This window comes from Maniola jurtina, chromosome 8 (genome assembly GCF_905333055.1).
Source record: "Maniola jurtina chromosome 8, ilManJurt1.1, whole genome shotgun sequence".
Lineage (NCBI taxonomy): Eukaryota > Metazoa > Arthropoda > Insecta > Lepidoptera > Nymphalidae > Maniola > Maniola jurtina.
In genome coordinates this window covers 5,203,335-5,434,524 of record NC_060036.1, presented here as the reverse complement: position 1 = coordinate 5,434,524, position 231,190 = coordinate 5,203,335, and the positions used below count along the sequence as shown (strand labels likewise).

General features: G+C 35.5%; 1 protein-coding gene and 3 long non-coding RNA genes across 8 annotated transcripts; 2 read left to right on the top strand and 2 right to left on the bottom strand.

Moving 5' to 3' along the window:
• Nucleotides 1–7,789: 7,789 nt before the first annotated feature.
• LOC123867645 lies at nt 7,790–35,510 on the bottom strand. Its single transcript, XR_006796469.1, has 4 exons — nt 35,499–35,510; nt 32,218–32,228; nt 20,862–20,866; nt 7,790–7,968 (listed from the first exon to the last, which is right to left on the bottom strand). It is a non-coding gene; the product is annotated as an uncharacterized LOC123867645 (long non-coding RNA).
• Nucleotides 10,495–227,716, top strand: LOC123867643 (poly(rC)-binding protein 3). 5 transcript variants are annotated; one of them, XM_045909795.1, is made up of 15 exons: nt 10,495–10,952; nt 85,338–85,390; nt 165,448–165,502; nt 198,428–198,483; nt 201,601–201,812; nt 204,483–204,539; nt 204,757–204,873; nt 205,383–205,535; nt 206,576–206,683; nt 207,676–207,795; nt 208,719–208,820; nt 210,524–210,617; nt 211,599–211,738; nt 212,090–212,244; nt 214,791–217,622. In XM_045909795.1, exons 5-15 carry the CDS (start codon nt 201,732–201,734, stop codon nt 215,080–215,082), a joined length of 1,419 nt encoding a protein of 472 aa, XP_045765751.1. In that variant the 5' UTR covers nt 10,495–10,952; nt 85,338–85,390; nt 165,448–165,502; nt 198,428–198,483; nt 201,601–201,731; the 3' UTR covers nt 215,083–217,622. The 5 variants fall into 5 exon arrangements, with proteins under 5 accessions (XP_045765751.1, XP_045765753.1, XP_045765755.1 ...); XM_045909797.1 differs by lacking the exon at nt 85,338–85,390; XM_045909799.1 differs by lacking the exons at nt 208,719–208,820; nt 214,791–217,622 and adding an exon at nt 221,587–227,716 and having other exon boundaries at nt 10,504–10,952; nt 211,614–211,738.
• On the bottom strand, nt 84,992–94,611 carry LOC123867644. The gene is made up of 3 exons (XR_006796468.1): nt 94,232–94,611; nt 92,105–92,111; nt 84,992–85,002 (listed from the first exon to the last, which is right to left on the bottom strand). It is a non-coding gene; the product is annotated as an uncharacterized LOC123867644 (long non-coding RNA).
• Nucleotides 213,073–213,866, top strand: LOC123867646. The gene is made up of 3 exons (XR_006796470.1): nt 213,073–213,082; nt 213,523–213,704; nt 213,754–213,866. It is a non-coding gene; the product is annotated as an uncharacterized LOC123867646 (long non-coding RNA).
• Nucleotides 227,717–231,190: the final 3,474 nt, after the last annotated feature.

Below are 231,190 nucleotides of genomic sequence, written 5' to 3'. Positions count from 1 at the left end.
ATTAGCACATAAGCTACTTTTTATCCCGGAAAACCAAAGAGTTCCCACGGGATTTCGAAAAACCTAAATCCACGCGGATGAAGTCGCGGGCGTCAGCTAGTTTATTATAAATTACGAAAATCAAGTTGCTTTAAAAACATGTCGACAATCGCAAGTCTAGCGTACCCACTAGAATTAGTAGATGTCAGTGGATATTAGTGATAACACCCGGGATCGATGGTTTATCATAGTATCGGAGGTAAATTCGGACTCCCATTTAATTACTGACTCGGCTCACCTAACGATGTTTCCCGCATAATCGAATGGTACGCGCTGTCGCATCTACCCACCCACACTCGATTCGCACTACCTACTCGATTCCTGACATTCTAATAATATATCGAGAACCGAGATGTACCTAGGAATGCGACGCGATACGTAAACTGGCGACAAAGGCTTTGACTGTAGGATACGAGTGTAATTTCACGTTATCAACTTAGGGGTTCATCTTAAACGAGCAGAGCTAAAAGGGAGTCGCAGTCGCGCACCGCTGAAGGCGATCGTGTTCTAATAAGATCTCTTTAGTTTTTTACTTTTTAAATTCATTGTGTTGTGTTTTTTTTTTCGCGTTTTTAATTTAAGTGACCAAGGAGGTGTTAATCAAGTTTTAGTTTTAAATCTTTTTGGTGTCATTCTATGGTTCCACAATTGAAAATAACTGTTGTGTCGTCTAACAGTGCTTTACTAATTATAAAAACACTTGCGAATGAGAAGATAAACTAATTTGTGTAAAAATAAGGATACTAAGAAGTTTACACAAAACGAATATTGTGATATTACATTGTTTACGAGTTACATTGTTTACGATTTAACGGCCAGTGGAAAAAAATAAATTTAGCCATCGCCATCTGTCACATAAATCTTGCACTATTTGATGAGCCCCGACTACTTACTCAACCTCAAGGATTGGAAATAGAAACGCTATAATACAGACTACCGTTAGATGGCATTAGACGAAATAAATAATTAAGGACGTAAAGTTGTCATACTTGGAAAATAGTCTTACACTTGACTCAGAGGAAAAAATAAATACTTATTTGTTTCACATTTACTAAATCAAATAAATCTACTACGTATGTTGTGCATGGATTTAATTATCATGATTTGACAATTGCCGTTTATCAAGTTATGAAGCTAAAATACACTATCAACGTAATGTACTCAATAGCGCAGTTGTCTCAGTATTTGAATTAACTACGCCAATAAAAAGATTGCATCGAGTTCAAAACCTACTTCTATTTTTTTTTTTTTTTTGCTTGTTATTATTTTTTATTTTTTATTGGCTTCTAGTAATTGATATAATTAACTTACTATAAGCATGGATGACACATCGAACATTACTTTACGGAAAAAACCGATATGGAGATCATACAACAACTTGTCAGACATCCTACTTAAAGACACAAGTATCCTGAACTCTACTTTGTTGGATGACTCGGCGAAAAGCCTACCTAATATATCAGCTGGGGATAACTCCTATTTACAAGATTTAAAACAGCAAATCCAAGAACTTACATTGCAACTGGACAGCGCAAATGAAGAAATTGAGAAACTTAGCATGGACAATTTATCTCTTACAAAATCCATTGAAAATTATGAACGCAAAATTATTATTTTTAAAAAAATTGGCATATCTGATAACTTAGTCATGCATATAACTTCACCTACTGTGAGAAAAATAAAGAAGATAGTCTCATCAGAATGTGACAACATTGGAAATAACGATCTTACCTTCGCCAACTGTCCAGATAATAAGGAAACTCAATCAGGCCTTGGTGAAGCATGCAAAAAGACAGAGGATCAAACTGGCTCTGAAAAACATCCCCTGGAAACACCAAAGATTAGCAAAAATTTAAACAAAAGCACAGAAATGACAAAGGATCCTCAGAAGACACCTCGGCTCTGCAGAAACTTGAACAACAGCCCAAATAGTCAGAATAAAGCCCAAATCAAAACTACCACTAAATATAAGAAAGACGTTTGCTTAAATGCTACCAAAGATTCTACATATTTGCAGAAAATTAAACTCACTACTAGAAACTTACTGAAGTCTATTTCTAATAACAGGGATATCTGTAAGCGAAAAATTGTAATATTAGGGGATCAGCAAGCTTGTGGACTTGCTGTTGCTCTTTTAGAATCACGTAGAACATCATGGAACAACTACTATAAAATTTCAGCTACTGTCAAACCGAATGCTTTGTCTTCCGAAGTTCTTTCAGGCTGCAATAATTTAGACAAGCTTGGTAAAGAAGATAGGGTAGTGTTAGCCGTTGGTGCAAATGATACAAATCCGTTTTGTGTGATTGATGCACTTTCGCTGAACTTAAGTAAATTGCGTAACACAAATGTATTGATTTTACCAGTACTAAACAATCCATTTCTTAACACAGACCTACTAAACAACTACATTGGTTCGATTGCTAAACTACACTCAAACGTCACCTATTTAAAACTAAATGATGCAAAATTACACTATAAAGATAACACTCCAAAATTATACAGCGACCTGATAAATTATTCAATCGATTATGATGACTATAAAAATTTTCAAAAGAAAAATAAAACCGACTTCAAAAACCAAAAACACTAAAAAGTAGAAAATAATTTTTGTTTAGCTACACATGTAATGTACCTAGGTATGAAGTCGAGCGAGCATATTAAAACAAAATTAGAAATCCAAGAGTGAAGCTCGCCCGACTTCATACCTAGGTACATTACATGTGTAGCTAAACAAAAATTATTTTCTACTTTTTAGTGTTTTTGGTTTTTGAAGTCGGTTTTATTTTTCTTTTGAAAATTTTTTATTTCACAATTTTTAGTGGCCCCATTGTACTATAATATGCTATGCCCAGTTAAAACCCTACTGTTTACTAAGCTATTACACTGATCGCGAGCAATTTGCTCTTATCCATTGAGGAGTTCTGTTCTCCATCTCCAAAGATATTCATCAGATCTTCACCAAATTTATATGGGACCACCTGCACAGTATACCCTTTCAAACAAAAAAAAAATTTTCCAAATCGGTCCAGGGGTCTTTGAGTAATCGGGGAACATACATAAAAAATATAAAAAAAAAATAAAAAAAAAAAAAAAAAAAAAAAGATCCCGACGAATTGAGAACCTCCTCCTTTTTTGGAAGTCGGTTAAAAAGCAAATACCTAGTTGGGAAAAATGATGGGATAAAAAATCTACTTAAGATAAACGAAAAAATTACACGTAAGGAATGTAAAATTGAATATAAAAAAGGGACTATACCATACTATTTCATTAAACAGAAAAATAGTAGTAGCTCACCTAAAGAGTATAAAAAGGGAACCATACCTTACTATTTTAATAAACAGGTAAATAGTGTCAAGGTTCAAAATCCCATTATTTCACCTATAAAAACAAATCCGACCTACGTTAAAAAAATTACAACAAAGCAACTAGACAGTAAGTTTTTTCGTGGCCAATAAAACAGATAGTAAAAATATAACCATATTACATCAAAATATTGCATCAGTACTTAGTAAGATGAACTGTCTTGAGATTGCATTACAAGACCTAAGGAAACAAAAAATAAATATAGATATAATCTGCCTCAGCGAAACTTTCATAAAAAAGGGATATGAAAACTATCTTAAATTAAACAACTACAAACTTGCTGCTTGTTACTCGAGAGAGAAAGAAAAAAGAGGTGGCACGTGCATATTAGTCGAAAAAAGTCTAGAATTTAAATCTGTTAAAATCAGTCAAGGGTTGGCCTGCGACTATCTTTTTGAATGTTGTGCTATAGAAATTTTACCGTTTAATCTTATAATCTGCTGCATATATAGAATACCAAAATATGATAATATAGTAGATTTTTTTGGAAAACTTAAGTCGCTCTTAGAAAAAATTTCAATTAATAAAGACTATCAAATAGTTATATGTGGTGATTGGAATATTGATACACTAAAGGATGACAAATTCACTAAACAACTAAAAGAAATACTACATAACTACAACCTAGAAATTCATATAAATGCTCCTACAAGACGAAATGCATGTATTGATTTATTTGCGAGTAATATAAAACCAGTTGAAAGCAATATACATATGCTAGGCTTATCCGATCATGAAACTGCTCAAACACTTTCGTTCGCTGTCAAAACTAATATTAATTCGGAATGGTATGAATTTAAGCGAGACTACTCTAAAGATAATAGACGTAAGTTTGTTGACGCCATATCAGCATTATCTTTTGTGGAGGTTATTTCTGAATCTAGGCTTGAAATGGCTTTTGATTCATTTACTGATTTAATAACATTATTCTATAATTTATGCTTCCCTCCAATACGTATCAAATATATAAGTAAAAAAACAAAACTGTTTTGGTTAACCAAAGGCCTAAAAAGATCAAGCGTAACAAAGAGACGACTTTATCTGAAATATATAAAATCAGCAAGTGATAAAGCGCTAAATAAAAAACGATACTTTGGGTATAACAAACTTTTGAAGAAATGCATAAATACATCACAGAAAATCCAAAACGCAACATTGATCTCTCGTGGACGTAATAAATGCAAATCAACATGGATGGTTATAAAAAATACAACTACTAATAACATCGAGAAACCTAACATTGAATATATTAAAAAAGATAATGAAAAAATTTCTGATTCACAAAAAATTGCTGAAGAATTTAACAAATACTTCATAGAAATTACGAATAAAACACAACACATAACTAAAAATAAATCTTATAACCTGATTGATCACAAAAGCGTGAGCCTATTTGTCTCGCCAACCAATCCATTTGAGGTATATAAACTAATCATGTCACTCAACAATTCAAAATCTGTAGGTTATGATAACATAAGAACTGATATTGTTAAAGAAGTAGCGGTGCATATCTGTCACCCACTAAGTCATTTAATCAACTTATCTTTTGGATGTGGTACGTTTCCGCAACAGTTAAAGATATCAGTTGTCAATCCTATATTTAAGAAAGGCGACAAAACTGAAATGTCTAACTATAGACCCATTACCTTAATAACTATATTTTCGAAGATATTCGAGAAGGCTATGTACACTAGGCTAAATAACTTTATAACTAAAACTAATATTCTAAAAGAACAGCAATTTGGATTTCGGAAAAATAGTTCAACTACGAAAGCTTGTTTTAATTTAATTAAATTGATAACTGAAAGCATTAACCAACGTATTCCCATAGTAGCAATTTTCTTTGACATGAGCAAAGCGTTTGACTTTGTGTGCCATGATATACTTCTATCGAAGCTCGAACGATATGGAGTTCGTGGAATTGCACAAGACTGGTTTAAAAGCTATTTGACGGAAAGAGTGCAGTGCACACAGATAACAAAAGTTGTAGACGGCGTAAAACGTACGTACCAATCCACATTTAAGCATAACAAAACCGGTGTACCTCAGGGAAGCATTTTAGGACCAATTTTATTCTTACTATATATAAACGATCTTCCTGAGGTAACACAACACCAAACCATCCTATTCGCTGACGATACCACTGTTTTAATCAAATGTACTAACGAAAAAACATTTAATTCAGACATCAACCTAACTATCAATCAGATCATAGACTAGCTAGATAAAAATAATTTAAAACTTAATGTAGATAAAACAAAAATTGTGGCATTCAAAAGCGTTCAAGCTAAAGATATTCCTCTTCATATTCATTACAATAACAGTGTCATATGTGAAGTGGAATCAACCAAATTTCTAGGGATTGAACTTGATAAACACTGCAACTGGAAAAATCACATTGACATTGTATGTAGTAGAATCAATAAGTTTGTGTTCGCTTTAAAAAAATTAAGGAAGATAGCCACTAGAGACGCTGTTTTGAGTGCGTATCACGGTTACGTATCATCTGTACTTAATTACGGTCTGATAATTTGGGGTAACTCAGTTGACATAGACAGAGCATTCAAAGTACAAAAAAAATGTATACGGGCAATATGCGGAGCTCACTATTTGGATAGTTGCAAACCTCTTTTTAAATCCCTTAATATACTCCCTCTACCTTGTATGTATATAAAAGAAATGTGCATATTTGTAAAAAATAACCCTGATCTCTTCACCAGACATGGAGATGCACTTGGAAAAGCAACGAGACACAAAGACAGATTGATATACCCTGATATAAAATTATGCTTATTCCAAAATAATTCGTATTGCATGGCAATAAGCATATTTAATCAGCTTCCTTCCCACGTCAAAGTTATGCCATTAACTACATTAAAATCATTTTTAAATAAGTGGCTATTAGAGAAATGCTTCTATTCGATTAAGGAATACTTGAATCCTTATAAATAATAGCACCTATGATTTTTCGATATCACTAGTTTTTATTTTTATTTTGTTTGTCTAATTATTTTTAAAATATGTGTAAAAAACAAAATATATTCTGACATTAAGCACTACCTAACAGACAAGCATATTTTGAGTTGTTAATAATAATTGATATGTTTTTTATGGTTTTTATAATGTTGACATTTTTTGATCTTTATTTAACTATTATTTTATACTTTGCTTGTGTAAAGTCTATGTATGCCTTTCTTTACTTAATATTTTAGTCTTGACTTTATTTGTATTTAATTTAATTGAATTTAAGATAATATTCAAACACCAGTTATAGTGGTAAAATGTATAAGGCTCATCAGACATTATTCCAACATATTGTACCTACATTTTATTGAATAAATTATTGAATTTGAATTTGAATTTGAATCTGATTGAACTATTTGGTTAGGAGCTTGGTGCATAAGTTCGTTCATTTTAATAAAATATAGATGAAGCCCGCGACTTGATCCACGTGGATTTAGTTGCAGGTTTTATGCGTGGTCACTTCTTTGGAAAAAAAAGGAAATAGCTGACATGCAGATAAGTCAGGCTCCATACTAAAATATTCAAACCCCTTTCCCAATAACAAAAATGATACAGTTTTAAGGAGAAATAAACACACTTTGAATAATAGTAAAAAATACTATGACATGAAAGCTAGTAGGAAAATAGGCGACTTAACGAAATCCGACGAACGTGCTTGGTCACAAGTGACGCTGGTTCTATGACAATAACTTGCTATTTATTGAATGCAAAGAAAACTAAGTGCTTAGATTTTACACAACTTAATGTGAAAAAGTTGGTAAAGCTTTTATGATTAATATAGAGAAACACTAAAAATGGAGAACTTAACAATTCCTTTGGAAGTGATTCTGGATAATAAGCTACTATGGCAGCAGCGCCCATATTATTATAGACACTAGCCGACATACTCAGCTTAGGTGCTCTCAAATTAGGGATTAGACTTTACTGGTGTTGAAACGGTTAGACTCGTCTACGTCATCCAGCCCATTGCAAACGTCCTGTAGATTTTCGCAAAGAGCCGATTTTATGATTAGCCGATGAAATATACAAGGTATGAGGCGCGTGCACTTGAGGCTGTAGGCAATAATTAAATGCGGCAGCAGTGAAAGCGGTTTATTAAGTGCCGGCTTATGATCTATAAACTTATGGACTACTAGGGGATGCCCGCGGCTTCGCCCGCGTGGATTTCGATTTTTTAGATCCCATGGGAACTCTTTAATTTTCCGGGATAAAAAGTAGCCTATGTCCTTCCCCGGAATGTATTCCAAGTCTGTACTAAATTTCATTAAAATCGGTTCAGCGGTTGGGCCGTGAAAACGTAGCAGACAGACAGACAGACAGACACACTTTCGCATTTATAATATTAGTATGGATTATAGCAATACAGAAATCTTACATCCCATTTTCTTAATTGTATTTATTGCTTACCTATCTAACCTACATAATTTTGCATCACCTTTCTTCAATTCGACATGCAGGTAACCAACTTCGATATATTGAGGAGTTGCATTTTCATGTTACAGCTAATGTGAATATGCTACGTTAAAACTGACAATTCGTCTGTCTGTCTGTCTGTCTGTCCGTCCGTCCGTCCGCCGTGTCTGTCAAGAAACCTATAGGGTATACTTCCCGTTGACCTAGAAGCATGAAATTTGGTAGGTAGGTAGGTCTTATAGCACAAGTACAGGAATAAATCCAAAAATCGTGAATTTGTGGTTACATCATTAAAAAAAAAAAAGTTGTGTTTAAATTTTCAAAGTAAGATAACTATACCAAGTGGGGTATCATATGAAAGGGCTTTACCTGTACATTCTAAAACAGATACTTATTTATTTTAATGTATAATAGTTTTTGATTTATCATGCAAAATGTCGAAAAACTACCCGAGTACGGAACCCTCAGTGCGCCAGTCTGACTCGCACTTGCCCGGTTTTTTTTTTGTTCACGGTAAATATTCGGAGCAATAAAATCGAGCTAGTGTAGTACATGAGTTGCGCGTGTAAACAAATCACCTGCCATGCTGTTGGTAGTTGGTAGGTACTCGGTAGCGCTCTCCGTGAAACATTTCAGCGTGCATCGGGCGGAAGTTGCCGGCAGAGCGTGTCTACTCTGTAAACAGGTAGCGCCGAAACATTTTACTCCTGAACTTTATTTCAACCTGTTTTTTTCATTAAAACAACATCAACCAATGATATTAGTTGCGGTACTTTAATGTTACATTAAACAAGTGATATTTAAAGCAATTAAATATTACTTGCTTTAACGGTGAAGGAAAACATCGTGAGGAAACCTGCATGCCTGAGAGTTCTCCATGTTCTCAAAGGTGTGTGAAGTCACGCTGGTCCAATCCGCATTGGGCCAGCGTGGCGGACTATGGCCTAACCCCTTCTCATTCTGAGAGGAGACCCGTACTCAGTACTGGGGCGGAAATGGGTTGATCAATGTTACATGAGTTATAAAATCCGTTCATGTTGATCTAATATATTTCGTACAAATACGTGGATGTACGGTTGACAAAGCTAAAGCTGACATTCAACAAGGGTGTATTCCTTACCGCTCTTTTTCATTTTCAATATATAAATTCAGAACATTCTAGAAGACTGAGATAAAGGTAGGTAGATATTTGGTATATAGGGGGACGTTAGATGAGTAATCTCAGATGTATGCAGACTTTTATATCCAAACAAAAATGATAGATATTAGAGCTATGCTCGTACTTTTACAGTAATACCTATTTTTGACTTTGGACTATCAACAGGGATAAAATGAAGATGACAGTAGACTGGATTAACCTGCATAAATAAAAGGAAAAGCTGAATAACTAACTAACTGATCTATCAACTTTCTGACTGACTGATCGGGCTGAAAGGCATTATAATTCCTGAAAGGTACCTATATCTTTCTTCTTTTTTCTCACTGGGTTGATTTCCGCACTTAAACGTTTCCATCTGTTGTGCGTCAAAGATCTGGGGTGATGAAGATCTTGAGATGTGGAAGGACAGAAGAATCACCAAAACCACTAAGATTCCTTGTCTTTCCAATCTTTCTCTACGGAGCTGTTGGTCCCTAAGACTACAAAACTGAGGTGAAATTGATGCTTCAGAGATGTGGAGCCTTTTAAAGATACCTTGTACTGGCCACCAATTCCAACCAACAATTCCATTTTGGAAGAGCTTAAAATAAAGAAAGGCTCTCGTTGACTTTGCAATTGTTAATTCTAAAGTACTTCTGCTATATCCCTCCAGAAGTAAAGGGTCAATTGAGCATTTTGTGGCACAAGGCGGAGTGGAAGAAAAACGAACGATGTTAACGATGCACAGTGGCACTAATAAATTATTATTGGCAACCGGAAGACGTCCACAACTGGACAAAGATCACTTTTAGGGACTTTCACATGTTACAGTATTACGTGGTCTGAATCTAGCGGTTCCTGCGACTCGTTTGACGTTATTTGTCGAGCCAAAATTCGTTAGTGCTTGAAGATTAAAATTCCTCTAAGTACTCTAAACCCATTTTCATTAGAGTTCAATCAATAAAAATCTCTTTAAGTATGAATTTTAATACGACTACTCTTCTTTCATATTTAGTGAAAAAATGTACATTTATCAAAGTAATGCAGCATTATAAGCAAGAGCATATTTGTTACATGGAACTCCAGCCATTTTTTTAATCTTTTCAAAAAATAAGAATAGCGCATAGGTACGTTGTTTCGCACTGAAAGCGCCTCGCATGCTTTAAAAGCTTACTCGAAGGAGAAGAAAATTTTAAACTGCACAATACACGACCGTAACGTTGCATAATATGCCGCGTGTTCAGCCAAAGTATTCGTTATGGTATTTGCTACACCTAGCCAACCGGGGCATATGTTTTGCGATATGACGCCGAACGTCAGGTGTTCATCTCACTAGCTGCGAGCTAAACTATACCTTACGATGATGAAATTACGTTGAAATTCAGGAAGCATTGGTTTTCGTTTATACGTTGTTGTGGAAATGATGACTAGAGAACCCTCCCTCTCCGAACGAGCGTTGCCAACAGTGAAGAGTACTTGAGACTCTCGCGAGAAGATCAGAGCGGCGATATTCGCGAGGCTAGGGGCTAGCTCGCTGCATCCTTTTTGCTCACGGGAGCGGGCGACGCTAGGCGGGCGGGAGGCTCTGGCTCGGCGTCACTCACGTCGACTCGGTCTCCTCGGTCGTATGTCCGAATCTCTCCTGTCCGTGACGTGCGATCTCTCCGAATTCTACCGGTCCCGATTCGAGCGTGCCGCATCCCTGGCGCGTCGGTTTTAGAGAATAAATATATCACCAATTCGTCAAAAACTAATTTTCCCCTCTCACCATCTCTACTTTAAATCTACTTTGCTTCATAATTTCTCATATTAATTTAAAGATTCCGTTGATAAATAATAAATAAGACTCAGCTGTGACTATCGTCTCAACTTTTGTGAGTGAAAAAGAGGATTGATATTGTTGGAGCAGTGCAGTGACCCAAGTCAAAGGCGGCAGTTTCGAGATCCTGAGCTCATTTGCATCTTTTAGTAGGTAAGACCTCGTCTTTGTCCGCTTTTTAATATCCGCTTTTTGTGAAAGCGTATTCTATGTGCACACAGAGTAGTTATGAAATTTTATTTTTGTATTAAAACCGTCGTATAATTTGCGTTTACGTTTGTAGTACAGACGTTTGTAAATAAGGGTAGCTTTGGAACTAAGTACCTAAGGTGTTTTTCATGTTTTCCATAATTCCGTTTCCTATTTTTTTGATGGTTATACCTAACATGGCTGGGTAACATTAATTATTTCGGAAAAGGCTAATTTTTGTGTCAACTTCTCTTTTTTTATTTACCAAGTAGGTATACATCAGTGCGGCTCTACAATTTACCACTTGCGAGGCTATCGAACACAGAGCATCAGAAATGACGTTGAAATTCTTGATCTGACATAAAACCAATTCCCTTAATCGGCCGCTTCACATCGGCTGAGTGACAGGATCCCATCATAATTGCGCCAGCCATGAGCCATGCATCAATACACGGGGTGGAAATTATATTATTTGTTCGTAGAGGATAATTTTCTCAATACTCTCAGTTTGACGATTAAATATTTCTGTTTCTGTTTCTAATAAAGGAGATATTTCCACCTTGAAACTGGCATTAATATGAGGTAAGTATGTCACCTGATAAATAAAATGCCATACCTGATTGAATTCATATATCATGAAAATTGGCCTACAAAAAGTTGGATTTTTCCCCTACAAAGAAATGCATTACTGAGAAAAACTAAAGTAAATAATGTCATTTTTACCGAGCGAAAATATTTTAAAGAAACCATTCTTTAAAATACTTTAGCTCAGTAAAAACGACATTATTTAAAGTAAAATAAATTTATGTAAATTAAAAAATTAATTAATTCGTGATTAAACTTAATTTCAACAAAAAAATAAGAAAGTAAAACTGTGCCAATAATAATAATTTGAGAATAAAATTGATTGATTTGAGACGCTGAGAGAAAATAAATGCTAACTTAATCTCAATAAAATAAATAAAGTAGAACTGTGCCAATAACAATTTACGCACCGAAACTCATTTATTCTTGGAGTAAAAACTCTCCCATTCCGAGAAAGCAACCAAGCGAAAAGTTATTTATGTTGCTGAATTTTTTTGTACTTACGAGTTCCTACGAGTATATTATGAAATCAACCTAAACACTGAATGAGAGCAAACTTTGGTATTTCTTATTCTTTACTTCAAAATAGTTATCACCTATTCTACACATCAATATTCTATCAGAGGTAGGAACACATTTATTTCAAATATGATAATGTATCTACTAAGTTGTTTTGATGTAATGTAGTGAATTATGTTTATCATTATTCAAAGACTAGCTGATACCCTCGACTTCATCCGCGTGGATTTAGGTTTCTCAAAATCCCGTAGGAATTCTTTGATTTTCCGGGATAGAATCTATGAGTTAAACCAGGATCTCCTCTCCAAACAGCAAATCCGTCCAGTAGTTTTTGCGTGAAAAAGTAACAAACATACATGCATACACATATACCCACCTACACACAAACTTTCGCCTTTATAATATAAAATTTGTGTGAAGTGTGATGTGATGTGATAGTTTGATTAAGAGAGACAATTGTTCTCTGTATTGTTACAAGCTCTATTAGTTTACTTGTGTCATCTGTAGCGTAAACAAAATCAGCACGACTAAGCTTTCTTGCAGCTTTTCATCGTCAAAGGTTTCGTTGCAAAAGTCGCGAAAAATATAATATTAATATTTGCTGTCGCACTGATTGTACACAGCCTACGGTATGGAGAGTCAATATTTCTTAAATAAATAATTTCTCAGCATGAAGACAATAGATTTAAAACAAAAGGATTCTGCTTCCGTTATAACTTCTTTCGAAAACGGCAATTCGATGTACGGACGCGACCTTCTTACAGATTTATTGTAGAACAGATTTATAAATGAGAAGACTTTTCTCGTGCGAAGGAAAAATTTAAAAAGAGAGTAACAGAAGGATAGCAAAGTTTTACGCTTGAATTATGTTTTGTATTTACCCAATTCAAAGGCTTTTGAATTTGAAAAAGTTATAGAAATGAGCTTTTATTTCATTTTTTTTACTCGTTTGCAACGGTCTGTTCTTAAGATTAATTAAATTCTATTGAGAATGAAGTACATATTGTTGTTATTAAGTCTTCCATTTTATTCGAAAACTAGCTAATGCCCGTGACTTCGTCCGTGTGGACTACATAAATTTCATACCCCTGTTTAGGGGTTGAACTTTCAAAAATCCTTTCTAAGCGGATGTTTACATCATAACAGCTATCTGCATGCCTCAGTCGGATCGGTCCAGTAGTTTGAGCTGTGCGTTGATAGCTGATCAGTCAGTCAGTCAGCTTTTTATTTTATATATACAGAAGATATACCTGTAGATATTGAAGATATACGAAAACCTAAAAATATTGAATAGAAAGCCCCGTCACACAAATTTGCCCCTTAAAGATGTAAAATAACTGCAGGCATACATTAACCGTTCGCTTCAGTTGCAAACTTTTCCTGAAAATACACTTAGTGCGTTACAAACTTTCTCTTCCACGGTCTTTATGGCTTAAATTATATACACCCGGGAGCACAAAAATGGAGACATATCCCCCTACAGGGATTATACGAGTTATTGTTACCGACCTGGATGTCCCGGCTACTGTGTGTACTACTTTATTCTCTCCATATTTTATACGTCATGACGTGCCGAAATTATATTTTATTCAACGTCAATAGGGACCGTGACTTTTAGGTAAAATTCGTCGATTGAATTTACGAGTATTATTGTACACTAGCTGATGCCCGCGACTTCGTTCGCGTGGATGAAGGTTTTTTTTATAAATTCCGTGGGGACTCTTTGATTTTCCGGACGAAAAGTAGCCTATGTGCTAATGCAGGGTATAATCTATCTCCATTCTCAGCCAAATCTGTCCAGTAGTTTTTGCGTGAAGGAGTAACAAACATACCCACACACACATACACACAAACTTTCGCCTTTATAATATTAGTGTGATAAATTCAGTTTTTAACCCCCGACCCAAAAAGAGGGGTGTTATAAGTTTGACGTGTGTATCTGTGTATCTGTCTGTGGCATCGTAGCTCTAACTAATGGACCGATTTTAATTTAGTTTTTTGTTTGTATGAAAGGTGCCTTGATCGAGAGTGTTCTTAGCTCCAAGAAAATCGGTTCAGTCGTTTGAAAGTTATCAACTCTTTTCTAGTTACTGTAACCTTCACTTGTCGGAGGTGTTATAAATTTTTGATTTACACTTGTCTTTATCTTTAGATTACATAAAGTTGTACGAGGCGGCAGTTTAGATTCAAGAAGGTTTTAACGAAAACTAAAGTATTGGATAGTTCGTAACATCGTACTTATGAGTACTTTTTGCATCTAAATGCTCAATAGGTAGGTGTGTATGTAAAATTGTTAGTGCATGTAAATGTTCTCCAGCATACGATTCGCTGTTTAAAGCAGTTTATTAATATTTATCTTATTTATAGAGAAACGCCCGAGTGTTCTGAAATAAACTGCAGTGTTACAGACTTATTAGTGCACGTCGCGTCGGTCTAATTTATTTCTAGGTGCTAACTGCATGCCTTGCTTTACAAATGCAGGGATAGGTACGTCTATACTCTGTTTGCGGCGTCACTGATCTATATAACTAATGTTTGACTGTACCAATTCAAATTTGTGAAATCTATACTCACATGAGTATAAAATAACTAGCTTTTTCCCCGCGATTACATCCGTGTGGATTTAAGTAGGTTTTTAGAAGATCCTGCTTGAATTTTTCGAAATCCTTTCTTAGTTGGGACTGTTTTATATGTAGTTGTAACGTACAGTTTCTACACCCAGCAGTTTGAGCTGTAAGTTGATATATCAGTCAGTTTCTCCTTTTATAGAGCTAAAGATACAGACTACCCAAAACATGTTATGTTTTCATATTAATTATTTAGGTACATGGCGTATGAAATCCGATTATAAATAATAGAATATTTACGCGTTATGTAATACCTTGGTCTTTACCTAGTTTTCTTTCATAACTTGTGCTTTTTTACTAATTACTCTAAGTATGTAAGAGGAAAAAATAGTTGACTGACTGACTGATTTATCAACGCACAGCTCATACTACTGGACGGATCGGGCTGAAAAGGGTTTTTTCGAAATCCAGCAATCGGTTGCTAATGATGATGATAATAATGAGGCAAATAAATAGATACCTTGCATTTAAATATATTATTCATAGAAAGCTGTATCTTACTGTGCTTACAGCTTTTTAACGGCCTCCCTGGCGAGTGGTAAGCGCAGTGATCTTATTAGTGGGAGGTCCCGGGTTCGATTCCCGGCAGAGGTTCAGAATTATATATTTTTTAATTTCTGGTAAGGTCTCGTGGGAGGCTTCGGCCGTGGCTAGTTACCACTCTACCGGCAAAGCTGCGCCACCAAGCGATTTAGCATTCCGGAACGATGCCGTGTAGAAACCAAAGGAGTATGGGTTTAATGAAAACTACCATACTCCTTCCTGGTTAGCCCACTTCCAGCTTAGACTGCATCATCACTTACGACCAAGTGAGATTGCACTCAAGGGCTAACTTGTGTATCTGAATTAAAAAAAAGCTAGCAAGAGGACCAAATTATGAAGTATGAGTACCTAAAATTACCATCTTCAAATTCGCTGTCACTGGCGCAAAATATCTCCTTTTAAAGATCAAAGGAGCGCACTTCATTGGTTCTTTTTGCTTTTCAGCGATGTTTTTTTTGAAAGTCAGTCTTTTTAGCTTTTAAGTGCCAACATGGATGTAATCGCAAACTTAGGACACAAAAAAATCTACGGTTTGAGGTCCCCGATTTACAGTGGCCGAAAAATTGCTACTTATTGAATAGGGGATATACCTACATAGAAAAATATAACAACTCATGAACAATTCACGCACACATCGATATATTTTTCAGGTAAATCAGCGACTTTTTATCAAACGTCCAAACACTCGCTTATTGCCTTCTTGATAAAGAATCTTTGATGTCTTTGCAGCACTTTTTGCCTTGTTAATCATAACAGTTAGCTTATTTCCTTCGATTGTAAAGGGATATACACACGACAATTTAAAAAGTAGGTACTTTCACACGAATCAGCAATTTCGAAAAGTCATTGAAAACTTTAGTATGCGAAATTATTAATTATTTTCAAGTATGTTATAATCATTATGGTTAAATGTTAATTAGTGGTTGTCAAATTAACTAACGCCTGCAGCCTAACTGATCCTATTCTATTAACAACATTATTGTGCTACTGCCTAAAATAATTAATTAAAAGCCCAATAGCTCAAATGCGGCCACGCCTTTTATCTTAGACGTATGTTCTCATGTTCGCTGGCAATAGATAGATATTAGTTTCTTTACTGGCGGTAGATATTAGTTTCTAGGATATGTCTGCAAAATTTCATGGACTTTGGTTGCTTAATATTCAAATGAAATTGGAACTACGTTTGTATGAAGCGAGTGACGGAGAGACCCCTCTATATAATGACCTGAATGATGAAATGACAACAGGCAGGTTGCAATTACGTTTTACTGTATTTTAAAGCATACAACTACTATTTAACAATAAATTAGATATTGATGACAGATATTAGAGCTTTCACATTTATAATATTAGTATGTATTAGTATAAATTACTTGTAGTTTCCGGACCAACTTGATATTAGAATAATAGAAAATTGGTTACATAAATTAATCAAATAATGTTATATTATTTAAGTTATTCAATATCAATGGTACTTCCTATTGACGTTAAAACTATTTAATTGTTAATAATTAATTTAGCTTATTGTGAGATACTACATAAAACATAATAGGTATTATTTACAATAGAATTACTAATACAAGTGCAAATTAAAAATTTATAACACCCCCGACAAGTGAAGGTTACAGTGATAACTAGAAAAGAGCTGATAACTTTTAAACGGCTGAACCAATTTTCTTGGATTATAGCTAAGAACACTCTCGATCAAGCCATCTTTCAAACAAAAAGAACTAAATTAAAATCGGTTCATTAGTTTAGGAGCTACGATGCCACAGACACACAAGTCAAACCTATAACACCCCTCTTTTTGGGTCGGGGGTTAAAAACGCTGTGCTTTCCGCTGCGAGCGTCGCCATACTAATACCTTGGGACCCTAACGTCTGTTCGGCTTTCTGAACTTTGTGTTAACCCTAACTCTTGTTACCTGTTATCTCCTGAAGCCACCATGATCCAAACACATGGGACAACACGCAGAGAAACTTTCAGTTAATAGTCTATTAGGTTCATTTATTGTGCAACAAATCGGAATTATTTTAACACTACCTTGACCGGACCTGAAGTGAATAGAAATATAGCAAGTTTGACGGCCAGTAGATAAAAATCTTTCTATCTTGAGGTGAACGCACACTTATCCGAGCCGAACGCGTCGAACGAGCCGAACGAAACGAATTTTAGAATTCTCATGGTTTCATGAGATGCTCGGATAAGTGTGCGTGCACCTTAAATGTTCCTTTTATTTAGGTATTTATCGGGTCAAATCCGTTACCATTTTAATTAATTTTCTCCTCTATCTTCAGGTGCTTTTAACCTGATACCTTGCCTTTTAGGATCAAGTCTAACAGGGATTATCTTTGTAGGTGCTCGAAAAATGCAGCCTTTGTCCTTACAAAGGAAGGATTTTCGGTCATCAGCTGCCATGGGTTTGAGTTGACCCTTTTTAAGACGAAGTGATTAATTCGTGAAGTATTAAGCATACTTTTTAATAATAATAGTTTATTGATTAATTACAGTAAAAGTTTTTCTTGAACATAATTTTTTATTTTACCATTGACAGTGAGTTCAAATTCAAAAGAACCTATAATACAGGTTTGAGTAGCGTAACTGGTGCAGCTAGTCCGGTGAAACCCGGCATGTTCTACTGTGAATTGAAAGCCGCAACGCGACTTAATCCTCAGTTTTTATACTGCATGACGCTTTGTACCGACAGCATATCACTTCCCATCACTACTCATATTATAAAGGCAAAGGTTAAGTGTTTTGTGTGGTTTGTTGGTTTGTCCTCCAATCATGTAACGACGGAGCAACGGATTGACGTGATTTTTCGCATGGGTATAATGGGTGGGGTTCCAGGTCCTTAACCCGAAGTTTATATTGTTATATATTGTTTCTTTTTGTGAGCACTAAGTGGAGCTTATTCGTAGCACGTTCCAAACGAAAGTAGTTTGGTTCTAATTTGAATATTTAGCAATCAAACTCAACGAAATTCTTGGCAGACACGTTTGTCTGTGTCTGAAACTCTCTGAATAAGCGTAAATTGTTTAACCTTGAACTTTACATTTTCACGGAAATCTGGTTTTGAAAAATGGCCCCTATTTTGAATAAATGAATAAATTTTGGAAAATGAGAACCATGGGGCGCGCACTATAGAAACTTCTCTTCAGTATTAGCAGTATTAGTGGATGCATTGTAACAAAATTTTCATAATTCGAAAACGTACTGTTATCATCTCCATCCAAAGTTGGGCATAGACAAACTATAAAGAGAGATGAAGTAGGTCTTGATCTCGTGGGAAACCCGTCGACGACCCTTCAACATAAGACCCTGACTACGTAGGCCAGTTCGGGTCGCTCCTTCGTCCCGCACTTACCGCACAATTACTGTACTTAGAAAATAATATAATGGATAATTTAGATGAGGCGTATGTCGATCTATATACGCGTGCTCTAGAAAACTAACAGTAAATCAGTGCACTAATTGAAATCTGAACCAAGCTACACATCCAAGCAAATAATATCACCTTGTGAAAAATTTCACACCAGTAAAACCAATAGTAAAAGCATGTCGAATTAGATATAGAGCTATAATATTAATTATTAATTTATTTTTTTATCTTTTGGTTTCTCCTATTGAGATAAATAATTAAGTGCACGCAAACTCAGCCACGAGAGAGCCGTGTTTTAATTACAAAAAATATAGCATTATGTTTAATCAAATAGGTATAGAAATAAGTTTAAATTCATATCTTTTCAGTGCGGGAATCTTGTGTTTTATATTTTCATAAAATTCAGGTGGAGTAGGTACTTTCTGCTATAATTTTATAGTTCGAGTATAATATAGTTAAGTTTTATTTACTTATCACTATATAGATCATACATATCGTAATTCTCTTGGTCCACGTAAGATCGATATTTTTAAATTCCCTTGGAACTTTTTAATGTTCCGGGAGAAAAAGCAGTTTTTATCCGTCTCCGGGATGCAAGCTATCTTCTGTACTTTAGTATATCGGTAGGTATAGTAGTAGTTTGATCCATGAAAAGCTAGTAGACAGACTGACACACTTTTGCATTCATAATATTAGTATGGATTATGGATATGGATAATAATAATAATAATATGCTTTTCTAATCTAGTGATTCACAAGTTTCGTATTTTACAGTTAATTTGCTTTAAAAATATCAGGTTTTTTATAGATTACGGGTGTGATGTACTTACTACAGGGTTAATTTAAAATGTGTCATGTAGTAGATTGTAGGTATACACCAAAATGAACCTACAAAGAGAATTTTGATAACGTTTCGCTTTGTAAAACCACTCTACCATAAAGTCGAAGTTTTCATCTCATCAAATTTGAAGTATGTTATAAAAATGCTTTTATTGCTTTTCGGAGCATAAATTTTCAAATGCGATGAATTTTATACCGATCGATAGCCTGTGTTTCGAGTAACTTGAAGAATCTTGAGGGTTGCCGGTCAAGTGGCGTTAATACGGGGTTTCTAAGAGACGTTATTTGTAAGACCCAACGTAATTAGTGATTGGCTTCGGCTTAGAGTCCTATTTTACTACACATTTAACGTAATTATTGTACGCCCAATTTGTCTGAACCTTCTCGACTTAAGGTCCGCTATTTAATAATTGCCCAATTTAAAAAAAAAGGTTTGTACCTATAAATTATCGCACTGTTGTAATTATTACATATTTTGCAGTCTATTCTGTTGAAATATTTTTCATTATAATCTTAAGTAATCTCTTGTGGTCTTATGTAAAACCTAGGTTAAGATTACAATAATAACTTTGTGAACACTGTTGATTACGATTAAATAAATACAATAAAATAAATCTCAAATGCTGACTTGCATAAGTTTATAATAAAGTTTAAACAGGTTTAGTAAATTTTATACTGCTGTCACTTTTTAACAACAAGCAAATGTGGCCAAAAAGTATCCGCGTTAAAACATTTAACCACTCGTAAAAATCGAAAGTCAGTTGTTCTGGTGCAAGTGGGCCTTAAACTTTAATAACAATAAGTAGCAGTAATATTTTTTTTTCTTTATTGGGTTCACCAACACCTTGTAACATTAAGGTACTTACATTAATAATAGTAATTCAATACAACAAAATATTTCAGCAAAATGTTAAGCTAACTATAGGTTGCAAGTTCCAAAATTGAATTAGGTACACTAAATTATATTACATTCAGATTATTAATATTATTAGGATTAAAACATAACTATTAATTGTCACCTTTTTTAAATTGGTAGTGGAGTAAAAACTAAAAATCTGAACAAACGGCAGTTCTACTTTTTAATAAATAAATAAAAAGTAGCTGAGATTTCCCGTTTTCTGTAACTGGTAATTTTTTCTCGAACTGTACTCGGATTGCTAACTGTAAGGGCAGCTTAGGAAGAGGACAGTGTGAACGACCTAACCGCTAACCAGTAGGACCTAGACAGGTTTACAGACTTGCCTCCGTTAGGGCCGAGACCGTTGCTTATAAATAACAGGTTCAGATGTAATTGATTAATATCACAATTTTACTTCCTTTATAGTTAAAACAATTGTTAATTAAAAATTTATAACACCCCCCATAAGTGAAGGTTACACTTACTAGAAAAGAGCTGATAACATCCAAACGGCGGAACTTTCTTGAGTTATAGCTAAGAACACTCTCGATCAGGCCACCTTTCAAACAAAAAAAAATAAATTAAAATCGGTTCATCAGTTTAGGAGCTACGACGCCACATACAGATACACAGATACACACGTCAAACTTAAAGACCCCTCTTTTTGGGTCGGGGGTTAAAAATATCATTGTTTTTCTATGTCAAAATATGATTTCAAAATATTACTGATACCTACTAAGTAAATTACATATTTTATGAATGTACTAATTTTTTAATGCTGAGTTATGAATATGTAAATGTCTAATAAATAAATACAACTTCAGTCTCACTCACTGACTGACTGATCACCATTCAGACCAAAAGCTAGACCTAGAAAGGGTGCAAAGAGGTTCCCTTTATAATGTAGACAAGGTATAAGGTCGGAATTTCGTCACGGGAACGAAGCTGGAGGAGGTTACTAGATTATTATATTTATGTAGTTATATAACCTCTAAAATGTATTTAAATAAGTAAAGTATAGATAATCTCAGTAATATGTAAATTACCTACCTGAGTCTGTTTGAAAAATTGATTAGAGTTAGTTAAACTATAATAAATAATTTAATTTGCAGCTTCCCTAGGTAATCTGCAGATTATCTAGATACTAGCTTCTGCCCGTGTCTACTTCCACGGTAGCTTTACATAATATAATATAATTTATAGCCTATGTTACTTCTCAATAAAGAAGCTTTCTAATGGTGAAAGAATTATTCTAGATAGGTTAGGATAGATTAGGTTTGTAGTGCTAATTCGGTTATACCCAAGGTCTAAACTAAATTGACTGGTCTAAAGTGTGTTCCTTTTCTGCGGGAACATTGTGAAAGGAAAAAAAAGTACCGAATAAATATATGGTAAAATATTTTGAAGATTCACTTGTAAAAATTTATTTGAATAAAAATATGTTCCTATTCTATTCTATTCAAGCATTATCCTGTTGCCTTGAAGTATTGAAACTTTCTGCTACTTCAATAAGCGTTGGCGTGATACACATACCCTAGAATTTCTCAGAGATTTTATGGCGGATTATGTGTCACGATGTTTTCTTTCACTTGGAAGCGCGGATATGTTGTTTTAGTAATAAAACTTTAGGCTGAGCAAACACTGATTACCTACTATCAACTGAGCGTCTGGCCTGTCTAAAGTCGTTTTCACGTGGCCTTCCCATAGATTCCAAACGAAAGATTTGCCCATCTGCCAAGTGCAAACATTAGTGTCCATGTTCATATTAGTAAACTCATAATATGTGCCATATCACTATGGCCAGCTCAATTTTAGATTCTTAAATGTGGAAAAAACTATCTATTAGATTCTTAATATTTTGTTCAATCCAAATATTGAAACATTTGGTGTTTTTACTTATGCAAATGCTTTTAAAAACCCCCGTATTCCGCAGTGGCTGTTTCTAATTTCTTGCTTAATTTCACGCCTCAAATAGATGACCCTTTTTTGAAAGCACCGACCGTTTGAATGGCTGTATTTTCGCACAATAATACGCAGGTTCAACCTTTTTTGTAATGTAATTGATACGACCTTTAACTTTAGGCTTGAAAAGACACACAACGCGTGAAGGCATCGACGTGCGATTCAACGTATCCAAAGGGTCTCCTAGAAGTTTTAATACTAAGTAAGTACTGGGTCCGAAGTTCGATTCCAGTCGCGCCTCTAACTTTCCGGAGTAACGTGCGATTTAAGCAATTAAGAAACACTTGCTTTAACGGTAAAGAAAAATGTGAGGAAATCTGCGTGCCTAAGAGTTCTCCATAATGATCTTAAAGGTGTGTGAAATCTGCCAATCCGCACTTGCCACACCGACTAAGTAGACTTTGGACAAACGCTTTTCATTCTGAGAGGAGTAGTTTTATGCTTAGTAGCGAGCCGGCAATGGTTGTCGATGTTGATAGTGATGACGACTGTGTGCTTAGAGCGACTTACGAATTATAACTTTCACAGTTTAGGGTACACAGATAGCTTAAATCCCGGGGAAGGACATCGGCTATATTTTTGTCAAAATGAAATCAAAGAGTTCGTAGGCGATGAAGTCGCGAGCATCATGTATTTTGTACGGGCTAGCTTACATCCTGGAGACGGATTTAAGACTCTTTTATCCTGGAAATCAAAGAGTTCCCACGTGATGAATAAAACCTTTTATACAGAATATATGGGAATCATTTATTATATAAAAATGTTAGTTATATCTCGTAAATAAACAATACGCACTAATATTAGTCAATTCTCAAGAAACCAAACAAATACCTTTTCCAGTTTCCTTGCAAAAGTTTTCCTTTGCCGATATTATAGCTATGAACTTCTAGGACGGTCTTAGTTTTGAGCGAACCACTATTCACTCCGAGTCCACTTGAATGAGTTTGCACTTGTTTGTCTACCCAGTCGTCTGTCAGTTTCATAACTTCAAAATCAATAAACATCTTGTAGGAAAACGCATCCCATCTTAGGCCCCATCATCACTTCCCATCAGGTACAATGGTGGTCAAGCGTTTGCTCATAATGAATAAAACCAAATTAAGTACCTACTTACTCGTACTTGTTAATATTACGTGCACGGTACATACGAACTTTTGATGTAAAATCTTGGGCCGCATCATTAGGTAATTAGCTACTATCACCTGACCCATCGCTTCTTTCAGCATCTGACCCTTTAATTTAGAGCAGTTTCGGCTTCCACCGAAACCCTTAAGGGGACTCAGGTATCCTCTTAGAAGTATTTGAGTAAATTGCTGGCGTATAAAAAAACTTGAGCTTCTACTTCAGACATCTATACTCATAGTCAGAGAATCTCTCTGGCGGTAGAAATCACTGTGCATCTATAATTCTTATACGGGATCAATATGACATTTTGCCGAATACTAGATTTATAATTTTATTGATAGCGACTTTTACCTTTTTCCTAATTTTTTTTCATAACAATTATTACACATACAACAAAAAATACTTACCCAATTTGGTCCAGTCGTTCTCAAGTTATGGCATGATGAAGGGAAAAGGGGATTAATATTATTTTTATATGTACCTAATAGAAGATTTCTTGTACGACGATGGTACAAAACACATCTCCCATTTGACCAGTTTTTTTGATTGTAAAATATATTAAAAATAATTTGTTGTATTGTTGCCGTTGCGTTTTGTCTTTGTCCAGCCCTTTATTTAGTTCGCAAAGGGGAAGTGGCCACATATTGTGGGCGCAAGAGAAATATTTATATTGGATTTCAATATTCCGCGGTTTTGCTATTATATGCTTGTTGCATTGATTGCAACATAACCGCATAGGAAATAATACTCGCATTTATTCAAGGAGATATATTTTGCGGACATATTATATAATGAAGTACGACATAACAAAGATCAAACAGGAGTGTGTATGGTCCGAGAGAAATTCGTAGAAGAACCATAGTAACTGAGATAGCCCACCGGGTTGCGAAGCTGAAATGGCCATGGGTGGGGTACATAGTTCAAAGAACCGATATAGACGTTGGGGTTGCAAGGTGTTGAAATGGTGACATCGCACCGAGAAACTCGAATCAGTAGACCCTCCACTATCAAGTGAGTAGCAATTGATCCAGGTGACGTATGACTGCGGCGTGTGGAAGTCCCTGCAAGGCAATTATGACCAGCAGTGAAGTTTATCGGTTGACGACAACGTGTAAGTACGACGACGACAATGGTTATAGGTACCTACTGCTGTGAAATGCTGGGCGTAGGTAGGGTGGGTAAGGATATTAGGGTTTTATATCGCTTGAGCATCTACTACATGGGCGACCTTCCTCGCCCTCTGGTGCCCTCCACCTTGCCCTGCACGACAATACACTCGATGGAGTCACTCTCACGCCGAGAGACCGAAGAATTTTAACATGCGACTCTGTACTAAAGCCGAAAGTCGTTGTTAAATGCCGAGTTTTTGGAGTATAGAGACGGTACGAAATTCGGTCCATGAGGATCAGCTAGCATCCCAGGCGCTATTAAATATCAGCTGCTTCAGTTGTTGAAAGAAATTAAAAATCGTTTAAGCGATGGAAGTAAATTGGGCCTCAGCCTGAATAATTGAATGGTAGGGATCTGCCCAACAATGTATTCTGATTATACGATTTCATTGATTACGCTAACTCAAATAGTTTTTCTATACCTACACTAATTTTAATTAGTTGTTCCAGGAAACTATGGAAAAGATACTAATATTATGAATATCATAATAATTTCCTTCAGATACCTAACAACATAATACGAAAGCGTTACAGTATATTATTATTGCATTCCAAGAAACCTTCATATTGTAGGTAGGGAAAAGCCTCAAGCGAAAGCTTATAATTATATAAATCCGGCTCTCTACAGATCGTAGCAGAAAAGCTGCCTTCGTTTCCGTACTACTCTACAGCAGATTTGCGTTTGAATGATAAAAAATGAATATAAACGATAAAATTCATAATATTATGGTGTTAAAATGTTGTCAATCTAAATATATACAAGTGTAAATTAAAAATTTTAACACCCCCGACAAGTGAAGGTTACGGTAACTAGTAAAGAGCTGATAACTTTCAAACGGCTGAACCGATTTTCTTGGATTATAGCTAAGAACACTCTAGATCAAGCCACCTTTCAAACAAAAAAAAACTAAATTAAAATCGGTTCATCAAAACTGTCATACCCCTTCCAAGTTTCAAGCTCTCTTTTATCGTAGACTGCGTCATCACTTGTCACCAGGTGAAATCGTAGTAAATGGCTAACTTGTAATTGAATAAAGAAACGTATGACGTACTAACATAAGATTTTAAGAAAGTTCATCCGAGCGAATCAAACCTTGGGTGAGTATAATTTTCAACAGACCTCTAGCAAAAAAATAAGGTTTCAAAATATTGTACTAGTTACAGAATTAACATTGTTTCCAACCAGCAAGGTATTCACAATGCTGTTCTGACTTCGCGACTGAGGGGCTGAGTGGAGCTTGTTAAAAGTTTAGCGTGACAGCATACGGAAGTTTAAACAAAACAAATATCTTGAACTCATTTTCCTTGTACCAAGGTTATTAAGATTACCTACAAGATAACAGACTTCATTATTTGAATCATACTCGTAATACTGTATATAATTTGATTTGCTAGAACAGGGTTAGATACTAACCCTGTTCCAGCCCAATAAGTAAATAATCTGAAACTGAAACGAAGACTTCAGCCTCCTATTTGGGGATCTGGGCTTCGATGGCGGGCACGTAGCTTAATTTTGCAAGGAATTAAATATTTGCTTTAACGGTGAGGGAAAACTTCGTGAGGAAACCTGCATGCTTGAGAGTTCTCCATACTTATGTAGTAGTTTCAAATGTGTGTGAAGTGTGTGTGTGTTAATCTTTACTTGGCCAGTGTAGTGGACTTTGGCCTGAACTCTTCTAATTCTAAGAGGAGACCCATGATCAGTAGTAGCCCTGCGATAAGTTGATTTGATGATAATGATAATGGTTCCTGAATTGTAACTAATCAAAATCCTATCTACTCTTCATTATAAATAAAAATTTTATCTTGTCTTCATTATTATTTCAAACTTATTCGCTTGTATGGCAATATATTTCTATATTTAATTTAAAATACTTGACAGAAAAATGCTTGATATTCATTGAGCCTAGAAATGTAGTGTAATTTATTACCTTCTCTGTACCGAAGCCATACATTTGCTTAACGGCAGAAGCCCCTGATCAAAGTTCATATAAATTCTTTGTTCCAAACTTGAGGCTATTAACATTATACGGTATTGATGACTAACTTAAGTATTTTTTTTAAATAGTGAAAGGCAAAAGTGTGTATTGGTTATCCACAGGCTTGAAAGTTTTCCATTGAAATCACACTAATATTATAAAGGCGAAAGTTTGTATGTGTGTGTGTGTGTGTGTGTGTGTGTGTGTGTGTGTATGTTTGTTACTCCTTCACGCAAAAACCACTGGACGGATTTGGCTGAAATTCAGAATGGAGATAGATAATATCCTGGATTAGCACATAGGCTACTTTTTATCCCGGAAAATCAAAGAGTTCCCACGGGATTTAGAAAAACCTAAATCCACGCGGGCGAAGTCGCGGGCATCGGCTAGTATACTATAAATGTTAGTTAAATATAATATAAACACGTATCAAATATTTAAACAAGTGTAAATTAAAAATTTATAACATCCCCGACAAGTGAAGGTTACAGTAACTAGAAAAGAGCTGATAACTTTCAAACGGCTGAACCGATATGGATTTTCTTCTATTATAGCTAAGAACACTCTCGATCAAGCCACCTTTTAAACAAAAAAAAAAAACAAATTAAAATCGGTTCATTAGTTTAGGAGCTACGATGCCACAAACAGATACACACGTCAAACTTATAACACCCCTATTTTTGGGTCGGGGGTTAAAAATAGAGTGTGCTTATGACGCAGGTAATTGTTGCAAGCGCCAAATATTGCGAATCAAAAAATAAAATCTTTAAAACGTTGTTTTGAAAATATTGAAAGGATTTCTGTGATGAAAAACGTGATTGAAAATAACCATGTTTCCGCATGGGCAAGGCGAATATTACATTTTCACTCGGATGATTTGCGTCGACTGCATTTTAAATAACTTAGCGGGCCGACGGTGGCTGTGTATTGATTTGAGCTATTATCAGAAAATGCAGGGCGGGCCTTTTCGATGGGAAAATTTGCATGACTTTTAAAATTTAATTATTATTGATATTAAAATAAAGATGAATATTCTTTGACACGAAATGAAGTGATATTAAATATTCACAAACATTTACAGTTATATTCGAATCGGAAAATACAAAGTGTATTGTTTTGTATTTCATATTTACCGTAGCATTACAACAATATTGGAGGTTTATTAATTTTACAGAAAACCTGTTACGACTCTACAACAAAAGTGTGATCAAATAATCTCAAAAAGTGGTTTAAATCCTGTAAAACGTAAATCTTAATTAATTCCCGTACAATTATTTCGTTTCATTTAATTGCTTTTGTTAGATTTCATTTCTTACTGGTAAGTATCTAGTCTAAATCTTTGAAATTGTCGCTAAACAAACATTAGTTTATTCTCGAGGAAATACTTCAAACTCATTTATTTAATTAGGCATAATAATCATTTAGACAGAATCTTATAATTTAATCAAATATCTCCTTCAAAATATCTTAACTTGATTTGAAAAAAAATACCTATTTAATAATTTATCGGGAAAAATGTATGTAGGTGCGTATTTTTCATTGTTGTTCAAGAACGGGAATTAATAGGCAATTACTCAAATGAAAAAAAAAACTTTGCTATGTAGAAACAAAATAAAAGCGACTTTTTAAAATAGAAGTTGAACTCAGTGCAGTATTGGGTTAATAATAATTTTGTCAGAATTTTTCACCAAAGCTTCCTATTTCACCGGGTATTTTCGGTTGTCAATCTGGTACGCGTGAATGGCCCGCTCTCTTTCGTACTCAATTCGCGCTTCGCTGCCGCGGCTGGATCGAATTTGTCCCCAAAACGGATACGTTATTGCCCTGTATATAAAAGCTCAGGGAAAAATTATGTTGTGTTCGGCAAGAATAATATTATTGCAAGTTCTATTAAGAATGATTTCTCAGTTAATATGAATAACTTCTACGCAATAATATTTTGTTAAAGCTATCGTTGTTATGTTGTGAGTTAACCGTACAGTTTTCCTTTTTAAGGTTCCCAAAGGGTTCCAATGGGATCCTATTACTAAGCCTCCGCTGTCCGTTCGTCTGTCCATCCGTATTTGTCTGTCAGCGAGTTCCATCTGATGAACTATAAGAGAGTTGAAATTTCCACAGGGAGTGTAGTTCTATTATGTCGCTATAACAACAAATAATAAAAAATAAAAAAAAATGGCTGCCATACAAACTAAAAATTTAAAAGTAAATCTTGTACGAGGGCATGGAACCCATCGGGTACAAGTCTGCTTCGCACTTGACCAGTTTATGTTGTGATATTAACTCACTCGTTTCGAGTTCCTACCCTACTTCCTCCGGAAGTCTTTAGTTACCTATAGGTATGTAAACTTGTTTCGGTATCAGTTTTATCCCTTGACTTTATCCTCGTGGATTTAGGTTTATGGAAAATCCATGGAAGCTCTTTGTTTCCCCGGGACAAAAATATGTATTGAACGTCCGGCTCCGGAGTGCAAGTGCTTGTTGGTCAAGGTAGCAAGTGCTATCATTGTACCTTTCTGTAAAGATCGGTTCGGTTGAACGTTAAATACACAGGCAGACATAATTTCACATTATGGGTATAGATACAGAACTATGTATTAGCGACAGTGATCCTTTTCTTTTTAATACATTTTAATTTGGCAGGATTATATACTAAATACTTAATCGCATGGTGATATAACTTTTCGCTCAAACCGAATCTTTCCAATTCAATTTCAAGCGCAAGCGCTAAAGTTTATTAATTTCTAGAATTGACCGGTAAAAAACCTACGGCTACAAACCTACCAAACTACCAGCTTTTAGCGAGGAATTACCTGCACTCACAAAAATAAATGGATCCGTCGTTTTCCATGTTTCATCTTTGCTACGAAATCCTTTTGTATCGATGGGATTTGTACAGGGAAACGGCAAATGGATCCTCCATCGAGAATTAAATTAAATGGTCTCGAAGTTTATTGGAAAAGGTTTATGAATAATGTATTAAATGTCGTTTCTCTTTATGTCTGTAAGTAAAGGTCAGATTACGATGTTATTAATGGCATAACTTTTTCGAGTAATATGTTTCTAATAATGTTATATTTCTTATGATTGAATTGTCCCTTGACCCTTCGAAGCATAAATTACATGACGTATCTACTGCTGTAAGTATATGGTAAGGTTCAGAATAGCTGAGTAAAGATTTTTGAAGGTGAGAGTTTTGTGACAAAATAATAGAGCTATGTCAGATTAAAAGAAAGTGGTGTGTAATAAGAGACTTAGTAATTATAATAGCTACTGTAAATTCTTGAGGAAGGAATATTATTTCTGGTCTAGCAATAACCGAATTAACTTATAATGCGTATTAACTATATTAGTACAAGTTTATTATTTATTAGAGTTAAGTGCTCTTAAATAGACAGACGCGACAACCTGACTTAGTTTATAGTAGGTAGTGATTCACACGCAGTGCTATGTGTACAGAGATTAAAATATTGGCCTTTTCCAAAGCAATTTAAACTTTAATATTGGAGTTAGACGATGTATCGCTTTAAACGAGAAAAATCAAACTCGTGAACGTGTACTGGAATACCTTTAATAAAGTTAGAGAACCCAATAACTATCCACGATCAATTTTCCGGAAATTTGGCGTCAGATTTTGTATTAATAAGTTGGGTGGTTAACACTTCAAGTTTGCACATTTTATAAGGTGCTTTATAATATCTTTTGCATATTTAAGATATTTATTAGGGTTCCGTACCTCAAAAAAAAAGTGAACCCTTATAGGATCACTTTGTTGTCTGTCTGTCTATCCGTACGTCCATCAGTCGTGTGATCGTGTCTGTCAAGAAACCTATAGGGTACTTCCCGTTGACCTAGAATTATGAAAGGCAGGTAGGTAGGTATTGTGAATATGTGGAATACATCACAGAAAAAAAAATTAAAATGTGTTTCAATTTTCAAAGTAAGATATCTGATTACACCTTGTAAAAAACACAAAATAAAATTCTACCTATGTCCGGTATAGACTTTTGAAATCATCCAACCGATTTGTCTCAACCAATTTCATTAGAGATGCAATAATGCGAAGATGGTTTTAGACCACTAATACAACACATTAGGCACATTCTTTTTTTAGCGTAGTAGCACGCGTTGGCTTATCCGCTCGAAATAAATATAATATACAATAGAGTCAGTAGAATTCATAATAACGATTTTGAGAGATAAACAGAACATCTATTTATAACTTTTAATACCAAACGGCTTAGTCTAGACCATTTTGACTCAAAATCTACTCTTGGCTACGGTTTGCTTCGATAAATTCATCGTAGACATTTATGAAATAGCGAAGACAAGGAATGCGTCGTTTCTGAAGTTCTACGTTGATTTCAGGGAATCGAAGTTTAGACTTAGGAGTTCAATATTACTACATTCTGTCGTGTAGTTTAAATACTTGCTTTTATCTTCAACTTTGTCCGCGTGTTATACAGATCAAATTAGTGTGCTTGGATGCAAGTCAAAGAAGTTACACAAGTATTTACCTTTTTTTCAATTAGGTATATCCACGTCACAGGCGTTTTGAAAAACAAATCTGCAACTCTACAATTGACGGTTTAGAAAACAGATCTTTAAAATAGCTGGTAAAATAATCAGCAGCTTAAACTCTGCCTATTTGCTTTCAAATAACGATAATAGTTGTCTTTATAGGTCAAAAGGTTTTGAGACGCATAAAACATCATGTTATAATATTCATCACTAGCCAATGCCCGCGACTTCGCCCGCGTGGATTTAGGATTTTCGAAATCCCGTGGGAACTCTTTAATTTTTCGGGATACAAAGTAGCCTATGTGCTAATCCAGGATATTACCTATCTCCATTCCAAATTTCAGCCAAATCCGCCCAGTAGTTTTTGCGTGAAGGAGTAACAAACATACACACACACACATACAAACTTTCGCCTTTATAATATTAGTGTGATGAATCATCATCATTATTGTCAACCTATAAACCTCCTGGACATAGCATCGCCTCTAGGGACTTTTACATGCCTTATAGACACTGACGTCGCCTGAATCCAGCGGCTCCCTGAGATCATTGGATGTCTTGTGACCACCTAAATTGGGGTGTCAGCCAACGATGCGCTTTCCTGCGTGAGGTTGCCATTCTAACACCTTGGGATCCCAACGTCTCTCGGTTTTCAAACTATGTGCCCTGCCCATTGCCACTTCAGCTTCATAACCCGTTGAGCTCGGGTTGACTCGGTTACTCTGGTTGTTCTTCTCATTTCTGATATAATCACGTAGAGGAACCTTAAGCACAGCTCTTTCCATCGCCCACTGACTGACTCTGAGCTTTCTTATAAGGCCCATAGTTAGCGACTATGTCTTGGATTCATATGACACAAGTGTAAATTAAAAATTTATAACACCCCCGACAAGTGAAGTGTATACAGTAACTAGAAAAGAGCTGATAACTTTCAAACGGCTGAACCGATTTTCTTGGATTATAGCTAAGAACACTCTCGATCAAGCCACCTTTCAAACAAAAAAAAAAAACTAAATTAAAATCGGTTCATTAGTTAAGGTGCTACGGTGCCACAGACAGATACACAGATACACACGTCAAACTTATAACACCCCTCTTTTTGGGTCGGGGGTTAAAAATAGATTCAATTGACAAAACATCTATGTTAGTAGAGATTTTGAAGAACTTGGAATATTTTTATAGGTTTATCATAAAATCTATAACTGGTTTACCCTGACCGTGCGTGATTACGGGTATAGGTACTTACACGAGTAATTAAGTAAACAACTTTATTGATGAGAGAATTTGCTCATGACGATATTGGTCTGGGAAGACAGCTAAGGGGGCCCTAAAACGTGAGAATCATTCACACATTTTTATAAAGAGCCAAATAGGTATTACAAAAAATGAAAAAGAAAACACATGAAAAAGTACCTACTCGTTGTTATTATAATGATGGAATTTTGTATTTAGATATTAGAATTTACTCCAACAATAGAGTAATTCATTAAAAAAATTGAACAAGAAAAGAAACCTTTGAAATAAAAACCTTAACAAGAAAATTATACTCGTCAGGCTATTTAAGTGCCTAATGCGATTATCTCGTTGCTTTGTAACTATAGAGCCCTCTGAATGTAAGTCTTCTAGTTAAAAATGTAATACGGCAGTTACAAATAAATTCTACCAAAGTATGGAGATGCCAAATCAGGACGTTTGTACATCACTATCATTATTTTTTTGCTTGTCCTTCACAGGGCTCTCTCCGTCACTCGTTTCATACAATCGTAGTTCCAATTTCATTTGAATATTAAGCTACCAAAGTCCATGAAATTTTGCAGACATATTCTAGAAACTAATATCTGTGTCTGTGGTGTTTTAGATTTTTCTAAAAATATGTAGTTTTAAAATTACAGGGGCTCAAAGATTTGTATGAAAATTCTTAATACCGCGTAACTTTGAAACCGAATATTTTAACAGAAATCTGGAAAACCACAGACACAGATATTAGTTTCTAGAATATGTCTGCAAAATTTCATGGACTTTGGTTGCTTAATATTTAAATGAAATTGGAACTACGATTGTATGAAACGAGTGACGGAGAGAGCCTTCTTAAATAACGTCGCAAGGAACAACGGATTGACATGATTTTTTGCATAGTTAAAGCGTGATATAGGCTACTTTTTATTCCGGGAAATCAATGAGCTCCCATGGAATTTTAAAAACCACGCGTATGAAGTCGCAGGCACCAGCTAGTCTATAATAAATTATTATGACTGTTGTGGTACCGCATAATGTTATTGTATTTGAAACATTACACTGAGCCCTCTTGAGGTGGTGCTTTACATTACTCAGATATTTGCATAGCTATCCTTTCAGAAAAAGGTGTTAGATTGTATACAAGGAAGTGTAGGAGTTGTAAGTTTTAAATTTTTTTAAGGTTCCGTATCTCTCGAGAAAAAACGGAACCCTTCTAGGATCACTTCTTCCCTGTCTGCCTGTCTGTGTCTGGCAAGACCCGTGGAGGGAATTAAAATCCATAGGGTACCTACTTCCCGTTGACATATAATTATGAAATTTGGCAGGTAGCAATGTCTTGTAGTACAAGAAAGAACAAGATAAAGTTGAAAACTAAAACGCTGAAATATTAGAGTAAAATTGTTTTTATGTCGCTTGGTATCTTTTAATGTTATTGTACATTTACATGCGCTCAGAATTTTCTCCTCTTTCATTTGACATCCCACTCGATACAATAGCAAAAAAAAATTTTGGAGACCTCTACTTTTTTTGATGTAACATCCGTTGTATTTTTTTTCGTGTAAAACATAGCCTATGTCACTTGGACCTTTACGATCCAACCAATTACGAGGAACCAATTGACACATTCATCAAAATCGGCTCAGTTAGGCTCTACGGTGGAACACACAGAATTCGGATACAAACATACATACATACATACAAAGTGCTAAAACCATAACCCTTCCTTTTGGTTTTGCCGCACTCGGATATAAAGTCCGAAAACAGTGAATTTGTGGTTACATCACAAAAAAAATTAAAAGTGCTATTTCTTGTACCGGAACGCGCCGTTTGCGAGTCCGGCTCGCACTTGACTGATTTTTTAATTACTCACCTGCCGTAAAAAAACAAAATTCAAAAAGAATATTTTAAAAATGTATGTTTCTGCTAAAAATGATCTCACTACACACGGTTCTGACTAACGACACTCTTGTCCCCCGTCAAGTGTCCCACGTCACGGCGTAACATAGAAAGCCTTTTTATAGGTCATCGTCCTACGGCATACGCTATTCATCTAGATGTGGCCTTATGAAAATTGATACCCAAGTCACCCTGAGTGGGGGTCGTGTTTATACGAGTACATATTATATCATAAAATGTACCAAATTTTTTCTACCGTACTTTTTATTTTTGCTAGCGACCCGCTTCGGCTTCGCACGGGTAGCTAATAACTATTTTCGTAGGGATCTCTAATTTTTTCTAAATAAAATGTAGCCTATGTCATTAATGAATAATGTATATTTCTACCGGTGAAAGAACTACTCTACTTCTACTTTAAGCTGAGAACCTTTACATAAAATAGTTGTGCTCGCGGTATTGCCGCAAATGAATAACAGCTCTTTATCTCCGACTTTCCTCGAGTTGAATACTAGAAATCCTTTTTTAATATGAAGGTATATGTTATAAGATAACGTAAACGTAAGATGAAGTAGCTTTCTAATGGTGAAAAAAATAATGACAATCTGTTCAGTAGTTTCAGAGTTTATCAATGACTAATACAGAACCAAATAAATCTTTCCCCTTTATAATATCACTAGTGACCCTTCCCATCTTCGCACGGGTAGCTTGAGAGGTAATTATGTAACAACTAGCTGATGCCCGCGAGTTCATTCGCGTGGATGTAAGTTTCGCATGGATCTAAGATGTAAGAACTTTCTAAAAATTAAACGTAGCCTATGCTACTGAAAAATAACTTTCTACTGCTGAAATAATTTTCAAAATCAGTTCAGCAGTTCTAGAGATTACTTTCTACAAACAAACTCATAAACTTACAAACTTTTTATAATATTAGTTGTACATTATAGGATAGAAGTTTAGAAAAATGAATTTCGAGACCTAGTGGCGAAAGCTGTACGTTTTATTATCATCTTATAGCGGTGTACCATAACAGTCTTATAACAAACCTCACAGCGACTGCATACTTGATATTAATTTTATATTCGTAGCGATGTAGACACCTCTCGTAGCCCGTAGCCTCTAGCTGAAACATCATTAGAGTGGCAAGAGTGGTTAAAAATCATAATTTACTGTGGTCCAAAAAAAATTGGGAATAATTAAGGTACATAATATCTAAAATAGACGAGCAATAGACCTAAAAATATATATCAACTTTCTTGTAGTCGAGTAACTACTACTACATATACCTTCTGTATAAATGTAGCCGTAGCATTATTCGATATTCGTAGCAGGTAACTTTGTAGTTAATATTTTGTAGTTATACGAGGGTAAGTATTGATTTTCGGTATTAAAAAGAAGCCTATACCATTCTCCGTCGTGATAGCTTAGTGGTTAAGACGCCCGCCTCCTATAATGGTGGTTGGGGTTCGATTCCGGAAAATTCGATCAGACACCTCCAACTTTTCAAGTTATGTGCGTATTTATTTGAAACTAGATTCAGGATGAAAAACCTACTATTACACAGGTATACTTCCTAATAATTAAGTACCTAATGTACATAAATTTATTTCAACCCGCTAAGAGGCATCTATGGGCTAAAAATACCAAGGAATTTCGATTTAATGTAATTTAATTTACATAAAGAACTCCGTCAAATGATTGAAATGGTTAACGTTTTTTCCAGAGAGGTTTGTACATCATAACTTCTATTTCGTTTAAAACTGGAAATTTGCACTACATTTTTAATGTCATGTATAATCTTAAGTAATTTAATTAGATTAAATTTGTGTCTATAGTAATTCTAGTATCTAGTTAATTCATTTGTAACACTATGTATATCTAAGATAAAAACACATTATCACGCGCATGCTAAAACAGCTTAGTGTGAGTTGTTGCAAGTATTAATCTTCCGCTGTAAAAGTCAGCTAATCTCTTGTGGGAAATACTACTAAAAGTGCTTTGGATATAAAATACCCAATTTGCATGAGAGCTTTCCCTTGTTTATAAAGCATGGTCTTGGAGCCATTAATTTCAATGTGAATTTTATATTTATTTTGTCAAGGTAAACTTTGTATCATAGTTTTTGAAACTTAAAACTAGCGATCGCCCCGACTTCCAACTTAATTTACAATTATATCATTATCCGGTGGTTTATTTTCCCAAATATACTTAAATTATAGCCTTTATTGTAATTAGGTATTGTATACAATCCAAGCACAATTAATGAGACAATGCTTTTTTGTGCGATAAAGCATTGCAAAAGCCGCAAAAAAGTGCTGATTGCACTCCCTAGCCGCACTGATTGACCTTGGGATGCTGTAGTTCCTACAAAGTTCCTATAATAAAAAATTTTCAAAAGAAAAATAAAACCGACTTCAAAGCTTCACTCTTGGATTTCTAATTTTGTTTTAATATGCTCGCTCGACTTCATACCTAGGTACATTACATGTGTAGCTAAACAAAAATTATTTTCTACTTTTTAGTGTTTTTGGTTTTTGAAGTCGGTTTTATTTTTCTTTTGAAAATTTTTTATTTCACAATTTTTAGTGGCCCCACTGTACTATAATATGCTATGCCCAGTTAAAACCCTACTGTTTACTAAGCTATTACAGTGATCGCGAGCAATTTGCTCTTATCCATTGAGGAGTTCTGTTCTCCATCTCCGAAGATATTCATCAGATCTTCACCTTTATATGGGACCACCTGCACAGTATGCCCTTTCAAACAAAAAAAAAATTTCCAAATCGGTCCAGGGGTCTTTGAGTAATCAGGGAACATACATAAAAAAAAAAAAAAAAAACCCGACGAATTGAGAACCTCCTCCTTTTTTGGAAGTCGGTTAAAAAACTAAAATTGCTTTGTCCTTGTGTTAAGAAATGATGTCTTACAAAGCGTAGAAGGTATGAAATAATGAGGTGAATAGGTAGATTTTGCAGGTACGCTGTTCGTAGACATGTTTTCTACATCAAACGGGGAGGCTACTTTAGCAAACGTGAGTTTACACCATTCTGACTCTAATGCTAAACACATGAAGGGCTAAAGTTGGTTGAATTATCACGAGACTCATTGTAACCATGACATTTCCGGAACGCGCTTTTATAAGTACAATGACTTATTTTCCTAGAAAGCCTCTTGTCTAGCACTTTGACTACAATGTTTTATCTACGAGTAGGGATATGTAAGTGTACCTACCAAGTTTGAAAACGGCTGAGTCTCCCCAAGAAACGATCATTAAGTAATTAGCTAGTTTGCTCCAATTAGGGGAGGATTTACCAGCAGTTAGTTAATTATTACTCTGTGCCAGAAACCAGCAAATCCGTAGCTAAGTTTAGCGGACTTTTGCTTTTTCTTTTCGAGATTTAAATAATCAGTTGGCATCATGCCTTTGCCAGTAGGGTGGCAACGAGCCATGATCGGAGCTACTCACTAGAAAACACTTTTACAAAATACCTCAATAATTGACCTTGTCTGGAATATGAGTCAGGACCAGGATCAGAAAGTGTCTTCAAACTTTTTCTGTTTGTTCAGAAATTGGAATAAATATTTTTTTACATGGCAACAGTGAATTTTTTACCAGAATGTGATTTTCCAGATGCTATAATTTGTTCTTCGAAAAAGTCACTTTTAAACCTGTATTAGAAATTAATAATGAGTCCAAATCCAAGATCAAAGTCCATTTACAATTAGACGTAGATGCTTTCTATTTCAAAGATAGGAACCTGTATCCAACAGTGGATGATGACGGCCCGTATAGGTACGTTGTTCATGATGGGCTGGTCAAGCTGCCTGAATATTGTCTTATAGGTAGGTAAATACATCTGATACGTCTGGAATAGGACACAATATATAAGTAGATTTAACAAAGAAACACATACCCCATATTTTTCCGTAATGGTTAAAAACAGTACAAGCTCTTAAACAAAACGTAACGATGTTATCGACAAGCTTGTTACCGGCCCCATAAAGAAACTTGTGCCATTGTTATCTTTTTACCTAACAAGCTCAAAAAATATACGATAGTAATTTGTAACATATTATAATTTTAAACTAGCTTTCTCACATGGACCTTAAGGGCTTGGGCACACACAATGTCAAGTGATTTAGCGTTCCAGTACGATGATACGTAGAGACAGATTAAAATACGTATTTGGGTACACTGAAATTAAGTGTATCTAACTTAGTTGGTTGGTATAGTATTGGCTGTGACAGATGTACGACGACAGACAGACACACGAGCGATCCCATAGGAGTTCCGTTTTTAGGGTTCGTACCTCAAAAGGAAAAACGGGACTCTTATAGAATCACTTTTTTGTCTGTCTGTCTGTCAGTCTTTCTGTCTGTCTGTCTGTCTGTCGGTCCGTCCGTCCGTCGTGTCTGTCAAGAAAGCCTATAGGGTATTTCCCGTTGACCTAGAATCATGAAATTTGGCAGGTAGGTAGATCTTATAGCACAACTAAAGGAATAAATCCGAAAACCGTGAATTTGTGGTTACATCACAGAAAAAAATATTTAAGTGTGTTTTAATTTCAAAGTAAGATAACTATACAAAATGGGATATCATAATGAAAAAGCTTTACCTGTACATTCTAAAACCGATTTTTATTTATTTTTATTCTTAAAAGTTTTTGATTTATCGTGCAAAATTATGAAAAAATACCCGAGTACGGAACCCTCGGTGCGCGAGTCTGCCTCGCACTTGGCTGTTTTTTTTCATTCCGAACGGAACGATAAAGATTAGAAAGTTTATAAGTAGGTACGTCATAACACTTCCTTTCGGCTTTGCCGTAGTCGGGTAAAAACGTAGGTACATAATATAAAATAATGGCATCGTGCTACATTTGAGTAGGTACAGTTTACAGGACAACCACAATAGGATATTATTTCACATCCGATTATTATAATCCATTTAATTATGTAATCAAAATAATATAATATTTTATAGAGTATTATAGCTTTAATCAATTTGCGACGGCCGTCAAAATAATATAATAATTGGAAGTTTATCTTCCATTACCACGCCGTAAGCTGAAAGCTTTCAATTTTATCAGCATTCAATAAAATGAAAACTTTTATGTTTGGAAATAAACATTCCTTATTGCATAGGTATGAACTTTGGCAATATACATCATTACCATCATTGTCATCTGCCATTATAACTACATCCACTGTTCCGGATATAGGCCTTCTCGTAGTGACAACTCTTTCAGATTTTGTAGATCTAAATGCTATCCGATTCGTTTAAACACTTGCGTTTCCCATATTTTTATACGCTGTAGAGACGTGGACTTTGCGACTAGTTGAGAAGAAGAAAATGATGTTAGGAGCTTAATAGGCTGAATTTAGTACCAACATCTCCAACTCCAAGAACTCGGCATAAGATGGATTTCGGCGTTAGTACTCAGAGTCACATATTAAAATTTTGAACTCGTCTCCCGGCAAGAGAGTGACTCTATCGAGCACCTTGTTGTGTATAGCAAAGTGGCAGGAACCAAAGGGCGAGAAAGGTCGCCATGCGATGAATTGACCAAATTAAATCTGCTGTGGACGGTCCCTTGCACGAGTGTACCAGGCTGTTGGCCAGCAGGGAGAAGTGGCGAATGCTTATGAGGCGTATAATATCTGCCCTAAAAGATGTCGTCTCGTAATAACTACGACCGCTCTGCCAAGAGTGTTACGACGAACAAGAAGAAGAGGTTCAATGCGGGACGTGCGGCCTGGTATAGCAACAGCGCATATCAGTCGATTGCGTTGGACCACTTTGGTGGATGGGTGACCCACTGTGGAGATCATTATCTTCGAGCTTCAGAAAGCACTTTCAGCTGCTTGCTCCGGCTATTAATTTTAAAGCTTAAGAGCGGAAATTTTAGTAAGTATTCGATATGTGGAAGGATCTTAAAGAATCCATTCTGTTTTAGGATAAATACAATGGAGTCACGAATAATCGATGGAATCGTAAAAAGAGGTATCACATAGTTAGTTATACTTGATAGATGGGTATACAGATGCTATTTTGATCGATCGGAAGTTCATGCATATCCACATGAGCATCAATTCAAAACAAGTTTGTTTGTGTGGTCATCCATTCTACGACGATTTTAGCGTGTATTTCGGCTTCCTGCACACATTACATTTCCATTTTGGATTACTTCAATGATCGTTACCATATACAGGTCTCATTCCTGTAAAAATATTATGAATATTTCATAATGCGACCTCATAATTGTGGCCCAAGAGCACGTAGGAAACTTTAAGGGGATGTTTGATTAAAGGTGAGGTACCTCTGTTCCTTTGCATTGCCAGATTTTGGTAAGTCACTTTACCTACCAGCTGTTATGCTGGCTATTACCTACTTGATTTTCAGGCAGTACTGCTCGATATTGCGAATCGAAATATCTATGTCATTGTAACAAATCATCATCATCGCGTGCCTTCTTCGAAACTAAGTTTAGCGATCTTCAACGAAAATCTTATCCATCTAAAGTTTTTAACTTTGGGTAACTAAGTCCTGTCCACTCTTGCATCAAACAATCTGGAGTATTGTTATATTATATATTCCTGTAATAATTGTAAGAAATGCTCCTGTTCTAAAGCAGATGCTGTGAAGTTTAAAGTTCCATAAAGTAACTTTTCTGGAATTTTCACAAAATCAAATTTCAGTACAAAGATCTTCCACTTATTAGAAATTAGTAATATCCGGCTAGCATATAGCCAAGCAACTCCTTAAAATATTCTACGGGCTCTTGGAGCATAACACTGCTTCATACAATATGCTTATACGTTTATTTCTCTCTGTATCTCGGTCCAACAACATTTGCAATATTAATTAGCAGCTCGGTTGATGTTCACAGTTAATAACAGACAATGGCGAATCGTATGAGATTAAACAATAAACTGAACATAACTATTTCAGGAGGGCTATAGCAACTGCGTGTAAAATTTTAATGGGTCTTGAAAATTCGAGGATTTTTATTGAAACCTCGTTCGCAGAAATGTTTTAAAACTTTACCTAACTATTATGAGCACCATTATAAGCGTAGGCATCAAATCATTGAATGAAATGTCAGCGTTGTAAAAGTTAAAGTAATTACTTGTGAGTGAATTTTGCGTAGGCATTTTGTCATTCCTTAAGTATTAACATTATCTGACTTTTGTTTTATTAACCTTAAACAAAAATTAGATATGTACACATTTTGTAACAATTAGGAAATAGTTAAATGGATCAATCTAAGTTCAGAGTACAGCTTCGACTAATTAGTATTCTTTATCAAAGGTGAACATTCAGTCAATTTATTCTTCTTTTATAAATGTATAGATAATTACCAATAGTAGATTTTCCTCGTGATTTGTCACGCTTGGATTTAAATTAACTTTAATAAATTAGTTATTAGATGTCTGCGTGCGTCTTCCGGATGCAAGCTCTCTTTAATTAACCACCTTTGTAACATCAGTAAACGATCAAGATGATATATAACTGCAACAGCAAAATTTTACAGTAGTATAGTATTTTGAGATTATCCACTAATACCTACTGTAGCATCAAATTAAACAATAAATCGGTCGGCATCCGGACGAAACTATATTTTGATGTGAGTTGTGACGACCACTGCCGCTTTTCGCTATAAAAATTTAAGAATTTATTTTATTGCGCTTTTTAGTATCGTGATATTATTATAACTTTTATAACAAACTTCATTTTTAGTGTGAGAATTTATCATTTATGTATACGTATCATATTTATTGTTTTACTTATAACTCATATATATTTGTGTAGTTTATAGTATGTATTTTTAGTTTATCCATAGTATTACATTATTTAATTATTTGCATAAATTTATTTATTTTTATGGAGGCCGCGTTTAAGCAAGCGCGAGTGTGGGACGCCCTCTAGCACGATGGACCGACGATATATAAAGCGGCTGGCGGAAGTGGCTGGATGAGGAAGGCTGAAGACCGGGTGTGGTGGCGGTCTATAGGGAAGGCCTATGTCCAACAGTGGACGTCCACAGGCTGACGATGATGATGATGATGATTTATTTTAATATTATACCTTACTGTACTACATACTTGCACCACCTACCTCTAATATCTATGTCCTTTGTAGCGATTGGTTGCCTGGAAGCGACCGCTAGGTTTTGCTATGCGCCGCTGCCTATGTTTTGCTTTGTTTGTATTTGTTCTGTATTAATTTTGTGGTGTACAATAAAAATATGTTCATTCATTCATTCATATTTATCAGGAACATTAGTAGATGATATGGTGTATGAAAATATTAATTTTCAGCTAGTCACATATACAGACTGACCTCCATTAATACACGCTAGACCTACAATTGCCGATCGGTTTTTGAAGCAACTTGTTTTTCGCCATTTTGGCGCTGATAGCAGCAGTAAGCATCATGTGAGCGTACTCGGAAATAAATGTTAGTGATGAGACATCTGTCAAAGACTAATATGGGTAAGGAGGCTCCACCTCGAGGGCCGTATCCCAACAGGCTTCGGCCTGTCCAGAAGACACCACGAAATCTGTCAATATAGTGTCAACCCCAAGGCCATTCGACACAAAGCATCAATTTTAATTCCCGGTACTCTCGGTGGGGCGCTTTGAACCAGCACAAAAATTAATACTTAGTCCGTAAATTTTGAGAGAGGACACACCAAATTTTTTTGCTCTGTATATGTCAACTGTCACGTCTAAAGTACGCTTTACCTTACTAAATCGTACTTTTGATATGACCGCTAACACGAAGCAAATGGCGACACTTTTTGCTCAAGTTGTATGCAAATAAATTAGAACCGTATTTTTTTGTTAGACACATTTATGTAAATTTTAGTGCCTACAGATTGCAGCGCAAAGTTGGGATACAAAAAACGAATCAGACCATCATTTAAAAAGTCTTAATATGCAGGAAAAATTTGAATGCCATGAAAAAGTAACCAATGAAAACTCCGCCTTTTTTGAAGTCTGCAAAAAAATCAAAGTCGATCCTTCATCAATATACCGACTAAATTACGAGCCTACTTTGTACGGCGAGACATTAATCAATAGTGTGATTAATGCGAGCCTGCACGCTGATCGCTTGATGGATTAGCACCCATATGGGTGTTGATAATTTTCCGAGTGCTGCCATCTGCGTCCGTCGGCTTAACTTTCGTTATTATCATTATCATAATTTACCGCAACATAGCTTATTTGTGTACCGACTTGCTTACAAGGGAGAGACTGAATCTCTCAACAGATAAAGATTTGCAAATATAGGAAACTAGAGGATGCCCGCGACTTCGTCCGCTTGGATTTAGGGAATTGTTTGATTTTTCGGGATAAAAAGTTGCCTATGTCAATTACAGGGACGAAGCTACCTCGGTACCCATATAAATCGGTTAAGCGGATGGGTCTTTAGGAATCCCGTGGGAACTCTTTGATTTTCCGGGATTAAAAGCAGCCGTCCGTCCCCGGTATATAAGCTGACCCTTGACCTTAGATAAGATAAGATGACTTTGTACCAATTTTCGTCAGAATCGGTTAAACTGTTGGGCCGTGAAAAGGTAGCAGAAAGACAGACAGACACACTTTCGCATTTATAATTTTAGTATGGATACGTATTATCCGTCATTAAATATGCATGTTCCTAGTGATCCTAAAAAATTGGTAAAAATGATTCTGAAATACCATAGCAGGTAGCAACAGTGAAATGACATATAATACATAAATTGTAAAGATATTCCTCTCCGATAAAAGAAAAATCTTTTGTCCACACTGGTAGTATAGATATTAACAAAGGCTTAGATACTTTTCTTTTACATCAATAATATAATGTACCTATCTCGAACAATGCTTAAAGTTTTAAATTGTTAAAGTTGTTTCCATATTCGAGAAATTGCTTTTGAATTTGTTGAAATACTGAAACGTACCTAGCTTGTATTGATATTGATTGGTATATTTTGTTCGATCAAGCTAATACAAAGTTTTTTGTGTTCCATACAAAATGTCATTCGATAAAGTAGGTAGGGGGATTCGATTTTTTTAACAATTTAAGGTTTGGTCTCAACTTTTATAGATAAAAAAAACATAATGACATACCTACATATACATTTTATGATGAGTGATAACGATTGACGCATTTTGACACATTTCCCAGATTTACTAAGTAGTAAAACTAGTTAAAATGGAAAAGTATATCTTAAAAAACCCACATTTTGTGATGACATGCCGATCATCCAAATGATGTATCGGTATTTAAAGAACCAGACGTGGTGTGGTGTTACATTAGCGTATTATTAGACTTTCTAAGTCTCGATTGGCCGACATTATGGAAGTTGTGTTAATACCAACGCTGACACATACAAGGCAATAATCATGGCAATAATAATCACATATATATTATTATAGACAAGAACGTCAAATTTTTTAAAACCCACAAGATTGGTCAGCAGTAAATAACAAATTCCTGTATTATGTCCGATAGAATTACAATGATTCCTTATTTCTTTATAAGTTTTTAAAAGTACCTATTTTGTTATTATTTTCCTTTACGATATTGCTTGGAAATCTGTAAATACCACCCAGATACAAGATCTTTTTTTTGTCCGTTCAAAGTATTTCGCACCCGCCAGGTCTTACCGTGAAGATTGGCAACAGCCAAATCCTTACAAATCCCAACTATAAAAAACCTTTCACCCTCGGAAAACCTACTCGTATCAAAGCATAGAATAAAATATTATGTTGTTACGCAAAGTACTGTTTGGGACGCGGGATTTTGTGGTACACATTGTGTCACGGCTTAGGCCCTCTAAAGGTAATAAATAATAAACATATTGGACCCAAAAATACATAAGCACATATACTATAACAACACATAATATAGAGGATCTATATCTATATAATAATTCATATCACACTAATATTATCAAGGAGAAAGTTTGTATGTGTGTGTGTGTGTGTGTTACTCCTTCACGCAAAAACTACTGGACGGATTGGGCTGAAATTTAGAATGGAGATAGATTATACCCTGGATTAGCACATAGGCTACTTTTTATCCCGGAAAATCGAAGAGTTCCCACGGGAATTTTAAAAAACCTACATCCACGCGAACGAAGTCGCGGGTATCAGCTAGTTAATAATATTATTATGAACACGAAAGTACGTCTGTCAGCTGTACTTTACTTACTTTTCACGGCTAATCCATTTAACCGATTTTAAAAGGTACAGATAGCTTGCAGTGATTGCTTATTCTGTCACAATCTCAGGACAAACAAAGAGATCCCACGGTATTTTTAAAAACGTCAACTCACCACTGGAATAGATAAAACTGTCTAGCAGTGGTAAATAGTGTGGTATATTATGTAATCTGAATAACGAGACCACCGCAAGAACCGATAGAGCCGCAAAAGGTGAAAAGAGGTGCAAGTAGCGCATTTTGCCATTTTTAACCCCCGACCCAAAAAGAGGGGTGTTATAAGTTTGACGTGTGTATCTGTGTATCTGTGTGTCTGTGTATCTGTGTATCTGTGTATCTGTGTATCTGTGTATCTGTCTGTGGCATCGTAGCGCCTAAACGAATGGACCGATTTTAATTTAGTTTTTTTTGTTTGAAAGGTGGCTTGATCGAGAGTGTTCTTAGCTATAATCTAAAAAAATTGGTTCAGCCGTTTAAGAGTTATCAGCTCTTTTCTAGTTTTCTTGTAGAAAGGAGGTTAGATAACCGTTAGGTTCTTAATATTATGTCAATAGACAAATGTCAAGCTGTCAAGGTGGACGTTGCCTAAATACATAATTATTTATTTGAAAATGATGTTTTGGAAAACTCAAATACTTTGGATCGTCGGGGGTGTTATAAATTTTTAATTTACACTTGTAGATTTATTACTCACATAATCTACACAACATTGAAAATGCGTGTAAAAACATCGAATCGAAGTACTAACTTCATTAGAAGACGGCGGTCTCGTCACTTCTCACAATCAGCAATAATTCTGACTCCCATCTCAAGGTCTCATTTTAAGCAAGGTAATAATCAAGTACCTACTTATGAATCTGACTTGATGTTGAGGTTTGAGTTGGCTTTTTATTTGAATTGACACTAGTTTTGATAATTCTAATGTAATTGATGATTTATAGTAGGTATGTTGTTTTAAAAATTATCTAGTTAGCAACATTTTCATAAATAAAACGCGCGTCGTACTCTATAAAGTAACACTTTATAAAGTTTGTTGCGATTAAAATAAGTGCTTTAGCGACTGATGCTACATGACGGGCGGTGTTTTTCATTTAGCTTAAAAGCAATAAACTGAAATACAGAGCCGGACATCAAAGTATTTGCCGGAACTTGTTTCACTTGAGTTCTGACCTCTTTTAAACTAAAAGCCAAGCGAGTATTAATCGAAACCGGGTATACCGGGTATATATTTTAATGTGTTTACTTACCATCTGATATTCTCATTTTCAATGTCCTAAGGATTTTAACATATCAAAGAACAATGGTGATTCTCATCAATTAGTAAAGATGGAATGAGAAACACTGACAGACAAGCCTGGGTTAAAAGTCTAAAGATTTATATGTAAATCTTTGAGCCCGTGTAACTTTGGAACCACATATTTTAATGGAAATGTGGAAAATCACAGATACCTACAGATAATATTTCGCATGGGTTAGCAGCAATTTTATTAAATTCATACGCTCTATCACGCGTGTATTAGATGAAGTTGCTTTTTAAATCATGTCTCAAAATCTAATTTAAAAAGTTCCTCAAAATCTAATTTAGTGTTACTTACTTACCAACTGAATAATATGAAGCAGATCAGTACCATAAAAATCACATCAGCATAAATCAGACATGAATATTCTAAAGTACGAATAGGATAAGTACTCCTTCCTATATACAATGTTAGTAAACTATTACAAAGGAATTTGTATTCCGTCAACTAACATCACAAAACAATGAAAAGCTTTCATGACGTTGTAAGTTCCAACTTTGTAGTGCATTTACACAGTTCACGACTTTTGGCTCTTGGCGTCCTATAAAACAACCTAATCAAACCTGACGATGCAACATGGTGGATTGTGCATCATTGTGCATTGGAGTTTTACAAACGTACGCGATTTCTCAGTACATCTGTCATATCTTCGCTTAACGCCAAGGCACGACGTACTTTGGTGCTAATTCCCACTAATCTGTGAATTAAATTGTACACGCTTAAAAGTAGTAGGTATTCCCTGAGAAATAAGATATCGATGCTCACACCTCTATTAATTATTTAGCTCTCAAATATCAAAGAAGAGTAAAAAAGAAGAGAAAGAATACTTACTATAACTCCTAATAAATTACTTATTGCTTTTTTCTCAAGGATAAACTAGTTCATCGTTTACGTACATAATAATAATATTATTATCAGGATTGTACTGCACCTAACATGTACCTACATTTACTACGTAGGTACAACATTTTAGTATATTTTGTCATCCATCACAAAACATTCATCTGCCGTCGACTTACGTCTGGAGAACAATGCCATACACTCGACATTGTAACTCTTCGCAAAGCGTCGTTACTTGTCACAGAATATTTAAACTCTCGTCATGTTTTGAACTATCTGTCTACATTTTAGACATTCTCAATATACAAACTATAATAGAAGGAGAGCCTACGAGGGCCAGACCTGCGTTATTTTATTAACCCCCGACCCAAAAAGAGGGGTGTTATAAGTTTGACGTGTGTATCTGTCTGTGGCATCGTAGCTCCTAAACTAATGAACCGATTTTAATTTAGTTTTTTTTTTGTTTGAAAGGTAGCTAGATCGTGAGTGTTCTTAGCTATAATCCAAGAAAATTGGTTCAGCCGTTTGAAAGTTATCAGCTCTTTTCTAGTTACTGTAACCTTCACATGTCCGGGATGTTATAAAATTTTAATTTACACTTGTGTTATATTTTCTTCAGAATAGTATTAGAAATAACGTCCATGTAGACACTCAGTATCGTGGCAGCCCCCTGCCAAACAACCTTAAAGTTTAGTAAATTGTTATAGTTTTAGAGTGTCTGGCAGGGGATTACCAGAATACTTAAGTATCTGGCATTGCATGACATGATTTCCACCACTATTCCGAAGAAAATATTAAAAAAAATAGACCCTACACATTAATTAAGATTTTTTACAGCTTTGTTGTTGTTATCTCCCAAAGCCACCATGATCCAAACTTCATAATCGCTGTTCGTTCTCCTTTTATAAAATAACGAAGATCTGGCCCTCACGGCCTCTTAGTCTGTAAGGTTTGTACTCTGCAATATATTATTATAGCCTGACCAGAAAAATAAATAACTTTGCCATATTGCGTAGAACTTAGAATGTAAAATGCAAAAGTGCGGCGCCCCAGAACAAGTTTTTTTATATTTCTTGACAGGCTTTAACTTTATATAATATCTATGAAAGTTTAACGTACTGAACTTAGTTAAATTAGGTATCCCTTGCCCCGGCTTCGCGTTCTTATATTTTTGACAGAATATAATACTCTAAGTTGCTATTAAAATTTTAAAATACGAAAAAATTTAACGGAACTTTCTCTGTAGTTTATTGAAACTTTTTTATTTTTTCAATCGTTTCGGAGATATATTGAATAAAGGTCAATTGACAAGGTTGAAAGCCTAAATCATAAAATAACTTTGTCTAATTTCAATAGGTATATAGAACAGGTCGCTGAAAGTGTAAAACTTTAACTCGGTTAGTCTCATTAGGCAGTCAGGTCGTCTGCTTTTATGTTATGCACAAATTAATTAAAATATCCATTTTAGTTGAAGTTTAATGAGCGCGCTATACATATAAGATGTGTGCACACACCATAGAAACCAACTTGTTTTCAATTCGCTGTCATAGCGTACCTACTTCTGGAAATATAATTGGAATGAACCACACTGGCTGTAGAGTTGGGAACAAAGACGACACTACACACAAGGTTTATGCAGTCAAAGCGTTTGCCTCGTTAGTATTATCTGTATTTTTAACTTAGAAACGAGACCAAATAAATGTTTTACGTAGAGAATGTATCCACACTATAATATTCTAGCTTGAAGTAGGTACACACAATGCACGAAAGCTGTGCTACGCGGCGCAACGACAAGTATTAATTCAAGAAACTACATATAACTTTATCATATGGCTGATTTTCTTCTCACGCTGATTATATTGGCGCTGACAGGTCAAAATTATGTTTGTGCATTACGAGTATGTGGAGTTCATTGATAACGCTGGTTGCTAATTAGTTATGCACTCGATAGCCAGAGCCAAACAATCAGAGGGAGAAGAAAATCAGCCTAAAGGCAGGCACACTGCGTCAAACGACCCCTAACCGACACACGAGGTAAAAAAAATCATGCCTTACATCGATTTATTTTTCACCGGGTCGATCCTGGATGGGCCAGTGTAGGTACAAATAAATTCATACTAATATTACTAATGCGAAAGTGCGTCTGTCTATCGTTATTTCACTATTTCATTTCTTGAAACGCACATAACTCCGAAAAGTTAGAGGTCTGAGACTGGAATCTAATCTAATCTAATCTCCGACTCACCGAATAGGAGGCCGACGACTTCACCACTAGCATATTATGATAAGTGATAAGACTCATAGAAGTAAGTATTACGCAGGCATAGTCAGGCCGCAATGCTAGACGTAGCTGCTTAGCGTTCCCACAGTCGCTGCGGAAACTGACACCAGAAATCGCGAGCACCTTGCGTGAGGACTGGGTACCGGACATATCACAATTAGCCATAGAAGCCTCCGCCACAAATCGGCGTAATTAGAAAAATCCTTTGTTATATTATTTAAAATCCTTTGTTCTATTATGTAAAACTTTGGAATAATAGTAGGATAACGAAATGTGGTTTCCTTTCGTACCCCCTGCATTCGCCCCCAATATAACTTAAGAAAAAAACCGGCCAAGTGCGAGTCAGACTCGCGCACCGAGGGTTCCGTACTCAGCTATTTTTTAACTTCAAAACTATTATGCATAAAAATAAATAAAAATCTGTTTTATAATGTATAAGTAAAGCCCTTTCATGATACCCCACTTGGTATAGTTATCTTACTTTGAAAATTGAAACACATTTTAATTTTTTTCAATGATGTTATCACAAATTCCCAGTTTTCGGATTTATTCCTTTACTTGTGTTATAAGACCTACATACCTGCCAAATTTCATGATCCTAAGTCAACGGAAAGTACCCTTTAGGTTTTCTTAACAGACACGACGGACGGACGGACAGACAGACAGACAGACAGACAGACAGACAGACAAACAGACAGACAGACAGACAGACATACAGATAGACAGACAACGGAGTGATCTTATAAGGGTTCCGTTTTTCCTTTTGAGGTATGGAACCCCAAAAACACTGAAGAATTTAAAAAAGGCCACTTAAAATGTTTGTTGAGCATTGCTAATAAAATAGAGCAAACAATGTCGACAATTTATTCACTAATTTAATATAGCACAGTTTATTCGGATTTCGTTGCCACCTACACAAACGTAAAGCTTAAAACGGGGAAGTAAAATAAGTAAATTTGCTTAAAGCTACCGCATCACGGATGTAACAAAATTATGACAATCTTCCTCTGGGTCTTGCCTGAGCTCTGGAGTAATTAAACAAGTTTGTAGCACGGTCGAAGTTAGTACGACTTATGGGGCTAATTAGTCGTACATAGGTGTACGTAATTATTTTAAAATATAATGCAGTCTTTGCGCTATAAAGTTTAAATATTATCTTAAACTGCATAAAAGCGCGTTCAGTGCAGAAACGCGCTTCTGAGACATAGTCATATTTTTAACCCCCGACCCACAAAGAGGTGATAAGTTTGACGTGTGTATCTGTGTATCTGTCTGTGGCATCGTAGCTCCTAAACTAATGAACCGGTTTTAATTTAGTTTTTTTTGTTTGAAAGGTGGCTTGATCTAGAGTATTCTTAGCTATAATCCAAGAAAATTGGTTCAGCCGTTTGAAAGTTATCAGCTCTTTTCTAGTTACTGTAACCTTCACTTGTCGGGGGTGTTATAAATTTTTAATTTACACTTGTAATTTTACAAATGCGAATTGTGCTTGTTTGTTGGTTTGACCCCCCTGCAAGGAAACAATGGATCAATGTGATTTTTTGCATGGATCAAAGTAGTTGAAGATTTGGAGATTGACATAGACTACTTTTTATCGCGGGAAATTACAGAGTTCCCACGGGATTATATAAAACCGAAATCCACTCTGATTAAGACAATACACCATCTAGTGATTTTTTTGAAAATTCGTAGATTATGGACTGCGGATTTTTTTTTATTAATAGTTGTTTAAAATGCACTTAGCACAACCGTACACAAACTATTTATTTATTGTATGAACCACTTCATATAGTAAAGCTGGAAACGTGGACGGACGCGCCCGTCCTTATTTATATTTATTTACCTAATATATTTACTTTATTGTTAACAAAATTACATAGAGTATGAATAAAGGTCTTGTATTACAACTTCATGGAACTGTTTTGGACACGCGTTCTGTTTGTTTCAGTCTTGAGCCCCGAAGCCGCATGTGTGGGTGGTGCAAAAATGATAATGAAAAAGCTATAAATGGCTTAATTAAATATCCATTCACGTTCCGGGTAAAATAAACTCGACACGGGTTGTATCGCATTGTTAATGTTGCGTTATTATGTGGTCAGGTGTTAAAAGCACTCAGGTCTGTACTCTGCAATAGTGTACATTGTACATGAGTTCGAGCGACGGCTTCTAGTTTAATTTTGTAAATGCTTATCAGCTTGTACGCAGGGCTGGTTTTTATAGTATACGACAATGCGAGCTCTGCCGATACGATGTTGCAACAGATTCATTATACACGAAATCACAAGCTCAATTCGCTATAATTAGCATAATTGCAAAATTGTCACTTTGCAATTTACTAAAGTTGAAATTAACGTGATATCGAAAATTCGGCAATTATAAGCTTTATATTATTTGCTCAGTAATTTAATAGTAGTAAATAGAAGCGCGTTGTCGTGAGTTATAAAGAGGATGTGTACATACTGCGCGTTACTGTTGCACATGACGCCGCCCGTGTTGACCTGCAAACAAGCTTTAAAGGCGACTAATTAAGCGAGCGCACATTTCAAGCACTCAAATTAACCGATAATGTGCTTTCGATAGCGAATTCACTTTGACAGTTATCATGATAACTGTCAAAGTGAATTCATTTAGCAGCAGTTATATAAGCTCCTTTGCACTGTAATATCGCAGTAGTGAATAGAATCACGTTGTCGTGAGTCATAAAGAGGCGTGTACATACTAGAGACGTGACTGTTGCACATGACGCCGTGTTGACCTGCAAACTTGCTATAAAGGCGACTAATCAAGCGAGCGCACAGTTCAAGTTGGTACTCAAATTAACCGATAATGTGCTTTCGTCAGTGAGTTAGTTTACTTTGGTAGTTATCGCGACAACGAGAATTTGGCAATTATAAGCTGCATATTTGCGTAGTAATATCGTAGAGTAATTAGAAGCGCGTTGTCGTGAGTTATAAAGAGGCGTGTACAAACTAGAGACACACCGCACATGACGCCGCGTTGCCCTGCAAACTTGCTATAAAGGCGACTAATCAAGCGAGCGCACATTTAAGGTAGGTACTCAAATTAGCCGATAATGTGCTTTCGACAGTGGGTTAGTTTATTTTAGCAGTTATCGTGACAACGAGAACTCGGCAATTATAAGCTGCATATTTGCGTAGTAATATCGTAGAGTAATTAGAAGCGCGTTGTCGTGAGTTATAAAGAGGCGTGTACATACTAGAGACGTGACTGTTGCACATGACGCCGTGTTGACCTGCAAACATGCTATAAAGGCGACTAATCAAGCGAGCGCACATTTCAAGTAGCTGTACTCAAATTAATCAATAATGTGTTTTCGACAGTGGGTTAGTTTACTTTAGCAGTTATCGTGACAACGAGAACTCGGCAATTATAAGCTCCAAATTTGCACTGTAATATCGCAGTAGTGAATAGAATCACGTTGTCGTGAGTCATAAAGAGGCGTGTACATACTAGAGACGTGACTGTTACACATGACGCCGTGTTGACCTGCAAACTTGCTATAAAGGCGACTAATCAAGCGAGCGCACATTTCAAGTAGGTACTCAAATTAACCGAAAATTTGCTTTCGACAGTGGGTTAGTTTACTTTGGCAGTTATCGTGATACGAGAACTCGGCAATCGTAAGCTGCATATTTGCGTAGTAATATCGTAGAGTAATTAGAGGCGCGTTGTCGTGAGTTATAAAGAGGCGTGTACATACTAGAGACGTGACTGTTGCACATGACGCCGTGTTGACCTGTAAACATGCTATAAAGGCGACGAATCAAGCGAGCGCACATTTCAAGCACTCATATTAACCGATACTAATCTCTTCTGTTTCACTCGTAATAGTTATTTAAATTTTCAATAGGGGATTTAAATTGTTATAGCTCATAAGATGCTTTTTATGCTACAATATCACAGAGTTACTCAAAGATTTTTAAGAAATGTAAATGCGCGCGGGCGAAGCTACGGGGATATTTAGTTATCACCTTGGTTATCACATTATTTTTGGCTGTACCTTAAATAAATTAACTCAATAAATTTATCTTTGTCAAATTTTGCAGCAGAATTAACCATAAACAGTAATACAAAGCAGACTAGGACGGTTAGGCTCGATCTACATCTTACTACTTAAAAAAAACCGACCAAGTGCGAGTCAGACTCGTCCACCTAGGATTCCGTATTCCGACATTATGCACACTAAATTAAAAAATGTTATGCTTAAAAATAAATAAAAATCAGTTTTAGAATTCACAAGTAAAGTCCTTTATATGATACCCTACTCGGTATAGTTATCTTACTTTGAAAATTAATACATTTTTTTTTCTGCAATGTAACCACAAATTCACAGTTTTCAGATTTATTCCTTTACTTGTGCTATAAGACCTGCCTACCTGCAAAATTTCATGATTCTAGGTCTACGGGTCTTCCTATAGGTTTTCTTGACAGGCACGACGGACGGACAGACAAACAGACAGACAGACAAAAAGTGATCCTAAAAGGGTTCCGTTTTTCCTTTTGAGGTACGGAACCCTAAAAATGCAGATAGACAAATAAACTATCTGCTTTCTCGTTAAGTTGGTAACAGACGTCTCAGCGTTGTAAAGAATAGCAAAAATCTGGCCTTTAGCAACTTCTCTGTTCATTTAGTAGCAAAAGTTCCTCGATACGCCAAAGTTAGAAATCCGACAGCAGAAATCGGTTTAATGACAGCCTTTCGAGTCAACTTTGAAAGTTTTCCTCGAGTAATACTGTGAAAATTTGAATTCAAATCGATTGGTCGGAAAGGTCGCCAGAGAGTTTATTGTATAGCAAAATTGAGAAGCCAGTGCCAATAATGGGTAAGTGAATTGTCTCTTCGTCTTAATCGAATTCAGTGTTGAGAACACCCAAAGTGGTCTTAAGGGAACTTTAGGACTCGTGGCCGTAGAATTAAACTTTATGAGGTTCTTTGCAATGGCGCCGATTCTGTTGTCTTTCTGTTAACTAAATTTAGAGTATCTGCATCTTTTTCTTTTTAATATTGCTAAAAAAAGGACGGAACATGAATTTTACATTTAAATACTCTAAATTTTGATGCACGCTATGAATTTAAACAATAGTCTCGCGACTGCCAGCTCAAGTCATGAGGTTTGACAGCTCTAAATTAAATTTAAAACTGTCAAACTCTGTCAGTCTTTTTCACATCAGAAGAAGTTGGAAATACTCTAAAATTTTATTGTACTCAGAATTAGTACCAGTATCTTTTTAACTTAGCTTTGGCTTGGTTGAAGTTTGAGTTCATCAGTTTAAACAGAAAAAGATTGTAGAGTTCCCACGAAGTCGCGGCCATCATAATATAGTTTTATGATAAACGTGAAAGTAACTGTTGCTTCCTTCAATGACTTAATCGCAGAACCAATCATGATGAAATTTAGCACATAAGACTCAGAAAATCAAAGAGTTTTCACAGGAATACCCTAAGTCCCACGGACACGAATGAAGTCGCCGGCATCAGCTTGTATCCTGTAAATAAGCTTCATACTACATTTTGTATTGCTATTAATTTACATATATAAATTTAATCATGTGATAAGGAGAATATTATGTGAACATACTTATTGCTTACCTACCTATAAAGGGAAAATGCTGAAATTACATACCATGTATTTCAAGTATTTACTCGTAGCTCGGAGCGAAGTTGGCCTTTGATTCAAACCTTGAAACATACAGAAATTTTCAGTAACTAATTGATTAAAAATTGTTTTGGAAAAGTACGTTGTAGGTAAACCAGTGAATTGAATATTTTGTGTTCAAAGCTATGCTCACGATTTCGGCTACTTCTTCTTCTTCTCTCTGGGCTGGTTACCGCACTTAAACGTATTCTTCGTAGACTTCGGCTACGTGGACTACTCAAATTTGGACCCCAACTACAAAATTTTCAAAAATCCTTTCTTAGCGGATGTACTGACTGCATGCCAAACAAGCCTGATCCGTCCAGCAGTTTGAGCTGTGCGTTGATAGATCAGTCTGACAGTCAGTCAGTCAGCTTTTCTTTTCTTTTATAAGTATATTTAGATATCACTAGAGGATGCCCGCAACTTCGTCCGCGAGGATGTAGGTTTTTGAAGATCCCGTGGGAACTATTTGGTTTTCCGGGACAAAAAGTTGTCTATGTCAATAACATGGACGCAAGTTACTTCGGTACCAAATTTCATACAAATCGGTTGAACGGATGGGTCTTTAGGAATCCCGTGGGAACTCTTTGATTTTCCGGGATAAAAAGTAGCCTATGTCCGTCCCCGTGATATAAGGTAACTCTGTACCTTTCGTCAGAATCGGTTAAACTGTTGGGCCGTGAAAAGGTAGCAGACAGACAGACAATATGTCCGTCCCCGGGATATAAGCTAACTCTGTGCCAAATTTTGTCAGAATCGGTTAAACTTTTGGGTCGTGAAAAGGTAGGAGACAGACAGACAGACACACTTTCGCATTTAATATTAGTATGGAAGTATGGATTGATGATAACTTCTAGAAGCCACGGTAGATACGTTACCATGGCGCCGCGCTACCTTTGCGAGATTTGTCACAGCTTTTAATTTTCTCTGTAGTCGAATGGAGCACTTCGTATTTTTATAATTTCTTTTTCATTTTCTGAACGTTTTTTTCTCAATTACATCTCTAGGACGGAATAAAAACAGTGACATTAGTTTACTCGAATTTAATGGAATTTCCAAGTAGTGCCAATGGTTGCAGATTTATTTTTTTACTTGTATGAAAATATAGATTAAAACGACATTTTTTAGACATTTTGCACGATAAATCAATAACTATTATGCATAAAAATTTATAAAAATCTGTTGAGGTACGGAATTCTAAAAATAAGTTAGAAAGTCGTATGTACTTTCTAACGTCGTACTTTCTAGTCTAACTAACTGTCGTAGTAGGTATAATAAATTTTAAAAGATTATTTAACATCACAAAATATTATCTTTCAACAAAGACCATCGCTTGCATACTGGAATATGACATTATTGCACTGTTGCATATTATCACGACACAACTGGGGATACATTCAAGAACTTAAGTGACCTATTCTGCTATTACGAGCGCCATCAAACGAGCCTTGAGGGATTTAATACATTAGACACTACAGTGTAAGTTTCATAGAAATTAAACATTATTAATATTTAGGATCTACGAGGGATATAAAGTTTAAAATTACAACCCTGGTAGCGCGTCGTCGGTAAATATTAGTATGGTACGCATAGAGACTGTTTATATCAATTTATGGCTGACATGCTAATTTAAACATATTCAGTGGATTCTAAACTTTTGAATATTGTTTGACTTTATTTTTCATACATTCCATCAGCCTGTATGCGCCCACTGCTGGACATAAGCCTTTATAAGAGCGCGCCACCGTCACCTTCTACAAATAATCGGTCCAGCGGGCTGAAGGTCGTCCCACATTGTTTTAGTTTTAAATACACTTAACTTAATATCTATTCTTCAGCATTCATAATATGTAAATTATTATTGAATAAGGACTTATCTGAAAGCGCGCCACCATAATTCCTTTGCTTTTCTCGTGCAACCGCATCTTGCCATCTTTTTGGAGTCGCCTCCAGAATGCGCTTACCAGCCACTCTCTAAGTTTACCCCAAAAATCAATCAATTTTCTGCAACAGATAAATACGACCTGCCAATCTGCCACTGTAGCTTGCTAATAAATACCTAAATTGCTTACATTATGGCATAATGCTATTGCAAATTGAATATTTGAAAAAAAGCAACCGCTGAGTTTCTTACTGGTTCTTCTCGGACCAGTGGTAGACTGTTTTGAAAAAAAAATTGATCGAAAATATATTTCTATTTCTATGATCGCACACCTATAACTGTAAACCTGAGTTTAGTTTGCAAACATAATATCGAATAGTAGGGCAGTGTGAAAAATCGTAATTACAAAAAGTACTCTGCAGAAAACTTTTAAAATTTCTTGTAGTCAAATCATAGCAATAAGTTCCTTACATGTTCATTTTCAGGTATGTACTTAATTCAAATCTTTTCTGAATAAAACGCCTAATAGGTAGATAGATGTCTATCTACCTATTAGGCGTTTTTAGGTGCATGCGCACTGAGGTGATACCATTAGTGTTAAGTTTTTCCTTTTTAGTACTGAACTGAACTGTAAAAGATAAGAATCATGAAAATGAGCTAAAATTTGCAACTGAAATAGGGACTTCAATTTGGAGAATGTGATGTGAATTTTTAGAACTGACAGACTAAGGTAGCTTACAAAGTAGAATATGTTAAATATTCTATTGCCCCGATTACCATATTTTATGAACGGCAGAAGAAAAAGCTGCCATGTAACGAATTGGTGAGATGTTTTACGGCAGGTCAAAGTTCAATATACTCTGAGCATCTTTTAAAAGACCCTTTATTGAATCTTACGAGGAAAATTTAAATCTGTGGCTGTAAGGAAAAAGGGGATGAGTTATGCAACACAACTTTTCACTACGGTGTACTTTAATAAGCAAATACTTACTTTTCGTTGATCTAAAATTTTATTTCATTACAGAATATCACAGTATGCTTTATATGTCTAGAAAAGTAGAAAAATTTTGTGGGAACTCTTTCATTTTTCAGGGTTCCGTACCTCAAAAGGGAAAACGGAATCCTTATAGTTAGTTATCACTTTGTTGTCTATCTGTCTGTCCGTCTGTACGTCTGTCCTGTGTGACAAGAAAATCCGTTCCCGTTGACCTAGAATTATTAAATTTGGCAGGTAATTATTTATGTCTTATAACAGAAGTAAAGGAAAAAATCCAAAAATCGTGAATTTATGGTTACATAAAAAAAAATGTACTACAAATAAATAATTAGCATTTTCAATTTTCAAAGTAAGATAACCATATCAATTAGCAGGGCTTTCGAAATGGCCACCTTTCAAACAAAAAGAACTAAATTAAAATCGGTTCATTAGTTTAGGAGCTACGATGCCACCACGTCAAACTTATAACACCCCTCTTTTTTGGTTGGGGGTTAACTATTATAATTTCACTAAAGCTATGAGGTCAGTTTTCTGTAATCAGGCTACGCAAGGAAACCACCCTACAACTTCATTTTTAATCAAACACAATAAACTCTCTGGGCAAAACCAGAGCACCCTAAAGTATAAAAAGTTATAACTAAATCTGTTGTTTTATTCGGTTTTAAATACTAAGTAATTACGTACATTTAAATTAAACATGGGCAGTGATGGTAATGACATTTGAATAAAAGTTATTTCCAGTGAAAATCGGACCAAAACACGATTCATAAAATATGTTACAGTATTAATTTCACCCAAAATTCCTATTTGCCTAAATAATTAAATGTTTTCAGAATTGACAGCATGAGTAGAAAATCGATTTAACTTTATGAAACACAAAATGCTTAAGTTCAAAAACACGTTTTGAATAAATGTTTCAATTAACAGGGCTCTCTCCGTCACTTACTCCATACAATCGTAGCCCCAATTTCATTTGAATATTAACCAACCAAAGTCCATGAAATTTTGCAGACATATTCCAGAAACTAATATCTGTGCCTGTGGTGTTTTAGATTTTTCTAAAAATATGTAGTTATAAATTACAGGGGCTCAAAGATTTGTATGTGAACTTTTAAGACCGCGTAACTTTGAAACCGAATATTTCAACGGAAATCTGGAAAACCACAGGCATAGATATTGGTTCCCGAAACGTTTCTACAAAATTCCATTGAGTATGATTGGTTAGTATTCCAATGAGAGACAAACTACGTTTGTATGGAGCGAGTGACGGAGAGACCCCTCTTAACAACATTTGAAATAAATCCCGGGGTTTTAGCTTATTTAAATAAACTATTTACTTACCTACTTAATTTCCGTTTTGTATTTTATAAACTTGAACTTAATCTAGTTTTGCTTTTAGTTGTATTTATGGTTTCCTTTGTCTTTATTTACGACAACAATATTTAGTTCTATTTTCTATCAATATTTTTGCTTTGTTTCAGGTAACCGCTGCTTCAGCTTTTGTAAATTATTCACAACAGCTGTAGGTACACAAACAACTCAATTTAAAATTTAAATATAAAATTCATGTTCCGCCCTTTTTTAGCAATATTAAAAAGAAAAGATGCAGATACTCTAAGTTGAGTTAGAGAAAGACAACAGAATCGGCGCTATTAGCTTCCTTGGCCTCAATAAATGTTGTTCACTCTGATCCGTTCGAGACTCGAGAGCTTCTGTGGGAGTTATGCTGTTAGCTATGTTAATACTACGAGTGTTTGAGCTTGCAGTACTTGTGTACACGCATGTATATTGTTTAGGTTTATGGTTGACAGTAAATACTTACATTATTAATATATTTATTAATGTAATGCATTATTTGGCATATTATTGTAAATTGAATACTTGAAAAGAGCAACCGCCGAGTTTCTTGCTGGCTCTTCTCGGTAGGAACCAGTGGTAGATAATTTTGACGATTCGAAAGCACTTGTAAAAGTTTACTTGAATAAAAATAATTTGAATTTGAATTTGAATTTAGTAACGTTTTAATCGCACAACTTTGAGTACGTGTCGCACGCTATGCCTACGCTCTTTTCGACCCGTAGTCAAAATTCGAGAATCATCTGCATAATGTTAGTCCACAATATCTGGCCAATTCTCTCGGCGGAGTAAGAGCCACATAGCTTATATTTATATTTTTAAAATTTTTGTCTGTCTGTCTGTCTGTTTGAACGGGCAAATCTTCGGAACGGCTGAACCAATTTTGACGGGACTTTCACAGACAAGTAGAGAATTAACCAGGTAGTATAATATAGGCTACAAAAAAGGAGTTGTGTTTTTCTGCTTATGTATACCGAAATCTCCGAGATATCTGAACCGATCTGCGTATTTTTTTTTTATTGATAGAGGAACTTTGTGACATTGTCCTGTTCAAAATTTGGATTCCAACTCCTCAATCCTGATGCTGCAGGAGACCTGATCACCAATGCAGATTGGATTTGGAAACTGTCGGTTATAAACTGATTTTGAAGGTATCTTTGCCAAGTAAAGACTTTGTCGTTGACCTCGAGAACCCAACTTCTCAATCTTGATGCTGTAAGGATTTGCATTCCTAAATCCTGGTGATCCTACGGGATTTTCAAAGGATCATGCTTTTAAATGTTGTACGACAGGAATATCTTGCATCCCGGAGACGGTTTATTATGGATAGGCTCCTTTTGTCCTAGAAAGTCAAAAGTACCCACGGGATTTTTAAAAACCTGAATCCACGCGGGTGAAGCTGTGGGCATCAGCTAGGTATTTGCTTAGTGATTGGCATGATGGCATGGCAAACGTCTCTCTTTATCCATACTAATACCTAGGTATGCGAAACTGTGTCTAGGTATCCGTCTTTCTGCTAGCTTTTCATAGGCCATCCATTTATCCAATTTTGACGAAAGATACGGAGATAGCTTAATTTACATCCCACGAAGGACAGGCTACACTGATCCCGAAAATCAAAAAGATCCCACGGGATTGTTTTCCTAGCGACAGATGAAAACTGCATTTTATCCCGGAGAATCAAAGTTCCCACGGGATTTTATAAACCTAAATCTATGTGGACGAAGTCACGGGAATTGTCTAGTGTAAAATTGGCTGTATATGTTGTGGTATAGGTACTATTATGTGGACAAATTAATACTGGTAGCAAGTTGCCCTATTTGACCTCTATCGTTGTTACATTGGGCTGCATTCCAATACTCAGTCTCATCATTAATATCTTAATTAATACACGTCTAGATATAGCTACGTTGTAATACTCCCCTCAGTTGTTGGTTTGTGGCTTGCGGTCATAACCACAGGCTATCGGGCGGAATATAACGGCCATGTTCGTGTGTGTTCAAACACGGCCTAGGTACCATACTCTATATTTACTAATACTGTGAGAAATTTCATATTAGAACTGTGTACATAAATCCATACTAATATTATAAATGCGAAAGTGTGCCTGTATGTCTGACTGTCTGTCTGTTTGTTTGTCTGCTACCTTTTCACGGCCCTACAGTTTAACCGATTCTGACAAGGTACAGGGTTAGCTCATATCCCGGGGACGGACATAAGCTACTTTTTATCCCGGAAAATCAAAGAGTTCCCACGGGATCCCCAAAAACCCACCCGCTTAAGCGATTTCTATGAAAGGTACCAAGGTAGCCTGCGTCCTTGTAATTGGCATAAGCAACTTTTTATCCAAGAAAATCAAATAGTTCCCACGGGATCTTTAAAAACCCAAAACCACACGGACGAAGTCGCGGGCATCCTCTAATATTTGTTATGTAATTAATCCTGTAACATAAAATCAAAGAAAAAGTTAATTTATTCAATTAGTATGTTCACGCCTTTGATATACTTACTCAAAATTATAATTTTCATTTAATGTAATTATTATCATCATTATCATCATTATTAACCGATAGACGTCCACTTCTGGACATAGATCTTTTGTAGGGTCTTCCACAATCCACATGCACGAATCTAGTGGCCCCTTGCGACTTGTTATAGTCCTGATTTACAAGGAACCAAAAGCTTAATTTGCTATAATCCGCCAAACCAACGAAATCTGTATGGTACTGTGTGGTGCTGTGTGGTGTTTGGCGGATTATAGCAAATTAAACTTTTGGTTCCTTGTATATCATGGACTTCCGCAAAATAACGCCTGCTTTTATAATACATAGTCCTGATTCTCAATTGATTTAAAATCAAAATGTATTTTATTTCATGCAGGACAACAGTTATATTACGCGACAGGTCGAGATGGCAAATGGGGCAAGTCTCCCCGCCTCATACCCCGATTGCCATCTTGACCTGTCGCGAACTATAGTGTCTTAATATGCCACGTCTATAACTCTACCACCGCACCTATTCAGAATGCAGACAAAAACAAGAAGATTTAAAACATGCTAAGTAATACGAATATGAGCAAAGCGGTCAGACGATACAATCAATTAACTAAGCCTAAAAAAAATAAAAGGTCAAGCGATGTCTTATTTTTACAAAGAGCTTTATATCAGAACCAGACTCAATATCCTATTGAATTGAACTTCAAATAGACTGAAGTGGTTTTGAATTTCATTACCTCAGCGTATTCTGTTATTGGATTTCATGAAACTCACTACAAAGGTTAAAATAAATAAATGTGTGTGTTCGCTGAAAATCAAACTTCATGAAGCCGAGGGTTATGTTTATGTTTGAATAATGTAGAACATTATTTATTTCGCCATCGCGAGTCTCACGACTTCAAGTAGGTACTTGTAATTAAATATTATCGTACATATTTTTTATCTACATAATATTTGCTTTTGAAATGAAATTATGTGCCTTTATCATTTTGTACAAGGCTAACTTTGTTACAAGTTGAAATTGAAGCTAATTTTTTTCAGTTACCAGTAAATAAAAAGAATGAGCTCTTTATCTGAACCTATACGGATTAATATTTATGTACCTACATATTATTATATAAGTAACATAGGTAAGCAATATTATTTTATTTCTTGCCAAACTTTTTATGTTTTTGTTTAGTGTCAGCTCTAGGCTATGCAGTATGCAGATGCCGGCTTGAGGAGGTTTTACTTTGCATAGTCGATTTGGATACGCCTCGACCGAAGCAAATGGGTATCCCTTGACCTTGAGACTGTCAACAATATGTGAGCAATATGTCAACAATGTCTGGTTAAACCTAAGCCTCATAAGGTTACCGTATTTTGTTTGCACCACGATTGTTAAAAAAGTCCTAATATACAGTTACAATTTTAACGTGCTAGGTGTTTGACGACCGCCCTGGCTCAGTTGGTAATGGGTGTGGTTTTATAAGTGGGAGGTCCCGCGTTGGATTCCCAGCAGGGGCAACATGGGAATTTCTAATTTCTAAATTGTCTCTAGTCTGCTCTATTGGGAGGCTTCGGGCGTGGGTAGTTACTACCCTGCCGGCAAAGCCGTGTCGCCAAGCGATTTAGCGTGTACGATGCCACATAGAAACCAATCAGGGGTATGGGTTTAGGAAACCGCCATACACCTTCCAATTTAGCCCGCATCCATCTTAGACTGCATCATCGCTAATCACTAGGTGCGATCGCAGTCAAGTGCTAACTTGTGTTGGAATAAAAATATATTTTTGATCATGCCTAGCCATCCGACTTTTGACTAGATTTAATTTTAACTTGAAATAGAGCCTCTGAAAATAGCACTTGGTAAATTTTTAATTAACACAATTTTAGGTAAAGGCCAGACGGGACCTCGCTACCCCGAAAATGTGAACACGCTATAATGGCAAAAGAAACCCACGAAACGGGCAAGCGAAATGTTCCATTAGTGCTACTTCAACATTAATTATTATAATGTGTCCAAATAAGAACCATACACTCTAATGGTCCAGAAAAATACGGGCTTTTTGAAACAAGGTAATAATAACAACTCCTTTGCGTTGCGCTGTGCGCAAAAATATACACTTATAGTCATCCGACAATATTGAAGAACTAGCTGATGCACGCAGCTTCGCCCACGTGGATTTAGGTTTCTAAAAATCCCGTGGGAACTTTTGATTTCCCAGGACAAAAGTAGCCTATCAGTAATAGCCCATCCCCGGGATGCAACGTCTTTCTGTACCACGTAAAAACATTTAAACGGATGATCCTTTAAAAAACCCGAGGGATCACCAGGATTTAGGAGTTGGGTCTTCGAGGTCAACGACAAAGTTTTTACTTGGTATAGATAAATTCAATATCGATCAATTTATAACCGACAGTTTCTAAATCACATCAGTTTTGGTGGTCAGGTCCCCTGCAGGATTGAAGAGTTGGAATCCAATTTTTTTATGGATCAATGTTGCAAAGTTGCTTTATCGATTAAAAAAAAATACGCAAATTAGTTCAGAAATCTCGGAGATATCAGTGTACATCGGTAGAAAAACACAACTCTTCCATTTTTCAAAGTCGGTCAAAAAGTAGCTTATGTTACTTCCTGGCCAATTCTCTACTTACCTGCGAAAATCCCGTCAAAATCGGTTCAGCCGTTCCGAAGATTAGCCCGTTCAAACAGATAGACAGACAGACGAAAATTTTAAAAACGTCTGATTCAGTTATGGTATCGTTCAAATAACCATATGAGCTTAATATGAGGTAGTTATTTCGAAATTACAGACAGACACTCCAATTTTATTTATTAAAAAAATATGCCTAGATTCCTCCGACTGTCGGACGGCTAGCATCCCTACGGCCTTATGTTTATTTGTTCTTAACCTTCCTATCCTCTTCTTTGATATACCTGGAGATTTGATAAGATAACCGGGTCTATTCATCAGTTAAACATTATTTTGCGATTGAAAAATCAGTTGTTATTAACACACATTATTTTTTTAAACATTTATGTTTTAATGGAGACAGAAATATAGAAATGTAAATAGGCTACTTATGTAAAGCACACTGACACACGATCGCGTATCTAGATAACTTGGAAAATATTTTTTTTTTAGAAATTCATTTCACAGTTTGTTCATCACTGATTTCATTAATTCTAAATGCTATATCATTCTCGTTTTTCGTTGAATGAATAAATGAAAGCTCATAAATTTTTCATACATCTCAACGAGAGTGTGACTGTAGAAAGTAGAGAGTAGAGACTGGTTCAAAGAGTGGTGTTGTTTTCGTACTAAGAGCATTTTATATTAGTGCCATCACATTTTCGGGGCGGTTAACCACATTTTCATATTAACCGTTGTCCGGGCTTCCACGTTAATGCGAGGGTTCAACCTTTATCATTTGTTTACGACTTGATTAAATTTAGAGGGCATGAGGGGTTTCTATTCAATTAATTCTCGGATTAAGTTTTGTACATTCACAAATTTTTTGAATTAGATTTGCGGTCAAATGAAATAACTTGAATTATTTTAAATAAATAACACGACTAGACTTACGTGATTAGTTAGTTGAAGTAAGCCCGACTATTTTCGAACCCGTCTGGAGTCCTTTTTAGGGCAAAACATAAGCTAATTTTTATTTCGGAAAATCAATGAGCTTTCACGGGATTTTTAAAAACATATCCACGGGAACGAAGTCGCGGGCATCAGCTAGTCATAAATTAATATAATAAGCAAGTTTTAAAGCTTTTTTGTGACGAGACAATAAACTATTTTACATATCACTGAAAGAAGTCCCAAGTGGTTATTAATTTTTAGTGACGATCCTGCGGTGAATTCAGCCAGGATTTATTGAAAAGCTGAATAGCCTTTCAAATGGTGATACAAAAGGATTCTGAACAAGGCAATATTCAACTCTACGTCAAACATTAAAGAAATTTCAGCATTCATATAACTTACTATGTGATTTTATTACTATTATGTATATTATTTTTACCCGACTATACGGCAAAGTCAAAGGGTAGGGTTATGATTTTAGCAGTCTATGTAAGTATGTATGTACCTATTTGTTCCACGGTAGCGCCTAAACTACTGAGCCGACTTTGATGAATGGGATGTGAATCGATTCGTTAGGCTCGCGATTAAAATGAATATGACGGATTTTTAGATATATCCAAAAAAATGGGAGTCTCTGAATTTTTTTTCTATCGTATCTACTACTTATCTAGTGAGATGTTAAATGAGAGAGGAGAAATTTCTGAGTTTATAATTATTTATTACAAAAGTAGGTACAATATCAAAATGTAGCTAGCGACAGAAAAACAATTTTACATGATGAGAGTATTTAGTTTTGAACATTATCTTGTTACTTAATTATGACTTGTTTTCGTCATATTAGGGTCTCCTCTTCTCCGTACCACGATAGCGAATGTATCAAGATGGTAAAATAAATATTATAACAATAAAAATGCAATTTCTGCGTGTCCGAGTATGACACTCGAGTACACTGCATGTTTGTGTAGACTGTAGACCATCTATGGCCAAATAGCTGTTTAAATTCTGTGTAATATAACTAAGCCGCATTCTAATTAAATACACTGTATTAATACAATATGACACTTATCAACGTGACTATAACATCAACAGATGAACAAACATTGAACACAGCAAAGTACTCAGTCCTAAGTACAATAATGAGTACTTCCATCGCGCTAGAAGACCCCGTAATGTCCACCCCATTGTTCCATCAGGATAATGTTGCGGACCGCAGTAACCGCTGATGGGAAATCTGAATACTACAGCCACATATCGAGTTTACTGCACGTTTCTAGTGGACCATCGATAGCCAAATAGCTGTTTAAAATCTATATAATAAGTAGGTACTATGTCGTTTTCCGTGTTTGTCGGTGAACATTTTTTAACCCCCGACCCAAAAAGAGGGGTGTTATAAGTTTGACGGGTGTATCTGTCTGTTGCATCGTAGCTCCTAAACGAATGAACCAATTTTAAGTAAGTTTTTTTTTGTCTGAAAAGTGGCTTGATCGAGAGTGTTCTTAGCTATAATCGAAGAAAATCAGTTCAGACGTTTGAAAGTTATCAGCTCTTTTCTAGTTTTCTTATAGAGGTTTCTGTAGGGGTTTTGTTAAATTTTGAGTTATTATAGTTTATTAGTAAAGGTTACCTGGAAGAGATCACTTTAGTGATAAGGTCGCTCTTTGTTTTTAAGTGTATGCTGTGTTTTTACTCTTTGTAACTTTGTTAACCATAACGATGTTTAAATAAATAAAATAAGTAAATATTTTTTTAGCGTAGTAGCACACGCCGGTTATCCACTAGTTTCATATAGTACTTACCAAAGTAAATCACATAAATAGTATCGTCGTCGTCTCCCACTGCTGGACATATTATTAAGTCCTAGGCTACTTTTTCCCTCGAGATTTCTTGAACATCTAGTTTTCCATAACTATGTAAGGAGCGTATTTAGTATAGCAAACAAACTACTGAAATTAATATAATTATTATCAAACGTGCAGTGAAATCACAATGTGAAAGTTTTAAATAAATTAACCTAAAGTTAACACTGCTTTGAACTCCACGGCTAGGTCTCAGAGGGCCCTCCGGAGCTAATTTGGGAACTCCTGTTGTTTATAAAGTTGTAGTATTTCAAGGAACTGATTTTATAGTAATGACATAATTTGTATTAGGTATAGTGTAGCTATAGTGTTTAAGGAACGTACTGAGCCCTATTTTAGGCATTGATGCTTTTGGAACTAGAAAAATTATATTATTAACATCATTTTACTTTTCCACTTGATTTAGGTAATTTCTATAGGTACTCACTATTGAATTAACTATATTTTGTATAAAGGTATAATATTATAATGTACGTAAAACTATGTAGGTATAGATATTTGGATTTGGTATTTGCACAATTTTAAACTTTACTTAGGTACTATTTTTAGAGGAATCACTAAGTACATTTAACAATGCTTTAAATTACTACCCACTGTTTAAAGTACCTATATGCCCAAGATATTTCAATGGCTCAAGTTTTAAAACCTACGCAGGTGCATAGTTGAGTGAGTATAGTAATAGAATATTAAACTAGACTTCAGGAAGCATGAAACTGTTCCTACGCCGTGAATTGAATCAGATTATTGAATAAGTGCGCCACGACATACACGTCGCGTCGGTTACGAGCAAGGATGTACAGAAAATACTGGATGTGCCAAATTATACGTATTTTTCTTTAAAATAGAACAAACACACAAAATGGAACAGACACAAACCTAGGTCTAAATATTTATTTTTGCACGTATTGTGCCTCATGGAAAGAACGCTTGGGTTGAACACTTACTTAGAAAATGCCTTTTCTTTCTTGCCTCAGGTTACTAAAAGTATACGTGGAAGAAAGTCTGAAACTTTACGCGGTAGAAAGCACGGATGCCTGAAACTTAATAAAGTCCCTATCTAAAAATTTGGTGTGTAACTTTTAATGTTAAATATCAAAATCTAATATTTTACTCCTTAAACTCGTGGAAAATAATTATTGTTTAAACAGATTTTAGAAAATAACTACTTACATAAATAACTAGGTACATGTAGTACCTAGGTATTTGATTCGAAGTTATTTTCTATTCTGATTCTATTCTGATTTCGAAACGGGAAGACGAATTGTCACGGATATAACTTGAAAAATGATGGTCTTTTATACAAACATTCATGCTCTATTTGCCTCCGGCCATTGTAAATGGTTAGGATTAGTTGTTACTTAAACTAAGTTAAGTTATGCTAGTAATAAGTACGTTAACTTAGGTTAAGCGGTTGTTCCGTACTAGCACACAATTATGGGTTATGCTTGAAATAAAAGCCTATTTGTATTATATTCATTTAACTCCTAGAATAAAATTTCCAAAATCCTTTCTTAGTGAGCTCCTCTGTCATAGGAATCTACTGTCAAAATTTCAAGTTACTGAACCCATGGTTTATGGTGTGTGTTAGTCAGGACAAAACTTCTTATATAGGATGATGATGATGACCTGATCTAGAAACAATTTTTCTGTGTTTCCCGAGCTAACCCTGTTAGGCGACGGGGAGATTTGCAGAGGCCATGAGGGTTTCATGACGCAATGCACTATGACATCTCCCGTATTTTAAATGGCTTGAAAACAGAGGAAATAAACTCTTGACGTCACTCCTCGTGCAATTACGCGGCACGAGCAGTTTTAATGATTTATACTGCTATTTACTGCGCTTGGTTTAATTCTAACCAGTAGGAATGTTTAAAATGACTCGGGAATTCAACACAAATTTAAAATTTCATCAACGTTGGACTGATTTTTAACCGACTTCCAAAAAGGAGGAGGTTCTCAATTTGGTACGGTTTTTCTGAGAGAAATGTACACCGATTTCTGAGAGGTTTCTGGACCGATCTGGGTACTAGCAATTTTTTTTTAACAACAATGGATAAGAGTTATTTAACTCAATAGATAAAAGCTATTTAATTGCTAGCGATCGGTGTAATAGCTTAATAAATAGTAGGTTTTAGTAAGTGATACACTGGCGCCACTAAAAATTATAATATTAAAAAAAAAAAAAAACCGACTTCAATAAGTAATCATTATTTGGAGTCGGTGCACTAGACGGTTCAAGCGGCTAATTGGCGTCAGCTTCAAAAAATATTATTAAGTAAGTATAAAACTACGTTACCCTTTTTACACATAATAAACACGGTAATAAATTAAATTATTTTTTACTCTTTAGTAGTGTGTCGTTATTGAAGTTGTTTGAACTGTTTTTCTAGCGTTTAAACTATCGTGAGTAATATCCATTATAAATATAGCTAATACCGGCTGGACTCACAGCCTCCTTCACAGTGGTCCATGCAGCGCACAGTCCCTCTGAAAAAGGATCCCAGATGGGATCGAAACTATGTATATTATAGTCGGTATAATATAGTGTAGCATATACTATATATATACTTCGACTAAATACGTGAGTCCAGCTGGTATTAGCTATACCTATGTTTCTGTTTCAAAAAATAATTTCTAGTTTTCTTACCCGCACCACGATAGTCTAGCTTCTGTTTCTATCATCGAGCAAACCTTATTTTTACTCATTCAAAGGTCATCCTAAACATTAATTGCAATGTCTTTGCAAGATATTTTCACTGGATGAATCTCGCCAAGCAGTACGGTCGACTTCATTTATTTCCGCTGACTGAAACACTTCTGTAGAAGGTTTTCATACAAATGACCCTTAGAGTAAAAGGTTCATTAACGCCCGTTCTACGTGTTTACTTTCTATGTATCTTGAAGTTTTTTATATAGCTTACAATTTTTTTTCATACATGGCAGCAATCTTATATAGTCAAATATAATAATATGTTTTTCGTAATTCGTAATTGGTTCCTATAACTGTACTTATCTACTGTTCAACCTTACAGCTTATCACACTTCACACTAATATTATAAAGGCGAAAGTTTGTGTGTATGTATGTGTGTGTATGTTTGTTACTCCTTCACGCAAAAAGTACTAAACGGATTTGGTTGAGGAAGGGAGATAGATAATATCCTGGATTAGCACATAGGCTACTTTTCATTCCGGAAAATCAAAGAGTTCCCACGGGATTTTGAAAAACCTGAATCTACGCGTATGAAGTCGCGGGCATCAGCTAGTATGTATATTTTGAAGTGGTTGTGACACACAGATAGTTGGGCAGACGGACCGAACAAACCTCCAAATGTTCTGGAATTTCTCCGGGAGGTCGTCCCACACTAACCTACCGAAGAAAATCCGTGACGTCTTAACCACTATCAATGCTTTTTTTGTGCTATGTTAGCTATGTAGTGCTGTAGTATGTTGTTTTGTGTTATGTAGTGCTGTTTTTCAAATAGGTTCCTATACTATGCACAAATGAAATGTAGCGCAAGCGAAAAAGCGGTGCAAAATTTATGTTAACATAACTGTTTTGCGTATTAAAATTGTAATTAATGTTTACGTTGAACTGAAGCATAATTTCGGAGTAGCATCAAATGTACAAAATGATTACGTACACTAATTTCGTTGCCTCAATTTAATGTTGATTTTGAAACGCGTTTATATCAGAGAATATTATTATTAGAGCGAACAAAGTAGTCTATACGCAACAGCTAAGAACAATTGATACCTACCAATCACTAAGTACATATGATAAATGTAAAAGTGTGTTTGTTTATTGGTTTGTTGGTTTGTCCTTCAATCACGTCGCAACGGAGCAACGGATCGACCACATTTTTTGCATGAGTAAATATAGTAGTTACCTGGAGAGTGACATAGGCTACTTTTTATCCCGGAAAATCAAAAAGCTCCCGCGGGATACTTTTTAAATTAAATCCACGCGGACGAAGTCGCGGGCATTAGCAAGTTATATTATTATATTAAATCATCACTAAAACATAGTTAATTAAATCCGACGCGTTGAAGATAGGAATTTTCTAAGAGAACGTAAATAACCACATATTACGTTATCTTAAAGAACATTATCTTAGAAAATCTTTTTGCCGCTTAGTTCGCTATTATTTTATTATCACTGCTTATTTTTTAAGTTTTAAAACTGTAAATCTCTATGGTGTGCGTACAAAGGACTAGGACATATAATCCCATAATAAGGACCACGTATTAATCGAAAGGAATGTTTTCCAACTCGCAGATGGCCGGTTTTCTCTAGGAAATACAACTAAAGTTTACGAGCGTTTTATAAACTTACTTATCACTTACGAAATGTTGGTACTACAGACTATCGAGATACCTTGCATCCCGGAAACGGGCTATTACGGATAGGTTACTTTTGTCTTGGAAAATCAAAAGGTATATTTTAAAACCTAATTTCACGCAGGCGAAGCTGCGGGCATGATCTAGTCCATCCCAAAAAATTATAAATCCCATCCCATAGTGAAATCCCAAAAAATTGTATGAAAATAGTAGGTACACAAAAATATTAATTCTTATTTAAAATGCTTTAAGAAAATAACCCTAATAATTAATTTGCATTTGAACGTATCTCTCGGTCAACGGTTAAAACAAAAAACAATAGTCAAGAGTTTTCTGAAAATTCAATGGAATGGAGAAATAAGTTGTGTGAATGCGAATTGCGATAAAGAAACCTTGAATCATTGAAAGTGTTTAAATTGGTTTTATACATAAGTACTATTATAGTAACTTTAGCGGACATAAGAACAGACATACATACCTACATACAGGTTAACCACATAATCCTACTTTGGGCTTCACCACAGTCAGGTAAAAAATAGTAGATTCTTAGATATTTTATTCAATTTTACAAAAAAATACCTCCGTACATTTATGACGATCTAGTTTGAGTAGGTATATTATTTGCATCTTGCTTATCATTTTTTATCTTTGTCATAGAGCAAATCAATTCGGTATAATAATAATTATACTCTCAAAGGCTTAAATAGGTAGGCAGGCAGAGAGCATGCAATCGGTTCTATTTGATGGCAATCAAGTTATCTGTTAACGCAGCATCAGCTCACAAGCCTAATCCTCTGTGATATTACGTGAGCATCCCCCCTCTTAAGTTAATTTGCTTGTTGCTCAACCGGATTGAGTGACACGTCTTGATACATAAAGCTTAGATATGGCTTATACTTATCTTCTCTGTTTAAAAGTGTGTTCAGAAATGTTCGCTTGCAACAGAATATTATACTATACTAGTTAAGACTTCGTCCGCGTGTAGGTACTGTGCACAAACCCCTGTTTTTCCCTTTTAGGGATTGAATTTTCAAAAATCCTTTCTTAGTAGATGTTTGTGCTTCATAATTATAGCTATCTGCATGCCTTTCAGCCCGATCCATCCAGTAGTTTGAGCTGTGCGTTGATAGATCAGTCAGTCAGTCAGCTTTATCTTTTACTAGCTGACGCCCGCGACTTCGTCCAGTGGTTTTTGCGTGAAGGAGTAACAAACATACACACACACATACACACACATGCACACAAACTTTCGCCTTTATAATATTAGTATGAAGTATGATATGATAATCACACGATTACCTACTAAATGCTACATTATAGTATTGTACCTATAGTATATTATTGTATGGTAAGTTACGTTGCGGCCTAAGAAGGTTACAAGTTAACTTGGAAGCGCTAAAATAATTATGTACTTATGTGCTAAATATTTATGGGTAATAATAATCAAGATAGGTATTTATTTATTCACTGTCTACTCGTTTCATTGCACAAGATGAACAAATTAATTTTCTTTCTTTCTTTTTTAGGTAAAGCTTAATTTTATTTCATAACACGGATAACTAATTATTATCGATATAATTAATTGCATTTCAGCATTGGTATTTAGTACTTGACAGAATCATCATTAGTTAAGTGAAAACAAAAACATTTACTGACGACGCGAGAAAATTTCATAATTTATAGCTTTCCACTAAATTACGTAAAAATCTTTTTCTTTTTCCTCCTACATCCCGGGTTTGATATTAAATCCACGTTAATGAAACTGATTAATGAGTCTGCTAATAAGTTGTTCACCATTATGCCCTAATCTGATGCCGAAATTTTTAATAATCTTTATGCAATGTATTTATATTATGGTTAAGTAGGATAGGTATGTTTAATTTTAAACTTATTCAGGAACTTGATGATGTCCGCAACTTCGTCAGCGTGGACTTAGGTTTTAAAAATCTCGTGGAAACTCTTTGATTTTCCGGGATTAAAAATAGCCTTTGTTCTTCCCTTCTTATCTTTTAATTTGACAGCGAAATAGAATACAAGTATAAACAGATGTGGTTGGTACAGAGTTCCCGCGAGGTAAGCGCGAGCAAAGCGAGCCCAAATTTTTTGTTATATTTTCAGAAAATATTCGAAAACTAGTCTATTATGCATAATTAATTACGGGGCATGAACCCCTCTCCCCCCTCCCCCAGCCTGGCTATGGTCATGCTTAAGCTACGTACACTGTTGGAGGTAAATCATTATGTAATCACGCGAGAGACTGACGTCAAAATGGAAACACGTCTCAAAATTGAGTACATGAAAGTTATGAATCAAGTTGTGCTAAGTTACAAGTTTAAACCGCGGTTTATTGGTGCAATAAACTGATTTACACAGTTCATACTGGCTCTTTAGCGAGTGTTCTAAACATGATCGCTTGAATAAGCCTTTTGAGTTTAGCCAAACAGAAAATGTGCATTGTATTTATTGCACCTGACGTAATTATTCCTGCATTTGGATAGCTTTGGCTTTAACAGTTGCGTTCAATTATGTTCAAATGAAACGTTTTATTTAATTTTCACTTAGGTATAAAAACCGATCAAGAGCGAGTCATACTCGAACACAAAGGTGCCTCGTAGAAGATTTAACACTATTTACTTTTTAATTTGTGTGATGGCCATTTTGAAACTCACCATCTTGGTTGTTTGTTATATTTTATTGTTATAAGGGCAACAGAAAATTTCAATTTTCTACCAATAGGTAAAACGTAACAACGTTCATGAGATACAGCCCACAAATAGAAAGACGGACAGGCAGAGGAGGCTTAGTTATAGGGTCTCGTTGGCAACCTTCGAGTACAGACCCTAAAATGCGATAAAATTACTTTTGTTACGCTTGAATTCACGCATCAATTATTATTTATTTATCGTCTCCGATACTAAAACACAGCATCAAAGAGGTAGGTAACTATTTCCAATACCGAAGCAGATTATTTTATTGGATTCTGAACGTCGAACGACCAATAAACTACCATCAAACAAATCACCATTTCCGATGCAATGAAGTGTAGATAACGAACAAAAATGAGATGCAATAAAATCAATTTATTTTCTTGCCTGCTTTATTTATTTTTCTTGTTTAACTTTTATTTTACCATGAAAATTCGTGTTTTGCTGAAATTTTTGTATTTCTTGCCTTTCGTGTTTAACACGATACTAGAAAGAATTTTATTCTAACATCAATATTATGATAATATCACTAGCTTTTAAGTTAAACTAAAAAAGTGTTATTTCTTGGAAGTAAGATGGTACTGAACCCTCCGTGTGCAAGTCCTGCTCGCACTTAACCGAATTTTTCCTTTGCTTAAGTACAAGCAAGATAAAATTGCAAAATTACCTTTTGCATTTTATTAAGAAAATACATTTTCGAAGCCTGAAATTGAGATATTATCTAAGTCGCCGCAAAAGAAATGATAGGTATGCATGATAATCTATACATATCTAATCTTTCATTTTATTCATCAGCTAGTAAATAATATAATCACTTATAATATCTACGAATTAATACTAACAAAGGAAAATAAGGAAACACTAAAGCCATAGCGCTGTCATTGTTCCATTATGTCTACAGCCTTTTTTTTATTAACTAAGATCGTCTTTGCATTACAGTAGGATTTCTTCAGCAGAGTAGGATTTCTTTTACCGGAGCAAAACAAATAATGGGTCGGTAAATAGGTTGAGTGAATCGCTATTTATTTTGAATCTACAAAACGGTTTGTGAAAAATATACTATAGAAAGCAAAGCAAAATAAATATTGGTTTAGGTATTAATAAATACCATGAATAAAATATCTTGGAAATGGGTTTCGTGAAAATACATTGTATTGTGAAGAAATATAATGTTTTGTGGATTAAGAAATTGTGTGACGATTTAAAAATTTAGAAATATTTTTTGAGTGTAGATAGGTAAATCCTTGAGTTAAATTATTAAAAAAAATTACACTAATACTGTGTAAAAATGCTTAACTATTTTAGTTACTAACGGTAGGTTTACGTCAACAGTTGTCGCTGGAATAAGCCCATTTAATTAAAGTCAAACATTACTATGTTTAAACCCAGTTAATTGAATAATAAATGGTAGAGCCCTATCACAATTGCGTTAAGTCGTACCCCCTTGCATTGTTTAGGCAGGATCGAAGGTCTATAATATTGTAAAGCGTGCTGGTTCACGTTACAGGCGGGCGCGGGCGCGGTTGCGGACATGGACGAGACAATATTCACAAGATAAAGTTAAACAGCACGAAAACCTCACTACTACCCGCGAACTACCGATAGATAGCGATATAAATAAATAAATAAATAAATAAATCTTTATTATCTGAACAGAACATTATTTACAGACTTTGGTGTGAGGCCCTGCCTCCTGATGAAGTGAAAACTGTGTTTCAGGAGGCAGTGTCTTCCCATAATATAGTGTACATCACAATATAATATAACCACTTATAATAATTAAATTAAGTTTAAATTGAAAACACGTAATTAAAGGTATACTTAATATTTAAAGATAGATAGTTACAATTCTAAGAGATTTGTGTAGTGTGTGTGTGTGTGTGTTTTTGTATGTGTAATGTGTGTGTGTGTGTGTGTGTGTGTGTGTGCGAGTTTGAGTGCGTTTGCGCGTGAAAAGAAATATAAAATATAATAATTACATTTATTTAATTTGTTAATCCTTTTTGCAGAATAATTTCTCGACATTCTCATAGTCGTATTTCTTCAGCCATGTTTTGACATAGCTTTTTAAGTCTCTATTCGTCATATCTTTCAATGTTCTTTTTTTTAGTAGGTTATATAAGAAGGGTGCAAGAAAGTCGTACTGTCTACGCGCTAAACTACTCTTGACTGCAGGTACAGGGCATCTGTCGATTCTCCTTGTACTCGCAGGTAGGAGTGGAACCGCTTCACTGTGATATCTGCGCAGCGTCTGGTAGATAAAGAGTTTTCTTACCGAGAGTACGTCGCAATCTTCATATAATCTTGTAGTTGGAAAGATAAACGGATAAAACTTAATGACTTTGAGCAAGGCGCGTTGAGCCCGCTCAACCTCAAGATTATGCGTTTTAGCAGCTCCACCCCAGGCACAGATGCAGTAGCTGAGGACACATTCGCCAAGGGATTTATAAAGCTTGATTAACATATCCGTACTACATACTGCGCGTAGGGTTTTAAAAATGTAAATAAGTCTTCTAATACGCATACTAGTGTTAGCTATGTGTGGAACCCAAGTCATATTATCATCTATTGTAACGCCAAGGTATTTAACTGTATTCGCTGGCGTTAAGGAATCACAGTTACACATAAATCCATCATCTTGATTGCACGGGTAACAATGCGCTCTTATTCTAAAATCATTTGGCGGTCGTCCACTTTTGGTTTTGCTGAAGCAAAGATACTTGGTTTTGTTGGTATTAAGAGAAAGAAGACTATGTTCTAACCACGAAATTATTTTACTTAGGCCTATTTCTGCATTTACTTTAACCTCATCCCATGTGGAACCGTGGAATAAGAGAACTGTGTCATCAGCAAACATTATGACATCAGCATTATTGATTCGTATATTGCATAGTTCGTTTATATAAGCTAAGAAAAGTGTAGGGCCTAAGGTGCTACCTTGAGGGACTCCGTATGAGCAGGTATACGTATCACTTAAGCATCCTTCAACTCTTAATTGCTGGGTTCTATTAGAGAGATATAGTAAAATTGTTTTTCTGTGCTTGGTGTATTTTAACATTGTACTAATTTTTATACAAGAACTTAAAAAAAAATCTCTTTCATTTGATATCCCACTCGAAACAATTGGTAGCAAAAACAATTTTTGGGGACCCCCACGTTTTTGGATGTAACATCCATCAGGTCGACTTTTTATTCTTTAACAATCTAGTCTACGTGACCCGGACTATAATAACAAATCGATTGTCATTCATCAAAATCGGCTCAGCAGTTTGGACGCTAACACACACATAAATACAAACCTACAATATGTAGACTGCTAAAATCATAAGCCTTTTTTTTGGTTTTCCCGTAGTCGGGTACAAATACAAAGTGAATCTACATGTGTGTGGGTAAATCGAACTGTGACATCCACAAACTAGATACGTACAGATGCATTTTGTTTTTTTAATCATAAAAAATAGAGAGCAAACGAGCAAGCGGGTCACCTGATGTTAAGTGATTACCACTGCCAATGAACACGTACCCACGTAGAGTTAGTAGTTATTTTATACCTTGGAAACACGTAAACACTAAGAAAGAGTCTCCGTCCCTAGCATACTATTTACTAGATATTTCACAGTCGTCATTGTCGTCTCATCTGATGCATGCCCACTACTGGTCTGAGTCTTGCATTGATTTCCATTTTCCGCTGTACCCAATCTTGTCCCACTCGTGGCTCTGATTAGGTTTTTCCACGTTAGCGAAGATATCTAATAATAATAAATTTAGATGAGCTATTTCATTCTTACACTGGAAATGAAACTGAAAATTTTAGAAAGTTTCACACTCATCTCTCGCCAGACATACTCGCACACTTCTTGGGAAGCCAGCCAACAGAAAAATAAAGCAGCCCATGCCGATTTCATGGTACGTTGGTAGATATTCGTCTTTGTTTAGGAAATCATAGCATACCTAATCTTGGTTATCTATAAATCTTATTCTATCAACGTCGTATATAATAGGGTTGGAGTTGGAGGTAGTAAGTTAATTAAACAACAAACGGTCCGGACCCTATCATGAATTCGTTGAATCTAACCCTCGTATTACTATTAACCTATACCTAGCTGTTAATTTACCTCCAAGTATATTTCCAAAATATTGTCGTACCTAACCTTGTCATTTGTAATTATTGTTACCTAACGAATTAGGGATAGCTCTTTAAATTCACGAAATTATTCAGATCGGTATGGAAATGTATTTACCATGTCTTCTACATCTTGAGAACATTGTTTGAATGAAATGGGAATGTTTTAACGTTTAAACTGTCGTGAGTAATTTCCATATTTATAATGGAAATAGGGATGTTTCGGAATGGTGTGTGCAAGTAACGTTTTTGTGCGAGCTTTTGTATATAAAACAAGAATATTGACAGAGTCACAACTCACAGTCCACGAAAGTCTTGAAACGAAACTTCGAAGCTTCACTGCATCAAAATGTAGTTAATGAAATGACTATACATCATGGGCCGTCGCGTCGTGGCATAAAGTTTTAAATACTTACTTATTATTTTTTACGTCACCCTTTGTGCTCAAATCCATACTAATACTATAAATACGAAAGTGTGTCTGTCTGTCTGTCTGTTTGTCTGCTAGCTTTTCACGGTCCAACAGTTTAACCGATTTTGATGCATTGTGGTACAGAGTTAGCTTAAATCCCGGAAACTGACATACCTAAGCAACTTTTATCAAGACAAGATTTCGGCTGTTAGCAACTTTGTAATGTGTCAAAATTGTCCGGCATTTTGACAAATAACTCCGTTACTTAGAAGCTTATCAATTACAAATAGTTCAATCACTGTCAATTTAGTTTATAAATTGTGCATACCTATATGCACAACAGTACCAACTAGTCATCTACTTATCTATACATCCCTATAGGTCTCTTGCATGGATTTCCGCAAGCTATGGTCTTGTGCCAATTAAGTATGTACGAGTACAGCGGCTGCCGGCAAGTCGTTTGAGTTCATACGACTATTTAGTGGGCGGTCTACAACCGCTGGGGTTTCCGGTGCGGGACTGTGGACGCCGGCTTTTATTTTTTTAATAAAAATAGCGAGCAAACTAGTTGGTGGTTCACCTGATGTTATGACCTGATTAGCAGCACCAGAGGATCCGCCATTCAGGAATTTGTTGGTCCGCCCCTTGAATAACCCCATGTTGTAATCTGTGAGAACACCACCGATGGGAGGTAATTCGACAGTTTGCATGTGCGTGGAAAAAAGGATCTGCACAACGGGCGCGGCGGTCGAAGTTCACCAGGCACCCAGATGGTGAGGGTGAAATTGCTTACGGTGGCGTGCGGTGTGGTTGTAGAAAAGGGAAGGTGGAATGAGAGAGAGATGTGAGACGTGTAACTGAGAGCTTACATCTCTGCGGTGCTCCAGGCTTTCCAACGAGCCAGTTAGTTTCGGACTGTCCACAAGATGAACAGCCCTCCTTTTATTTCTTGGATCCGACCAAATAGTGGGAGTTGGTCCTGGGCTAATTTTCAAAAAAAAAGCTGTTATATAATATTATCATGCTGTAAAGGAGCAGACGCAACAGTTTATTGACCCTAAAAAAGTATTATCGTTACATTTGCATGAGACTGAATGTGCGCGACCCTTTCGTAGTAAACCGCAGTTTACGACCCTGATAGGCGTATACGACATCAAGTTATTTTACTTTTACTAGTTTATTGTTCTATATTTGGTGTTATTTTATAAATCTTACTAGAGGATGCCTGCGACTTCATCCGTGTGGATTTAGGTTTTTAAAGATCCCGTGGGAACTCTTTGATTATCCGGGATAAAACGTAGCCTATGTTCGTCCCCGGGATATAAGTTAACCCTGTACCAAATTTCGTCAGAATCGGTTGAACTGTTGGGCCGTGAAAAGGTAGCAGACAGACAGACAGCCAGACAGACAGACAGACACACTTTCGCATATATAATATTAGGCTAATAATAGGCTTTTATAAAATGACAATACATAAAGACTATGAGTAAAAACTGTATCAAAAATTTGTACCTACCTATTTGATGAAAAGGAAACTTTGGTTCTTACAAGGAGTGAAGGACCTTTACACATAGTTTTAGCGCATAGTACCTACTCATACAAGAGCCGTGATAGCCGTGATGATCATGATGATGTTGACTCGTACAATACGTAAGTAAGTATATCTTTTTTAAATTCATAGATTAGCGCTTGACTGCAAGTAGACCTGCTGGCAAGTGGTGATGCAGCCTAAGAAGTGCGCTTGCTTAGACAATGCCTATTCATTCTTGAGTAAAGGTACTAATAGTGTAATATGTAGGTTGCTTATGCGTTAAATTAAACAAAAGGTGATGCACAATTTATGTAGGTTGGATTAAGAAATATCAATTAAACAATTGCACGTAAGATTTCGAGATAATTACTGTTTAGTCCCTTAAGAGTCGACCATAAGCCTGCACCAAATAAAGACGTATTCTACAGCTCCGTCTTCCATCATTTAATCCACAAACAAAAGAGATATATTTCAATAGTACTAATAGAATATTACAAGTGGAGGCGAAAACTGATGCCGGAAGAGCGTTTCATATCCTAATAGTTCGGATTAGAAACGAGGAAGCAAATCACTTCGTACGTGTCCGTGAAATTTCACCTACGCACGGAATCTAAACTTTTTAGTCTACTTGAATGCTTTTCATATTATTATTATTATGAGTTAAGTAAATACGAAACGGATCAATTTCTACCAGGAACTTGCAAAATGTGAAATAAATTTTCTCCGGCATCATTTCCTACGCTGTTTCTACGAAGGTATGAGTATTCAGTATGCTATGAGGTTAAACATGGCATTTAAATTAATCCAAAGCAGAGCTAACATACCTACTATTAACTGTAATTCTGTTATAACCTTGGTTGCTACAATATTATATTAGGTATATCCTTTAAATAGTACAAACTAGGTTTATTGTTCCTTGTCGAGTTTTTTTATCTTTTTCGTTGTAGTTGTTTTTTGTACTGAGAACAATCTTGATTTTTTTTTTCTTTCTGTGTCGTATTTCTTATTGCTGACGGTCTTTTAACTCCTTCCACTGAAAACTTTCTTGAGGATAATTGTATAACAAATACATGTATTTGTATAGAAGCAGGCGTTACTTTGCGCAAGTCCATGATATACAAAGAATCAAAAGCTTAATTTGCTATAATCCGCTAAAAAGCGGATTTTAGCGGATTATAGCAAATTAAGCTTTTGATTCTTTCTATACATGTATTTGTCATACATTTGGCTACCCCCTGCCAAAACTTTTTAACTTTAAGGGTAAGGGGTTGCTATGACACTAGTGTCATGCATGACGTGATTTCTAATACTATTCCGAAGAAAATATAAAAAATTAGACTTTATATTTTGATTGACGTATATTTTTTACACTTTTATTACCTGTTATCTCCCAACTGAACTGAATATCTGGCACACTCTGGCTCTCTTTCTATTACTTTTTGGAGTTATGTGCGTTTTAAGCATCATTTACTTCAACGGTGCAGGAAAATACCGTTAGGAAACCTGTATGCCTGAGTTCTCCTTATTATTCCCAAAGGTGTGTGAAGTCAGTCAATCCGCACTGGGCCAGCGTGGCCTAAATCCTTTCCATTCTAAGATGAGATCAGTGCTTAGTAGTGCGCTGGCGATGTTTTGATCATGATGAAACAGGTAATTCGTATTCCGTTCCCTTAATTTATATGAAAAAAGGAGAAAGTTGTTCGTAACACAGTGTCGACTGTTACATTAATTAAAGCTTCAGTAAATGATTTTAAGGCGGCTACAACTGAATGGGTAATGAGGCTCCGCATTCGAGTCTTTGTTCTGGCATATTCATTACCTGCTCCCATTCGAGTTTGTTTGTAAAAAAGCTTTGTTCTCCGACGCGCTCTCTCGAGGGAAACAAACAATATCTCTAACAATTTTGAGGTCAAGCGATTTCATCCGGCAAATATTCCGAATGGTAATTAAAAGAACAAACAAGTCGTCTTATTAACACAAGGTTCATAATTATTATTTATTGTTCATCGTGAATTTATATTATTTTGTTTACAGTGTCTAAATGTTTTATGCATTACTATGCCTTTCTTCCCGGCTTTTGACGGCTTATCTATAATAATCTAATTATAGAAAAGGAAACAACTGACTGACTGATCTATCAACGCACAGCTTATACTATTGGATAGATTGGGCTGGAGATAGCTATTATGACGCAAACATCCGCTAAGAAAGAATTTTGGAAAATTCAACCCCTTAAGTTGTAAAATAGGGGTTTGAAATTTGTGTAGTCCACACGGGCAAGCTAGCCTTTTCTAATAAGACTACATTACCATACAAACATACCTACAGCGATATACAATATACATATTATTTCCGTGCATACATACCGTATAAATAGGTACCTATACAAAGTTCTCGAAGGGTTATGTTTCTATTATCCTGCACTATAAGATGCTCAATGGAGTAACTCTCCGCTCTGCCAAGAGTGTTACGACGAAGAAGAAGAAGCAGAAATTCTAGTGGCAGGCTTCGGCCGTTGCCAGTTACCCCCCTAGGGCAAAGATGGGTACCAAGTGATTTGGTATATCTATATCAGGTAGGCACACGAGTTTCTGAAATAAGGAATTATGACAGACGGACAGACGGAGGAAGTTGCACCTTATGGGTTCCTTTTTAGGATTCCGTAGTAAAGCAAGGAAACTTAAAATACGTCCAGTTCATTTGTTTCGTCTGTCTGTGTGTCACAGACATTTTCAAAATAAACTATAAGAGCTGTTAAATTGAAATTTAGCACGGAAACCTGTTACCGCTACACAGAGTAAATACTAAATTTTGAAAAAAAAAACGTCGGGAAAATTTAAAGTGAGAGTCAAAAAAAAATATTTTTTAATTAAAAAATTAAAACCGACTTCAGTAACTAATAATTTAATTTATTTTACAATTTTTAGTGGTCATGTATTTAAATATGCTATGCCTGGTTAAAAAACTACTGTTTACTAAGCTCGTACACTTATCGCGAGCAATTTATTCTTATCCATTGAACAGTTCCGTATTCCATCGCCGAAGATATTCATTAGATCTTCACCAAATTGTAATGGGACCACCTCTGAAGTATGATATACTAAAAAATTATCATCAAAATCAGTTTATAAATAGCGGAGTAATCGCGTAACAAATGTTACGCGATGTTGCATGTTCTCTCACGATGTTTTTCCTCACCTCATTTAATTTCCCAAAACGCACAAAACTCCGAAAAGTGAGAGGTGCGTGCACAAGATCGAATCCCCGACCTCCCGAATAGGAAGCGGACATCTTAACCACTAGGCTATCACAGTACAGCGAGTAGCAAATAACAAATCAAATTATACTACACAGTTGCAAACAATCTAAATCACTTTATTGTAGTAGCCATGTTTGTGTTCTAAATTTCCACAACTTAACTCATAACTTCGATGTTCTGTAATTGAAGAAGCGTGGTTTAACGTCATATACCTACCTACTGACTATTATAAGTAGCTTACTTCAGCGAGTTGTTCACGTGGATTAAGCTAGAAAATACACAAAATCGTGAGGGGGTAAAGTAAAGTATAATAAAATATTCTTCGTGTCCACATAATGAGCGCAGACATATCTACTCGTGAAGCCTGCTTAGATAATTTTCTAATCCTTTTAGTTAATTAGATAACAATAGGTGAGTTAAAAAAAGTTTCATTAAGTCTACACCGCAAAGTTGGCTAATTAAGGCATTACTTTAAAAATAACCACTGTTTGTATAACTGTCTCTTGAAACGCCATTAATTAGTAGGTACTAATTAAGATTCAAATGGGATTACTGTCTCGATGGAGCGTGACAATTGAGCGGGATTTAACATCTTTATAACATTGTAAAAAGTTTCTTTTATGAATGAACAAACGGTGAATCGGATTTAATGAAGATTGTTAATTGTTGTGATGAAGTTTGCTTAGTTAATTATTTTAAGGAAGATTTATCACTAGACTGTCTTAATATACATGATGAGATGGGCAGGTGAAGTTTGGAAAAATAGATTTTCAAAACTTTGTCGTGATGTTCTTCTCTCTTTTACTTGACTTAAACGTTTCCATTTATTGTGCGTCTTCCGTGCATACTTAGTAGTAAACTCTTAGTAAACTAGTACCTATGTCAGTGTCATGAAATTAAGTTTTATAGCTTTATAAAGTTCACTTGTTAATTTACGTAGAGAAAAATATCTTCATGCCGCATAAACTGACTTGATTTTACATACTTTTAGCTCATTTTCAGAAAAATTGTTTCCAATTAGTGTCTTGCGGATTACAGTAAATCTAGACTTTGTAGGTACTTGTGTATCATGGATCATCAATATTGATACGTCTGGGCTCAAAGTTCGTAAAACACATTTGGTCGTAAAGGACTTTTTGACACTGTTTTACAAAGTTTTTAATTCTGTATTATATTACCTAATATATAATATAATACACATCTTTAGTAAATTCTAATAATATGAACTGCAGTTATCCAAAAATTTTTATTGTTTCAGATAATATACATCTACCTTACTAAAAAGTAACTTAGACGAAATCCAACATTAAGGTATGTATCTATTATAATGAATTATTATTAGTTTTAATAAATTAAAATTATAATATCATAAAAGACATGTTGTGCCGACCCCACGTAGCAAGTCTTATACAACAAATAAAGGAAAAACCACACACCGCGAATTTGTGGTTACATCACAAAAAAAAACAAATAATAAATAATAAATTAGTATTTTCAATTTTCAAAGCAAGATAACTATACCAAGTGGGGTACCATATGAAAGGGCTTTACCAGTACATTTTTAAACAGATTTATTTTTTGTTTTTATGCATAATAGTTTTTGATTTATCGTGCAAAGTTACGAAAAATATACCCGAGTACGGAACCTTCGTTTCGCGAGTCTGACTCGCACTTGGCCAGTTTTTTCTAACGTAGCTTAGGTACAGAAGATATTTTTATTCAACAAAAATGAGAATTTATTTACGTGCGATATTAATGTTCAGTATGAAAGGGTTATTTAATCCCAGATTCGATTTCCTTACCATATTATTCACCGATACCGAAAATCTCAATGGTCTTTACGTTTATTAATATCATACTATTGAAATCCCTGAGGTTTGACTAGTTAGGTAGAGCCAATCATGTGAAAATTTATGTTACAGTGAGTTTCCGTAACTAAACAAGAAAGAGAGCTATGCTCCAATGAAAAATGAAATGATCCATGGAAATGATCCATAGAATATATAATATAATATCCATAGAGATCCATAATATATAAAATCCTTTCTCAAAAACTGATGGATTTTCTTTTATTTGTCCGAACTGTAGATATGTATGAAGATATGAATTTAAACATAATCCTTTCGGGAATCTAGTTATTTATCAGTCGAGTTCATTACATTAATCATTGTAATCTGTTTCTCTGAAATGGAAAGTGAAGAGGACGTAGCATAGACAAACACTCCAATATTGCGAATTACGCTTGACTGAAATCTTTTAATTAAACCCGACAGTCGACACGGTGAGCAGCTACGACAGGTGAACTGTAAGTATATAATACGAGTATATACTGTTACAGAATTACAAACTTTATTGTGTAGGCAGAAAGTACTTGAATTGTGTACATGTCCTTTACATCACAATATTGGTTCATCGTTATTATTGTTTGTTCAGATTCCGCCAACGTTGTTAGAGATGAGAAATCACTCCTGTCGTAATTTAATTACCGAAGTTTAAAAATTTAAGATACTCTAAAACTCCAGATAGATAAAGCTCATAGATTCATATAAAAAAAAAACCGGCCAAGTGCGCGTCAGACTCGCACACCGAGGGTTCTGTATTTGGGTATTTTTTCCGACATTTTGCACTATAAATCAAAAGCTATTTTGCATAAAAATAAACACAAATCTGTTTTAGAATGTACAGGTAAAGCCCTTTCATATGATACCCTCCTTGGTATAGTTACCTATCTAACTTTGAAAATTGAAACACATTTAGATTTTTTTTTCTGTGATATAACCACAAATTCACGGTTTTCAGATTTTTTCCTTTGCCAATTTGTATGATTCTAGGTCAACGGGAATTACCCAATAGCTGTTTTGACAGACACGACAGACGGACAGACAGACAGATAACAAAGTGATACTATAAGGGTTACGTTTTTCCTTTTGAAGTACGGAATCCGAAAAAGAATCTAATTAGGGAAGTTTTGTGCATTTATTTAAAAAAAACCTCTTGAAATAATAGATCAGCTAAAACGCCCATAGATGAATAGAAAGTTGTGCCTTCTTTATGATCAAATAATAATAGATATTGCCTTTGGGAATGAAGACGAAACTTATGATAACAAGAATGGGAAACAAATAAACAGTACAGCTAAACTTTTTACTTTTGGGCTTTACCATGAGGAGTTAAATAAACTTACTTGTATTTTTACGTTTCTTTAATGAACTTGAACAAAATTATAAAGGAATATTTCATCAGTTATATTAATTAATGAGTAGACAAAGTTACCTGTAAGTGAAAGGCTATCCTGGTCTATTCTATCATATGCGAAGGATTGGCCCGAAGAAATTAGGCCTGGATGACGCCCTCGCCGATTTAAGTTTTTTAAAAATCATATGAGAACTCTATTTTTTTTGGGATAAAAAGTAGGTAGCCTATAATATATTATCCGTCTCCGAAATGAAAGATGACTTTGTACCAAATAGAGTATGCCCGTGACTCTATCAGCGTGGATTTCAAAACTGACGTGTATGAAACTCGCGTATGAAATATAATATGACAGGTAATTATCATAAATTGACTAGCTAATTCTGAAATTCATTCGTATTTACGATACGACGTATTAAAGTCACGTCCGATCTAAGCTAACCAAAGGTCAAGGGATGCTTGCCCCGACTAGGAATTATTTGCACACGTATCCTATGCTATGCATACCAGATGTGATTACACAGTTAGCTTTCTTAAATTAAATATGTACGTTCTACAAATTGAAGTTGACCTATAAAAACGGAATGAACGCTGCGTCGAGGGCAATGCGTCCATCGTTGCAACGGTGGACGCATTTTGAATAAACTTTTAGGTTGGGATTTATAGAGCGCACTTCTTTTTTTCTCTTTCTCGTCTGGCTTTACAAAGATTAGCCAATGTCAAGTCTGAAGTTATTTACAAGTTAGGGAAACTATAAGTATGGACCTCGTCTTTGCCGGCGCTCGAATAAAGAAACACACACATACAGGCTTCACCATGAAAACATCACACTCCTTTTTCAGCAGTGTCCACCTGAAGTAAAAAATAAATTAGTGATATAAGAGATTTTATACACTGCGAAAATACTCGTTCGGATGTCCATTGCGATAACATACTTTATAGTACGGTCACGAGTCATAAGCTCTGTCGTGATCCCCTTTTTGTGAACTACAAACTACAAACAAGAAATAGAAATTCACTTTGGATACGGGATTGTATTATTCTGCTGGGTTAGCGCAGAAGCTGTGGGGGTGTGTGAGGCTTCCTCAACCCGATTGCCATCTTGACTTGTCGCGTCCTTACATTTGTCACATTATCAAGCTAAATAATCATATTATTACCTATATTTCGCATCCTTCTCAAAGGTGATTACTGTTTACATGCTCCACCACACACATACGCCAGTTTGTGCTGTCCCCATCAGACATTTAGAGTTATAAGATATTTATTTGTTTCGTCTTATTATTTATTTTTAATTTATTAGAGACCCGTGGTTTCGCCCGCGTGGATTTCGGTTTATTTAAATCCCGTAGGAACTCTTCAATTTCTGGGATAAAAAGTAGCCTATGTTCTTCCCCGGGTATCCCAAGTCTGTACCAAATTTCATTAAAATCAGCTCAGTGGTTAAGCCGTGAAAACGTAACAGACAGACACACATTCGCATTTATAATATTAGTATGGATAGTATGGATTATTATTAGTGACAGACTTTGTAATCGGTGTATATCACGAATATTTTATGCGGAATGCTTCAAATATATTATTCAACCTCGTAAACAAAACTTTCCGTACTTAGGATTAAGACCAACTCTTTAGTTTAAATGGAAAACCGCATACTTTGCAAACTTTCCCCAAGTGTTAATGCTAATATTTGGGAACACTGGAGTGTATTTCTAAGCCTTAACGGGTGTTTTTATCTTGCCATAAATTAGACGTCATTGTCATTCTCTAGGTATATTTAGGATCTACTGGATATAGGAGTCTTGTAAAGATTTTCACACCACACTTTACGGTTACCTAATGTGCCGCTTATGTGCAGCAGATTGCTGCCACTAGTTTGACGTAGTTCGTCCTCCAAAGTGGAAATCTGAGACTGAAGAGAGTAAAGGAGTAGACTAGTTTGCATAGTGTTAAACAGTTTCATTTACGTTGTTTTGGTAGGGATATATTCTTTCGAATTTTTGTACTTCGTGTTTTTGTAGTATCTCACTCAGAGTTATCAAAATCAGCGGTCCCTGTATTGGAGACAAAAAATACCATTTCTATTAATACACATTTAAAGTTTTAGGATGGCAGTATCCATCAAGCGCATTGAAACCCCGACGTTTTTCAGTCCTCCGAGTTAGGTAGGTAGGTACGGTTCATAAAATACAGTCCGCTGACAGACAGACAGACGGACGGACAGAGGAGGCTTAGTATAGGGTCCTCTGGCATCCTTCGGGTAAGGAACTCTAAAAAGTATTACTTGCTAGGTATTTACATATAGGTTCTTAATAGGTAGGGTAATTTCTTATCTTTTTTATTACGTGGCCATTTCTCGTTTCGTCTCAAAATAAGCTATAAATACTGGAAAATATATTTTATGTGTTACTTCAGAATATTCTGGTGCACTTTTACATGTGCCTGAAGCAGAAGAGCTTCTATAATATTTTACGTCTAACGGTTTAGTCTCTTGAATTAGTAAACGAATGGAAGTGGAGATATGAGAGCTACGAAAATTACACATATTTTCCTTAAAGGGATATAACGTAACTGTTTTATTCTAGCTAATATGATGAGTTTCCATTATAACTATAAAATAAAATGATAAATAGTATCTATAATACTTAAGAATGAAATCAAATGAAATTTGTAATATTCTAATACTAAAACTTCATCCATCCATATTTTCATACAATGAAACTGTGTCTGATTGTCTGCTAGCTTTTTCAATCTGTTCAACTAAATTTTGACGAAATTCGGTACTGGGATAGCTTGCATCTCGGGGATGAAGATGGAGATAGTCGTACAGTTTGTAAACTCCTATTTCTGTTAAGACAGTATTAAGGTTACGTGCGCCCTGAAGCCATCAAAAGGTCAATAGAGGCTCGACCCGGCTCAGAATTCTCTGTAAACTTATGTTGTACGTATTTGTAACAAACATACAGAGGGGATGTGTGCTTCCTTGGTGCTGTCATTTCACAGAGTTTTTCACCAAAGGTTGCCTGGTGGAGTTTGCTCTGAGCAATAAGGCCGCTTTTGCATACAATTGTTTTTAGTTTTTAGTTTCTTTGTTTTGTCTTGGTTGTTTCATGTTTTGTGTGCGATAAAGTTTTGTATCTATCAGCCATAAATTCACAAACGTTACTATGAGGTTTCATAGTGCGCTTGAACGCATAGTGTCGATTCCACCAATCAGATGACTATGTCACGTCAATTTACAATGATAAAATAAAATAAATAAATAAATAATTAATGGTATTTTATAAAACTAAGTATTTACTTTTATTACCGAATAAAAATTCAAAACTAAATAATAATAATTAATTATTATTACTTAATCAAAATAATAAGAATGTTGAACATATTTAATACTAGCTGATGCCCGCAGCTTCGCCCGCGTGGATTAGTCAGATCCCCTGCAGCATCAGGATTGAGGAGTTGGACTCCAAATTTTTTATGAAACAAAACAATGTCGCAAAGTTCCTCTATCGATTGAAAAAGAAATGACGCAAATCGGTTCAGAAATCTCGGAGATTTCGGTGTACATAGGTAGAAAAACACAACTCCCTTTTTTAAAGTCGGTTAAAAAAGTAGCCTATGTTACTCCCTGGTCAATTATCTACTTGTCTGTGAAAATCCCGTTAAAATCGGTTCAGCCGTTCCCAAGATTAGCCTTTTCAAACAGACAGACAGACAGACAAAAATTTTAAAAACGTGTGATTCAGTGTTGGTATCGTTCAAATAACCATATGAGCTTAATATGAGGTAGTTATTTCGAAATTACAGACAGACACTCCAATTTTATTTATTAGTATAGATTCAACACAATTTTTTTTACAGTAATTGTCAATATATAATGTAAAAATAATAATTTTTCGATGTTCAGTTAGTTATCTCTTGATTGTTAGTGGACGAATTTTTTGTGCTATAAAAAGAAAGCTAGTTTCCTTAGTTGACCACAAGGCGACAGGTATACCTAATCTTCCCCACAAGTATTTTTCATATTAAAGAATCACAATTGTTACGTATTTTTTGGGGAATCGTGAAAAGGCTGAATATAATATGTGCATGAGGATTATATTATTACATTGAGGAATATTCAATACAAATTGAATACAACTAATAAAGGCGATCCCTACACAAACATTCTATTCATTCGTGATCATAAATATATTCCATGCTGTTTGGAATGAAATCATATATCACAAAAACTTAAAACATATTTTGATGAAGCTTATTTAACATTTTATTTATTCTGTTTTTCGTTACAGCGAATCTCTATACATATAAACAGATATGCAGATTGTGTCGGAAGTCTGCCGAAACTCTGATGCATAATAATATTTACTATTGCCCCACTCTAATGCTTCAGCGTAGCATCCATTTAGGGAAATACTACTTACATGCTGAAGAGATTTCTCTTATTTCAGTCCGAAAAGTGTCGGCCTTGAGTACGTATTGATGAGGTAAATATTTACATATTTAGTAATATTATTATAGCGGTGATCACGATAGGTCGAACGTCGATCCCCAAAAGAAGTTATTTGGTTTGCTTCGTTGTGAAAATCAGAAAGACAGATTAAATGGTGTTTCATACAAGAAAATAAAATATTGACTCCTTGTAAAAGAAGATTTTATATTTACTTTTCTTTTATGCACTTTCACGAAAAAACAAACTGTAAACTGATCGCCCGATAAGAAGTAAAAGGAAAACTTGATGTAGGTATTATCCTGCAAAAAGCTTATCGTGAATATTCTGCTTTATTCTAAAGTAACTTTGCTGCTATGCGCCGGTTGTTTTAGCCTTATTACAAAGTCCCTCAAAGATTATTTACTAGCTTTTTACCTGTTACAATTTCGTGTAAAATTTTTGCATTTTAAAATACTGCTCTACATTTTTGGTTTGTATCTGAAAAACAGCATATTAAACTGTAATCTTATTTAATTTCAGTGTGTACATAAAAACTAAAGGCCTCGTCCAGAAATGCAAAGCCGCTCGACGAGCTATGGAGAAGGGTATGAGTTTCTCTGAGGGATAAGATCCGAAATGAGGAGATCTGCAGGAGAAACAAGATCACTAGCATAGCTCATAGATATCCTACTTGTCGTAGGAGCAATGGCTGTTGGAGCTTAAAGGTGCCCACGCACTTGAACTGAACTGCAGCTGAACTGCGCGCGTACGTCACTGTCGCGCGGCGCGGCTGGAGAGAATATCGTGCAGGGCGCTGACGCGACGCGCAGTTCAGCTGCAGTTCAGTTCGAGTGCGTGGGCACCTTAAAAGTCCTAGAATGGAGACCGTTTATGACATAGTGTGGAGCGTCCTCCAATACGATGGACCAACGATATAAAGAGGTTGGCGGAGAGTGTCTGGAAAAGGATGGCGGAGGACTGGGTGTGGTGGCACTCATTAGTAAGGCCTTTACCTAACTGTAGACGTTCACAGACTGATCATAATGATGTAACTAAAAACAGTGAAAATCTGGTCATTTCTAAGATAACAAGCTGGTAATAATCTCGATAGTACCAAGATAAAAGCTTGTAATCGTATTGTAGTTAGCGAACTAGCTAATTAAATAATAACAACGCCTTGTATACCTGTACTGAAAGCATATTTTTTTTAAATTTATTATTGTTAATCAGAAATACGAATTGGAGTAATACAGACTCTCCATTGGATGTTACTTGTTATTGTATCGGAACGCTATCGGTGCATGATGCGATACTGAAAGTAGGGACAGGAATCAGGATATAAGTATATTGGAAGAAGATTCCACCTAAAAGAGCTGGTAGGAGCTAAAAGAGCTTCAGAGCCTCGATAGCTCAACGGTTGAGGAGCAGACTAACTTCCGGAAGGTCGGCGGTTCAAACCCCACCCGTTGCACTATTGTCGTACTCACTCCTGGCAAAAGCTTCACTCTTAATTGAAGGGGAGTATTAGTCATGATTGGCATGGCTAATATTCTTTCATCGTATAAGAAATAACACTTTTTTAATTATTTATTTTAATTTAATGGTGGCCATTTGGAATTTTTCATTATTTTTGCTGTAACGGCAATAGAAATACACATTACACACTGTGTGAAAATTTCAACTCTCTACCTATTACGGTTTAGGTTATACAGCCCGCTATAGACAGACCGACGACAGACGGACGGACGGATAGACAGCGGAGGCTTAGTGATTGGCAACCTTCGGTTACGAAACCCTAGAAAATTATGAGCACCCATCTAGTTACCATCTTGAGTCAGTATAATTTTTTGAAGCAACTAGTCCATGTTCTACCCTCATTAATTTTACTAAATGTTTTTGTCTGCCATTGAGAATGAAGTGGCGTAGCTTCGCAGTTAGGTGTGGAACGTCAATTGTCTGTCAGATCAATCTTAATCACCGCTTGTGGGAAGTTTTGGGCCTCATGAGCCATTATCTAAATGAATACGAGAACGACCTTAGTGCAGCTCCTATTTCGTTTCATGTTTTCTCTGCTTAAACATTTATATTATGAGTCTCTAATGAATTAAACTTTTTGCTAGCGTAATCATTATTACGCCAATTTGGAACTGACTGACCTTTTTGTTTTATGGTGAAAAAAGTTACTTTTATTTATTAGAAAGATAAGTTATAATTTAAAAAAAAAATTTGCCCCCCAGATGGCCATACCTACTGTTTAACATCACTTCAGTGAAAGTAATTAAGTATGGTTATTTACTACAAATATACATATACTTAACGATAGAATCACTCATAAAAGTTGTACTCACTTATAAAAAGAGGCCTAAGTAAGTACTTACTGTTTTGCCGTTAAAACTCCAATAATGGTCTTTCTACGCGCATTTTACGACCACTAGAGAAAGTATAGGTAGGAGTAGTTAGGTGCACAAACTTCAACTGTATCTAATGCGTTCGCAGCGTATTTTAATTGGTTAAGGCCGCGCTCTCACAAAAATCAAAAAATTTTGCTAAATTTACCACAATAGGAAAATCTTTCACATAATTGAACACATATTTAAAATAAACCAATTTTTCGTATTGACATTTAATGTATCATATTTAAAAAGACTATTTTGTTTATTGCGTGGCTGCTTATTGCAATTTGGAGTGATGTTTATTATTATTTTTATGTTAGATAAAATTAATGGATTGTTACCAAAACTACATAAATAGATTCGTTAAAGAACATAGTTTATCTTCACATAAATTTTTGAATGAAGTTATGCTTTATTCCATACAAAAAATTGTGTTAAACTAGCCACATAATTTGCAAAAATTGGTAACAGTTTTTTTTTTACTCATTAATGTGATCAAAAATCAATATTTTAGTTCATTATGTATCAATAGGTCTATATTTTTAATATTTAAATATTTTTTTCCAGTAAATCAGATGATTTCTAAGGACAGATTTAGGGCTTCAAAGTTGAGTCTGTTACTGTTTTAATTAAAACTAGGCGCGGGAGATTGATCATTACAAAAGAAATAAAATAATTTTCGCAAAAATGTTACATTAACTGTCAATAACGAAAGATTGATTTATTTTAAACGTGTATTCAATTATGTGGAAGTCTTTCCTACGATGGTTAATTTGGAGCTCGAAAACTCGCATTTTTTGGTTTAAATGTAAGCGCGCCCCCTGAAAGGAGGTCAAGTTTGAAAAAGGACAGTTTTGATTTAGAATATTACACGTAACCAAAGATACGGTTTCTTTGTAAACGGTTTTTATATTTAACAGCTTTTTCTATTTAAGAGTCTGTTTTCTCTATTTGCAATAATAAAAACCAGTAGATAAATCACTATCGTGGAAGCTGCTGCAAACTGAGCCGATTAGTGGCTTGCGGGCAGATTCAAATTCGTGGATTTTTGCTTTTACTGGTTTACCAACCATCCAACCAACGGTTCTGGAAAAGTGGTTTATTTTCAAGTGCTGTAAACAGTCTAAAAGAAGCTTTTTATACGTTACTTTTTAACCCCCGACCCCAAAAGAAGGGGTGTTATAAGTTTGACGTGTGTATCTGTGTGTCACAGTAGAAAGTATCACAGATACACAATCTGTGTATCTTTCTGTGGCATCGTAGCTCCTAAACTAATTAACCGATTTTAATTTAGTTTTTTTTGTTTGAAAGGTGGCTTGATCGAAAGTGTTCTTAGCCATAATTCAAGAAAATCGGTTCAGCCGTTTGAAAGTTATCAGCTCTTTTCTAGTTATTACTGTAACCTTCACTTGTCGGGGGTGTTATAAATTTTTAATTTACACTTGTAGCCCTTGACTGCGAAGTGCGATCTACCCTGACGATCAGTGATGATGCAGTCTAAAATGGGATGCTCTAACTTGGAAAGACTATGGCAGTTTAACCATACCTTAAATAGTTTATATTTCATTGTGGTATAGGCTTATGCTCGACGACCATCATGCTTAATCAAAAATTGCCGAGAATATACATATTCGTTATTGCCTTGAAGGTATTTAGGTTTTTTTTTAATCCTTTATTTATAGGCTTTTACATTTATGCATGTCAGCCTTGGTATTTAGGTTGTACGTGAGAAACACGGGCGCCGGAAAGGCATTCCACGCCCTAGCGGTTTGTATTTTCAGAAACGTTGACAAAAAAACGTTTTGTACTAGTAGATTGATTGTCGACTACATAATATGAAGGTAGTTTCTATGTGGCATCATACAAGAACACTTAATCGCTTAGCGGCACATCTTTGCCGGATGCTAACTATAGCCACGGCCGCAACGCCCATCAAACCAGACCAGACACAATTTAAGAAATATAGTTATATTGAGCCAGATCTTTTTTCCGCGCTCACGCAAATTGTAGAACCAATTCGTTAGTAGTGGTGTTCCCTATAGGGTGGTGTTCCCACTATATTTCAAGATAGAGTTATTCAAGGGATGGATCAACAAATTCCCGAAAAGCCGGCAACGCACTGTCGCTTCCTCTGGTTTTGCAAATGTGAAAAAGTAAGAGATCCAATAACACTTAAGTAAGACACGCGCTATTAGCACGGTGCATAGAACGGACTTGAAAAATCGAACTGTAAAACGTCCACAGCGCCAGGAAAAGCGCATCGATTACATTTCTCGGATTTTTTTAAGTATTTTCCTAGATAACGATTAAAATAGATTAGAATTATTGATTTTAATGTCACACTGGATATTTTCAAGCTTAATAGAAAAAAGTCATAAAATTGGGGCTGTGGCTTGTTTTGTATTATAATTTGGGTAATGGCTCAGGAGGCCGAAACTTTTCGTAAACGATAATTAAGATTGATCTGATGGAATATTGATATTAATCTACCGAGCCTTTTTTTGTTATTATTTTAATTTTATGATTCTTAGTACTTACAAGTGTAAATTAAAAATTTATAACACCCCCGACAAGTGAAGGTTACAGTAACTAGAAAATAGCTGATAACTTTCAAACGGCTGAACCGATTTTCTTGGATTATTATAGCTAAGAACACTCTCGATCAAGCCACATTTCAATTAAAAAAAACTAAATTAAAATCGGTTCATTAGTTTAGGAGCTACGATGCCACAGACAGATACACAGATACACACGTCAAACTTATAACACCCCTCTTTTTTGGTCGGGGGTTAAAAACATCTTATAAAAAACAGTTAGATGGATAATCGTAATAAATTAAAATATCCTCGAGACATATAATACTCTACCAAACTTCTAGCACAATTCTGCCAAAAGGTGAACCGGAGAACACTTTAATTATTATTAGTTGGGAAAGTTCATTTTACAAACTCTTGCGAGCTGAAACTGATAAATGTGGAAAATTTACAAAGTTGTACGTTATAACTATATTATACATAAGCTGAACAATTGATTATATTACTAGAAATAATTAATTAGACAGTAGGTATACAATTTAAAGTGATAACAATAAATAATTACTATTATTTTTGCATATCCGTTTTTTGCATGATTGGTGTTATTTTTACATGCCCGATACCTGTTTTGCATTTCCGGTTCATTTTAAGGGTTCCGTACCTTAAAAAGAAAAACGGAACCCTTATAGGATCACTTTGTTGTCTGTCTGTCTGTCCGTCTGTCGGGTCTGTTAAGAAAACCTATATGGTACTTCCCGTTGACCTAAAATCATAAAATTTGGTAGATAGGTAGGTCTTATAGCACAAGTAAAGGAATAAATCCGAAAACCGGGAATTTGTGGTTACATCACGGAAAAAAAATTAAAATGTGACCAAGTGGGGTATCATATGAAAGGGTTTTTTTACCTGTACATTCTAAAACAGATTTTTATCTATGTTTATAGATAATATTATTTGATTTATCGGGCAAAATGTCGGAAAAAAATATCCAAGTACGTACGGGACCCTCGGTGCGCGAGTCTGACTCGCACTTGACCGGTTTTTTTGCATATGCGGTTCATTTTTGCATATCCGGTGTTATCAGTGGTATGTGCTGATCACAATAACCTCTGATTGGCTAAAGTTCGCTTTCAACTATAGCGATAGAATTTCAACCAATTAGAGGTGGAGGATTTTTTGGTAGAGCTTGTTGAGTAGCTGTACCAAAAAATCTAAGAATACGAATTTCTATGATCACAATGTATAAACACTCACATACACACAATATGTTAAATTCATCTTACAAATAAACCCCCGGTGAAACGCCAAAATGAGCAAGATCAGTTTTAATTACAGCCCTTTGATAGTAACACCAACGAAACATCAAAGGTAAACCGTCAAAGTCACCCTTGTATCTTTAAAAGTGATTGTCAGGGAAGGAAAACGTTATAGAATATGCTGATCAAAATGTGTACCCGTATCCCATACTTAAGCGGTGCGGCAGCTCTCCGAAATAAATAATAGAAGAGGCCGCTTGCTTTTACCTTATTACTGGCAAGTCGATGAGAATTTACCTAACAACAAAGACCGTAGAGTCCGTAGAGTTATGGCTGTCTCAACTTTACCTTTAGGTACTTACAGGAGCTTTTGAGAAAAATATTAATTTTTCTTTGTCAGTGTAACAAGAACTTAACAAGAGATAAAGAAAGGTCCATTAAATCGTTTCTTGTTATTTGTTATTTCCCATTAATAAAAAATAATGGTAGGGGCCACTTGCACACAGTTTATCGATAAGAATTTGCCTAATATCAAAAAGTATTGTGTTTCAGCAACCTTTATCTTTCCTGAAGCTTTTGTCATAGATTAATGGTTTGTTTGCTGTGGTATAAATGTGAAATATACAGGGTGCTAATTAGCATTAAACTGCAACACAATTAAAACTGCGAGAGAAACAGACAGGTCTAAAGATCCATTACGTCAACTGCAATATAAATTTAAAACTCATTAGTTTTGGGTAAGGTCTGACGAAATCACAAACACAATCTTTATGATAAATTATTACACTTTTATTTCATATTTAAATTTATTAACTTTTACATTTGTGTCAAATAAATGTTGTTCCTCTTACGTTAGTATATTTTTGAATGTCGTCGTTTTAAAACCACTCTTACAGGTAACCTCTCCACGTTTATTAGCCACTCCCCTTTTTATCTTATCGTTATCGGCCAATCCAAATTGTACAATGAATAAACTTAGTGACTAATATACAAATCATCAAGCTCGTTTCACAAATCATCTAAGTAATAAAGATATTTTCATCTTATATATTGATTACAAATATTATCCTTTATTATGCTACAATTCATCAACTAAAAACTATAAGAATTTTATATACAGTACGTTTATCGATCAGATGTTGAACAACTTCAGCCAATCAATGACGCCTTCTAATATGATGTTATGATTTGAGTGGCGCCAACTATGTTTTATAGATAATTAATATGGGCCAAGCTTACAGCTCGGCCATCCTGTTTTAAGCGAGTCTCATCGCTTTTAAAAAAAAATTAAAACTTAAGTAACATGTAAACTTCACAACCAAAATGACAAAGACTTAGTTCAACAAAACAAAAAAAAAATTAAGATAGTAATTAATTAAATTAATATTCTTGCTAACTTAACTAGAAGGAATATACAGTTTTATTGATACATTGGTATTGATTATGATTGCAACTTAATTTTAGAGCACTCGCAGCACCCCTTTCCATCCGTTATAATTAGAAAATAGCAGATAAACTCAATTCAATTCCAAACTATTTACCCTCGCAACTTTACCTGCCAGTCTACAGTAGCACTCAAATTTAGCCTTTAATCTAAAATTCATTTTTCTGTTCTCTTCCGCTAATATTAAAATAAAAAGATGCAGACACTCTAAATTTATAAATAATTTTTCAAAAATCATAAAGATATCAAAAATTGCAAGACCAGTAGCAACTAAAGGAGGCCTCAATTTAATCAAAGAAGGTAGGTATATGCATAAAGTCCGAAGCATCAATTATAACTCACAAGCCAATATTTTACAGGAACACTCAATAGAGATTTGGGGATGAGCATGTAAAACTAATTACTAAAAACTACTTTAAAGGGTTTCAAGTATCTCAAAATAAATTGTTAAAAGTTCTGTTCCAACTAGACTCTCCTTCCCACTAAAGAATTATATAAGAAAACTGATGAACTATATTATATAAGTCAATTATACAAATTCAAAATATGTCTATTTGTTAGGAAAATACTATTAAAGTCCGTACATACACGCATCACTTTAAAGCTAAATCTCATAAATATGGTACACAAAACGAACATACCTATTATGCTACAATTACATAAAGCTAGGACTAATTATGGTATGTAAACTACCTAGCTCTACTACATAATGTACTTGCCGAAACTCATACTGGAGGAAAAATCTTTTACAAAGTTTAAAGTTTAATCAAACAGTGTCAAACACCATAGATATCTTAGCTAGATGTAGGTATAGTTTGTTAACGAATATAACGTGTTTTGACTTTTTATATTATTGTATAGTCACCATACCTTTAAAGATTATGTTTTCTTCTATATTTATATTTAGAATCGGGAGCGATTCTTAATATGAATATGTGTAAGTGAACTTCTTGTCCTTTTGATAAAATAAACTCTCTAAACTTAAAGTTAATCGCCGCCAGTTCTCGATTTAAATCACAAAACATTTTCATACACTTTCAACGCAATAGTTTTACGCACATATTTTCTTCTTCCCTTCTTATTGGAAAATCGCGGATTCCGAGCCTTGGCGCGTCTCTCTTCTACCGGGATACATATGTGATTGTCCTTATTTCCCTCCAGATCCAAATTTTTAATGACCCTTATCCTAGGGTTCTTTCCCTCCAGATCCAAATTTTTAATGACCCTTATCCTAGGGTCTACCTCCTTCCTCCTATAGGACTTTTTGTCCATAGCCCGTAACCTCGGGGCTTTCCTTCCTTGGGACTTTGTGTCCCTGACCCATACCTAGTTTTGGGTCTTTCTTTTCCTCATTTATTCATTTCCAACATCCTTGGATCCTGCAAACATAAAACACTTTGAGTAGACCGTTCATTTAATTTTGTTTCATAAGCATCCATCATAATACAATCCGACCTAAGAGAAGTAATTTTACTTGGTAACCTAGAAAACCTATTATCATTATTATAATTTAGTTTTCTCCAGTTCCGTACCCCTCGAAGGGTGCCTACGAGACCCTATTTTCTAAACCTCTGCTCTCCGTCCGTCTGTCCGTCTGCACGTGCGTCACGGCCTGAACCGTGAACGGCGTATCGTGAACCGTGATAGTTAGAGAGTTGAAAGGAACGTGATTACGGATGTATGAAAATCCTATGCCTGGTTGCTTCCAATTCAAACTTTTTCTTTTAATGCAGATTACGCTTCCCATATTTCTTACAATTACCTATTGTTTTTTTTTTTTTTTTTTCTAGCAAAATCCACATTCTGAAGTACTAATGGACAATGTTAAACAAACGCCAGGGTACAGTAGTTGCGTCACTTGTGCCTCTTAACCATATAATATCTACATGCAAAAAGAATCTTTGATTTATAATTTCACATGATACTTATATATTTTATTTTAGCCATAATATGCACCATATGGCGTACTTTGTCGTTACGAGTAACATAAGCAGAACTACCAAATTCGACCCTGGGAACGACACAGTCGCGACTCGCCGCCGAATGATACCTATTAGTTTATCATTAATTCCTTTTCATAGAGAAAAGCGATATCAACATAATAGCAGGAAAAAAAATGAAATAAATATTCCGTTCGATACATCTCTATTCTCTACGACATCAAGATCTCTATCACAAGCTGATCGATCATAAAGATTAGAAGAAAGTAGGTACCTTATACATTATTTTATATGTTAACCGTAATGACCCGCATCTGTTCGATTTTCCTTTATTCGTTTCGTAAAAGATTCGTCCTCGTACGTCCATCATCATCATCATCATCATCATCATCATCATCATAAGGTCACTGTTGAACATAAACCTTCCCTAGTAAGCACCACACGTACTGTCCTCAGCCTTCCTCATTCAACCCCTGGTTCCTATTGATACAAACCACTAAACCCTCCCCCCCATCAAATGTGTACCTATCTACATCCATCCATCATACCCAAATGCCGTGCTGGTTGATGTGATGAGCGACAAAGTGTTAACCTCTTCAATACCTCATGGAACTGTAGGAATAGCCATGGAAGACCTCCAAACCGAACGTTGATATTTTGTGTAAGTGGTCCCACGAGTCAAAAAAAAATATTCTTGTCCATAAAGGAACAAGCCACGATATAGATTCTTCTATCGGAACTTAAATATTCCAATCACTGCATGTATTCCAACTAATCAGTTTGCTACTGTATATTTGAAGTTGATAATAAATAAAAATGTTAGCTTAATTAAATTCCTATGATAATTCGATTTTTGGTGCATCAACCAGCTTCACCTATTATGTAAAATTAAATATATATATTTTTTTTAAATTACCGGCTGTACATTTTAAACTAACCTAATCAAAATATACTTTCTTACTAATAACTTAATCTTAAAAATTTTCCAGAGGATCCTTCCGCCTCAAATTAACTCAATGATAAAAATGAACAGGAAACTTTAAATGTTGTAAAATCCAGCCAATGCTTCGTACCTTGCCTTATTAATCCAATAGGTACTTCTTTGGATTTTGTCAAAACAAAATACTTTTACTTGTTGAGTGTATAATAAATAAATAATGTAATAAATCAATTAACTGTTAAAGCTAATAACTTTTACAGAAAGCGAACCTCATGATATCTCTTATGAGTTTTAAGCGTAAAATTACCACGCCGAAAACAAAACATGAGCTGACAGTATTCTTATTTGATATACATAATCCAGTAATACTATATCTATCTACATAATTCGTAAATATGTATGTATAGTTTGTAAGTTACTATTTCACTTTATGCTGTTTCAATGCTTTAAGTTATTATTTTTATCTTTGTCTCATTTTTTTAGTTTAGCCTCATTCTATTTTTAAACTTACTATTTCGCTATAATATTTACAAGTAACCTCATCGAAGACTACACGGTCTTCTGATAACCCAACAAGCATTTATCCAACAGCTATCGCTTTCACCCGAACGGAGGTTCCCTGAAATATACTGAGATAACAATACCTAGTTGACACATGGATGTACAAGAGCGGCAACAAGCTATGACCCCCTCTAGTCATAACTATATCTTTATGATTGTAACATTTCAAACAGTGAAAGTATGTATAAACGATTTCGTCCATAGGACATGCGCTCTAAAGAATGTTAATATAATTATCAGCAACTAAAAGCTTGAAGAAACTAATAGGTACAACTTGTCTTTGAAGTATGAAAATATGCACATTTATCAAGTATACCAGTTCATCAAACATTAAAGTACGCATTTATAAAATGATAACTCACTTATTAATCAAGATAACTACCTGTTTATCAAACCTACCCTACCAAATATAAATAACTACTCACCAAATGTAATACTTTATAACTTAAGTAAGAATATGAAACAAATGTGCATCAACCACATACATACACTCTTCAAATTCATCCATTTATCAAAATGTTATATAATATAACCATTCACCAAATCCATTATATACTTTGTTCATTAAATAGCTTAGTCAAACTTTACTCCACTTGCCACGATTGCAAATTTTCCAAAATAGTCAGCCGCAAACATTGCAGCTCATCTCACTTGATAATGCATCCCTCCCTCAGAAAAACAGGCATTAGGAATGTCTTTCCAAGACGCGCGAGAGACAGCCACCGTGGCTTTTCGCGAGATTTAATCCAAATTGAACTAATGCCTAAATAAATGTTTTAATTAGAGGGCGATTGCTTTTGCAACCTCTAACCGTCCAATCAAACACCGAAAGTATTCAATAATCCGAGACGTAAATAAAAAACCCGTCAGAACACCGTATTTATAAAAACAGAGACAAGAAAAAGATTCCTCCTCGCAATGAGATCGCGTGACATCCAACAAGTGAATTATCGACTTTATTACACAACTTATCCTCAACATGTTTTACATCATTTCCTACAATTGAAATCTTTCTATTTTAAATACCCTAACTACAACTTCATAATCCAACCAAAAATCACACTAGATTTATCCCTCGGTCCCACATCTTTAATGCTTTTTTTTTCTGTTTCGGTAACTAAAACAAAAAAAATATATATACTCATGTTATAAAACGTTGTCAAAGCTTTCCTGAACGCGCTAAATAAGCAAAAACATAAAATCAGGCGAAATGCCAGACCAGCCGAAAAACCTTCAATGCTTAATCAGCCTAAAAAAAAAATTATGATCACTATTCATATTATCATGAGATACTACCGGCGCTCCTAAGCGAAATTTATAAGGCACCGCATTTCGATTTTATCAAACAGACTGATCAATTTCGAGAGCACAACAAACGTGGTTTCCTGAGAGTTTCGTTAACTAAATGCATATCGAAACTGAACTATCGCGAAGCGAGTCAAGCGAGCGTGAAAATTTTTTTAAATATATTTCTGGGATAATGTCATGCCACAAACGCGAGCGTAGTGCAAAGATATTTGCCTAAAATTTCTTTCGTACAACAAAGAAAATAGTATTTTGGTAGTAGGTACTTATAATCGCGCCCTGCCCTAAGGGCAGTACTGTAGGTATATTACCATTAAAAAAAAACTTACTCTAATTTTAATAGAACATTTGCCAGGAATTTAACCCGCCAAGCGATGTTAATCCAATAAAAACAAAATCATATTGCATTTAAATGCGGCAGTACACAGTTAATTGCGTGAATACAGGTAAACAAAAAAAAAACCCCGCTGCCCATATACTATACCTACCTGCTACTCGTAGTACTCAAATTATTGTGCCAGTATTAAAAGTAAATTAGCTGTTATCTAGCGTGGTAGACTACGGCCTAAACCCTTCTCATTCTGTGAGGAGACACTTGTTGCTCAGTAGTGGGCCGGCCATGGGTTGTTCATGGTGAGCTGTTATCAGCAAAGTTATGTTTGAAACTCAAACATTACGCGTTTCAAGTGGTAAAAATAGATAAATGAAAACATTTCTCCTCACTTTTGTAAAAAAAAAACACTTATTTATGCACCCCGTATTTTAAAACTATCTGACTACCTACCTACCATAATTTTAAATTTAGTTAAAGAATAACCAGATAAGATAAACCTACTTTTACACCCATTTTAGGATTTATATTTCTCAAAATGCTCAATTTATTAACCCTGGTCACTATTACTTTATTACAACGGATCACCTTCATTTTTATCAATTAACATTTTATATCCCCAATCACTTAGTAACCATTACAAGTAGAGACGGATTATTTCACTGGCAGGCGTAAAACGAAAAGCTATTTCATGTAACTTTTTCTACCTTATCCCAAAGCGGTTTACAAAAAATAATAATTTCACAAAACAACATTCAAGATGCCCAACGAGTGCTGTGTGGTAATATCGCGTCACTGAGTGCTAGAAAAAGGAAAACATCTATCTATACAATGAGTGCAGCAAACGATTGAACCTAAATCCAGAACCTACCTTCCGTAAAACAAAACCACTATGTGAAAATAAATCCCTATCGTAACTCTTAACCAAACTAATTCGGCACACGATTACAAGTGTGAAGATTGAAATACCACGTTCCGTGAGATATTCACCTGTGAAATCATTTAATGAGAAATAAAACCCCGGCAGGACATAGTAGATACATCCTGAAAACTATTTAAAAGTAACAATAACGCCCATCATTAAGTAAACCACACTTTTTATATTGTTTAACACTATGTTCACTATCTATTCCATTGTACCCACGATACAGGATAACCTAGTGCGGGTACCACCACACAGACACAGGAAAATTGTACAAGACTGTATTTTGTAAATAAACATTTTTCATTTTTCATTGTAAAATAAGCCTTCTAAATACCTCAATGTTATTTAAACCACAATTTGAAGGTCGATCGCATTTGTATAACCAATATACAAGATGAATTATAAACATGTGGGTAATTCTAGGTATCATAACGTTATATAATTTCCATTCCAACTCGGAGCAAAGCTTTCTAACAAAATGATAACTAAATGTAGAACAAACAAAACGAAAACCCACACAAATAAAAAAAAAAAATTACCATTAATAGGTATCAATAAAAATAAAATCATGGAAAGATCCTACCCGTTTATCCAGAAATCCTTTGATGCCATGACTAGGTACTTTGATATATTGAGGCCCAAATATTGGCCTTGTGCTCCAAAATGTCTGTGGTCTACTAGACCTCCACTTCTTTCTCGTTCCTCTGTATATTTCCACTTGTTTCTCTGAGTCGTGAGCGTGACAAGAAAATATTATATTTTCTTGATGTCCCTCTTCTGACCTTTTGGGTAAGGTCTGACGAAATCACAAACACAATCTTTATGATAAATTATTACACTTTTATTTCATATTTAAATTTATTAACTTTTACATTTGTGTCAAATAAATGTTGTTCCTCTTACGTTAGTATATTTTTGAATGTCGTCGTTTTAAAACCACTCTTACAGGTAACCTCTCCACGTTTATTAGCCACTCCCCTTTTTATCTTATCGTTATCGGCCAATCCAAATTGTACAATGAATAAACTTAGTGACTAATATACAAATCATCAAGCTCGTTTCACAAATCATCTAAGTAATAAAGATATTTTCATCTTATATATTGATTACAAATATTATCCTTTATTATGCTACAATTCATCAACTAAAAACTATAAGAATTTTATATACAGTACGTTTATCGATCAGATGTTGAACAACTTCAGCCAATCAATGACGCCTTCTAATATGATGTTATGATTTGAGTGGCGCCAACTATGTTTTATAGATAATTAATATGGGCCAAGCTTACATTAGGTTTATAAATTTTTTAGAAAGGAATTTTAGGTAAATGTAATTGAATATAATATCATACTTATATTAGGGACATATTATAAACCTTATTTTATTTTCCAGACTAGGTGTATTATCAACATTTAAAAAGTATATTTCTGACCCTCTCCGTAACGAATACCGAACTAATATCGGTTGACGAAATTAACACCCTGTATTTTAAGGCAACTTTACAACATCACCGCACACAACAAACCCACGTTTTGACTTCTATGTGACAGTTTATTAAATGTGTGTTTCATCATGTTTAGTATGAAATATGGTCGTTCTTGTTGTTACTGTACTGTAGGTACTTGTCTTAACTATACTTTTCTGTCCATCAGTATAATTTTTGTCCTGGTGTAATTTGATATTTTTATAAACAACGAATATGTGCAACTTCTGGTGTCTAACGTCCGAAATTAATAATAATAACAAACAATCTACCACCGGATTCCGTACCTGAAGGGTGCCGACCCTATTACTAAGTCTCCGATGTCCGTCCGTCTGTCTGCCAGTGGGCTATATCTCATTAACCGAAATTGATAGAGAGTAAAATTTTTACAAAGTGTGTATTTTGTCGCTATAACAACAAATTAAAAATAATCAAAATGGCTGTCAATTAATTTAAAAAATAAATACGTGGAGACCGCGTACCGATAAGCGCAGTGTAGGGACTAGCAGGCCGCTGGACTGATGACCAGAAGAAGGTAGTGGGAAGCGAGTGAATGAGGAAGGTCTATGTCCAGCCGTAGATATTATATAGGCTGATATATTCGAAGTTACTACAAAACTTATACAATTCACATGCGAATAATTAATACCAAATGAAAAGACAGCTGATTAATTATTATCGTAGTAAAAGCATAATACCTTTAATAATTGTCACAGTGCATAATTAAGTGCGTCGGCATATTATCGAGGAAGCATAATGGTTTGCATTGATAGCACCGAATTAAGCCTTTGAGGCTAATTAATATTCAAACATGTATTTTGTCATGGGTATTTCAACAACCACCAATTGATATTTCCTACACAATTACGGAACATACAGTAATTTCTGTGCACATGAATTCGTAAATCGTATTTAACCAATAAAAGCAAGAGCATTGTAGAAATCTGCAGGTATTGCCAAGGCTAGTAAGGTGAATTCGAACTTGGTCCGTCTGTCCTTCCGTTTGTCTGACAGATAAAAAGAAAAAGCGAAACTTGGCCTGTAGATATTATGACGTAGACATATTATGCTAAGAAAGAGTTTGTGAAGTCCACGCGGACGACGTTGCGGGCATAAGCTAGTAATGTGTAAATCTATGGCCCAAAATGACTTTAAAGTCATACTTACTTTTAAAAGTAATAAAAAAACTGTATGTTGGGGTGCTCCAAAAAGCAAATATGGTGCAAAAACAATTTTGTTAATTATCCTGGCTTTTGGTAGGCATATCGTTGAAAAGATCTCTTAGATTATCAACTCTATAGATCCAGACTTAAAGAGGAAGTTTCAATACCTAAAGTTTGCAAACAGCTAATGAATATAATAATTAAAAAAGACGTTTTTAGTTAACGTTTAATATACTCGTAATATTCTATAAAAGTTATTGTACCCATCTATATAAATTTTAATTACTCAGTAAGTAAAGTATAAACATAAAATTCGATAGAATTAATGGAGAAATGATTGTCAAAGATAAAATTAATTCATTTGTTAAAATAATCTCTTTTGAAGCGACCACGCGACGTATTCAATTTATTTCGGGTGATTGATCACCAATAAAGGCGAATTAGGTATCAGCTTGAACAGAATTTTATCGATAAATGTTACATTATTTTTGTATAAATTACAATACATTTAACTTAATGGCAGTTCTGCGGTTCATATAGGTACCCTAATTGGTGATTTCACATTGGACGGCTACGGCACCACTACCGGCACGGCGATGGCACGATTTTGCCGTCCTGTCAACGCCAGGAAAGGCTCTTAACAGGGCTCTCTCCGTCACTCGTTTCATATAATCGTAGTTCCAATTTCATTTGAATATTAAGCAACCAAAGTCCATGAAATTTTGCAGACATATTCTAGAAACTAATATCTGTGTCTGTGGTGTTTTAGATTTTTCTAAAAATATGTAGTTTTAAAATTACAGGGGCTCAAAGATTTGTATGAAATTTTTAAGACCGCGTAACTTTGAAACCGAATATTTTAACAGAAATCTGGAAAACCACAGACATAGATATTAGTTTCTAGAATATGTCTGCAAAATTTCATGGACTTTGGTTGCTTAATATTCAAATGAAATTGGAACTACGATTGTATGAAAAGAGTGACGGAGAGAGCCCTCTTAATGTATGTGTAGATAGGAAAACACAGTTCCTTCATTTTTTAACGTCGGTTAAAAAAGTGGCCTATGTTACTCTTTGGTTAATCCTCTGCTTGTCTGCGAAAGTCCCGTCAAAATAGATTCAGCCATTCCGAAGATTAGCCACTTCAATTTTATTTATTAGTGTATAGATTGTCTCCTAGCCTATTATTATTTATGTTTTAGTATAATATAGAATGTGAAAATGTAATACGGAAAGCAATAAATAAGAAATATTTAAAAAAAATTAGGGAAATTAATGAAAAGGATTTACAATTTCAAAATGAAATTTGTTATAACGCGGTTCATGTTTCCGGATCCCTTATTCCGGGAAATCTCTCTGGAATCAATTGTGAAATTTGTTGTGGCACGACGACAGCTGGGATTAAAAATATAATATCGTGCCTTTTTCGGTGATAGGTATGTACCTACCTACTTATTTAAAATATCTACAAAATATGGAAACTGACTAGCTGAAGCCGTCGTGCACGTTAAAAGGTTTTTGAAAAATCCCGCCGGAACTCTTTGATTCTCCGGCACAAAAAGTAGCCTATGTCGTCACTCTGAAGGTCTTTAGCTATATCAAAGAATCACGTCGATTTGTATCTCCGTTGCGGCGTGATATTTTTAAAAATTTATTTGAAATATCAGATGGGTGGTGATACTTAATATGTCGTATTGAAAAAATCACTGTAGTACTGTTACTAAAACCTAAAAATTCCAATAAACACGGACGAACAGGTTCAAGAAAATACTTTATTTTCCACAATACGCGGCTGCCTTGCGAAACGCGCTTCATCCAGGGCAAAAGGACATTCCTCGACAATGCAACGACAGAGTGAATAGAGTAAGGGAACTCTTGGCTTTGCCCAGAATCGAGGATATGACAAATATTAGGCTATGGTGACCTGAAATCATAGAAAAATAGGCATGATGGCACCTGCGTCAAATATACTAAACATTTGACGCCTGCCAGTGACGTAAAAGCCTCGACGTTTTGTTAGAAGTTCCCTGTCGTGAACTGTGGCAGCGTGGCCACTACAAGCCGCGCTGCCATATAAAGAAAAGATTTCCAAGCTGGTGCACCTTGGAACCTAGTTAATGAAGAATCGTTTTAGAAAATATAATACACCTAGTACTTTATTGGACCCGCTCGTCTGTGTTAATTGAAATTCCACTGGTTCGCTAACTCTATTATTCAATATCGTTTTGTTCTATTTTACATTGATTTTGCTTTTTTGCAAAAGTTCAATGGAACTTCATTTTGATGCAATCCCGTCAGTTATTTGCTGACACCAACTGCCAATAACTAACTATTGAGTTTCCATTATTTCTGGTCTCTCTTTACTTTCATAATACTTAATTAAAATTCTAATTGAATTTTGAAACTCGATAAGATCACTGAGGACGCTTCTACTTCATTACGTTTGACGTTGCGAAATATTAACTTTGTATAAAATCTGGTGAATATATTAGGTATTTATATCACACTACATAATATATCAAAATATTAGCCTATCTTACCTCTGGATGAATATTTTTTTGGTTTTTTTTAATGGCAATAGAATCATCGAAATAGGTTCGATAGTCTTAGAGTTTATCGACTAAAAACAAACAAATCACATTGATACCTTGCTCTTTTTCTGTGTGATTGAAGGAAGACCCAACATTTTATTTATAATATTGGTAGTAAGTATCAGTTACCTTTTTAGTTTGAAAAGTTGGAGTTTGAAAGTCCTAAAATATTAGCTTTTCAGTCGTACAGTACATAACGTGAGATTTGGCAAAATTCCCACGAAATTTGATCTTCCGCGCGAATCCAGGGATTTGACTTCCGAAGTAAAGCTGATAACAGCCACTAATATACAACGACACAAAACACGGATTACTTTAGACTAGTAAAACCCAGGCTTTGGTCGCGGCTCAAATGAATTTTCACATTTAATATTCTAGCTAGGATACGTATTAGCGCGGATTTCTTCGACGGTAAAAGGATTTTGTAGTTTCATCCCTTTCTTTGATTAAAAATACCTTTTTCCATTTGTTATTATATATTTTCACTAAAAGATCTTATTGAGATTAAGATTTTATATTTTATTTTATTACTTATTCCGTTGACTTTTCGCCTACTTCCAAGTGATTAATTTTTGTTTGGATAACAACTTAATTATCGTTTAGCGTTCTTATGATGGAGGTGGTGGAGAGGTGGGCATTGAAACTCTGATGGCATATGGCAGGACATTCAAATTTGGATTCATTTGCTTTGTCCATAAATACTTACTTTTCAAAAATACACTGACCAGAGCCTGATGATGGAGATGGAAGATGGACACTGGTGTTTTGACCTTAAGTGGAACAGTATGGGGAAATCTGAAACCATAGGGGATACAGGGAAACTGTCTTAGGAAACTTCAGCTCTTTTTTTGTCAAAACAATTTTGGTAAAGTTAATTTACGATGCCACAGACAGATACACAGATACACACGTCAAACTTATAACACCCCTCTTTTTGGGTCGGGGGTCAAAAATACGAGTGACTTTACTGAAACAATTGAAACCATTAGATATCTAACGATGTAAGTAGATACCTATTGTCTACCTAAAGTAAAAAATCTATAGAGCGCACTTTAACTATGCTCAAACTTAAGAAACTGTTAAAACGAGACAGGGTTATACATATAGCTGGCATGAATTATTTGTCTCGTTTTAACTGAAACTTAAGTGTAAGTCAAAGGACTCTCTATAGATTTCAGCCTAAGTATTACTATTGCGCACAATTTTATAAAATTTTATAGCATTTTATTGCAAAAAAATTCTCGACAAACTCATTTCAAACTTTCGCGAATATAAATCATGTTTGAGAGTTCATAAAAATTACAGTTTTGTATCAGAATCACAGCTGGATATTTATTCTGAAGGTAAGTCGAGCATCAGTTTAGACGTATATTTCCCGTCCGAAAATTGAAACTTGAAAGGTAAAGAATTTGCTAGCAAGGGAGTTAGTGGCAACATTGACTTTTATCGGTGACGTCTTTTAGATTGATAAATAATTAATTAGAAAGAAACGAATTTTAGCTTTAGCAGAGCTTTGAAGCTTGTACGTAAATTGGGCGAAAGAGAGTGGATTTTTTTATTTTCTTTATAACTCAGTGACAATGAAAAGTCGGACGTTGGTTGTAGTGGTTTTAACCTTCAGGGGCACAGACCTCCCTGGTGCAGTGATAAGCGATGTAATCTCATAAGTGGGAGGTCATGGGTTTTATATTTTCTAAATTGTCTCTGGTCTGGTCTAGTGAGAGGCTTCGGCCGTGGCTAGTTACCACCCTACCGGCAAACCCTTGTTCCCAAGATATTTAGCATTCCGGTATTAGCAAACCAATTTGGGTTATGGGTTTAATATAACTGCCCTGAACTAATGATACAATGATTTTTCTACCATCAGCTCCTTGTCTATGTGAACAAAGTGAGCAGATAATCGAAGCTGTTGAATATTTCAGACGGGCGGAACGTGACACAAATAATATCATGTAAAATGCCTACGGCTTATCACCCCTGCTGTTTGCACTCTAATTTGCTAGAGCCATATCGCACCCCTATATAAAAAAAAACTGACTTTTAAGAGTTCCGTACCTCAAAAGGAAATAGGAAACTCGTATAGGATCACTTCCCTGTCTGTCTGTCTGTCTGTCCGTCCGTCCATCGAAATTATCGTTTCATCTTCCAAGAAATTCGTTACATTTCAGAAAAAATTAAAAGTGTTACCTATTTCTTGTACGGTAATACGAAACCCTTCATGTGCGAGTCTGGCTCGCACTTGACCAGTTTTTATTACTTTTTAGGGTTCCGTACCTCGAAAGGAAAAACGGAACCCTTATAGGATCACTTCGTTGTCTGTCTGTCTGTCTGTCAAGAAACCTATAGGGTACTTCCCGTTGACCTAGATTCATGAAATTTGCAGGTAGATAGATCTAATAGCACAAATACAGGAATAAATCTGAAAACCGCGAATTTGTGGTTACATCATTTAAAAAAAATTAAAACGTGTTTCAATTTTCAAAGTAAGATAACTATACCAAGTGGGGTATCATATGAAAGGGTACCTGTACATTCTAAAACAGAATTTTATTTATTTTTATGTATAATAGTTTTTGATTTATCGTGCATAATGTGGGAAAAATACCCGAGTACGGAACTCTCAATGCGCGTGTCTGACTCGCACTTGGCCGGTGTTTACAGTAATAAACCGTTTGTAAGCTGCTTGTCTGGAACAACAAAAAGCTCGAAAACAATTTAAAACCGAATATTAATAAGGAACACAAACATGTAGCACCTAAATAATTCATGGGGGCTTTATTGTGGGAGCTTTCAATAATCCAAGAGTGAAATCGGGAACACATTAATATGTACATACTGACTTGTTCACATTTGCTACGCGCCCGCCGTATAATTTCAAAACAGTACGCTCGACTCCCGTCAAAATATCGTCTGCGAATGCTAAGCTTGTGTGACCTGGCTCCACTAAATATACACCTGTGTGAGTGAACCAGGTTATTGATTCATGGCGGTAGGATTTATGCCTACCCTCTTTCACTTAATCAAAACTGCGTCAGAGGAACAGAGATAAACTGCCTTGCACGTCTGCAATATTGATATGGTCTATTTATTAAAAATTAATTAAAATCCTCGTTATAAAATCGGCAGCGTAGGTACAGCAAATTTGCTTCAGAAGATAGCGCCGCGCTGTAGTTAGAATTTAATCAAAGGGGTTTGTAAAATCAAACCATTGAATTTATATGTATCTATTCTTCGAATTCTACTATGTGTGTATTCCTCAAAGCTTATGACTTATGAGTTACTAGCCGATGCCCGCGACTTCGCTCGCGTGGATTTAGGTATTTCGAAATCCCGTGGGAACTCTTTGATTTTCCGGGATAAAAAGTAGCCTATGTGCTAATTCATGATAATATTTATCTCCATTCCCAGCCAAATCCGTTCAGTAGTTTTTGCGTGAAAGAGTAACAAACATACACACAAACACACACACACACACCACAAACTTTCGCCTTTATAATATCAGTGTGAAGTGTTGAATTTTTTTGAAATAATGTACCTACATTTTATTAAATAAATAAATTTATTATTAAAAAAAAGTGTGATAACTATGGCACATCTCCGTGGATTGTTAAAAGTGTAAGGTCGCCTGTTTCATTAAACAGATAAAGTTATTTTTTCCTCAGCGTGTTCTAAACCCCTTTAGTTACACTCAAGGAAGAAAGTGATGTAGAGAGTGGTTAGTATGTTGTTAGATATATCGTGAAAGGGTCTGAAGCGTGGAAGCAATCACGCCGCCAAAGTAAATAGTCTAAACGAGTAATTAGTTTGCTCTACCATTCGGAAGTGGCCTCGGATACACCTCTTTTGAAGACCAGAGTAAAGTGTTTGTAGACAAACAATTGCTTTTTTTCTGTTTGTTACTTTTACTCTTTGTCAAATTAAATATCTCAAGGATAATGAAAAGGTGACTGACTGACTAACTGACTACTCTATCAACGCACAGCTCAAACGACTGGACGGATCGAGCTGAAATTTGGCAAGCAGATACTCGTAACTATTATGACGCAAAATCCGCTAAGTAAGTATTTTTGAAAATTCGACCCCTGAGGGGAGAAATAGGGGTTTGAAATTTATGTAGTCCACGAGGATAAAGTCGTGGGCATAAGCTAGTATTAGAAAAGAGTCAGAGGAATCATTCAAATAGATAAAGGATTGTTTGATAAGTAGGTAGGCACTGTATTGGAAAATTTTAGTCGTAACCATGTGTTTAATTTTACGTATGACGTAATATTGTTTAGCTATAATTACGATCAGGCCTTTGAAATACAAGTAGCGTTACAAAATATCGGGTTTTCGTAATATAAAATAGCTTCGCCTCGAAGGGATGAAAGTCCGCGGCTACGGGTCTCAAAATCGACTCGTTTTCAATATTCCCTCGACCGTTTCATTTCATTAAAACATGATGAATTAATTGTATAAAACAGTTACTGAAGGATGTTGCCCTATAGGGTTCCGTATCTGAAGGGTGTCAACGAAACCCTATTACTTAGCCTCCGTTTTCCGTCCGTCCGTTCCGTCTGTTGGCGGACTGTATCTCATGAACCGAAACAGGTAGAGAGTTGAAATTTTTACTGAGTGTATTTTATTGCCACTATAACAACAAATAATAAAAATTACAAAATGGCTGTCATACCAATTAAAAAGTTAAAAAATACATAGGGTTATATCTTGTACGGAACCCTAAGTGTGCAAGTCCGACTCGTACTTGACCGGTTTATATAATTGTGGTTTAAGGATTTTTTTTAATTCCGTCAGAACAAATTTTTAAAGAGATGAAAATTAAACAAGATTTTACTTAATAAGGGTAAAACGGTGTACGGTAGTCTTAACATTGATATAGAATAAAGGGCTAACATAATTTTATTTTAGTTTGAAATTTTGTAGGGGCATTAAAATTTCATCAAATTACTTTGCAACTTTTCCAATCTCCTATATAGCTCTCGATTTCCGAAAGTTTAGTTCGGAACACATCCTTATTTGTATTTTAATAGCCAATACGTTAAGCTGTTTATTTTATGAATAATGTTGTATAAAGATATTGCTGCGCATTTATTGCAAGAGAAATAAAGAAAGAAACATTCAGAAACAAACAAATTTTTCCAAAAAGGTTACACTTTAATACCCGAAGGGTTTGTGAAAATTTTCGGTTATTTGTGATGGATTATCACAAACCATGACATAAGTACATCATTATCCTGTTTTTGATAGAATTATTAATAAATTAGCTTTTCATTGCAACTAATGCCTATCGCAGATTGCCGATATAAGTATAATCAGTCTGACAAAAGTCGGCTAAAATGGACCACAGAACATACTAAGTATTTTAACGTAGATTTGGCACAATAAAACGGTACTATAAAAAATGGAGTGAGTACGAGTATAACAACCAACTCCAAACTCTTCTTGATATAATAGATTTTTAACGGCAAAAAAAAACGCACAAGTATAAACACGTACTAATCAGACACCTCTTCTCATCACACTCACACTAATATTATAAAGGCGAAAGTTTGTATATGTGTGTGTGTGTGTGTGTGTTACTCCTTCACGCAAAAACTACTGGACGGATTTTGCTGAAATTTGGAATGGAGATAGATAATATCCAGGATTAGCAGCACATAGGCTACTTTTTATCCCGGAATTTTTGTCTCAGATAATCGAGTTACCATTGAAGGATAAAAGTCGATTATCTGTAACTAGTCTAAAATAGTCAGCACTTCCATGCTAAATAAAGCACGTTTCCTGTTTTAAAATCGTTCATACTAACTTAATATGTCAGCTCGTTTCTCTAAGTGTCAGAATTGAAAATGAGCCGTATCTGTAAATGGACTATTACGTATATTTGTGTACAGAGTCGGACAGCCAGACCTCCGAATATAGCGCGGCTGAGTCGCTAAATAATTCAGCAGCGCAATGCTTTTACAAAGCCTGTCGACGTCAATCTTAATTTAGTAGCAGCTACCGAACCGCTTCTATACTAAGTGTCGCTAGACAATTGTAATGGAAGTCTGTTGTAGCGAAAACCATGGATTTGTTTAAGCCAATTTCTGATTTTTAAGGCTCATACGTGGTTTGTTTGGCCAAGTTTATACTTTTGGATTCGTTTTTTTATGCATCATCATCACCATTGTTAATCGATAGACGTCCAGTGCTGGACTAGGGACTAAGGACTTTAAAGTAAAAATTCTAGATTAAAAAAATTAAAGAGAGCTCTTAAAAAGGCTGAACACGTATCTATAGTCCGATAATAAAAAGAAAACATAACCTTTGGCTATTTATAGGGTCTTACGGTAAACAAAGATGGCTACCGAACAAAAAAAATCAATAAAACATATTTAGATGTTTTTTTTTTACATAGATTTTACATACAGTAGAACTTCTTTCAGGAAAAATACAAAACGTCATGAGTATGGAAAATTTACCGGACTATCCCAAAAGCCCTCAAAAACTAACAGTTTTAGTAGTGACATGGTTCCATAACTAAATAATGATGTTCAAAAACTTGACTTACTTTTACTAATCAATTCTCAAATTTAAATTCTTCATGCCGGTGGATCATTCTGTGGTCCACTCACCCGTGGAAAATTTTGATTTTATCTATAATACAGGTAAAAAGATAATTCTACCCGTGTAAAGCCGTAACAAGTTAGCTAGTTAGGTATACACCTTGTAACTCGAAGGTTGCGAATATCTAAATTTACGTTTCAACCCTTTAATGCCTCGGGGTGCTTTCATCCCTCTACTTGGCAACAACCCTATCGACATTACTCTGGGTTGTCGGGAAACATTTAGCAAAGTGATCATCCTGCTCAAATGCTGAAATACGCTGTTTTCCACAAACAAGGATTTCCTTGTATCGTAATTGGTGTGGTGCTGTTCTTTTTTATGCCACATCTAATATTGTTATTTGAGAAGTGATATAATATCCGTCCATCTGTCTGTTTGTTTGTCCAGATTAGTGAGTAATGTGTTTCAGGCAGGCAGTTTTTTTTTAAAGAATATTAGCCATGTTAAATGACTAATATTCCCCTTTCCTCTCCAACTAAGCGCCAGGCTTGTGCTAGGAGTAGATATGACAATAGTGCAACGGGCGGGGTTGGAACCATCGACCTTTCGGTTTTCAGTCCACTCCTTTACCGGATGAGCTATTGAGGCTCACTCAGGCATGACTAATTAACTATACCTAAGTGATTTAAGGTAGTTTTATCTAGAAATCTAAATATTCATTCTAGTTATAGGTACACCCGACAAGTGAAGGTTACAGTAACTAGAAAAGAGCTGATGACTTTCAAACGGCTGAACTGATTTTCTTGGATTATAGCTTAGAACGCTCTCGATCAAACCACCTTTCAAATAAAAACAGACTAAATTAAAATCGGTTCATTAGTTTAGGAGCTAAGATGCCACAGACAGATACACAGATACGCAGATACACAGATACACACGTCAAACTTATAACACCCCTCTTTTGGGTCGCAGTTTAAAAATATAACTTTACGATTCTCAACTAGGTATCATAAGTCGCGGGCACCTGCTTCTTAGTTAATAAATACCTCCGAAGCTAATAAATGACCCAGCCTCGGTCTGCTCGCTCCTATGGCAGTCGTTCATTACTTCGGGCTATAAGTAATTACAGCAATATATAATCTTAAACATACAATACAGCTACAGTATTCTAGTTGCTGAAAATAATATTTATGTTACACTGCTTCTTATATTTGTTTTGTAATGAAAAATATATTTAAGTACTTGCCTAACATTAAAAATATTAGCCAAGAAAATTACATCTTTTGTTCCCTTCACAAGTAGAATTTTATTCTGAATAATTTGTGGTTCAGATTCTAAAATTAAAATTTCTAGTTAGGATTCCATATATTTTCCAAGAATTTATTCTAAGAAAAATGTTACGTTGCTTTAAAAATTATTTTCCTTTAAATTCAACTCGTAACGGAATGAAATGGAATGAAAACATAATATTATGAAAAATAATAAAGTTATATATTTAATATTGTGTGGTTTATATGATACTAGCTAATACCTCTCATGCGTTGCATTGCCTCTCACTCGCCACCTAATGATATGTAAGAAATCTTAACGCAAGTTCAAACAACAACTTCGAATAGATTGCAAAAAATTCCGCCAATTGCAAAAGCCTTCATACATTTTGACCCAAAAATGTAAGAAGGTAAGAAGATTGGAGAAGAAGCCTACAATCCTACTGGGTATTTGAAATGAAAACTAATCCGAGAATAAGTTTGGAATTGTATTGGATATGCATATAATATATGGAATCGTATTGGAAGGAAAAATACTTGTAAATCCGTGATAGATCCATTACCTTCCGGCAGACCTTTTGCGATTAAATAGAGCAGTCTTTTGAATTTCAATATATCTTGCTTGGAATAATTTTATATAGGGATGATGTAAATAATCATCCAAATATAAGACAGAATCAATAGTATATATCTGTAGAACGAATAAAAACGAGATCAAAGACCACTCCGAGAGATTTCTTTGAAATGTTTGCTTACGAATTTTATAAGTAAGCAGTATTTACGGAGCATAAGCCGGCATTTTCAATTCCCTGCCTCGTAAACCAGGGTGAGAAAGAAACCGTTTATTACCGGTCCCAATTGTGTGACTAGGTCCGTAGGTAAATGACATTAATCCGAATTTATGATTTATTATATCATTTCTTACTAACTGCGGGTCAGTTGGTAAGGCTCGGCCTTCCTCAAGGAGGCTTTTAGAAAATCAATTTTTTGCAACAAGCATGCATACATTGCAACCCTGAAGCATGTCAGAGGACTACATGTTACAATAATTGGACCCAGTTATGACAAAATGTACCAAGCAACAAAATTACATTTAAAACTTGTCTTGTGATTGCTCATGCTTCAATTAAATGAATGTAGTTGTTGTAAACGCGCAGTTTGTGTTCTTTGCTTTAGAGCTTTGATTTATTAAAGTTGCTTCATATTGTATGATTTTCTAAAAGTCGTTTGGCACATTTTGGCATAACTGGGTCCAATTTAAATTGTAGCAAAAACCGTTGGCAGATTTTTGTAACGTAATATTCCAATACTACAGCACTACTTACTATCGTCTGTTGTTGCATGTTGTTGCTCCAGCGTAAAACAACCTTGATGTCTCAACGGGTTAAGTCGCCATATTGGTATTTAATCATCTACTACAATAAAGTGAACATGTAAACAAATCTTGATTTTCCGCTAAGAAAGTTAACAGCAATAGATTTGTGTATTAGGTATTCTGAAATGGGAAACCATTATTTTATTTGAACGATACCAATATTCGTTTTATGCACGATTCGATTGTAAAACAAGTATTCGATTTCGATTGTATTCCATGTATTCAATTGCGATATATTTCATTGCAGTTATTTTGTAAAATATCAGAATTGAAGCGAAGTTAGACATCGCCAATGTACGTTGTACGACCAAGTATACCTACTTACCTAAGATTAGTACCTAATATATAGGTACTTTGTTACAAGTTTAGATTATGTCATTTTTATAACACTGATTTTTGCACGCGAATTCAGCCGTATTGGTTTTTAAAAATTCTATAAGTACAAAACTTTTGTTTCCCCGAGATAAAAATAGCTTAGGTATACCACAGCTTCGCATCTTATGAAACCTACCACCTGCCTATGAAAGTCTCTTGTATCTACTCTTTCGAATACTAACCCAAAAACCCAAATAAACAGGCAGAGAGTTGGTCAGACAGAGTAATTTGATGAAAAATCACAGGTGATTTGCAAATCATGCCAATTTGTACACAAATATATTTAGCCCCCGAATAAGTACAAAAGTTTGGCACGGAATACGATCTGTTTGTTAATCACTATTAAACATTACAATCATTGATAGGTTTTCGCAATTGAAATATTATATTATAAAGTAACAAATTAGCAACATAGGCACCTATACAATGAAATATAAGAAAAATGTATTAGTATGTGCCTTTTTTATTTATTAACCCCCGACCCAAAAAGAGGGGTGTTATAAGTTTGACGTGCGTATCTGTGTATCTGTCTATGGCATCGTAGCGCCTAAACGAATGAACCGATTTTAATTTAGTTTTTTTTTGTTTGAAAGGTGGCTTGATTCGAGCTTGATGATGGATTGAGGGACAGCATTCCGAACCAGTGGTAGATTATTTTGACGATTCAAAAGCACTTGTAAAAGTTTAATTGAATAAAAATAATTTGAATTTGAATTTGATCGAGAGTGTTCTTAGCTATCATCCAAGAAAATCGGTTCAGCCGTTTGAAAGTTATCAGCTTTTTTCTAGTTAGTGTAACCTTCACTTGTCGGGGGTGCTATAAATTTTTAATTTACACTTGTTGGTAGTAAAGATTCACATACAACCACAACTACGGCTAAATGTACCTAATCAAAAAACACTTTCTTTTAAAAAAGGGAAAGGAATAATTTAAATTAGATTACTCAGTTTGTTGATTTAACCCTTTTGCACGCGGTGCAGGAACGAATTGATCCAATTTTTTGCATGAATATAGTAATCTAGGCTATTTTTTACGAAATATAAACAAGGTTGCGGGCAAAATATTGTATTTTATAAATAAAATTAAAAAAAATGTCAAAACATGTAAACACATTCCAGCAACTCAAAAAAAGATATACTAGCAGTGTTTATCTAAAAACTTTTCTAAATTCATTTTCAGACTGGAAAATATACCTACCTTCTATTTTCTACTGAAAATAAGCTTCTATTTCAAACACCTCACTCTCTTTGAGATAAGAATGACACTCCTTTGATTTAAATTCTTTCTCATTCTTTTGTTTCAAAGGAAAACAGCGAAACACAGGAATAACGCTCCTAGGAATCTGAATTAAAAAAATATTTTGTTGTTTTTATTCAGATACAAGTTAGGCCTTGACTGCAATCTCACCTGGTGGTAAGACATGATGCAGGTAACTCAAATCATAAGTTTTAGACTTCATACTCAGTGAACATGAAATATTTTACATGATTAACTTTTTTACGTAATATGTATAATGATTAAGTCTCACTATTACAAAATATTGAATTGAATAATTATACTGTCAGCTTAGATATCACAATATGGTGGAAAGTCATTCTTATTCTTATTTCTATTACATAGCATAGTACCGACCTGAAGCCTTAGTAGAACAATTTTGAGTACAATCAATACTAAGTTTATAAAATCATAAACCAAATCCTAATAAATAAATGGATACCTATTGTTTCGCTTTGAATAACTCAATAGTCTGAAATTCGAGTATTCAAACAAGAATAATTCTCGATAGGTTTCTCTTATTATATACGAGTAAATAGACGAAAAATGCAAGCATAATAAAAGGATGATTTTTTTTTTGAAAAAGGTAGTAAGTAAGTAAGTAGGTATATTTTTTCAAGTTTGAATATTTCTTATCTAGCGATAGGTTGAAATGCAAACAGGCGGAAATGAGAGCACTTTTGCATAACGCGGATATTTTAAAACTTTTTGCGAGATGTAACTAATTAACAAATGCAGGCATTCAGGCATTGAAAATTCAATATGAAGTTCATCCAACATTGACCTGATAGATATGATTCCTAGATCAAATTCACTCAGTCAATAAATATCGTGATATTCGTGATCACATCAATAAAATTGATGTACGCATGTGTAAATGCGATACCGAAGTTGTTAACGCTTCACTCGAATTGATAAACGAGACCGGTCAGATACTGTATCGTGATATTTATTGACTATCTGATTCGCATGTCAGTTATATAAAACGATTTTTTGTTACAGCAACTGAATTCCATATTACTGATGAATGACGTAAGATCACTGACCTCTACTAATACACGCTGGACTTGCGATTGCATCTTTTTGAAGCAATTTGATTTTCGGTATTTTAGTGCTAATAGCAGTAGTGAGTGTCATGTGAGCGCACTCAGAATTAAATATTCGTGATAAGACACTCTCTGAGAATAACAGTAGATACAAAGATACAATAGTTTAGAACGGTATTTTTAGGTGTATCGTTATGTACTCGTACCAGTAAAGACATTTTTATGTCCTGATAAAGACTGCCACGGATAAGATTAAGACAGGATAAAGTCAGCTAAAAGATCAATTAATAGCCTTCACATAATAGCTTCTTAACAGCGACGAAATAAAATCAGACCAAACAATGCTCGGCATAGGAGATAGGATTCTTGCAATTAAAAGCCTTTGTCTCCGTATATGAGTAGATACGTGTTATGAAACAGAATAGACGGGATTTTATCACAGAGTTATTTATTACTCAATAGGCATTTCAGTATCACACTTCACACTTAATATTATAAAGGCGAAAGTTCGCGTGTATGTGTGTGTGTGTGTGTGTGTATGTTTGTTACTCCTTCACGCAAAAACTACTGGATGGATTTGGCTGAAATTTGGAATGGAGATAGATAATATCCTGGATTAGCACATAAGCTACTTTTTAACCTGGAAAATCAAAGAGTTCCCACGGGATTTCTAAAAACCTAAATCCACGCGGGCGAAGCTGCGGGCATCAGCTAGTCAGGTATTATCTCAAACAAACGAGCTTTAGCAGTTTGTTACATAAATACAGGGTGTAACCAGAACGCTAGCAAAAACGAATACCTACAGGTGATACTACTGATAATAATTACTGATAAGATACCACAAAAAACGCGAACAAATAAATAAAAAATCCTGTATATTTTAAAGGTTCACAATATATTGCAAATAAAACATCTGACTGACGCTAGAGGCCATCGAACGTTACATAATGCCACTCAGAGTTAATGCCGCGTCGTAGGTCGGGCATTGACTTGAATTTTGTACGCTATTCATTGCGGGTTTGAAAAATACTATATTAGTAGAACTAAGAAATAAGGCAATTTATTTGTTAAGGTTATTGGCATTAGATTGTGTTTAGGTATATAATAATAACGCTAAATTTTTGATTGCATTCTGGTTGCATTCTGTATGTTTTTATTTATTTAAATCAATAATTTAGGTGCGTGGCCGGGATCAAACTCTGTTTCGCCCGAATAAAAGGCCGAATTTTCTATCTGTATTATAGGTACTATATTAAATAAATCTATCCTTCTCACATTTTCATTTCTTTATTACCTCTTATGCTGAGTTGTTCGAAATAAATTCAAAAGAGGAGATTAGACTAATTTAATCACGAGACTACAAAGAATATAATAAAATAAGTTAAATCTCCACTTATCTTTTTGAATTTCTTTCAACGACTTAGCGTGAAATACCTAAATGTGAATCTAGTGGAAGTAGTTCAACAGATTCATTAATTTTGTTAGTGATACTAGATATCACGCCAAACAGCAATTAACTGAATAAGATAAGTAGGTGTAATAGAAGAGTAATCATATAATATTTTAAGTGCATTTGAGAACAATACCGCTCAAATAAAACTATCTTCTATTTTCAGTGCATGTGAAATCAACAACGTTCAAGTAAAACAATTTTCTTTTAAATAGGTAAATGCATAAGGCGACTTAAGCAATTGATAAATTATTTATTGCTCATTGGTATTTATTTTGAGTTATTATAAAATTGTATCTAAATATATACAGGGTGTTTGGTAATTAGTATATAATGACGACACGTACCCATGCTACTTTGATCTGATAAACACAATGCTGAAGTACAATGACGAAATAAAATTATAAAAATTTCTACACAAAATTGAAAAAAAAAATTATGTCAATGTTTTCATGACCCTAACGTGCCCTAACTCACTGAGATCGTTGGCCATCTTTAGATAGGCCGAGGCCAACGATCTCAGTGAGTTAGGGCACATTAGGGCCATGAAAACTTGGTCATAAAAAAAAATTAAAATTTTGTATGGAAATTTTTATAATTTTATTTCGTCATTTTACTTCAGCATTGTATTTATAAAAGTAGCATGAATACGTGTCGTCATTATATACTAATTACCAAACACCCTGTATAAGGAAAAGGCGAAGTTGTAAAATATATTTTATGTAAGTAAGGAATAACGTCAACAAGTGTAAATTAAAAATTTTCAACACCCCCGACAAATCATTTTCAAATAAATAATTATGTATATCTAGGCAACGTCCATCTTGACAGCTTGACATTTGTCAATTGACATAATATTATGAACCTAACGGTTATGTAACCTTCTTTTCTACAAGAAAACTAGAAAAGAGCTGATAACTCTTAAACGGCTGAACCAATTTTTTTGGATTATAGCTAAGAACACTCTCGATCAAGCCACCTTTCAAACAAAAAAAACTAAATTAAAATCGGTTCATTCGTTTAGGCGCTACGATGCCACAGACAGATACACAGATACACAGATACACAGATACACAGATACACAGACACACAGATACACAGATACACACGTCAAACTTATAACACCCCTCTTTTTGGGTCGGGGGTTAAAAACGTAATGGAACATCCAGATGAGTTTTGGTACCTACTAGGTATGAAACCACACCAAAGCAACATCTTGTTGTGACAGCCCTGTCACAGAACGTGATCAACGGAAATTACAACCGTCAAGAATCAAATCTGACTAACTACACTGGGAAGTTAAACGCAAGACACTGGGAAACCCGTTATATATAATAACATCTGATAATAAAATGTATGAACATGTCTTTGTATGAACATAATATATAATGACTAGTCGTTTTGGTATTAAAATACGATTATGATTGTAATCACAGTACATCAGTAACTAATCAACGATTTTAAATACTTTTCTACCTAAAATAGGTGTGGCAACGAGCCAATGTGTTTTTTGCGATATATATTTTGCAAATCAAAAAAAACCAGCCAAGTGCGAGTCAGACTCGCGCACTGAGGGTTCCGTACTCGGATATTTTTTCCATTTTGCATGATAAATCGAAAGGAATAAACGGAAAAAAGGAAGTACCCTATAGGTTTCTTGACAGACAGACAGACGGACGGACAGACGGACAGACAGACAGACAACAAAGTGATCCTACAAGGGTTCCGTTTTTTTCTTTTGAGGTACGGAACCCTACAAACTGACTAAGTGTGTGTTCAATGTACTCAACTCAAATCAAATCGTTGTTTCGAAACTTTAGTGTTTGTTTAACGTCCCACTAAGAAAATATGTATTTTAGCAAAAACCTAAGCTAAACCAGGGCTGGTCTGTTTAAGTGGTGTTCTTATATAAAAAAAGGTTTGCCAAATGAAGGTTTTCACTGACTTATAGTAAGTCAAGTAAAAAAAAATTAAAGTTACATTGTTGTACAAAAATGTTATATTATTTTTGCGTGACTAATCTATTTATTTACTCCTATTTACTTCAATATACCTACTTCATAGACTAAAATTAAACTGGATATTTTGCTTCTGTAAATAAAGTTTTGTTACGCTATTATATATACAAACTGAATGAAGTACAATTTGCATCTTAATAAAATTTTCTCGCGTCTCTTGATTTTTGTTCTCTAAGTTCGTAATGAAGTTCGTCGTCGAAACATTTTTGACACCACTTTGTATGAAAAGCTGACCAGTAAGCATGGAGACAATCGTTAACAAAAGTGAAATTCCTAAACACATAGCGTTTGGTTTATTATGAAAAAGTAGATATATCCGTACGCATTTCAATTCAATAACGCCTGCACTTTCCTAGCAAAATTCCTTTAAATCTGTACTTGATACGTAGAATATTTTCATCGCTGCGTCAGCGTTGACAGTGAGACTGTGCGGTGCGTTTAGAGGATTACGGAGATCTTCTGTTCGCGTCTGGCACTGGAGGTAAGCTGATAGCAAGTCTGTTAAAGCGAAACCAAAGACCGACGCGGTGCGGTGACAAGTACGGACGGAAGCATTTTGCTTTGTCCGTAACGTACCTACTACTTAATGGCGCGCTTACATTTAACCAAAAGAATGCGAGTTTTCGAGCTCCAAATTAATCATCATAGGAAAGACTTCCACATAATTGAATACTTGTTTAAAATAAATCAATCTTTCGTATTGACAGTTAATGTAACATTTTTGCGATAACTATTTTATTTATTTTGTAGTGATCAATCTCCCGCGCCTAGTTTTAATGAAAACAGTAACAGACTCAACTTTGAAGCCCTAAATCTGTTCTTAGAAATCATCTGATTTACTGATTTACTGGAAAAAAATATTTAAATATTATAAATATAGTCTTATTGACACATAATAAACTAAAATATGGATTTTTAATCACATTAATGAGTAAAAAAAAGAACTTTTGCCTTTTTTTGCAAATTATATGGCTAGTTTAACATGATTTTTTGTATTGAATAAAGCATAACTTCATTCAGAAATATATGTGAAAATAAACTATGTTCTTTAGCGAATCTATTTATGTAGTTTCGGTAACAATCCATTTATTTGATCTAACATAAAAATAATAATAAACATCACTCCAAATTGCAATAAGCAGCCACGCAATAAACAAACTAGTGTTTTTAAATATGACACATTAAATGTCAATACGAAAAATTGGTTTATTTTAAACATGTATTCAATTATGTGAAAGATTTTCCTATTGTGGTAAATTTAGCACTTGAAATCTTAAATTTTTTGATTTTTGTGTAAACGCAGCCTTAAGGTGGAAGCAACGGGCCTGCTCGCGAAATTCAAATTTAATTTGGTATTTCGCAATTTGTAAACTAATAAGACTACATAGGTTTATGGTATTTTAATTACGCGATGGCAGAATCATCCTCACAGGTTTATATAAAAATCTTTTCTTGAAAGGGTCCAGTTTAAGAAATTAGTTCTAGTAGTACCTATCGATTATTCTCACAAATTAGTCGAATAACCTCTTAAGTTAGAGCATACATCTATGAAATAGAATAGATAATTTATTATACATTAGTATCGTTCAATTGCATAATACTAATCGCTTTCACAGCCGTTTCAATCACAGAAGTCACCGCTCTAAATGCGAAAGTACACGTCTAATAATAGATTATGAATTTCTAAAACTATTTCTGTAACTCGACGTTGCCAGCTCCGGCGGGAGAGAGGTGGCGTTTAAAGCACTACCAACGACATAGACTTATATATTAGTGACCTACGAGTATTTTATTGCCAAACTAATAACAGAGTAGAGTAGACAAGGTCTTTACTGGTAAGACGATCTTAAGACAAGTGTAAATTAAAAATTTATAACACCCCCGACAAGTGAAGGTTACAATAACTAGAAAAGAGCTGATAACTTTCAAACAGCTGAACCAATTTTCTTGGATTATAGCTAAGAATACTTTCGATCAAGCAACCTTTCAAACAAAAAAAAAATTAAAATCGGTTCATTAGTTTAGGAGCTACGATGCCACAGACAGGTACACAGATACACAGATACACACGTCAAACTAATAACACCCCTCTTTTTGGGTCGGGGGTTAAAATAGCGTTGTACCGCTGGCATAAATCTGTCTCGTTTTACCCTTAACCTTAGTACCTTATACATACTATCAATCCGCACCGACTTCGCAAGGGTACAATGTAGGTATCTACTAATGTGGTCTCAGTATGATAATTTTATATTTCAAAAGAATAAGACAGTATTATCGATGAAAGCTACCAGTAGGCTTGATTTCTTCCGACAGTTATCGACATATTTTAATAAATTTACCCAAAAATATATTAAATCTTAATCCCATTGATGAAAACTGCATTAAAATTTGTTTAGTTTAAAAGATCTAAGCGTACAGAGGGACAGATGGCGGGAAACGATACTTAGTATGTAAAGATTCTAAAATAAATTACCGCGCATTGTTGATACAAAGTTTTTATATCGACAAGTAAGTATCTATGGAAGATTCATTAAAAGTTATGGTGTGGTTTGTCACGCAGATCACTTTCAATTATTATTGTATGTATAAATTTCGAACTCGAATCGACGCCGACAGAGGAAGTTTGATATTAAATAGAAATCTTCGGGGAAGATAAACGTGGCTCGATAGGGGTGGGCCTCACTTTACAAGGCCAAAATTTGTAAAGTGAAAACACAAGGTAAACATTAGTATCTTTTTAGTTTTAAGCTCAATACAGTCACAATATTTTGACTGTTCCTGGTACAATATTGTAAAGAAAACTTTTGTAATGAAAGCTCACAGGAAATTTTGAAGAGATGCTTGTTAAAAGCTGAAAGTTTGCTGGGTGGTTCTATGATGTTATTTGTAGATGGTAAACTAGATCTGTCCCAGATCGCAGTATTACACGCCTCAAAATTTCCAAAGGGCTTTTTGGTTTAGAACGATTTCATTAAAAAACCGCGTTCAAATCGATTCATCCATCTACGCTCTTTGATGGCACAGACGACACGCAGACAAACAAATCAGTAAAACTAACAAGTGTAAATTAAAAATTTATAATTTCCCCCGACAAGTGAAGGTTACAGTAACTAGAAAAGAGCTGAAAACTTTCAAACGGCTGAACCGATTTTCTTGGATTATAGCTAAGAACACTCTCGATTAAGCCACCTTTCAACAAAAAAAAAACTAAATTAAAATCGGTTCATTAGTTTCGGAGCTACGATGCCACAGACAGATACACAGATACACATCTCAAACTTTTTTTTTTTTTTCTTTATTTATTTAAGGGCTTTGATACATTTAAAAGTACATGTCAGCCCTATTATAATCTAATTAAATACAACAAAATTCTTAATCTAACAAAATAAGTCTTTCTCACTATCCATAATTTGATTTAGAAAGCTGCCATGTGCAGATGTCATTATCCCCAAACCAAACCGAAATATACTTCATAATCTCCTCAATAATTAAACCAATAAATGCTTTAATCTTTTCTTCGAAAGTGCAGTCAAACTTATAACACCCCTCTTTTTGGGTTGGGAGTTAATAATAAGAGTAAGTTATATTATACCCTCTTTTTAAACGTCACCCTACACAGTGGCATGTTATAATCGGGCGCCTCTACAGAGCTTTTGCAACTAAACATGATTAGGCACGCTTCTATGAACATGGAATCGTCGTAGCGACTCGGCGCTTGTTATCTCCTATTTACAGACACGCCGATTGCCTTTTGCTTTCATTGTTACTTAGTGTTTGATAATGGTGTTTTCATAGTAGAGTTTGCATTCGTTACTTCGTCCATGTATAGTTAATTGACTTTCCTCCATCCTTGGAGGGTTATAAAAAGTTTAGAAGGCGTGTAAAAGAACTAATGTATTATGTCCGATACCTATTCGCTCACGTGGATTATAAAGAGCATTATAGAAACCTTTGTTTTCCACATGTTTTGTAGATTTATCTGTGCATTGTCTTTACCTCCGCGAAAAAGGAACGATGCCCATTCTAGTTGGTATAAAACTTTTAAGCCAAGACAGACACGTACCTACTATAATATAAAAAACGGGCTTATAAGTATAGGTTGTTACGGCTATACTCATCCATTTAGCTGATGTAAGGGTTTCTTTTTCATAGAAACACAGCTCGCTGCGCGTCGCGCTCAAGTTTTAGGAGCTTGCATAAAAGTCAATTATTTTGAATTCACAGGCATTTAAGCAACGGTTGGAAAAAAAATAGATTTTTTGTTAAAACCCGAACTCAAACATGTTCCTTTTAACTATAAAAAAATTACGCACTTATTTTAAATGTTTGCTTAAAACAATGTCAACCCTACTTAGGCGTAATAAATTATTATTATTTAATATCACCCTTTCCATTTAACTAATCATAGGTAAAAATTATGCCATAAATTAACCCTTACTTTTTATGAAATTAAAAAGAATTTATACTGATTACAAATTGCATTAATAGGTATAGCAAGTTTTTACTCGTACGAGTAAAACCTATCAATAAACGCTCCAATAACATCAACACCTACGTAACATCACAAAGCGGTCCTGGGCATCAAAGTTACCGCAATAAATAGATTGCCCTACGTCATGCGCACCTGTCTAGCGATTAAGCTTCGTCTATCACAAGTTTAATTATAATACCCGATTCAGGGCTAGCGGGTGAGATTGTGAGATAAACATAATAGATGCTCAATCACGCAAATATGCCTACAGCAATACTTACTCAAATGGACATTGTACCTATACAAGTGCGCTGGAAGAGGCTTGCCATACCCAATGAAAGTTGTGCCGATTTAAAGCATCCCACCGAGCGTAGCAGGAATCGGGTATTATAATTAAACTTGTGATAGACGAAGCTTAAGCACTACACAGGTGTGCAGGACGTAGCGCAATCTATTTATTGCGGTAACTTTGATACCCAGGACCGCTTTGTGATGTTACGTAGTATTGATGTTATTGGAGCGTTTATTAATAGGTTTTACTCGTACGAGTAAAAACTTGCTATATTAATGCACAACTTGCTTTATTAATATACAAGTACGCTGGAAGAGGCGTGCCATACCCAATGAAAGTTGTGCCGATTTAAAGCATCCCACCGAGTGTAGCAGGAATCAAAATTATTCATTTGTGTCAATTGGTCTTTGTATTGATACTATGTTGACAGCTACGTCTCATTACTGACATTTAGTTCCCAGTACGCTCATGTGATATTTAATTGCTTAAAACACACATGGCTCCGAGCAGATAAGACACTGATGTCTTAACCACTAACTAGGCTGGCTTTACAGTGCATGTCTGAGAGTTCTACATAATGTTCTGAAAGATGTGTGAATTCTGCCAATCCAAATTGGACTATGGCCTTAGTTCTTCTTATTCTGAGAGGAAACTTGTGCACAGTAGTGGGTCGGTGGCGCTGTGTTGATCATTTTGATTACGCTTGCATGACGCTCACTACTACATTTTGGTACTATCAGTGCCAAAATGGCGAAAATCAACTTGTAAAAACAGGTTGGCAATCGCAAGTCTAGCAAACTTGTATTAGTAGAGGTCAATGGTAATACTGCAATGATGGTGACGTCGATGTTGGTGACAGGAATAAAGGCTTAGGTACAATTAATAACGCACGCGCTGCAGTGTGACGTGCTCCATACAGTAGCAAAGCAAAATATGCCGTATATTTCAGGCTGAAACGTTGATTTCAAGAGGGAGACCTGACAATGGCTTCTTAAAGCTATGGCCTTATCTATCCAAACTTATAATAAAACTGTAACTGGTCGATTTCTGTATATTTAATATATTTTGAAAATTTTAATCGCAAGAAGCATTATTGTCGATATAGAACCCAAAACAGTCTTTTTTTTTAATTTTTGTCTGTTTTCTAAAACTACTGAATGCAACTTGGAATACTTATATAGGTAGTACTCCGGGCCGTTCTATAGAATAACTTTTATCTCTAACAACAATATTATGGATGGTTCACAACAAGGAATGATGAACAATAACAATAATTTTTTTCTATGTAAAATAATATCAAAATCGGTTAAGAATCGACGGAGTTATGGAGCCCCAACAAATCTTAACCAATATTGTTTTTTTATCTAAGGTTGTATTGTCACGTAGGTCTAACGTAAAAGTGAAGATTTAATGAATAATTCCGGTGCTAAAGGATGAAACTCTTCAAAGGGTAACAGTAAAGTGATGGCGATCAATGTAATAGTTTAGTAAGTATAGACTTTTAATAACCACAATACATAACATAACAATACATCCATTTTTAGTTTGGATTTCACCAAAAAAACTATTTTTAACAGTCGTTTATAGTACTGATCAACAACACTAATAAATATTATGATACAAAAGTCAAATTCACTTCGTAAAAGTAGGAACAAACAAGAATCCTACCTACACAGGGAGTATCAAAAGATTAAAATTTTGAATGAAACGGATTTTCGAGCTATTCGACAAGTACATCAAATAATAAAATGGGGTATCTGCTCACTCGCCTACTCTCGTGCTTATTAAAGAGTTCCCACTAATCCTGGTAAGCGTTTCATAGCAGACCAGGTCACGTAGAATTTACGACACTGTCTGTCACAGAACTCTAAATGAGAACTAGTAAAAGGTCTCTAGCAAGCATTCAAAGCATCTAAATTAACAAAAGTAAATTAAAAATTTATAACACCCTCGACCAGTGAAGGTTACAGTAACTAGAAAAGAGCTGATAACTTTCAAACGGCGGAACCGATTTTCTTGGATTATAGCTAAGAACACTCTCGATCAAGCCATATTTAAAACAAAAAAAAATTAAAATCGAAAAAATTAAAAATTTAGTTTAGGAGCTACGATGCCACAGACAGATACACAGATCCACAGATACACACGTCAAACTTATAACACCCCACTTTTTGGGTCGGGGGTTAAAAATAACTAAATACGTGCTTTTACAATGATACGCACTGATGACAAACTACACATCAGCTGCGACTTTCTATATCTACTCTGAATTCTTCGCTGTCTTAATATCATGATTAACTAATGGATAATTAATATTCTTCAGGATAATACACTGACTACACTGATCTTTTGGGACAAATTAGGGCCACGTTCTTTGGCAAACGAAATTGTTTTATCGAATGTAATTTCGAACACATTTAATTAATTATTGTTATCTATTATTATCGTAGTAGTTGGATGATTAATATTAATAATTAATTTATGCTTCAAGTAGTTTCAAATGAATGAAATAAGGATTACTTCCAAGAAGTTTCTTATTATTTTGTAAGTACCTACCTACCTACTCCCTATCTTTCCTTAGGAACATCAATAGATTCGATTTATTAGTATTCCAATAGGTAGATTTCTCAATTTCTAGATTAATATGGCTTCTAACTTCTAAAATATTCCGAGTCTGATTGAATTTCAGTATGTCAACATGCAAAGGAAAAATTACGAAAAATGCGGGAAGTTCGATTGTATTTAAAGTATGACCTTTTAATTGTTTTTTAATGAGACCGTACAAAATGTAGACAAACAAAAAATAAAGAAGTCTATGATTTTTAGGGTTCCGTACCTCAAAAGGAAAAACGGAACCCTTATAGGATCACTTTGTTGTGTGTCTGTCTGTCCGTCCGTCCGTCTGTCTGTCCGTCCATCCGTCGTGTTTGTCAAGATAACCTACAGGGTACTTCCCGTTCACCTAGAATCATAAAATTTGGCAGGTAGGTAGGTCTTATAGCACAAGTATAGGAATAAATCTGAAAACTGCAAATTTGTGGTTACATCATTTAAAAAAAAATTAAAATGTGTTTCAATTTTCAAAATAAGATAACTATACCAAGTAGGGTATCATATGAAACGGCTTTAATTGTATATTCTAAAATAGATTTTTATTTATTTTTATGCATAATAGTTTTTGATTTATGTGCAAAATGTCGGAAAAAATACCCGAGTACGGAACCCTCAGTGCGCGAGTCTGACTTGCACTTGCCCGGTTTTTTTTTAAATTAACTGCTATTCAAAATTAGACTGGTCCTATGACGTGAGGTTTATTTAGAAAATATAATTTCGCTGATAACGAGCATGTCAAAACAGACTGAGCGGCCTTTGATCAATGACAGATACCGCCACAACACCGCTTGGATTGCTAGCGCGACGTAAAGCGAGTCGTTCTAATTCCACGAACACGTTGCAAGCTAAGCGGCTCATGAGACACTTAGCTCACAAGGTGTAAATTCTCCTGTAACAAAACCAAAACAAACCAAAACAAAACCAGAAATTGGAACTACGGTTGTATGGAGTAAGTGAGAGTAAGAGAGTAAGAGAGAGCCCTGTTAAAGATCCCGTGGGAACTGTTTGATTTTCTGGGATAAAAAATTGCCTATGTCAAATACAGGGACGCAAGCTACCTCAGTACCCGTACAAATCGGTTAAACGGATGGGTAATTAGGAATCCCGTGGGAACTCTTTAATTTTCCGGGATAAAAAGAAGCCGATGTCCATCCCCGGGATATAAGCTAACTCTATACCGAATTTCGTCAGCATCGGTTAAACTGTTGGGCCGTGAAAAGATAGCAGACATACACACAGACAGACACACTTTCGCATTAATAATAGTATGGATTACACGTACTATTGTGATACCTAGGTGTGCACACCCTCGCTTATGCATTCCTAATATTCTAACTGGTGGCACACGAGAAGCGTCATTCCTCGACTTCGCTTGTCAAGCACGAAATGGAGTGAGCCTTTTGTACTTTGGGCTTTGTGTGTAAAGTAAGCTTCCTACCCGCGACGTATAGCTGTGCGATGATGAAACTTGCCAGACGCCGCGCTTTTAAGCTCGCTTTATGTCTCGAATTAAAACTTTACAGGAGGAAATTAAACGTCGGAAAAATGCTCCGTCATTCGTCATGATTCATGATATCTGCTTTAGAAACGCTGGTTTAGATTGCGCGTTTTTAAGGGTTCCGTACCTCAAAAGGAAAAACGGAACCTTTATAGGATCACTTTGTTGTCTGTCTGTCTGTCCGTCCGTCCGTCTGACTGTCCGTCCATCCGTCGTGTCTGTCAAGATAACCTATAGGGTACTTCCCGTTGACCTAGAATCATGAAATTTGGTAGGTAGGTAGGTCTTATAGCACAAGTAAACGAATAAATCCGAAAACCGTGAATTTGTGGTTACATCATTTAAAAAAAAAAAGTGTGTTTAATTTTCAAAGTAAGATAACTATACCAAGTGGGGTATCATATGAAAGGGCTTTACTTGTATATTCTAAAATAGATTTTTATTTATTTTTATGCACAATAGTTTTTGATTTATGTGCAAAATGTCGGAAAAAATACCCGAGTACGGAACCCTCAGTGCGCGAGTCTGACTCGCACTTGCCTGGTTTTTATTTATAAATTCTAACATAAATACATAATGTTCCTCCGATCGAATCCCAGTCACAGTGGCGGCCAATCTTCACTGGAGACGTCATAATGCGTGTGCACACAACTCTATTCCTTTACTCTCGTATCCAACGGGACGACGACGGAGAGAGATCAGATGCAGAAAAACACGTTGTGGCATGATTGTAGGACAAACCAACAGAGCAACAAACAAACACACTACGCATTTATAATATGGGTAGGTTATAAATATGATATGTGCGTAGATAAGCTCTCATAATCTTTTAACACTTCTGTGGTAGCTATTACGAATTTATGTTTGTGTTATTTGTACAGTCACAACCATAGTAGGTACCTACATAAAAATCGCTGAATTGAGCACGACAGGTAGTTTTTAGTGTCTGTATTGTCTTGGTTATTTCATGTTATGGGTGCATCTATCTAGGTCTCATCTAGGTACATCTATTTGTATTAATATGAAAAATACAATTTAAATAATACTTACACTTCAGGAAAGAAGATAAGAACAGAGACAAGAAAATCCATCCTTAATAATATGTAACTAGATCGCGCTTTAGGTTACTAAATCAGTAAATTGGCTGCCGATTGGCGCTCACCGGTCTAATCGAAAGTTCACGATGCAGAAAATAGCTTGTGTGCTTTGGCTATCTGTCAGTTAGCTACAATAAATATCCGTTAGCCACACTGGCTATTTTTCTCAATTCGATCTCTAAAACTCGTTAAAAGTTTTCAGAGAGCATAAACTTTCTAGTGTCTATTATTTGGTGAGGGCCATTACGGTAATTACCGAAGTCCGTGCCGTTTTAGGACCGTTGAAGGTAATGGAGAATCATTGAAACAATAACTTGACTTTAGTATCGGCCAATAATAATCTACTGCGGAATTTCATGGCTTTAAATTTAATTTTGAGATTCTCTGCCATTATTTGAAAACCGCTTCTTGGTTTTGGTTTAGTTCACGACAATTTGTAACAAAACGTTAGGGCTTTTTTTTTTTCAAAGAGCGAACAAACGAGCAGGTGGGTCACTTGATGGTGGTGGTGGGCTTCAACGGCACTGGCAGTTAATGTTTTTACATTTGACGCTAGGTAGCCTATGAATCTCCTATATTTTTTTTAGGGCTCCATACCTCAAAAAGAAAAACGGAACCCATAAAGGATCACTTTGTTATCTGTCTGTCTGTCCATCCGTCCGTCCGTCGTGTTTGTCAAGAAAACCTATAGGTTACTTCCCGTTGACCAGGAATCATGAAATTTAGCAGGTAGGTAGGCCTTATAGCACAAGTAAAGGAAAAATCTGAAAACCGTGAATTTGTGGTTAGGTACATCACAACGAAAAAACTTAAAACGTTTTCAAGAACAAATAATTAGTATTTTCAATTTGCAAAGTAAGATGACTATACTAAATCATATTATGATAGGGTTTACCTGTACATTCTAAAACATAATGACTCAATGACTTCAGTAGAGTTTCCCAACAAGTGTGCTTAAAAATGAACTGCTTAATTCACGCTTCCCATCAACGAGGTGCTCGTTGTGGCCTTTTACGAGTATATTCAATTTCCCACCTTCATTCCTCACTTCCACTACGTCCATAAGAAAACCTCTGTTTAATTTCATTACGTCCGCGCAAGCTCCCTTTCTCTCGTAAGTTTTCTACTCGGGTCGCTTATTTTTCCTCCATTTTTAGATTACACCCATTGTTCCGTCACGGGCATCGCGTTTCTAACAGTTTACCTCCGTGTAAGCAGACACTTGCAATCTGAGTTACACGACTCGCTATTTATAAGGCGGTTCACATTTTGTCTTGTTGGGGTGAGGAATGACAAATTAGAATAAACTATGAATAATAATACCAGATTAAAATTATGAATGGTTAACATCAAACGTATGCAATCTGCTGTGTTCGTGGTTGAGCTCACAGTAATCGAAACATTACAACGTTGAATGAGAATGCCACCAAGTCACAGCGTCAGGTTTGAAAAACTTCTCAAAAAACTCAATTGAATTTTCCGGATATAGGTACGAATGTGTTTACAGCCGCCTAGAATAGTATTTCAACTCTCTTTTCGAAATTACTAAACCACCGCGGTTTGAGTGGCTGAGTAGTCCAAGTATTTACCAGACATTTCACTTTCTGCATTTGTATTTGCTATGCCGTAAATACAATGCAGAACGCAATTAAAGCCTCAATAGTTCAACAGTTGAGGAGCGGACTGAATTCCGAAAGGTCATCGGTTCAAACCCCACCCGTTGCACTATTGTCGTACCTACTCCTGGCACAAGTTTTACGCTTAATTGGAGGGGAAAGGGGAGTATTAGTCATGATTAGCATGGCTTATACACTTTCAAAAAAGAAAGTATTTTTTACCTACTCTTTATTATTTTGTACTATGGATCGATTCGTTGTACGATCGTTTGCTTGGTTGTGGATGTGTTTGTAGATAGGATTGACGTTTATGTGTTCTCCCTCATCTCCAAAATTACTCATTACACGTCATTGGGGTTCCGTTGGCTTTGTCATAGCCATTATGACGAAGAAATCAAATATGGCGGATATGTTTAACAAAAATCGAAGCACGTTAAAGCCTTGTTAAAGCATAGAATAATATAACAGTACTATGATACTTATTTTAATTGCATAATGGTGAAGGAAAAGATCGTGAGGAAAACAGCATACTGAGAGCTCTCCATAATGTTCTCATCTGTGTGTAAAGTCTGCCAATCCACAACTCAACACTTGATCGACTTAGTAGATTATCGCCAAACGCCGACGATGGATTGAGATGATGATTTTGGTTGCCTGGAGGAGATCGCTAGTTAGCGATAAGGCCGCCTTTATTTTATTTTTTTGAGGACCTAGAGAGACAAAGACGGTCTCTGGCGGCAAAAAGCAATATGCTGGCTAGACGTTTCACCCGCTGTTCCCGACAGGTAAAAGTCACCCTGTTCAAAGCCTACTGCCAGGCGCTCTACACCTCCCAGCTCTGGTACACTTACTCCAAAGCAACTTTTGACGCACTTCGAGTGCAATACAATAATGCATTCCGAGCTCTGCTGGGGCTGCCATGGAGGTGTACCTAGTGCGTAGTACTGTATTGTACCTGGCCTATATTTTTTGTTTTGCTTTGTATGTACACAATATTACAAGTCAGATAATACAAAATGTAACAGTCTGCTCATATGCACTGATGAAGTGCTTATAATAATATTATGCATGTATGAGATAATAATATGGTTCGCTAGTGGTGAAGCTAGCGGAAAAACGGTGCAAGTGATTCTCGACCTAATTGACGGTTGCGAGAAAATCGTTATTTTTCTGCTTACGTGTCATGGTGCAATCGGTGTATACGAATAGAGTTTAAAAAACATTTTTTTTAAAAGAGTATTAGCCAAGTTTATTATGCTGACTAATATTCTCCATTCCCCTCCAACTAAGCGTAAAGCTTGTACTAGGAGTGGGTACGACAATAGTGCAACGGGTGGGGTTTGAACCGACGACCTTTCAGTTTTCAGTCCGGTCCTTTAACCATTGAGCTATCGAGACTATAAAAACATTCGAACGGAGCTAACAATCGAACGTTATTTTACTTTTTTTAAATAATATTATTTAGCGCAAAAAATATTAAATATTCTTCGGTAACAAACGTTCATACTATGATTTAGGAGCACTATTACAAACAGCTCGAGCGTAGATAATATATCTACTACACTTCAGTTGAGGTAAAGACTGAGTCGGACGTCTATGAGTATACATACCTAAAGTAAAATTAATTTCATAGTCAAATATTGGTTTACTCTACGTTCTCTGCCACTGTAATATTAGAACAATCAGGGACGTTATTACTTTGTGGAGGTAAATTAATATTAATAACACGTACCTATAGGTACATATTTAAGTAACTGAAATTAGTTCAAATAGAAAGTTACCGCAAAGCTTGCAGTTTTCACGAACTAAAATTATAAAAAGTTTGTTTAGTTTTTCTAATTCAGTGAATCATAATTCAATGAATTCAGTTAACGGCACCGCTGTTGCACAATTTACTGAAGCTTTGGAAATCGCGCAGGATCACCTACACAAATTTATAATTTTTTAAATGGATTTATTTATTTGATGGTTTTTTTTTGGGTTAATCGGATTTTGTTGTTAATGAATGAATCTTAATATTGTGAAATCAGAAAAAAAAAGTTATTTTGCATGTGACTTCATGGCAGATCACTGTACCCATAAGCATAAGCATCTATTGTACCTAGGGTTTCCGATTTCTCGAGGTTTTTTAGTTCTCGGGTGTCGAGACTTCTCGAGCCTGATTTCTCGGGTCTTCTCGGGTTGTCGAGAAAAAATAAAATACGTCTAAATTTTTGTTTAATTAATAAAAAGAGTCTTTAATTTAACTGTGTTTATTTTACATGAAAAAAATCAACATAATTTTTAACAAAAAAACAAGTTCTCAATAAAAAATCAGCTCAAAACAAAATTGCTAACTAAAAACAATCATACTTCTTCTCCTTATCATAACTAATCTCATCTCACTAATCTGTAATAAAAAACAAAATCTCTGTTAACAATCAGCTTAAAACAAACATCTTAACTAAAAACAATCATAATTTTCCCCATCATAACTAAAGATCACTCACTAATCTCACTATGTGGGTGGTATGGTATCACAATTTTTGGCAGTTTTAATGTAATTAAAAAAGAGATATCTATCTACTATTAATACGAAAAATATAACTGTCTTTAAGCCTGCTTATTAATTCTTATGAAATATGCCTTAAGATAAACCAAAGCATTAATAGATTTATCAGACAGCCGGCTCCTAATCTTACTGACCACATTTCCCGATATGGAAAATACCCTTTCATTTTCTGTTGAAGTCGGCTTGACTGAAATTAATGCTTTGTATAGTGTTTCCAGATTAGGGGTCCTCTTGCCTGTTTTTTCAAATAGCAAAAACTCTTTTTTTATAATTGATTTGGAAAGCACCACAGCATTAGTTGATTCACCATTTCTCGAAACACCTTTTATTGCTCTCTCTAATTGAGCTGCAAAGCTGTCTTGTTCAGTTTCTGATTCGCTTACGCCTGCTTCGACAACTTCTGAATTATTTCCTGTCGAAGGTTCTGTAGTAGTGGGAACAGTGGGGTATAGACAATTGAATAAGTCTTCAGCGTAACAAAGGATACCGACAGACACGAGCCGTGCTGTCAAAGGATGCCGCTGCCGCCTCGCATTTACAAAGAAAGCTAAGCGTGAAAATGTTTATTTAAACTTCTCGATGTCTCGACTTTTCTCGAGCTGAATTTCCCGGGTACGAGACCGACCGATTTCCCGGGAATTCCCGGGACGAGAATTCCCGGGAACAAACCCTAATTGTACCTCCTCAATCTATGCGAAAAATGAATGAAATGAAAAATATTTTGTAAAGACCTTTTTAAATCCACTAACGTGGTATTTCCCACACTTGCCTTTGCAGTGAGTAATAATAATAGATCTTTATTTACGCCACTAAATCAGGCGACAAAAAGAGTGGACAAAAGTTTGCTGAAAGACGTCGCGGCGTTAGGAAATAGAGTGTAGAATAAGTTAAGTGATTTGTCGTGTTCTGGTCAGTTGTGGCCGGTCGGGACCCTTGACAAATAACACTTAAAAACAGCTTTTAAAACTTTGAATGCAAATAAGTAGTCCGTACTCTTTCATAATAGACTTATAAACGAGAAAAGAAAATACTTCCATAAATTACTTGTCTAACCTTTGATGTTATTGGCAAATATATTATAAAACTTCAGATATTAAAAGCTCTCCAAGTATATTTTTAAAAAGTGAAGACTTTATACGCTTTTGTGCACTAATACGGATTTGTGTTTCTATGTATGATATATTATTAAGCGGCTATATTTTATTTTGAAAATAAAATATAGCCACTCAAAAAACAATGTAGCTTTCTACTGATGAAACAATTTTCAAAATCAGTTTAGTAGTTCCAGAGATAACTTTCTTCAAACAATCTTACAAACTTTAATTCTTTTTAATATTAGTATACTTGGATATGCTTAACGACACAAACTACAGAGATGGTACGGGCATATTATAAGCAGAAGCGATGACAAAAAGATTTTTAAATAAGTATGTGGGTAACCTACATATACCATTCGATGGCATCACAATTGTTCATAATACTCAGCAAATGTATGATTAAAAAAATATTAGATACTTAATTCTGACTTTTACTTTCAGGTAAGCTCACAATGAAACTACTGGTAGCTACAATCTTAAAGTTGTAAGTAAAAAAATTTCAGTTTTTAATGTCTTTGCATTATAACTTGTACTTAACTAAACATTTAAGTTTCGAAGTCATCTAACGTCATGATTCATGATATATCTCAATTAGTCGGTCGGAGATAACAGATAGAATTTTCTCCATAGCTGCCGACATCAAAGCTATCTCAAAGGCGCCTGTTCCGCATATAAATTGACGAATTTGCCTCCATTTACACCTTCATGTCACCCAGGCAGACAAACTTCGTTAGTAATTTATAATAGTCCCACTTTATACACGAGGACGTATTGAATCTTACGCGTTGAAATTTCAATTACCTACCTATTGAATTCACGAAAATGTTTACGCATGTAAGTAAAACTAATTATGGAAAGATTTTCCAGACTTTTAATAACTAGAATATCATGTTCTTTATAAATTCTAAAATACCGAATAGTATGAGCACTTTTGTTGATAATGCAATTAAACAAAGAGAAGGCGTACCTATAAGATTTTACATCATAGCTGTTATATAAATAGAGGGTAATTTTTTTGTGATTTCTAAACAAAAACTACATTTATTTTTATGTATAATAGTGTTTGATTTATCGTGCAAAATGTTAGAAAAAATACCCGAGTACAGAACCCTCAGTGCGCGAGTCTGACTCGCACTTGGCCGGTTTTTTTGAATATCAAACTAGCAGATATGCGTTCGGTAATAGTAGATACGACCTAGAATTCTAGAAGAATTCTACCCTACACATTTAGTTTCTCAGAAAATACGTAATGTCTCACAGTCCTGGGATCTTGCGCTAATAAAATAGCTGCCATCAACACCTTATCTACAAGTATAATAATTTAGGATAATTATTATGTTTATCAATTAATTTAACTCTGTAGGTACTCTGGGTATACAGAGCGAAAGTTTCTATGAAGTCTCATTGAGATTTAGTTGACAAAACTAAGTTAGTGCCGGTTGACTCCTAAGTTCGACCCAATCATTTATTAATTAACCCTAAAGTACTTATTGAAAGTGGTTTTGCTTAGTTTGAAAGCGTTTATCGAACTAGGTTTCGGACATAAAACTAAGTAGGTAGGTACTAGCAATGATTTAGCTTGTAAAACACTTGAACTGTCTATTTGACACCAGCTAACTCGCTCCAGCTTCGCTCGGGTGGGATTCTAGAAATCTACTATAATGACGCTCTAATGACGTATGTGTGTCAGGCGCTAGTGATGTGGACATTTTTCACGACAAATTAAACAAATTTAAAAAGAGAATAGTTTTAATTAGTGATCATTGATAGTGGATATTTTTGTGTTTTTTTTTTTAGTTTAACTGTAAATTTACTTTCCATTGTTTTAAAAATATATACATATATTAAGAATTTGTACTTTAGGTTAGTGTTAGATTAGTTTTATTATAAAGTACCTATACACCTGTAATTGACAGCCATACTGAAGTTATTTTTGTAAATTTTTTTGTCTTATTTGTATGGAAGTTGTTGGTGTAATAATAAATAATAAATAAAATAAAATCTTTTTGAAGTGGGGGTGAGAAGGAAACCTACATTCAAATTATCTTTTTCTTTAGTTTAAACTCTGATTTCATTTTGGAATGAGATCTGAATCTACTAACAAAGGGTAATTAATGTAACTATGGTCTATTGTCTGTATGGCTGTCTGGTGGCAATAAAGAATTTCTATCTATCTATGAGAGAAACTAATACTTAAACAGAACGAAAATCGGATGTTTAGAATTTGTTGAAAACGTGTTCAAGTAGCAAATCGTGCTGGCTCATAATAAGATGGTTCTGTAAAAGCGGCTTTTGAAAAATCGCCCTATTTTTTGTTATCTAATCATTATACTCTACCTGTTTCGCGATCGAGTGCTCTCTCAGGCTCTTGTGATATTCGTTTCAAAAATATAGACAACTTTTGCCAAGTTGTAGCCAACGAAGGACAAGGGCCATAGTGCGTTTTTAACCTAAATTTACAATTCTGGTTAAGAACTTGGTGTTATATTATAATGGGAGTTTAAATTTATACAAATAAAAGACATAATAAGTAAGTAATTAATAAAGCACAGCTTAAATCACCCAAGACATATTAAAAGCTAAGGGGTCTAGCAGGGTGTTGCCACGATTCTAAGTGTCCGGCAATAAATGACGTGATTTTTAATACTGTTCCGAAGAAAATATAAAAAATTTGACATCATAGTCATTGTTACCTTTTATCTGCCAATGCCACCTCGCACAAAACAAAAAAAATCATAGTCGCTGATCGTTCCTCCCTATGTTAGAAACTTTCAGCTTTTGTAAAATAACGAAGGTCTAGCCCTAACGGGCTCTTAGTCCAATGCGAGGTCGCTATTCTTGCATCTTGAAATTCCAACGTCCAACGTCTATCGGTTTTTCGTGCCCTGCCCATTTCCACCTCAGCTTCGCAACCCGTCGAACTATGTCAGTTACTCTGGTTCTCCTAAGAATCTCCTGATTTCTGATTTGATCATGGAGAGAAACTCCAAGCATAGCTCTCTCGATCTTTCGCTGAATAACTCTAAGCTTTCTTATGAGGCGATAGTTAGCGACCATATCCTCATATCAATATAATCACTGTCATCAATATTAATGGACGTTTGAATAATTTAATGAAATGGAATTACGGTTTGTAAAAAGCTTTGCTCGTCCGATGAAATAATTAAAAAGTTCTACTTTTAGATACCATTCAATATTTCGATTAACCGATAGAGATTTCAATTTCCTTTAGTCACGTGCACGGGGATATCGGATGAGGCGGCGGCTCTGTAGGTAATGAGCGGCGGATGGCAATTTTGCTAGATGGGCTTTTGGTTACCTACTTAACTGGGAGGTTGTTTTACATCAATGATCATTTAATAGGACTACTGGATGAGTGGGTAGTATAATCGTTACACGTGAAATAACTTTTCAATTTGTTAGGTGTTTTTTTCGTACATTTTTTTTGTACACTGCTGTTTAATACGAACCATGCTGTGCCACGTCCGTCAAATGATTCATTTGCGAGCAGCAGTTAGTAGTTTGAGCATTCGCATCATCGCTTTCATCTCATTGGCTGATATTCTCTATTTAATTGACTAAAATTCAACTTTATCAAATTTATTCAATCAAATCAATAATCATAAATCTTTGCTTTGATTAGCTAAAGAAAAAATGCACTATTGCCGCAAAAGTCCTATAAATCTAACAAATCAGAACAGTTGAGATTGTTGCGCTGTTAGTTGTGTAGTTGAGATGTGATAATGTGATAACTTTCGGACTAAAGGGGCAGGTCATGCGGCATGGGCGCGCAAGATTAATTACTTCGTATAATTACTTATTTATACGACTTATTAATTATTATTATTTATTTATACTTATTACTTATATTTCGTAAAATACTTTATTATTTTATGTTATAATATCATTACAATACAACCTGTGCCCTGTCTATGAACGAGCCCGTGTAAATTAAATCAACCATACATAAATGCGTCCCAATTTTAATTATATTTAAGGAGACTTTAACATGCTAAATTGATTGAATTATTGATCCTATAATAATTATTAGCTACCTACTCGCCACCGCTGCGTTCGGGGTTATTATCTGTATCGGAGCCCTACAAATCACTACTTACTTATAGGTGATAATTTAGAATAATATTTGTGTTCAGCAATTTTCAGTATTATAGGACTTTGAACAGATGTAGATGAATTATAGTTTTTTTTTGCAATTAGTGTTTATAAATAATTGAATGACTTTTGATTGAACAACTCTCGCCCTACCTATTATGCGTTGATGATACGTACCTATGCCTACAACATTCACCGCCTTCACGCAAGTGCCACGAAAATTTTATACAAAATTTTCAATCGGATGAACAATACACGAACGTATAAGTAACGAACAGAAATGGACAGTTACATTTTTATATAATTTATTTCAAATAATTTAATTCAATAAAAAAACAATTAATGAAGTTAAATAATTTTGCCATGATTTTTGGTAGGTAAGCTAGTTTCTACCTTAAAATATCAACGCGCAATTTGTAATTTTCCGAGGTCGAATTAAAAAACATCTTTTATTTTATTCTTTAACAGAAAACATTGTAGAGGCACATTTTAAAGGAATACTTCTTCAGTCGACGGAGACGTCGATTTATCCTGCGAGATCATAAGAATGGATTATGTACAGTCAAAGGCCGTAAGTCGTTTAGCACCTTTATGATCATATTCGCGTGGCACGGTTATGCACATGCGTTAGGTATGTGTGGCGTGTTTTAACAAAAAGTGCATACCTAAGTACGATAGGTTTTTGAGCAATAGTTTCGCAGAATAACGCTACTCGAATTCTGAGGGCGACCGTACCTACTGTTAGGCAGAAGCTGCTGGGACAAACTTGAAATATTTTATATTCGACTTTTATAACTTTGTAATAATATGGGTACATTTTTACCTGAAATAAAGAATTATTATTATTATTATTATTATTATTATTAGTAAGATAGTGGATCACTCGTTAAGATAATATGTATGCGCCACGACCGTAAGCCTAGCTCATCCGCAAACATCAAGGGCATCATCTTACTGTATAATATATGTATATTATTTACGCTGTGGTAGAGGTGAAGTACACCTGCAGAACATTAGACAAAGGCTTGGAACGATGCAGAGAAATTGAATTCGGAAAATATCACCGATATTTGGAAGCGTTCCATCTATCCGATTTTGTAAATATGTTTATATGATATAGGTGTACCTATTGCTGTTCCAAATACCTACTTATAGTAATTTTTGAAGTTTAAGTAGGTAGGTAGGTAGGTAATGTAATTACCTTCTACTAACCAACATTCAGTAGGTAAATGGAAATGCTATTGCTATATACTTAAGGTGAATGCGATGGGTCTTGAAATTCAAATTTAATTTTGTTTTTCGCAATTTGTAAAATAATACGACTAAGTAGGCTTATGGTACTTTAATTGCGCCAATGGCAGTATCATCCTCACACGTTTATATAAAAAAAATTATTTGAAAGGGTCCAGTTTAAGAAATTAGCTATAGTATCGACTAATTTGTGAGTAACTCATGTCCAACTCATTATTTTGAGTAATTTCTTAAACTGAACACTTTCAAGTAAAGACTTTTTATGTAATCCTGTTAAGATGATACTGCCATATTCGGAATTAGAATGCCATAAGCCTACTTTGTCGTATTAATTTACAAATTGCGAAAACCAAATTAAATTTTGGAATTTCGCGGGCAGATGCGTCTCATGCACCTTAAATGCATAGTTGGATTCCATCAGTAGACAATGCAGAGTCAGTTTTATTATAAAAAAGTAATGATTAGCTGATTTAGTTACAAAAACGCGTGGATTGGCGATATCTATTTTCTGGATCGATAAAGTCAACCTTGCATTTTGGAAGCCATCAAATGCCGTCAATCTTGTAATATCTCGCTCCTACTTAAATCAGAATAAGTACAATAGATTATAGAATTCACATGCGCGAAGCCATACGCAAATCCAGTTTGATTTACCATCATTATCAAGCTTCCCCACGTACGTTTTCCAAGACCTTGTTACTCGTGCCTTTTGTTTCTGGGTCAATAGAGTCAATCCCCTTGCAATTTAGAAGCAGTTAATCTTGTAATATCTCGCACCTAGTACGAGTAAGTACATAAATCAGAATTAGTTCAATATTTACATGTGTGAATCCATAGCAAAACTTAATTTACCATCAAGACTCACGTTTTCCAAGAGCTTGTTATTCGTATATAAGCTAGTTTTAGTAATTTATTACTCTACCCCTAAACTGAAACAATACAGAGTAATGAAATAAAGTTTGATTTATGATAAATTAATTTACGGTGCGGCGCGCGATACAGAGCATCATCTCTGGAGACCACGTTAACCTGTTTAAACGTGCATCGAACATTGGTTTATAAAATTATACACCAAGAGGCTTTGGAAATTTTGAAGGGACGAGGCTTAGGTAACAGCAGTTGAAAGTTTGTACCTGACGTTCGGCGTTATGTGAGAATGGCTAACTGGTTCTGTCGGAATGAATGAGTGAATCCATAACGGGATATGGATGATCCGCATCCCGTTATGGGTTCACGGTTTTTGAATTTTAAGTCAAAATTCCAGGTATTTCTAGACAGCCTATTTTATTAAGCATATTATTATGGTACGTTTTTGAAAACAACTTTAAACAAGCCTTTTACCTAAAGACACGGTAATATTATCTATACAGTATTCTAACTCGGCCGTTTCTTTGAAATAAATACCTACAGATGCGCGGTACGTAAACATGCGGTAGGGCTGCCCGCCTCCAGCAGTTTAATTACATTTGCCTACTTTGTGTTTCCATCTAGTTTTGTGATTGTAAATATACTTTTTTTATATAAACAAATAAAATACTTTGTGAATTGCATAGGAAATGTTCAATAAAAATGCGTGTTGTTTTTTGATTGGTAGATTTAATTAAAAAACCATGTTTGTGATTGAATAACAAATCGGTCTTATAATTTGAGACCGAAAAATATTTGCGCCTCGACTGAGACGTAGGAAATTAAACGAATGTTACAAATTATTAAAAAAATCCGCATCCCTATAGCTTTTAATCAAAAATTGTTTTGGGGAACATGGGCAAGATAGAGAAAAAGGAATAAATATCTTTTACTTGGTTATAGACACCTGCAGCTACTTTACAATTTATATATTTGGTTTTAAATGAAGTTCGGAACATTTTCTCCATTTTTTGTATGTATTCCACAATATCATCGCTGGGTACAATCAAAAAAGTTTGCGAATTAATCTTATTGTAGTCCCGGTACCTTAAATACCGACATTCTGAGCTGAAATTGTGGCTTCTTTGATCGGGTTTCACATACAACGAAAAAATCGCGCGGTTATTGTTAGAAAAACAAAACACCGCCCGTTCGTCACTGCGGCACAGTCGCGACTGTCTGCGTGTCGAGCGCCTGCCGACATCGAGGTGCGTAGGTATAGCTCGGGTTTCGTCCGTTTCTATGAAGTTGGAATACTGTACATACCATTACCGTGCTAAAGATCCAAGTAAAATACTCGTAGGTAGTCTGCTTATTTTGTTTAGTTTGTTTATTTATATTTTTCTATGAAATAGTACTTCTGTTAATTTTTATTTTTACATTTATATCTTACAATTAATCAATTAACTTTACTTTTATACTCGTTACGTTTTACTTTTATATTCTCAGGTAACGCAAAATAAACTTCTGCTTTTATCAAGCACTTCCTGAAATTTCCTCGCGACCTCATTCACGCCAAAACGACTGAACTGATTTGGCTAAAATTTGAATTAGAGAAAGCTTATACCTGAATGAACATATTGGCTACTTTTTGACACGGAAAATCAAAGAGTCCCCACAGGATTTTAAAAACTTGAATCCACGTGGATGAAGTCGTGGGCATCAGTAAGTTTTGAGTTGTTGCGATGGCAGGTGGATAAATCTACCCAAAAACATAGTAAATCCAACTGAAATTCAACACTCGGACGGACCGGTACGGCTGGCAGGTTTAGTTAACCAACTTATAAACAAGTGTAAATTAAAAATTTATAACACCCCCGACAAGTGAAGGTTACAGTAACTAGAAAAGAGCTGATAACTTTCAAACGGCTGAACCGATTTTCTCGGATTACAGCTAAGCACTCTCGATCAAGCCAGCTTTCAAACAAAAAAAAAAAAATTGAAATCGGTTCATTAGTTTAGGCGCTACGGTGCCACAGACAGATACACATATACAGAGACACACAGATACACAGACACACAGATACACACCCCTCTTTTTGGGTCGGGGGTTAAAATTCAGCTTCTATCAAGTATCTACTCAAATTGTTCCACGGCTTCTCAGACCATATTGTTTCCTACTTTGGATACATGGTGTCGGTGCCACCCACTGAGTAAGTAAGTATATTAAACAAAGTACTGGCGCGGTGCGGATAAATTGAATTTGAAAATATCACCGAGAAGGTGCTTGGAAACGTTCCATGTCCCAGAAATCATATTACAAAAATATGAATGTCATGGATGTATCTCCAATTCCGAGGCTAATATGGTAGACTTATATTACGGATAAAAATATTATGTAGAGCCAAAGAGTAAAACTCGATTGTAATGTAATTTATCTGACGATATTTTCTAATATAATTAGATTCTAAATGTGACTATTAATATTATATTATGGTATCGAATAAAACTTGTAAGTATAAATTTAAAGTTCCGATGTTATGATACCGATTCCTTTGAATCGGTATTATACTCGTAAAATCTCCATCTTACAAGGCACGGAAATTCGCAAGAACAAGCTAGTTTGTATTCCTATACTAGACTATGATATATATTTAACGTTGAAGTTGTCGTAATTGGCACTTACCTACTTAGACTAATTAGGAGTAGAATAATATAAAGAGTTACGAGGTAGTAAATATTCATAATATGTACAAAAACACACACTTAAAAATTGCTACGATCATAACGCTTTCTAGTCGGGTAAAGAATATTTATATCGTACTTAAATAATTTTTTTTGGGTTCCGTACCTCAAAAGGAAAAAGGGGACCTTAGGTCTCATTCATACAAGATAGCTTTTTTACCGTCCGTTAAAAAGCGTTCAAATAGAACAAATGCATTCCCAAGTACTTATCTGTTCACTCGTTCACGCTTTTTTAACGCTCGTGTGAATTAGGGCTGATAGGATCACTTTGTTGTCTGTCTGTCTCTCTGTCTGTCTGGGAACTACCCTATAGATTTTATTGACAGACACGACAGACGGACAGGTTGACCTAGAATTATGAAACTTGGCAGGTAGGTACTTAGGTCTTTCGACTACGTACGGGTGCAGGCAGACCTTGGTGATCGATTCATGGCAGTACGATAGTAGAAATGTCTAGTGGGAGGCTACGAACGTGGCTAGTTACTACCCTAAGAACCGGCAAAGCCGTCCCGCCAAGCAATTTTCGGTACCGATATTTGTAGAAACCGATAAATGGTATGTATTTAACAAAACTACCATATCTTTTCCAAGTTGTTTCCTTTCATCTTAGATTTCACTTACCATCAAGGTGAGATTGCAGTCAAGGGCTAACTTGTAATAGAATAAAAAAGTTACCAATTTCTGTAGATTTCAAAATGTTTTCACATGATATAACAAGTTAAATCACGAAAGAATCTTGGTAAATGTTTTTGGCAAGTTAAACAAAGCAAAAAATAAGAATTATGGAAAATTATCCCTATTTGGTGAGGGCGAGCGTTACACAGCGGAAACCTCGCTACACGATGGAGGAAATTACCTACAGCAATATTTCCCCATCTTTCTCGCTATTTTTTATATCCCAGTATTACTTAATGTGAATAATAGTTACTAAATGGTATTAAGAGTCTCTCCGTCACTCGCTCCATACCAACGTAGTGCCAATTTCATTTAAATATTAAGCAACCAAAGTCCATGAAATTTTGCAGACATATTTTAGAAGCTAATATCTAAGCCTGTGGTTTTCTAAATTTCTGTTAAAATATTCGGTTTCAAAATTACGCGGTCTTAAAAATTCACATACAAATCTTTGAGCCCCTGTAATTTTAGAACTCAATATTTTGAGAAAAATCTAAAACACCACAGGCACAGATTACAGTTTGCAAATTTCATGGACTTTGGTTGCTTAATATGCAAATGAAATTGGAACTACGATTGTATGGAGTAAGTGGCGGAGAGAGCGCTGTTAAATACGTCACCCCTTACCTCAAATACATATTATTTGAGTACAAGGTAATTAAAATTACCAAAAGCCATTTTCTAAAATAAATTGTGAACACATTTGGCCAATTCAAAAAGTAATTCCGAGCAATCAGAGAATTAATTAAGCTGTCAGGAAATTATGTACCTATACTAATACACAAAGGTGCCGCCCTTTCCAGAAAACGAGTGGCCCTACTAATTTTCTGGGAGCGTATCCTGATCAAACTCACTGTTCCTGTCGCTTAAATTATATTGTCTAAGTTGCTGTTTAATTCCGAGAGATAAATTATTTGCTATAATGCAAAGTGATTCCGGGACGTCTGTGGTGGCGTTTGCTGGCGCGCGTGTTGTGACTTTTCGGAGTGTTTTTTTGTTAGAAGTGGCCGGTTTTTGTGTTCTGCTGGTGTTTATTGCTGGTGGAACTGACTGGGAAGCGCTCTAAAGGGGTGCCGCGTGTATGTCGGCGGGCGCCGGCACAGACGAAGTCCACACTTATACATATAGTTTCCCTAACTTGTAAATAACTACAAACTTGACATTGGCTAATCAGTGTAAAGCCAGACGAGAGAGAGAAAAAAAAAGTGATTCCTATATAATTTTGTTAATCTTAGAATGATTTAAATAATTTTGAGGTAATATGACTTTCATGAAACCGTATAATTAAGAAAAACGATAGAAAGGGGCATCTAATATCCTCTACATCATGACATCCATTGCTTAATTGGAAAGCTACGATTGGACATAGGCTTTCGCTAAGGCCGGCCACACTTTGGATACGTTTTCATATAAATTTAAATCATGCGCACGCGCACGAATACGTACTAGTCAAATTCGTACGAAATTGCATCCAAAGTGCGCTCGGTCTAATGAGCACCACCCACGGAAATCTAACTAACTGTAGAAGTGTCAAAGAAACATGACATTGTCATTGCGCAGATGGAATTTAGATAGGGATATTCTTTCCGACAGTTTGCACGATAAATCAAAAACTATTATGCATAAAAATAATAAATAAAAATCCGTTTTACAGGCGAAGTTCTTTTATATAATACTCCACTTGGTATACTTAGTTATCTTACTTTTCAAATTGAAAATACTAATTATTACATTTTTTTTGTTGTTACCACAAATTCACGGTTTTCGGATTTTTTCCTTTAGTTGTGCTATAAGAACTACCTATCTTCCAAATTTCATGGTTTTAGGTCAACGGGAAGTACCCTTTAGGTTTTCCCGACAGACTCGACAGACGGACAGATGGATAGACAGATCGGTGGACAGACAGACAGACAACAAAGTGATCCTATAGGATCCGTTATTCCTTTTGAGGTAAGGAATCCTTAAAAGAATCAAATCGGGTTGATGCAAACGCTTAATCGAAACTGGTCAAATCTAGCTTAAAAATAATATAAAAGGGCTAAGTCTCAGTGAGCATAATATTATAGTACCTACTTGTTTTTATTATTCACAAAAAAATGTTGATTTACTGTAGTAACAGTATCAGTTTATCTAAGCACACGTTGAGTTATCTGAATATCGGAAAAAGCTCAAAAATAATTTTGCACATTAAAAATTCACGCTATACCTTCTAAATAATGAGATTCCTAAGCTCCCTCATAAAATTTATGATGATTCGTTAAGAAAGATCGCTAAAGATTTCATCATGATAATGCTATTCTAAAAACTCATTAGCTCTCTAACCGACCAAGCAATTTTATTAAACTTTGCCTTTAAAAATGAAAATCCCGAACATTTTAATGAATCAATAAGGAGGTACCGAGCCTTTTTAAAAGTAAACTAAGTCTCCAAGGTGGGTCTTAAAAGCGATCGCTAAATATTCAAGAAAAGCCAAAATATTTAAGTTTGTGTTTTGATACTTAATACATCAATAACTATACATATTCCGCCGCGATGGGTTCGTGTTTGTTCGAGTTAATCTCAGAAACTACAATACGAATTTTCATACAGTTTTCACCAATAGAAAAAAAAATTATCTGCAATTTTCTTCTAGATTATATTATACTATAATTTTGAACACTTTAGGAAAATAAACTAGCGGTATATGATGCTATATAGTAAATAAAATGTAGTGTCGAAAAAATCGTCACCCGTGCGACTATGTACTGACTACATCCATACTGATATTATAAATGCGAAAATGTGTCTGTCTGTCTGTCTGTTAGCTTTTCACAGCTCAACAGTAAAATCGATTTGGATGAAAGATACAGAGTTAGTTTACACTATAAAAGGTATAGAAAGGATAAAGGATAAAGGTATAGAAAGGATATTGGCTACTTTTATCCCTTCCGGGATAAAAGTGGCCTATAACCTTTCCCAGGGTGGATTTTCCAATTAAAGTGTTCCCACGGGATTCTTAAAGTCCTATCCGTTCCACCAATTTGCATAAAGGCACAGAGGAAGCTTGCATCCCGGAAATTGACATAGGCAACTTTTATCCCGGAAAATCAAACGTTTCCCACGGGATTTTTAAAAATAACCTAAATCCACGCGGACGAAGTCGCGGGCATCATCTAGTAAGTCGCTAGAAAAATACGATATTAACAAAAAAGAAATGTACATAATATTAAAAATTAAAAAAGCTATTCACGATATTATTTGCAAGACTTTTTACTAACAATAGTAACGAGTGAATGCTAAGAGAAATTAACGAACTCAGAAACTCAATAAGGTGTTTTAATTTTAAATGAGAAACACTACCGTTAAAGTAGAAAGGTAACGTATAGCTTGTGAAATGTTAAGCGAATGAATAAAGAGAGAGCTTTTCACGTGTTTTAAGCAGACGGAAAAAATTGCATCCACCTGGAGTTTTTCTCGAAATTGAATGTAAAATATGTCACTTTGCTTTGATTATTTTCTTTTCATGTAGATTGTAGACGGTAAATAAAGCGGACATTGAAAAAGATGATAGTAAATTAAAATGCGAGACGGTTCGCTGTGAAGCTTTAATAATAAAAAAGTTACAATAGAATAGTAGGTACAATGATTAGACGAGGTACCTTTTTAACCCACTTCAAGAAAGGGGGTTCGGTATCAGACCCGTATGTGCCTTTGTAAGTATTTAAGTATAGGCATATGTATTTATATGAGCTATTTACATGTTGTTGTGTGTGTGTGTTGTCCCAAAAAATCAGTGAACCAATTTTCATGATTTTTTTCTCTAACTTATGTGGATTACATGAATATACTTACTACTGTCTTACACCAATCTTATGTATCAAATCATATATGCACAAAATATGTACATTGACTGTGAAATATTTGTATAAACTTATCAACACTACAAAGTTTTCTAATAATTTTTTACCACAGTGCTTCAAAATGCTATATTTCTTGTTTGTAGAGTAAATTGAAGGCATATAGGTACAATAAAACGGCAAAACCGACGTTGGTACATCACACTCATATCATATCACACTCATATTATAAAGGCGAAAGTTTGTATGTGTGTGTGTGAATGTTTGTTACTCCTTCACGCAAAAACTACCAGACGGATTTGGCTGGGAATGAAAATAGATAATATCCTGGATTAGCACATAGGCTACTTTTTATTCCGGAAAATCAAATAGTTTCAACGGGATTTCGAAAAACCTAAATCCATGCGGAATTGGGCAAAGTCGCGGGCATCGGCTAATTGATTTTAAAATACATGTACATACAAAATTTCGTGATATTTGGTGTCAGAGTATTTTTTCTGCATCATAATTTGATATACCTTCTTAATACGAAAGTTCGAAAATATTTTCGTATCTACCGTGCCTACACTTATTACACTCTCGACTATACAAGTGTAAATTATAAATTTATAACACCCCGTGTGACAAGTGAAGGTTACAGTTACTAGAAAAGAGCTGATAACTTCCAAACGGCTGAACCGATTTTCTTGGATTATAGCTAAGAACGCTCTCGATCAAGCCACCTTTCAAACAAAAAAAAAACTAAATTAAATCGGTTTATTAGTTTAGTAGCTACGATGCCACAGACAGATACACAGATACACATGTCAAACTTATAACACCCCTCTTTTTGGGTCGGGGGTTAAAAATTCAGCTTCTACCAAGTATCTACTCAAATTGTTCCACGGCTTCTTTTGGGTCGGCGCGGGGGTTAAAAACCAAGACAAGACACAAGATTCGCTACCTCTATCAAACTAATTTGACATTGGTTGGTTCTACACTGCTGCTTCACCATTTTCATCGAATAATTTTGACCTTCAATGGATTAAAAATAAAGGCCAAATAAGCTCAATGGCTATCATTCAGTTTTGGCCACTAAGTTCAATCACCCCACTGAACCTCTGGGTGTAATATCGTTAATCATGAACTAAGATAATACTGGTACTTCACGAGTGAGGTGTACGCAACAAGCCACAGCACACTCACCGTGATTCCTACCGCTTAACCCCATTACATTGATTAAGTGCTAATTCAAGCTGAGCGAGCGTCGTAGCATCGCGTAGCAATATAGCTACGCGCCGTCTACAGTAGAATTTTTAATGAAACAAAACAAATCAACGTTTCAACATATTCCCTCAAACTGAGGAGATTCTAATTGCTGACAGCTTTTGTTCTACAACTACGCCTCCCTGTCAATACCATTCAAGTGCCAAAAGATCCTTGTCGCACTGCATCTTATGCTAGAGATAGTGATGTTCCACTAAATGGTATACCCTGTTCTACCTGACCAGTGTAGGGGACAGTTGTGCTTTTTTTATTCAGTAAAATGCTGCAGAATATCAAATTTCTGGGTTCAATGGTACGAGCTATACGATGATATGTCAGTCAGTCAATTTTAATTCAACAAAAGATATACAACGATTACAAAAATTAGCCATTATACTTCCATTATGGTATGTATTTTAATTTTTAACACAATAGCGGTAAAGTTTTACTAAATATAGAACATATTTATAATGGAAATCACTCACAATAGTTGCGGAAAGTTTTTTTTAACTTTATCTTGCTTTCACTCAATAAATTATTAAGAACGTGTTTATTTCAGTAATAATGTGGATAACATAAAAGCAAAATTACGTTCACACTCAAACAACTTTATAAAACTCATACCAGCAATTTCGAAAGAACTCATTTTACCAAATAGATGCATAACAAATTTTTCGTTGGCAATGCCCGGGAAAAACATTCCTGAACCGATCCGCTATAAAGTTTCGTGAATACAGATACCTTAATCTCTTTTGTCTCTTTGTGATTAAAATTATACTGGGCGAGGGCAAAGAGTTTCCAGCGAGACCCCCCCAACTTATGCGTCGTAGTTTCAGAGCAGGTTTGAAGGCAAAATAAACAGAATTGTGCAGAGGTATAGTGATGTTACCAGTCGGCTAAACTCGACTTCGCATGAGTAATTGTCCGGCAAAGGTTTGCCACGATACTAAGTTTCTGGCAAAGCATGACGTGATTTCTAATACTTACGAGGTAAATATAAAAAAAAATAGACTTAATAGTATTAAAGAAAAAAAAGGTCATGAGATTTTGGCGGCAAAATACAATTTGGCGTTTGCACATCCTTTAAAATATCAGACAGAGTTCATTGCATCATTTTCTACTTCAGCACTTCATAGCCATTAGAATTATTCATACTAAGAACAACAATCAAAAACTCTAATGTTTTTGTAACTACACGTATTTATTTTAACTGACTGTTGGGCTCTAGATTCTAAAAATGTATTATTTTATTTTTAATAAATAATTATCATCACAACTCACATCCCTAGCGTAGGTACCTAATGTAAAAAGTTCTGGCAGCAACGGTGTATTGCTTGCCTCCAAAACATCACAGGTTTATTCGGCATTGTTCAACCCGGAGCGGCGTTTGTTGACTCCGATATTTCTACTTCGTTAACATGCTTTTGTCAAGGAAAAAATTGAGTTAGTAGGTACGTGATATTTAAAATCAAAATTAATCTATTTTATGTAGGGCAATTAGTGTAACTTATACTACGTCTGTGACTCTATCACCGGTTTGGACTTTGAAAAGTAGATTCTATTGGGAAGAGACATCAAGAAAATCATCAGTTGCTCAAAACCCGGCCAAGTGCGAGTCAGACTCGCGCACCGAGGGTTGTAGGATCTGAGATCCTTTCCAATATCATGCATATACGTAATACATAGAGCTAATGGACTTCATACAAAGCTACGCGCTATTCTATATTCTATTATGTATGGTTTCATCCACAGTGTGGTTTATTTAGAAGTGGCAAGGAGGCAGACGTGGCGAAGGCACATAATTGTATCTTCCATAAACTAATAATGTCGTTAGCTACTCAAGGGACGTGTCGGTGATTGCACCACTAAATTGACGAGTTTAAATGTACCTTGTGGTATCCATTTTATACTTGTTTCTTGTGGAAAAGGCTAGTGATAATTTCGGACCTATCAAACCAGATTACAGATTTTGTATGGGTAACTAACGATCAACATCAATTTTCCTGATAGATGCATGTGCGTAAAATGAATTACAAAAGACTATTGATATTGATTGAATCACGGCAACGCCGTATAGCTTATTGAAAATAAATGAGCTTTTTTGGAATCACAAGAAATTTCAACTCTATTAACTGTTATGCTAATTGGAAATTGGCATACAATCAGTTATTTTCATGGCAATATTATAATAACCATTGTTCGTACAGACATTGACTGAAGAATTAAGTTCTCATTAGGAGCTTATTTTTATCCTGTAGTCGGTTCTTAAGAGGGCTTGTTTTTACCGCTTTGTTAATAAGTTCTGTTTTCAAAGCTTTTACTTTGTACGTATTCATAGTAAAATGAATATGCAAGACATTCTGTATTGTCTTTTGGAGTGCGGCCAACAGTTCGCGAGTTGGTAATATTTTTTAAATTCAATTTCAGTAAAGCCACAGGGTTCTATACAGTCGGTTTAATGGGCACCTGGTGAGCGTTCGAATGAAAGACCGCGTAACAATAAACATTAGGGCAAAACGTATTCAGGAGAAGGTGTCTGCCGTCATCTATCATCATCATCACTGATGCAAGCAACTGATATTGCTGATCATAGGTTTCTTATAGGGACTGCAACACACCACAGTCTTAAGCCGCCTGAATCCAGTGGCTCCCTGCGGCTCGTTTGATGTCTACCTACCTATTACGATTAAAAAGACGTTATTAACAGGCTACTACAGTCAAACATTTAAATTAAAATCAAAATATTTTTATTCAATTAAAATTTTACAAGTACTTTGACTCGTTAAATGCATCTATCACTGGTTCGGAACGCCTTTACTACCGGTTTATATTATGTAGCCGTTTTCTCGAACTCTCATACTCAAACAAAACATGAACACCTTTCCCAGCGACAAAAAAAGGTAGGCGTGGTAAGGTTAGCTTCGACTCATTAGTACAGTCTACATAGCATCATTATTTTTAACCCCCGACCCAAAAAGAGTGTTATAAGTTTGACATGTGTATCTGTCTGTGGTATCGTAGCTCCTAAACTAAAGAACCGATTTCAATTTAGTTTATTTTTTGTTTGAAAGGTGGCTTGATCAAGAGTGTTCTTAGCTATCGGTTCAGCCTTTGAAAGTTATCAGCTCTTTTCTAGTTACTGTAACCTTCACTTGTCGGGGGTGTTATAAATTTTTTGTTTACACTTGTATTAATTACGTGGGCATGTGATAAATAACAAACACACAAAAACTAAAAAAAAACTTACCTACATAATGTCTTGCCTATAAACATCTCATGTCACGGTTGATAATAATAATATGTTCGTCTTAGTCTAGGTCTTCGATCAACATTTATAGTATACCTACTAGACGTAGATGAGAAATATATTCATTTTGAAAATATATAGAAATTAACCATACTCACTTTTGTATTATGTATTTCCTTTCAATTATTCATAATAGTATTTTAACGGTTGCTGTAGTTAGTACCCAATCAAAACGTGAGTAAAAATTCCCTTTCGCCATTCATTAAGTTTATAGCTCTATTTTCTAAAAAAAGTAATCAAAAGATAATTTACGGTTGCTGTTCTAATAAGTTTATAAGTTCGCTCATAAAAACGAACGTACCTACCTATCTAGGCATGGTATTAAGGTTGTTTCTTCGTCCATAAGTAATCCTTTAATAAAGAAGGTAATGCTTCCTTTTATCCCGTTGCTGTACACTAGGGTTCCTATAAGTAACATAATATTATATATTTAATAAAAGTTTGTGCACTTGTCTATCGAAAAATTACGTCGTTTTTAAACGTTTCATTTTATATTTTTAACCCCCGACCCAAAAAGAGGGGTGTTATAAGTTTGACGTGTGAAGGTATATATATATCTGTATATCTGTGTATCTGTCTGTGGTATCGTAGCTCCTAACCTAATGAACCGATTTTAATTTAGTTTTTTTTTGTTTTAAAGGTGGCTTGATCGAGAGTTTTCTTAGCTATTATTAATCCAAGAAAATCAGTTCAGCCGTTTGAAAGTTATCAGCTCTTTTCTAGTTAGATACAATAAACTTCACATGTTGGGGGTGTTTTAAATTTTTAATTTACACTTGTTTAATCAATGTTTCTGGCTCTACTGAGTAACAAACAATTTGATAATAATCTATCCTAATAATTAACAGGTTTTATTTTTGGGGTTCCGTAGTCTACAAGGAAGCCTTATAGTTTCGCCATGTCTCTCCGTCCGTCCACGGCTAAGCTCAGCGACTTAGATTAGTTTAGAAAACTGTAATTTGGCATGACAGATTAATCACATCGTCAAAGGGTTAAATAAAATTTTAAAAAAAAAGCTATGCGAAAGTGCTTAAAAGCTTTAAAGTGCTTAATTTTAGGGTTCCGTAGACAAAGGGTAAACTGTGTCTAAATAGCAGATTACGATTAACAGGAGTGCGGATCCGATGTTCGTTGGAACATATTGTTACTACTATGAAACGCCGCGCCGCATCCAAGGTACGGATTTACGGAACTTGAAGTTGAAAACTAAAACCCAACTGCGATCGTCTTAATAAACACTGAAATGTTATAGTAAAATTATTTTTCTTTCGCTTGGTATATTTTAATGTTGTAGTACATTTATATTTATGAACTCACTCCATCTTAGGCTGCATCATCACTTGCTAGCAGGTCTGATTGCAGCCAAGCGCTAGTCTATATAATTAAAAAAAAAAAAAAAAACAGAATTTTCTCTTCTTTCATTTGATACCCCACTCGATACAATAGCAAAAAAAAAATTTGGAGACCCCCACTTTTTTTTTCATGCAATATCCGTTAGGTCAATTTTTTTGTATAAAATGTAGCCTATGTCACCCGGACCTTTACGACGAATCGAGTGACACCTCATTCATCAAAATCGCCCCAGTAGTTTAGGCGCTTCGGTGGAACACAGAATCTGGATACAAACATACACACAAACATACATAGACTGCTAAAATCATAACCCTTCCTTTTGGCTTTGCCGCAGTCGGGTAAAAATACGAAAATGAACATTTACATCGCCAGTCGCTACGATAATGAGTTGATAAAAGTTCCGTTGTTCTCATTACGAGTGCCCCTACCGCCTGAAGGATACCCGCAATTGAGATTCACTTCGCACCTCTTCAGGATTTATTGCGGTGGATTTCTTTCTTCAGTAAAACAATTAGTCAGCCTACTTGCGCACTTTTTTTGCAGTATTCTTGAAAAAGTTGTAGTTTGTTCCCGTTGTTGCTAGAAAGAGATTCATCGTTATTGTTTCATTATTCGTATTTACATATAGTACATTCTCAATATGATTAATAACCAAGAAAAGCAAAATGAATACCAGATTTTTTTATAATACCTAACATTGTCATTGAAATCAGCCCAATGGTTTTTATTAAAAGGTTTACATTCTATTTGGAAGCGTTTTCCCCTAACTTTCATACGCCATTTATTCCGAGTTTCTGTTTGCGTTTCACTCCAATACCGGGGCCGTTCGTCTAGAAAGTTTATTTACCTACCTTTTCATATGAAGTCACTGATAAACTTCTATATCCACTTTTTATATACCAAACAAAAATAAGGGATGTTGTAAGTTTGTCAAGAAAGCTTTTGTGAGCGGTATTGCGGCTTTAGAACTCGTTTGTTAGCTAACTTCTGAGCTTTTTTGCTTAATAAACTATTTACTTACCTACTATCAGTCATATGATAGGAGTAGCAAACACTGTAATTATTATCATCTCAGTTTAAGAGGCGTCTTTCCCTCACTCGCTCCATACAAACTTAGTTCCAATTTCATTTGAATATTAAGCAACCAAGGTCCATGAAATTTTGCAGACATGTTCTAGAAACTAATATCTATGCCTAAAGTTTTCCAGATTTCTGTTAAAATATTCGGTTTCAAAGTTACGCGGTCTTAAAAATTCACATACAAATCTTTGAGCCCCTGTAATTTTAAAACTACTTACATTTTTTAGAAAAATCTAAAACACCACAGGCACAGATATTAGTTTCTAGAATATGTCTGCAAAAATCCATGGACATTGGTTGCAACGATTGGTCACATTCAAATGAAATTGGAACAACGATTGTATGGAGTAAGCGTCAGCCCTGTTAAGGAAAGTTTCTCTAGCGCGCTCCCCAGCATTCTCCGTACAAACATAGTTTGGTTCGCATTTGAATATGAACATTAACCAATAAAACTCTATGAAATTTTGTAGATTAATTCTAGAAAAAAATACCTAAATTAATTCTAGAAAGGATATTGACTAATTTTTATCCCAAAAAATCAAAGATTCTCCACGGGACTTTTAAAAAACCTAAATTCACCTGGACATCACCTAGTAATAATATGAATAAACATTTCACTGCTCGCCATATTGTGTTTTATTTGTACATACCACAGTTTTTAATTAAAACAATCATGTTTTTTCATCACAGAGGTCCCTGTATTTGATCAACAACATTGGCGGTATTGGGTAACGATAATATATTCGTCGTGTACCTATTTTATCCCAAAATTTACTTTTATCCTTGAAATATTAAAGTCCTTTTAATAGATGTACGACGAACGCTGGCCAAGTATGTAACCAGCAGTTCTTGAATCTCCACAGCTTAGGATTGCAGTGCCCTGAAACATCATAGTGGAGAAATTGGTATTTGGAATGTACAATGATAAAGTTTGCACCTCGTTAAAAATAAAGAAATATGTGTCTCACAATATTTGGAAAGTCCAACCCCAAGAGGGTTAAGATATAGAGAAAACAAGTTTGTATGTAGTCCGTAATTTTTGAAGTTAGATATATTCATAAAATTTAGGTTTTTGTTTCAAAATGAAGTAAGAATTAAAAACGTGTTTCAGTATTTTTGTAAATTCCACCCATTCCACTCCTTCATCGATTTTTATTATTTTTAACCCCCGACCCACAAAGAGGGGTGTTATAAGTTAGACGTGGGTATCTGTGTATCTGTCTGTGGCATCGTAGCTCCTAAACTAATGAACCGATTTTAATTTAGTTTTTTTTTGTTTGAAAGGTGGCTTTAATCGAGAGTGTTCTTAGCTATAATAAAAGAAAATCGATTCAGCCGTTTGAAAGTTATCAGCTCTATCCTAGTTACTGTAACCTTCACTTGTCGGGGGTGTTATAAATTTTTAATTTACACTTGTTACTATAAAAAATGACACTCGAGGGACAACGGGTGGCCCAGTTACCTAGCGGCTTTACATTACAATGTAAAAAGACAATCTGACTGACACATAAATTTCTCAAACCACTGGGTATAGAAGATTTTGCATGTAAGTAGCTTAGTTACTCTCTCTAACTTAGATCTCCGCTATGAGAGAACTTTCAGTAATTTACCCCAACCAAAACTGAAGTGGAATATATACCTACCTTTTATAAAAGAGATCCCTAAACTTTTTTAATATCCGAAAATTAAAGTAATCTTTCGTTTAATTTTCAGCGAAAAACTAAACACGACGTAATGACTGTGGGCGGATTATTCGACAAAGAGGTTTACTTAGGACCTAAACTTCATTTGGAGCATAAATCCTTTGCTCCAATTATTTACCATTTGACCTTTGAGGGTATCTAAGTACAATTATAAACTATTATTTGTTCGCTACTATTATACCCTCGGAGGTCAAATAGTTACGCGCTTTATATAGTGCGTCCATGCGACAAATAATGAAAACAAAACTGAACTTTTCATTTATGACCACGTTTGATAAAATAAAATACAATCTGCTTTGCTATAAGTATTGAACTTTCTTCAAAAAAATTATAACTATAATGTCATTCGGTTATGTAAGCGTACCAATGATATCTCATACATCCCCATCTGTTCAGGAATTTAGAAGTTATGGTGGAACAGAGAAACTCACATACATGAAACCTGAAAACAATAGGTACACTTCTCTATAATTTATTTAGTCGGGGGCTACGGTCGTAGGAACATGTAATAGCTGAACATCAACAGGCACACAAAACATAGAATAGAATAGAATATATTTTTATTCAAGTTAACTATAGGTACTATAACTTCTTATTACTGTTATATTCAAGTGCTTAGGTTATAAAGTTACAGCTTTTAATAATCATAAATGCTAACTTAATACAAACTAAGCAAGTATGTCAATTAACATAAAAACCAACACCCGTTATAATATAAAATCATATTTATAGACCATCTCCTTATAACATAATAGCAAAAAAGATAAAGTTCGAATATATGCGATAAAACGCCATAAAGTGCGAGTCAGACTCGCGCACCGAGGATTCCGTACTCGGGTATTTTTCCGACATTTTGCACGATAAATCAAAAACAAAACTATTGTGCATAGAAATAAACAAAAATAGGTTTTAGAATGTACAGGTTTCATATGATAAACTCAAACTCAAACTCAAATTATTTTTATTCAATTAAACTTTTACAAGTGCTTTTGAATCGTCAAAATAATCTACCACTGGTTCGGAATGCTGTTCCTACCGAGAAGAACCAGCAAGAAACTCGGCTGTACCCCACTTGGTATAGTTATCTTACTTACTTTCACGATTCTAGGTCAACGCGAAGTACCTACCCTATATTTTTTATATATAGTTTTCTTGACAGACACGACAGACGGACAGACGGACAGATGCACAAACAGACAGATGGACAGACAGACAGACAAACAAATAGACAGATGGACAGACAGACAGACAGAGAGTCAGACGGACAGACAGCAAAAAGGGTTCATTTTTTTCTTTTGAGGTACGGAACCTTAAAAATCGTAATATCCGCAATACAAGCAACTGCTCGTTCAATTAGTAATCCTATTGTCTGCGTTTTGATCGAGGCTCCTAAACAAACCACTTTTTGATAAGTGTTTACCACACACAACGAGAGATTTCTTCTGTAAATCGTGTTTACTTTTGTGTTCACCTGTGAGGCTTGTTTATTATTGTAGTACTACCTGGTACCGGGCATCAGCTAGTTTATCATAAAAATAACACAAGTCCCGATAAGTACTAAGTTTAAGTTTTCAAAACAGGTTTTTGGTAGGTCATGTTTTTAATTTTTTTGAATTACAACTTGTTGTTGCGTGTGTATTTTGTACTTCAATTATTATTATTTATTATTACAATATAATGTATGCACGCTCGTTGCCTGCTAACCATTTTACTCTTTCTTTCTTTTTATTACCATACAAGTTAGCCCTTGACTGCAATCTCACCTGGTGGTAAGTGATGAAGCGCGACTTCGTCTCTATTTAAACTTTTCAAAATCCTTTGCGAACGAAACGTCAATATCAGTTAAACCGATGGGCTGTGAAAAGGTAACACAGATAAACAATTTTAAAATTAAAATAAACTAGCTCATGCCTACTCCTACCATGGTCATACTGTCACATTAATTATACCATGATTCGCTGGTAAGAAATTTAATAGATGTTATAATGTACTAAACACTTTAGTATAATATTCTGTTGGTATAAGAAGTCTGATTTGTCATTTTGTTATATACGTACTTGTTTTAATTTATTTTGAAATTATTTTGTTAATAACGATAATTATTAATTTTGGTAATTCTTTCTTTGTTTCAGATAAAGTTTACACGGATTTTGAAAACAGGAACTTTATGTAGTCAAATTTCAAAAGGTAACTAAATAAACTTTTATTCTATATTTTGGTATAATACCTTTAGTATTTTATTTTCAAGATAGTAATAAGTTCAAATAAATAGTTAAGTATACCTAGTTAAGATAAAGTGAAAAGTTAGAGACGGTCAAAGTTGTACCTAGCGAAAGCGATACTTCTTAACTATACCTTAATGTAACTTTGTCACTAAATAACTTAGTTGGACACTTAGCAAACGCCTCATTATTAAATTATGTTCCTTTCCAAGTTTAAAAGACACTTCAGCCAGATGTTGAAGAGCTACACAGAATTAAGAGTTTTTATTGAGACGTTTATGGTTGGAAATATTTCCAAATTGTTCCAAGCGGATTTAATCATAAAAACCGGGATCTTTGTTATTTCGGCTAGTAATCAAGCTGTTCCAATATTCAAGTTATATTCTACACACTCTCTTAACAGGGCTCTCTCCGTCACTCGCTTCATACAATCGTAGTTCCAATTTCATTTGAATATTAAGCAACCAAAGTCCGTGAAATTTTGCAGACATATTTTAGAAACTAATATCTGTGTCTGTGGTGTTTTAGATTTTTCTAAAAATATGTAGTTTTAAAATTACAGGGGCTCAAAGATTTGTATGTAAATTTTTAAGACCGCGTAACTTTAAAATCGAATATTTTAACTGAAATCTGGAAAACCACAGTCATAGATATTAGTTTCTAGAATATGTCTGCAAAATTTCATGGACTTTGGTTGCTTAATATTCAAATGAAATTGCAAAGTACGATTGTATGAAACGAGTGACGGAGAGAGCCCTCTTAACTAAAGTAGAATGACAGATCGGAACATAATTGCTGTTCCTTTCATAATGCTCTCTGCGGAAAAGGATAAATAACATTAGCCCTGTAAAAGTTTGGTTTAGATAGTGCATACAACAGTATTAGCCAAATTATCAAATTACTCTTTTTAAATTAAAAGCTGAATCGCACAGGCTTTGCACAAATAGTTTTCTGGCTTACCTATTTTTTATAAACAGAAATGTGATAAATAAGATACATACGAGTAGGTAGAGCATAAAATGTTAAAAGTTTATTGAAGATACAAGTAAATATTATAGACAATTGTAGCTTCTACTTAAAAGATAACTCAAAATTTAAAAAACCCCCGACACAAAAACCTCTATAAGAAAACTTTCGAACGGCTAAACCGATTTTCTTCTATTATAGTTAAGAACACTCTCGATCAAGCCACCTTTCAAACAAAAAAGACTAAACTAAAATCGGTTCATTCGTTTAGGAGCTACGATGCCACAGACAGATATACAGATAAGGCCCCTCTTTTTGGGTGGGTGGTTAAAAACAGATAGGAAAAAGATATTTTATAAAATTCCAGACAAGTATTCTACGGCAAAATAAATGAAATTCGTATTAATATAATATGTGGTAGGTATGTAGGCTACCTACTACATGTTGAAGATTTTTCATATTCACAAGCCCGCATCCAAAAAGCCTGTGCTAAAAAACCGCAGCCTGTTTAATTAGCGTTAAAATAACGAGGTAACTGAATTACTGAATTGATGAAAGTTTTTTTAATATCACCATGTCAAATATTTTATAATGAGTAGGTTTTATATTTTGCAATTTGCGGTACATTGTGCCTACCCAATGAGAGGAATATTAATGAAAACACAGCAAGTAACTTGAATGCCTACCTAGAATTAGAGGGCTCTCTCCGTCACTCGTTTCATACAGTCGTAGTTCCAATTTCATTTGAATATTAAGCAACCAAAGTCCATGAAATTTTGCAGACATATTCTAAAACTAATCTTCTCGACAGTAAAATATAATGACTTTTTTCCTGTTTGGCAAAATTGTTGTTTTTGCGAGTGGTTTTAGTTCGCGACAGGTCGACATGGCAATCGGGGTATGAGTTGGCGGGACGCTCCGCACACCCGCACGTTACCCGCACTATCCCGCACCGGGCTAGCGCGAAGGCTGTAGTAACGGGTCTGGCGAGTGCTATGTCGACCTGTCGCGAACTATATGTAGGTATATTGCTAAACTTTTGTTTTGATCTGCAACGAATACAGTCCATAAACATTTTGTTTAGATTGCTCCCAGGTGCCGTATCAATGTGAAATATAGCCTGCAGGCTGCAACCATTCAATGCGGATAAAAAATTCGCTTAAAAGTCAAAGAATTAATTTCGAATTTTTGAATGACTCTTTTTATTTTTAGAATGGGAATGTATTCAGCTAAACTCACTTGTTTGCCGGAGAATGCCCACTGTGAGTTTAACTGATCATTCTCAGTTATTACATGGTACCTACTGATAGTTAATTTAGTTTTAGAGTATTCGCATCTTTCTCTTACCTATGTAATAAGAAAAGGGTAGACAAACTTATTATTACAATATAAAACTGTCCAAATTCGTGACTTTTAGTTCTGTTTTCAGAATACTGTTTAAAGTAGTTTCGATAACACTAAAATATTAAGTTACAGACAGACAGACGGACGGACGGACGGACGGACGGACGGACGGACAGACAGACGGTCGGACGGACGGACAGACGGACAGACAAACAGACAGACAACAAAATGATCCTATAAGGGTTCCGTTTTTCCTTTTGAGGTACGGAACCGTAAAAACTGTCAAAACGTAAATTTTCCAATGGTTAAAAAATTGCCTGGCAGTAGATAAATAAATCATTGAAAAGTCTTGTAAAAATATTTTTAATTTCATTTCTTAGCCTATAGACTGCAATCTCACATGGTAGTAAGTGATGATGCAATTTACGATGGAAGTGGGCCAACTTGGTAGGGGTGTGGCAGTTTTATTAAACCCATATCCCTTATTGGTTTCTACACGGCATCGTACCGGAACGCTAAATCGCTTGGCGGCACGGCTTTGCCGATATTTCGTCGGAAACATACCTATCTTATCGATATCGATATAAAGCGGCTGGCGGGAAGTGGCTGGATGAGGAAGGCTGAGGACCGGGTGTGGTGGCGCTCTATAGGGAAGGCCTATGTCCAACAGTGGGCTGATGATGATGATGATGATGATTACCTATCTTAAATTCTTCAATCTATTTCATGATTTACAAAATCAGTGTCCCACATTCCGATCCATCAAGCTAGATTCGCACCCGAGGGACTGTTTCATTACTTTTATCAAATTTAGCAGAAAATCAAATCTTTCAACGAGATTATCCCAGCATCCGCGTCAACGACATACCGATGAGCTCGCGCCTCACATAATACCTACTATTTTTAACCCCCGACCCGAAAGAGGGGTGTTATAAGTTTGACGTGTGTATCTGTGTATCTGTCTGTGGCATCGTAACTCCTAAACTAATGAACCGATTTTAATTTTGTTTTTTTTTTTTTGTTTGAAAGGTGGCTTGATCGATAGTGTTCTAAGCAAGCATTCAAGGAAATCGGTTCAGCCGTTTGAAAGTTATCAGCTCTTTTCTAGTTACTGTAACCTTTACTTGTTGGGGGTGTTATAAATTTTTAATTTATGCTTGTTATTTTATCGTATATTTCGCCGTAAATAAATCATTTAAACGATAATGTTTACATGAAACGTTTATTTTAGAAAGCAAAGTTATTAAATACTCGTTAATTACTAGAGACACGGGTCCGCGTGGATTTAGTTTTTAAACTCTTGCTTTTTCGGGATAAAAAGTTGTCTATGTCAATTTCCGGGCCACCAGCTACCTAGTACAAAATATGTTGAAATGATGGGCTTTTAAGAATCCTCTTTGATTTTGACGGACGGACGGAACGAAATGTAATGTTTGGTGCTGAAAATGCAGCGGCCTCACTGTTAAATTATTTTATTTATATTTCATAATAATTCTGCAAGTTGTTATCAAAAGCTAGTAATTTTCGGTGGCAGAAAATCAAAATGGCAAGCTTCTGTGAAAGCTTTAATAACTCAATAATTAATTATACCCATCAGGTACACTCTACTACTCAGTTTCAATTTGCAGTGAGTTTCTACCTATTACTGCAAATTGATACTAAAAGCGTCTAGTTGCTTCCGACCATAATGCAGGCATATAACAACGAAACTTCTGTTTGTCTCTACTATTACCTAACTACTCAACTATCACGAGAGGAACCACTCAAATCATTTGCCTATATACTGTAGAAAGATGATAAAAGCAATTACTGTCTACCAATAGAAACGCTTAGTAAATTCATGAAGGGAACTCCTCTCAGCAATTCTTACCATTAAACTCATTTACTCACTGCAAATTGATACTAAAAGCCTGAGCTAGTTGCTTTTAAATAATAGGGACTCTCAATTCAAGCACAGGATACTCCTCAACGTAAACATTTACTCAATAATTGCACGTCCAGAAGAGTTGACGTCTCTAGAATAAATATTCTATCCCCTAGTGGAATGTACAGACGGCAGCGTAAATGATTTCTTTTATACCAATGTAGTCTTTATTTATATAGGGTCTAAGTGGACAAGTTAAAAGGTCCTTGTTGGTGACTGTACCAGATACCTTACGCTCGAAGCATCTCTTTATTGGACGAAATTATGCCCCGTTGCTTTGTTTACGCATAACTTGGAGATACTTTGGTAGAGTAAGCGAGCCTTTTGAAAGAAAACCGTCGTTTATTTACTTTAAGATGTACGTATGAGCTAACAATGAGCTAACAATATAAATGTTTTAATCATTGGCTTTAGTGGTAGGTTAACCGCATTGAAAACCTCTAAGAAGTTATAAACGAATAGGCACCGGATTGTGATTTACTTTTGTTATAATAATAATCACCACCCATAATATAAATATGAAAGTGCGTTTGCATGTAAAGTATGTGGGCTTGTCCTTCAAGCTTGGCTTCTGAGGATTTAAGTAGTTTAATATCTGGAAATTGAGATAGACTATTTTTTACAAAGATTTCCTACGTGATTTTCAAGAACCTAAATCCACGCGGATTAAATAGTGAGGATCCGCTAGCCCCTACATTATACAAGGGGAAATAATAAAAAATGCACTTCTATTATTGAAGAACTAAGGTATGTACCTACTTTTCAGTAAATCTGCCTGAAGTAGTTTATCAGTAAGTATAGGATTAATTTGCAAATAGTTTTCTAACTCTATCGTACCAAAATAGGACGTTTCTAGTAAATGGATTGCGGATAGGTAGGTACAAATATTTTGGAGTGCCTGACAAAACGAGTTAAAAGTTAAAGCCGGTCAAGTGATCTAAAGAAACTTTCCGCTTGGGCTGTGGCCTGTGGCGGTCAAACTAACTTTGAACTTTATGCCAGTTAAATATTTTTATAGGAATCGACATTGGGATTCGCAACAATTTGGATAAATTAAATAAATATAATAAAAAAGCCTTTTTATTTCTCATATTCCTTAATTAGTTACATAGTAGATTAGTTTTGTTAGTTATTACATTTCCTTATTTTCCTAAGTTAGTATGGTTAGTAAGTGAAAATTCGGATACTCAGCAAAATTCACTGCAAATTCCTGAAAAGCCGGCAACACATTGATGGTGGTGGTACATCAGGTGACCCGCCTGCTCGTTTACTCGCTATTTACAAATGTAAATTAAAAATTTGTAACACCCCCGACAAGTGAAGGTTACAGTAACTAGAAAAAAAGCTGATAACTTTCAAACGGCTGAACCGATTTTCTTGGATGATAGTTAAGAACACTCTCGATCAAACCACCTTTCAAACAAAAAAAACTAAATTAAAATCGGTTCATTCGTTTAGGCGCTACGATGCCACAGACAGATACACAGAGACACACGTCAAACTTATAACACCTCTCTTTTTGTGTCGGGGGTTAAAAAGAAATAAAAATTTATTTAATAAAGAATTGAATGTGAGCAGTAAAGTTACGGCCACACTTCGGGTACACCTGCGCATCATGAATCTCAGCATTAGAGTTACGGTACCCTAATAAAGTAATCGATACACGCGAAAATTAAATTTTTTGAAACAAAAATAACAAGATAGAGACAGTAAGTACTTTCCCGAACTTGACGCTGATAAAGCCAAAGGCATAGTTACTTATCCATAATTTAGTAGAACTTAGTTGTGCAATTAATTATTTTTTTAAATATAAGACCAAAAAAAGCTGCAACTTTGCCAGCCTTCTAAATTACCCCATTTTGTAGGTATCAAATAAAATTGGTTTTCCATCGCGAGCTCCATCGCTTCATGTTTATTTATTAGATCCTAAACGATGTTTAGTAATATCCTGAGCTTATGGATTTGCATTACAATAACCCGTGAAATTACGTTTTATTAAATCCATTGATTTAATGAACACTTAAGTGGATAGCTTATAAAATCTGCTGTTCTTTTTTCAGCCAGTTTGACCAAGAATTTAGTTTTTAAATGTTTACATACACTTAGAGAAAACATCGATATTTAAATGCATTACTATAATATTATAAATGCGAAAGTGTGTCTGTCTGTCTGTCTTTTTCAGGGCCCAAAAGTTTAACCGACTCTGACGAAATTTAGTACAGGGTTAGCTTATATCCCCGGGGACGAACATAGGCTACTTTTTATCCCGGAAAATCAAACATTTCCCACGGGATCTTTAAAAACCTAAATCCACGCGGACGAAGTCGTGGGCATCCTCTAGTTTTCAAATAAATAGATACAACAATTGCACAACAACCGCGTCCGGCGGCGGGATTCGAACCCACATCTCTGGTATCACAGTCTAAATGCTTTGGCAACTAGACCACTTGTTCACTAACTTATTTATTCGTGTGTTCATTGTTCAATAACTAGACTAGATCATGAAAGATAGATAATGAAAAAGATGTGCAGAACTTAGTACAATTTATTTTTACTGCAGAGTTCTTCTAGGAGCTTCAAAAACCGAGGAAAACATAATTTTGAAAATGCTGACAAAATAAAAACCCTAAATCCACGTGGACGAAGTCGTGGGCCTGAGCTAGCCTAACATAAATCACACATTTTAATCGTCTATTTTTAACCCCCGACCCAAAAAGAGGGGTGTTATAAGTTTGACGTGTGTATCTGTGTATCTGTGTGTCTGTGTATCTGTGTATCTGTGTATCTGTGTATCTGTGTATCTGTGTATCTGTCTGTGGCATCGTAGCGCCTAAACGAATGAACCGATTTTAATTTAGTTTTTTTTGTTTTAAAGGTGGCTTGATCGAGAGTGTTCTTAGCTATAATCTAAAAAAATTGGTTCAGCCGTTTAAGAGTTATCAGCTCTTTTCTAGTTTTCTTGTAGAAAAGAAGGTTAGATAACCGTTAGGTTCATAATATTATGTCAATAGACAAATGTCAAGCTGTCAAGATGGACGTTGCCTAAATATATAATTATTTATTTGAAAATGATGTTTTGGAAAACTCAAATACTTTGGATTGTCGGGGGTGTTATAAATTTTTAATTTACACTTGTCAAACTAATGTTCTTCTACGACATTATAATTCGAAACAACAAACTTCTTGCAGTGTCTGTATACAAACTAGTATTTCCATTGGATGCCCTATCTGAAATCCTTTGTACGCCACTAAACAAACTCAATAATACTATTTTATCGGCGCATCATCTTCACAACGCTGACAAGTGTCTCCGTGATTGGTCGTTGAATACCGATCCCTCTGTCGTGGGCCTTTCTAGATGATTTGTAAAGGCTTCCTGTCCCCTTTCGATACTGTATCAAGCATACAGACTGTCTCTAACTGATAGCTAGGTTATATTCGTAAGCACGTCCATCATTTGACTTACTTCCCTATTTGTATAGCCTTTATTGTATACGTTTTCAAGACATCAAATGCGACAATGAATCTATACTAATAAATAAAATTGGAGTGTCTGTCTGTAATTTCGAAATAACTACCTCATATTAAGCTCATATGGTTATTTGAACGATACCATAACTGAATCACACGTTTTTAAAATTTTTGTCTGTCTGTCTGTCTGTCTGTCTGTCTGTCTGTCTGTCTGTCTGTCTGTCTGTTTGAAAAGGCTAATCTTTGGAACGGCTGAACCGATTTTGACGGGACTTTCACAGGCAAGTAGAGGATTGACCAGGGCGTAAAATAGGCTACTTTTTTAACCGACTTTTAAAAAGGGAGTTGTGTTTTTCTACCTATGTACACCGAAATCTCCGAGATTTCTGAACCGATTTGCGTCATTTCTTTTTTAATCGATGGAGGATCTTTGCGACATTGTTTCACAAAAAATTTGGAGTCCAACTCCTCAATCCTGATGCTGCAGGGGATCTGACCAATCCACGCGGGCGAAGCTGCGGGCATCAGCTAGTCTATACTTTATACTAATAAATAAAATTGGAGTGTCTGTCTGTAATTTCGAAATAACTACCTCATATTAAGCTCATATGGTTATTTGAACGATACCATAACTGAATCACACGTTTTTAAAATTTTTGTCTGTCTGTCTGTCTGTCTGTTTGAAAAGGCTAATCTTTGGAACGGCTGAACCGATTTTGACGGGACTTTCACAGGCAAGTAGAGGATTGACCAGGGCGTAAAATAGGCTACTTTTTTAACCGACTTTTAAAAAGGGAGTTGTGTTTTTCTACCTATGTACACCGAAATCTCCGAGATTTCTGAACCGATTTGCGTCATTTCTTTTTTAATCGATAGAGGAACTTTGCGACATTGTTTCATAAAAAATTTGGAGTCCAACTCCTCAATCCTGATGCTGCAGGGGATCTGACCAATCCACGCGGGCGAAGCTGCGGGCATCAGCTAGTTATTAATATCAACTAACCGATGTCCCTAATTTCGTCCGCGTGGATTTAGATTTAAAAAATTCTGTGGGAACGCTTTCATTTTTCGGTACAAAAAATAGCCTCTGTCACTCTCGAGATCTTTAAGTTTAACTATACTATCCGTGCCATGCCATCCAAGAACCACGTCAATCCGTTCCTCCGTTACGGCGTAATACAAGGACAAACCAACAAACACACTTTTGCTTTTATATGGTAGTGATATCGTGGCCGTAGCATGGTCTAGTCTAGGATGAATTATTTCATAATTTGTAGTGTCATGCTCCAATTTTTAACCCCCGGGCCCCGACCCAAAAAGAGGGGTGTTATAAGTTTGACGTGTGCATCTGTATATCTGTGTAATTGTCTGTGGCATTGTAGCTCCTAAACGAATGAATCGATTTTAAATTTAGTTTTTTTGTTTGAAAGGTGGCTTGGCTTGATCGAGTGTTTCTAGCTATAATTGAAGAAAATCGATTCAGTCGTTATAAGCTCTTTTCTAGTTTTCTTATAGAGGTTTTTGTGTCAGGGGTTTTTAAAATTTTGAGTTACTAAACACATATAGTTAAGCTCTATAGATTTAAGTAGGAGCATATTATTTTGTTTTGAAAATCCCTTTTTTATCGTGGCTTCCTTTTTTTAAACCATAATATATGAATTTCCATATTACAAATATTATATTTAAACAGGTTATTAGGCGTTCTGAACCAGTGGTAGATTCACGCGACTATTTAAAATCACTTGTACAAGTATATTTGAACAAAAACAATTCTATTTCTATAAGATTAAAAATAATTTTACATTCGTATTATACTTAATTACTATTTGTATTGTAGTTGTTGTGTGATGTCTTATATTGTTGCAATAATTCAATACAATAATAATAAGGCACGCCCTGTACCACTTTTTATCGGAAATCCTATAACAATATCGACGCGCGTCTCTCTGTGAGAGTCCTTTAGGTTGATAAAAGGCTACCTTGATATTTATCCCGTGCTACCTATCCTACTGCCGCAAGTCTTTATAAAGAAGGTTTTAAAAGGCTTCTTTTCTCGGTTCGATAACTTACAAACCTAGCAGTCAACTGACAAAGCTGACAGTGCTATCACATACATATATTTTGTTTGATAGTGTGTTTCAAGTTTTATTTAACAAGTTTGAACTGTCATTTTTGATGACTTCATATTATAATAGTTTTCAATTGAAAATTGAAGTTTTTTATGGAAATATAATATATATTTTGCTTTAAACATTACATTTTATACCTATCGAGAAAGGTACTGGTACAAACAAAATCACTTTAGGGGCAGGCCTAGCTGTCAAACATTGCGTGAATCATAGAGTGAGAAGGCGACATTATCTCTACACCCAAGTGTCAAAAATGGCCATAAGTACACATACCCTAACAAACACAAAACATTTCCTAGCCTTTATATCAACTCATGTCATATTATATTACCTATTGCAAACTTGAATACGTTAACATTGCCTGACGTGTGACTAGGACTTGAAAGACTATCTTACGAAAAGGACAAAACTCGATTGCGGTAGAGTGATAGCAACAAAGTCATAATCACAATCACCTATGATTGGTTGAAACTCACTCACTATTGGCTACAATGCATTGTTGCAACGAGGATACCAACAATTCAGCTCATAACAACAATTGCAATTATTGTAATAACGATTAATGCAGGTTTTCCGCAATCGTGGTGTTGATAGACGACAAAACTTAAAACTCAAGTCCCCCGTGAAATAACTTCTTGGCGTCATGCTAAGACTGCTGTATATTATTCCCCTTTGATAGGTAGACTAGCATGTGTGTGTTTCACGGTCACAGTTATTATGGTATTAATGGTGAAGCAAAGATATCTAGAAATAGGCGAATTTTATGATGACAAAACTTTTCTCATTACACATTTTGAATGAAGATGTTGGTGGTTGGTTGATGATAAAAGTTAAGCAAACAATCCCAACTATGAAGCACCAGAGAAGCAAGCAGCTCTTGACCTCCCAATATTTTAATTCATTATTTTGCTTTATACGAACACTATGATAATGGGCCTATTTTGTATACTTATTTATAACCTTCTTAACCGACTTAGAAAAAAGGAGAAGGTTCTCAATTCATCGGAATCTTTTTTTTTTGTCAATAGCTTACTAACACCTCCGACAAGTGAAGGTTACAGTAACTAGAAAAGAGCTGATAACTTTCAAACTGCTAAACCGATTTTCTTGGATTATAAGAACAATCTCGATCAAGCCACCTTTCGAACAAAAAAAAACTAAATGAAAAACGGTTCATTGGTTTAGGAGCTACGATGCCACAGACAGAAACACAGATACACAAAACACACGTCAAACTTGTAACACCCCTCTTTTTGGGTAGGGGGTTAAAAATAGGTACACAACGTTGCATGGGTAGATACTAGATATAACATCTCAGAATCTCTGTTTGTTAACATATTATTAAATTCTCAAAAGTTAAGAGCTCGATAGATGTTTCTCCAAATATTTTTATATTAAACGAAGGCATCAAGCACAAAGTGACATAATACATTGCAGGCATGTCCCAGAATGTAAGGTAGTTTCATGCGACGTGTTTCACTTCGCGGTTCACCTACCTACTGCCTTGCTATCGCGAATGTTATGATGAACACTTTAGATATTGCACTGAATATTTTTGTTATACTTACCGCTATATTATGTTGTTGAAATTGTTTATTTCTAAATATTTAACGTTTTACAGTAGCGTATTTTTGTAATAAGAATACCTACTTATGTTTATTTTGATTAAGAAGTTATTTCAGCTTTTGCACACGATCTATCTAGATTTTTATACCGTCTGTAAAGGAAACTAGCCTATTCAAAATATAACTAGAAAAATCAATTCGTCAATCTATCAAAATAAACACTAGGTACACCAAATTAAGATTTCACTAATTGAATTGAATTTTGCTATAAGTTTATGTCAATCGTTCCAAATTAATATAGTTTAGAAATTACCTATTGCTTTGCTTGTTTGGACCATCGAAGGTTCGGAGTTGGAAATTTTCACACAAATCAATATAGTAACAAGCAAGCTTGCAAGTGGTCGCTATTTTGAACTTACCTGCCGACCGTACAGCTGACTCTGTCAAACTACGGAAAATTAGTTTCTAAATTGTGATGAAAAGTTTAATTGCTCCTTCAGAGCCAATATGCTCCTGCATATGTCAGCTTACAGATTGGGCCAATTTCGGCAAATTAGTTTTGAGAATTTTGAAAGCTTTGTAGTTTAGTATACCTACCTTATATTATGGTCTTAAAAGTAAACGGATTCTAAGTGTGATCCGATCCGATAGCGATTCAATCATTCTTTGCTCTTTTTCAAATCGCGTCTGACAACACCTTTTCTATCACATTTATATATCATATCATTGAATAGCGAAATAAATTTTTCATCTTATTATAATACTTAGGTATACTTACATTCACTTTTCATAAATGTTGAAGTACCTACCTCTAATGATACTCGTATAAAGTTATTACAAGTATGAATTAGTAATTAACTGTTGCAAACTAATTTACTCAATCATTTCAACAATTGAAAGTTATTATTTACTTATTAGTTACTTAGTAGAAAACTTTAAATCGGTGCTTAGATTTACTTACGAACCCTAGATAATGACCATTTTCAAAGAAAGCCGGATACTAGAATGAGCTTATGTATAGACCATAGATTTACAATTCATATTTTACTTCATATTTTACTTGTAAAAACAGTCTACAACAGAACAGAAACAGATGTATGATCTATTTGTTTATAAACACCCTTTGTAAAAATCAACCATTAGACTGGATTAATTAATTAGCTGTGGTTCTAGACGATAGCTAAAGAAATGATCTTTTTTGTTTTACTGAAGGCAGGAATCAAACAAACAGATTGGCTAGTAGATATTTGCTCAATTCCACAAGAGAATAGGAGGACGCATAGACGTCGTCAAACAGTCGCTCAACGCTCTTCTCAAAAAACCTAATGAAAAAGTCCTGGAACAGGAAAAGTTCATCACTTTTCCAATTAAGCCGGACCCTTACGCCATCAATAACCAAACAAATAGCGACTACCATTCGTTCGGATTAAACGTGTTCCCAAACTCAACAGTGGCTATTGAAAACGATCACTCTGTTGAGCGTATCGTGAGACGGCGCAGGGTTGCGGTGAACGATAGCTTATGTTACCAATTTGCATCATTAATTTGCATCATGCGAGTGGTCTAAATAATTGATTTAATATGTAAATCTACGGGTCACATTTTGTTCGTATTTTACAAATAATTACAAAATTCCTGCATCAGATGTTTGTGTACCATTGCCTACATATCTACTCGCAATTGTACCTATTTGTATTTAGTTACGTACAAGCTATTTCTGGTGCTACGCTTAAACTACTTATCTACCGTCATTGCAATATTTGCCACTGATCTATTAAAAGTAGGTATAATGATCCTGAAAACAGCAATAATATTGCACAATCGAAGATTCTGTAAATTATAAATGAGCGTGCGCAGGACTGCAATTACTTTTTATATATGGCATAATATTATAATATTGTTAATCGAATCTTTAAAAAGAAATGAGTATTTCAAACCAGTGTGTTAGATTCATTTGACCATTAAAAAATTCCTAATTGTAAAAGTACCTATATTTGAATAAAAATATTTCTATTACTAAAAAATCATTGGTAATAAAATATTTAGAAAAACATTTTTAATCTAAAGTTTGGCTTCACAACCATGTTGCAAATTGCTACAACTTAATACCTACTACTTGTGCAGTTTTAAATTTTTTCGCGCGGTATTTTTTGTGCCTATTATGAATTTGTATCAAATAGATTTGGTATTTTTTGAACTGTGTTGTTACTATGAGTACTTGTGAAAATATTCATAGCAAATATTATGTCGTTTGTGTCAGGTTTGTCAATTTCACTACCAGTCAAGTCAGTTCCGCACACCGGAAATAGACCAGAATACGCAACAGCAAAATTGCAGTTAAATTACCAAGTATACAGCAATAGAGCTTTAGTATTAAATATTAAAAGACTTATTAAATATTAAAAGACTTACAAAACATCCTTGCTAATATTATCATTCATAATAACTGTGTTTGCTTGTTGGTTTTTCCTTCATTTACGCTGCAACGGAGTGAAAGATTTACGTGATTTTTCTTATTTTACCTACAATTTTAGATCTTAAAGACATCTAAAGGGACCTAGGCTACTTTTTATTACGGAAATTAAAAGAGTTACCAAGAGATTTTTAGATAACCAATTATACGCTACGTGGACCAAGTAGCGGACATTATTTATTACTACATAATCGTAATAGTATCAAACGAATTTTTGACTACATAACTATAATACCTACGAGTATATGAGTATTTTGGGTCTGTAGCATGAATCTAAAAATTATTTTAAGACCGAATCTCGTATTTCAAAGACCCGTTGAAGGCCCACCGGATTATTATGTTGGCAATAGCACAAAGGAAAATTCCACGAGTCTCCTTCTAAATTGTTCAAGATTCCAAGTAAAATTCAAAGAAACAAAGGGTCATTTATGTTGGAAAAATAAATTAGATGTGCTAGCAAAGAATTGTTTTTCAACTGATATAGTAGGTATATTACCTATTATTGAAATGGTGAATATTGTTATTTATGTATTTTATATCGGCCGCTAGAGTAAGTACCATAATATAGGTTTATTTTCTCAAAAATAACAAAAGTTCACTTACATGAGAACAATTCTAAATATAAATATAGAAGAAAACATGCCCATTAGCATGCCCATTAAAGGTTTAAGCTCACTTTACATTAAAAATAATTCAAAGCCTGTTACATTCTAAGTTAACTAAGTACTTACTCGTACCTATATCAGCCAGTCACGAAATAAGGAACCAATTCAAAAAACTAACTGACCTTCGAGTCCCAAAGTGGCGGATTAGCCACCCATTTCAGAAGACAGCATCGGTAGACCTCCTTATCAGAGTGAACTAGAGTGAGGGAACTCTCGGTTTGATCCTAAAATGTCAAATATTAGGCTAATTGTGACGTAAAATCATAGAAAAATAGGGCTATTTAAGGGCTAGCTGTGTCAAATGTACTAACATTTGACGCCTGCCAGTGACGTCGAAGCCTGAAAGTCAGAGATATAATAAATCATTCATCCATGCTCGACGTTTTGTTAGAAGTTTCCTAACTGTCATGAGCTGAACAACTATGATGGACAGACATGAAGTAAATCGCTTGAGAAAAGCAGCACATTCATCTAAACAAAGCCCTATAAGAGACTGTTTAACAAGTGTAAATTAAAAATTTATAACACCTCGACAAGTGAAGGTTACAGTAACTAGAAAAGAGCTGATAACTTTCAAACGGCTGAACCGATTTTCTTGGATTAAAGCTCCTTTAAACTCTCGATCAAGCCACCTTTCAAACAAAAAAAAAACTAAATTAAAATTGGTCCATTAGTTTAGGAGCTATAACGATGCCACAGACAGATACACAGATACACACGTCAAACTTATAACACCCCTATTTTTGGGTCGGGGGTTAAAAAAGAATGTTAGAAAAATTAAATCAGTCTATTCTAAATCAGGGAATTCTTCACGTTTTTAATTTCGCTTTGTAATAAAATTAATGCTCGTCTCAAAGACTTGCTTATTTTTAAAATAAATCTTTTGTTAGATGTTTAGAAAGTAAAGAGCAGAAAATAAAACACCACTTAACGGTGTTGACATTAAAGGTCGTAGAAAGGGGATCATCCGACCAGCTGTGTGGTTTGTTTGCGAAACAACGAACAGTCCCTTTTCATATGAAATGCTTTGTTTACACAAAAATACGCGAATATTGTCACAACGGTTCTGAAGCGAATATATAAAACTAGATAATATACCTATTATATACGTATACCATACATATTATTATACATGATACCATTTTATGTTTAGAAGAAAAAATATTTTCATAGTTGTACAAAATACAAAACAATTTTTTAATACAAGTGTAAATTAAAAATGTATAACACCCCCGACAAGTGAAGGTTACAGTAACTAGAAAAGAGCTGATAACTTTCAAACGGCTGAACCGATTTTCTTGGATTATAGCTAAGAACATCAAGCCACCTTTCAAACAAAAAAAACTAAATTAAAATCGGTTCATTAGTTTAGGAGCTACGATGCCACAGACAGATACACAGATACACACGTCAAACTTAAAACACCCCTCTTTTTGGGTTGGGGGTTAAAAAAATAAAAGGAACACCATTTGAGATTTAAATAAATGGAATTGAAGAGAAATAACAAAAGTTGGACATTATCATATTTTATGTCCAACTTTATATTATTCCTCTTGAAGTTACTTATCGGGGTAGTGTACCTATATCTGAACTTGCGATAAAAACATAATTTTATAATGTAGATAATTGGTACATATCACGAGTCACGACTAATTTGATGATTTAAAAGTATTGAAGTTAAGTTTCTAAGCATATTTTCATGGTGCTTTTTAGAATTATTATAAGCTTAAAGATTTCTTAAAAATCCCGTGAGATCACCAGGATTTAGGAATGCAATTCCTTACAGCATCAAGATTGAAGAGTTGGGTCCTCGAGGTCAACGACATAGTCTTTACTTGGTAAAGATACCTCCAATATCAATTTATAACCGGCAGTTTCTAAATCCCATCAGCTTTGGTGGTCAGGTCCCATGCAGCATCAAGATTGAGAAGTTGGAATCCAAATTTGTTAAAAGACAACATCGGCAAGTTTCTCTATCGATTAAAAAAAAGTACGCAAATTGGTTCAGAAATTTCGGAGATTTCGTTATACATAGGTAGAAAAACACAACTCCTTTTTTGAAAGTCGGTTAAAGAAGTAGCCTATGTTACTTCCTGATTAATCCTCTACTTGTCTGTGAAAGTTCCATCATAATCGATTCAACCGTTCCACCCGTTCAAACAGACAGACAGATAAAAAATTTAAAAACGTGTGATTCAGTTATGGTACCGTTCAAATAACCATAAGAGCTTAATGTGAGGGAGTTCTTTCGAAATTACAGACAGACACTTCAATTTTATTTATTAGTATAGTACTTATAGATATTAATATGCAGAGATTGTGCGTTCACCGATTAAAATTTTCAAAATATATTTAATGTACAGAAATCATCCAATTCTTTTATAAGTATAAATATGGAACTATTGCTCTTTCTTTATTTAGGAGAATCTGTCAAAAATGCATTAAAAGTAAGCCTCTTTGCTATAAAAGTTCTCTTTATTGACGTAAAAGCACCTGGTGCTACGATCGGAACACAGTACCTAAATGAAAAACCTTTAGAACAACTTCGAATTCCGTACGAAGCCTTTTGCTCACTTTTAATAAAAATGTTCAATGCTTTTTCAGAGCATGTCAGTAGGTAAAGCATTTTAGTATAAGTGAATATATACTACGATGGCAGTGTATCTACCTTACATGTATTCACACTTTGAATCTTAACGAAAAAAGCATCGATTCCGAATTTACTTTAGGATTGAATTCTTTTATTATAAGTAATTTATGAAAGTATCGCTCAATGAAACATTTTTTTTGGCAATGATACAAAAGAACTCGTTACGATCCGTATTGGTGATTCAGGGTAAAGATTTGAAAAACCAAAGGGTAGCCCGTAGCTCTACAAGAAAAGTTGCCTTCAAATGGGGTAGAACATTATCTAATTCTAATCAACATTAAATATGAGGTATCTACTAAAAGTATACTTGAAGTAAAAGATATGAAATATTTTACTTTACCATTTCTGTATGGTGCAGAGTGGGTATAAAGCAGTAATTTAAGTTCTGGTAAGATGCCAAAAAAAAAAACAGATTATGGGTAAGGGTCTATAATTCATGTCTCATTGCCTGTAGGAAAAAAGAGTTTTAACCTTTAGCCTGCGCGGTGCATTTGTCAAGCTATCTGGCTGTATGGTGTCTGTGATGCCGCGTGGTTGGGTGCTAAGTAAAGGAATATACAGTGCCTGTGAGCAGATATTTCCCTGGCTCAGCTCTGTTTACCTGACCCAACTTTTAGATTAATTTAAATACCTGGTAAAGTCCTTTTGGACTATGACTAAACGAAGTGTACTTACCTATTGTCAAGTCGGACTTCACCAAAACTGAATAGTATGCTGTGCTAACTTTAAGAAGGCTAAAAGTATATTAAAGCGATCTGATCTAGCTAATATTGAGTCAATATACTTTGACCAACTTGTAGATTCTTAATCGGATTTATTTACCAAGCAATTCTAAAGTGGCACAGGGGAAACATGTGGAGACGCCAGAAACTGCAAGACATTTCGTATCCAATACGATTGATGCCAAAAGGGACTGCATTTGTAGAAATTTTATACTTTGAGGATCTTGTAACATATGGAGATTATTATATAAATATATAAAATAAAAAAACCGACTTCAATACCTAACCACAAACACAAACACTCATGTTCTATAATAATATTTTTTGGAGTCGGCGCGGATGAGATGCCATTATGGATTCTCAAAAAATATGAAGAGTTAGAAGCGCAGCTAATAAATAATTGGCACCGGCCGACTCCACAAAATAATATTATTACTAGAACTACATTAACTCTTGTATAAATTGAATTGAATAAATTGAACTGTTCGTAATTCTTTTTTGTTTTGTTTATGGTCATGTAAGAGTTATCAGGACAAAATTAGGAGATAACAATTTTGAGAGATTCCAATGGGCCTTTCAAAACACTAAATCAAGTCGCAGGCACTAAATCAACTAGTAAAAAATGAATTAGCCTATCTAGATTGTGTTATGAAGATACTTACTAACTTATATAATTTTTCAATCATAACCTAATTTCGTGGAGTAATTGCAAGGGTGTGAACTGTGAAGGGCGTTGTAAATGTGTGTAAATAACATGTAGCCTTTCGTAGCAATCACGCCAGATAAGAGGTACCCCTGTTGAAATAAATTAAAACTTGATTATATTTACCACATCAAATTTCTTATTTATTTATTTATAGACAAATGGCAAAAACAGTAGTCCGCGTGGATATAGGTTTTTTAATCTCAAGGGAACTCTTTAATTTTCTAGGATAAAAGTAGCCTATCTGTTAAGTCAAGGTTCAAGCTATCTCCATTCCAAATTTCAGCCAAATTCGTTTAGTAGTTTTTGCATGAAAAAGTAACAAACATACACACAGCGTGAAGTGTGATGTGATTGCGAAATTCGCTAATGAAACTAGATATAATATTATTTACTATTTACTAGATAATATTATATTAGTTTTCAGTGGTCACAAGCAACGAGTAAATAGCTGTTAACAGGGCTCTCTCCGTCACTCGTTTCCACTCGTTTCATACAATCGTAGTTCCAATTTCATTTGAATATTAAGCAACCCAAGTCCATGAAATTTTGCAGACATATTCTAGAAACTAATATCTGTGTCTGTGGTGTTTTAGATTTTTCTAAAAATATGTAGTTTTAAAATTACAGGGGCACAAAGATTTGTATGTAAATTTTTAAGACCGCGTAACTTTGAAACCGAATATTTTAACAGAAATCTGGAAAACCACAGACATAGATATTAGTTTCTAGAATATGTCTGCAAAATTTCATGGACTTTGGTTGCTTAATATTCAAATGAAATTGGAACTACGATTGTATGAAACGAGTGACGGAGAGAGCCCTCTTAATGAAACTTTGAAAGCTATGTTCACCGTTATTGGATTATTTATTAAAACTTGTGTCCATTTTGCGAAATTGATATCCGAAACTACTCGGTCCCACAGAGATAGTAGGTATAAAACATTCAGCCAAGCTCCGTCCGCTCGAGTTTCCTTTTGACAGAACCCCATGTCATGATGTCAAATATATCAAACTTCTTTATTTTCTTCTTTTTTTAGGGTTCCTTTTTTCCTTTTGAGGTACGGAAACCACAAAAGGAAATACGGATACCTTATAGGATCACTTTGTTGTCTGTCTGTCTGTCTGTCTGTCAAGAAACCTACAGGGTAGGTACTTTCCGCTTACCTAGAATCATGAAATTTGGCAGGTAGGTAGGTATTATAGCAAAAGTACAGGAATAAATCTAAATACACATTACTTTGTCAAATTGTACCTTCACCGAGTTACATAATAATTAATTAGCTAGTTTCCACCATGAACATTTACGGATTAGGCCTCATTCGCACGAGAGCTTTTTTAACATCCATTAAAAAAACATTCAAATAAATGCATTCCCAAGTATCTGTTCACATGTCAACACTTTTTTAACGCGCACTTTCTATTTTCAGCGTAACGCCGGGTTTTAACGCAACGCTTTTTAACGTTCGTGCGAATTAGGGCTTAGGGGCTTAAAATTACGCGTAGATAGCTTTAATTTCGTTCGTAGTACTTTAACAATTGTGTCAGGAAAAGAAATGAGCAGAGTCGCTGCCAAAATGAAAAGAGGCCTGATTTATATCGCACGTAAACCCCGACACTGGATCTTATTAACATTACTTTTTATAACACCGTACGCTAAATTGCAACAATGTCAGGAGAATTTTAATTAAAAGAGGTGTTAACTAGCGCTATTAAATGTTATAGTTGGTCTCGAGGTTGTATATTTTTTTCATCAGATGATAATAATTAGTTAGCCCTTGACTGCGATAGTGGTAATAATTCTTAAGTGACGCAGTCTGCGATTGAAGCAGGCTAACTACTTTCAAACACTTTCAGTGATGGTGCAAGGTACTACTACTACGAAGCCGAAAAAAATTTCGGTGGTAAATTCATAATGTAGGTACCAAGCAACAACTTTGTGATTAAACTCCCAAGTTCCAACTCTTCAACCCTGATGAATGATGATACAGGCACACCTAAACCACAGGGATTCAGGAACTGTTCCTGGTGAAATAATATTTAAAATATTGAGCATAGAATTTTGCTGGTGAATTCTAGGTAACAAGCATTGATCTTTAGGCTCTAACTCCTTAATCCAAAAGAGGGGAAGGTAGGGGGAAGTGGGGGAGATGGGGGAAAGTGGCGATATGCAGTAGATGTGGGAGGAATATTTCTAAGGACGAGTACATAAATATTTCTGTAGAAGTACGTATCTAACTATTAAACATATATTTTATTATGAAAGAAAACATTTACGATTGTCACAAAGGCCTCTATGTAGGCCGCGTAATTTGGAGTAGGCCTCGCGGCGCTATGCCGTGCCCACATGTAGGTGCTCGTATGTTTTGTAAGTAATTCTTGTACTCTAATTGAATTGCAGCTATGGTTACGGCCTAGTTCCGCTCTAGATGGTTAACATAGTAAACAAATAATTAAAAAAAATTGTAGATTTGCTAATAGCTATACCTATATTATGGGCTGCAAATTATTTCATGCGGACAAAATAGCGTGAAAAAGTTAGTTGTATATAATGGCCCAGAGGAGCATAAGACATGAGTGCAGCAAGTAACATGTCCTCGGTTCGATTCTTGGTTAGTGTAAAACTCACGATAGCAACACGTTTTGCAAAAAGAGAAATAGTCTTAAAATGGTGATCGAAATTTTACATCCAGTTCTTTCAAACAGCTTGGTATACGACGGAGCGTTGTATTTTTTCGTTTGTACGCAACAACGATTTATGAGGTCGAGTGATTTTAAGACCTGAAAAAACAGCGATTTTCATTTTCAAGTACCCTGTAATGATTGCTACCGTTTCGGTTTTTATTGTAGGTATTTTATTTCAAAAGAAGCACTCATATTATACTAGCTGAAGCTCGAGATTTTGTCCGCGTCGATATATGCATTTTGAAAATCCCGTGGAAACCCTTTGATTTTCCGGGATGAAAAGTATCCTCAGTAGTCAGTATCAGTCAGGAGCGGTTTAGCGGATAAGATAATAGAAAAACAGACAGTAAGCTATTACACTTTCCCATTTATAATATTAGTATGGAATAATGTAATATATATATATATATATATATTGATTCATTCAAAACTAGGCAATGACCTACACAGTTACAATTTTATCTCATAATAAGACCCCTGACATATTCCACCTCTTTTACATGCATAATATCCTCTTTCACGCAACCCACCTTTTCTTTGGTCTTCCTCTCCACTTTTTAACCCCCGACCCTAAAAGAGGGGTGTTATAAGTTTGCCGTGTGTCTCTGTGTATCAGCTCTTTTCTAGTTATTACCTACTGTAACCTACACTTGTCGGGGCTGTTATAAATTTTTAATTTACTCTTGTTTCCTTCACATGCATATTTTGACATTTTTCTAGCGATATGATTTTCTTCCCTCCGTATAACATGCCCAATACAAGCTATTGCACTGGTCGCCATTGAATTTCCGGGATGAAAAGTATCCCGGAAAGATATTTCCTATTACAGAGTTTCATCCACAATCGCCAGCAGGTTGTTTATAACCTTGGTTAGGTAAATAATAACTCATAAGTACCTACCTGGTATTCTGATTTTCCTACTTTTACTTTGGAAGCAACACAAAAGAGTGCCTATTTTATTTTTACTGTGTGACACAAAAGCACGGGAGAGGGAAAACGTCCTTTTACAAAGGATGGCTGCCTATTTCACACACTTAATGCTTTCGAGAAGAAATGCTCATTATTTTATAATTGTGTGTTGGGAATACTTGTATGTATTTAAAAACTATTTTATGCGGCTTAAAAGGAACTTTTCTTTTTCATTGATGCTGGAGCTCAATATTATTTGTTATTAAATTCTGTCAGAGATATATTTTAGAAATAGACAAATAAATATCTAAAAGTTTATTTTCAGAAGATAAAGGGAATTACGCTAGTTGTAACGCATATGAGAAGTAAATAACAAATATGAGAAGTAAATAATAAATGAATTTATGTGAACCACTTGCATGGTAAAATATTTAAGTATAATTTTTTAAGCATTTTATAAGCTAACGAAATCGTAATAATAAGTTACTATATCTGACAATAATTGTAGTTAACAGGTACAGTTACTACATCCACTACGATATACCTATATAATCCATAGCCACTAAATATTATTATAATTATGCGAAAGTGTGTCGGTCTGTCTGTCTCACTTTTAGCGTTTCACGGCCCATCTTCAGCTTGCATTCTGAAAATCATTTTATCCTCGAAAACTAACAAATTTCCGCGGAGTAAAAAATAAATTACTTAGTTCCATTCCATTTTATTGAATAAATCATTCATTCATTCATTCCAACAGAACAAAGTTGTGGGCTTCATCTACTTGCTACAAACGGTTGGTTGGACAGGTTGAGACTGGCATAGACTACTTTTATCCCGAGAAATCACAGAGTTCCCACGGGATTTGTAAAAACCTAAATCCACGCGGATGAAGTCGCGGGTATTATCTAGTATCTACATAATTGTTAAATATTCAAGTGGATAGGTATTGAAAACAAAATATGAAGACATTGGAAAGCAATAGTGTCGGAAATCCGACGAGGGTCGGAAAAGGGTACGGATCCTAGTCACATGTCTATACAATGAAATAAAATTACGGGACGCAAAGTTTATTGTAGAACTCTGTAACTGGCTCTAGTGATCTTTTGTATAATAATCTAATATATACTTACTAAACATTATATATTTTTATTTATTATTTAAACAATATTATGAAGAGGTAAACTTTGTAAGATATTTTTTCGCAGGGGATAATGTGAAAAGGATAGGTAGAGTTTTTGACCTTTCAATTTTGTTAAGATTGTATATAACCGAATTATTTTATCATTAAACCAAATATTTACCTACCTATAAAATATGTAAGCACCTTTAACTTTACCTTGTAAGCCCTGAGGCTTAAAACTTTTTTATTATAGTCGAGGTTAATGGTTTTCTTATAATATTAAATAAGGCTTGTTTCTAACTCGGTTTATATTTCAAACAAAATCTCTAATGGCATGCCGCTCCCGTGAGTCTCGCCCGAATTCTCGGTCTCAGTCACGTGGGCTAAACAGCGGAGATAAGCTATCTACGCTGGAGGTTTTATAGTCCACAGGTATACGCGCAAATACAGGTACACTTTCCCTTTCCCTCACGCTCATAGATCGATGGGACGGCAATCCAACACAACCGGAGAAACCGGCCTGACCTAGAATTCATACCCGAGACATCTTGATCCTTAGCTAAGTAAGCTAGCCGCCAGACTAAATGTGCAGTTGAGTTCAAGTTAATTTGAGCCATGTAGACCGTACCTAATAATCGGATCCGTGAAAACATTTTCATCACGTCGTGCATAGGTACTTGATCATTAATTTTTTTTCCAATGTTATCGGCCTCCAATCGGAATAAGTTTGCTGGCATTATTCCCAAATCGGTGAATAAAATTGCTTTCAAAGCGCCGGTAAATTCAATATATAGACAATAAATGCTAATTCAATCCCAAGTTTTGGAAGGAAATCTAAAAACTCACGCCGCAAGTGAAAAGCCTTGAGAAAATATGCATGAAAACTACGCTCCAACTCTTTTTATCGCAACTTGGGAACTAAAAGTTGTCTTAATGCACTCAGTAAGCCACGTAAATGTATACTACACGACTTTTGTTATTTCTCTTTAAAGGTATTCGTTTGACGTAAGAAGTTGCTTTTAGTTGTTGTAATTTTCTTGCGGATTCCTAATGAAAGCTTTACCGGCTACCTATTTTTTACTGTACTCTTTGATGTTACCTATTCACAATATTGTACTTCATACTAATATTATAAAGACGAAAGTTTGTGTGTATAAACGTGTGTGCGTTTGTTACTCTTTCACGCAAAAGCTACTCAGCAGATTAGGCTGTGGAATGGAGATAGATTATACTCTGGATTAACACATAGGCTACTTTTTGTCCTAGAAAATCAAAGAGAGATGCAGTCACGGGCATCAGTTAGTGATAAAATATATACTTGACTTCTCTTAATGAGTAGGTATGCCTACATACTTCAGATTTGTATACACATTTCTACCTGTAATCAGACGAAACTTGAAGTTGAGACATGGCCTGACAAAGGCTAAAGTAACAAGTGTAAATTAAAAATTTATATCAGTCAAGGTTACAGGAACTTACAAAAGAGCTGATAACTTTAAAAAGGCTGAACCGATTTTCTTGAATTATAGCTAAGAACACTCTCGATCAAGCCACCTTTCAAACAAAAAAAAAAACAAATAAAAATCGGTTCATTAGTTTAGGAGCTACGATGCCACAGATAGACACAGATACACATGTCTAACTTATAACACCTCTCTTTTTGGGTTGGGGTTTAATTAAATGACAATTTCTTAAAGAATTCGCTCCACTTTGAAATGAATAGTATATGTATATTGTATAGTATTTAATTCATCAAGTTTCTTAAAGAAATTTGATCTTTATAATTGATCCTAACGATCTATGCAATAAAAGTACACTGTTGTAATTTTTAAAGATTTTAGTCGGTTCGATTCCCGGGTGTGGCAAACGAATTTTCGAAAATCTTTGAATGCAGTTTTCTTTCTATTCAAAAATAAACGAATGTTTTCTTTGAGTAAAATTTTCTAAGAGTACTTTACCTTCAGGTGGCATTACGAAATTCTACTCTGTATATTGTTTGACGTTTTCCTACGTGATGTTGCGATAATAATACATGATACTAGTCAACTATTTTATTTATCTGTTCAGTATGCAAATCAGGTAACATAAGCTACTATTCACCACAACCCAGTTACACCCCACGGGACCGCTAAATAAATACACTCAACAGAGCGATCGGTTTCAATAGCCCAATAACCGCCGTTGTATTCGGGACCACGTTTACCTACGGTTTAGGTAATCCGAATAAAAGGTAGTTACATATTTGCCAACCGACAGCTCACGTAGGTGAGGAAGGTGGTTAATGCATCGAGTAGCTCTTCTCATTCGCTTCTTTAAACAGTTGCAATCCTCGTTTGTCTGGGTAGGCACACGCAAATAATTTCTAAACTTAAGTGGAGTTTCAGTAAAATTTTCTAGATGATTGAATAATTAATTAACAAATTTTATAAATGGAGTAGCATGTTTTAAATAAAGTTTTTAGGGTTCCGTATCTCAAAAAGAAAACGGAACCCTTATAGGATCACTCCGTTGTCTATCTGTCTTTCTGTCTGTTCGTCTGTCCGTCTCTCCGTTCTTCGCGTCTGTCGAGAAAACCTATAGGGTACTTCCCGTTGACCTAGAATCATTAAATTTAGCAGATAGGTAGAACTTAAAGCCCAAGTAAAGAAAATAATCCGAAAACCGTGAATTTGTGGATACATTACAAAAAAAATTAAAATGTGTTCATGAACAAATAATTAATATTTTCAATGTTCAAAGTAATATAACTATACCAAGTGCGGTATCATAATATGAAAGAACCTTAGCCTGTACATTCTAAAACAGATTTTTATTTATTTGTATGCATAATATTTTTTGATTTATCGTGCAAAATGTCGAAAAAATACCTGAGTACAGAACCCTCGGTGCGCGAGTCTGACTCGCACTTGGCCGGTTTTCTTCTTTCTCCGTTCTGTTTTTTAGGCTAACGTACAATTTAATGTGATACATCGTTATTATTAAGGTGAAAGCAAATTCATTCACTGCCATTATAATATTATGTAGGTATATACATCCTATTTCCTTCTTATTAAATAATGACAATACAAATTACAGGCGTTATATTAAATATTATCAATGTAAAAATCTGTTGTAAAATAGTTTGAATGGGTTTTAAACTCAGAATGCCATAACAACAAAAGAAAAATAAGTTATCTACCTCGTTAACAGTTGAAAATTGATTTCTCGTATTTCCGACTGATTGCTCCCAAGCCTGCTTTGTTCCCTCAGGTCTCGGAGCCATTAGTAATCCTCAGGAGTCTATGATTTATGTTAAGTACGAGATTAAACTTTCCTAATGACTTTAAACCGTTAACTGTATAAAGCTAAGCGCACATCATAACGGACCGTAGTGATTACATACTCGTTAAAATCATAAAAATAAATAATAAATACTATTGGGCTGTATACTGAATACTAATGCTTCCTCCAATCCAAAAAAAGTGTGTGCAGAGGCAGTAATAATGGACGTATCGCCATAGAACTATACACCAAAAAACCGGCCAAGTGCGAGTCAGACTCGTGCACCGAGGGTTCTGTTTTAGAATCAATCTGTTTTAGAATGTACAGGTATATAGCCTTTTCATTATGATACCACACTTGGTATAGTTATCTTACTTTGAAAATTGAAAATACTCGTTATTTGTTCATGAACACGTTTTAATATTATTATTTTTCTGTGATGTAAGCGCAAACTCAGGGTTTTCGGATTTTTTCCTTTACTTGTCCTATAAGACCTACCTACCTACCAAATTTCGTCACTCTAGGTCAACGGGAAGTACCCTATAGGTTTTTTTGACAGACACGACAGACGGACCGGCACAAAAAAAGACAGAATTTATAGAACTTATCTACAAAATTTCATTAAGTTTGATTGGTTGATATTTTAATGAGAGCCAAACTACGCTTGTATTTGAAGCGCACTATGAATAAACTCCTCTTAAAGTTTTTAGAACGTAAACCCCAATTTTCCAATTCGAAATATTTTTTCGGGAGCATAATAAAATATTAATGGCGGTTACGTTTGAGTTACGAGCAGGAACGGCCGCGAACACATTGAGCCTACAATTCTTGTGGTCCATACGGTATAGCGTGCCCGAATATTGCTGCTATTAATCAGAATCTTGGGAGAAACGGCGCAAACAAGAATTTTACATGAAAATAAAACTGTAGCAACTAAGCACTTTATCTACTTAATTACTAGCTACTTAGCTTAGGTTTTTGACGACCGACGACCGGCGCAAAGGAGTAGGTTCCCTGTGGTCTAATACACGGGAGGTCCTTAATCCGGAGGTCCGAATCTTATCTCCAGCAGTATCAACTTAGGAATTAGGAAAGAAATAAACTGTTCTTCCGTCTGTTTTCCGTCGAATATTTTGACTTAGGACCGGTATTTAATTGTAGACAGATGTTCGTGTACTCGTAGCAATCTGCTACGACGAGGCTACGACGATGCCATTTCATAAAGTTTCAATTTTTCTGCGCTGTAGGTATAAACTATATTATTATTATAATATCGCAAATGTTTATATAATACAACCATAAGCAAATGCACTTCATGCATACCATGAATTCATAAGGAGTCTGTTCCCTGTACGTCGCTCGGTTCTTTTAATTTAGCATAAAGATTAGTTTTTTCGTATATTAAAATAAGTAAGGTACATGCAAGACTATTAAGGACACCACCGGCTAAATTATATTAATTTTTAAACTATTCTTCTCTTATGATTTATAAAAACGGTTGATAAAAATCCTAACTTTAGCTTGACTAGATACTATCACCTAATAGCTCAGACAAGTTAGCACAAAAAATAGAGGTAAGGTTACAATAATTCGCAGAGAGCTAAAAATTGGTACGATTGTTGGGAAAAACACCACCATAAATGAATTGTGAAAAGTCCCCATCGATCTTATATTTGCGAAAATGTTATTCAAGGTCAAAGATCAAAATTTTCGGCTTTTTGGAATTTTCTCGTAAACTGTAAGTTGTATCCAAAAAAACAGACAATAATTGTAGATGATAAAAATTATCTACAATTTTTTTTCTAAGAATAAAATACCTGAGATATCGCGATTCTAAAGTTATGTATATCAGATTTTGTTCGTAATTGAAACGCATAAATCAAAATTTTTGGTAGATAAAAACATCTTCACATAATTAGTATCATCATCATAACATATTATTAGGTTTCCGTACTTCAAAAGGAAAAACGGAACCCTTATAGGATCACTTTGCTGTCTGTCTGTCTGTCCGTCCGTCCGTCTGTCCGTCGTGTCTGTCAAGAAACCCTATAGGGTACTTTCCGTTGACTTACAATCATGAAATTTGGCAGATAGGTAGGTCTTACCCTAGGAAAAAATACCCGAGTACGGAGCCCTCAGCGCGCGAGTCTGACTCGCACTTGGCCGGTTTTTCGTCATATAACAACGAATACAGATTATTATAGATGTACTAAAAAGATCAATAAAGAGTGTGTATGGTGTAGGTATCTACATCTAAAACTGCAGAATAAACAGAAACATATTGTAGATGCTGGAGGTTTCCTTGGTTTGTGTTTGCGATACAATCGTGAGCTCGATGAATAATATACCCACTTAAACATCCTAGAGCGATCCGAGCGGTTGATTGGTTTCCGCATTCAAATTGGCCTCATACAGAGAATTCTACGGACGATGTGTAGAATCTGCAGCAACCATGGAATATCAATGATATATTTATTGAGAAACCACGCAACACTGCCTTTTCTTTTCATATTTTACGTAATAAATCACACTAATATTATAAAGGCGAAAGTTTGTATGTGTGTGTGTGTGTATGTATTTTACTCCTTCACGCAAAAATTACTGGATGGATTGGGCTGAAATTTAGAATGAATTATACTCTGGATTAGCACATAGGCTACTTTTTATCCCGGAAAATCTAAGAGTTCCCACGGGATTTTTAAAAAACCTACATCCACGCGAACGAAGTCGCGGGCATCAGCTAGTATTTACTAACTTTAATATTGGGTCCCTGAAAATAATAATCTGATGTTTTTAAAAAGCTCGTGAAATTGGGGGCATGGTGGAATAGTAGTTATTTCAACAAAATCGATCAATAGAACTACTGGGAATCAAGGTACTAATTAGGCTACCCTCAAAGGTATCTAATGAATTTTAAGTATTGAATCTTATAAAAAAGGACCCCGGATAGGTTCGACTAGTCGGGCTTACATCGACTAAATACTTGAGTAGAGCCTACCATTCTATACTTAAAATGGAAATCACTCACGATATTTTAAACATTAAAAAAGTATCTAATAAAGACTAGCTTGTTCCTGCGATTGCGAGTTGATTTGATTTTTCAAAATCCTTCTTTGTTGTACCCTTAAGGTACCTACTAAAGGACTATTTCCTGCAAATTTCAAATATCTAGGTCCACCAGTTTAGGCGGCAAATAGGTACTTACTGTTTTATATAATGTACCTACCTGTATAGAAAGCTTGAATAAAATCCATTCAGAGGCGCTGCCAAATTGACACTTTATAGGAAATAAGTACTATTCAATGATATACTCATTTCAGTCATAGTAATTATTTATTGCTGAAATGACCCGTATAGACACAAGGTATAGTTAATATATGTCGATACGGGTATCGTTAGCTTCGGAAATAAAATATAGGTAGTTTCAGAAACTGTAGCGACCAATTTCTGCAAAAAAAATCCATCGCTGCTTACTAGGATTCCATCAGCGCCTAGTCGTTCAGGCGATAGGAGCCACTGCGTGCCTAGTCTAAACGTTTCCTTGAAGAGGCATTTGCGCTTCCGGCAAAAGCCTATAAATAATATAACCGCTTTAGACTTACCTAAATATCCTTGAGCAATTCCAGCGCTCGATTGTTTCCGCTAAGATATTGACTGTATTATACCTACAGTACATACCTCTACAAGCTTTTTGATTAGGCCAAATATTATTAGCTATATACATTAATCTACCCATTCATTACACTACTACTAAGTCAAATAGCAAACCTTCCAAAATCAAAGCGGCCCCCGAGCAAACCGCAATAAATAATATAATAGTGTTGCAGATATACCTATAGCATGGATCAGTAAAGAAAAACCTAAGATTCACTAAGTCTTTATGGTAAAATGTAGAATGGTCTGTTATAATCGTAAATTTCTTATTTTACCATAATTTAGAGGTAAAACCTAGGATTTACCGATCACTGACAACTTCGCATTTTTACTAGAACTTCTAGAATTTACCATCCAATTAAGCGTAAAGCTTGTGCCAGGAGTGGGTACGACAATAGTGCAACGGGTGGGTTTTGAACCGCCAACATTTCGGAGTTCAGTCCGCTCCTCAATCGTTGAGCATCGAGGCTAAACTGTTGAGTTTGGAATAGCTATGTCAGTTAATACGATCGAGAATGCGATATCTCTATATGCGTCGCATTCACCTGCTCTCACGAATTCCTTTGGCAAAACAATATAGTTCTACATAGCTATCAGTATAAGTATGTGTGTGTGACAAAACTATGCAGTTAAATGTACATACAAGAATAGATTTAATATTATAGTTATTTTCTTATTCTTAATATATGTAATATATTATTTATACATAGAGCAAAGGATTATGTAGGTTTTACATTTTACAGTCACAAATAAGTTAGGTACTTAGTGAAAAGGGTCTATTACGGTATTACTTTACAATCTTAGAAAAGTTACTCAATGAAAAAAGGTTTATTATGGTAGGTATTCTAAGGGATTTGCATGAAACACGGCACGGAGATTTATAAAAAAAAAGCCGATTACTTAAATTGAGAAGTGAATCCCGTCCTATAGGATTATTAAGTTTAATTAGTTGAAGAAGTTCCGAATAACGCCTATTGTTTTATTAATTCCTTCGTTAAAGATAGCCATCTCCTTTTTACTCGCTGCTCGGATAAAAATTCAATTAGACTTAAAAATGAATCTCTTGAACGGCTTACTGAAAGAACTGAATAGAGATATCGATGTTTTTCACAATCTCACTCATAAAGGAACAAGACACCATTTTACATCAGTATGCGTATTTTAATACCTATGTATAAATACCAACCTTATTTTATTTTTAGTGTAACAATAGTATTTTTCAAGTTGACGAAAGTAGGTTAATTTTTTTTTAATAAAGAATATTAGCCATGCTAATCATGACTAATATTCCCCTTTCCCCTCCAATTAAGCGTAAAGCTTGTGCCAGGAGTGGGTACGACCCCAGAATAGGTGGCTCTTTCAAAATCAATGGGTACGACAATAGTGTAACGGGTGGGGTTTGAACCGCCAAACTTACGGAATTCAGTCCGCCCCTCAACCGTTGAGCTATCGAGGCTCTAATTAATTCGGTCACTTCATCATCATCATCATTATCAACCGATAGCCGTCTACTGCTGGATATTATACAGGTCTCTTGTAACTCCACACACCACGGTCTTGCGCCGCCTGAATCCAGCGGCTCCCTGCGACTCGTTTGATGTCGTTTGTCTTCCTACTCTGCACTTTCCGGTGCGAGGTCGCCATTCTAGCACCTTGGGACCCCAACGTCTAACGGTTTTTTGAATTATGTGACCTGCTCATTGCCATTTCAGCTTTGCCACCCGTTGAGCTATGTCGGTTAATCTGATCTTCTCTTCTCCTACAGATCGCCTCATTTCCGATTTGATCAGGTAGAAAAACTCCAAAGTCCAAGCATAGCTCTCGCCATCGCTTGCATCGCTTCTATGAGGTTCATAGTTAGCGACCATGTCTCGGATCTATCACTTCAATAATACCTATTTTTCTGGACTATTTAAATAATATAGACCAGGTGTTTCTAATGTCGATGTTTATAAGATGCATGTACTTGTTTCTCGTACCTGTAATATGTAAATAGTGATGCCAGGTGACGCGGACGCCATGTAATAGTAGGTAATAAATGAACGTACCTTGTGTCTATAGTGGTATAGGTGTGATGCCATTGTCACAGTTCACTACAGTTAGGTAATTTCCAACAAAACGTCGAAGCTTCGACGGCACTGGCAGGCGTCAAATGGTAGTACATTTGACGTAGGTAGCCCTAATGTAGTCCTATTTTTAACCCCCGACCCAAAAAGAGGGGTGTTATAAGTTTGACGTGTGTATCTGTGTATCGGTGTATCTGTGTATCTGTCTGTGGCATCGTAGCTCCTAAACTAATGAACCGATTTTAATTTAGTTTTTTTTGTTTGAAAGGTGGCTTGATCGAGAGTGTCCTTAGCTATAATTCAAGAAAATCGGTTCAGCCGTTTGAAAGTTATCAGCTTTTTTCTAGTTACTGTAACCTTCACTTGTCGGGGGTGTTATAAATTTTTAATTTACACTTGTTCTCTATGATTTCATATCACCAAGCACATCGTGAACTGTGACAGTAGCCTAATATTTGACATGTCGTCGATTCAGGATAAGCGAGAGTTCCCTCTATCACTCTAGTTCACTACTCTACTATTATTGTTCAGAATGAATGTTCAAATTTTTACTATAATTTCATAAGGTTTTAAATTGTTTCAGATACCTACCTACTAAATCACCAATGAATCCAGCGCTTGCGGAGTAATAGATACCATGTAAGTATTCAGATCTTATTATCTAGCTTGTTAAGTATTGGCAGTAGTTTAGGGGATAGTCCTAGTTGCAAGCGTATGTAGGTGCAGATACTAAATCTTTATCTCGCGTCTAAAGTTCTTGTTTGCCTGTTTATTCACAAGTAATTAATTTTAACCTTCTTAGTATCTACTTAGATTTCAATGCGGTTTTCACCATCATTCAGATCTTATCACAAGGAAGCCCACGGACTTCGTCTGTGATGGCGTTTGATGGCGCGCGTGCTGTGCTTGTTTGGAGTGGTTTTTTTTGTTAAGAGTGGCTGGTTTTTGTGTTAGTTGATGTTTTTTGGTGGTGGAATTGACTGGGAAGCGCTCTGAAGGGGCGCCGCGCGTGTGTCGGCGGGCGCCGCCGGCGCAGACGGAGTCCATACTTGTATAGATTCAAAAACTTGAAAATAATTACAAACTTGACATTGGCTAATCAGAGTAAAGCCAGATTTAAAGAAAAAAAAAAAGGAAGCCCACATGTGTAAAGCCGGGGCGAGCCGGTATATTAAATTAAAACTCGTACCTAATAAAAAATCAAAATGTGCTCTATAGACTTCAGCATTAGTCTTAGCTATTATGATTTAGGATTTTAAAATTATGAATTAATTCAGCCTACCTACGTAATACAAGCATCCGTCAGAAGAGCAGGTATCATTTAATTAATTTTAAAGAAGAATATCCTCCCAAAACCAACGCGAAAAAAACAGATCCAACGCGTAGAGTTTTAATCTAAAAAAACTAATGGCAAAATAAATAATTTTACTAGAGCACGATTGCTATCACAACATTGAATTATCCAGTTCCACGATCTACACACTGAAAACTGAAAATATTCAATAGTCGCTCAGAATCTCGGAAGGAGACTAACTAAAAACCTGCAAAACACCCGTACTTTGCCGTGTTCACTCTTATTGGCCTCCTAGCAAGCGATCATATTATTATGATATCGAATGAGCCAAATATCGACTTTTTTAAACTACTTTCATTAGATAAATTAATAATGAAGTTTAACGTGTATATGTGGGTATCTGACTGTGGCATCGTAGCTCCCAAACTAATGAACCGATTTTAATTTAGTTTTTTTTTTTGTTTGAAAGGTGGCTTGATCGAGAGTGTTCTTAGCTATAATCCAAGAAAATCGGTTCAGCCGTTTGAAAGTTATCAGCTCTTTTCTAGTCACTGTAACCTTCACTAATTGTCGGGGGCGTTATAAATTTTTAATTTACACTTGTTGACAATTCAAATCAATTTTTAAAAATAACCTTATAGGTATAGTACGAAATAACCTACACACCTTTTTAAACAAAGCATTCGCGTGGAAAACTGGTAGCACTCAAAACAACAATTCATTAATATAAACCCTCGCGACAGGTCGTATTAGAGGTGCTCGTGAAATATACGAATATCCTCGTGAATAATTTGTCGTCCTCGTTGACCGCCGTCATGCGAGTATAGGTAGGTACCTACGTTAGGCCGCAGACACACCTGTAAGTTTTACTCACGTAAGTAGCTTACGTGATTTACTTAGGACTTTACTAATGTAAACACTCTTATAGTACATTACCTTAGTAAATTTATCAATTAAATACGTAAGCTTCTTACGCGAGTAAAACTTACAGGTGTAATCGTGGCTTTACGTGTAGGCACCACGTTAGTACAAGGGCTGAAATCAAATATCTACCAACTCGGTACCCATTTGGTACCTTTACAGAAGGTTTATTTTTTCGTGAAAATACAGGCTTTTTTGGAATACCCACTCAGCGCGGGGGGTACAACTGTCAGACTCGCGCACCGAGGTATCCGTACTCGGGTATTTTTCCAACATTTTACACGATAAATCAAAAACTATTATGTTTAAAAATAAATAAAAATATGTTTTAGAATGTACAAATAAAGCCCTTTCATATAAGTGGGGCTTTATTAGCCCCACTTGGTATAGTTATCTTACTTTAAAAATTAAAACACATTTTTTTTCTGTGATTTAACCAATAATCCACGGTTTTCAGATTAATTCCTTTACTTGTGCTAGAAGACCCTACCTACCTGCCAAACATGATTCTAGGTCAACGAGAAGTACAACAAAGTGATCCTATAAGGGTTCCGTTTCCTTTTGAGGTACGGAACCACATTCAAGGGGGCAGCATGGCAGTATGACACTTTGCAAGATGGCGGCGTTAGTTCCAATTTTGGCCACGCGCCTAGAGAGCCTTGTCGGACTGTAGTTACCTACTTTTTTTTTCTCTCTCGTCTGGCTTTACACAGATTAGCCAATGTCAAGTTTGTAGTGATTTACAAGTTAGTGAAACTATATAAGTATGGACTTCGTCTGTGTCGTCGTTTCCCAGTCAGTTCCACCACCAAAAAACACCAGTAAAACACGAAAACCAGCCACTTTAAAAAAAAAATACTCCAAAAAGGCACAGCACACGCGCTAGCAAACGCCAACACAGACGAAGTCCACCTACCTACTCTGAAGAGCATTTATCAGGATGACAAATGTCAAAAGTTTTGGCATTTGATTTAGTAGTTGTCTGTGGTTGTCTATAACAGCTTCACGAAGACGCGTCATCTGCGTCGAATTTTATTAGTTTTTTAATTATAAGTGATTAAGAAAATTGTGATAAGTGTGATTTTATACAAATCTTCGTGATAATATTAGTGTTAAGATTTGTTATGTTATCGCGGTTATTCTTCGGAACAAATAACGAGGTAAGAGAACTGCGGCGACATTGTCTGGAAGATTTGTTTAGAAATTGCGGGATCGATAACCCGGTCGGCTAGCCATGAGGCGCGACGCTGAGGTTATGTTGCGAGTCGCGAACCAGTATCCGAGTTCAAGTAACGGTCCCGCGGAGCATTGCGAGCCGACTCGTGTTACAGCCGCAAAATCCGGTCGCACCTAGGACAAGTTAGTTTATAATAGCGTTTAGATCCTCATTAGCCGCCCTCATTCCGTCGCGCTTGTCACAGACTTCATTGTAAATAATTAAGTATCTAGCTTCGCTTTGAAACAAGTACTTCCCATGCCCCCGCACCTTTAGCGCTCGAAACCTTTGGACGTTCCTTATGAGATGTGCGCCTGTTTTCCAGCTTACCCTGCCTGCAGTGAGTGCCAAGAGCCCCCGAGTCCCAGCCATTAGATTGAGTGGAGTGTCCCCTGCCCACACGTAGCCCCATAAGCAGTCAAAATTCCGCGAGACTCGACGGACTCCTCCTCCAGCATGGAACTGGAGAAAACCCCCGCTCTCCATGAAGAGGACTCCAAAGTCACCCTCACAATCAGACTGATTATGCAGGGGAAGGTAAGACTTTACACTTGATCCATACAAGTATTGGTTTCAGTATTCTGAGATGTTCTCGTTGTGAAAGTGTGCACTTTACCTTCTTCTAATACCCTTGTCCTTGTTAGTTATTAAGTCATAGATCATTGCATTTTTATAACTTGCACCCACTCAATTTTGGTGTCACTACTACTAAAAGAAATTTTTGTGTAATAATTTTAATCACACAGGCTTTCTGAATCAAATTTGTTTTTGATCCTTACTAAACATTTTTAAAGATGATAGTATATTTTCCAAAAAAGTCTTTTTTTTATTTTGCAAACATTAAATGTTGATCATACTGGGTAAAGAGTTTATTTTCATAACTTGGATTTGATTAGCTTTTACCAATTATTATGGGATTACTTAAAGCAGTTATTGAGCTTTCATTGGTTAAAGTATTAATAGTGAGATAAGTAATACAATTCATTTTATAACAAGTTGTGTGACTCTAAAGTATGTTAATCTAACATGACATTGATATTTAAATCTTGTTAGGAAATTAGCACTTCTATGGATGCTTAGTGCAATATCCTGTTTGTGTGTTGCCTTGCCCACCTAACTAGTACTTTTTACCTTTAAATAATCCATTAGACCCATTTTCACAATTAATTTTATTTGAATTTACTGAGTATTTCAACATCATATTGATGAAATGTCAATTTCTATCTATAAAGGACAAATTTACAGGTTATAAAATAAGTAGTTATTTTAATCATGTATCATGCTTAATATATTATCTACTTTTTGGGAAGCTAAAACAGTGTAAAATGTACATAATTATGGTTGGCACATTGGCTGTTAAGTGACAGGCAGTCAAATAGCTGCCTCAATCGGAAATGTCTATGAGTTTATATATTAAAGTACAATTTAGTATGATAAATTGAGGTGGCTTATTGACCTACCAGTTATTTAACTGCCTGTGTGTAGCCTAATTATATTATCAAAGTAATAATTGATAAAATAATAATTATTATTTGGGATTTATTAAGTTACTACCTCTACAAATACATTTTTATGGATAGGAATTGAATTTTCTTCATAGAAAAAAATATTAAAAGGACCTAGAAAAATTTGGATATGTTTACTGTTTATATTAAGTTCTTACTGTAACTCTGTCTTCTGTAATAGTAAAATAATAATAATAGTAGAATATGAAATATTTACAATATCAAAAATAGCAGTTTATGCAAAGAGTAACTTACTAATTTTCCAAATCGGAAACCTTACTTTTAAATATTACAATTTTTTTAAATTTGCTTAAAAACTCCAAATAATGACAAAAAAAATATAATAAATGACCTTTACCTATTTAAATTGTGACAGTAAATTATTTCTTTAATAATATTTTTTATTTAAATAAAATACTAGTACTTAATCTTTAAATGCATCTACCACTGATTCAGAATGGCTTTCCTACCGAGTAGACAAGCAAGAAACTCAGCTGTTGCTCTTTTCAAAGATTTGATATACAATATTATGCTGTGTATAAAACTAATTGCAGTTTGCAATAGTTTCTAAACTAACACACCTAGATGTCTATCACAGCTGTGAAAACTGTGAAATGTATTGATGTTAAGATACTATGCAACATGTCTAGTACCAAGTTTTAATTGGCCGTAATCCAATATAATGCATATCTGGCAATACGCCAGCTATTGGCATTCTCCATGTTCATCAAACATTAATTTGTTTCTTTTCTAATTGAAATAATACTGCAGATGTTTGATTTTGTTTTTGTTTCTTGTGGTCTTAAACTTCCATGATTCTTTTGTTTCTTGTAGCTATGTTAATTTGAATCAGACTTATGAATAACTGGCTACTAGCTTTAGCCTGCGAATTTGTCATGGTACATATTATTAATTTATAGCCAAGGTGAAGTAGCTTTTGAATAGTGAAAGAAATATTAAAATCGTTTCAGTAGTTTCAGAGTTTATCAATTAATTTTAGTTTACCGTTTATGATTAAAAACATCTTGATAACTTTTTTTATACTAAAATTTCTCATAGTAAAAGTTGAATAAAAGTTATTCAACTATTTTTGCTGTATTATATTTGTTTCATGTACTCAAATATTGTTGCTTATCTGCAGTAATTACAAATGAAATAGAGAAATCCAAAATGAAAGAGTTTTCTATAAATAAAATATAGATATGACAAGTGAGTGAGGAGATATGCAAATATTTATCAATAATATTATTAAATAAAATACTTAGTGTAGTAGTACAGAGTTCTTTGAACTTACGTAGGATTGTATAGTCAGTCTCGTTTCTATTTGTGTGTTATAAGATGTATTACTTGAGTGGAGAGTGACGCATGAGCATTGTTCACATACTGCAGAAGTCAACCACAGATGCTGCCAGGAAACAGGCCCGGCATTATATTGCCCGCACTCTAAAACTGTCATTGTGCATCCAGATACTATTATTGTAGTAAAGAATTGCAATGCTCCGTCTATTAATGGACACCAGACAGGAAATCTTTTGTGCGATATAAATCTTCATGCGCCTGCATTAATTATGCGTGCGTTTGTTGCACAATACTTGCCAATGCTTGCCACTTCACTACACAGAAGTTATTTCAGTTGATCCAAAGAAAAATTGTATCTTGTTACTCACAATTAAGTAAAAGTTATTTTTTCTTCTTTTTGCAGGAAGTTGGCAGTATTATTGGCAAAAAAGGAGAAATCGTCAAAAGATTTAGAGAAGAGGTGAGTAAAACAAATAATAACTGAATTTTTTGAATTAAAGATATACTTTCAGCTCAAGTTTAGTATTTTGGAATCTTTTGTGTTTCAACCTTAATATTTACTTATAATTTTTCCAAATTTTACTCTTAATGGCGCAAAAAACAAAGTTATCGGTTATGTGTATCATTATATACAACAAATATTATATATGATATGATGGTGTTTTATTTTGTTGCAGTCTGGAGCTAAAATCAACATATCAGATGGATCGTGTCCAGAGCGTATTGTCACAGTCACTGGCAACACAACTGCTATTTTCAAAGCATTTACTCTCATCTGCAAGAAATTTGAGGAGGTAATTATAATTTGTAATATTCATAAAATATTTTGGCTATTTACAAGTTAACACAATCTGTAAAGTTAATCAATTATTGTAAATCTGAAGGTTATTTGTTCATAACATTTTCATGCACAATTGAGTTGTGAACACAAAACTTTGAGCCTAAAAATAATTAATCTGCAACAATCCACAAAGCTATATCCACATCAACAAGTATTTGTCGTCATATTCAGTAAAAATATGTTTAAAAAAAAAAGAATATTAGCCATGCTAATCATGACTAATACTCCCCTTTCCCCTTCAATTAATCGTAAAGCTTGTGCCAGGAGTGGGTACGACAATAGTACAACGGGTGGGGTTTGAACCGCCAACCTTTCGGAGTTCAGTCTGCTCCTCAACCGTTGAGCTATTCAGGCTTCATAAGTACAAATCGCCAGTCTCAGATCAAGTTTTGATTGGTTTCAAATTGGTGAGCTTACATTAGTAATCACAAGCTATGTAACATATTACTGGTACTTTTCCAGTGGTGCTCACAGTTCAATGAAAGTGGCGGCGGCGGGTCACGAGCGCCCATCACGCTGCGGCTCATCGTGCCCGCGTCGCAGTGCGGCTCGCTCATCGGCAAGGGCGGCTCCAAGATCAAGGAGATCAGGGACGTCACTGGAGCTAACATACAGGTCAGTGAGCATTTAACTCTTCGCAGTGAAAGTGCGGCGGCGGGTCACGAGCGCCCATCACGCTGCGGCTCATCGTGCCCGCGTCGCAGTGCGGCTCGCTCATCGGCAAGGGCGGCTCCAAGATCAAGGAGATCAGGGACGTCACTGGAGCTAACATACAGGTCAGTGAGCATTTAACTCTTCGCAGTGAAAGTGCGGCGGCGGGTCACGAGCGCCCATCACGCTGCGGCTCATCGTGCCCGCGTCGCAGTGCGGCTCGCTCATCGGCAAGGGCGGCTCCAAGATCAAGGAGATCAGGGACGTCACTGGAGCTAACATACAGGTCAGTGAGCATTTAGCTCTTCGCAGTAAAAGTGGCGGCGGCGGGTCACGAGCGCCCATCACGCTGCGGCTCATCGTGCCCGCGTCGCAGTGCGGCTCGCTCATCGGCAAGGGCGGCTCCAAGATCAAGGAGATAGAGACGTCACTGGAGCTAACATACAGGTCGGTGAGCATTTAACTCTTCGCAGTGAAAGTGCGGCGGCGGGTCACGAGCGCCCATCACGCTGCGGCTCATCGTGCCCGCGTCGCAGTGCGGCTCGCTCATCGGCAAGGGCGGCTCCAAGATCAAGGAGATCAGGGACGTCACTGGAGCTAACATACAGGTCAGTGAGCATTTAGCTCTTCGCAGTAAAAGTGGCGGCGGCGGGTCACGAGCGCCCATCACGCTGCGGCTCATCGTGCCCGCGTCGCAGTGCGGCTCGCTCATCGGCAAGGGCGGCTCCAAGATCAAGGAGATCAGAGACGTCACTGGAGCTAACATACAGGTCAGTGAGCATTTAGCTCTTCGCAGTAAAAGTGGCGGCGGCGGGCCACGAGCGCCCATCACCCTTCGGTTCATCATGCATGTTGGCTTGTTCAAGTTCAATATTATCAATCAATAAAAATACCATATTTTGACAAAATTGATATTGGTGTCTTTTTAAAGTATTTTAAGGGTTCGTAATTTGTCTAGTCCACGCAAGTGATACAAGCTTTCTAATAAAGGATTTGTTTTGCAGGTAGCCAGTGAAATGTTGCCGAACTCCACGGAGCGAGCGGTGACCATCAGCGGGACGTGCGATGCCATCACGCAGTGCATTTACCACATCTGCTGCGTCATGTTAGAAGTACGCTCATTTATTTATTGCATAAATTGTGCACTGTGTAATACATTGCATAAATTGTGCACAAGGTCTTGTTATATTTATAAATAGCTCCTACAGTTTGCCAATTCCTGGCGCGCAACATACAATACAATATTTATATTTATTATTCAATACATTTTCATCTAATGTTACCTACTTGTGACTTGACTCTACCACAAAATAAAGAGTGATACGGTAACCCGGCGCCTTTTTAACCCCCGACCCAAAAAGAGGGGTGTTATAAGTTTGACGTGTGTATCTGTGTATCTGTCTGTGGCATCGTAGCTCCTAAACTAATGAACCGATTTTAATTTAGTTTTTTTTTTGTTTGAAAGGTGGCTTGATCGAGAGTGTTCTTAGCTATAATTCAAGAAAATCGGTTCAGCCGTTTGAAAGTTAACAGCTCTTTTCTAGTTACTGTAACCTTCACTTGTCGGGGGTGCTTTAAATTTTTAATTTACACTTGTATCTCGTGGTGATTGACGATTCCGACGACTCCTCAACATAGGGCCAGATTGAACTAGAATGAAGAAAATCTCCGTTTGATCCTGCACTTCGATTCCGCAATCGTGATTGGCTGAATTTAGGGTATTCTTGTTACAACAATGCGTTGTAGCCAATAGTGAGCGACTGTCAACCAATCAGAGGTGATTGTGATCGTGACATTGTAGCTGTCTGAATCGACGATATGTCATAATATTAGGCTATGGTTATTGGTTACGTAAAATCAAAGAAAAATATGGCTACTTTAGGGCTACTGCGTCAATGCACCTGCGAATTTGACGCCTCCCAGTGACGTCAAAGACTCGACGCTTTGTTAGACCTGTCGTGAACTGTGATAGACCTAACTACCTAGGCCGGTTCAGATCATTCCTTCGTCCTACCAAACGATTGCTCTGTCTAGACAGCTTCGTCGAACCTCTGTTTATTTGAGTAGTATCATATTATTCTTACTCTGACTGTACCTCTTACAGAGTCCACCAAAAGGCGCAACAATCCCATACAGACCAAAGCCAAATGTAGCGGGGCCAGTCATTCTCGCCGGGGGTCAAGCTTACACTATCCAAGGAAACTACGCTGTACCGGCGCAAGATGTAAGTAGTCCAGTAGAACGTGTATTTCAATAAAAATGATAAAATAAATCTCATTGCTGTCTGTTGATAGCATTTACTATGGTCCCTCTATTTTACTCTGACCATTGAACTATATTATAGGCTTTACTTTCTCAAACATGAATAAATATAATTATTTTAGCCAACATTACAATACGCGCGGAACGCAATCTGTAATATTGAACTGTTAAGGGATATGTTAAAGGAGCCATATCTGCACTGAAGAAACGTCAAAGAAAAATTCTGCGTTTATCGGAATTAAATAAGTTCCAACTGTCTTCTTCCAACGTGGACGCTTCTCTTGCCATAAAATTTGTACATCATGTTAATCTGAAGAAGAAAAAAGCGGTACTCCTGAAAACATGTCTTAAATTGACCACATCTCCCCTTTCTTCATCATTTTGAGCGTTTTAAGAATTTGTCGTTTATTTTTTGGGACCCAATCATTAGCAGCATTTTTCAAAGACCTTTAGCTTTTGAAACGACGCTTCGTAGCGGACGGAGGTGGTGAGGTCCTAAATGCCAAAAAGTCAAACGACATCTCTTGGACTGGGAATCGCGTATTGTCAATGACAAAGCTGTACTCGATCTCGTTTCGACTGATAATTTTGTCTTAAGAGTCGTCGAGACCGAGTACAGTTACGATTGAGTAACTATAGCACAGTTTAGTGATGTCTGTGTGTAAAGATACCTACAGCAGATTAGATCGGGACGAATCGTCATGTGAAAATTTTGAGCTGGAGCCTTTTCTTGGTACTCATCCGTCGTCGAGTGGTACAGTGGTACAGTGTGTATTATTATAATGACGAATCGTCAATGAGCTAGGTCTATGTATGCAGGCCGCGTCGTATGTAATAGGTAGGGTAGGTTCTGGGATAGTGTGTGACGTGTGGGGCGGTGTGCAGGCGGTGTGCGCGCCCGTGTTCCCCGTGCTGGAGATGAAGCCGCCCCTGGTGGGTGCGCTGCCGCCCGCGCACCTGCTGCCGCCGCTGCACGACCACCACCTCGTGAGTGAGCCGAGCCCACCCGACCTCATAGAGCCCACCCCCACCCCAACTACTGTAAACTCACAACTATACACATCCCCTGCAGGTCTATTCCGTATCTTAGTGGCTTACGAGTTACTGCCGATTACTGAAATTTTAGAACTTTTGACATGCCTGATTTTTGGCATTTGTCCATACAACAAAGTCAAAAATCAGTTGGCATTTGGAACGTTTTCAAGTGATAAGTTAAGTGTAAACAAGTTTTGTAGAATGACTTCGTCAAACTACCCAAGTCCTTCTGCCCAGGCGGCCTGGTGAAAACGCGCTTTACCCAGTTATTTGTTGAACACTTCGCAGTGTACGGAACTGACCTGCTGCACCGCGCATCCTCGTACAGCCCGACTTCGCCCGACTTTCAATCTGACAACTCTTATACTCTTATACAAAACCTGAAGCTCTTAGAATCTTTCTAGCGTCGTCTAAATGTTAATAGAAACTTATCGAACTCTGAGGTGACGCGCCTATTCACAACAATGAGGTGTCTTTGCCCAAAAGTAGGTTACAATATTATTTAATTGGCTTTTATAAAAATATTAACAAAATTTCGATTTCGAGACTATATATGTATTTTATATTCTTATAATTTAGCATAATCTTCTCTAAACATTTTATCCAAGAATGTTGTTGTTTATAGAAGAGCCCTCACTCATTTTAAGTCATAAAGAAATGCTATAAAATACATTAAAAACAACATAATTTTGGTATCACTATGTATTTGGTAACTCTATGAGGTTGGTATGAGGGACAGAGAGCGATTTGATTGGTGCTGCCCCATAATATCCTTTTAAGTGGTTTGAATGTGTGGTTCGACTTCCTAGTAGTGGTAATAATTCTGAGCAGTTCCATGTAGAACTCCCCAACGGTGTGGAATGTAACTATAAAATTAGTTGCGCTGGTATCCCTCGCTTTGAAAAACGTAGGAAAATTCCTAGCTTTTGTAATTGCACGTGCCCCCGTCCCTTTGTAGATAGACTCATTATTTTCAGCACAGATATACGTTGTTCATTGTCGGAAATGTATAAGTAAATTAGTTACGATTAATATTTATATCAAGCTTTATCTGTTTGTTTTCTGGCATCGCCGAGACAAGCTTCATATTATAAACATTCACTCGCATTAAAGTGGCGCATACGTTTTTTTGAACATTCCTATATTTGCACCTCTCCTCTACCACGCCTTATCCGATCTTTTGTGATACGAGATAAAATCGTCGATTAACCGTGAAGTGCATGATAAACATGACACTACTTTTATTATATTTTAGAATTCAATTCAATTTTTCCTCCTGAACTAGTAAATGCATTTTTCACGGGCAGCACCACTCGTAACTCACAATGTGGTGGAATCTCAGAAACGAAAATAAAACTCTCAGAGCTGTATCTCATGCTATGAAACTCTGCAATCTTCAATTAGTTTCATTCAGATACAAGTGAAACTATCTACAGCATTAATTAGAGCTGGATTAAATTAATTGAAGAAATGCGAATTTTCTCTGGAGCATTATTGATCATTCTGTAACTTTTTTCTACCCAGGCAACCCTTTCCGGCGATCCTATCCTGACCATGTCAACGGAGACGAAAACAAGCAGCTGGAGCTTGAACATTTTATTTTGTATTATCTTTGAGGTGGAATCAAAATATTATGACGCAACAATACATTTCAGATGGGAGGGTTGGCTAAATCACCGTTAGCAGGATTGGCCGCGCTCGGGCTAGGAGGACTCGGACCCGCAGGGACTGGCGGTCTCAATCCAGCAGGTAAATACAAAAAGCCCTCCAATTTTAAATTCTGTGCATCCTTGTCGTATGTAACTGTATCAAGCCTAAGAACCTATTCAGCGCTATTTGATATTAGAAGATTTTCAAGGAAATCATTACAAACCTATCCACAAAGGATTTCATACCCCAAAACGCAAATATAGACGTTTCTGTTACGTCATTGGCTACCCGGCTAACGGGCCGCCATTTTTTGAAGCACGCTCGAAGGTGTCAGAAGGTGCGTAAGTCTCGCGCCAATATCTATGTAGTCTTGTCTCGCTATGCGTATGTGAATTTGTCTTTGTACGAACTTTATATACTTATCTGGAGTTTTATAATATCTGTGTGTAAAAAAATTACACAAAGCATTTAAGATGGATGCGACGGGTCTGCCCGCGAAATTCAATTTGGTTTTTCGCAATTTGTAAACTCATACGACAACGTAGGGTTACTGCATTTTAATTGCGACAATGGCAGTACCATCTTATTTATTCTTAAACTGAACCCTTTCAAGTATAGATTTTTATATAAACCTGTGAGGATGATACTGCCATTGTCGCAATTAAAATGCCATTAGCCTACGCCCTACGGTGTCGACTGTTGTATTAGTTTACGAAATAGGAAACGAAATTTTCGCTAAGTACGAAGCGAAAATTTGCTAGGAGCATTATATTTAGTGATACTTAAAAAAAGTTATATGTATTTTAAATTATTATGGGTACTCAAACTATGAATAAATCTCTGCTTTTAATCATGCGCAACATTGATAAGTGCATACTCGATTCATTTCGAAACAATCCATGATCGTTAGTTATAAGTTCAGCAGTGAAGTAGCATTCGATAGTCGGCCAAGCGCAAATCAAAGTTGGGCGATGAGTAAAGGTCAAGATTAACATGTAACAGTTACAATTAATTATTACTAATGTTTAGTAAATCGGAAGTACTAGTGTGTCTAATTGTCTCGTTTATTAACGCTGCAAGTGTGCGCTCTCCCAGCGTTGGCGGCTCTGGCCGGCTCGCAGCTGCGCACGTCCAACCAGACGCGCAACCAGCCCGCCGCCAACCAGCAGTCGCACGAGATGACCGTGCCCAACGAGCTCATCGGCTGCATCATCGGCAAGGTATGCGTCTGCACATGCACGCTGCAAGTACTCCTGTAGAGCCTCGATAGATCAACGGTTGATCTTTCGGAATTCAATTCACTCCGAATTGAATTCCGAAAGATCGGCGGTTCAAACCCCACCCGTTGCACTATTGTCGTACCCACTCCTGGCACAAGCTTTACGCTTAATTGGAGGGGAAGGGGATTATTAGTCATGATTAGCATGGCTAATAGGTATCTGCACCAAATTTCATTAAAATTGGTTCAACGGTTGGGCCGTGATAACGTGGCAGACAGACACACTTTCGTATTATAATATTAGTACCTATGGATTTCTACTATTTAATAGTACCTACTTAAAAATTTTCAGGGTGGTACTAAAATTGCGGAGATTCGTCAAATATCGGGCGCAATGATCCGGATATCAAATTGTGAGGAGCGCGAAGGTGGCAGCACTGACCGCACGATCACAATCACTGGCAACCCCGACTCCGTGGCGCTGGCCCAGTACCTCATCAACATGAGGTAAGTGGCTTGACAGTGTTCACCACATAAGAAACATGCTTACTCATTCCCAAATAAATTCCCCCTCATTACTGTCCAAAGAACGTAAGTTGATCCGCTCACTAGTCCAATACGAACAAGCCTCGTCCACCTTTGAAAAAGTTTATTTAACATTCCCTGTACATCCTTTGATTTGTCTTTACCTTTTGATGGGGCGTTTCGATGACTGCAACGTTCTACAAATTCTTGATATTATGGCTTCTGATCCGGTATAAGACAATTAATATAGTAATTTTGAAAGATGTGCTGATCCATATATTATATGCCGTGTCAAATAAATACACTTTCTAATTGCGTAAAACAGTTACTAACAGGCATATTGTAAATTGAATACTTGATAAGAGCAACCGCCGAGTTTCTTGCTGGTTGTTCTCGGTAGAAACGGCATTCCGAACCAGTGGTAGATTATTTGGACGATTCAAAAGCACTCGTAAAATTTAATTGAATGAAAATATTTTGAATTTTGAATTTTTTTTTTTTGAACAGCTGCTACTAGTAAAAATACTGTAATGTTCACAAAACTTTCTCTCGTCCCGTAAATTTATTAACTAATTTGTCGTTTGCAGTATGAAGAAAATATCGATTAACTATCTATGTCAGACAAAAGTCTCGTAATTTACATAATTAATAAAAACAACGTAATGTTTGTATACATTGATTAAACAACTTCAGCTCGCCCAGGTACTCGTAAAATTTCTGAAAATCTTAGTGGAGGTCTACGTTATAGAGAAAACCTAGATGCAAAATCTTAAATTTTTGACAGATGCGGTGTAAGCTTATCGTTTTATAATATAATAATGTAGGTATAGATACACAGGGTAATATTTTTTAAACAACAGAGTCAACCAGGGTAATTGTAAACAGGTTTCAAAAACATACTGAATTCAGAGAGGTTTTAAAAATTCAGGTGCCATCAAGGGGAAGCCCGCCAGAAGCGTAGCTGCTATACATCGTTCTGTGAAACTAAATTTGACCGGACTGAGATGGTCCAGTTGTGTCTTGTCCAGACCTGTCCTGTCAGGCCCGATCAAGTCCGGTTCATTCAATCGGTCGATACAAAAATCTCGTGTGTGTCGGGAAAGTTATCACGGTAACGTTTTCTCACTCCGCGGCGGCGAAGCCCGTACGTGAAAAAAGCTTTGCTTCAAAAATGTGATAACATTCACAAGACTGCAAAAAACTTGGGAGGACAATTTTATTAATTATTTATTAATACTAAACTCATTGTCAAAGTCAAAGTCAAATCAGGGGGCACGGAAGTGCCCCCGCCAAGACGAGCCAATCTAAAGGACTGGGCGCTACGTACCTTTTCTGGAAGCATTTCGTCGTATTTTCGAACTGTCATAGCTCTGGTCTGGATGACGCTAGGAAGCTGAAATTTTCAGGATAAGGTGTCCTCAGCAAACTTATTAAACACATTAGTGTGTTTGATAAGTTTGCTGAAAAATTCCTATTAAACTAGATACTTAGGTATCAATTATCTAGCTTTTATGGTTTCAGATTTATTGATACCTGAAATAAGTCGATTTCGTGACTAATAAAATGATCATCATAATTCAAAATTTCTAATCAAAAATTGTAGGGTACTTCCTGAAGTCCTGGAAGACTGAAATAGGGTATGTAGGGTAGGAATCGCATATTGCAGCAGTTGAAAATTGAGTTGCAAGATTCCACCCGAACAAACATAGTTACATACATTGCAAGTTTAATAAAAGCTTTAAAAAAAGAGGTTACGATAGAGAGTGAGACATGAAAATGATGTACAAGAAATAAATCTCAAAAAAATCTAGGGCACCTGCCAAAAAGAAATGCACCAAAAACATTTCATGTAAATTTAGTTGCCAAGATTCACAAGTTCATAATGCGTTCACTGTTAAAAGGTTATGTGATCTCTACTAGCTGAGCCTCGATTTGTGCTGCTCATGGGACCTATCACAAGTCCAAAGTATATAGCTCTTAAGTGCTCTTGACTGTATCACATTTATAACAATAAATAACAAATAACTCTACTTACAAGCTCTGATTCTACAAACCCTACATCTAGGCAAAAAAACATATGCCACGGGCCATTTAATGTTCGTGGATTTTTTATATGATGTAACATTTAAACACGGAATAGTTTCTGTGACAATCACGAAATGGCCCCACAATACAATTTAGTGATTGTATGTGATATATTATTTTTAGATATACCGATAAGAATAACAGAACGCATCCAAGACATGTTGTCATTAGCATATTATTTTCGCTTTTTTTTTGTTGGATAAGAAGTTGTGCCCAGCAAACTAAAATTTCCATACAAACGTAGGATCTTTTGACATTAGAACGTCATCATATTTATAAAAAAATTATCATGTTTCCAATTATCCCTGTTTACGATTACCCTGGTTACCTGTAAAACAGTTGGGATTATGTCGGATCAGCGCCTTTGAAATAAGATAGGGAAAGCATCGAGACGTCCCAGGTTGTCGCCTGGCCTTCACGATAGTCCTGTCCCGCTCCCGCAGTGTGGAGCTTCAGAAGGCGAATCTGGAGGGTAACGCATCGGGCGCGAGCGGCAGCAGCAGTAGCCCGCTGGCCTCGGCCATCCCGCTCGCGCAGCTGCTCAGCAAGAGCGGCGCGCTGGGCGCACTCAGCTCGCTGTCCGCGCTCGGCGGTCTGTCCGACCTGCTGGCCGGCTCCGCCAGCCCCGTGCAGACCACGGGCGTGCACCGCGCGCATAAGGGCTTCGCGCGCCGCGGCGATGACGACCCGCCCGCCAAGAGCTCCAAGGAGCGCAACAAATATAACCCCTACTAAGCGCGCGCATCCAAAGATATCGATATCGTTCTAGAAACGTTTCACGAGAATTTCTTTATTTTTCGATACTAATCTGAAGTCATTCACGTAGTCGGGGCGTTGCGCCCCAAACTAGACTTACCGCTCCTTCTAAAGAAGTACAACAGAATTTTTATATTTGCCCGATTTTCTAATGGATCGAAATAATGAAGTTTCAAGTTTTTCTTGCCGAGTGGTTAACTACAAATATATTTTTCAAATTAAAGTGAAATCGATCTGAGTCATTAAATTCCAATGTCAATAATCTTTTAAAAAAGTAAGTGATCCATTTTAGGTCAAAAAATATTTTAGTTCATATATTTAACCCAACGCACCGTATTGTTGCAATATTGATAGTATCAATAATATTATAGAGCCCGGGCGCAATTCTTAGTTGGTCTCGATTCTTTTTTCATTTAAAGGTCAATTTTAGTCTTATAAACAAACAAAATGTGTTAACTTGTAGCTAAGTATCGTAAAAAAATCAAAATCGTTTTTTTTTATTTAGATATTTATGATTTAATACGAAATTTGCAGTGTCTCTACATCTGACTAAACCACAAAATATCCATTTTGGCTACTCACAATATATGTATTATAATGATGATATAATGCAATAATGTCAATGGCTTGTAAATGCAGTAAAGCCAGTTGAAAAAAAAAATACTTGTAAAGCACTGTAAATATCGTATTTGAAAATTTAAGACTGTTTGGATTTACTGAGTTATGCACAGGTTGGTTAGTAATGAAAATAATTCACATAAATAATAAAAACAATAAAATCTATTCACTCCCTAACATTATAAACATTTATTTAGCAAACAATTGAAAAAAAATAAGAAAATAATTCCCCTACCTTGCTGGTTTGGACTTGTCCAAAATTTATATTATGTTATTACTTTCCAACCTACCTATTTTCCTTTGTAGATATCCATTATATTTATTACATAAGTCATGATTTATACTAGAGTAAAAATTGTAATTTAATTTTTATAAAAAAAAATCTTTTCATATTTTGTCTCAATTTTCTTTAGGACCAGGCCTTATCAGTAGTCATCAAAATCCTTTTATTTTATTTGACGTAGATTTGTCATCACTAAATCACTTATACACAACTTATAAATCATATTGGATTTTTTAATTTTATTATTTACATATTCTTTTCTTTTTCGATACTACACCAAAAGCAATAGTCATGTAACGGTATCTAGAAAAGTGACAATAGTAGACATTACGTAGAAGCTTAAATGCTGTAGAATATACAGAGTGCTTCGCGTTTTAATGATTGTATAGAAGGCTATTTGTAATTGAAATACAGGGTGTCTAGCGGAGACATCAAGCTATACTTCAATAGAAATAGGATTACTTTTAGTCAGAGTCAGAAACATTTGGTTTTCTGAAGAAACAGAAGTTTTCAAGTAAACTAACGTAGCATTGGAGTAAGCATGCTATATAATGTAATTTTGTAGGGCCAAAATTTATTGATCATTGCATACAAAAAAAGATCAACCCAACTCCAGTGTCACATTTTACACAGGGGGCCGGCCGTAGTGTTACATTCTGTACACTTAATCATTTAATGTAATCATTTAATGTACACAGACAAGCGTAGCACGAGGTAATTAAAAAAAAAACTTATTTAATTTTCCGGGTTAAAAAATAGCTTACGCCCACCTCCGGGATGCAAGTTACCTATGTACCAAACTTCTTCAAAATCTGTTAAGCGGATGGGCCATGTATGAGAAATTTTCACTCAGGCGAAAGTAACTTGTAATACCTTCAGCACAAAGTTTAAATTGATTCGTAAGTACAAACTTTAAATTTAATCATAGATCTATTAAACATTTCGTTGTTTGTTAAGGTATTAAAATCTGGTAGTACAAGAGCACGGAGTACGTAAAGAAGGCCCCCCACTGTTTACTACTAAGTTTATTATATGGTAGTTTTTGTGCAATCTGTAACAATATTGAAATGAAGTATAGTTTGATGGCGATAGATGAGTTTTAACTCTGTGTATTTTTTAATTACTTGATCGTGTTTGATAACATAAGATTAAACAACGCCATGATGACAGTAGGAATAGTCGGTAAGCAATATGGTTTATGTTACTATGCGTTTCAGATAGTCTGTTTTTTTTAGAACTTCCACTTAATGATTTTAAGCTTATTTCGTGGTTTAAAGACATATATTATAATGTAGGTAAAGGATACATACCACGATGAATTTGATAATTTTGATCTGTCGATATTTCAACTCAGTTGTATGAGTCGCGGTTCTTCTGACTTTCAGTTTTTTTTTTTTTTTTTTAATTTATGGAATTGGGCTCAAGCCCAAGCGGGTCTGATTGCAACTGAAGTGATGATGCAGCCTAAGATGGAGCGTGCTTGCCTAGAAGATGCCTATTCACTTTTGAGTTGAAGGTACCCATATTAAAAGTGGAGGAGAAAACTGATGCCAGAAGGGCGTTCCATATCCTCCATACTAAACAAAACTGTCCCGTTTTAGCAATAAACATTTTTGCTATTGACATTGGCGAGATGCGAATAGCCCTCAAACAACTCAACAACAACAAGGCGCCGGGTGATGACGGCATCACATCAGAACTCCTACGTGCAGGAGGTACCCCTGTACTCACAGAGCTTAAGGAGTTATTTAATGACGTCATCATGAATGGAACAACGCCGAAAGCATGGAGCAAGAGTGTAGTAATCCTCTTCTTTAAAAAAGGAGACAAGGAGCTGTTGAAGAACTACCGGCCGATTTCTCTCTTGAGCCATGTTTATAAGTTGTTTTCGAGGGTTCTTACAAATCGCCTCGCCCGAAGACTTGACGAGTTCCAACCTCCAGAACAGGCTGGGTTTCGAAAAGGCTATAGTACCGTAGACCACATACACACCTTAAGGCAGATTATACAGAAGACAGAGGAATATAATCTCCCACTCTGTCTTGCCTTTGTGGACTATGAGAAAGCCTTCGACTCTATCGAAACTTGGGCTGTTTTGGAATCATTGCAAAGATGCCAGGTCGATTGGCGGTATATCGAGGTGCTGCGATGTATTTACGATTCTGCGTCAATGACCGTCCAAATACAGTCTCAGCAGACAAAACCTATCAGATTGCGAAGGAGTGTTAGACAGGGGGACGTAATATCTCCAAAACTGTTTAACAGTGCACTGGAAGACCTCTTCAAAACGCTGGACTGGAAAGGACGAGGACTTAACATAAATGGCGAGTACATCTCACACCTACGGTTCGCTGACGACGTGGTTATCTTAGCAGAATCTCCGCAAGATCTCGAGGAGATGCTGTGTAGCCTAAGCCGCTCTTCCAGACGTGTCGGTCTCGGGATAAACATGGATAAAACAAAGATAATGCTCAATCAGCACGTTGTCCCGACACCGGTTCGCGTCGAAAATGTTGGCATCGAAATTGTTTCACAATACAACTACCTTGGCCAAATAATTCAACTAGGCAGAAGCAATTTCGATGAGGAAGCCAACAGAAGAATTCGGCTAGGCTGGGCAGCTTTTGGAAAACTAAGTCAAGTCTTCTCATCGTCAATTCCTCAATGCCTGAAAACAAAAGTCTTCAACCAGTGGGTCCTTCCCGTCCTCACCTATGGTGCTGAAACGTGGACACTGACAACTGGCCTTGTTCACAAATTCAAAGTTGCTCAGCGAGCTATGGAGAGGGCTATGTTAGGAGTTTCCCTGAGGGATAAGATCCGAAATGAGGAGATCCGCAGGAGAACCAAGGTCACTGACATAGCCCAGACTATTAGCAAGCTGAAGTGGCAGTGGGCAGGCCATGCCTGTCGTAGAGGCGATGGCCGTTGGAGCCGGAAAGTCCTTGAGTGGAGACCGCGTTTGAGCAAACGTAGTGTGGGACGCCCTCCAGCACGATGGACCGACGATATAAAGCGGCTGGCGGGAAGTGGCTGGATGAGGAAGGCTGAGGACCGGGTGTGGTGGCGCTCTATAGGGAAGGCCTATGTCCAGCAGTGGACGTCCACAGGCTGATGATGATGATGATGATGATGATTTTTGCTATAAAAATCAAATAAAACTCGTTCTTGGTAGCCGTTTAGTTATATTTTCTTTTTGCATTATTTGTAAGATGTTTAAAGAAAACAATGTTATGTCTAGTTTACATACGAAATATCAGTGCAAAGTAATCAGTTTGTCTGAAACGCACAGTACAACGTACACACACGTATGTATGTATGGACACGTGAGACTTAAATCTCAGTTTAAATCCGATATGTTTTAATAAAATGATTACATCTCTTTCAACTCTAATATTTATACTGAAGAATTTGTCATTGGTTAGTTTAAGGTTAGTTGTAGGATGGAATGTTTTGTATTTTATAATGGTAGGGAATGTTTAGGTACGCTTGCGGAACGTGTCGCACTGTAACGCATATTTGGTGCGTGTTCAGGTTAAACTCGCGTGCGTGGTACATTTGGTACAAAAGGGGTAAGGGTTTCATAAAAGCTGGCATATCCCTTCCAGCTTAGCCCGCTTCCATCTTAGACTGCATCATCACTTACCACCAGGTGCGATTGCAGTCAAGGGCTGACATTTATCTGAATAAAAAACCGGCCAAGAAGCCGAGTCAGACACGTGTACTGAGGGTTCTACTTGGTACAGTAATTATTTACTATTACTTACTTTGAAAGTTGAAAATACTTAATATTGGTTCATGACCACATTTAATTCTTTTTGTGATGTAATCACAAATTCACGGTTTTCGGATTTTTCCCCTTATGTATGCTTAAAGATCTACATACTTGCCAAATTTCATGATTCTAGGTATTCAACGGGAAGTATCAAGTACCCTATAGGTTTCTTGACAGACACGAGAGACAGACAATAAAGTGGTCCTCTCCTTTTGAGGCACGGAACCCTAAAATTAAAAAAAAATGTCTTACCCTGTTCAAATGCTAAAAGCAGGGATGGGAAAAGCCGTTTGATTTCAAACTCCTTAAGAAATGTAACCCTTGATTGGCTAATCACAATCATTTGGGAAACCTTATTGATTGGGTTACCTACCTTATTGGTTGGGTTTGGGTTAAATGACATGCAGAGATGTATGAAGTAAGTGTTCTGTTACTTCTTACTTTTAGTAGTACGGCAACCAGACCCGCCAATTGTTAACATGAACAAGCACTAATATTGTGAAAATATAAATAACCCTGTCTCTCCTACATTTTCTGTACAAGATTAATTCAAAGAAAGACTCTTTGGATGAATCCTTTGCAAAAAAATTATTAACTTTAAGAAAAGCGACTACAAAGTGGGCTTTTAGCGTTATAGTGTTACACGTATAAGGCCAAGTTTCCACTAACAATCAAAGCAGAAGTCGAATTATTTTACGAGAAGTTTTTAAAATAGAAATACTATTTTAAATGCAGATATTGATTTGTTGCGAGTGATTATATGGTGCAAGTGACTTTCCACAGCTGATTTCTGTAAGTTTGCAAGTGGACACTTGCCTTTAAGGCTAAACGCAAGCTTTAGGTTAGGTACTTTAGAAATCGCAGAAAATTAGTTAAGGTACGTTTGCTGAGCGCATACAGAATGAAAATGCCGTAAATTCGTGAACAAATGGGCTTCTCGTTCATTAACATAAAATGTTCTATTCAGCCAAGTAATTTTTTTGTTATTTAAAAAATCGTAGTTTTACTTCAAAATTATCGAAAGATAGTAACCCTTTGTGTTTCTGAATGGCTTAATTCATCCGGCTTACAGACAAACAAGTTAATAATGTTTATTGAAATCGGTTACTTGTCTCTTTACGGCTTGTCGCGACTCTGAAACGTACCTTTATGTATAGGGTGGCGAAGAAAATAATGTTTTATCTTTATACTATATCGTTAGTTAGGGCGAACTTAAATCGAGGTCCAATTCGAATGTTTTAAAATTTAGATATAGTTCCGAGTGGGATGCGGTTTTTTTGCCTGCAATTTTTTGTAATTTAAATCATGTTAACTTAAAATAATAAAAGTTTCTTTTCAGGAATCGTATTATTCGCTAGTATTAAGAAAAAGTGTTACGAACATCTTAATAAAATCATAAAGTAATGTGCGTTTTTCCTTTTCCTCTTCACCTCTCTACCTAATCAAATGTTTGCCTGTTACGCGCAGAAAAATATTTTAATAAGGTCTGACAAAAAGCTTCCTCGAGACCCACGCCACTATCCTGTCTACTCAGACCAATCCTGTGATACCTGAAAGCTGAATCGGTCCATCGAGAACCTACATCCTACAGCTCACTGGATCATCCAATATCCCGGTAAGATGTTTCTTTCCCTAAATTTGAATTTGTATCCTAGTTTGTCCACTCGTTTATATAACATAGTCACACTTATCATTAAAACCGACTTTCCTCCATAATTCCAGCCTCTACTGACACGAGCCCCGCCTATGTCGACACTGTGCATAGTCCGTGCCCGCCGCAACGCTACATGTGCTCTTGACGTTGCAGGATCACCATGGAGACGGCCGGGCTGCCGCTGCCCGGCTACCACTACATCGCGCCCAACCACATCGTGAAGGCGCCGATCCATTGAATGGGGCTCCGAGGCCAGACATCCAACGTTGCGAAGTTTTACAACACCGACCGCTATTACATCCAACCGCAATACGGGAATCTGGCTCCGATGTATTTTTTCAAGTAAAAATTTGACCAAACTATTGGAAAACAAGAGGGGAAGCAATTGGCGAATAGCTGAACGTATGTTTACATTTGTTACGAGTTTATAAGTATTTTAGATATTCTTATATTTATTCTCCAATATTTGATTGATTGGAGTACGACTTATGGATCGTGTGATCGGTCGTCGCGAGAGCGGTAGAATATGGCACTCATTGAGAACTAAATTAAAGGACTGAAATTTTGATAGTTCGTTCAGTCCGTGAACAGTGCACGACGATAAAATTATACAGAGTGCATGATGTTTAATAAATTGTTCTATGTTTTAGTACCTTTGTTCACTGTTCAGGGAATAAGATTTCCGACGTCGAGAGTGACTAAGCTGATCGAATTTACTATGGATTTAAGCGGTCAAATAATTTTCGGTTGGTTCTGTTCATTGTTATGGTCGGTCCCAGCTGACCTCAAATATATTGTTCAAAATGATCTAACGAGCGTCGGCGTACATTAGATGTAGATGCGTTACAATCGACCTCGGATCCGCTGACGTAGCTTAGTGTTAGATTAGCGAACAGAGTGAGAGGGTTAAAGACAATATTTGTAAATAACATATTCGTAATTACCTGGCAATTAGGTGTTACAATAAGCAATCTTACAAGCTTGCGGTTAATGGCGATTTTTTCCTGTAATTGGAATGTTTTAATTATAGAAAAATATTCATAAATGTTTTGCATAGGTTAGTTCGAATAAATTGTTGGCAGGTTGAAACTCGTAAAAGAGTGCGTGCAAGTAGGTAATCGTAATGAATGTTGCTTTTTATAATGAGTTATGTTGTCACTAGCCGCCAGCTTGTAAGTTACCAAGGCTCGTCGTGCGAGCGCGGCGCGTCTTCGAAACCGATGGGATCAAATCCTTTAAGAAACTTACATTAACAGAGAAACGGTGGTGAACTGAAACATTCAGTATATTATATTTTAAAATATTCGTCTATTATCACAAAAAAAGACGTTAGATGTAAAAATAGTGTTACTAAATGTGATAGTCTTCTAATTTATTTAACATTTGAATAATAATTCTAACATAGACACCTCGTGTACATCGGTAACTGCGTTGTTAAGTCGAATATTATTGGTCCAGGGATCAAAGCCAAAGATTTTTGAATTTGTTTGACATATTACTGTTGTGAATTTATGCTAAATTATTCTGGGAGTAGTTAACATTTAGCGGATTAAGAACATTTTAATTGAATTACTTTATTGCCCTCTCCAGACTGCTCATGGTATTTAGTCTTAGATTGAGATTTTAGATAGTCTGTGGTAAGCGACATAAAAAAATGAAAAAATAAATAAAAAAGAATAGAATATAATAGAGATAAGATAAGTATAAGACCAGTGAACTAAGATGCTTTCTAGTAAAGTATTTTTGATCTAGAAAAACAGTGCCACTTTTTCACTGACGTCTTTGTGCCAAATACAAATAACAAATGCTAAGAAAAATTCAGGTCAATATTTTAAAGAGACCACTCGTTATTCTAAACTATTCTTAAAATATGGAAACATTCATTTCAAACACAAATAATTAATTTTGCACCCTAGATTAAGAGAACCTTCACAAGTAGGATAGGAGCTCGGAAACATATCCAAATAACATATTATTAAACCTATCGTCTTCCCTATCAATATTTCGTTATGAACTAAATATTTTGTGCCAAATTGTATAATTTACCTATATCATACATTTTTTTTTATGTTTGTGACGTTTTTAAAACTATTTTATAGTAAGTAATAATTATATTTAAAACTTTATGTTTACAGCTAATACTAGTGCTAGTCAAATTGGTCTGAAAATAAAAGACAAAAATTTTATTTAGTAAATTCTAGTCAAAATTTATTTCGTTTGGACACTATGATTTCGTGTTAAAATACATTTTATTTGTTTTATTATGAAAAGCAAAAAGTATTGAGATATGTATTGTGTGTGCTCTCACTTAAGTATTTTATCTTAGCAATAAAAATCATAATTCAATTATTTATTTAAAAAAAATTACAAATAAGACAATGTATAGAGCTTTTTAACTATAAGTAACAAGCAGGTGTAAAATAGAATATAATCTATATGAATTAGGTACTCGTAAAGATTTAAAACGTTAGTCGAAAGAGAGAGGAAATTTTATAGCTGTGATGTACGATTGAAAAGCATTTTTGTGCTGCATGCTACGTCAGTTTAAACTGAAGGAGTACTGTCAGGAGGAATGAGGTAGTTCTAGGATTCGCTTAATAGAAGCACCGCGATATAAAGAGTCGAGGAGAAAGAATCTAGAACGTTCTAAAGAATGTGAACAAGCGGCAATTTATTTCGTTCACATTGCTTGCTAGTAATGGCAATTGTAACGCAGATACTTTCTGATAAAGAAGTATTTATTAGACTATTGGTGTTGTTATATTATACATTTAGTACAATGACATTTTAATAAATGTACTATTTTCACGTATGTATACATAATTATATTAATATAATTTGCAATAAATAAAACATGAAATATTGTAATCGTATTATCTTAGGTATTATTGTTACTGTTATTTTGATTTGCTCAATTATTTAAATACTTATAAAATAAGCTAGATCTGAAATTATAATCATGTTAGTTTTGTTGGAATTTAATTGTAGCATAAGACAATGCGGAAAATGCATCATGTTTTAAAATTAATAAGCACGAAAGTTTTACTTCAGTGAAACTCTACAGGGGGCCTAGCACCAAATTTTGACAGCTACAATGTGACGATTGCAATCGCTTTCGACTGGCACTCTCTGCTATTGGACCAAATGCGAATTTTTAACCAAAACAACAATAATAACGTCAAAAACGAATTCGCAATGCAATAATTTTAATAGGTATCGCAACTTCGGGACTAGGTCACAGCCACAGGCATAAAATGTCATGATGAAAGTACTGAGGATTTTTTTATAATGAACATTACAATTTGCAATACTTGCTAGGTACCAATGGATTTAGAATTAACCAATGATATTATGTAGCCTGACCGTCAACTAGCTAAGCTCCTACTGCCAATTTTAAACTGCGATGCATTAGGGGCAAAGTAAAGAGTTGCAAGGCTGCAGTAAGAAGGAAATGACGGGGAGTCCGGAAGATTTGCAATTTTAAATATTAATTCAAAGATTTATACTTACATAATTGGTTGTACAAATGCAATATGCGTATTTAAAATGAGAAACGAACTTTTTTGCGTTTAAATGATTCACGTTTAATGTTTTGCTGTTTCCTTCGATTATAAAAATTATTACTTCTTAATTATTAGCCTTTATAGACAGGGTCAGACTGCGCTGTAAAATAGTGTAATTAAAAATCAATTTTAGCAAATATTTACTAAATGTAATAGTAAATTTTTATTCGTGTTAGCACCTGAATTTTTAATTGTTATTGCACCTTTTTGGAATTCCCTCTATTGAATTTTGTGAATCTTAGGGCATGGTGAGAATTGTCATTTGTGGAGAAAACTTTGTATGAAAATTATAAATCATTCCTTTTAGACTGCGATTTAAAGAAAAAGGACAATGAAGAAAATCATTTCTTAATATAATGTGCATATTAAACAACGTACCTCAAGGTTTAAGATGATTGAATAAATGGGTTGTGTAGCATGTTGTGCAGTTTACATACAATAGTCTACTCCATATACCTAATGTATTGTCTTTGTCATTCAAATACACGCTCCCGTTGGGAGCTTCAAATCTCAATTTATATTGTAGAGATCAGGGTAAAATAATAATAATTGTTATTATAGTCAATATATATGTTTACTTCACAAGTTTAAAGTCACTTTACAAATACTTCTAAAGCTAATTATGTTACACGAGAATATTTAAATGTAATATGATTGGTAAAATAACTAATATATACTATTTCAAGATAATTAAAAGTAAAATACGTTTTGGGATAACGCTCGCAGTAACTATGCAAAAGATCCGAATGAACAAATGGAGAGCGAGATGCTTTATGTTGTCTTTTTACCTTGTCTGCCATTTGATAATAATTGCCCCTGAGCGCTAAATGGAAGTTAAATATGCTATTTGACTAGTATATTAATTGTGGAACACTATCGCTCAAAAATTATTTATCTCGCTCGCACATAGGCGACCATCTGCTCCCCACAATCATAGCGACAATGCTTCTGCGCAGCTTTTTTTTATCTACACGGCATGGCCAAACCGAGAGAGAGAGAGATAGAGAGGTGTTGCACTGTTCGTACTATGACTGCAATTACTCCATGTAAGCGAGAAACCCATATGCACTGATTCTGCTTGTTTGGCACCCATAGTTGTCCTTCTCAGTCAAATGAATAATTCGATGTAATTGAATACTATAGTGTATACGAAAACGTGGCAATTCTTGTGCAAGTGGGCTGTGCCATATTGTTTCTAATTTCATTTAGGAATAAAACTTGAACTTTTGGACTGAATATAGTTTAAGATCATTGCCAGTTTAATAACTACTAACAAAATCGATCAGTCGCTATTGCACTTTTGATAAGCATTTAAAATTATTTTATAACAAAGTAACCTTTCTAATAAATTCAGAAATCCCGATGAAATACTAAAATTATTTATTTATGTATCGCCATAATTAATTATCATCTGAAAATAGGTTCAACTCGTGAATTTGAAATATCTTTTAAACATGTGATTAAATTTTATTTTAATCCAATTATATACCTACTTACACGTATCCATGAATTTTTATTGTACCTACAAGGTTCTGTCTTTGAAATGCAAGTTGGTAATCTAATTTATTCAATCCAGAGCAATAATAAAAATGTGCATCTTATATTTTTAACTATGATTAATTAAGTATACATTGATGATTAGATTTTTATATGCTTTCCCTTAGAAATTAGTTCGAAATTAATCTTAAGACTTTTATGTACCTATTTAGTGGTGGGTGGTGTAATTTTATTAGATTGGTATACTGACTAGATACATTCATTATTGCAAGTTGTGATTTATTGGATCGCATGTATTTTATGCAATGATTTCAATTGGGAAATATAGCTAAGTAATCTATTTTTTCTATGTAAAAACCTACTATGTATTTTATCAAGATTATTGTTGAGAGTAGATTTAAATTAATATTTATAACTAACCATTTACGTCTACCCTATGTATTTTATTAATGTAGTAAATTATTTGAGGAACTGGCAAACTAAACTTCTGATCAAAATACTTATTTTTTTATTTAATCCGAATGTTGTATCTTCACTGAATACAAATCTGAAATCCAAGCAAAACGGCCCGAAACTGGACTAAGTTTGAGTCATGATTTTAAAATGGATTTTAATCAGTAACTACAAACTTGAACTCATTTCCAAGAAAAACGGACTAAACCTGTTGAGTCCTAATTTCGATTTTTCGATCACATATAAATAATCAAAACATAATGATTATAGTAAAGTTTTTCATAAGATTCTTTCATTTGTTTGCTTCACATGTAAAATTTTATTTTGAGCAATTACGTTCACGGTTTTGTTCGCCAGCTCATTATTTTTAATCTGAACACTTTCTATTAAAGAGATAATATATATTTTTTGAAAATAATCTGAACAGAAGCTGTAGCTTTTTACAGCTCTGTAGGTATATATGATTCTTAAAAACTTTTTTAATTTTTGAAGACAGAACCTTAGTAAAAGTAGTACTTAACGGTTTGTTTTTGCAAGAAATTAGTGATACTATAGATAGGTGACACGTAGTTCAACAGTTAGATTTTCACTTGTCATATCTTTCAAATATCAATGTAATTGTCGACATATCTAATCGTTTTGTGAATTGAATTGATTAATGTTAATATAAATGTTGTACGTACGGTTACAGTATACTGTCATTATGGTTAGTTTCGATATAATTAATGTTTGTTTTCATTATGTTTATTCAATAAAGTGTGTAAATAAAATAATGCGTTTTATTAAAACCTGATAGTCCCAAAGTTGCCAAAAAAAGTAAGATATTTCATAGTACTCACCCAACAAGCGCATCATGCGGACACGCTTGAAAATATGGAGATCTCAGACTCGAAGGTTTCCTTACGTTTTCGTTCACAGTTAGGTAGGACAAGCAAGTGATAGAAAGCTTAAAATGTACATACATAATTATATCTCTGAAAAGTTAGAGGTGCATGCCCGGCATCAAACCATGGACTCCCGAATGAGTTTGAACTGTCGACTTCATGACTAGTCGGGTAGAGCTAATGAGATTTTCAAGCATAAGGAGCATCGCACGCACCCATAACTTTTCTATTAATAAACTAGATGATACCCGCAGCTTCGCCCGCGTGGATTTGTCAAATCCCATGCAGCATCAGGATTGAGGAGTTGGAATCCAAATTTGTTATTGAACAATGTCGCAGTTCCTTTATAGATTTTAAAAAAATCGGTTCAGAAATCTCGGAGATATCAGTGTACATAGGTCGAAAAACACAACTCCTCCGTTTTTCAAAGTCGGTTAAAAAGTAGCCTATGTTACTGCTTGGTTAATCCTCTACTTGTCTGTAAAGTCCCGTCAAAATAGGTTTAGCCATTCCGAAGATTAGCCCGTCCAAACAGACTGACACTTCAATATTATTTATTAGTTAGTATAGATATAGATAATTATTCAATTAATAATAATTGCCTAACGCTTGCTATAAGGTAAAGAAATCCGTACGCTCTTCATAATATTCTTAAAATCAAAGGTGTGTGAAGTCTGTCAATCCGCACTTGGCTAGGGTGGTGTACTTAAGTCCTCCTGAGAGAAACCCTTTGATATAGATGATGAGCTGACTCGCCCCGGCTTCACTGAGGTGCAACTTATCACCATCATGATCATCTCATCGCCGGCTCACTACGGAGCACGGGTCTCCTCTCAGAGAAAGGTTCGGTCATGTCAAAGTCGACCACGATGGACTAGTGAAGGTTCTTGGGTGTGTGAAGGAAGGAAGGACTTCACACACCTTTTGAGAACTTTATGGAAAACTCTCAAGTCTTAGGCATGCAGCTTTCCTCGCGATGTTTCCCTTCACCATTAAAGCAAGCAACCACCGTTAAAATGCACATAGTTCTGTAAACGCTGTGCGTGCCCAGGATCGAACCCCGTTTGTCTGTCAGTTGGGGGAATCTATAATAATACTGTAACTGGACGATTCCCGTAAGTAAGTATTTTATAAAATTATAAACGGAAGAAACATTTACTATCAATATAGAGCCCAAAACATTTTTTTTTTAATTTTTGTCTATCTGTCTGTACCTACGCGCATCACACTAAAACTTCTGAACGGATTGAAATGAAGTTTGGTACAGTGGGAGCGGATACTTCGGTTTAACAAGGGTTACTTTTATTCCTAAAAAAAATTAGGGATTCTTCGGGATAGAGGATTATTTTTTAATAGATTTTATACCATAACTCCGTCGAACCGATTTTCACACTATAGTACGATACAGTACAGTTATAGATTCGGCTTGTGTTTTGATCCCCATTCCCGTAGCACCGTAGCCTTGCCGTAGCAGTGCGATCATTGTAGATCGTAATCGGGAAGTAAAATAAAATTCAATATCCAGGTAGGTAGTACGTAGTACCAAGTACCAAGGTATGCGTTTGTTAAAACCTAGTTAAGTATTTATAGTTATGTAGGATACGGTAGAGACTTTTCGTAAGGTTTCCACCACTCTACCAAGTGTGGATTGGCAGACTTCACAGAAGACCTTTGAGAAGATTATGAAGAAATCTCAGGTTGAGGCCTGCCTCGCCTGCCGTCGGATAATAACGGGCCTGATAATATTTCCATTCACCGTTAAAGCAAGTGATACCTACTTACCTAATTGCTGAAAAAGTACGTATCTCCGAAAAGTTAGAGGTGCGCGCCCAGTATCGAACCCTGGACATCTCAACTTGCAGAGCGACGACTTAACCACTAAGTTATCACCGCAAAGTAGGTACCTATAGGTACGATTTTCTTTTGCCAATCTTCTTGTCATCAGCAAGTTTGCTGAATTTGCATTTTAGGTAAATCTACCTAGTTACTTACTATCTATGTCTTATCACTACCTATCCATATTATAAACGCGAAAGTGTTTTTAAAGTGGGTTTATTGGTTTGCCGGAGGTTTAACAGAGTAACGAATCAACTTGATCATGAGCATGAAGTGTCATTTTTATCCCGGGTACTCAAAAAGTTACCATGGGATTTTAAAAACCAAAATCTACGCGGACGAAGTTGCTGGTAACAGCTAGTAATGAAATAAATTACATTATATTTTTCACCATGGCTTCAAAGAAATGCTAGTAAACGCGAGGTCGTGGCTCGTGGATTAGACTCGCCTGCCGGTTCACCATTAACGTAGTTCACGCGATGTCTTGTTGGCGCCATGACCTCCAACCACTTTTGTTATTGACTTTCTTTACTCAACCTACATAAATAAAACTATAAAGTAAGCAAATAGGTACCTACCTACTTTGGTACTAAGTTTGAGTGTATGAAAAATATTATAACAAAGCCCACGTATAGGCAGGTAAGTAAATAATTATAATAGACCTTCACGTACCTACTACCTACCTACTGAGTTCGACTCACGATTTATTTCTTATATTATGTACCTATAGGTAGAGCTACTTATTTCTTGTAACAGACTAATCACACTAATATTATAAAGGCGAAAGTTTATATGTGTGTGTGTATGTTTGTTACTCCTTCACACAAAAACTACTGAACAGATTTGGCTAAAATTTGGAATGGAGATAGATAATATCCTGGATTAGCACATAGACTACTTTTTATCCCGGAAAATCAAAGAGTTCCCACGGGATTTTGAAAAACCTAAATCCACGCGGGCGAAGTCACGGGCATCGGCTAGTTTCTTATATGTATAGGTAGAGCTAATTATTTCTTGTAACGGACTAATATTTATTATAATAGAGAAGAGAAGACAAGTGTTTGCGCGTGATTTTAAACATAATTATTATTTAGCACACTTTAATTTTTAGGGTTCCTTAATAAAACGAGGAAGCCTTTTTCTTTATTTCATCCGGGTCACAATCATCTTATAAGCTGTTAGGTGGAGTTGTAAAGTTGAAATATTTCTACGCAGTTAGATCCTATGAAAACTTGTGATTGCCACATAGATATGTATGTACATACCTACTTAATATAAAAAAAATATTATTGGGCGGCGGTGATCACTTAACATCAGGTGACCCGCCTACTTGTTTTATTTTATTTTTAAATAAATATATTTAAAATTGTGAGACTCAAAAAATCATTTTTGCATACAGGGGGCATTATGGTAAAGAAAAATTGGTACCTAAATTTCGCGGTGCAAATATTCTTTTCACAGCCATATTTATAGGTTTGTCTATGGTGTAGATAAGCCCTTCGTGAGAAGCCGAGATGGGTTGAG

Excerpts from the sequence above, each read along its gene's own strand:
- LOC123867643 (XM_045909797.1), top strand. The coding sequence starts at position 201,732 with ATGGAACTGGAGAAAACCCCCGCTCTCCATGAAGAGGACTCCAAAGTC. Across the intron at positions 204,874-205,382 it reads TCTGCAAGAAATTTGAGGAG|TGGTGCTCACAGTTCAATGA; the intron begins GTAATTATAATT and ends GTACTTTTCCAG. Across the intron at positions 206,684-207,675 it reads TCTGCTGCGTCATGTTAGAA|AGTCCACCAAAAGGCGCAAC; the intron begins GTACGCTCATTT and ends TACCTCTTACAG.